We start from the raw sequence: 247,500 nt of genomic DNA, 5'->3' as shown, positions 1-247,500 counted from the left end.
TGATTGATGTACAACCTCTTGCCCATCATACCGCCCCTTTGTGAAGGGGCTAAAATGTTCCTGACCATGATAAATCACTCTTATTCGTTTTTTTTTTTTGGTGGTGGTGGTGGTGCTTTTTGGTTGTTGTTGTTTTTTACGGGTTTTCTTTTCGTATTTTTGTCGCGTTATTATAACTCGGGTGTTTTTCTTTTTCTTTTTTTTTCTTATTTTGTTTTGAATGTTGCTGTAGTTCTTGTTTGTGTGGTTGTTGTTGTTGTTGTTGTTCCCCCCCCCCCCCCCCCCCCCCCCCCCCCCCCCCCGACCCCCCCCCCCCCCCCCCCCCCCCCCCCCCCCTCCAATGGCTGACGACCTTAACCGCACGTTCAGAACCTACTTTTTCGGCCTCGCTCTTATTCCGGCGCCGGAGGAGGCCAAGGGAGAGAACCACGTGCACGTGGACGGCACGAGTTTCCGCCCTTTGCGGGACATGACGCAGGACCTGGAGCAGCTGTTGGAGCACCTGCCTGGTGGGTGGCGTGTTGGTGTGGGTGGTGTTTGTGTTGTGGTGTGGTGTGGTGTGTTGTGGTGTGGCGTGTTGGTGTGGGTGGTGTTTGGCTTGTGTTTGTGTTGTGGTGTGGTTGTGGTGTGGCGTGTTTGTGTGGGTGGTGTTTGGCTTGTGTTTGTGTTGTGGTGTGGTGTGGTGTGGCGTGTTTGTGTGGGTGGTGTTTGGCTTGTGTTTGTGTTGTGGTGTGGTGTGGTGTGGCGTGTTTGTGTGGGTGGTGTTTGGCTTGTGTTTGTGTTGTGGTGTGGTGTGGTGTGGCGTGTTGGTGTGGGTGGTGTTTGGCTTGTGTTTGTGTTGTGGTGTGGTGTGGTGTGGCGTGTTGGTGTGGGTGGTGTTTGGCTTGTGTTTGTGTTGTGGTGCGGTGTGGTGTGGTGTGGAGTGTTGGTGTGGGTGGTGTTTGGCTTGTGTTGTGGTGTGGTGTGGCGTTTTTGCGTGGGTGGTGTTTGGCTTGTGTTTGTGTTGTGGAGTGGTGTGGTGTGTTTGTGTGGGTGGTGTTTGGCGTGGGTTTGTGTTGTGGTGTGGTGTGGCGTGTTTGTGTGGGTGGTGTTTGGCTTGTGTTTGTGGTGTGGTGTGGTGAGGTGTGGTGTGGCGTGTTTGTGTGGGTGGTGTTTGTGTTGTGGTGTGGTGTGGCGTATTGGTGTGGGTGGTGTTTGGCTTGTGTTTGTGTTGTGTTGTGGTGTGGTGTGGAGTGTTGGTGTGGGTGGTGTTTGGCTTGTGTTTGTGTTGTGGTGTGGTGTGGTGTGGTGTGTTGTGGTGTGGTGTGGTGTGTTTGTGTGGGTGGTGTTTGGCGTGGGTTTGTGTTGTGGTGTGGTGTGGCGTGTTTGTGTGGGTGGTGTTTGGCTTGTGTTTGTGTTGTGGTGTGGTGTGGTGTGGCGTGTTGGTGTGGGTGGTGTTTGGCTTGTGTTTGTGTTGTGGTGTGGTGTGGTGTGGCGTGTTTGTGTGGGTGGTGTTTGGCTTGTGTTTGTGTTGTGGTGTGGTGTGGTGTGGCGTGTTTGTGTGGGTGGTGTTTGTGTTGTGTTGTGGTGTGATGTGGTGTGTTTGGGTGTGGTGTTTGTGTTGTGTTGTGTTGTGTTTGGTTGTGGTGTGGTGTGGTGTGGTGTGGTGTGGTGTGGTGTGGTGTGGTGTGGTGTTTGGCTTGTGTTGTGTTGCGTTGCGTTGCGTTTAGTTTCGTTGTGTTGGGTTGTGTTGTGTTACGTTGTATTGCGTAGTGTTGTGTTGTGTTGTGGTATGTTGTGGTGTGGCGTGTTTGTGTGGCGTGTTTGTGTGTTGTGTTGTGTTGTGTAACGTTGCGTTTACTTTCATTGCGTTGTGTTGTGTTGTGGCGTGTTTGTGTGTGGTGTTTGGTTTGTGTTGTGTTGCGTTTAGTTTCGTTGTGTTCTGTTGTGTTGTAGTGTGGTGTGTTTGTGTGTTGTGTTACGTTTCGTAGCGTAGCGTTGTGTTGTGATGTGTTGCGTTGCGTTGCGTTGTGTTGTGATGTGTTGATGTGTAGCGTTGTGATGTGTTGCGTTGTGTTGTGATGTGCTGATGTGTAGCGTTGTGATGTGTTGCGTTGTGTTGTGTTGATGTGTAGCGTTGTGATGTGTAGCGTTGTGATGTGTTGCGTAGCGTTGGGATGTGTTGCGTTGTGTTGTGATGTGTTGATGTGTAGCGTTGTGATGTGTTGATGTGTAGCGTTGTGATGTGTTGATGTGTAGTGTTGTGATGTGTTGCATTGTGTTGTGATGTGTCGATGTGTTGCGTAGTGTTGTGATGTGTTGCGTTGCGTAGTGTTGTGATGTGTTGCGTTGCGTAGCGTTGTGATGTGTTGCGTTGTGTTGCGATGTGTTGTAATGTGTTGATGTGTAGCGTTGTGATGTGTTGCGTTGTGTTGTGACGTGCTGATGTGTAGCGTTGTGATGTGTTGCGTTGTGTTGTGACGTGCTGATGTGTAGCGTTGTGATGTGTTGCGTTGTGTTGTGATGTGTTGATGTGTAGCGTTGTGATGTGTTGCGTTGTGTTGTGACGTGCTGATGTGTAGCGTTGTGATGTGTTGCGTTGTGTTGTGACGTGCTGATGTGTAGCGTTGTGATGTGTTGCGTTGTGTTGTGATGTGTTGTGATGTGTTGATGTGTAGCGTTGTGTTGTGTTGCGTTGTGTTGTGATGTGTTGCGTTGTGTAGTAGCGTTGTGACAGGACTTTATAATTGTAAGATTTTCTTCTTGGCCTGTTCATCGATATCTGTGTTGTTGTATATTGTGACACGTTCCAAATAAAATACTGTTTAACTCTCTCCATACGAACGGCGAAAGAGACGACGTTAACAGCGTTTCACCCCAGTTACCATCATCAAAATAGTGCAAGCGGAAGGCTCTTATACTGAAGAGGTGAATGTTGACAAAGAATATACCACAATTTTAACGACGGAAGCTAAATGTTGGGTCATAATTCAGACACCCACTGGACATCCGAGGGGTCTGTGTAGAGGACTGAGAAGAGAGGACTGGCCGTACTGAGTGAGTTAATTAAACCAGTCAGCCACACCGTTCTCCTGATCACCCCCCCCACCACCGTGACTGTCCACAGGACTGCTGTGCTGGAGCGGACAAGTGGAGCGCGGCGTGTCACGTGACGCCGTGCTGCACGTGCTAGCCGCGCGCCTGTCGGAGGCGGAAGTGTTTCACTGGGGCATGCAGTGCAACAAGGCTCTACGCATGCTGTTCCCCCTGGTGCTGATGAAGCGGAAGGGAAAGTACAAGACATATCCTTTTTTTGCGGGGGGGTGAATAAAACCAAAAAAACCCAAAAAAACAAAAACAAGAGAGGCAAGGCCTTCAAGACTCACTTGTGATACACACACACACACGCACCCACACCCACACACACACACATCTTAACATCCTGTATTTCAATATTTTTACACTGCTTTGGATGACATATTCCTGCAAAACTCATCAGAGGGACGAACAAAGTAACACAAAGAAGTTAAAACAATGATGAAACAAGATGAAAAAAAAAAATGAAAAAAAAAACCACCCAAGAGAGGCAAGAACTTCAAGACTCACTTGTGATACACTTTTTTTTTTAAAAATCCAAGCTTTTTATGTATTGTGTATAATTTCAAAATGTAATGTTTAAGATGAGAAAGATCAGTGTAAAGCAAATTAAGTCCCCTAGCATTAAATACAGAGTAATTTCCCTTTTTTTTTTTTTTTTACTATCTGCACCAAAAACGTTTGCAAAAATAAATAATAAAACTTCCATGCTCAGCAAAAGAAGTTCCTGTTTGAACCAAAAAAATGATAATAATGACTGCTCTTGTTGTTGGGTCAGAATATCAGATCAAAGTGCCAAGTTTAGAGAATACAAAAAAATATAAATATAACAGTAAATGCAGTTTACATATAATTAGGCTTCTGTTTTTCTTTTTCTTTTTTGTGCCCATCCCAGAGGTGCAATACTGTTTTAAACAAGATGACTGGAAAGAACTGAATTTTTCCTATTTTTATGCCTAATTTGGTGTCAACTGACAAAGTGTTTGCAGAGAAAATGTCAATGTTAAAGTTTACCACGGACACACAGACACACACACACACACACTGTTGTTGTTATTGTTGTTGTTGTTGTAATTTTGTTTTTCTTTCATGTAAAGCGCTCTGAGCTCTTTGACTGAGAGAAACGGTACAACAGAAATGTACATTATTATTAGTATTGTTGTTGTTGTTGTTGTTTTCTTTCATGTAAAGCGCTCTGAGCTCTTTGACTGAGAGAAACGGTACAACAGAAATGTACATTATTATTAGTATTGTTGTTGTTGTTGTTGTTTTCTTTCATGTAAAGCGCTCTGAGCTCTTTGACTGAGAGAAACGGTACAACAGAAATGTACATTATTATTATTATTGTTGTTGTTGTTTTCTTTCATGTAAAGCGCTCTGAGCTCTTTGACTGAGAAAAACGGTACAACAGAAATGTACATTATTATTATTATTATTGTTGTTGTTTTCTTTCATGTAAAGCGCTCTGAGCTCTTTGACTGAGAGAAACGGTACAACAGAAATGTACATTATTATTATTATTGTTGTTGTTGTTTTCTTTCATGTAAAGCGCTCTGAGCTCTTTGACTGAGAGAAACGGTACAACAGAAATGTACATTATTATTATTATTGTTGTTGTTGTTTTCTTTCATGTAAAGCGCTCTGAGCTCTTTGACTGAGAGAAACGGTACAACAGAAATGTACATTATTATTATTATTGTTGTTGTTGTTTTCTTTCATGTAAAGCGCTCTGAGCTCTTTGACTGAGAGAAACGGTACAACAGAAATGTACATTATTATTATTATTGTTGTTGTTGTTTTCTTTCATGTAAAGCGCTCTGAGCTCTTTGACTGAGAGAAACGGTACAACAGAAATGTACATTATTATTATTATTGTTGTTGTTGTTTTCTTTCATGTAAAGCGCTCTGAGCTCTTTGACTGAGAGAAACGGTACAACAGAAATGTACATTATTATTATTATTGTTGTTGATGTTTTCTTTCATGTAAAGCGCTCTGAGCTCTTTGACTGAGAGAAACGGTACAACAGAAATGTACATTATTATTATTATTATTGTTGTTGTTTTCTTTCATGTAAAGCGCTCTGAGCTCTTTGACTGAGAGAAACGGTACAACAGAAATGTACATTATTATTATTATTGTTGTTGTTGTTTTCTTTCATGTAAAGCGCTCTGAGCTCTTTGACTGAGAGAAACGGTACAACAGAAATGTACATTATTATTATTATTATTGTTGTTGTTGTTGTTTTCTTTCATGTAAAGCGCTCTGAGCTCTTTGACTGAGAGAAACGGTACAACAGAAATGTACATTATTATTATTATTATTGTTGTTGTTGTTGTTTTCTTTCATGTAAAGCGCTCTGAGCTCTTTGACTGAGAGAAACGGTACAACAGAAATGTACATTATTATTATTATTGTTGTTGTTGTTTTCTTTCATGTAAAGCGCTCTGAGCTCTTTGACTGAGAGAAACGGTACAACAGAAATGTACATTATTATTATTATTGTTGTTGTTGTTTTCTTTCATGTAAAGCGCTCTGAGCTCTTTGACTGAGAGAAACGGTACAACAGAAATGTACATTATTATTATTATTGTTGTTGATGTTTTCTTTCATGTAAAGCGCTCTGAGCTCTTTGACTGAGAGAAACGGTACAACAGAAATGTACATTATTATTATTATTGTTGTTGATGTTTTCTTTCATGTAAAGCGCTCTGAGCTCTTTGACTGAGAGAAACGGTACAACAGAAATGTACATTATTATTATTATTATTGTTGTTGTTTTCTTTCATGTAAAGCGCTCTGAGCTCTTTGACTGAGAGAAACGGTACAACAGAAATGTACATTATTATTATTATTGTTGTTGTTGTTTTCTTTCATGTAAAGCGCTCTGAGCTCTTTGACTGAGAGAAACGGTACAACAGAAATGTACATTATTATTATTATTATTGTTGTTGTTGTTGTTTTCTTTCATGTAAAGCGCTCTGAGCTCTTTGACTGAGAGAAACGGTACAACAGAAATGTACATTATTATTATTATTATTGTTGTTGTTGTTGTTTTCTTTCATGTAAAGCGCTCTGAGCTCTTTGACTGAGAGAAACGGTACAACAGAAATGTACATTATTATTATTATTGTTGTTGTTGTTTTCTTTCATGTAAAGCGCTCTGAGCTCTTTGACTGAGAGAAACGGTACAACAGAAATGTACATTATTATTATTATTGTTGTTGTTGTTTTCTTTCATGTAAAGCGCTCTGAGCTCTTTGACTGAGAGAAACGGTACAACAGAAATGTACATTATTATTATTATTGTTGTTGATGTTTTCTTTCATGTAAAGCGCTCTGAGCTCTTTGACTGAGAGAAACGGTACAACAGAAATGTACATTATTATTATTATTGTTGTTGATGTTTTCTTTCATGTAAAGCGCTCTGAGCTCTTTGACTGAGAGAAACGGTACAACAGAAATGTACATTATTATTATTATTATTGTTGTTGTTTTCTTTCATGTAAAGCGCTCTGAGCTCTTTGACTGAGAGAAACGGTACAACAGAAATGTACATTATTATTATTATTGTTGTTGTTGTTTTCTTTCATGTAAAGCGCTCTGAGCTCTTTGACTGAGAGAAACGGTACAACAGAAATGTACATCATTATTATTATTATTGTTGTTGTTGTTGTTTTCTTTCATGTAAAGCGCTCTGAGCTCTTTGACTGAGAGAAACGGTACAACAGAAATGTACATCATTATTATTATTATTGTTGTTGATGTTTTCTTTCATGTAAAGCGCTCTGAGCTCTTTGACTGAGAGAAACGGTACAACAGAAATGTACATTATTATTATTATTGTTGTTGTTGTTTTCTTTCATGTAAAGCGCTCTGAGCTCTTTGAGAGAAACGGTACAACAGAAGTGTACATTATTATTGTTGTTGTTGTTGTTGTTGTTAAGTCAAGCTTTGTTCCGAAAAGACTTCACGGGGGCACATAGAGGGACTGAAAAAAAAAAAATCAAAAGGGACAAAAGGCAAATACAGAGAATAAGTCTGCCCATGATGCGTTCCCTGGTTATATCAATATTGCTCTACGCCTGCGAGACTTGGACCCTGACTGCGGACATCGAGAGAAGAATCCAAGCTGTCGAGATGAGATGCTTTCGTAGACTACTTGGCATCTCCTACAGAGACCACATCACTAACACGGAAGTGAAGAACAGAATCAAGCAAAGTATTGGACCCTACGAAGACCTTCTGTCCATAGTGAAAAAACGCAAACTTAGGTGGTATGGACACATCTCCCGATCATCTGGTCTTGCCAAAACGTTCCTGCAAGGCACCGTACAAGGAGGCAGAAGGAGAGGACGGCAGAAGAAGAGATGGGAAGACAACATCCGGGGGTGGACAGGCTTGACGCTCGGTGACGCCCTGAGGAAATCAGAAAACCGTGAAGAGTGGAGAGGGGTTGTGGCCAGGTCAGCAGCGGTGCCCCAACGGTCTGAACCCAGACTACGGGAGAGGTGAAGGTGAAGGTGATATGGCGACGGTACTGTCCTGTTTTAGCTTCACTAAAGTCTTGAACTGAACCCAGTGATAAATGAACATTTTCGTGTGTTTCGCAATGGAGGCATAATGTATTATGATTTAACAACATGTTGCGTGTCATCGACCCTTCTAATCGAGAATTTGGCGTAGAACACGACGCGAAATGACCGACAACATGAACCTCAACTGACACTCGTGATCTCAAGCAGCCTTTATATTTTATTTCATTTTTTTTTTCTTATCTTGTCGTGGTTTCCGGGGCCAAAACGGAAAGTGCAAGGTGGTGGCTACGGCCAGTTTGTTGTGTGTGTTTTTTTTACACAGAATGCAAGAAAATGTCTTACATGCCCTGCAGTTGAGGCCAGATATCTATTAAAAAGAAAATTAAAAAAAAGAAAGAAAAAGAAAAAGACTATGAAAGTAAGACACCCTCCTCCCAAAACAAAAATACTTTTGTGATAAATTTGAACCTTTTCTGCATCAGAATAAGTCATCGTAAATAGAAAATTCAACAAAACGATTTTTTATGCTAGATTGAGTGGTACTAAGCGGAAGGGGAAGATTGGGCCTGTTATACTTTCCTGTGCACAGCTCCAAACGCAGCAGATTTGAATCCATTGCACCTGCGATTAACAAAAGTAATAAAGAGGGGTAACTCTCTCCATACACAAGGTACACAACTTCAAGCTTACGCTGCCGATTCAGCTAGGACACGGGTAAATAAGGACAGGCCCGGCGCTTCCTTTTCTTTGGGGGGAAGTGTCTGGGTTTGTTCGAATGTACCTTTTATTTACCTGTGTGCTAGCTGAATCGGTAGCGTAAGCAGCACTGACTTGAAGTTGTGTACCTTGTGAATGGAGAGAGTTACCACTCATCACTATTTGTTAATCATTGGATCTCCTGGCCTTATTGTTTATTAATTTCGCATTGCACCTGCGGTCGTAGAAGTCTTCGAGACGTATAACTTAAAATGTAAAACAGTCATGCAGTGTGTGTGTGTGTGTGTGTGTGTGTGTGTGTGACACGAGATACAGAACAGAATTCCTGCCTCCTTATATTATTTGTGTTGGAATGTGACTTTGCAAACTGAGTGCTTCGATTGTTAGTATGTCCGGGTACAGAGTGCTTAGTTTGTCGTGTTTGGGACCCCCCTGAGTTGACAAAGAGGTGCGTTTTGTGTGTGTGTGTGTGTGTGTGTGTGTGGAGACATGCTCTAGAGGCGAGTAGTAAATGTTTGTTTTAATGAAATTTCAAAAGTGGATTTGGTAGAGAAAAATATATAAGTCAAATGCCTGATAATTATGTTATCAGCTTCTTCAGATTTCGAAGTAGTAATCATAAGCTGGAAATAGAAACAGGGAGACACAAAGGCATACCACGAGAGTTACGGCTTTGTAAGGTTTGTAACATGTCTGTGATGAGTTTTATTTTATAATGGAATGTCCCAGTTATGAACAGTTACGAAATAGATATGTAATTCAAACTCCTCCTTTTGTCTCCAAAATCGGTTTTTAATTTTTGTAATATGCTCAAAGGAGGCAAAAAAAAGTCATTTTAGCTGTAAGTAAGATGATTAGATTTGCAAATGTTGCCTAGTTATACTTTTGGAGTTAAAAGACATTTGTGTTTTCTCAACTTTTATGTGACATTGTTGTGTATTTGGAAATGTTTGTTCTGGGCAGGAAAAGATTATTTTGCAGTAATCCTCCATACTCCAATAGGAGTGAAAGGATTAATTAAAACTTGAAACGTGTGTGTGTGTGTGTGTGTGTGTGTGTGTGTGTGTATTTTCTCCATCGTTATTTCCCTTAACTGTATCCACTACTGTGTACTTTGGCGTGGACTTCACACCAACTGCGAAGAAACTGCTACCGGTAAGTGGGCACTTGTTCCATCTACTGTTGTTTGTTGACCGTGTGACGTGTGTGTGTGTGTGTGTGTGTGTGTGTGTGTGTGTGTGTGTGTGTGTGTGTGTGTGTGTGTGCGTGTGTGTGTGTGGTGTGGTGTGTGTGTGTGTGTGTGTGTGTCACTGTGTGTGTGTGTGTGTGTGTGTGTGTGTGTGTACGTGTGTGTGTGTGTGTGTGTGTGTGTGCGCGCGCGCTCTGTACGTGTGGTTGGTTGTGTGGGACAAAAGTGATAACGGTAACGATGTTTATTTCAAGAAAGGCCAAGGCCTCATTTTGAAGAGGGAGACATAAACTAATACCTTTTTTTTTCATGTAACAATGCGCACATAAATTCCATTGTGGGGCCTACATGTGATTGACGAGTGCTGTATAACTGGACGATATGATCGCATCAACTCGTACAACGTCTTCTCGGAAGCGACTTAATAGTTTTGAGGAAAAAAGCGAAGTTGTGCGTGGAAAAAGAGACAGAGAGAGAGAGAGAGAGAGAGAGAGAGATACATACATACATACATACATACATAAATGGCATAACACATGTAGTTTATGAATGCTGTATAATTATTTGGACAATACAATTGTATCAGCTCATGATACTACTTCCATTTTCACATAAATGACTTATATAAAAAATTTAAAAAAACAAAGCGAAGTTGAAGTGGAAAAGAGAGAGAGAGAGATGGTGTAGGGGAGGAGGAGGAGGGGGGAGAGGGGAGAGAAAAATGAGGTGGGGGTGGTAAAGGTAAAGGTAAAGAGAACTTGTATCTTAACGAGTGTATGCTGGAGTGCTTGTGCATGTGTGTGTGTGTGCTCAATTACGTTTATTCACAAAATGTGATATTTGTACAATATGTGCTTGTGTGTGTGTGTGTGTGTGGATGTGTGTGTGTGTGTGTGTTAGTGTGTTAGTGCGTGTGTGTGTGTATGTGTGTGTGTGTGTGTGTGTGTGTTTCAGCGTGTTTAATTTGCCTTGGACTCATCAGAAGAAAGAAAGAAAGAAGAAAAAAAGAAAAAAAAAAACGAAGAAAAGGATACCTGTTGCTGATATTGTGTTGATGTTTGTGATGTAGTGGGAGCATTGATGTTGATGTTGTGTGATGTGACAGACCATAGGACCCGGTACGGGAACGTTGATGTTGATGTTTCGGAACCATTGATGTTGATGTGGTTGACGTGTGATGTGACAGACCATAGGACCCGGTACGGGAACGTTGATGTTGATGTTGTGGAACCATTGATGTTGATGTGGTTGACGTGTGATGTGACAGACCATAGGACCCGGTACGGGAACGTTGATGTTGTGGAACCATTGATGTTGATGTGGTTGATGTGTGATGTGACAGACCATAGGACCCGGTACGGGACCGTTGATGTTGATGTTGTGGAACCATTGATGTTGATGTGGTTGATGTGTGATGTGACAGACCATAGGACCGGTACGGGAACGTTGATGTTGATGTTGTGGAACCATTGATGTTGATGTGGTTGATGTGTGATGTGACAGACCATAGGACCGGTACGGGAGCAAACGGCCTGGCAAGAGCTGAGCCACACCATCAACTGCTGAGGGAGGAGGAAGTGGAGGAGGAGGAGGAGGAGGAGGAGAGGGAGGGAAGAAGGGGGTGCGGTGGGGAACGAGGGGGACGCGAGGGGGCGTGTCACCCTTCACCACCACCACTGCCACTACCCCCCATCCCCACCCCCACCACCACCACCCTGCCCAGACCACCACCTCACCTCCAACCAACCCCCCCCCCCCCCCCCCAACACAGAATCCACCTCCACATTCACAAGGCTGTGTTCAGTTGTCTAGATGGTCTGACTGTGCTTCACACAACTGGTGATTAGTTCATCAAAACTTGTTTTCCATTTTTTTCTTTTCTTCCTCTTCTTTTTTTTTTTTTTTTTTTTTTTTTTTTTGGCCGGGGAGGTGTTGTGGGGTGGGGGGGAGTAAGGGGAGGGAGAGGGCGGGTGTTGGAGGGTTGGGGGTTGGTTGTCATCACCACATTAGCATAATATGCTAAAGGGTATGATGTTGTTATTTTTTGTTTTGTTTTGTTGTTGTTGTTTTTTCTTCTTTTTTTCCAATTCGAGTGCCATGTGTGTGTGTGGTACTTTTTTTTTTTCTTTTTTTTTTCTTCTAAACTTAGTAACTGTCATTTTATAGGCGAACAAGCGCTCCCCGAATATTCCCAACTTGTGCTGGGTGCTTATTTTCAGTCAGGATATTCTGTGGAAAGGGGCTGAACATCACCCAACCTCCTCGTCTTCTTCTTCTTCTTGCGACGTTCGAGAATAGAGTGACCTCCCTTGACCACCGAAATAGATAGGGGGGCCAACATGTCTGCAGTTGAATTATCTTACGGTGTGTGATCTGTGGGTTTTTTCCTCTGAATCCTGGTCGCCGAGGTTGTTGAACCAGTGTATCACTGCTGCTGAAACAAACAAACAAACAAAAAAGCAACAACAACAAAAACAACAAACAAACAAACAAGAACAACAAAAGACGTTATTCATTTTGAAAGGTGACATTGTGATGTATTTATTTAACCATGTGTATGAATCTTTGCAGAGTCTCGTCTGGCTGTGTGTGTTGAGATTATGCGTAAGTCAGTTTTCGGCTCCGGTGTTTGTTTTTTTGTTTTTTTGTTGTCTTTTTTTAGCTGATGTGTTGTGGGGAACATGAATCTGTCCGCTCGCTTCGTTGATACCTTCTTGAAACTGTTTAAACTGATAGGAATCTTCTGTTTATCGCGTTCTTTTTTATGTTTTAATCTTGTCATGTTCACTTTAACTTGGAATGGATGTCTGTCTGTGTGGTTTTTAATCATTGATCGGGTTGTGCTGTGTCTCTTTGACTGAAGAAGAGGTGAACAGGTGTTCTGTGTGTGTGTGTGTGTGTGACGTGTGTGTGTGTGACGTGTGTGTGTGTGTGTGTGTGTGTGTGTGTGTGTGTGTGTGTGTGTGTGTGTGTGTGTGTGTGTGTGTGTGACGTGTGTGTGTGTGTGACGTGTGTGTGTGGGGGAGGGGGTATGACGTGCGTGTGTGTGTGTGTGTGTGTGTGTGTGTGTGTGTGGTGGTGGTAGTGTTTGTATTGTCTCTCTCTCTCTCTCTCTCTCTGTCCATGCCTCTGTCTATACCTCTCTGTTTCTGTAATCCCCCCCCCCACCTATCTCTCTCTCTCTCTCTCTCTCTCTCTCTCTCTCTTATCCTACCCCTCTCTCTCCCCCACTCTCTGTGTGTCCATGTCTCTATGTCTCTCTGTCTCTGCCCCCCACCCCTCTCCTATCCCTCCCCCTCTCTCTCTCTCTTTCCCTCTATCTCGCATTGTCTCTGTGGCCATCTCTCTCTCTCTCTCTCTCTCTCTCTCTCCCACTCTCTCTGTGTCCATGTCTCTATATATCTCTCTCTGACTCTGACCCTCTCTCTCTCTCTCTCTCTCTCTCTCTCTCTCTCTCTCTATATATATATATATATATATATATATATATATTTTTTTTTTTTTTTTTTCTTCTTTTTTTAATCTTCTCTCTTATATTATACCGACATTCTATCCTAAATGGTGCATGTATTTCTTCAGCTTTCACGTGGTTCATTGTTATCATTCAGTTGATGTGGGGTGTTTTTTTCATAGCAACGTGTCATGTTGACAGTGTTTTCAGCCTTGGCAATTAATGATGGCCCAGTGTAGTCATCTGGAGCCAGTTGCATTGCTCGGACGGAAGAGCCTAGTATTGATTGATGTGGATACTTATATAGCGCCTATCCTCGGTCAGAGACCAAGCTCTAAGCGCTTTACATACACGGGGACATTTGCACCACAAGCTGCCTACCTGGGTAGAGCCGACTGACGGCTGCCACTGGGCGCTCGTCATTCGTTTCCTGTGTCATTCAATCAAGTTTCAGACGCACACGCATACACACTCAGACAGACATGTAACATTTTACGTGTATGACCGTTTTTATTTATTTACCCCGCCATGTAGGCAGCCATACTCCGTTTTCGGGGGGGTGTATGCTGGGTATATTCTTGTTTCCATAACCCACCGAACGCTGACATGGATTACAGGATCTTTGACGTGCGTATTTGATCTTCTGCGTGCGCATACACACGAAGGGGGTTCAGGCACTAGCAGGTCTGCACATATGTTGACCTGGGAGATCGTAAAAATCTCCACCCTTTACCCACCAGGCGCCGTCACCGAGATTCGAACCCAGGACCCTCAGATTAAAAGTCCAGCGCTTTAACCATTCAGCTATTGCACCCGTAGTACGGTCGTAACCCGCTACTAACTATGTGTAATATGGAACTGACCAATGGCGTAGTTCGGTCAACGTAGGCATTTAGTCACGTGTGACTGTCAAAAAGCTGGAACCAAGCAGTGCAACTGGCGCCTGGGCTGTATACAGCAGTGATAAATAAATGATATATTGTCAGGTTGGTTGGTTGGTTGATTACGTGGTTGGTTAGTTAGTTGTCTGGTTGGTTGGTTGGTTGGTTGGCTGGTTTTCGTTGTTTCTGTTCTTGTCTTCTTTGCCTTTTTTTTTCTTCTTCTTTTCTTTTCTTTTTTGTCTATGTTTTAACCCGGTGTTCGGTTGTCTGTCTGTGTGTCTGTGTGTGTGTGTTTGTGTGTGTGTCTGTCTGTGTGTCCGTGGTAAACTTTAACATTGACATTTTCTCTGCAAATACTTTGTCAGTTGACACCAAATTAGGCATAAAAATAGGAAAAATTCAGTTCTTTCCAGTCATCTTGTTTAAAACAATATTGCACCTCTGGGATGGGCACAAAAAAAAATAAAATGAAGTCTAATTATATGCAAACTGTATTTACTGTTATATTTATATTTTTTGTATTCTCTAAACTTGGCACTTTGATCTGATATTCTGACCCAACAACAAGAGCAGTCATTATTATCATTTTTTGTTCAAACAGGAACTTCTTTTGCTTAGCATGGAAGTTTTATTTATTTTGCAAACGTTTTGGTGCAGATAGTAAAAAAAAAAAAAAGGGGGAAATTACTCTGTATTTAATGCTAGGGGACTAAATTTGCTTTAAACTTATCTTTCTCATCTTAAACATTACATTTTGAAATTATACTCAATACATAAAAAGCTTGGATTTTTTTTTAAGTGTATCACAAGTGAGTCTTGAAGGCCTTGCCTCTCTTGTTTTGTTGTTGTTGTTTTGTTGTTGTTGTTGTTTTTTTCTTCTTCTTCTTTTTCATTTTCAGTTTCATCATTGTTTTAACTTCTTTGTGTTACTTTGTTCGTCCCTCTGATGAGTTTTGCAGGAATATGTCATCCAAAGCAGTGTAAAAATATTGAAATACAGGATGTTAAGATGTGTGTGTGTGTGTGTGTGTGGGTGGGTGTGGGTGCGTGTGAGTGTGTGTGTGTGTGCACGCACATGTATGTGTTTGTTTGTGTGTATATATATATATATGTGTGTGTGTGTGTGTGTGTGTGTGTGTGTGTGTGTGCATGAAAACTTAACATACAGAACATATGAATTGTGTTCATTATCATCTTCAAGAACGTGGTTAACTAGAAGTTTGGAATAAATGAAGCCACCTGTGAAGTTGCAGACATGTTCACATAGACTGGGTTGTTGTTTTTTCTTGATTGTGCATAATTATTGTGCCATTAAAATGTGATGACTTCATTTTCAGCGTGTTCATGTGGGTATGCTTTTGTGTAATCATGTGTGTGCGTGTGTGGTGTAGGTGTGTTTGTAAATGTATGTATGTATATATACACTACACTACAGCGCCACCCATTTTTTTGTATTTTTTCCTGCATGCAGTTTTATTTGTTTTTCCTATCGATGTGGATTTTTCTACCGAATTTTGCCAGGAACAACCCTTTTGTTGCCGTGGGTTCTTTTATGTGCGCTAAGTGCATGCTGCACACGGGACCTCGGTTTATTGTCTCATCCGAATGACTAGCGTCCAGACCACCACTCAAGGTCTAGTGGAGGGGGAGAAAATATCGGCGGCTGAACCGTGATTCGAACCAGCGCGCTCAGATTCTCTCGCTTCCTAGGCGGACGCGTTACCTCTATATATGTGTGTGTGGGTGGGTGGGTGGTAGGTATACCTCTACGTCTCAATCGTTAAAACCAAAGAACCTTTCAACCAGACATTCAGTTAACAAAACGATCAGTTATCAATTATCAGTCTCACATCTCACTCACTCAGATATTGTCAATACAATACTGTCAGACAGAAAGCATGAGTCGTCATGTGAACGAATTTCCCACCGATTTTTATTATCATCTGAGGGAAGTATTTTGTACAAAAACCTTCGCGAACCATAACTTTTTACCTTTTCGATTTTTACATAACGCGCACGCGAACAACCTCATGAACTGGTATAGGTACAGAAGAAATAGGGAAAACAAAATTACGTATGATAATAAGGAAAATGATATATCCCAAACAGCATACAATAACAACACAATAACACCATATAATATTGAATATGTTTCCAATCAATCGTCGGTAGCAAGATGATAATGTTAATTTAAAAAAAAAAAAAATAAAACAAAATAAAAAAAGCTACTGAGCACGCGCATGTACCACATAATTTGTGGATAAATAAATTTTTAAAATATATTTGATAAATAAACCACAAAAAAAGTCCATAAGAAGCAGGAACATATTATTTATGCAACGATGAAAGAAAAAAAGCGTAAGATACAAAATGTACAAACCACACACACACACACACACACAATAAAAAAAAAAATACTTTCTGGAAAAATGCAACATGATAACCCGCACATGTTCACAACAGAAAATGCGGGGAGGTGTGTGGTGGATGGGGAAGGAGCGGGGTGGGGGAGGTGATGGAAGAGGGTTGGTGGGGGTGGGTTGTGTGTGTGTGTGGGGGTGGTGGGGGGGTGGGGGTTGGGAGAGGGGGTGGTGGTGGAAGAAAAGAGGGAGAATGATAGTCGAGTTGTTGTTGTTGTTTTTTCAAACATGCATGCTTGTCTTGGTTATTAACAACACGGACTAAAAAGATGCTGCGACTCAAACAAGGAAAACGAAAAGTCACAAAAAATGGTAACTAATGTACATATATAATGAGCAAGTGAATTGATAGAGTTCTACCCCACCCCCACCCCCACCGCCACCGCCACCCCAACCCCACACCCCCTCCAAAAAAAAAAAAAAGTAATTTGTAAAATGTAAACAAGGATAACCAAAAATCCGATACAATCAAAACAGGAAATACTTGGACGGATTCAAAAGATATCAATGACATCTAGCATATACGTGGCTCTCACACAAAAATATCACAAAACTGTAAATGCAAATCACACGTTGCGGCCATAAATGTATGAGTGGTCATAAAGATTTCCATTTAACCCATATCCAGCCAACGACAGACTTGACTTTCGTATGCGTGAGCATGAAATAGGTTTAATTAACCGTTTCCCCTCCCCCACGCATTTAAAAATGATTTGATGACATGTGTTGCACGTTGAATTCAAAGGCATAGGAATTACTCGATCGTTTATGGAGTACCGTTTGGGGATTTCTAGTTTTCGTAAATTCTGATCATCTGCTGTGTTGAGTTTGGTTATCAGTTTTGGTCAATACAGAACTGAAGGGCACGTTGTTTCTTTTTGTTTGATTTTGGTATTTTGGGGCTTTTTTTCTTTTCTTTTCTTTCTTCTTTCTTTCTTGTGTGTGTGTGTGTGTGTGTGTGTGTGTGTGACTGATCCTTTGATTTGGGCTAGTAGCATTTCACATTTGAAAGACACATCTATCACGAGTTGTTTGAAAAACTAATTTGTTCATTTTAAACCCTGATTGAGCTTGTTTTTTTCAACGGTTTTGTGACTGAGTGGAGTGTTCATTGAAAACAACACCTCCTTTCTGTGCTGTTCAAAACAACACGATTTTCTACATTTGGTTTTTCTGTAGCTGAATGGGTCTTGACTGAAAATAACACATTCTTCCATAAACAATGTAATTATCTACTTGTTTTCTGTGACTGGATGGAGTCTTCATTTAAAACAACACATGTTTACTATGCTGTTCATAAACAATACAATTTTTCTACTGGTTTCTGTGACTGAATAGAGGCTTCATTGAAAACAACGCATCTTTAAGTTGTGCTGCTCAAACCAATACTACTTTCTACTCTTTCTGTTGTGACTGAATGGAGTCTTGATTTGAAAACAACACATCTTTCATATACTGTTCATAAACAATACTACTTTCTAACAGTCTAACATCTCGACGGGAGCTGGGACAGGGGGGGGGCTACTCTTTGAGCTTCATCTTGTTGAACTCCTGGCGGAGGTGGTAGCTGTTGATGACGGTCTTGACGCAGGAGTCGACGACGTTGGGGAAGGGCATCTTGTCGGGCAGGGTCTCGGCGCCCGCCTTGAGCGGGTCGAAGCTGAGCATCGTGTCGCACTCGCTGTCGTTGCGCCGCTTGCCGCCGATGAGAATCACCTGCCCGCGGTACTGCACGGCGCCGAAGTGGACGCGGCCAAAGTTCTCGATCTTGCCGATGGTGCGGCAGCCGACCTCCTCGGAAAACTCGATGACGTCGCCATCGGTGGTGATGACGAAGATGTGGCCGTCGCAGACGACGGTGCGCGTCAGGCGGCAGGCGAAGGGCAGATCGGCGAAGTGCGTGGCCTGACCCACGCGGGTGTCGAAGCACTGGATGGCAGGCGTGTTGCGGTTGTTGCGCTGAGCTCCCCCGAAGACGAAGATCTTCTCGCCCAGCACGGCGGCCGCCACCATCTCCACAGGCACCGGGAGGTCGCCCGCCGCGGTCCACTTGCCCGTGTTGATGTTGTAGCGCTCGACGCTGGACAGCACCTTGCTTCCGGCCGGCAGGTTCCGGTTGTAGCCTCCGATGACGAAGATGGAGTCCCGGGCCGCCACCATCCCGTGTCGGGAGCGACCCTGGGACATCTGCTCGCACTCGCGCCAGTCGTTGCTCTCGCTGTTGTACTTGAACAGCTTGCCCCACTTGCGGCTCCCTCCGGACAGGTAGATGTTGTTGGCGTACGTGCAGGCGGCGAACTCCACGCCCGGGTCGTACGGCAGCGGGGCCAGGGTGAACCACTTGCTCTGGCGGAAGCTGAAGCAGATGACCTCGGTGGGCTTGGCCTGGCTGCTGCCCCCGGTCAGCATGACCAACACCTCCTCCAGGTCGTACGAGTTTCGGTAGCTGGCCCTCTTGGAGGTGAACTCCTGGCGGCGGGCGGGCAGCATGTGGTAGCGCTTGGCCTCCTCCAGCATGACCCGGCACACGATGTCCTCCTTCAGCAGATTGCGCTGCTGCGAGATGTTCAGCAGGTACTCGGGCGACACCAGCGGCAGGCGCAGGTGCTCGATGAGGTTGGCCAGGTGGGTGGAGCGGCTCTCGCTGTCGGCGCCCAGCCAGCGGAACACCGCCTCGCACACCTGCTCCTCGCTGGACACCACCAGGTCGTCGTCACGGACGATGGTGGACAGCTCGTCCACGTCCAGATCCTGTTTGTTTTTTTTGGGGGGGGTTACACACGTACCGTTATGTAGTACAGCTGAACGCTTGTTAGGGTACGAGCGTACTATTTCGGTGCAACTGCACTGCCTGTTAGGATAATTATGCAGTACAACAGAACGCTTGTTAGGATAGCAAGGTGATATTAGCAGTTCCTGTTAGGAAATGCAGTACAACAGAACGCTTCATAGTGTATTAAGGTACTATCACGTTGCAACAACACTTCCTGTTATGACATACAGTACAACAGAACTCTTGGTAGTGTACTAAAGTACTATTACAGTACAGCAGCATTTACTGTTTAGTACATGCAGTATAACAGAACGCTTGTTTGAGTACTAAGGTACTGTTACAGTACAACAGCACTTCATGTTAGGACATGGAGTACAGCAGAACGCTTGTTAGGATACCAAGGTACTATTACAGTGCAACAACACTTCCTGTTAGGACGTGCAGTATAACAGTACGCTTGTTAGAGTACTAAGGTACGGTTACAGTACAACAGCACTTCCTGTTGGGACATGCAGTGCAACAGAACGCTTGTTAGAGTACTAAGATACTGTTACATTACAACAGCACTTCCTGTTGGGACATGCAGTGCAACAGAACGCTTGTTAGAGTACTAAGGTACTATTACAATCGGAACAGCAACTCCTTCATTGTTGCTCTAATGGTCACAGTCGGACACGACAGACTAGCATATAGTAGTACAACAGTCCTTCCTGTTAGGACAAACATGTCCATCACAGTACAACAGAACTTTTGGTTGTGAACTAAGCTTACAGCTGGACCAACAGCAAAGTTAGAGCTGCATGAACAAGGGTTTCTCCACTGCGGTGGGAAGTCATTTACAGCTTCGTACTTTTGTGAAGGACAATGACTCTCACACTAGGAGGCCAAACTGCACTGGCTCTTAGTGCTGCAGCCTTGGGGGCTAGTTGGTCTTTGACCATCCAAACGCAGACTGTCCTAAAACCTTTTTTGGCCAAGAGAGTGGGGATGGAACTCGGGGCAAGATGTTCTCCACTACAATCAAATTCTAGCCCAGACAGTTTCACTTTCTCAAGGAGGCGTCACTGCGTTCGGACAAATCCATACACGCTACACCACATCTGTTGAGCAGATGCCTGACCAGCAGCATAACCCAACGCGCTTAGTCAGGCCTTGAGTGCATGCTTACATATTTGTGTACCTATGAAAGTGGATTTCATTTTATGTAATTTCGCCAGAGGACAACACTCTCGTTGCCATGGGTTCTTTTTCAGTGCGCCAAGTGCGTGCTGCACACGGGACCTCGGTTTATCGTCTCATCCGAAAGACTAGACGCTCAGTTTGATTTTCCAGTCAAACTTAGGAGAAAGGGCGAGAGCGGGATTCGAACCCACACCCTCACGGACTCTCTGTATTGGCAGCTGAGCGTCTTAACCATTCTGCCACCTTCCTCCTAGCCCAGACAATCGGGACAGCAGTTGCCTTCCCTGCTGTTCTGATGGTCATAGTCGGGCACAACGTGTTACTGTTACTGTTACAACTGTTACTGTATAAATGCACTCCCTGTCAGGACACACATGTGCGTAACACTTCAACAGAACGCTTGGTAGTGCATTAGAAATACTGGTACAGTACAACAGCACTTCCCCTGTTAGTACACACGTGTGCGTCACAGCACAATACCAATCTCGTTTTGGCAGAACAGAAGTACTCTTCTAAAGAAAACAAATGCACGTCATGGTTAAAAAGTCCACTCCTGCTATGGCATCAAACGTACACTGCAATACAACAGCTTTTCCCAACATAACAGAAAAGACTGTAAAGCAGGACACACTAGAGCAAAAGAATTAAATGGTAAACAAATGGAAATCAAAATCAGAACCCCCCCCCCCCTGCCCCGCCCCCCCCCCTCCCCCACCACCACCGCTGTGACACGGATCAAAGTTTGGACAACAAAACGCAGAAGGGTGGGTCGTTGGGGAGGAGGGGGGGGGATGGCGGGGAGGGTGAGGGGGGGGGGAGGGGGTTAGGATAGCTGAAAGGACCAAACGGAACAGTTTCAACCACCTTCCACTCATGAAAAGCATTACTGTATACAACAACTCCACCAAAGTTTACGTGATTTGAGATTCTGAGAGATAAAAAAAAAAGGGGGGGGGGGGGGGGGGAGGAGAAATAACTTATCAATATCCCGGGAGGGAAAGAAAGGGGGGGAATGGTGGGAATAAATAATCAGTTTCTCTATGTCGATGATGGAATCTCCTACAAAAAAATAAATAAACAAATAAATAAAGCGTGTGTGTGTGTGTGTGTGTGTGTGTGTTAGGTGGTTGGAAGTCTAGTGTGGTGGGGAGAGTGGGCGGGGCTTCGGCAAAACCACAAACACTTATTTTTTGTTTAAAAAAAAAAGTTGTTTGTTTTTTTTAACCAATCACCACACACCTGGAACGCGTCGCTGCGGGACAGCTCCACGAAGTTGTTCAAGATGAGCGGCCATGCCTGGTCCTCCAGCTCCTCGCAGTTGTGCGTGCGGCCCAGTTTCCACATGGTGATGCAGTTCTTCTCGGACAGGTTCTCCATCAGGTACTCCTCACAGCGCGTGATCATGCCTTTGATCTGCAGGGTGGTGGCTGCTCGGAGCAAGCTCTCCGCGTTTTCCGCGCACACCACATCCCTGCGATGAAATCAGTGGAGGTTTGGTTGGTTTGATTTTCATTTTCAATTTTAATCACGTTTCTCAAGGAGGCGTCACTGCGTTCGGTCAAATTTTTGACTCACTTGTGTAACAAGTGAGTCTATGTTTTAACCCGGTTTTCGGTTGTCTGTGTGTGTGTGTGTGTGCGTGTCTGTGTGTCCGTGGTAAACTTTAACATTGACATTTTCTCTGCAAATACTTTGTCAGTTGACACCAAATTAGGCATAAAAATAGGAAAAATTCAGTTCTTTCCAGTCATCTTGTTTAAAACAATATTGCACCTCTGGGATGGGCACAAAAAAATTAATAATGAAGCCTAATTATATGCAAACTGCATTTACTGTTATATTTATAATTTTTGTATTCTCTAAACTTGGCACTTTGATCTGATATTCTGACCCAACAACAAGAGCAGTCATTATTATCATTTTTTGTTCAAACAGGAACTTCTTTTGCTAAGCATGGAAGTTTTATTTATTTTGTAAACATTTTGGTGCAGATAGTAAAAAAGGGAAAATACTCTGTAATTAATGCTAGGGGACTTAATTTGCTTTAAACTGATCTTTCTCATCTTAAACATTACATTTTGAAATTATACTCAATACATAAAAAGCTTGTGTGTTTTACTCTCAGTCACAAGTGAGTCTTGAAGGCTTTGCCTCTCTTGTTGTATATACACCACACCACACCACAAGTGTCTCAAGGAGGTGTCACTGCGTTCGGACACTGAAATCCATATACACACTAGTCATTCGGATGAGACGATAAACCGAGGTCCCGTGTGCAGCATGCACTTAGCGCACGTAAAAGAACCCACGGCAACAAAAGGGTTGTTCCTGGCAAAATTGTGTAGGAAAAATCCACTTCGATAGGAACAACAAATAAAGCTGCACGCAGGAAAAAATATTTTTTAAAAATGGATGACGCTGTAGTATAGCGACGCGCTCTCCCTGGGGAGAGCAGCCCGAATTTCACACAGAGAAATCTGTTGTGATAAAAAGAGAAATACAATACAATACAATACAATACATTTGCTCAACAGATATCTGACCAGCAGCGTAGTAACTCAGCACGCAGTAATGCCCTGTTTTTGCGTCTTAGACTATTGCACCTCTTGGTTACATTTTCATGGTTTGTGGGACCAAACATGGAAAAAGCATGATGGTGTCTTCTTAGTTTAATGACTGAATCCTTAGCACCCTAAGTTACTGCACCTACTTTACCGGCAATTTTTGTGCATGTATGAAACGCTGATATTACCATTAGTAGATGTTGTAATCCTTTTATTCAGTGGATTTCGACTCTTCTTTTGTACGTTATATTCCTAAGTTTTGATGCGGAATCAGTCACTAACTGAGTAAACTAACGTCCCACCATCTTGCTTTTTTTTCCGTTTTTGGTCCCAATAGGTGCAATAATTTAGGACGCCTGGTGGGTAAAGGGTGGAGATTTTTCCGATCTCCCAGGTCAACATATGTGCAGACCTGCTTAGTGCCTGAACCCCCTTCGTGTGTATATGCACGCAGAAGATCAAATACGCACGTTAAAGATCCTGTAATTCATGTCAGCGTTTGGTGGGTTATGGAAACAAGAACATACCCAGCATGCACACCCCCGAAAACGGAGTATGGCTGCCTACATGGCGGGGTAAATAAACAAAAAACGGTCATACACGTAAAATGTTAAATGTTACATGTTTGAGTGTGTATGTGGGCGCGCCTGAAATTTGATTGAATGACACAGGAAACGAATGATGAGCGCCCAATGGCAGCCGTCAGTCGGCTCTACCCAGGTAGGCAGCCCGTTGTGTAAATGACCCCGTGTTTGTAAAGCGCTTAGAGCTTGGTCTCCGGCCGAGGATAGGCGCTATATAAGTATCCATATCAGTCAGTCAAACAGGCAACAACACCATCACCAACAACAGCACTACACCAACACCTTCAACAAAACGCCCCGCCACTGACCTTCCCGTGTACATGAAGTTGAGGATGCTGTCAAATGTGGTGACGTCAATGTTCAACAACGTCAAAACCCCGTCAGGGTTGTCGCGCATGCCCGTGCTGAAGGTGGCGTCGAAGTGCGGCGACATGGCGGCCAGTACGGCCCGGTGACACCGGAAGCGCTTGTTGCCTACCAAGATGGTGGCGTCGGCGAAGTGACCGGTGTTCCATAAGTATTTGACCCCCTCTGCCAACGTCTCCAGGTACTTTTGGTGCCAGCTCATCTTGAGCGCTGCTGTTGCTGGTGGTGGTGGTGGTGATGGTGGTGGTCAGCAGAGGTGTGTGTGTGTGTTGAGCGGAGTCTCGCTCGCCTGGGAACATGGCAAGCCAAAACAAACAAAAAAATAGCAGTTAAGTCGAAGTAAGTGACGCAGGGACGTAAAACTTCCTTCACTCCGTTTCTCCTCCGGAAGTTCCGATTTGTTTGAACGGATTTGTATGTAGGGAATCGGAACTTTCCGGAGAGTAAACAACTGCATGCAGTGAGTGCATATTAATTTTGAGAAGCTTTATAGTCAGACGCTTGGAGTGCTTCCACGATGACTGTTGCTGAAACCGGTTCGTGGGGTGGGCATTGTTCTAAATCACACCTGTGGAGTCTAGTTATAGAATCTCGAGCTGTGTGTTGTCTGCTTTCAGTTCCCTCTATTTACCAATGGATTATGCGCTTTTAATTATTAGCTGTTTTTTTTTTTTTAAATCTAGTAACTGATAAAATCAATTTTCATTTGTTTGTTTACTTTCGCACTATAGTTATTTCTTTTTATTAGTGATATTTCTATTTAAGTACATGAAGCATTGATTTATTGTTTATCAATTAATCAATCAATTTATTTATTTGTGTCAGTATTTATTTAAGTATCTATTTATTAGTTATATATTTATTTCATTTATCTGTTAATGAATTATGCATTCATTTACTTTTTATTAATTTTTGTTTGTTTGCTTATTGATTTTTGTTTGCGTGCACACTATTCTTAATTTTTTCTTATCAACTTTATTGGTATTATCTTTATTTCAGTTTATTTTATTTTATTTGTCCGTTTATTTATTATTTATTCATTTACACGGTATTGTTGATACTTCTTTATCTCAGTGCAAGCTCCACTTCAATGTACGAAGTTGGTTTTTTGGGGTTTTTTTTTCTTTATCTATTCGGGGTTGGGGGGTTTTTCATATTTTTATTTTTATTTTATTTTTTTTATCTACCTTATTTATTGATACATTTATTCATCCAGCTTTTCATGGCAAACTGATTGTTTTCATCCGGTCTATTCTTTTTATTTATTCATTCATCTTACTCCCTGTCCATTGGGTAACAGTACAAAAGAGGAAGCTTTTACCGGCTGCTCCTGTTCATCTGGACAAGTGTGCGCATGATGCTCGTCACAGATGGAAGGGACGCAACCCGTGGTAGGGACACGTATGTACAACGCTGCTTTGTTCGACTGAGCTCAGTGGTTGCCGCTCTTGTTTGGCGGGACAGCAACATCTCCTGTTGGAGATTTTAATTGCGTTTTTTGTTTGTTGGTTGGTTGGTTGGTTTGTTTATCTGTTTGATTTCCATCACCGGTGGTTGATCAATATTTGTTTTGGAATTTTTTGTGGGGCAATGTTCCCAGCTTGGTTTGAGAAAAAAAAAAAAAAAAAAAAAAAAAAAAACCCCCAAGATTGAAATGCGTTTGCATATGGCTCAGTTATGAAATGATTATTTCGTGTTGATCGGATTTAAAGTGTACAGTATGAACGCCCCCACCCCCCCACCCCCCACCCCCCAACCCCCCTCCGCGCCCCCTCCCTCATCCACCCCCCGATTATTTCGAGTTGATCAAATTTAAAGTGTACAGTGTAAAGTGAACGCCCCCCCACCCCCCCCGCACCCTTCTCCTCCCTCCCCCTCCTCCTCCCTCCCTTTCCTCCCCCTCCTCCCCCCTCTCTCTCTCTGTTGATCAAAGGTGGGTTTCTTTTGCCGCGGCGGTCCCGGAGGCCGGATCCTAACCAGACTGAACTGAGTGTGTATCAGTTACGGGTTCAAATGGGACCACAGTGACTGACACAGTCGATGGCCATCCACTTCAGTTCGTACGTTCGTTTATTTATTTATAGTCTGTTCGTCTAAGATGACGATATTAGACTGAAAATAAATGATATTATTATTATTATTTGGATTATTATCATTTCTATCATAATGATGACTACACCCCCACTCTCTCAGCCAAGGGTTTTTTAGACAGTTGGCGTTGGGATGGTGCCCAAACAGTGAAAGGCCAACCTGCCCCCAAGGCTGCAGCATTAAGAGCCAGTGCAATTCTGCCTCCTAGTTTGAGAGTCATAGTCCTTCACAAAAGACTAAACCGTAAATGACTTCCCGTTGATCAGTCATACAACTCAGGGATGCGTGTTTTGCTCAAAATTCCTGACCAACACTGCAGGTGTCTGTATCTTCCAGCCTGGTTGATGCCAGGATATGTTATGAGAGTACAGCCCCTTTGAGTAAGTCTCAAGCTTAAACGGATCCTAAGCTTACAGCAGGGCAAACAGCAAAGTGAGAGTTGTATGACTGATCAACGGGAAGTCATTTACGGTTTAGTCTTTTGTGAAGGACTATGACTCTCAAACTAGGAGGCAGAATGGCACTGGCTCTTCATGCTGCAGCCTTGGGGGCAGGTTGGCCTTTCACTGTTTGGACTGACGGACACCATCCCGACGCCGACTGTCCAAAAACCCTTGGCCGAGAGAGTGGGGGTGTAACTTGGGCACTGAAGACACTCTCCACTACAACCAAATTCTAGCCCAGATAGTCGGGACACTGAGCAGTTGCCTCTGCTGTTCTGATAGTCATAGTCGGACATGATTGACTACTGATCTTTAAAAAAATGGACCTTCCACTGCAGCATTGCCATCAGCCCCATCATGACGGGCGCAATAGCCGAGTGGTTAAAGCGTTGGACTGTCAATCTGAGGGTCCCGGGTTCGAATCACGGTGACGGCGCCTGGTGGGTAAAGGGTGGAGATTTTTACAATCTCCCAGGTCAACATATGTGCAGACCTGCTAGTGCCTGAACCCCCTTCGCGTGTATATATGCAAGCAGAAGATCAAATACGCACGTTAAAGATCCTGTAATCCATGTCAGCGTTCGGTGGGTTATGGAAACAAGAACATACCCAGCATGCACACCCCCGAAAACGGAGTATGGCTGCCTACATGGCGGGGTAAAAACGGTTATACACGTAAAAGCCCACTCGTGTGCATACGAGTGAACGTGGGAGTTGCAGCCCACGAACGCAGAAGAAGAAGCAGAAGCCCCATCATAATGCATCATCATCGAAAAATAGAAAACAACTTGAAATGTCTAAAGTCATGGTTGGGAAAAACAAACAATAACCAGATATGCATTTATACGAAGCTGGTTGGTATAAACACTGAAAATGGAAAACTAATAGGTCTAGATAGATTATATCCATGGACACACACACACACACACACACACACACACACACACACACACACACACACACACACACACACACACAGAGAGAGAGAGAGAGAGATGTTGATTTCTTTTCTTTTCTTCTTTCTTTTCTTTTTGTTGTTGGCAGTGACGAGTGTTGCTATACAAACCTATACTGGTACCAAACACAACAGGCAGACATAGAAGCTGAATAAACTTTCTTCTTTTACTGTCCCTTTCTGGGTTTTTTTAGGGGTGTTAAAAACTTGTCAGAATATCGCAGTGTTCCTGTATAAATGTTACCTCACACAAACACATACCCAGAACGCCATCTTCATCAGTCAGAGTAAACAAAAAACAAAAAATTAGTTCATGATTCCAACAATTCTTCCATTTGAAATCAGAATATAAACAGCATCACACTACGTAATATATATATATATATATATATATATATATATATATATATTTCTCTCCCCATGTTTCAGTTTCAATTTCAGTTTCAAAGAAGTTTCAGTCGCATCGCCGGGGAGCTGAGTGCATGCGTGCGGGTTGGTCCATAGACGCTCAACATCTTTATTTAATCAGAACGTTCTGTTGAAAATAATAACAACAACAACAACAACAAGAAGAGGACAGAAGATGCACTGCCTATACAGTTAGCTACAACTCACCTCTGTACGATTCTTCCCAGATGATCAGCAACACCACACGTCATAAACTACCGGGCCTCAGTCTCCTCCACATCGAACGCACCAGACCTTCGCTGTGTGGTAGCTAAGGACCCTTGCGTCTCTAAGCAAAGGAGGATTAACTGTCGGCGGTGGTGTAGGCAATTGTTATATTCTCACTGTGGGGACTCAGAAAGGGATTAGGACAGATTAGTTCAGTGAGGATTAAGTTCGATCGCGGCAAATCATATATATATACGCGCTGTTGTCGCCGCGGCGGTTCGGGGTGTGTTGTGGGTGAATTACGCATTGTGGAAACTTAACTCAGTTTGCGTGTAGCACTGATGAATATTCAGCACATGAGCGGGGTTGTTGAGTTTGTGCCCTGGCTCAGTTTGGGTGCGGGTCGTTCTCTCTGACGCTGTTTCAGAGACAGACAGAGCGAGAGAGAGAGAGAGAGAGACTGAGGGGGGAGTGTGTGTGTGTGTGTGTGTGTGTGTGTGTGTGTGTGTGTGTGTGTGTGAGAGAGAGAGAGAGGGGGGGTAGAGGAATGACCAAACGCTCGGTTTGATTTTCCAGTCAAACTTGGGAGAAAGGGCGAGAGCGGGATTCGAACTCGGACCCTCACGGACACTGTATTGGCAGATAACCACTGTGTCACCTTGATCTCTCTCTCCCCCCCCCCCCCCCCCCCCCCCCCTCCCCCTTCCACCCGCCCCACCCCCATATCTCTATCTCTCTCCCTTCCTTTCCCCCCACCTCCCGTTGGGCAGCTGGTCTCTCTGTCCCCCGATACCTCCCCCCCCCACCCCCCACCTCCTAGTAACCCCCCACCCGCACTGACCCCCGGCCAAACTCCACCTCCCCCCCCCCCACCCCCAAGGAGGTAACCCCCCACCCACACTGACCCCCGGCCAAACTCCACCTCCCCCCCACCCCCAAGGAGGTAACCCCCCACTCACACTGACCCCCGGCCGAACTCCACCTCCCCCCCACCCCCAAGGAGGTAACCCCCCACCCACACTGACCCCCGGCCAAACTCCACCTCCCCCCCACCCCCAAGGAGGTAACCCCCCACCCACACTGACCCCCGGCCAAACTCCACCTCCCCCCCACCCCCAAGGAGGTAACCCCCCACCCACACTGACCCCCGTCCAAACTCCACCTCCCCCCCCACCCCCAAGGAGGTAACCCCCCACCCACACTGACCCCCGTCCAAACTCCACCTCCCCCCCACCCCCAAGGAGGTAACCCCCCACCCACACTGACCCCCGTCCAAACTCCACCTCCCCCCCACCCCCAAGGAGGTAACCCCCCACTCACACTGACCCCCGGCCGAACTCCACCTCCTCCCCACCCCCAAGGAGGTAACCCCCCACCCACACTGACCCCCGTCCAAACTCCACCTCCCCCCCACCCCCAAGGAGGTAACCCCCCACCCACACTGACCCCCGGCCAAACTCCACCTCCCCCCCACCCCCAAGGAGGTAACCCCCCACTCACACTGACCCCCGGCCAAACTCCACCTCCCCCCCACCCCCAAGGAGGTAACCCCCCACCCACACTGACCCCCGGCCAAACTCCACCTCCCCCCCACCCCCAAGGAGGTAACCCCCCACTCACACTGACCCCCGGCCGAACTCCACCTCCTCCCCACCCCCAAGGAGGTAACCCCCCACCCACACTGACCCCCGTCCAAACTCCACCTCCCCCCCACCCCCAAGGAGGTAACCCCCCACCCACACTGACCCCCGGCCAAACTCCACCTCCCCCCACCCCCAAGGAGGTAACCCCCCACTCACACTGACCCCCGGCCAAACTCCACCTCCCCCCCACCCCCAAGGAGGTAACCCCCCACCCACACTGACCCCCGGCCAAACTCCACCTCCCCCCCACCCCCAAGGAGGTAACCCCCCACTCACACTGACCCCCGGCCGAACTCCACCTCCTCCCCACCCCCAAGGAGGTAACCCCCCACCCACACTGACCCCCGGCCAAACTCCACCTCCCCCCCACCCCCAAGGAGGTAACCCCCCACCCACACTGACCCCCGGCCAAACTCCACCTCCCCCCCCACCCCCAAGGAGGTAACCCCCCACTCACACTGACCCCCGGCCAAACTCCACCTCCCCCCCACCCCCAAGGAGGTAACCCCCCACTCACACTGACCCCCGGCCAAACTCCACCTCCCCCCCCCCACCCCCAAGGAGGTAACCCCCCACTCACACTGACCCCCGGCCAAACTCCACCTCCCCCCCCCACCCCCAAGGAGGTAACCCCCCACTCACACTGACCCCCGACCAAACTCCACCTCCCCCCCCCACCCCCAAGGAGGTAACCCCCCACTCACACTGACCCCCGGCCAAACTCCACCTCCTCCCCACCCCCAAGGAGGTAATCCCCCACTCACACTGACCCCCGGCCAAACTCCACCTCCTCCCCACCCCCAAGGAGGTAACCCCCCACTCACACTGACCCCCGGCCAAACTCCATTTCTCCCCCCCCCCCACCCACCCACCCCCACCCCCACTTGGCTGTATCCAGGATGTCTCTCCGCTCCTCCAGGAACTGATTACAGACTGAATGCCGAAGAGATCTGAACAAGTCTTGAACAGCTGTCATTTTTTTTTCAGCCCCGGCGGCAGAGCCTGTGTCTTCTTTATCTGGTGACTGACCTCACACAGAAACTATTGTATAGCTTAATAATAATAATAATTAATAATAATAATAATAATAATAATAATGGACATTTGTTGAGCGCTTTCCTCCCTTAAAGAGGGCTCAAAGCGCTTTACAATAAGCATCAAACACACACTGACGCGCGCGCGCAATAACTCACAAAAGAAAGAAGAAAATAATGACTCCAGCGCACAATAATATAAAAGAGATTCAGAGACTACGCGTATTACATAATTACACACACACACACACACACACACACACACACACACACACACACACACACACACACACAACTTACGAAAGAGAGAGTTTGCATGGCTTATAACTGAAAAGGTATGGAAGGTCTGTGAACAGACATTTTCAAAAAGATGTGTTTTCAGACCAGTTTTGAAAGATTGAAATGAAGGAGAGTGGCGAAGAAAAGGAAGAATCACCGAAGGATCGGGTTTTTTTAACACCGGGGGAGCAAGTAGCCGCCGTGAATCGGAAGATCATCTGAGTCGACCTTCAGTATGACGGGCGCAATAGCCGAGTGGTTAAAGCGTTGGACTGTCAATCTGAGGTTCCCGGGTTCGAATCACGGTGACGGCGCCTGGTGGGTAAAGGGTGGAGATTTTTACGATCTCCCAGGTCAACATATGTGCAGACCTGCTAGTGCCTGAACCCCCTTCGTGTGTATATGCAAGCAGAAGATCAAATACGCACGTTAAAGATCCTGTAATCCATGTCAGCGTTCGGTGGGTTATGGAAACAAGAACATACCCAGCATGTACACCCCCGAAAACGGAGTATGGCTGCCTACATGGCGGGGTAAAAACGGTCACACACGTAAAAGCCCACTCGTGTGCATACGAGTGAACGCAGAAGAAGAAGAAGAAGACCTTCAGTATAGGGTCAGTCTTCTGACAGGGTCACTGAACCTGACATGACTAATGAAGAAGTCAGGATCTTGAAAAAAACAACAACAACTAGACAGCAGTAAATGGGGACCTCCTGAACACAGCGGCACACAAAAACAACAACAACAAGAGAGGCAAGGCCTTCAAGACTCACTTGTGATACACTTTAAAAAAAAAATCCAAGCTTTTTATGTACTGAGTATCATTTCAAAATGTAATGTTTAAGATGAGAAAGATCAGTTTAAAGCAAATTAAGTCCCCTAGCATTACAGAGTAATTTCCCTTTTTTACTATCTTCACCAAAACGTTTGCAAAATAAACAAAACTTCCATGCTTAGCAAAAGAAGTTCCTGTTTGAACAAAAACTGATAATAATGACTGCTCTAGCTGTTGGGTCAGAATATCAGATCAAAGTGCCAAGTTTAGAGAATACAAAAGATATAAATATAACAGTAAATGCAGTTTGCATATAATTAGGCTTCATTCTTTATTTTTTTCGTGCCCATCCCAGAGGGGCAATATTGTTTTAAACAAGATGACTGGAAAGAACTGAATTTTTCCTATTTTTATGCCTAATTTGGTGTCAACTGACAAAGTAGTTGCAGAGAAAATGTCAATGTTAAAGTTTACCACGGACACACACACACACACACACACACACACACAGAGACAACTGATCACCGGGTTAAAACATAGACTCACTTTGTTTACACAAGTGAGTCAAAAAACCGACCGAGAGAGAGAGAGACAATGACAATAGCGCATTATAAACTTTACATTTAACACCATTTTTTCTCAAGATCGTCCATAGTACATTTCTCAGTGTGTTAACTGAGTCAGTCAAAGCCTTTCTGAAATCAACAACTGAAAGCCGCTGCACAATAATGATACAATTTTATGTTTTTAGCTAGAAACGTACTCAGAACGACAGATTGTGAAAATGTGATCTGCTGTACTGTACTGTAGCCTGCTCTGAAACCTGCTGGCTATTCAGTTATTTCAGTCTGCTCGTGCTCTTCACATTCTGTAAGTCTCATAGTCTAAAATGTGTGTATATACTTTATTGATGACACTTGTCAAACAGAGAGAGAGAGAGAATGAGAGAGAGAGAGAGAGAGAGAGAGAGAGAGAGAGAGAGAGAGAATCACAATGACAATGACAATAGCGCATTCTGTAAGTTTTCTATTCGAAATGTGTCTATATACTTTACTGATGACACCTGTCAAAGAGAGAGAGAGAGAGAGAGAGAGAGAGAGAGAGAGAGAGAATCACAATGACAATGACAATAGCGCATCACAAACTTTGCCTTTAGCATCATTTTTCCTCAAGATCGCCCAGAGTAGGCTACATTTCTGTTAACTGAGTCAAAAGCCTTTCTGAAATCAGCAAAAAACTACACTGATGCATTTTTATGTTTTTAGCTAGAAACGTACTAACGACAGATAGTCTATGCTATGTGAAAATGTGATCTGCTGTACTGTACTGTAGCCTGCTCTGAAACCTGCTGGCTATTCAGTTATTTCAATCTGCTCGTGCTCTGCCCATTCTGTAAGTCTCATATCTAAAATGTGTGTATATACTTTATTGATGACACTTGTCAAACAGAGAGAGAGAGAGAGAGAGAGAGAGAGAGAGAGAGAGAGAGAGAGAATCACAATGACAATGACAATAGCGCATTCTGTAAGTTTTCTATTCGAAATGTGTCTATATACTTTACTGATGACACCTGTCAAAGAGAGAGAGAGAGAGAGAGAATCACAATGACAATGACAATAGCGCATTCTGTAAGTTTTCTATTCGAAATGTGTCTATATACTTTACTGATGACACCTGTCAAAGAGAGAGAGAGAGAGAGAGAGAGAGAGAGAGAGAGAGAGAGAGAGAATGACAATGACAATATTGCATCATAAACTTTACCTTTAACATAAGATTTTTACTCACGATCGCCCAGAGTACATTTCTGTTAACTGAATCAAAAACCTTTCTGAAATCAACAAAAGTTACAGGCAATTTTGTTGTTGTTGTTTTTGTTGTTGTTTTTTTAGCAAGAAACTTACTAACGATTGCACACAATGTGAAAATTAATGTGATCTATTGTACTGCATTTAGCCTGCTTTGAAACCTGCTGGCTATTCAGTTATTTTCTGTTCATGCTCTGCCCATTCTGTAAGTCTTCTATTCAAGATGTGCCGTGTATATACTTTACTGATGACACCTGTCAAAGAGAGAGAGAGAGAGAAACGAGACAAATGGTTTATTGACTTAAGCCTTGCTCATATCAGTGGAGGGAGGAAAGGGGAAATGAAAAGCACCAAAACATATGTAAAATGTTTTTCCGGTCCACACTCTCCGATCACACATACGCGCACTGCACACACTGAGACGTTCAGTTCACAAAATGGATGTGGGTGTGGGAGAATTTGAATTTGAATTTGAATTTTTTTTTTCTGAGGGTAATACAGTAAGCAAAATAATGCTTTTTTTTCATGCAGCCCTCAAAGGGGAGACAGTAACATAAAGTGGGAATCATTATATCAGTACAGCATGCATATGATAGTCATGGGTACATGAATGGTAATTTGACATTTACACGGCAACACAAAATAGAGGAGAATAAGAGGTGAGAGATATAAGGGGACAGAGAGAGACAGAGAGAATACCAAAAAATAAAATAATAAAAAAAATTAAAATAACATAGGTCAAGATAATGATCAATCAATCAATAAAATGAAATGATATAAATAAATAAAAAACACCGAAAATGAGGCTAAAATAAGCATGCACATGTTACAAAAACCAGCCACCAGAATAGAAATAACGCCATTTAAATAGTTGTGGGAGCAAACAAAAAACAACAACAACACACACAAACACACACACACACACACACACACACACACACACAAAGAGAGAGAGAGAATTGAAATGAATAGATTTCATTTTCTGAGGGCAATAGAGTAAGCAAAATAATGCTTTTTTTTCATCCAAGTGAGAGAGAGAGAGAGAGAGATGGTATGGCCACAAAACAAGATCTCAGTGACGGACTCTCCATACAAGATCAACCATCTTCGTTCGTTCGTTTATTTATTTATAGTCTGTTCATCTAAGACGATGATATTAGACTGAAATCTCGGGTTTCTCTTCAATAAACGAGAAAGTCTTTCTTCTTCTTCTTCTTCTTTGTTCGTGGGCTGCAATTCCCACGTTCACTCGTTTGTACACGAACTGAATGGGCTTTTATTACATGTATGACCGTTTTTATCCAGCCATGTAGGCAGCCATGCTCCGTTTTCGGGGGCGAGAAAGTCTTTTAACCATCCTCACCAGGGAACAGTGCAGTGGGAAAAGAAGACGAGGCAGACAGCCGGAAAGAAGTGGGCAGTCACTGCGTGATGAACATCATCACAGAGTGGACAGAGAGAAGCTGCTATTGTCGGAACCCATGCTCTTGTCGCCAGAAATGAATGGAGAATCAGTGTTGCTGATAATTATGTTCAGCAGGTTGTATGGGACCGGTGACAGTGAGTGACTAGGTACAAAGCAGTTGTTGAGGAGTTTTATACCATCTTTTCACTGTCCCCATCATTGATTTCTCCCTCCCTGCTCGTCACTGAGTGACTTGAAAGACACCCAGATGCGTGGATTTATTTTCGATTCAATTGTTTTGGACACACACACACACACACACACACACACACACGCACCGGCGTTAATTTGAAGAAAGAAAAAAAAGAAGAAAAAAAGAAAAGAAAAAAAAGGAATATGGAAGATTATAACATCGCCGGTCGTACACTTCAGTTGTCCACCGGCTGCGCTTGTGAACTCAGTTCGACACAAAGACTGAAAAAAAAAGGTTGTCGAACAAAACTAGTAAAATGGCATTTCAGTGCTACTGATTTTTACATCTCAGTGTACATAATTACTACCATTTCATAATTTTCAGTCCCTACCAGAACCTCTGAACAGATTTGGAGCTAATATCATATATACATATCTCTCTCTCTCTCTGTTTCCAAAAATGTTAACGTTCAGCATGCTTTGTTCTCCCCACCCCACAATGGAATGATGTTCGTTTCCGATCACACTACACACACGCGCGCGCGCGCGCACGCACACACACACACACACACACACACACAAGCAAATGCGCGCAACAAAATTTCACTGATACAACACGTGGGACACGTGAAATAATGACCCCTCCCCCTGATGCCTGCAGTGCGTGTGCCAGCATCGATAAACGCTCGCTCCCTCAACCAATGAGGCCCTGTGGGGGGCTATTTTTAGACATCAGCATCTTCGCTTCAGCACGTACAATACGGTTGAATAGCAGCAGGCAGCGTTAATTTTCCCTTAATCTGGATTTCGAAGGGCAAATAATATGACTCAGAGTGACAGTGCAGTTTCATCTAAAGCAGCAAAGTTTAACGACAGATAGAACACGGCAGAGTGTTTCTGGCTGATGCACAGTAGACGCAGGAATGATGGAAAAGTCTTGCACGGTGGCGCAGCTGAGATGATGATCAACAGTTGGGTGACTGCCAAAAAAGACGAAAAAAATGGCCAGACGGTGCTTCGTGATTCTTGATACACACTACGCACCATCATAAACCGCTTCGGACTAAGGCGGAATAGAAAGTTTTTGTTTGCCAGTTTGTGAAGAAGAAAAGACAAGATGGGCAAAAGAAAGGGCCGTGGAACAGATGATTTGGAAGGCGATTTGTCGGTGCCGCTACCAATTCAAACATTCTTTTGGAGACAGACAAGGTGGGTCTTTCGTATTAATCTACGTACGGTCGTCTCTGATCAAATTCTGTCATAATTGTTTGACCGACACATGAGTGTAAGCATCCCAGTGCATCTGATCAAGAGTTTATATTTGTTCAAAGAGTGCACGAAGTTTACTAGATCTAGATTGTGACTCAACTGTTTACAACTTGACCGACTTAGATCAATCAAATTTAGTACAGGTCAGATGCTTACAGAACAGATCGCCAGTCATCAACAATTATATTAAATGTTTGCAGATTTAAACGTACATTTGTTGTAGGTATGCATATTCAGAAAAAAAGGATGGATGAAGTAGAGAAAACAGAAGGTCAGTAGCATATGTAAATAATAACTTAGACATTGCATCTCTCACTTAGTCTCCCTTTATGTGTGTGCATGTTTGTTCTCCACAGATTTTACAAACGCACATAGTTTATGGTGTTTTGAAAATCTGTTTTGGTAACTGAAGGCTTATTATTTACAAAGTGGGAAATTGCTATGGTTATTCCATGAGGATTTAGCTGGTGTCATTGTTGAGGTCACAAGGTGTGATTCAGAGTGCATGTGTGTGCATGCACAAAAGTGCATGTGTGTGTGTGTGTGTGCCTGCATGGGCATATGTGGGTCACCGGTCAGTATGTGTTTTGACAGTAATTAAAGATGACTATTAAGTCTGACACAGTGACTATGTGACTGGAATCATTTTGGACTTCTATTCTTGTATGTTAAAGCATGTATTGTGTTGTCCACTTTACCAGATTAGAAATGATTTGTTTCCCTTTATTTCATGTATATATTTTGTCATACAACCATTCTGATGTTTCAGATTAATGCTTTTACATTTTTTCCAGCCCATTTATCCGGCCACGGCAGTCAATACTTACTGAGGCATCATGTGTGGTAAGTGGCATTAACTGATTTAGAATAAAAGTATAAATTATGTTCTGTATAATTTGTTTCAAGAAGGTGGTATATTATCATTATGGATGTGTTTGTGATTGTGCATGTGTGTATTTTGTGTGTATGTGTTTTTATTAAAAAAAAAGAAACAAAAGAAAACAAACAAAAACTTTGTTGTATTTTTGTATGTAATGTATAGTTCTGGGTGTGTTTTCGCTGGCAGATTTGGGGTTTCCAAAAGCATTTAATGTGTGATTATATTCACATGACTTTAGAATGATGACTGTTGTGCACAGAATATCTGGTTATATTTTTACGGAAGTATTTTGATCACACATGTTGTGCAAAAATATTTATGACCTGCTGATGCAGTATGTATTAGCTGATGTAATAAACACACAGATATATATTCACATGTAGAAATAATACATGTGTGCATGCATACATTTGTACAAATGCATTCAAACTTAAACATATAATAAAATTATAACACACACACACACACACACACACTTAAAAACACATTGTAAATTCCTTTTAGCTTAGATTTTTAAGCTTGTAAGTAGATTGACATATCTGTGAATCATATTGACATGTCTGTATATAGTACATTTTGCATTGTGTGTATAGAATGGGTTGTCACACAGTTCATTGTCAGTTTTACTGTCAGTTGAAGCATATAGTATATGCTGGTACACACCTGAGCATATTCACAAACACACCCATGCTACCCCCACCCCCACACCCCCATTCCCCTCCCCCACACACTGACAATCACACACACTCACTCTTACACTCATTCACACACAGAGTCAGACACACAGAGGTGAGCACAATATGTTACGCATGCACATGTATTCACGCACATTTAAACAAGAACATGCGCTAATATTCAAATAAAAAATGTTCAGATTGTTTATTATTGCTATTGCATGTGTCACACTGTGCAAATTTTCATGCTCACACTTCTGCAGGTATGTGTGTATGAGACATTGTCTGATTGTGTATGGGTATGTGAATGTGTGCATGCATGCATGCATTTGTGTGTGTGTGTGTGTGTGTGTGTGTACTATATATGTGTGTATGTGAGAGAGAGAAAGAGGGAGAGAGAGAGAGAGAGAAACAGACAGCCAGACAGCCAGACTAGTATGAAATGCGTGTGTTGCCTTCATTGTGTCAGAGGTGTTTGTTTTTGTTTCTGTTTCTGTTTTCACTATGTAAAACACATCTGACCATACACAGTCCACATCAGGTTGTCTGTTGGCTTAGAAATGACATGATCATGATGCACCTCATTATCAGTGCAGCTGACAATGATGAATGATGATCATTAATTTAGATATCTGGAAGTTATTAATTAACCATTTTGTCTTTTTTCAATTGTAAAGATGTTTTGGTGAAAGCACATGTTGAAGGATAATCCTCTCAGACTTTCTCCTTTGTTGTCATTAGATTCCTCTGTGTGTTTTGAGAAACGCAGTGTGAGAGGTTTCAGTTCTTCAGCTCCATAAACCAGGCATTCACTGGAAAAAGAGATATAAGGAAAGAGAGAGAGAGAGAAAAAAAACAAAGGAAAAAAATATGCTCTGTGGAAATGCAAGTTACATGCAAGTGATTCAGAGTATGCAATGTCTGCATGTAATCACTTGCCAGATAACTGAGATATGCTTATCTTGCCCAGATTCTGATGTATATTTAATTGATTAATTGCTCAGGATTAGCATAAGCAAGAAACACACACATGCGTGTGCACACATACACACACACACATACACATGCCCGTGTATGCACATGCATGCACGTACAAACACACACACATGCACACGCACACAGACCAAATTCCTAGTGTAACAAAATACCTGGGTCAGCAGCAAATATATATATATATATATATATATATCTCCCCTCCCCTCTCTCAATGCCCCCCCACCACCTTCCCCCCCTCCCCTCTCACCGCTTCTCTTTCCCTCCCTGCTATTCCCAGTGTAAACCATAATGTCAGCCAGAGAGGGAAATGTTCCCTCCACTTCCCAATCTGTTGCCTTGGAGATTATTGATTTTTCCCTTCACCTAAAGGAGGACTGCTGCCAAGGTTTGACTGGCACTGGTTATCAGCTCCCAAAACATTGTACATGTATCCCTTGTGTGTGTGTGTGTGTGTGTGTGTGCATGTGCGTGTGTATGTGTGTGTGTGTGCACATGTATGTGCATGTGGGTGGATGTAAAACAGAAAGAGAAGCATAGTTGATAGTATGAGTTGGAATACATTTCTTTCTTTTCTTTGGTCAGGTAATAGTTTTAAAAATATGTTAAATTTATAAATGATAATGCATGATTTGATTAAACAATGAAATGTTAATCTCCATATGAGAAGTTAGTTTTATTCCTTTTGAATGTTTGTACCATGAGATTATAATTTCTAATGGCTCGTAAATACTATAATTTGCCAGTAGTTAAAGATATATTATGTCTTGCCTCTTTGTGAGTGGTGTGTAATGTACTGTGTATGTTTGATATGTGCATGGTTGTGTGTTTGTGTTTGAGTGAGTCTGCACATGCATGCGTGTCTGTGCGCGCATGTTTGTTTGTGTGGTGTGTGTGTGTGTGTGTGTGGCAAGTGGGAAGGAGAACTGTAGTTATCTGATGTGATGTGATGTGATATATCATATATTTGAATTTGTTTTCCTCTGCATGTTGATACATGGTGAAGTCAGTTTCTTAATTCTTTACCTTTAATCTATGGTGTAGTCTCATTAATTCTCATGGAATTTAGACAGGATTTTTATGTCAAGATAATTATTTTAAGATTAAAAGGAAAAGATTTAGGTATTAATTAGAGCTTTAGAGGGGAACAGATAATTGATCTGATCCAAGAGATCCAGATGGTTAAAACACACACACAGTGACACACACACACACACACACACACACACACACACACGCACACATGCACACATACTCAAACACACACTCATTTATTCTTTATTCTGTTTGTAGTGGAAAAATTTCTTTGTACACAGCAACACAATATTCATTAGATGATCATGGTAAACTAGGAAAATGAGACAAGTAATAGAATTATAGGAAACCTATTGATATCACTGTGTCAGTGTGTGGGAATATACAGGAGAAAAAGGGAAAGAAAGAAAGCTGCATCAGTGAATGAAACATATCTTCACACTTTGGTTAGTAACCATTGATTATTAGATGTTATGTTTGAAAAGTAGTTGAAAACGGAGAAAGAATCCTTCAGCTCATGGCAGCCATTTTAATCATTGTGAGTTTTTGAATAGTGGTTGAGGAGGGTTGCTCCCATCACCACTGTTTGAAATTCCATTGTTCTACAGAAATACAGAATTGTAAACTGATGATCCTCAGTCCTTGGAAACAGCTGGAATGGTAAAATCGGCAGACTTTGATTGCATGGGAATGGTGGGTGTTGTGTGTTTCAGTCGTTCGAGCGAGTGGTGGTGCAGAACATCCTGCACGGCCTGTCCCCCAGCTTGTGTGAGGCCATCCAGAGTGTGTCCAGGTGGAAGGTCATCCAGTCGGCCTGCCCCCACCTCATGCACGCCTGCTCCTCCCTCATCACTGCCTGCAAGAAGGACGGCTCGGAGAAGTTCGGAAGCAGCGAGACTAAGCTTCTCTATACCTTGCACTGGATCATCCTAGATGCGGCGTCAGAGTGTGAAGACGCCGATGCTGAAAAGTTCAGAATTCCGCCACATGAGAGGGGTGCTGATTCTGCCTTTTATATGCATTCTCTCAGCACGGTTCAGCTGTTTGTGTATCTGTTTGCACCCGTCATCCACCTGTTGAAAGAGTCGGACTTTGAGTCGTTGAAGCTGGAGAACGGTCTGCGTCTGTGGCAGCCCCTTTGGGATTACCAGCAGCCAGACATCCCCTGCTTTGCCTCAGCGGTCAAGCCTCAGAGAAGCATCCTGAAGGCCCAGCGGAACCTGCTGAAAGTCAACACCAACGCTGCCAACATCTATGTGGGGAAAGGTACGTCCAGAGAAGACCTGGCCTACCTGTTTGGAGAGCCAGCCACGGCCGAGGAAGGGAACGCACCGCTGGCACGATTGAGTGACATCTGCACCATCTCCACGTCGGAGTCCAACACAGCTGCCATGGAGGTGGTGTGCGAGCACTGCAACACCATCATGCCCATGCGGTCAGGGGAGGGGCCTCTGACCTGCAGGTGTGGGCGCAAGGACACCCTGGTGGCCTTCCTCCCGGACTCCAAGAACTACGCCTACATGAAGCTGACGCCAGGGGTGGACAAGGACTACGTCAAACAGAAACTGGCCAGTGCTGTGGCCAGTGGGACCAGGGGGCCTGGAGCATTGGACGTGCTGAGCGCCAGCTTTCTGGACATTGCGGTGCTGCGCTGTCTGTTCTGCCTGAGCTGGCAGGAGGACGGCATCTACTGGGCACTGCGCTACGTCCACAAGCGCATGCTGGAGGTGTGCGACGAGCTGTGCCATGTGGAGCGTCGCGAACGGTCCAGAAGCCACTCCCTCCCCATCCCCGACCTCCAGGTGCTGACGGTGAATGGCAGCAAGCCCCCCTCCCCAAGCGTCAAGTCACACGGCATGGCCAGTTCCCCGGTCTTCCCCGACAAGTCCCCCTACCACTCGCCTTACCATGACGCCCACAAACCTGATCGCAGCAGCGGAGGCGCTGGTGCTGGTGCCACCACCACCGCCACAGAGACCCGAAAAGAGCCGCCGTTTAAGAAGATTCGCGTGATAGAGCTCAAGCAGTTTTTCGACTCAGGCAAGTCCTTCCTGAAGAAGAGAGACTGGGGAGATGAAGGGAGCGGCTCTCAGTCCTCCAGCAACATGAAGCTGGAGTCAGTGCACAGCTACCAGAGGGGCACCCGGGACGACTCGTCCAGCTCCTGCACCGTGTCCACCTTGGACACGGACCTGGACATGATGCGGCCCAGCTCAGCCATGGCCTGCTACTCCAGCACCCACCACGACCTGGACGAGAAGAAGATGCCAGCCGGAGGGGAGCAGCGCAAGAGCATGCCGGTGCTGTTCCAGCAGGACCACGAGTCCATGGAGAGCAGCGGGCAGGAGTCCACCACCTCCTCCCAGGCCGACGTCAGTGTGCGCACGGACCCCATCCAGAAGCCCATCATCAAGATCACGGAGCACAGCCCCGAGCCCCGGCCTCTGGGCCACCGGGCGTCGTCCCGGTCCAACTACCACCTGTCCAGCCTGCACGAGAACGGGGAAGAGGATGGGGACCAATCGGCCTCCCTGCCACGCAGCTTCACCGACTCCAACATCCCCTACCAGGCAGAGAAGGAGATGGCGGAGGTGCCGGGGTCCAAGTTCTACATCCAGGACAATGGGCACATCAACTACATGGTGGTGCTGCAGGCCCTGCACTTTGTGGCCATGAACAGCCACGTGCCCAGGATCTGCGAGGTCCTGCTCAACGTCCTCAACTGCCTGCTGGACCTGGACATCATCGAGACGCCCGACAAAGGAGGGGGCGGGGACTCAAGGGAGACCTCGCCCTCCTTGGCGCCCAGCCCAGGGTCCCCTGCAGGGGAGAAGGGCCGGGAGCAGAGTCAGGGTCAGCGCGGGGGAGACGGGCGCAAGAACGACATCTCTGCTCACAGCCTGGCCATGGACAGTCTGTTCAGGTGGGTTTTGTTAGTGTTTTGATAATAATGATGATTATGATAATGATTATGATGATAATGATGATAGTAATGACAATAATAATGATAATATCAATGATGATAACAATGATAGTAGTAGTAGGACGGCTACTAGTAGTAATGATAATGATGGTGACGATGATAAAAAGGATAATTATTTAGCACTTTCAAATATAATATCAGTCAGACACTAACCACAGACACACAACCACATGCATGCATGTATGTAAGTGTGCACACATGCATGCATGCACACACACACGCATGCGCATGTGCGCACACGTGCGAGCGCACACACACACACACAGAAATCTGGATCAATAGAATGCAAATTGTGGAATTGATTTCCTTGATTATTACTTAGAGACTTCTTCTTGAAAGGCGATGTTTTTTGGGGGGTTTGTTTTCAAGGATATGAATGAGGGACTTTATGAAGTTATATATGCATGAATTTGTGTTGTGTGCACTTGCGTATTATTGTTTCACCTCATTGTGTAACCCACAAGTTGCCAAAATACTGCTCCCCCTCTCTTGTTCTGTCAGGGTGTTTCTATTTGTCACTTAGAATTTTTTTACAGCACTTTTGTTTTGTAGCAAAACCTTTAGAACACTTACCATGAAATATTTATTTTGTGTGGTAGGTTGTTATCCAGGCCATAAGTTTAGGTCTAGTAGGTGGCCGGGTGGGGGTTGGGGGAGGAGGAAGATAACAGTTTCACTAGGATTTGACTATTCATATCACTGCTAATTGTGGATATATTAGTTAACTTACACTGCATTTGACAAGGATGTGTATGAAACTTTGATGGAACAAATTGTGCTCTCATACAAGTTAATGCTAGACAGCACAAAACCAGATGCAACTAATCTTCATTTCCATTTTTGCTTAATGGACAAACAAAGGCTGTTCCAGTATGCTTATTTTGAATAAATGAATACTGAGCAATGACTGAGATACAAAATCTAAACTTAGTCTTATGTTTCCAAGTGTCCATCCAATTTTCAAGTGTCCAGTTGCAGACACAATTTAATACCACATACAATACAAATTGTTTAGTATAATTCTTCTTCTTCTTCTGCGTTCGTGGGCTTGAACTCCCACGTTCACTCGTATATACACGAGTGGGCTTTTACGTGTATGACCGTTTTTACCCCGCCATGTAGGCAGCCATACTCCGCTTTCGGGGGTGTGCATGCTGGGTATGTACTTGTTTCCATAACCCACTGAACGCTGACATGGATTACAGGATCTTTAACGTGCGTATTTGATCTTTTGCTTGCTTGTACACACGAAGGGGGTTCAGGCACTAGCAGGACTGCACACATGTTGACCTGGGAGATCGGAAAAATCTCCACCCTTTACCCACCAGGCGCCGTCACCGAGATTCGAACCCGGGACCCTCAGATTGAAAGTCCAACGCTTTAACCATTCGGCTATTGCGCCCGTCGTTTAGTATAATTATTTCAGTCTGTCACTGCTTTCAGTTGAAAGAACATTCCCCCTGTACCGTTTCAGGATCTACAAGTCCCTCGGCTGCCCCCAGGGGTGTGGGGATGGGGTCACAGGGCCCCAGGGGGACCACCTGCGGCTCAAGGGGCAGAACTGCCTGCACCGCCTGCACAAGCTGAACCCCGCCCTCTTCCACAAGTTCTTCAGAGACACGGTGCGCAGGCGCCCCCTGCAGGAGACCATCGACTTCCTGCACGCCTTCCTGGGGTTCTGCCTCGACCCCAGCATCATCGCTCACTCTCCTCAAGGTGAGCTGTGTGCTTTGTTACTTACTGACTTAGGCCTTTCACCCATATAGGGGTATAGGGTCCTGTGCCTTTGTATTGTGTGCACTTTGTATTGTGTGCATCTAGCTCCAGGTGAGTCCCCGTCTTCTTGTTATCCACCTGGAGGTCTCTTGGTCAGGTGTTTCTTGGTAGGAGAGGTTTGGTCAGCTTCTTCGTTGGTCAGTTCCATGTCATCCAGTCTTGTCGGGTGATGCTTGACACTGGTTTTCTTAGCGTGTGCCTGATCCATTACCCACCTCCTTCTTCACATTTTGCTTTTTTTTTTTCAGTTGGCAGTTGTTGTGTGTGCAGAAAAAATGATTGTGGAACAAAAAAGGATAAAGAGGTGGAGTCAAGGGGGTGGCGAGGGGAATAAGGAAAGAAAAGAGGATGAATTGGAGTGGCAGGAAGGGGGGTGGTGGGTTGGAACAATATGGAAGGAAAACATAAAAAGAGAAAGAAGATAAATGGAAAAATAAAAAACAGTATCATGGAGAGATGTCAAAGTGTTGAAAATGTAGTCATTGCATGCCAGCTATAAGAAATATGAAGTAAAAAATCGTAAGTTTTAATTGTTTTGTTTTTCCAAAATTTTTGTTTCAGTTTTGATTTGTAGATTGAAAAATATTGGTGTTAAAATCTTCTTCATGGAAATGTTGTCAGCTGTTTGTTATGTTTTTATGTACATTCAGTCTGTGTTGTTTTTTGTTTTGTTTTTTATTATTATGCTTTTCCTCTGCATTTTTGTTGTGGAAAAAAGGAGTTGGAGGGTGTAGAAAGCAAACGATCTCTTTCTGTAAGTTGTTGAACAAAGAGAAAGGACAGTGATGTAGATCTTTGTGCTCCTCTAGAAGGGAGAATGAAATATAACTCCCCTTTTTTGACAGAAATATTACCACAATAAAGTTTATATCAATCAGTACTAAAATTCTGAGTATTGTAGAGTTTAAGAATCAGTTGGCTTGTGTCCTTAGGGTTGAGCTGTGCAGGGCTTAGGTCTTGTTTGAGGGGGCAGAGTTTGATTGAGGGGGCGGAGTCCTGAATGTCTAGTCTGGGTGGTAGGAGGTCCATCTGATATTCCAGTGGGGACTCCTCAGTGGTTTAAGGGTGTTGGTCTGATGAGGGTTTCCTTGATAGGTTTAGTTTCAGTTTCACAAGGAGGGCCCCACTGTGTTGGGACAGATCCATATACGCTACACCACATCTACTTGGTAAATGCCTAACCAGCATGCATAGTCAGACCTTTATGTATATATGTATTTGTGTGCTTATCAGAGTGGATTTCTTGTTCAGAATTTTGCCAGAGGACAGCACTCACATTGCCATGGGTTATTTTCAGTGCATGCTGCACACTGGACCTTGGTTTATCATCCCATCACTGGGTTTAGTTCTTCAGTGAAGCTGGGGAGAAAGGGCGATACTGGGAATCAAACCCAGACCCTCACAGACACTTTATTGGCAGATCAGCATCTTATCCATCCTGCCATCTCCCTCCCTCCTTCATTGTTCAAGGGGCTGGGAAACCTGGATGTCTGTCTGGGTGGAAATGCACTTGGCGTTCGAAGGGGAGGGGAGGAGGGAGGGGGGTTCCTGGTTTCAGAGTTTGGTTTTCATAGTACTTTAATCAGTGAATCGCTTTCCAGCACCCAAGAAGTCTGCCTCCCAGGAGACCTTGCCCCGCAACGGCTACACCAACAACTTTGGGCACAGCGTGGGCGGGGAGGGGTACCGGGGTGTGGAGGGGGTGCTGATGGCCAACCTGACCAAGCCGCTCATCACGCGCTGTGTGTCCTGCACCAAGGAGCTGTACAGCAGCGACAACATTGTGAGTGGGTCTTCTGTGGGGAGAGGGCATTGTGTGTGTGTTTGGTGTGTGGGGGGGGGGGGTGTGGGGGGTTGGGGGGGAGCCTTTGTAAACCATATATCAATATCTGTCTGCATGTATATCAGTCCAGTCACAAATATTTGTAACTTTGGTTCACTGTGTTTAGTTAACCTTGGCTGCTAAACTTTAGTGTGTCGAGGTCAGTGTGGCATGAATCAGTTACTTCACTTTGTAAATGGTTTCATTGGTTTTGCTGAACAGAAGTAACGTAGTCCCAAGAGGAGGATGTCCAAACACAAGAGTGGTGACTGTCATTCTGACCTGTAAGCTCTGTCATATTTCAGTGAGGTGACAGCTCTTTGCTGATGAGCATGCTTAGTTAGCAGTCAAAGGGTTCTTCATTTGAACTTGTGGGCTGCAATTCCCACATTCATTCACATGCATGAGTGGGTTTTTACGTATATGACTGATTTCACCCCGCCTTGTTGGCAGCCCTACTCCTATTTTTGGGGCTGTGCATGCTGGGGGTATTTTTGTTTCCATAACCCACCACTGACATGGATTACAGGATATTTAACATGTATATCTGATCTGCATGCATATACATGCAACGTTCAGGCACAGCAGGTCTGCACATATGTTGATGTGGGAGACTGGAAAAAAATTCCCCACCCTTACCCCACCAGGTTTGCCATAATTGGGGATGGAACTCGGGCAAGAAACCAGCGCTCTTACCATTCTGTCGTGGCACCAGTTGGTGGTGGTGTGTTGTGCTGTGTGTGTGTGCAGGGTCTGTTCTGTGACATAGTGCTGGACTGTGCTGTGTGTGTGCAGGGTCTGTTCTGTGACATAGTGCTGGACTGTGCTGTGTGTGTGCAGGGTCTGTTCTGTGACATAGTGTTGTGTTGTGTGTGTGTAGGGTCTGTTCTGTGACATAGTGTTGTGTTGTGTGTGTGTGCAGGGTCTGTTCTGTGACATAGTGTTGTGTTGTGTGTTCTGTGACATAGTGTTCGTGTTGTGTGTGTGCAGGGTCTGTTCTGTGACATAGTGCTGGACTGTGCTGTGTGCAGGGTCTGTTCTGTGACATAGTGCTGTGCTGTGTGTGTGCAGGGTCTGTTCTGTGACATAGTGCTGTGCTGTGTGTGTGTGCAGGGTCTGTTCTGTGACATAGTGCTGTGTTGTGTGTGTGTGCAGGGTCTGTTCTGTAACAGAGTGCTGTGTTGTGTGTGTGCAGGGTCTGTTCTGTGACATAGTGTTGTGTTGTGCTGTGTGTGTGCAGGGTCTGTCCTGTGACATAGTGCTGTGTTGTGCTGTGTGTGTGTGCAGGGTCTGTTTTGTGACAGTGCTGTGCTGTGTGCAGGGTCTGTTCTGTGACAGAGTGCTGTGCTGTGTGTGTGTGCAGGGTCTGTTCTGTGACATAGTGTTGTGTTGTGCTGTGTGTTTGCAGGGTCTGTTCTGTGACATTGTGCTGTGCTGTGTGTGTGCAGGGTCTGTTCTGTGACCTAGTGCTGGACTGTGCTGTGTGCAGGGTCTGTTCTGTGACATTGTGCTGTGCTGTGTGTGTGCAGGGTCTGTTCTGTGACGTGCGGCAGCTGATGGCCTACATCAAGGAGGTTCACGGGGGCACGTACCGGCGCGTGGCACTGAGCGGACTACTGGACACCCTGCAGAAACTGCGGCGTGAAGCCGTGCAGAGGGAACGGGAAAACAAACACAAGACCAGCACTCCCATCAGGTTTTTTTTCTTTTAAAACACTACCAGCTCATTATGGAGATGCATATAACTTTGTTTGACTGTGGGGCTTGGGTTTCAAAAAGTAAGTTTTATCTTTTAAAACATTACAAACCCACACATATATAATATAAACTCATATAGCATTGCTAGACTGTGGGGTTTGGGTTTCAAAAAGTAAGTTTTATCTTTAAAACACCACAAGCCCATACATATGTAATAGAACCACATGCAGCATTGCTAGACTGTGGGGCTTGGTTTCAAAAAGTATATTTATCTTACTACAACATAGATATATAATGACTCATATAGCATTGTTAGGCTGTGTAGCTTGGGTTTAAAAAAGGTAGGTTTTATCTTACTATCCCATAGATGTATAATAGAAACTCATAGATTGTTAGACTGGGTTTCAAAAAGTAGGTTTTATCTTGCTTGCCCACAGATAAAGGAACGCAAATAGCATTGTTTGTCTGTGTGGCTTGGGTTTCAAAAAGTAGTTTTATTTTTTTTTAAACACTACTAGCGCATTGCTGTATGACAGGAAAACATACAACATTGTAAGACTACGGGGCTTGGGTTTTAAAAAGTAGGTTTATCTTTTAAAACACTATGAACCCATATGTTACATAACGAAAACGCATATAGCATTGTTAGACTGTGGGGCTTGGGTTTCATAAAGTAGGTTTTATCTTTTATACACAACTAACCCATAGATAAATAATAGAAACACATATAGCACTATTAGACTTGAGGCCAACCGAGTTCTCTGCCATCTGGTATTATTACAAAAATCTGCTTAGAGAAAAATCTGGACTCCATTTTGCTTCTTATTTGTATCTGTATTTTTGTGTTGTATATGTTGTAGACCTTGCACATTTATCTTGCATGTACTTACAGCACTCAGAACACCATTAAAAAACGTAAGTTTCCAAATGATTTGAATGTACTCCTTTTTTTTTTTTTTTTTTTTTACTTCCACTGAAAGAAAACCTTGAAAAAGTTGATTTTTTGTATGTGTGTGTGTTTCTTTACTGAATGTCCATGTGTGAAAAAAAAAAAAGAAATGATTTTAAAAACCAGGGGAAAATGAGATAAAAAAATTTGGACTTACCTTGGTTCAGACTGTGTCTCTTTCATTCTTTTTGCCGAGATGTTTGTACGGTAGCATTTTCTTTTGTGAGACAGTTTCACCATGCCATTTGATTGGCTGAGGTGGACTTTCAGTCTGACCTTACTTTTCAACCCTGACTTACATCGAATTTACATTGAACAGTGTCGCAATTAACATTACAATAATTAACCAACAATAATCAACCAGAAGTTAACTGCCCATGTTGAAGTGTGGACACTGTGACAGGAGAACGACCTCGGTGACCTCGGAGAGCGGGGACGAGAAAGAGCCGACACCCTCTCCAGGACTTCCCAGCCAGGATGAACACACCTTGAACAGTGGGGGTGGGGGTGGCGGCGCCAGTGGGGGTGGCGGGGGCAAGACACGCCGATCCATCTTTAGGAAGAGGCTGACCAAGGTTTGGACAGTACTGACACTGCTAAAATGATGACTACTGACACTGCTAAAATGATGACTACTGACACTGCTAAAATGATGACTACTGACACTGCTAAAATGATGACTACTGACACTGCTAAAATGATGACTACTGACACTGCTAAAATGATGACCACTGACACTGCTAAAATGATGACTACTGACACTGCTAAAATGATGACTTCTGACACTGCTAAAATGATGACTACTGACACTGCTAAAATGATGACCACTGACACTGCTAAAATGATGACTACTGACACTGCTAAAATGATGACTTCTGACACTGCTAAAATGATGACTACTGACACTGCTAAAATGATGACAGTATGTAATGTGTTTAGAAAGCTCTGAATCTTGTGTGGAGACACAGCAAACTCCTTACTGTCACACCCATGCACAACTGAACTGAAGGGATGAAGGACAAAATTGATTAATACATGTTGATAGAAGGCTAGAGGACGGGTGCAATAGCCGAGTGGTTAAAGCATTGGACTGTCAATCTGAGGGTCCCGGGTTCGAATCACGGTGACGGCGCCTGGTGGGTAAAGGGTGGAGATTTTTCCGATATCCCAGGTCAACATATGTGCAGACCTGCTAGTGCCTGAACCCCCTTCGTGTGTATATGCAAGCAGCAGATCAAATACGCACGTTAAAGATCCTGTAATCCATGTCGGCTTTCGGTGGGTTATGGAAACAAGAACATACCCAGCATGCACACCCCCGAAAACGGAGTATGGCTGCCTGCATGGCGGGATAAGATCGGTCATACACATAAAAGCCCACTCGTGTACATACGAGTGAACGCAGAAGAAGAAGGAGGCTAGAGAATCTATGGACATAAAGAGTGAGGTGGAAGAGGGGTTGTTTCGAAAAGGGGTTGATTTTTAAGGCCAGACTTCCAAGGAGCTGAGTGCAGAGATTTGCTGAAGTGAAAGTAGGGAGATTGTTCCAAGTGTAAGGTCCAGAGACACATATGTTGCTCTGGAAGATTGGAAAAATCTCCACCTTTTCATCCACCATGTGTGTTAAAACCAGGAAGAAGGAAATGACATCTTGTATTGGTATGATTTCGGTTGGTCGGTACTCTTTCATTTTCTTGGTGGATATTGATCCAGTTGTCCAGTATTTATATATTCAGAAGATATTGATTAATTTTAGTACCAGTTGAAAACAGTGTGTTGTTCTGAACCAGTTATAAATCATTTGTTAACAGTTAGGAAATCTACAGTCTTAGCATATCACTTTTTTTTCTATATTGGATTTTTTTCAATTACTTTATTTTGCGGGTGGTTAGTAGGTGCATCAGTGATAAAATCATAAAGACCTTAGGCCAGTGGTGAAGAAAATGGCAAGCTAGTAGCAGCTAGACTTTTAGCAGCAATAGAAAAAAGCCTTAGAGTGAGACTGACATCAGTAGGAAGAAGGGGAATGGGTGTTCGGTGAATTCTTTTGTTAACATCCTCTGTGAAGGTAGAAAAAGTGAGGTCAAACTCCAGATTTTCAGTATCCAAATTCACACACTAAAAAATGAACAAACAAAGAAACAAAATACTTACTAATTTTTTGTATGAAATTACCCTGAAAATGGTTTTAAAAATGAAAAGGAAATGACTATATTTATGAAGACATTATTGTTGCAGAATAGTAACTATGACTCCAGTCTTTGTACTAATACGCTCCATCATTATAAAGCGATGACTGAAACTTGCCAATCATTGCTGTTCCAGCATGCTCCATCATTATAATGTAATGACTAAATCCTTTATATTGGCTGATGTATCAGTACTCTCCATCTTTATAAAGAAGTGACTCAAATCTCTTTCCAGTCGTTGATGTTCCAGTACGCGGCCAGCGACTCGGAGATTCTGGAGGACAGTGGACCCGGCAGCCAAGGGAAGCTAAGCCCCAGAACCAGCATCTCAGCCGCTGAGGATGATCCCCCTTCAGGCACCAACACCCCACGACGACGCTTCAGCAAGTTCAACCTGGGTTCGTACATCAGAACAGTAGACAGTCTTTCAGTGAAGGGAAAGATAGGAAATGTGAGTAAATTTAGCCATTTGGCTACGCGGGTTTCAGGAATGAAAGATGGTTGCCAGATTGGAGGGCATTGCATGCAGAAAGGTGATATACAAAAGGAGGTCACTAGCCACAGCTATTTTTTTTATTTCTCAGCTTCAGCGGAGTGGTATTTTTCACAAGATGGGAATAAGATCCCTGCCATAGTCTGCACCGGTGGGTGACGGTGAGTGCTAGAGTAAACTTGTTTGTTGGAAACAAAAATTTCTGTCTGGACTGATCATGGCTTCAGTTAATGACATAGTATCCTTGATATACTGTAGAAGATGCACTTGTGTGCATGCACATGCATTTTTTTTTCTCATGACCTGTCCACACTGTATGCCCTTCTATGTATCTCTTGGCTAAGTATGCTTAAAACCTCTCTGTCTTTCCATCTTTAAAATCACTTTCCATGTACATTTCATGTTTTTATTTCAAAATGAGTTTCTATGTCATACTGTTACCGAGGCCACTGGTCAATTCCTGACAGTGGAAATGGCATGCTGTATTTGGACAAGAGAAAGTTAAAAATGCTTTTGATAAGTGAATAAACAAACATATTTATAAATAAGCATGTAAATATGCATGTGTCCACACACGCAGAAGATGAATTACACATGTTAGAGACCATATGCGTTAAAGATTCTGTGACCTGCGTCAGCATTCCATGGATCATGGAAACAGGAACACACCCAACATGTGTGATGTGACAGTCAGTAATAGAGTGAGTCAGTAATGGAAAAAGAAAAAGCGATTGATAATTGATCCAGCAAACACTTCAATAAATTAAACTGTCGTAGGATGCAGCATGAAAAATGAAATTTTGGATGAATATTCTTACAACATCAACAACTTCTACATAAACCACAGAGATAAAGACAACACATTGGAAACAAGAAGACTAGCAACAAAGCATTTATTAAATTACACAGTCTATACCATGACCCTCTGGGGTAGACAGAGGCAGGGGTCCAAATCCTGTCCTGTGTGAAACAGTACTCCGCCCAAGCAGAGAAATCTAAAGTAGCTGCAGCTAGTGACCTCCCTTAATATATTACCTCCCTTTTGATAATGTGTGCAGAGTCCTCTTTTTCGGCAGCCATCTTCCATTCCTGCAACCTGTACACCAAGTGATTTCGATTGTTGGAACTAAGGCTGCTGTCACATGTTATAATGTCTTCTAACAGAACACACAACTCTGGCTTATTTGGGTGATGAGACTAAAATTAAGCCCAGATGGCAATCAGACATACTGTTTATTTTTTACTCACTTGTGTAAACAAAGTGAGTCTATGTTTTAACCCGGTGTTCGGTTGTCTGTGTGTGTGTGTGTGTGTCCGTGTGTCCGTGGTAAACTTTAACATTGACATTTTCTCTGCAAATACTTTGTCAGTTGACACCAAATTTGGCATAAAAATAGGAAAAATTCAGTTCTTTCCAGTCATCTTGTTTAAAACAATATTGCACCTCTGGGATGGGCACAAAAAAATAAAAAAGAAGCCTAATTATATGCAAACTGCATTTACTGTTATATTTATATTTTTTGTATTCTCTAAACTTGGCACTTTGACCTCTTATTCTGACACAACAAGAGGAGTCATTATTATCATTTTTTGTTCAAACAGGAACTTCTTTTGCTAAGCATGGAATTTTTATTTATTTTGCAAACGTTTTGGTGCAGATAGTAAAAAAGGGAAATTACTCTGTAATTAATGCTAGGGGACTTAATTTATCACAAGTGAGTCTTGAAGGCCTTGCCTCTCTTGTTCTACCTGTCTTTAATGAGTCCCACCTGGGGGTGATTTGTTTTCTGATAAATCCTTCACCTCAGCATTGGAGCTTATAGAAAAGGTAAAGGGGATAATTTTCCTACCACCCTGGTACCAGCAACACCCCCTGCAGCTTTTAACTGTGCACAGGATGAGGAATAACTGTAAGGAGGAGGGTGGCAGCATGGTTAAGAAGCTTATCTGCCATCACTATGTTCCTGAGGGTCTGGGTTTGAATCCTGGTCTCATCCTTTCTACCAAGTGTGACTGGAAATCAGAGCGAGTGTCTAGTCATTTAGATGTGATGATGAATTGAAGTCCCTTGTGGTGCATGCACTTAGTACATTGAATGATAATAATAATAAATGGTATTTATATAGCGCTGAATCTTGTGCAGAGACAAATCAAAGCGCTTTCACACCAGTCATTCACACACATGCATAACTCTATAATCGAAGAAACTGAAGGCAAGGAAGGGGCAGGGAAGGGAGGCTGTTTTGGGAAGAGGAGGGTTTTAAGGCCAGACTTGAAAGAGCAGAGTGTGGAGACTTGACGAAGCGAAAGAGCAAGTTCATTCCAATTGCAAGGTCCAGAGACAGAAAAAGAACGGCGGCCAACAGTCGAGTGTTTGAATCTGGGTATGCGTAAACAGAACTCCTGCAACAAAAATGTTGTCGCCTGGCAAAATACTCTAGAAGAAATGCACTATAATAGGTGATGATGGGCGCAATAGCCGAGTGGTTAAAGCGTTGGACTTTCAATCTGAGGGTCCCGGGTTCGAATCATGGTGACGGTGCCTGGTGGGTAAAGGGTGGAGATTTTTACGATCTCCCAGGTCAACATGTGCAGACCTGCTAGTGCCTGAACCTCCTTTGTGTGTATACGCAAGCAGGAGATCAAATACGCATGTTAAAGATCCTGTAATCCATGTCAGCGTTCGGTGGGTTATGGAAACAAGAACATACGCAGCATGCACACCCCGGAAAGCAGAGTATGGTTGCCTGTATAGCGGGGTAAAAACGGTCATACACGTAAAAGCCCACTCGTGTCCATACAAGTAAACATAGGAGTTGCACCCCATGAACGCAGAAGAAGAAGAAGGTACACAAATATATATATGCATGCACTCAAAGCCTTACCTTGTGCGTTTGGTTAAGTTAGTTGGTCAGGCATCTGCCTGGCAGATGTGGTGTCGTGTCTAATGATTTTGTCCGAACGCAGCGATGGCTCCTTGAGAAACTGAAACTGTGCGCAGGATGGAGACGCCAGACCAAGTCTGACCACGAAGACGACCAGGGGGACGGAGGGCTGGACCGGCGGGAGAGCAAGAGCGACCTTCAGGTTCACCGCACCAGGACCCGCATGTCTTTCCGCACCGCCAGTCACGCCACGCTTAGCTTCCTGTCTGCACGCAAACGCATCGAGGACGGCATCAAGACCTTTGGGAAGAAGATGATCCGCCGAGGCAGTGCTGATGGTGGGTTGGTGGTTTTGTGTTCCTGTTTATATGGTTAATGAAAGATAATGATACATAGTACTTACATTGCCCAAGCTGTGGTGGGTTTGAAGCACCCCCCTTTGAAGCAGTACATAGACAAACAGAATGGCATTGAACGGCACATGATGACATACAAGAAAAGAATGATACAGGTTGCAAATATGATTCATCACATAACCCCCCCCCCCAACCCCCACACACAAATTGTATGTTTGCATGCATGTGTTTGTGTGTATGTGTGTGTGATAAATATATGTGTGTGTGTATACATGTAAAACACTCTCGTAGGAAGACAAAAGAAAAGAAAAAAGAAGATGGCATTGCGCTCTTCCTGTGGAAAGCTGCCAGAATTTTACACAGAGTACAATACAGTACAGTACAATGCACTATACTACACTACACTGCACTGCACTACACTACACTACACTACAATACAACACAATACAATCCAGTCCAGTACAGTACAGTACAATACAATACAATGCAACACAACAGAGTACAATCCAATACAGTATAATACAGTGCAGTGCAGTGCAGTACAATACAATACAGTACAGTACAGTACAGTACAATGATACAGTAGGGTTCACAACATCATGATTTCAGACCTGCAGCAGCAGAGGTCGGGGCGGGGTCAGGAGGCCGGGTCCGAACTGCTGGTGCTTCGGGAGAAGAAGTTGGTGGACCGCTTCCTGATCAAGTCGGGCATGCTGCGTTTCTCCTTCCTCCTCGAGTGCTGCCACCCAGGGTCATTTCCCGACCCCCAGCTACTGGCCGCCATGCTGGATCTGGTGGGTTGGTGTGGAATGTGTGAGAGAGTGGGGCGTGGGTGTGGGTTATGTGGAGTGCTGCTACCATCCAGGGTCATTTTTCCCTGACTCTTAGCAACTGGCCGTCATGTTGGATCTGGTGGGTGGGAGGTGTGTGTGTGTGTGTGTGAGGGGGGGGGGTGAGAGTGGGTGGTGGGTGAATAGAATACTTTTTATTGTCATAAAACCTTAAAGTTTATAAGACACAATGAAACATAAACATGAGCATATTAAGAAGAGAAACATTCATGAACAAATTTCGCCAGCCTTGGCTGTATTTCTGTTAGAAGGATCAATTCACTAGGCTTTGCATTTGGACGACATATATTGATTAGGAATCTGTGTCTGTAAGTATTGTACTTTACACAATTGTCTAAAAGGTGAATCTCATCTTCTGAACTGTTACAAGTATCACACAGTCTTTGTTCTTTCGGTGTATTTTTATATCTTCCCTGTTCGATTTGTAAGTCATGGGTGCTGATTCGTGTGTGTGGGATGGGGGATGTGTGGAGTGCTGCCATCCAGGGTCATCCCCTGACCCTCGGCTCTTGGCTGCCATGTTGGATATGGTGGGTGAGTGGTGTGTGTGTGTGTGAGGGGGGGGGAGAGTGGGTGGTGGGTGTGTGGAGTGTTGCTATCCTGGGTCGTTCCCTGACCTTCAGCTTCTGGCTGCCATCCTGGATCTGGTGGGTGGGAGATGTGGTGGTTTATGTTTGTGTGGGGGTAGGGGGATGGTAGGTGGGTTGGCAGTGGGGTGTTGTGTGTGTTGCTGTTTCCCAGGGTCCTTCCCTAACCCCAAGCTACTGGCAGCCATGCTGAATTTGGTGGGGGGGGGGGGGGAGATTTGTGGATGGAGTGCTGCCACAACATTCTCAGACCCTCAGCTCCTGGCTGCCATGCTGGATCTGGTGGGTGAGGGGGGGGGTGTGTGTGTGGGATGGGGGATGTGTGGAGTGCTGCCATCCAGGGTCATCCCTTGACCCTCAGCTCTTGGCTGCCATGTTGGATTTGGTAGGTGAGTGGTGTGTGTGTGTGGGGGGGGGGGGGGAGGGATCAGAATAAGAATCAGTGTTGGAAATGGAATACAACTAAAAAATAAAATAAAATAAAATAAAAATTAAAAAATTTAAAAAACCAAGAAAACAAACGGACAACTGAGAAACATTACCAGGATCTGTCAAAATTTCCCTTTTCCCCCACCCCAACCTTCTGTTGTGTGTGTCATGGCCTATGACCAGTTTGCAATAAGCAACGGAGTGTTAAATGATTCCTCACCATTTACTTTTTGTACTCGTGAAATAACAAAAGAATTACGTGTTCTGTACGTACCTGTGCACCTATACTTACACTTGACAGGAAGCTCCGGTGGTTGCGAGGGCAGCGGTTCTCCTGGAGTGCTGCCACTTCATCCATCGCTGTAACCGTGGCGACTGGCCCAGCTGGATGAAGCACAACCTGCCCAGTTTCCGGCACAACGTCAACGCTCTCCAGAACCGCGGTCAGCCCTCTGGGTACCGCCGGAACCTGGTGATGCAGCGGGCTGCCGGCAGGCTCTTCTACTCCTGGGCTGAGGTCAGAGCGCAGGAGGATTTAAAAACGAAAAAGAAAATAATGACAGTTATTATTGATACTTTTATAGCTCTGATCAGGTTGTTATTATCAGGTGGAGTGATGGCCTAGAGGTGACGCGTCCGCCTAGGAAGCGAGAGAATCTGAGCGCGCTGGTTCGAATCACGGCTCAGCTGCCGATATTTTCTCCCTCCACTAAACCTTGAGTGGTGGTCTGGACGCTAGTCATTTGCATGAGACGATAAACCAAGGTCCCGTTGTTCAGCATGCACTTAGCGCACGTAAAAGAACCCACGGCAACAAAAGGGTTGTTCCTGGCAAAATTCTGTAGAAAAATTCACTTCGATAGAAAAAACAAATAAAATTGCACCCAGGAAAAAATACAAAAAAAATGGGTGGCGCTGTAGTGTAGCGACGCGCTCTCCCTGGGGAGAGCAGCCCGAATTTCACACAGAGAAATCTTGTGATACAAAAGAAATATAAATACAAATATTATTGATACTTAACTAGCCCCTATCTTCAGTCAGCAGACTGTTATTATTGATACTTTTATAGCTCTTATCTTCAGTCAGAGAGCAGACTGTTATTATCGATACTTTTATAGCTCTTATCTTCAGTCAGAGAGCAGACTGTTATTATTGATACTTTTATAGCTCTTATCTTCAGTCGGAGATCAAACCCTAAGTGCTTTACAATCACCTGCCAGGATAGAGCCCACTGACAGCTGCCTTTAACTCTTTCACCCCGCCTAGTTTATGTGTGAAAAACACTCCTCAGTGCCAGATATTTTAAACTCAGTGCTCTCAGTCAAACAATTAAGTTCATGTCAAAACAACACCAGTCCACTTCAAACTGACTCAAGGGATGAAGGTTAGTCTTTGCTCTACTGCTCAGGAAATGTGATAGATGGTCCGTTCAACATGGCCACTTGATGTCAACTAAAGTCACCTATGGCAGTGAACTGTCTAGTCGACTCAAGTCGCCTTTGGCAGTGAAAGAGTTCAACATTCATCACTTCTTTCCTGTGTCAGGCTTTTAGTCACACACACAGGTACACACACAAAAAAATGGTATGTACATTTGTGTAGTGCCACGTATACGCATTTGAAACTTAGATATGATGCCAATAATACTGTTATGTTTGAGTTTACCTTTGCTTGTTTTGTGAACTTAGGTTGCACTGGGGTCAAACTCAGGATTGTCAGATTGGAAGTCTAAACTTCAGCCTTTTGGCTGCTGTCAATAGTGATAGGATGTCTGGTTTTGTTTGCAATATTCTGAGGCTTGATGAACTTGTTTAGGTGTATTTTTCATCAGTTTTGAAATACACCATCTTGGTATTTATAGTCAGTAATTCTGTACACCCTTTTTTAGCTCTTGAGTTTTGATGACTTTTTGGTGAACTATGCTGGAAACAAGCTTTTGGAAACCGTTTTTAATCTTCACACTTTGTGAATGTGTGTGTGACATTTTGCAGACAAACTGCAGAATGAGTGTGACATTTTGGAGAGTGTGTGACATTTTGCAGAATGTGTGTAATGTTTAGCACAATGTGTGTGACATTTTCCAGAATGTGAGTGTCATTGTGCTGAATGTGTATGACATTTCCCAGAATGTGTGTGTCGTTGTGCTGAATGTGTGTGACATTTTCCAGAATGTGAGTGTCAGTGTGCTGAATGTGTGTGATGTTTTACAAAATGTGAATGTCATTGTGCTGAATGTGTGTGACACTTTCCAGAATGTGTCATTGTGGTGAATGTGTGTGACGTTTTCCAGAATGTGTCATTGTGCTGAATGTGTGTGACGTTTTCCAGAATGTGAGTGTCATTGTGCTGAATGTGTGTGACATTTTCCAGAATGTGAGTGTCGTTGTGCTGAATGTGTGTGACATTTTCCAGAATGTGTCATTGTGGTGAATGTGTGTGACGTTTTCCAGAATGTGAGTGTCATTGTGCTGAATGTGTGTGACATTTTCCAGAATGTGTCATTGTGGTGAATGTGTGTGACGTTTTCCAGAATGTTAGTGTCATTGTGCTGATTGTGTGTGACGTTTTCCAAAATGTGAGTGTCATTGTGCTGAATGTGTGTGACATTTTCCAGAATGTGTCATTGTGGTGAATGTGTGTGACATTTTCCAGAATGTGTCATTGTGGTGAATGTGTGTGACGTTTTCAGAATGTGAGTGTCATTGTGGTGAATGTGTGTGATGTTTTCCAGAATGTGAGTGTCATTGAGCTGAATGTGTGTGACGTTTTCCAGAATGTGAGTGTCGTGCTGAATGTGTGTGACATTTTCCAGAATGTGAGTGTCGTTGTGCTGAATGTGTGTGACGTTTTCCAGAATGTGAGTGTCATTGTGCTGAATGTGTGTGACATTTTCCAGAATGTGAGTGTCATTGTGCTGAATGTGTGTGACATTTTCCAGAATGTGTCATTGTGGTGAATGTGTGTGACATTTTCCAGAATGTGTCATTGTGGTGAATGTGTGTGACGTTTTCCAGAATGTGAGTGTCATTGTGCTGAATGTGTGTGACATTTTCCAGAATGTGTCATTGTGGTGAATGTGTGTGATGTTTTCCAGAATGTGAGTGTCATTGAGCTGAATGTGTGTGACGTTTTCCAGAATGTGAGTGTCGTGCTGAATGTGTGTGACATTTTCCAGAATGTGAGTGTCGTTGTGCTGAATGTGTGTGACGTTTTCCAGAATGTGAGTGTCATTGTGCTGAATGTGTGTGACATTTTCCAGAATGTGAGTGTCGTTGTGCTGAATGTGTGTGACATTTTCCAGAATGTGAGTGTCATTGTGCTGAATGTGTGTGACATTTTCCAGAATGTGAGTGTCATTGTGCTGAATGTGTGTGACATTTTCCAGAATGTGAGTGTCATTGTGCTGAATGTATGTGACGTTTTCCAGAATGTGAGTGTCGTGCTGAATGTGAGTGACATTTTCCAGAATGTGTGTCATTGTGCTGAATGTGTGTGACATTTTCCAGAATGTGTGTCATTGTGCTGAATGTGTGTGACATTTTCCAGAATGTGTGTCATTGTGCTGAATGTGTATGATGTTTTCCAGAATGTGTCATTGTGCTGAATGTGTGTGACATTTTCCAGAATGTGTGTCATTGTGCTGAATGTGTATGATGTTTTCCAGAATGTGTGTCATTGTGCTGAATGTGTGTGATGTTTTCCAGAATGTGAGTGTCATTGTGCTGAATGTGTGTGACATTTTCCAGAATGTGTCATTGTGCTGAATGTGTGTGACATTTTCCAGAATGTGTGTCATTGTGCTGAATGTGTATGACGTTTTCCAGAACTTGGGACTGCAGCTGGAGTACATCCTGGCCAAAGAACACGCTGATCGCCTGTCTGTCATTGATGACATCAAAGATGACAATCGTCGCAAAGAACTGAGGACAGAAGACGAGGAGGAAGACTTCCTTGACGAAGGTAGAAATACTGAAGTCATTTAGATGAGACGTTAAACCAAGGTCCTGTGTGTAGCATGCACTTAATGCACATAAAAGAAGCCTGCAAACTCTTTGAGAGCAACAAGTGAGTAGTTCTTGGTAAAGATTCACTGTAAAATCCACTTTAATAGATGTGTGTTTGTGTGTGCGTGTGTGACTGAAACCTGACTGAATGACAGAGTAAACTTATGATGAGCGCCTGAAGGCAGCTGTCAACTCTACCTAGGTGAGGAGCTGTATTGAAATGACCCCGTGTTTGACACTTATGCATATGCAGTTTAATTCAAGTACATGCGACTGTTTCAGCTTCTGTCAAGCCACGAGTCACAGACTGTCTCTGCTGAGGACAGGTGCCATATCAGTATCTGTAATGACAATGACAATGTTCCAGCCTCTATCAACCCACGAGTCACAGACTGTCTGTGACTGAGGATAGGCGCCATATCAGTATCTGTAATGATAATGGTAATGTTCCAGCCTCTATCAACCCACGAGTCACAGACTGTCTGTGAGTCTGGATAGGTGCCATATCAGTATCTGTAATGACAATGACAATGTTCCAGCCTCTATCAACCCACGAGTCACAGATTTTCTGTGAGTCTGGATAGGTGCCATATCAGTATCTGTAATGACAATGACAGTGTTCCAGCCTCTGTCGACCCACGAGTCACAGACTGTCTGTGACTGAGGATAGGCGCCATATCAGTATCTGTAATGATAATGACAATGTTCCACGAGTCAAAGACTGTCTCTGTCCAAGGATAGGCATCATATCAGTATCTGTAATAATAATGACAAAGATAATGTTCCACGAGTCAAAGACTGTCTCTGTCCGAGGATAGGCATCATATCAGTATCTGTAATGATAACGATAATGACGCTGTTCCAGCCTCCATCAACCCGCGAGGCACGGACTGCCCCTACGCCCTGAAGATGCTGGCGTGCCTGGTGCTGCTGGAGATCACCACCTTCCTGCGGGAGACCTTCCAGTACCTGCCCCGCACCCGCAGCCAGAAGCGGGGGGATCAGGGGGTGTGGGGGGACAAGCCCCCGGCCTCCGCCCGTCGCTTCAGCAGCATCGTCAGCAGCCCCGGTCACTCCGACAAGAGCTCCGAGTCCAACATTGGAGAGCTGCCGTCTGGCATGAGTGAGTCTTGATTGGAGGGTTAGGGGGTGAGGGGGAAGTTGGGCAGGGGGGGCAGAAGAGGGGGGGGGGGGGTGTGGAGGGGGGGTGAGGAATCATCGTCAGCAGCCCCGGTCACTCTGACAAGAGCTCTGAGTCCAACATTGAAGACCTGCCATCTGGCATGAGTGAGTCTTGATTGGGGGGGGGGGGGGGGGAGTTGGAGTGCATGAGAGTAGTGCAGGGGGTGGAAGAGAGGGGCGTTTGGAAAGGATGGAGGGGGGGTGGAGAAGCATCGTCAGCAGCCCTTGTCACTCCAAGAGCTCCGATTCCAACATTGGAGAGCTGCCGTCTGGCATGAGTGAGTCTTGATTGGAGGTTCAGGGGGTGAGGGGTAGTCGGGCAGGGGGGGCAGAAGAGAGAGGGGGGATGTGAGGAATCATCGTCAGAAGCCCCAGTCACTCTGACAAGAGCTCTGAGTCCAACATTGGAGAGCTGCCATCTGGCATGAGTGAGTTTTGGTTGGGGGCTGAGGGGGAGTTGGAGAGCATGAGAATAATGCAGGGGGTGGAAGAGAGGGGCATGTGGAAAGGATGGAGGGGTGTGGAGAAGCATCGTCAGCAGCCCTTGTCACTCAAGAGCTCCGATTCCAACATTGGAGAGCTGCCACCTGGCATGAGTGAGTTTTGATTGGAGGGTTAGGGGGTGAGGGAAGTTAGGCAGGGGGGCGGAAGAGAGAGGGGCGTGTGGAAAGGGTGGAGGGGGTGTGAGGAATCATCGTCAGCAGCCCCGGTCACTGTGACAAGAGCTCTGAGTCCAGCATTGGAGAGCTGTCATCTGGCATGAGTGAGTTTTGATTGGAGGGTTAGGGGGTGAGGGAAGTTGGGCAGGGGGGCGGAAGAGAGAGGGGCGTGTGGAAAGGGTGGAGAGGGTGGAGGGGGTGTGAGGAATCATTGTCAGCAGCCCCAGTCACTCTGACAAGAGCTCCGAGTCCAAGATTGGAGAGCTGCCATCTGGCATGAGTGAGTCTTGATTGGAGGTTCAGGGGGTGAGGGGTAGCTTGGCAGGGCGGGGGGCAGAAAAGTGGGGGTTGCGGGGGTTGAAATGGTGGAGGGGGTGTGAGGAATCATCGTCAGCAGCCCCGGTCACTCTGACAAGAGCTCCGAGTCCAACATTGGAGACCTGCCGTCTGGCATGAGTGAGTCTTGATTGGGGGGTGAGGGGGAGTTGGAGTGCATGAGAGTAGTGCAGGGGGTGGAAGAGAGGGGCGTGTGGAAAGGATGGAGGGGGTGTGAGGAATCATCGTCAGCAGCCCTTGTCACTCCAAGAGCTCCGATTCCAACATTGGAGAGCTGCCACCTGGCATGAGTGAGTTTTGATTGGAGGGTTAGGGGGTGAGGGGGAAGTTGGGCAGGGGAGCAGGCGGAAGAGAGAGGGGGGGTGTGTGGAGGGGGTGTGGAGAAGCATCGTCAGCAGCTACAGTCACTCATCGTACAAGAGCTCCGAGTTCAACATTGGAGAGCTGCCATCTGGCATGAGTGAGTTTTGATTGGAGGGTTAGGGGTGAGGGGTAGAAGAGAGAGAGGGGAGGGGGAGGTGTGTGGAAAGGGTGGAGGGTATGTGGGGAAACAGTCACTGTCCCCAGACACTTCTCATACAAGAGCGCCGAGTCCAACATTGGTGATCTGCCGTCTGGCATGAGTGAGTATGGTTGGTTGGCCGGCCAACAAACTAAGCGTGAGAATACAACAACTGCGACTGATTGGGAAAGCGAAACCAAATGTTCCCACTGCATTACGGAAATTTCTGAACTCGGTCCAAGGGTAGTTACCAGGTATCACAGATAAATCTTCTTGGGTTACAAAGTGTTTAAAAAAACAAAACAAAACAAAAGAGATAGGTACGGCACAAATAAAATCATAACAAAGTGTATTGATAAATCAGCGCTTGGGGTGCAAAGTGTTAACTCATTCTAAGTCACAGCTATATGCCTGCTACAATTTCCCTGGACTAGCACAACATGAAACTTCTGCATTTAGAAATTGGGTTGTTCACTAAAATGGCGAAAATTGATGGAGAATAGTTGATTTAATCAGTCAAAGCTTCATTTTCATGCTTCCAGATTCTGAAAACGTCTCACTTTAGAGCTCCAACTGTACCAAGTAAGAATAAATGAAATCAGAACAGATATCGGTACAAGAATACTAAGTACCAGGTCCACAGGGGAAGTAATCCTGGTTCGAGTTAACTGGAGTAGAATTGATTGATTGATGTGGATACTTATATAGCGCCTATCCTCGGTCAGAGACCAAGCTCTAAGCGCTTTACATACACGGGGACATTTGCACCACAGGCTGCCTACCTGGGTAGAGCCGACTGACGGCTGCCACTGGGCGCTCGTCATTCATTTCCTGTGTCATTCAGTCAGATTTCAGACACACACACATACACACTCAGACAGACATGTAACATTTTACATGTATAACCGTTTTTTGTTTTTTTTATTTACCCCGCCATGTAGGCAGCCATACTCCGTTTTCGGGGATGTGCATGCTGGGTATATTGTTTCCATAACCCACCGAACGCTGACATGGATTACAGGATCTCTAACGTGCATATTTGATCTTCTGCGTGCGCATACACACGAAGGGGGTTCAGGCACTAGCAGGTCTGCACATATGTTGACCTGGGAGATCGGAAAAATCTCCACCCTTTTCCCACCAGGTGCACCGAGATTCGAACCCAGGACCCTCAGATTGAAAGTCCAGCGCTTTAACCATTCGGCTATTGCACCCGTCATGAATGAATTAAAGAAGAAGATATGTAGGGAACTGAAAATGATTGGAAAAAAAATGATTGTGCCAGGTGGGGTGGGCAGCCCAGTGGATCGCAAGATCAGCTTTGCCGTGCTGACGGAGCGCTCCGACTCCTTCCACAGCAGCACCACCTCCCTCTCCGCCATGGACTCCACCGCTCCCTTCTCCGACGACAAGAAGGATGTGCGAAGTGAGTGGTGTGGGAAGTGTGTGTGTTTGTGTTTGTCGCTTCTTTGTTTATATGAGGTGTATGTGTGTTTATGTCTGTCATCTCTTTGTTTGTGTAGGAGGTGTATGTGTGTTTGTGTCTGTCACATCTTTCTTTGTGTGAGGTGTATGTGTGTTTGTTTCTGTTTGTTTGTAGGAGGTGTATGTGTGTTTGTGTCTGTCATATCTTTGTTTGTGTAGGAGGCATATGTGTGTTTGTGTCTGTCACATCTTTCTTTGTGTGAGGTGTATGTGTGTTTGTAGGTGTATGTGTGTTTGTGTCTGTCATCTCTTTGTTTGTGTAGGAGGTGTATGTGTGTTTGTGTCTGTCACATCTTTCTTTGTGTGAGGTGTATGTGTGTTTGTAGGAGGTGTATGTGTGTTTGTGTCTGTCATCTCTTTGTATGTGTAGGAGGTGTATGTGTGTTTGTGTCTGTCACATCTTTCTTTGTGTGAGGTGTGTGTGTGTTTGTTTCTGTTTGTAGGAGGTGTATGTGTGTTTGTTTTTGTTTGTTTGTAGGAGGTGTATGTGTGTTTGTGTCTGTCACATCTTTCTTTGTGTGAGGTGTATGTGTGTTTGTTTCTGTTTGTAGGAGGTGTATGTGTGTGTGTTTGTTTCTGTTTGTAGGAGGTGTATGTGTGTTTGTGTCTGTCATCTCTTTGTTTGTGTAGGAGGTGTATGTATGTTTGTGTCTGTCACATCTTTCTTTGTGTGAGGTGTATGTGTGTTTGTTTCTGTGTGTTTGTAGGAGGTGTATGTGTGTTTGTGTCTGTCATCTCTTTGTATGTGTAGGAGATGTATGTGTGTTTGTGTCTGTCACATCTTTCTTTGTGTGAGGTGTGTATGTGTGTTTGTTTCTGTGTGTTTGTAGGAGGTGTAGGTTTAGAAAGGTCTTGAGGAAAATGAGAAAAAATTTCCAGGGCTGGAAAAGTCTTGGGGAAAATGTTTTGTCCTTCAGGGTCTGGAAAAATCTTGGAATTTTAATAAAACTCTTAACCATTACCATACAACAAAGAGCTATGTGCAAAAAAAAAAAAAAAAAAAAGAGATGAAAATTGAACATGGATAACTGGATATTCAACAGTCTCTTTCTTTCATCAGCGGTATAGCAGATGAAGTTTTGATTCAGATTCAATTTGTGTTTAGTATGGAAATTTTTCAGTGTGGTCTGGAAAAACTATAGATTTTTTTTTTTTTTTTTTTTTTTTTTTTTTTTTTTTTTTTGCTGCCCAGTCATTTGCACCATTTCAGTGGCATTGCTCCCACACCGTGCATTCGTTCATTCCGAGTCCCCAAAACACAGCCACACCTGGGTTCATTTGTCACACTCCCAATGTCGACAGTCCGCAGGGAACCATTGATGTTAGGTCACCAGGAGGCCACACACCAGAGGAGACCCTGCACTGAGAATTATGGAATTTTGTTTGGTTACTTCTGTGGGACTTTGTTTATACATATTATTTCTTTTTATTTGTCAATGTGGTATTCATTTTGTTTGTTTTCAGGTCGTCGGCTGGCACAGGGACGGCAGAAGCTGCTGCGTCATTTCCGACGGGGGTCAGGACACAACCTGAGCTTCCGTCATAATCGCAGTTTTAAACTGAAACGACCAGAGGGGGGAGGGGGAAGTAAGTGATTGTGTGGTGTTGAGTGTTCGTGTATGATTACATATGGTATGGACTGAAGCGTTAACGTTTGAATAAAACTGGTTCTGTCCCTTTGTATATAATTTGCCATCAGAATTTATTTTGTGTCTGTATCTTTTTTCTCTTATGTGTTGTACATTTTTATCATGATGTAATCTGTTTGGTCAGTGGGACTAAAAGCAGTGTCAACCCACTTCTGTCCCATCTTCAGGTGTTAAACAGCTGGGTTGGACTGTAAGCAACAGTGTCAACTCATTTCTGTCCCACTTTCAGATATCAACCAGCTGGGCTGGACTATAACCAATAGTGTCGTCTCACTTCTGTTCCACTCTCAGGTATCGACCAGTGAAGCTAGACCAATGTCAACTCACTTCAGATAGCTTTGCTGGACTAAAGCAACAGTGTCATCTCACTTCTGTTCCACTTTCAGGTATCAAACAGCTAAGTGAGACCAATGTCAACTCACCTCTGTCCCTTTTTTTTTTTAGGTATCAGATCGCTTTGCTGGACTAAAGCAACAGTGTCAACTTACTTCTGTCCCACTTTCAGGCATCAAACAGCTGGGCAGCTCCCGGTCGCGCAAGATCAGCAGCCACTCCCTGCAGTCGGACGCCAAGCTGGTGGAGGAGGATGGGGGTGCGACGGCCACCTTTGAGGACAACGAGTCGGTCACCATGCTGAGTGACGAGAACCAGGAGTCCCCTGTGGAGCGCGACCAGGAGGTGGAGGATGAGCACCTGTGTACCTCCCTGCCCTGGATCAAGGTCGGTGGTGGTGGTGTTCGGGGCGTGCACGTCTTGTGTTTTCACAGAATGCGAGTCTTTGTCGTAGCCTGTTGTTTCGGTTGGATATGTGTGTCTGGTGTGTGTGTGTGTGTGTGTGTGTATGAGTGTGTGTGTGATGAAAATTGTGGAAGTTTGAAACTTTGGCCTAGATCTACATTATGTGGGAAGACGTGTCCTATCTGCCGATCATTATTTTGACAACAGAACTAGACGATATATGTAATTACTGGTAGCCACTCCCATCCCCCACCACCACCCCCTGCACCCCTTCCTCCTCATCTGTTGTTTCTGGCTTAGAACCGTGGACTAAGGAGCGCCTTGACTGTATTTTGTGTCGAACAATGCGTGAGCATCTTAGTGTGTAAACAAAGCCAGTGAATGTAATAATCCTTGTCTGTGTGACTCACTGTCTGTGTAGATCTCATGTCTTGCATGCAGGAATGATTTGGCTGGTCACATGTGGTGCATGTGTGAATGGAAGTCTTGATCAGAACACATTCAGGGAAGGATTTCAATGGTCATGTGTTTATGTCTTGATCAGAACACATTGCAGGGATGATTTTGCTGGTCATGTGTGGTGCATGTGCGAAAGAAGTCTTGATCATAACATAACACGTCCCTGAAACGATTCTACTGGTGACTGGTCAGGTGGTGGTCCAGCTGGCCAACCTATCCAACTTCATCTGCACCCACCAGGGGTACTGCCACCCCAACTGTTACGAGCGACAGCGACGAAGCTGCTCTCGCCTCACGGCCGCTCTGCGCAAAATGTACGAGTCGCTGGAGTCCTCGGCGACAGAGGATTCGCGGAGTGGTACGTCGCAGAAAGAGAACATGAAGGACAAGCTGAAGAGACGGGTAAGCTGTGTTTGAGTTTTTGGTAAAAAGTCAAACGTTTTGTGAGTTTCTGGCAAAAAGTCAGTGATTGTGTCAGTTTCTGGTCAAAAGTCAGACATTTTTTTTTTTCCTTTCTTTCAGTGTTCATAGGGTGCAGTTCTCACTTGAATCTACCAGTGAGCTTTCATGTTCATGACCATTTTTACCCTACCATATAGGTAGATGTGTTCCATTTTCAGAGCAGTGCATGTTGGGTATGTTAGTATTCCTTAGCTCCCCAAACACTGATACGATTCACTGGGTCTTTGATGTACATATTTGGTGTTTTCCAAGTGCATGCATATGAAGGGGATGAAGGCACTAGCAGTTCTGCACGTATGTTGAGGAGATAGATCAGAAGGGAGCAAGGTGGCACAGTGGTTAAGACGCTTATCTGCCAGCACAGTGATCATGGGTGTCTGGGTTCAAACCCCACTCTCGCGCTTTCTCACAAGTTTGACTGGAAAATCAAACTGAGTGTCTAGTCATAAGGATGAGACGATAAAACGAGGTCTTGTGTGCAGCATGCACTTGGGGCACTGAAAAAACCCATGGCAGCAAAAGTGTTGTCCTCTGGCAAAATTATATGCTTATTTCTACAATGCTGCGTTCTCTTTAAAACGCTATTGTAAATTCTTCACACGCTTATTTCTACACTATTGCAGTTTCTTTAGGACATCATTGTTAAGGACACCTTTATTGTTAATTCACATACTCATTTCTACAACACTGTATTCTCTTCAGGACTCCATTTTCATGGTGACCTCCCCTACGAAGCGAAGGGAGAGCACTCCACTGCTGGAAAAGATCAAGACGGATGTGTCGATGACCAAACTGAAGTTGAGCTCCACCTGGAAGAAGGAGGAGAAAACGCGGGAAATCAAAGACGATTCTCCCATCTTGAAATACCTCACCTCGCAGGTAGGGCATGGTTAGCGTGTGGTGGTGGTGTGTGTTCACAGCTTTCTGCTCGCATGCATGTGTGTGTTCAAGTGCACAGGTGTTGGGTGTATGTTTAAGATAACTGGTCAGTGTGATGAAGGTTGGTGTGAATGCTGTTTTATGAACAAAACATGGTGCTTTTTTTTTTTTTTTCTTGTTTCTTTTTGTGTAGTGTGAATGAGACATGAATCTTCATTTATTTTACTATATTGTTTCTTTGTGTATTTCATGATAAGGGGATGAAAAACTGTCCACTTTTGAAACAAGTGTTAGAGAAACCAAAACAATGTTAAAAGGCGAATCAGAATGAAGTTAACAAGACCCAACTCAGCCACCCCTTATTCAGGATCCCACTGAGTGCCGGAAGAATAAACAGCCTGACCAGCTCTGACTTGTATTTTTCCATGGACAGGCTGATTCACCTTCACCTTCACCTATCCCGTAGTCTTGTGGACCGTTAGGGCACCACAGGTGATCTGGCAACCAGCATCCTCCAATCCTCTCGGTTTTCTGACCTCCTGATTGTGTCGCTCAACCTCAAGCCCGTCCATTCTGGGATGTTGTCCTCCCATCTCTTCCTCTGTCTGCCTCTCCTTCTCCCTCCTTGCACTGTGCCCTGCAGGAATGTCTTGGCAAGCCCTGATGATCTCATGACATGGCCGTACCATTTGAGCTTGCGTCTCTTGGCCAAGGTCAACAGGTCTTCGTAAGGCTGATTAGCTCAACACTGACCTGAAGAAAAAAAAATCTTATTGCGTTGCTGCCCCAGGACCAAGCAGTTTTGACTGTAGCGGTCCATGCTTCTGGTTGTGTCATGTAAAATCCTCGTTTTGCCATAATTTCAATGAAATTTTCTAATTCTGCATCCATGGAGTGATGGCCTAGAGGTAACGCGCCCACCTAGGAAGCGAGAGAATCTGAGCGCGCTGGTTCGAATCACGGTTCAGCCGCCGATATTTTCTCCCCCTCCACTAGACCTTGAGTGGTGGTCTGGACGCTAGTCATTCGGACGAGACAATAAACCGAGGTCCCGTGTGCAGCATGAACTTAGCGCACGTAAAAGAACCCATGGCAACAAAAGGGTTGGTCCTGGCAAAATTCTGTAGAAAAATCCACATCGATAGGAAAAACAAATAAAACTGCATGCAGGAAAAAATACAAAAAAAATGGGTGGCGCTGTAGTGTAGCGACGCGCTCTCCCTGGGGAGAGCAGCCCGAATTTCACACAGAGAAATCTGTTGTGATAAAAAGAAATACAAATGGAATGTTCACAGAGTGATTCATTCCCCTGAAACTGTTGTGTGGCAAAACCCTGCCTTTGTTGTGTATGGCTATGACCAAATCCGAAAGTAACAGTCAAGACCAGCAGTTTGTCGGTTGCGGTCCCTAGGTAGGATTTTGCGTGACCGACAGTTATCCAGTTATTGTAAGAAAAAAAAAGTGTTAAAATAGGAACATGTTGAGTGCCCAAACCCTTTCAATCCATTCAGCGTGTAAAGGCCCAAAACTTGATACGTAATTGGTTTAAAAGAGTGCACTGGATGCGAAAAGGAGAGCAACTGGATTTTCTTTGTTTAACATCTTTCTACTTTGGGTAATGTCAGATGTGTATGTGTGTGTGTGTTGATAAAAGGGGAATATACAAGAAAAAGATTAATTAAAATAGTGCAATCAGCATCTGATAAATATTAGAATATAACATCAGTTGTCTGACTTTGAAAAATAAATTGGTGCACTATCTGTAAGTCTCATAACAGAAACACTCCAGATTAGACTATGTCTCAGGAATCAAGTAGTCCAGTGAGTGAGGGTGTGTGTGTGTGCATGCGTGTGTCGATGTTCTTGCATGTGTGTGTTTGTGTGTGTGTGTGCATGTGCACGCTCCAGTGTGTGTACACATGTGGATGTGTGTGTGCATGTATGCGTGGCTGTGTGTGTGAACGACATGATGACCACTGCCGTGTGCACACAGGCCCAGCGGTTAACGCAGTGCCCGATGGCGATCCTGACCAAGGCGGCCCCAGTGCTGCAGGTGGAGAACTTTGTGGACATGATGCCGGTGGCCTGGGAACTGCTGCTGGAGACCGACCAGGAGCTGGCTGCCGCCGCTGGTACGTCTGTCTGCATTCATGCTGATGTCTTCTTCTTCTTCTTCTTCTTCTTCTGCGTTAGTGGGCTGCAACTCCCACGTTCACTCGTATGCACACGAGTGGGATTTTACGTGTATGACCGTTTTTACCCCGCCATGTAGGCAGCCATACTCCGCTTTCGGGGGTGTGCATGCTGGGTATGTTCCTGTTTCCATAACCCACCGAACGCTGACATGGATTACAGGATCTTTAACGTGCGTATTTGATCTTCTGCTTGCATATACACACGAAGGGGGTTCAGGCACTAGCAGGTCTGCACATATGTTGACCTGGGAAATCGTAAAAATCTCCACCCTTAACCCACCAGGCGCCGTCACCGTGATTCGAACCCAGGACCCTCAGATTGAAAGTCCAACGCTTTAACCACTCGGCTATTGCGCCCGTCATGCTGATGTTGTTGATGTTTATTGTTGTATGTTTGTATTGTGCTTTCAAACATCTCAGTTCATAATGATGGTAATGATGATAGTTTGTTTATATTGCGTTTTCACATCTCAGTTTGATAATGATGTTGATGATAATGGTTCATCTATATAGCGCTTTCAGACAGTTCATGATAATGTTGATAATGGTAGTATATTTTTGTGATGCTTTCAAAGATCTCAGTTGATAAAAATGATAATAAAAAAAAAAGGACATTCATATAGTGCTTTCAAGCATCCAGGTTCGTAATAATTTTGATAATAGTATATTTTTATAATTCTTTCAAACATTTCAGTTGATGATAATGTTGATAATAGTAGTTCATTTATATAGTGCTTTCAAACAATTGTATTACTGTTGGGAATGGCAGCATCTGAATTCATGCTGTTTGTGTGTTCATGTGTGTTTGTGGATGTGTTTGTGTGTATATGTGTATGTGTGTGTGCATGCATATGTGCGTGTGCAGGTGGGTGGGTGTGCATGTATGTGAGCGCACAAGTTTACAAGTGTCCTCAAACACAGCCCGCATGCATGTGTGCCTTTGAGTACTCATTCATGTGCGAGTACATATGATAAGACTATATGTGCAGTATAGTAGGCTATGTTTATAATTATATTCAAATAATGTTTCTTAATTCTTTCTGTTTTTACATTAAGAATACTAGTTATTACCTGCAGTGTGTGGATGTATGTATGAAACGATGTATGTGATATTTTTTACATTTGTATCTTCGTAATATTCGTAAAAGCTGTTGTTGACTTTTACAGTTATGGTCCCCATGTTGTTTACTTGTCTATGTTGTGATAATGCACCTGAGCAAATTTCTCCAGTTGGAGATAATAAAGTTATTCTTATCTTAAGAACAGTACACTCGTACCTTAGCACTGCTGTGCCTTGCTGTTGACCGTTGCAGCGTCGGTGTTCCTGCTGTCCTCGGTGAAGTCCCCTGACAAGGCCCGCAACACCATCATCAGAGAGCTGCAGCACGAGGAGACCAACCAGCGCATCAACGCCATCCTCAGGTCCTGACAAGGGCGCTGCAGCCCAGTGCTTAACCCTTTCACCGCCAGTCAGTTTAGAGTGCAAAATTCCCTTGTGCTATAAACAGATATATGGTGTCTAAGAATAGCTGGGGATTTCCCCCTGTGATGTGTAGAAAATATGGCCTGTTCTACTGCCGAGCATAAAGAGCAGTAGGTTCATGGATAACAGACCCATGATCTGGTCACCCTTCAGTGACATGGGTCCTCTACCTAGCTGCTGCATAAATGTGAGTTTGGCAGTGAAAGGGTTAAAGCATTTTGGCTTTCAGACTGAGGGCCTTGGTGTTCAAATCCCATGGTTAATTCAGTTCAGTTCAGATTACTGTATTGTCTGCTTCAAGCAGTCAAAACAGAAAATTTTCTTTGGGGTCATTCAAACGCTTGTTAACAAATATCAAAGTGGGAAAAACACCGAATGAGTAACTGGAACATCCTTCCCAGATCACCACACACACATCAGTTATCATGTAAAAGGAAAACATTCAACTAAGAAAACATTACATTTTAAGATGAAGTGGACCCCCGAAAACGGAGCATGGCTGCTTACATGGCGGGGTGAAAACGGTCATTCACGTAAAAGCCCATTCGTGTAGACACAAGTAAATGTGGGGGTTGCAGCCCACGAACAAAGAAGATGAAGTGAAACAACAATTTTAAAAAAGTACATTTCAATCTTGATAATGGAAATATTCAGCAAGATAATCATGATATTTTGAGACACAAATGAAATAAAGGAATAACCCAAACATGCTTCCCTTACAGCTGTGCAGACATCAATCATCTTTTGAAAGGAAAATAAAGACAAATTAAACTTTTGAGACATGAAATCACAATTGAAAGTTCTAAAACTGCCACCAGGACCACAAGCATGACTTCCAGTCTGAGGGTCCTGTGTTTGAACCCTTGTCATGGCACCTGGTTGCTTCAACTCACTCAATACGGCCAGTCCTCTCTTCTCCTCTACACAGACCCCTCGGATGTCCAGTGGGTGTCTGAATGACCCAACCTTTAGCTTCTGTCGTCAGAACTGTGGTATTCTTTGTCAACATTCACCTCTTCAGTATAAGAGCGTTCCGCTTGCAATATTTTGATGATGGTAATTGGGATGAAACGCTGTTAACGTCGTCTCTTTCGCTGTTCGTATGGAGAGAGTTAAGGATGGAGATTTTCCTGCTTCTCTGGGTCTAATGATTGAACCCTTTTCATGTGCAAACGCATGCAGAAGATCAAATACGCATATTCCTGTAATCCATGTCTTTGTTTAGTGGGTTATGGAAACCAGAACAAAACCAGCACGAACACCTCCAAAAACGTAGTATAGCTAAGCTTCCATGGAGGAAGTGTGTGTGTGGGGGGGGGGGGGGGGGGGGGGGGGGGGGGTAAAAATATATAGACACATAAAAGCCCATTTGTTTATAGGAGTGAACTTGGGAATTGCAGCCCAGGCCCTCAGGTCCTCTTGTCTTTGTGATGATATACAGATATACAGACCCTTTCTGGACAGAAATGTGTAGGGTTTGACCTACCTGTCTGTCTGCCCTTCACGGCTCACAACTCATGTTCACGTAGGTTGTATTTGGAACACTGACCAGTTGCGACGTCATCCATATTTCAGGCAGAAAGGGAATGGCCCTGGGACAGCAGCAGATGGGTCTGGGTGTGGCTATGTATGGGGCATTCAGGATGAACAGTGCTGGAGTAAGGCCACTGAAACTGCATGGACCATGGGGCAGACAAAAAGAAAAGGAAGACTGCATGTTTTGGACCTGATTCATTATTCATGTGTACTCGGACTGTCTCCACAACTTGTCATCAGTAGAGGGCTTAGTAGATGGTGTCCAGCTTATGTTAAATCAAAACAGGTGCTGCTGAACAGCACCGAAGTGACTCGGCAGCAGTGCAGGGTCTCCTCTGTTGTGTGGCCTGCTAGCAACCTAATACTGATAGTTTCCTTTGGACTGCTGGCACTGAGACTGTGTGACACTTGGGTGTGGCTGTGTATGGGGGACTGGAAATAAGTGGCAAGGGAGTAATGTCACTGAAATGATGTAGATGATGGGACAAAAAAAAAACCCCAACAATGAACAAACAATCTACATATGATGTATGTATGTTAACAAAGCACCAGTCATTCCGTCTACGTGTGATGTAGAAAGTTTGTTTTCACATGCTGTGTGTAGAATTCTGACACCGTGTGATCATTTGCTGTGTGTGTGTGTGTCCAGGTTTGGAGTTCTGTGGAAGTTCCGGTTCCAAGTGTGGCCCCGCATGGAGTGTGACGCCAACATGTACTTCAAGGTCAGTCGCTAGGCTGGTTTGATTATCTGTTTTGGAGAATGTGTTGTCAGGACAGTGTGTGTGTGTGTGTGTGTGTGTGTGTGTGTGCTGTGTAGGCATTGTATTGTTTCTGGCTGGCTGTATATGTTTGAGTGTGGGTTGCTCTGTGAACACAGTTTCACGAGCCCTGTATAAATCAATTTCATTTCATTTCATGCGCATGTTATTTTGAGGAGATGCATTATCAGTATTGAATTTTCTGATTTGTTGAAGCAGTGATTGTCTGCTTTCATGAGAAAAAAAAAAGTTTCAGGCACTAATGCTTTATATGGTCATTGTAGCAGTGAATTCCTTTCCAGTGTCATTATCATTCATCCTATTCATTATTGACGATTTATTATTGTATTATGGTGTCCTGTTACAATATTTCTCTTTCTTGCTCTTCCTACCATACACTCTCTTACAACCATTCACTCTGGGGGTTAATTCTGTTGTGTTTGTGCACTGTTGTATGTTTGTCTGTGACTGTTTTTGGGTGTTGGAAAATGTGTTGCAGGGTTTATATGAAAAAAGTAGGGGATTCTGGGCTATGTTTTAGGGTGTTGGAAAATGTATTCCAGGGTTTTTTTGGGGAAAAAAAGTAGGGAATCCTGGACTTTGTTTTGGGGTTTTGGAAAATGTGTTGCAGGGTTTTTTGGGGAAAAAGGTAGGGAATTCTGGACTTTGTTTATGATTGGAAAATGTGGTGCACGGTTTTTGGGAAACAGGGATGTTTATATGTTGCAGGGTTTGGAGGAAACAGTAGGGAATTCAGGACTTTGTTTTGGGGGTCTTGGAAAATGTGTTGCAGGGTTTTGGGGAAACAGTAGGGAATTCTGGACTTTGTTTTGGGGGTCTTGGAAAATGTGTTTGGAAACAGTAGGGAATTCAGGACTTGTTTTTTGGGTCTTGGAAAATGTGTTACAGGGTTTTGGAAGAAAAAAGTAGGGAATTCTGGACTTTGTTTTTTGGGTTTGGGAAAAAAAATTTTGCAGGGTTTGGGGAAACAGTAGGGAATTCTGAACTTTGTTTGGGGTCTTGGAAAATGTGTTGCATGGTTTTTTTGGGAAAAAAAAAGTAGGGAATTTCATAGTGCTGAGACCTGTGGGAGCCCCTGACTGTAGTGATGCGTGGTTGTGTGTCCAGCTGCCTCCTCCAAGCATCGACTTCACGTTGCCATCGCCGACCATCGGCCTGCCCAAAGCCAGCCTGACTGTGGTGGACCCTCCCTGGATGCCCCACTTCAAGACCAAGATTGAGGAAGTCACCGTCAACCAGGAAGAAACCGTAAGTTCTGTGTGTGTTGTGTGTATGTGTTTGTGCATGAGTGTGCACGCAGGCAGGCATACGAGTGAGTGATTGTGAAAGTACTTGCAAAAGTAAACACATGTTTGAAGTGTTAGTGAAATGTCAAAAGGTAGCTTTTGCAATTTATGCTGTTGGTTTGGTTTTCTTTTCCTGAATGCTGCAAAATTAGTTGTCATGATAATAACAGTTTTTCTTGGCAAATGGTGAAGTGTCACTGTGAACCACTAAACTGTGCATGATCAAGTTTATGCATCCACACCACTCACAGTCCAGTCTACTATTTTCAGCATGCAGTGTTTTTCAGAGATTTAACTCATTCCGCCCTAAGCCTGGGCATCACTTGGGCACCAGTGTGTGTGTTGTCATGCCTTTGTCTGTCAGACATCCAGTCCTTATAAATCAGACTGGTTCTTCGACATTTCAACTGAGTGGAAACAATTGGGGAAGGGACATAACCATTGATAATACCTCTGACAACTTTCTGACAAAGATCAGGTGCAGCTGAAGCATTTTCAAGCTCTTCTTTGTAAGTTTTGTTGATCACAGTTAGAAAGTCATGCTTCACGATTCAGCGAGTTTTAAAGAAATTGTGAAAACAGTGTTTTTAAAATTTGACAGTGATTAGAACGATTGTTGCGAATGTTGACAGGTGAGACAGAAAGCGATTTATGTTCGCAAAACTGTCATATCTGTGGTTTCAATTCCTCAAAAAAAAAAAAAAAAGGCTTTGGAGAGAAAACCTCCATGGCATCAAATACCCACCCGTCCAATTTTCCGGGACAACCAAACCCTCTGGCAGACAAGCGAAAATGCTCTCTGTACTTGCCTGTTGGGTGATCAGTGTCTGACAGTGTCGGTGGAAGGGTGACTCTGCAGTCAGCTTCAGTGCAGACTGATCATCCTTCACTCCTCCCCTTTTCACTGAGGGTGTGTTCTGGGAAATAAAACCTGTCAATGTGACAATAGACAATACAATATAATACACTGCAATACAATGCAGTACAGTACAGTACTGTACTGTACTGTACTGTACTGTACTGTACTGTACAGTGATCATGTTCGTCCTTCGGATTCAGAGATGATCATGGCTTCTAGAATCGGATGGACGATTGGTGGCTGTGGGTCCAGAGGTGACTGGTGAGGCCAGTCCGGGCCCTGAAGGCTTGCCCGCATGTGAGACACAAGTGAGTGGGTGCTGTTGTGGCAGTGGATGCTGCTCAGGCCTTGCGCACGGCACAGTACAGTTCAGTATGATACAGTTCAGTACAAAACATTGCAGTTCAGTACACATATACAACACAATGCAATACAATACAATACACAGCCAGTTCTGAAAGGCTCCCATTATTTTGTCAGAAATCGCTGGTGACGGCCACCACCACCCGGCGCAAACAGCAGCAGGAAATGATCCGACGAGCCCTGCTGGCCGAAGAGGAGAGGAAACGGGTGGGACGGGAAAACTTTCCCATGACCACCGTGCCTGTTCCGCAGCTGGCTGCCTACGAACCTGCTTTGCACTCCGCCGTTGAGGAGCATGAGGAAGGTAACCATGTTGTTGCTGTGTCTTTTTTTTTGGTTTTCTTTTATATAAAGAATTTCGGTTGTGTTGTCTTGCAGGTTATGTGAAGCTTCCCGTGCTTAACTTCTGAATCCTTGAAAAGGTTTGTGGATGTTTGGGTCCCTTTTGTCTCACTTGTGCAGCACTTTCCCATGGAATGATGCCACGGTTGTTGTTTTTCTTTACGTTTGTCCATCAGCCATCCTTTTTTTTTGTCTTCCCCCTTGGTGCCGTTTTGCTTCCCACATTTTCATTGTGATTTCCATTGTAAGGGTTTTTAACTTAGATTTGAACGGGGACTTTGCTATCTGTGTCACAGTCTCAACCTTTCTTGCAAGCCTTGGAAAACGATATTCTGTGTAATTCCAGATGTGAGCAATCATTTCATGTGGAAAGTACTGGACTTGAGAGGATATTTGTTTGTGTGGAAGATGTTTTTGAAAGAGGAGCTGCATGAATGATCGATCTTGACACCGCAGACGTGCTCGTCAACTGAGACAAAATGTGTCAAGAGGTTGGCAGCTTCCCAACAGCTAACAAGGTAAGTGTTTGTGTTTCATGGGAGTTAGCTGACTAAGGATAAATGCCCCTCCCCCCCACCCCTTCCCTCCACCCCTAACCACCTCTGATCCCCCCATACTCCCATTATCAGCTCTGTGATGTTCGTCTCCTCCTTCATCGCCTCATGGTCTTGTGGGTCCTGTTTCTTTGCCTGAGTGACATCTTTTCTGGGTCTGCTTGAATGTTCTAGACGTGTGCTGCTCCTTGTCCACCTGTGGTCTGCTGACATTGTGTGACCATGTCCAGCTTTGTTTGCGGTCACTGGTGTGTGTCTGGGTCCCTGGTTGCCCCCACGTTTAACTCCTGAACCATTTGGTTGTGTGTGGCTTTCAACAACAACAACAAAAAAAAAAGTCTGAATTGTTTAGGGTTTGTTTTTTGTAATGATTAACATTATCTTGATTGTTTTTTTGTTGTTTAAGAATGAGTTAACAGAATCTTGTAGAGAGAATTAGAACCAATAACAGCTTGTCTGTGTAATTTTAATCTATTTTTTGTGTTAACATTCGTTTCTATGTTCTGTTTTTTTTATTTAAAAAAAAAAAAAAATTTAAAAAAAAGTTCTTTTGTATTGTTGTTGTCAGACATGAACAGTACCAACAAAATGTGGACACACATAAACATTTTTTTGCAGTTTATAACTGTGTGCTATTAGACAGACATCAAAGTACATCAGAAATCTTGCCCACTTGTGGACAAGACTGTCTTGAATGCTACAGTATGGAGTTGTATCTTTCAATTTTGACATAATCCTTGATTTACATTAATTCTTGACTTACATACCAGATGATCCATGATTAGATGTGGATTTGTAGCATTCAATTTTGACATAATTCTTGATCTTACTCACCAGAAGACTATTGATTGCAGTCTCAACTAAAGAAAACAAAAAGTCACCAACAACAAAATTCTGCATTTAATGCATTTCAGTTTGGCACAAGGTATGAATGAATGACAATAAAGAGATGGAAAAAAAAAGAAGAAGAAGAGTCCCAGTAACTTTCAGCATTACTCTATCTGAGAAGTAAAGAAACGGAAGCAGTGCAGGGTTCGAAACACCTGGCAGTCCAATTGTCTGGGAAGCTTCTGTGGAAGGGCCGTCTCCACTTGTCTGTTGGTCAACCAATTGTTGACTTGTGTCAGTTACAGGGTGAAAGTGAGCAGACCAGTCACACTCTACCCCTCCCCGTTTTCACTCCAACACCATTTTAACTGACTGCTGGCTTGTAGGTGAACCGATAGTTATTTTTATTTCAAGTCGCTTTAGTCAGGGTGGGGGCAAGTAGAAAGTCAGGAGGACAGCGCCCCCAGGGTGCACATGAACTAAGCTTCTTTGCCTTGCCTGCAAGTTCATTTCTTTTATCTACTAATCTCCATGACAACTAGAACTAAAGTGGGTGAAATTCTCGCCCTGCAGTCCATCCATGTGGTTGTCAGCATCATACCATCCCCCCGGCCCCCTGCGCCACCCCCCTCCCCCACCCCCCACCCTTGACCCCCCCCCTCCACCCGGCCCTCCCCCCTTTTGTCTGGCTTCTCTGTGTGTGGAGTGTGTACAGTGCTGCTTCCCTCTCAGTCCCTCTCTTCCTGTCATGATGCTGTACTGAGACACGTTATCAAGTATTGATCGTCCTGTCACTGGTTATCATTCCGTGGGCCGCATTCGCTTCGAGTACTGCTGCATTCCTCAACATCGTTGGACAGACCTGAGTGTTTGAGGGTGAGCATGTATGTGCATGTGTAGGGAGTATGTGTGTGTGTGTTGGGAGGGGGTGGGGGTGGGGGGGAGCCTGCCTTTAAATGAGCGTCGTGATTTTCTGAAGACTGCATCATAGAAAGCCACTTTTTTTTTTCCTCTGCAGATGTATCACAACCGTGCTTTGAATACAGAAGAAAGGAAAACCAGAAGATGTGGTAGGGGAGAGCATTTGGGAGCTCTGTATTCTTGCCAGGTTTTCTTTATCTACTGTGTTAGATATTTAAAATAAATGAGGTAACCATAACGCTTTGTCTCCACGTTGCAAATGAAGGTATTGTTTGGCAGCATCAGTTTAACTTCAGGGTCATTTGTGGTCTGGCTGGTTTAAGTGCCTGCAAAAAAAAACCCAAAAAAACTCCACCTATTCTAACTCAGTTCAGTTTAAAAAATAATGTGTTCTTGGACTGATTTATTGATGTGGGTAGTGTGAAAGGATTTGAAATGAACTGCAGTTTGGTCTCAGTTAAGGGCAGGCTTAGGATTTTGCAAGTGGAGCAAACACGAGAGAGGGAGTTTAGGTCAAAGGTGAAAAGTGGCGAAGACAAGGTGGTGATGATGACATAGTGGTGAGAGTGGAGGGTGCGTGACAGGACTGTCTGAACGGTGGGGGACGGTCACTTCAACACCAGGGAGTCCATTGTTCTGTTGTCCAATGCTGTTGAGGATTGACCTTTTGTGTCTCGTCTCGTTTCCCTGTGCCGAGTGTCCTGTGGGTATTATGAGTAGATAGTACACAAACTGGAGCTATTCTACACGATTGCTGTCATCAGTGAGCTGTGTATGTGTATCATGTATCTGCAGAAATAACATGTATTTGTTGTTTGTAATCTTTGTGTGTATACAGTCACTAATAAAATATTGTTGTCAATTAACAAACAAAACAAAACAAACAAACAAAAATGGAAGGGGTGGTTATTACTGTAGTATAAATAAAAACCTCACAACAGTACTTGAAAATGAACTTTAGAAATGGAAGAGAGAAAAAAAAAAGGGTTTGGAAAAGCCAATGCCAGTGTTGAATGAATTCAGGAATCAGACAAATATTGAAAGAAATTGCAGATAATTTTCATGAAACCACCATGATTGACATGTATATAGTTTGCAAAATTGCCAAGTTTATGGTTGTAACATATATATATCCATATATGTATATTTGCTGTATGTTTCACGCATTACGTACATCTGAGCACGCAGTGTAACGGGTCCCACAACAATGGCTTTACACACGCATTGAGCTGCACTGTCTGCTCACAACATGAAACCAGGCTTCTCAAGTTGTGTATCGTGTTTTTAACAAGCTTGTTACTAAACTCTCATTGTGTGTAACATGATTTTCCATGTCTCTCTCTCTTTCTCATGTCTCTCTCTCTTTTTCTTTCTCTCTCACTCACTCACTTAATCCACTGTATATATATATATACATATATATTTCTGACAACTCTTGTGTTCTTTTCCTTTCCAATTCCATGTGTGTATGTACCACTCCCCCTCTACCCCACCCACCATCCCCTTCTCCTTCTCTACTTTCCTCTCCTCTCCTCTCCCCCAACCCCCTCTCAACCTCCCACCCCCATTTGTCTCTAACAGTAATGCCCAAAGTAACAAGTGACGATGGCAGTTCAGACAAAGAGTTTTGCACTGCCAGGGCAACTTATTTTTCTGCTGTCATTTGTATTTTGGGCATGAAAACAACCTGGAGCTTATGTACTGCACTTGCTTTTGCCATGTCTAGCCGCTCAGGAGGAGATAAACTTGGCGGCTCGTCGAGTGTCCCTGGCCCCTGTGAATCGAGCTAATATCCAAAGTCGTAGCATGTCTTGGCGAAATGGTAGCTTGCACTGGGGCCGAGTCGGCAACGAAGGTATTATTATTATTATTATTTTATTTTTTTGGTCATTAAACAGTTTCCACTTATCTGCATATTATGCACATGTATTTAAAAAATCTTCTTTGATGTATTCATCAAGGAATTTTTTTTCGCTTGAATTTTTATTTTTTTAAATTTCTTGTAGATGAGTGATTGACATAGGCAGGCAGTATGGTTGAGTGGATTTGTGTTGTTGGTTGTGGACTACTTGTGTTCATCTGTGTATGTGTGTGTGTGTGTGTGTGTGTGTGTGTGTGCATTTTTGAGTCTGTGTAAGGCAGTATCTATGACTGGTTCATTTGTGTCATCATAACCTTAAATGAAATATTTCTTGACCATGATGTTTTGCTTTCATGTGGTGATTGTTGTTGGTGAACCTGCTTGAAGAGACCGTGCTTTCAGCTACTGTAAATGCATTGTCCGCTTTTTCTTCTCGGCTGCCGCTTTCTTTTATTAATTGTTGTTGTTGTTGTTGTTTTTTATTGTGTATCTGTGTTTGTGTTTTGAGGATTTTACGATGAAATGTTGTTGTTTCATTGGTTTGTGTTGTCTGTGCTTGGTGGATGCTGCTGCTTCATCTTGTTCATGATGTGTCTCTCTGTGAGCTTGCCTGTGGATTGTGTTCTTTTCAAACTTGTGCGCTTTCATGGAGATGCAATGGACTGAGCTTTCTGGACGATGTGTAGATGCTGTTTTGAATGTGGTGTATGATTGCCCTTTGTTTTGGCATTGTACCTGGTTCACAAGATTTTTTTAAACAGGAAATATTTATGAACTTAGCATCCTTTCTCATAAAACTGGGTACTCTTTCTCCTTGAGTTTGTTCCCGGGCTCTCTGTATCTTTGGTCAAGGACTTGTGGAGCAGATGGATGCCTGTAACTTACGAGACCTGATAAACTGTACAGAGCTGATAAACTACATTTGCAAAGGGACATGATAAATATGATGTTCGTAGATATTACTGTTCACAACACCTTTGATTTTTTTCTATCAGTTCTTGTCAACAAGAAAAAAGAAAAACACAAGCCAGTGCAATGTTATAAAAGTGACCAGCAGTATTGTTACCATCAGCTGGTGTTGATGACACATGGCATCTTAGTATGTGACAAACAAAATAGTCGGAAACCCAAACTGTATGGTTACCACCAAAGATTTGTGAATCAACGAACCATTTAGTGTATTCCCATTGTTTTAAACGAGCCAATCTTTGTTTATCTTGATGAAGAATCCACCTGCCTGAAACTATTGTCTCTCATGGAACATTTTCTTCTGAATCTTCTTCTCGCTGGTTTGTTGTCTGTTCACTGCAAGTTGATGTGGACTTGTTTTTCAGCAGACAAATACATACAGTGGGTGTGGGAAATGGGTGAGGTGCTAGAAGCGGGGAGAAGTTGTCGTGGTGGTTACTGAAGAGAGAAATATGGAGTGGTAGGGCATTGGAAAGAGGGCTCAGCATGGTGGTAGTGGTTCTTCTGTATCCTTAATGGTCAACAGGGTGGTGTTCTTTGAACTTCATGGTCAGCAGGGTGGTGTTCTGTGACCTACATGGTCAACAGGGTGTTCTGTGACCTTCATGGTCAGCAGGGTGTTCTGTGACCTTCATGGTCAACAGGGTGTTCTGTGACCTTCATGGTCAACAGGGTGGTGTTAGTTCTGTGACCTTCATGGTCAGCAGGGTGGTGTTCTGTGACCTTCATGGTCAACAGGGTGGTGTTCTGTGACCTTCATGGTCAGCAGGGTGGTGTTCTGTGACCTTCATGGTCAACAGGGTGGTGTTAGTTCTGTGACCTTCATGGTCAACAGGGTGATGTTAGTTCTGTGACCTTCATGGTCAACAGGGTGGTGTTCTGTGACCTTGATGGTCAACAGGGTGGTGTTAGTTCTGTGACCTTCATGGTCAACAGGGTGGTGTTAGGTCTGTGACCGTCATGGTCAACAGGGTGGTGTTAGTTCTGTGACCATCATGGTCAACAGGGTGGCATTCTGTGACCGTCATGGTCAGCAGGGTGGTGTTAGTTCTGTGACCGTCATGGTCAACAGGGTGGTGTTAGGTCTGTGACCGTCATGGTCAACAGGGTGGTGTTAGTTCTGTGACCATCATGGTCAACAGGGTGGCATTCTGTGACCGTCATGGTCAACAGGGTAGTCGTCTGTGACCGTTATGGTCAACAGGGTGGTGTTCTGTGACCTTCATGGTCAACAGGGCTTCACTCAATGTTTCATGAGATTTGTTCCTTATCCTTGGCATTCTGAGAAAACCATCCTTTTCAGTGTTTTGAAGCATGTTCTGGAAAGAACTTTCTTGGGAAGTCTTTCTGTCTGAAAACCATTTTCGTTGTTGATGTTTTGTTTCTTGGGCAAGGAGTGTTTTGTTTCTTGGGCAAGGAGGTACAGTAGGGAGGCTCATGCTTTGAGTGTTCTGTGCAGTCTTCATGGCCAGGCTGTTTTCATAGACATTTGAGTAACATGCACAGTGAGGTTCAAGGGGGGAAAAAGGAGAGATAGGGGATGGTGCCATGGACCTACCTTTGTGGCATCCAGGCTGAGCCAGTCTGGCTACTCCAGCACTCTTTGGGGATTGCCTTACTACAGGACTTCTTTGGTCTCTCCCTGACGGGCGCAATAGCCGAGTGGTTAAAGCGTTGGACTGTCAATCTGAGGGTCCCGGGTTCGAATCACGGTGACGGCACCTGGTGGGTAAAGGGTGGAGATTTTTACGATCTCCCAGGTCAACATATGTGCAGACCTGCTAGTGCCTGAACCCCCTTCGTGTGTATATATATGCAAGCAGAAGATCAAATACGCACGTTAAAGATCCTGTAATCCATGTCAGCGTTCGGTGGGTTATGGAAACAAGAACATACCCAGCATGCACACCCCCGAAAACGGAGTATGGCTGCCTACATGGCAGGGTAAAAACGGTCATACACGTAAAAGCCCACTCGTGTGCATACGAGTGAACGCAGAAGAAGAAGAAGAAGAAGAAGGTCTCTCCTTGATGTGATTGTTGAGAATCAGGTTCCAGGGTTTTCATTTCCCTGTAGTTCAGATCAGACCTTTCGGTTCTGTACTTTCTGTTCTGGGTTCATACCACACAGACACATTTCTTTGTGCAGTTGGAGCTCTGCTTGCCTAATTTGCTGTGGAAGTTTTTCCGTCCTTCCATTGGCAACTGTTGATGTCATGGAATCCTGACCATTGAGCAGATATCAGGCCGTCAGAGCCTTTGAAGTCGGATGGGAAGTGAGTTGCAGCAGCAGCTTGGAAGTGTTGTGCGGTTGTCTGTTTCACGGAGCAAAAGTTACTGCATTGTTTATTGCCCAGTGGAAGTCATTTAAGCTGTGTATATATACAAGTCTAGAACTAGAGATGGATTCTGCCTTTTTCTGGAGTCCATGAGGTCAGGGTGTGGGCCTCTTCACTGGAGTGTTCACACCTGAGATGACTACAGGAAGCTTTCTGTGTAGCTTTCTGGAGGCCTGGTGTTACTCTCATGCAGTGTAAGCTTTCTGGCGTCAGTTATTACCAAGAAGAAGGCTCCAGAGACATCCTCTCAGGAGGAAAATTGCAGAATGGTTGAGACAGTTACCTGCCAATACAGTCTCTGTGAGGGTCTGGGTTTGAATACTGGTCTTGCCCTTTGACTGGAAAATCAAACTGAGCGGCTTGTATTTCAGATGTGATGATAGACCTAGTCCTGTGTGCAGCACACCCTTTGCACACTGAAAAAGGAGCCATGTCAACGTAAGTTTTGTCCACTAGCAAAATTCTGAAGAAGAAATCCACTCCGATAGGTACAAATATATGGCAAGCATTCAAGGCCTGACTGAGCATGTTGGATTGTGCTGTTTCCCAGGCATGTGCAAAGCAGATGTGGTGTAGTGTATGTGAATTTATCAGACCACAGTGATGCCTTCTTGAGAAACTGAAACTGAAACTGTCATCAGCTGTGAATCCATTTATCTTTATGTCAGTCGGATGAGACGATAAACCGAGGTCCAGTGTGCATCATGCACTTTGCGCATGTGAAAGAACCCATGGCAACAAAATGGTTGTCCCTGGCAATATTCAAAAGAAAAATCCACTCAATAGGAAAAACAAATAAAACTGCACACAGGAGAATATACAAAAAAAAAAAAAAAAAAAGGGTGGCACTCTCAGTGTAGCATCGCGCTCTCCCTGGGGAGAGCAGCCCGAATTTCACACAGAGAAAGCTGTTGTGACAAAAAAGAGAAATACAGTACAAATCTCAAGTAAGCTTCCAAACCTGCTAGTGCTATTTTGGACTTACCAGTCATGATCAGCAGACAAGCGACCTTTACATCTGAGTCACTATGCATGAAGTTGAGACTGCAACACCCAGTACCATCTAGTACCTGTCATTTCACGTCTTCTTTACTGCTGTTGGACTTTTGTTCCCACATATGCTGCGTAAATCTAAAACGAAAATCAGTATGCGCAGATTAATCCCATTCTTAGCATCCTTCCACAGTGGTTTAGACAGCTCTGGTGACCTTAACTCACTCCGGACGATGGAACGCTATAGTGTTCCTGACGTAAGGTAGCGTTCTGGATGACTGAACACTGGCGGTTTCGACAATTAAAATTTTTTCCACATTTTCCTCATGGGGTAGCATAACAATCGCAGCTACACTGGGCATTGTGAACGTGTCAAGGGTTGAATGGAAAGTTTCTTCATGAGATACCAGAACAACACACTCGCCAGCGAGTTCAGCAACCCACATGACAAGCTAAACTGCATACGTATCAAAAATGGCGTCGCAGGCAATACAAGTAGAAATTTTTGGAGCAAACTAGATCACGACAGCGGCTTTTGCTGCTGCTGAAGTGATTGAAATGCTTCAAACTGAAGTTTTCGACATTGACAAGGATGATGAAGGTGTTGAACAAAGTATCTGCAGTGAAGAAAGCTACCAGCAAGAAGTTACTGACAGTGACTCAGCTTCTGAGAGCATTGAAGAGGGAGGGGGGGGTGTTCACACAACATGAGGAGAGGGGGTCAAGTACAGTGAGTTTCATTCAGTTACTTTTTGTTTTGTATTTTTTTGTGATTTTTTTCCTTACTCTTAACAAATGGGTCATCTGTGGGGAAAAGCAAGGGAGAAAACTATTCATCCAGAGTGGGTTAAAGCTGTTGGTGTTACATTGGAGTGTCCTTTTCCCAGTCTGTTTGGATGGATGGATATGGATATTTATATAGCGCCTATCCTTGATCGGAGACCAAGCTCTAAGTGCTTTACACACACGGAGTCATTTACACAGCAGGCTGCCTACCTGGGTAGAGCCGACTGACGGCTGCCATTGGGCGCTCATCATTCGTTTCCTGTGTCATTCAATCAGATTTCAGGCACGCACAACTACACACTCAGACAAACATGTAACATTTAACATTTTATGTGCATGACCTTTTTGTTTATTTACCCCGCCATGTAGGCAGCCATACTCCGTTTTCGGGGGTGTGCATGCTGGGTATGTTCTTGTTTCCATAACCCACCGAACGCGGACATGGATTACAGGATCTTTAACGTGCGTATTTGATCTTCTGCGTGCGTATACACACGAAGGGGGTTCAGGCACTGGCAGGTCTGCACATATGTTGACCTGGGAGATTTGGAGGTATGGGTAAAGAATTTTCCATCAAAACTTGTATTCAATAAACATTTGCAATGACCCGCATCAACTCCTTTCCTTGCTGTGTGATGTAAGTATTTCATTTGTCTCCTAAATCTCTGATTAAATGGCTTCAGAAGAGAACTTGAGTGTTGGGAGTATTCAAGGAACATTACTTTATAGGGCATAACTTTGTATTTCACCTAAAATCTGTTCTGTTTAGCCTTTGTCTATGCGCGCATGTGCGTGTGTGTGTGTGTGTTGTGTTGTTTGAGATAGGAATCTCATGTTGTCTCTTTTAATTATTTAGCAAAATAGTGGAAAGAGCTGTCATTCTGTAATTAACAGAAATATGAATTAATGGAATTTCTACCAAACTTGATGGAGATGAAATCCATTGCCCTGGTGTAAAAGTAAGTCAGAAAAAAAAAACGACGTTTTCTTTGATAGAATTCAGTGCATGTAAGAAAAAATGTCTGATGCTATTTAGTGAATCGTAGTGGTTTGAGATGCACCAAATAAGCAACCAAGGTCAGTTATCATTTATTTTTTATTGATTCTTCCCCATTCTCCATTTTCTGATGGCTTTGATTATTACGCACCCCCTCACATTCACCCCCCTCCCTCCCCTTCTCAGTCATCACTTGCTCCACTTCCCTTCCCCCTCCTTCTGTTTAGTGCCGGTGGCTAAAAGTGGTGCGGTTTTTTGTTGTTTTTTTTTTCTTTTTACGCTGTAGTTGTTTTAGGTGTTTTCTTTTGTTATTGGAGCCAGGTTTGTGTATGTGGCAGTTTTCTTCCTGTAAAATATTTTTTTTAATCTGCTTTGCTTTTCTTTCTTATTTGTCTTCTATTTTTATTTGTATTATTGTTGTTGTTATTATTATTATATATATATATATATATATATATATATATTAAAATATATATATATATATTGTTGTTATTATTGTTGTTGTTGAGCTCATCATCATCATTGCATTGTACAGTTTTAAGTTTGGTTTGGTTGGCTAGAAAGGGTCAAGACAGTCTTGATGATTGGTTTTAGTTACTTCAGTTTGAAGAAAATCATAATCATCATGACTACCATTGGCATCATTGTCATTATTATTGTCGTTATTGTTGTTGTTGTTGCTCTTCTTTTTCTTGTTGTTGTTGTTGTTGTTTACTGGTAAGGATCATGATGATTATTATTGTTATCATTTTGTTTTTTTTCGTGGTAGATTTCCCCCATTTAGTGCAGACTGATAGCTGAGCCAGACGTTGCGTGTTGACTTTGTGCGTGGTTCTGCTGAGCACTGTTCAGGGCCAGGCTGGTGCTTATTGCATTGCGTTGCCCCTGTTGGTACTGCTGCTTGTCAGTAATGTCTCCTTTCTTTCTTTCTTTCTTTACAGGCTGCTGCTCCTCCTTCTTTGTCTCTCTGGCATGCTGGCTGTCCTTGTGTGGGTTGTTCCGTTATTGGTTAAAAGGAGGTGGTGGAGTGTACGAGGGGAGCTTAGCTTTGTGGCGCTTTTCTTCTTCTTCTTCTTCTTCTGCTTTTATTTTTGTATTGGTATTCCTTGCTTTAGTGTATGTGTACAGATATTGTTTTTAAAGATACATGGTTTTGGTAGCGTTGGTGTTGAATGGTTGTTATTTGAGCATTTTTCCTTATTGTGTGCTTTCATCTCTGTTTTTTTTTTCTCTCTCTCTCTTGTATTATGTGTTTGTGGGTGGGTGTGGACATAATGTGTGCATAGCGTGTGTGTGTGTGTGTGTGTGTGTGTCACAGTATGTGTGCGTAAGTGTGTATGTGTGTGTGTTCTGGGTGTTTGTGATTGTGTTTGCATGTATGTGTATTAGCTCAGAAGTTCTAGCTAATGTTTAGTGTGTATGCCTATTTGATGCATTTTTGTATGTTGAGAAAATTTTTTATTGCGTGTAATTTTCTCTTTGATTGCAGATAGCATATTTGTTGTTATATCTTTGTGTATCAACATTCAGGTGTATTTTTGTAATGTTTATGTTTGCAGTTTTTATGTGTACAAACCCTAAGTGTGTGCACGTGTGTGAGTGCGTGCATGTGTGCGTGTGTGTGTATTGGTGTGTGTGTGTGTGATTGTTCACTGTCATTGTAACAGTATTTTATTGAATTGTATTTAGTTTCATTTTGTTTTGTCAGTGTGTGAACTGAGATATTCAACTGAATGGTTCAACATTCATATTGATAATGATATTGATAGGCCATAAAACAAGACAAGCTTGCTATTCACGTTTCATTCATGATCTTCATAAGATGCCAGCCAATAAGTACATCCCTACCCCCCCCAGTCTATGGCACTGTGTTTGAGTCTGCTGGACTGGAGGTAAGCAGTAGTGATGAACATGGTGACGACACACCCTCCCTCCCCTCCTCCCCTCTTTCCTCTCTCTCCCCCAGCAGGTGAGGAGGAGAGACCTGAGCACAGCCATCACCTTCAGACTGCCCAGGGGTTCTTTCCCTCCTGCATCTGTGCTGCCGTCCTCCCCATCCTCCACCTGCTGGACGACTATGACGTCAACACCGACGGCGTGTCGGGTAATTGATTTGATTTGATTTGATTTCTTCTTCTTCTTTGTTCATGGGCTGCAACTCCCACATTCACTCGTATGTACACGAGTGGGTTTTCGCGTGTATGACGGTTTTTACCCCGCCATGTAGGCAGCCATACTCCACTTTCAGGGGGGTGCATGCTGGGTATGTTCTTGTTTCCATAACCCACCGAACACTGACATGGATTACAGGATCTTAAACATGCGTATTTGATCTTCTGCTTGTGTATACACATGAAGGGGGGTTCAGGCACTGGCAGATCTGCACGTATGTTGACCTGGGAGATTGGAAAAATCTCCACCCTTTACCCGGAAAAATCTCCACCCTTTACCCACCAGGTGCCGTCACCGAGATCCAAACCCGTGACCCTCAGATTGAAAGTCCAACGCTTTAACCACTCGGCTATTGCGCCCGTCGATTTGACATAATTTGATTTGTTTTCTTCTTCTGTGTAGTGTGGCAGATACAGGGTGGATCTGAAGCTGATTGTAGAGAGAAAGATGTGGTGCAGAAGTGAAGGCAGTCACACAGAAAGGAAGAGGCAGATTTGCTCATGTATTTATGGCAGCAGAGAGTGCAAATCTGGTGCTTTATTTCTGAACAGCCGTCAGCTTACCTGTTTTGTTGTGGTGGAGGGCAAAGGGGTAACACTGTGTGTGAGGTGCTGCACTGTTTTAACCCCCTGTATTATTGATATTATTATTATTGTAACCTCTTTGATATTGTCGGAGAGTGATCATGAAGTGAGTGGGTGTGGCATTTGAAGGAGGTGTGTGTGTGTGTGTAATTTCTGTTTCTCTTGGGGGAAGAAAATAGACTAAAAGAAACAATTTGACTACACTTCTACTGAGATGCCAAGAAAGTGTAATGATTTTAGACTGAATATATGTGGAATACCAGAAGTTTGGATTATAAATTCATGACTCTGTGTGTACATTAGATATGGCAACACATTTAGTTTTTAGTTGGTTGTTTTTTTCTTGGTTGTTGCAAGAAATCCTGTAACAGTGATGATTGATTGTTGCCAGTGTCGGAAGTTGCCAACAAGATCATCTGGGACTGCATTGTGGACGACCCAATCCTCTTCCTCCGACATTTCTTGGAGAAACTGACCAACAAGGAAAGGCAGGTGAGTGGGTACAGGCACTCTGGAGTGTGTGTGTGTGCGTTGTAATTTCCTGTTGTGTTGAGAACATAGATGTCTGCTGTATAGTGATTTCCTGTGGTGTTGAGATTAACTTACTCTGGACGATGGAATGCTATAGCGTTCCTGACGTAAGGTAGCGTTCCAGATGATGGAACGCTATAGTGGTTTCGACGATTAAAATTTTTTCCACGTTTTCCTCATGGGGTAGCATAACAATCGCAGCTGCACCGGGTATTGCGAATGTGTCAAGGGTCAAATGGAAATTTCTTCGTGCGATTCCGTAACAACATACTCAACAGCGAGTTCAGGACCCCACACGACAAGTTAATCTGCATACGTATTGAAAATGGCGTCGCAGGCAATATAAGTGGAAATTTTTGGAGCAAACTAGATCATGACAGCAGCTTTTACCGCTGCTGAAATGATTGAAATGCTTCAAACTGAAGGTTTCGACATCGACGAGGATGATGAAGACGTTGAATAAAGTATCTGCAGTGAAGAAAGCAACCAGCAAGAATGTACTGAAAGTATTTTGTATTTCTTTTTTATCACAACAGATTTCTCTGTGTGAAATTCAGGCTGCTCTCCCCAGGTAGAGCGCGTCGCTACACTACAGCGCCACCCATGTTTTTGTATTTTTTCCTGCGTGCAGTTCTATTTGTTTTCCCTGTCTGAGAGCAGTGAAAAGGGAGGGGGGTGGGCGTTCACACGACGTGAGGAGAGGGGTCAGTGGGTCAAGTACAGTGAGTTTCATTCAGTTGCTTTATGTTTTGTATTTTTTGTGATTTTTTTTTCCTAACCCTTACAAATGGGTCGTCTGTGGGGAAAAGCAAGGGAGAGAACTAATCGTCCGCAGTGAGTTAAAGATGTGTGCTCTGTTGTAATTTCCTGTGGTGTTGAGAACTTCTTCTTTTTCTTCTTCTACTTTCGTGGACTGCAACTCCCACATACACTCATATGTAGATGAGTGGGCTCTTATGTGTATGACCATTTTTACCCCGCCATGTAGGCAGCCATACTCCGTTTTCGGGTGTGTGCATGCAGGGTATGATCCTGTTTCCATAACCCACCAAACACTGATAAGGATTATAGGATCTTTAATGTGCGTATTTGATCTTTTGCTTGCGTATACACATGAAGGGGGTTCAGGCATTAGCAGGTATACACATATATTCACCTGGGAGACAGGAAAAATTTCCATCCTTTACCCACCAGGCGCCGTTACAAAAATTTGAAACCGGGACCCTCAGATTGAAAGTCCAACACTTTAACCACTCGGCTATTGCACCTGTCATGTTGAGAACAAAGATGTGTATTGTGTAGTGATTTCCTGTGGTGTTCAGAACAAAGACTTCTCACACGGCTGTGTCGTCATTGAAAAGTGCTGTGAAAATAACCACAGCAACAACTGCATCCAGAAAAATTGTGCACACACACTTACCTCAGTCATTATCACAAAAACACACACTCAGGTATTTAAATCTATGCATGCAGAAATTAGCACAAATCTGCACTTGCACTTGCCCTGTTTGGTCATGTATGCAGACACACAATGTGAGCACATGCCAGTTCACGCTGAAAACTGAATTTTGTATGGTAAGGCTTCTATGACTTCTGTTTGAACTGATCAGTAACAATCTGTAGAAGGTAAAATGTAAATGTGACCCAGTATTGTAATATCTTCCTCCACACACTTCCTTTTTTTTTTCTATTTTATGTTTACTTCTGTCAGTCCATCTGTGATCTTCGCTCTGCCCTCCAGAGGTTTCTCTCCACCACTGCCATGCATTCTCTTTTCCTCCACTCTCTGCTCCTCTCTGTCTCCGTTTCTCCTTCCTCCTGAAACATCCCTCATCTTTTCTCCTGTTAACGCTTTGTACTCCATCAGTGCAGCTGCACTGCATTTTCTGTGGACCAGCCCTGCAACAGCTGAATACACTGTTGAAGCCATGCTTTATATACAGAGTGCAAACAGCAACATCAGAAACACACTCAGTCCCCTGAAAAAGCTGATGAGCAACGTAGATGCTAAAGCAAAGAAACTAAAAGCACAACTGATTTGAGACTGCAAAACTGAATGTGCCCACTGCAGTACAGAAATATGCCTACTTGGCTGGGTGTTACGGATGCTCAGAACTTGGGGTACAAAGCAAAACTGAATGTGCCCACTGCAATACAGAAATATACCTACTTGGTTGGATGTTATGGATAAATCAGTACTTGGGGTACAAAGCAAAACTGAATGTGCCCACTGCAGTACAGAAATATGCCTACTTGGTTTGATGTTATGGATAAATCAGTACTTGGGGTACAAAGCAAAACTGAATGTGCCCACTGCAGTACAGAAATATACCTACTTGGTTGGATGTTATGGATAAATCAGTACTTGGGGTACAAAGCAAAACTGAATGTGCCCACTGCAGTACAGAAATATGCCTACTTGGTTGGATGTTATGGATAAATCAGTACTTGGGGTACAGAGTGAAAAAAAGAAGCAAAATCTGTGTGTAGAATTTAGAGTAAGTGTTCATCTGTTTTCCATCCTGCTTTTTCCTTTCTTCCTCCATTCCAACCATTCCTCCTGTGTGGTAGTATTTAAGGTCACATTTATATTACTTAAGTTTGAAGAATGTGTATGACTATGAGTTGTTTGTCCCTTGCAGGAGGAGCTGACGTTCCTGCTGCGAAAGCTGGTGATCTACTTCCGACAGCTTCCGGCTCAGACTGCTCATTCCATCTTCAACTATCTGGTCAGTGGACAGGGTTTTGTTTTTGTGTGTGTGTTGTGTTTTTTCTCTCTTTTTCTATTGCACAGAATGGTACCTACATCAAAACAAGTTATAGAAAATTGAGAGAGAAAGAGTGAGAGAGATATATATTTCAAACTGAAATGAAAATAAAGAAGGGAAAAAAAATGGACAAACAAAAAGCACATTATTCTTTGGAGGAATATGTAAAAAGTACTTGGCTTTTTGTCACACTTTCCATGTTAAAGTAGATACAGAAATAAACTGCATTAGTCATTTTGTTTTTTCTGTCTTTTTCTGTTGAGAGAGAAAGAGTGAGAGAGAGATATATTTCAAACTGAAATGAAAATAAAGAAGGAAAAAAAAATAGGACAAACAAAAAGCTCATTATTCTTTGGAGGAATATGTAAAAAGTACTTGGCTTTTTGTCACACTTTCCATATTAAAGCAGATACACAAATAAACTGCATTAGTCATTTATCACATTTTCTTTCTTCATAGAGATGTACACAGTTTCTTCTCTCTTTTTGATTACTATTATTATGTATTACATTTTCTTAAGTTATACAATCAGCAAAGAATAATCAGTTATGGTCAGTGGATGGCTGATTGCTTGTGCATCTGCTTCACATCTGTTTCAGTGGCTTCTGGTTTTTTTGTGCTCTTACCTGATCGGTTAAAAAGGCTTGTGGGGAAGTCGAGTTAAAATGATGTTTATTGAAGGCTAAAGAGTAGGCATGTATATCTTTATTTACATCCTGTCCTCAAGAAAAAAAAAAGAGAAGAAAAAATATATACATAAAAAAGGGGGGATTGGGGGGGGGGGGGGAGGCATAACATGAATATCAGTCATTACGAGCAGTACATAAGAAATTCTGTCTGGGAAAAAACCCCAAAACAACACAGATAGCAAATACACGTTGCATTGACACAATTATAAAACAGGAAAGCAACATCTTTACACCAATATTCAGGGTGAGAGACAGAGAGAGCGAGCGAGCAAGCAAAAGGGAGAGAGAGAGTTTTGTGTGTGTGCATGTGTATTTCTGGTCTTCACTTGCTTTTTGTTGACTGAGAACACACTGCTGACATACAATTATGATGATGAATGGCACAGTGTATCCAAAAGATTCTTGTCGGTAAATATTGGTGATGAAATGAATATGTCTCTTCACACTTTCAGCCCTGCAGTCTGCAGTCAAAATGCGTCTTATTTTTAAAAATTTAACGTTCATACATATGCATCAACTGTAAGGAAAAAGGTACTAACTTCTACAGTATTGCTGTATGTGTCTCCACATAATCTGGAGGAAAAACATTATATTTTCTGTGTGTTATTTCTGCATCAGTATGGCACGGAAACCTGTGGAGGCTGTAAACAAGGAACAATATGATGATACATGGAGATGGGGCGTTGGAGGGAGAGTCACAGAACAGACAGACTAGCAGACACAGGTGAATACATTCACACTGGTAATACAGAACAGTATTTTTGATCGACAGCAGCTTTCACTGGTCAAATATTGGTGTGTGTGTGTGTGTGTGTGTGCAGGTGGGCTTTGTGATGTTCTACGTGCGATCCCCTTGTGAGGGATTCCAGGAGGCCATCGCTGGGGCTTCCTCTCTCCTCTGGCTGGTAAGTGGCCTGTACCCTTGGTGGTAGGTAGTCTGTAATCTGTTTGGTAAGTGGTCTGTATATTTTACAGTGGTAGAGAGGACAAACACAAACATGGAGTAGGGTTCCTGATCCACAAAGACATTGTTAACACTGTCATGGGCTGCCGACCAATATCCAGCAGGCTCACTACCATCCGCCTGAGGGCATCCCCATTCAACATCACCATCATACAAGCATATGCTCCAACATCTGATCACAGCGATGATGAAGTTGAGGAGTTCTACGAACAACTACAAGAAACCCTTGATCAGACACCAAAGAAAGACATCATAGTAGTACAAGGTGACTGGAACGCCAAGATCGGAGAAGACTCCCACAACACCTGGAAGGGCACATGTGGACGATATGGTAACAACGCTACAAATGAAAGAGGTTTGAGACTCCTGGAATTTGCCTGCTTCAACAACCTGAAGATAACAAACACATTTGGACCACACAAAGCATCCAGAAGATGGACATGGCACAGCCCTGGAGGAGATCACCACAACCAAATAGACTACATCATAGTAAAGAAGCGTTTCCAGTCTAGCGTGAACATTGCCAAGACAAGAAGTTTCCCAGGAGCTGACATTGCAAGTGACCACGACTTGGTAATGATGACCTTCAAACTCCAACTGAAGAAAACAAAGAAACAAAGCTTCTCAAGACTGAAGTTCGACCTGGAAAAATTGAAAGATCCTGAAGTACAAGAGGCATTCCAAGCCATGATTGGTGGGAAATTCGCGCCACTCATCACTCTCGATGCAGATGACGCCGACCTGGATACACTCATAAGCGACTTCAACGCAGCTGTGACTGAAACAGCCCAAACAACTCTTGGAAAACAACGCATCAAAAAGAAGCCCTGGGTCACGGATGACATCCTACAGCTGTGTGACAAACGTAGAGACCTGAAAAAGAAAAAGAATGAAGAAGAAGGGGCAAAACAGTACAAAGCAGTTAACACCGAAATCAAGAGAAGCATGAAGAAGGCAAGGGAGAATTGGATTGAAGGAAAATGCCAGGACATAGAGGAAAACCTGACAAGAAACAACAGCAAGAAAGCCTACCAAGTTGTGAAAGAACTTACCAACACAAGGCAAGGTAGAACTATGTCCAACATCCAGACCAAGGATGGAAAATGTCTAACAGAAGAACAAGACATCCTAAAGCGATGGACAGAATACTGCTCAGAGCTATACAACATACAGACCACAGGTGATCCAGCAATACTGAATGTCCCACCAGCCACTGATAACAGTAATCACCCCATACTCCGTGAAGAAATAGAGGCAGCAATAGCATCGCTGAAAAAAGGGAAATCGGCAGGAGTGGACAACATCCCATCAGAACTGGTCCAAGCAGGGGGTGAAGTTATGATAGATGTGCTACTGAAAATCTGCAACAAGATCTGGCAAACAGGGGAATGGCCCACACCGTGGACACAATCACTGATCATCACCCTTCCCAAAAAGGGCAATCTCCAGCAGTGTCAAAACTACCGCACCATCAGCCTGATTAGTCATCCCAGCAAAGTCATGTTGAAGATCCTGCTTAACAGACTGAAACCACAAGCAGAAAACATCATTGCTGAAGAACAGGCAGGTTTCAGACCAGGAAGGAGCACAACTGAACAAATCTTCAACTTGAGGTTGCTATGTGAGAGGTACCATCAACACCAACAAGACCTCTACCACGTCTTCATTGATTTTAAGAAGGCATTTGACATGGTCTGGCATGCAGCTTTGTGGGCTACCATGAATCTGTACACCATCAACGCCAACCTGATCAGACTGATACAGCACCTCTATGACAAAGCCACCAGCGCCGTCTACCTCAACAATAGCATCGGGGACTGGTTCAGAACCACAGTCGGAGTGAGACAAGGCTGTCTACTCTCCCCAACACTCTTCAACATCTTCTTAGAAAGAATAATGACTGACGCACTGGAAGAGCATGTAGGAACAGTCAGCATAGGCGGCAGAACAATCACAAACCTACGTTTTGCCGACGACATTGATGGACTGGCTGGAAAAGAAGAACTGGCAAGCCTGGTCAAACATCTAGACAAAGCCTCCACATCGTATGGAATGCAAATCAGTGCGGAGAAAACCAAACTGATGACTAACAACACCAACGGCATCAGCATTGACATCAAAGTCAACGACGAAAAGCTTAAAACAGTCCACAGCTTCAAATATCTGGGAGCAATCGTGTCAGATGAAGGATCTAAACCAGAAGTACTCTCGAGAATTGCCCAAACAACAACGGCACTCAACAAGCTGAACACCATCTGGAACAACAAAAACATCGCTCTCAGCTCAAAAGTCAGACTGATGCGTTCCCTGGTTATATCAATATTGCTCTACGCCTGCGAGACTTGGACCCTGACTGCAGACATCGAGAGAAGAATCCAAGCTGTCGAGATGAGATGCTTTCGTAGACTACTTGGCATCTCCTACAGAGACCACATCACTAACACGGAAGTGAAGAACAGAATCCAGCAAAGTATTGGACCCTACGAAGACCTGTCCATAGTGAAAAAACGCAAACTTAGGTGGTATGGACACATCTCCCGATCATCTGGTCTTGCCAAAACGTTCCTGCAAGGCACCGTACAAGGAGGCAGAAGGAGAGGACGGCAGAAGAAGAGATGGGAAGACAACATCCGGGGGTGGACAGGCTTGACGCTCGGTGACACCCTGAGGAAATCAGAAAACCGTGAAGAGTGGAGAGGGGTGGTGGCCAGGTCAGCAGCGGTGCCCCAACGGTCTGAACCCAGACTACGGGAGAGGTGAAGGTGAAGGTGATCCTGGGGGTGAGTGGTCTGTACCGTAGGTGGTAGGTGGTCTTTATCCTGGGTGGTAAGTGGTCTGTGCTCTTGATGTTAAGTGGTCTGTACTGTGGATTGTAAGTGGTTTGTATCCTGGGTGGTAAATTGTCTGTACTGTGGGTGGTAAGTGGTCTCTAATGGCCTGTATTACTTTGAAACATTACTAAAAGAGCCGTTCATGTGAACAGAGCGTATACACAAGATAAGCAGTTTTTACTGGTGGTGTTACAATATTTGAGTGTAATGATGAATCATGATTATGTATGTGAGACTATGAGCTTGTGTCTTGACCTTTTCTTTGCATTCTGATTCCTTTGTGGGTGAGAAAGAAGCACACCTGCATCTTTACCTGTCCGTGTGCCAACAGGTGGTACCCTGTGTGGAAGGCATCTACTTCAAGGACCTGAAGCAGACACTGAAGAAAGAACAGTGTGATGTAAGTTTTTGTGTGTGTATTTTTTTTTTGATATTATTATTTTGTTCATGTTAATGTTTTACAGAAACCTAGGGTAGACTCTAAAAGCCTGATCAGCACATTGGGTTTTTTTTTTGCAAAGGTCAGGTGTCTGCCCTTTTCTTTTTTTTTATTTATTATTTATTTTATTTTATTTTATTTTATTTTTTGCAGAAGCAGATGTGGTGTAGCACATGTGGATCAGTCCACACGCTTAAAATTTCACACCTTGAAACTGAACTGTTGTGTGTCCAGAGAGTAATGCCTGTCTCCGTCTCCTTAACCCCTTGGTGAAGTGAGATATGTGTGGCCTGGATGTGAAATACAAGAACTAGTTTTCACTACACATATACTTCACCGTGACCCACTAGTGCAGACTCCGGCAGGGAGTCCGATTCGTCCTGTGCAAACTACTATCCGCCTCTGCGGAGAAAACGAAAGTAGCTATGGCCGATAACCTCCCGGAAGTAGGTTACCTCCCCTCTGTATCCCTGACTAGCTTCCTCTTTTTCCGGCAGCCGTCTTTCCTTTTTGTGTGCTTAGCAATGGTGTTACTGATTTTGCTGAACACAAGTAATGCATTCCAAGAGGGAGAGGTGCAAATACAGTTTCATGGCTGACATCTTAACCTGTAAGCTCTGTCTCATCTCGCTCCAGCCCTACCTGTTGGTGTGTTTGCTGATAAGTAATTCATGCTTTCTCAAAAAACACACAGTATGTATGGTGACTGTTTTCCAGCCCTACCTGTTGGTGTGTGCCAACGTGGCCAGTGCCAAGAAAATCCTGGTCCATGGTCCTGACCTGTCCAGCATTCCTTCACAGCTGCCCATCCATGAGGTCGCTTTTTGTTGTGTGCAGAAACTAGTCCTCCTTCTGTTTCTTCCTCCTCTTATTCTCCCTCTTCTTTTTTGTTTCTTTTAATTCCTCCTCTTTCCTCTTCTGTTTCTTCTTCCTTCTCTTCTGTTTTTTCTTCATTGTCTTCTTCCTCATCATCGTCATTGCCTTCTTCCTCATCGTTGTCGTCGTTTAGTTCTTCTGTTTCTTCCTTCTTCTCTTCTGTTTTTTCTTCATTGTCTTCTTCTTCGTCATTGTCGTCGTCTTTTTGTTCTTCTATTTCTTCCTTCTCCTCTTCTGTTTTTTCTTCATTGTCTTCTTCTTCGTCATTGTCGTCGTCTTTTTCTTCTTCTATTTCTTCCGTCTTCTCTTCTGTTTTTTCTTCATTGTCTTCTTCCTCATCATCGTCGTCTTTTTGTTCTTCTATTTCTTCCTTCTCCTCTTCTGTTTCATTTTCCTCTCCTTCTGTTTCTTCCACCTGTTCCTCTTCTGTTTCTTCTTTGTTTTTTTCTTCCTCTTCTTTCGTCTCTTCCTCATCATTGTCATCTGCATTGTCGCCGTTTCTTCATCTTCTTCTTACTGCTGATCTTTTTGTTCTTTGTGTGGGTCTTGTTCTCTTTCAGTTACTGAATATAGCTTGTCTGTGTGTGTGTGTGTGTGTGTGTGTGTGTGTGTGTGTGCACATTCATGTTTAGTGTGTGAGCATTCATGTTTGTGTACGTATGTGCGTATGTTTGCAGATGTGTGTGTGTGTGTTTGTGTGTGTGTGTGTGTGTGTGTGTGTGTGTGCCTTCCTCATCATACTGTTCATTTTCTTAGTGTTGACTTGTTCTTTTTCATCTACTGAATATAGCATGTCTATTTTCCTTTCATCAACTGAAGGATTATTCACTAATGGATTATTGTGTGTGCGTGCGTATACATGAGAGAGTGTGTGTGTGTGTGTTTGTGTTTGTCTTGTATATGTGTGTGAGTACACATATGTTGACACGTTATCCACTTGCACAGCTCTGTGTGTATGTATGTGTGTGCATGTGTGTTTGTGTGTGTCTGTCTGTATGTGTGTGTGTGTGTGTGTGTGCATGTGTGTGAGTGAGTGGGTTAGTACACATGCATTGACACACACGTTGTCCACTTGTGTGGCTGTGTTGTTTTCAGGACACCCAGTTCAGCCAGATCCTGCAGGAAAGCCTGGAGTTCTTCAACATCCCTGAGGACCAGCACCACTGCCACTTCATCGTCGACACCAAGACCCGTGAGTCATAGTCACTGGTGCTGGTTCAAATGGTGCAATTGCTGAGTGGTTACAGCGTTGGACTTTTTATCTGAGGGTTCTGGATTCAAATCTCGGTAATGGCACCTGGTGGGTAAAGGGTGGAGGTTTTACCAATCTCCCAGGTCAACATATGTGCAGACCTGAACCCGCTTCATGTGTATACGCAAGCAGAAGATCAAATACGCACATTAAAAATCCTGTAATCCATGTCAACGTTTGGTGGGTTATGAAAACAAAAACATACCCAGCATGCACACCACCGAAAACGGAGTATGACTGCCTGCATGGCAGGGGTAAAAACGGTCATACACGTGAAATCCCACTTGTGTACATATGAGTGAACCTGGGCGTTGAAGCCCATGATTGAAGAAGCAGACCTGGTGGTGGTGGTTTTACTGTGCGTCGTAAGTAGGCATCCTTCAGTCTCGGGAGACTTGGGAGTTGTGGTCTGGTTTGGGTCAGCGCTGCGTAGCGAAGTCGGAGTGTCCTCTCCAGTCAATGAAGCTTGGGTAGGTAGATATGGAGGACTGACTGTTACCTGCACGGTAGGTCCACCCTCCCCATGTTGCTGAAATGATCCCTTGGAAAGGTAGGAGCTGATACACATGGTTCCTCTTACATGTTCACCCTGATGATGGAGTCTCCCGTCAGACCAACGGATGAGTAGGCAGGCAGGTTTATCTGTTGGTGTGTGTCCTCATATGGGAGAAGAGGCCGATTCTGGATGCGCAGCACATCCCACAGGTGTTGCAAGGGAAAACGTCTCCAGAAGTTGAGCCCTGCTTCCTTCGCTCACGCTTCTCCTTAATGGCCAGCGTTCTCTTGTTTTCAAACGTCTTTATGCCACTAGAGCACTGCATCCTCCAGCGAGAGTGGTCAAGGGCATCAGTTTCCCAGGAAGCGATGTCTATGTCACAGGCTTTGAGGTTTGTCTTCAAGGTGTCCTTGAAGAACTTGGAGGGTCTTCCAAGTTCGCAGTGGCCTTCCTTCAGCCTGTTTACCATATTTCTATTTTCTTTTTATCACAACAGAAACTCTGTTTGAAATTCGGGCTGCTCTCCCCCAGGGAGAGCGCGTCGCTACACTACAGCACCACCCTTTTTTTTGTGTATTTTTTCCTGCGTGCGGTTTTATTTGTTTTTCCTATCGAAGTGGATTTTTCTGCAGAATTTTGCCAGGAACAACCCTTTTGTTGCCGTGGGTTCTTTTACGTGCGCTAAGTGCATGCTGCACACTGGACCTCGGTTTATCGTCTCATCCGAATGACTAGCGTCCAGACCACCACTCAAGTTCTAGTGGAGGGGGAGAAAATACTGATCGGCGGCTGAGCCTGAGACGAGATTCGAACCAGCGCTCAGATTCTCTCGCTTCCTAGGCGGACGCGTTACATCTAGGCCATCACTCCACATGCAATATTAACAGTTGATATCATAAATGTTAGTACAGCATTACTTTATTTCTCAGAATTTGTTATGGGTGAGTAATTAATTGCTCAAGTCAGATATTTCCAGTGCAGCATGACTTTGTTGCTCAGAACTTTGAAGGGTGACTGATTGAGAGCTCATGTCTGAAAAATCCAATATATGTCAGAAACATTCAGTGCAGCATTACTTTGAAGGGTGACTGATTGACAGATCATAATGGAAATATTCAGTAAACCATTACTTTTTCTGCTCAGAACTGTTGAAGGTAAATAAATTCAGCACAGCATTACTTTATTGCTGATAACTTCTGAGGGTGATTAAGCATAAGCTGTTTGTGACTGAATTACTTAATACGCTAGATCTGTTTATTGTTGTTTTTTTGGGGGGGTTTAATTGTATTTGAAAAAAAAAAATCTTGAATGAACTGAAGAATTACTCTGTGTGGTGTGTGTGTGTGTGTGTGTGTGTGTGCTCCTGCCTGTGAGTGTGTTTGAATGTGCTAATACGTTGATCTTTCTTACACACCTTTCACAAAAACATACCCACATGACATGTGAATGTATGTGTACATGCACCTGTGAAGAAAATATGACATTTATTTTATGCCTTACTGTTTTGTTGTTTTGTTTTTTTACCTAACCATTTGCTGCCTTTGTTATTTGTGAACAAAAACAAATGCTGAAACCACCAACCCTGTGGGGAGTCTGTTCACAGTTCATTCTCACCAGCTGATTTTTGGAACAGTTTCTTCAGGATGATTGTTTGTTGTTGTTGTTGTTTTTTGTTCTTCCCAGTTCATGACAATATCAGCTTTTCTTGTGTTTGACAGTTTGGAAGCGTAATCTTGTTCTCCATTGAATAAGCAGTGTGTTCTGGTTATTTGACTTAAACTCATTCTGTTTCTTTTTTTTTCTGCCTGTTGCTGGCTCTTACCCAGAGCTGAGTGTGCTTTGGGGTCAGCTGGGAAGACTGTGATCACACAGTTGAGGGTCATCCACTTCACGGATGCATCTTTGGGAGTGTTGCTCAAACTTCCTGACCAACACCGCAGGTGTCTGCATCTCTCAGCCTGGTTGACACCAAGATACATTATGAGAGTGCAGCCTTGTCAGTTTGGTGTCATACACTGTACCATGTCAAACTGATGCAAACTAGGCCTATCGGTTTGCTCTGCTTGGCCAAATTTTGCACGGCTAACAGTGAAAAGACGAGCCGTCTTGCCCGGTCCGCTCTTAGCCAATCAAAGGCCTCTAAAAGCTATAAGCGCTGAATCATTTCTTTGGCCAAGGCTCTCCACACCATCTTGTCAGGTTTACACTCTGTCTCGTCTTAGCTTTTTTTGGCTATTAAGCGTATTCATTTGGCCTTATTTTGCTGCATGCGGCTTGTGTTTATTGTATTCTTACATTCTGTGTACTCAATTCGACTCAGCCCCCTCAATTCGTTCGTTTTTCTCTACCTCTAAGTCGATCCTGTCTTTCCTTTCTCTGTTGGGGATTGGATTTTCGCTGGGTGCCTAAGCGCGGGTACCATGCCTCGTATGCCATCCCACGAAGGCAGGAATCCTTAGCCCAAAGCTGAATGGACCCAAATTGTCAGCAGTCCTTATCGCCCCCATCATCATTAGTAAACAGAATGTTCCAAAATTCTGGGGACCACAAAAATAAACGAAGAAAAAAAAAAATGGTTCCTTTTCTGTCAGATCAAGTGCACAACCAGAACTCCTATGTGAGAGACTTCTACTTCTTCCGTCGGAACTTCTACCCTCAGCTGAGTCTGGTGAAGATGGACCCTGCTGATGCTAGTCTGGCCCTGCAGAGACGGGTACGGTGTGTGTGGGATTGGTGTGTGTGTGTGTGTCGAGGAGGAAAGGGAGGATGTCAGGTGTGCTATGAGTACATGGGTATGTGAGTGTTTTGCTTGTTGGGTATGAGTACTCTCCTTGTAACTGTTCAGTTATTTATGTTCTGTTTGGTTTTCCTCATTGTAATATAACAGATTATGATTGGGGGGGGGGGGGGGGGGGGGGGTGTCCAATATTGTAGTCAAACTAAATCTCTTCAAGCGATAAAGTGTCTGTGCTTGTGCTTATCATATATCTATACACATTGCTTTAGGATAACTGCTATTATTTTCGTTACGCTTTCAGGTAATCTTCATATGTTTGTATTCGTTCCCTACTTTCAGCATCTTTACGGGGTGTTGATGTTAAATATTTTGTGTTTGTGTATTTTGTGTTCAGTGTACATTTGATATTTTTATTTTCATAAATCTGTTTAAATTTGATTGCAGTTAGACATAAGACAAAGTATAGAAGGGGAACATGATGCAAAGAAGACAGATGCAGAGTGGAAAGAAAGGGAGGGAAAAAAAGGGAAAACCTGCCAACGACAACAGTTTTTTTGTATTTTTTGGTAGTACAATCTGAACATTACATGATGATAGATGTGTTGAAAAAAAAACAAGACATAAAAAAGCGACATAGGAGTGAAAAAAACCCAAAAAACAAAGCATACAGATGATACTACATAACTCTGTGATAACAACAGTAACACCACATTAGCTATCGTTACAGTAATTTAGGGGGAAAACAACCACAAAAAAAAGGCACTGTTTCATCAAGGTGAGAAAGACATTGCATGCAAAATGAATCAGCATTCAGTGCTAAGTGCAGTTCATGTTAAGGGTCATGTGAATTGTTGTTTAATTACACATACTTAACCGTGACCCAAGCCTATTTGGCATTAATGTGAACTTGTGTGCAGATGTTCATGCTGAAAATCATCGAGATAAGCAGTGTGTGCAGATGCTCATGCTGAAAATCATCGAGATAAGCAGTGTGTGCAGATGTTCATGCTGAAAATCATCGAGATAAGCAGTGTGTGCAGATGCTCATGCTGAAGTTCAATGAGATGAACAGTGTTTATGCTGAAGTTCATTGCAATGAACAATGTTTATGCTGAGATTCATAGTGATGAACAGTGTTTATGCTGAAGGTCATTACATATAACGATGTTTATGCTGAAATTCGTTGCGATGAACATTGTACAGGTGTTCATGCTGAAGTTCATCGAGATCGGCAAGGTGTTGCTGACCAACGCTGTTCTGGAGAACGCCAACAACAACCAGGTGATTGGTGCTGTGTGCTGAGGGCATTAGTAGTGTTAGCCTTACATTGTGTGTTGGGTTCAGGATTATTTGATGCGCTTTTGTGTTAATTACCTATCAAGGAACAACAGTGCATACAAGTTCCAGGGATAATTTCGCGTCTGAAAAAAAGAGCACCTTGAGATGTTTAATTCTGTAACTGGTTCTGTTAATCTGGAGGAAGGATTTTGAATGGTTAAGACACTTCTCTGCCAATACAGAGTCTGTGTGAAAACTGCGACTGATAGTGAGAAGTGGACTAGGAAATGAGTGTCCACATGTTCGAATCCTCTGTAGGAATCTGGATTTGTAACCCCCACTCCACTAGACTTTGAGTGGTGGCCTGTGTGCTAGTTTGGATGATGTGATGAATCGAGGTCTCATGTGCAGCATTCCTGTAGTGCGCATTAAAGAACCCACAGCAACAGAAGGGTTGTCCCTGGCAGTATTCTGTAGAAACTCCACTTTGATAGTAAAAGACATACACTTGCATATACAAATAGTAAAGAGTGGTAACTCTCTCAGTTCACAAGGTACACAACTTCAAGTCAGTGCTGTTTATGCTACCGATTCAGCTAGCACACAGGTAAATAAAAGGTACATTGGAACAAACCCAGACACTTCCTTGAAAAGGAAGCACCGGGCCTGTCCTTATACTGATCATTTGACCTGTGCACGCAGCAGCAAAGACAGGAGAAATGTGCAAACACAAATTAGCTTTTATTCAAGACTGGCATAGCCTCTTTAACCCTGAACAAGCCACACAGAACACATGGACAATACAGAACAAACACATGGTTGCCTCGGTGGTTTTTCAATTGGAAATTAACAAATAATGAGGCCAGGAGATGAAATGATTAACAAATAGTAAAGAGTGGTAACTCTCTCCATTCACAAGGTACACAACTTCAAGTCAGTGCTGCTTACGCTACCGTAAACATACACTTGCAGACAGAAGGAAAAGGAAGAAAAAATATGGGTTTTGCTGTGCCATGGTGAATTGTTCTCCTTGGGGGAGAGTGGTTTGAATCTCATGTATGGTTTTGTGCTTGTGTTCATTGTGTTTGTGTGTGTGTGTGTGTGTGCAACGTTTTTTGTGGAGTTTGTCAGTTGGTGTGGGTGTGGTTGCGTGTATGTATTCATGTGCACAACAAGGCATGTGTGTGTGTGTATGTTTGTATGTATTCATATCTTTGTGAGAGAGTGTAGATGCATAACTGTGCACATTGTGTGTGTGTACATGTGTTTGTGTGTGTGTGTGTGCTAAGGAGAAAGATGTGTGTATGTGCTCACATGGGTGGAATGTATGAGTGTGTATTCACATGAATAGTGTAAATGTCTGTGTGCATGTGGGTGCAGATGTTGAGTATGTCTTTTCAAGAATGTGTGACAAAGAAAAAAAACAACTTCCATGTATGTCTCAGAATCACGTGGCTTTCCTGCACGAAGAATTTCTGAAGCTGCCCTCCTTCCCCCGCAAGGCGCTGGAGACAGAGTTTGACATGTACGGAGGAGAGTGGGGCAAAGTGAGTTGTTTCACACCTTTCCTGTTTTGTTTTTTTTAACACCGGTTTATTTAACCCCTTGACTGCTGACGGGTGGGCTGTGACCTCACTGAGGTAAGACAGTTTACAAGTCAGGATGTCAGTCACCGTTATTTTTGCGTGGACGTCTTCCTCTTGGGATTGCGTAACTCTATCAGCAGAATCAATGACATCATCGACGAAGTTCTCAAAAAGTGAATGGTAATGCTTCAGGTGTACCTGGACAGGCCAGTGTGGGAGTGATGAGCAGCTGTGCTATCATGGGGATTGTCATTATGCTGCTTCAGTCACACCCCTCTGAGCCGGCTCCTATCAGTGGCCCTCTCCAGTCACACATCCCTATCAACCTGCTAACATCAATGGTCCGCTCTAGTCACATCCCTTTCAACCTGCTAACATCAATGGTTCACTCTAGTCATACCCCTATCAACCTGTTAACATCAATGGTCCGCTCTAGTTATACCTCTGTCAACCTGCTAACATCAGTGGGCCGCTCTAGTCACATCCCTTTCAACCTGCTAACATCAATGGTTCACTCTAGTCATACCCCTATCAACCTGCTAACATCGGTGGTCCACTCTAGTCATACCCCTATCAACCTGCTAACATCAGTGGTTCACTCTAGTCATACCCCTTTCAACCTGCTAACGTCAGTGGTTTACTCTAGTCATACCCCTATCAACCTGCTAACATCAGTGGTCCACTCTAGTCATACCCCTATCAACCTGCTAACATCAGTGGTTCACTCTAGTCATACCCCTATCAACCTGCTAACATCAGTGGTTCACTCTAGTCATACCCCTATCAACCTGCTAACATGAATGGTCTGCTCTAGTCATACCCCTTTCAACCAGCTGATATCAATGGTCCACTCTAGTCATACCCCTATCAACCTGCTGACATGAATGGTCTGCTCTAGTCATACCTCTGTCAACCTGCTAACATCAGCAGCCTTGACACAAACACACCACAAGCATTGTCATGATGGGGAAATGCAGATCAAACTGCAGTCACCATGGGAGCAGAGAATGATGGGCAGCAGAATTCTTGAACCAGTGAATATATCCTGGGAAGGGTGCGTAAGTTTTTCCTACATCTGGAACTTATTTTAGAGGTGCTGGAGTTTTAATTTGGGGGAGGGGGGGGGTATTTTTTTTTAGATATTATTTTGCTTTGTTTTGGAAAATCTGTTTTTCCATGTTTTTATGATTGTTTTTTATTTTGTTTTTTTATTTTACATTGTTGGACGGAAGTTGTGATTCAGTATCATACATATTGTTGTATAATATTTATGGCTGATTTGATTAATATTTTTGTTGTTGTTGTTGTAGGAGCTGTTTGGAATGGATTGTCTGCACAAGTTTGCATGGACAAGGGTAAGTTAATAAAATAACAACAGAATATCAGATTGTTCATTTCGGACTAGTTTTCTACTAAATAAAACTTACAGGATCTACATAAAATGACAAACTGATAGCAGGTTTTCCTTCATATGTACAATTTTGAGAACCTTCTCAGAATGTTTGAGCTGTATATCAGCTGAATCAGGTGGAACAGCAGAAAAGTGATAAGAAAATATTTGACTGTGAACAGAACTGCCAGGCTTGTATCAGTGTATATAGCTGTTTTTGTCTTGCTCATGGTTGGATAGTCTGTGCTTACATTTCACAACATTTATTTTTTAGTTTTGGGAAGCTGCAACAATGTTTTTTGTCTGTCGATGTGATGAACTTCTTCTTCTTCTTCTTCTGCGTTCATTCGAATGCACACGAGTGGGCTTTTACGTGTATGACCGTTTTTACCCCGCCATGTAGGCAGCCATACTCCGTTTTCGGGGGTGTGCATGCTGGGTATATTCTTGTTTCCATAACCCACCGAATGCTGACATGGATTACAGGATCTTTAACGTGCGTATTTGATCTTCTGCTTGCATATACACACGAAGGGGGTTCAGGCACTAGCAGGTCTGCACATATGTTGACCTTGGAGATCGTAAAAATCTCCACCCTTTACCCACCAGGCACCGTCACCGTGATTCGAAACCGGGACCCTCAGATTGACAGTCCAATGCTTTAACCACTCGGCTATTGCGCCCGTCGATGTGATGAACAAAATATTTGGAAGTTTCCTATGTTCTTTGTGTCTTTCTTTTCTGCATTGTGTCTAGTTTTATATCTCATCCATCCTTTGTGATTCATTCTTTCCATGTGTTTTTGAAAATATCCGTATGTTCCTAACTTGAGGTTTTTTGGAAGGCATCACTGATTGTAGTACCATTGAGAGTGAAGTTTATTTGTATAGACTGGTCGGAATTAAGAAAATATCCTTTTTATATTGATCTTGCTTCCTGCTTTTTAAAATTTTTTTATTCAGTTTCAAGAAGGCATCAAAGCATGCAGACTGATCCTTATAAAATTCACTACACCTGCTTAAAAAGAACAGAAAAAAGCAGATGCCTGACCAGTGCACAGGCCTTGAGAGCTTAACTTGTGTTGCAGGAATGAAAGAAAGGAAGAAAACAATGAATAAAACAGAATTCAAGTGAAAGTGAAATGAATAAGCCAAACAAATAGATAAGTAAACACATACCTATATTTAATTGTATAACAGTTTTTGACTACAAGGAATAAGCCAGACAAATAGATGAGTCAGTAAAGAAATCCCTATATTTAATTGTATAACCATTTTTGACAACAAGGAATGAAACAGAATTCAAGTGAAACAAGTATGCCAAACAAATAGTTTATGTAAGCAAACATATACCTATTTTTAATTGTATGTCAGTTTTTGATTCAAGAAATAAAGCAGAATTCAAGTGAATTTAATAACCCAAACAAATAGATCAGTAACAGGTACCTGTGTTTAATTGTATAACATTTTTTTTTTTTTTAAACAAGCATGTATGTTTAATCATGTAACACTTCCATGCCTGCTCAATCAACTTAAAACTCCAACACACCATTATGGGTGGACTGTTACGGCAGCTGATGACGACCATGTTCAACAACATGACCAGCACGTTCACCTGGTCCAGTGACCTGTCGCTGTTCATGAACGTCATCAACGGCACGCTGATCCTGCTGTTTGAGGACACCGCCATCCTGCGCTTCTGTCTGGCCTCCCTCATCAACATCTGCCACCACTTCAAGCACGTCTTCGCCACCAACGGGTCAGAGAACCACCGCACCCATCTTTTGGTTGCGTGTCTGTAGGAGTGTGTATGTGTGTGCGTGACTGAGACCAGATTGAATAAAATGGAAACGAGTGATGAGTGCCCAGTGGCAGCTCAGTCTCAGTCGGCTCTGCCCAGGTAGGCAGCCTGTTGTGTGAACAACTCCGTGTTTGTAAAGCTTAGAGCTTGGTCTCTGACCGAGGATATGCGCTATATAAGTATCCATATCATCGTCATTTATCTTTTTGTTTTTTAGTTTGTTTGTGTGTTGTTGTTTTTTTGTTTTTCTGCCCTTGGAGTGGTGGCCTAGTGGTAATGCACCTGACTAGGAAACGAGTGTCCACTGGTTTGATTCCCAAATATGGACCAGGTTTTTTACCTGTACCCTCTGCTAGACCTTGAGTGGTGGTCTGGAAGCTAGCCTTTCGGATGTGGCAATTAACTGAGCCCTGTTTGCAGCATGCGCTTAGTGCACTTTTAAAAAAACTCTCTGCATCAAAGGGTTGCCCCTTGCAAACTTATGTTAATAAATCACAATTCCTGGGAAGTGCAGTCCGAATTTCACAGAGAAAAAGAAAGTAATACAATACAATCATCTGCACTGTTTCTGTGGCATGACTTCCACACTGCCAGTGGCTATACAACATTGTAAACACTGGTTCTTGTCCCATCACTGAAGATAACCAATGTTGAGCTTGGTTAGAATGTGGATGCGTGACTGCCCAGGAACACCAGATGCTGTGGACAGTAAAATAGGCACCATTGCCAAACAGGTTAGAGGTTGGACACTTCTGATCCAGTGATCAGAGTTCGGGGCCCAGTTTTGACCTGGAGCCAGTTGTATTGCTCAGACGGAAGAGCCTAGTATGGTCGTAACCCGCTGCTAACTGTGTGTAGTATGGAACTGACCTATGGCGTAGTTAGGTCAAGGTAGGCATTTAGTCACGTGTGACTGTCAAAAAGTTAGAACCAAGCGATGCAACTGGTTCCTGGTGTTGTGTCCTTGGGGAAAAGCACTTTTCTTCTGTTATTTTCTTCACCTGGCCAAGGTGTGATTGGTACCTGACTGATCAGGGAAGTAGGGGGTTGGGCCCAGCCTTCATATGCCAAGCCCTCAACACAGTAAATATGATTTCACTTCCCCATACAGCCATAGAAGAAAGAGAAACACCCGTAGGTGCTGGGGAGGACCCAGAGAAGCACTGTCTCCACCCACCTTTTGAACAATCCTGCACCACCCTTGGAGGCCTGCGCTGTGTTCACGATGGGTGCAGGCATGCACAGGACACCCCATTAAGAATTCAAGGGACATAACTGCTCCCGGACAGAGGCAAAAGAGATCACAGGATGCAACTCGCGACAGCCTTAAAAGAAGTATCCCCATGGGTGTACCAGCCAGTATTTCATGACTGCAGAGCCCACCGGCAGAAGACACCACCCTTCAGATGCCGAGCACACCCCACAGACCAAACCGCCCCTGCACCCAGACAGATGAAGATGTGCCACTCCAGACACAGCCATACAGGAGAGAATCCCAAGTTGTAGTTTTTCCCACTGTCAACAGGACTTTCCCTGTGGTCAGTGGGTCTTTCCTCACCGTCACTGGACCTTTCTCCAGGGTCAGCCTAGTCCAGGCAAAAGGTTGTGGGACCTTCAGCCTTTTTCTTTTTAACTCACTCAGTACGGCCAGTCCTCTCTTCTCCTCTACACAGACCCCTCGGATGTCCAGTGGGTGTCTGAATGACCCTACCTTTAGCTTCCGTCGTCAGAATTGTGGTATTCTTTGTCAGTATTCACCTCTTCAGTATAAGAGCCTTCCGCTTGCAATATTTTGATGATGATAATTGGGGTGAAACGCTGTTAACGTTGTCTCTTTCGCCGTTCGTATGGAGAGAGTTAACTCCCAGGCCGCTCTTTCCAAGTTCCTCCATACATAGCTACATCTGGGTTTGTGTGCCACAGTTTATTCCTCATACATAGCTACACCTGGGTTTGTGTGCCACAGTTTATTCCTCGTACATAGCTACACCAGGGTTTGTGTGCCAGTTTATTCCTCATTCATAGCTACACCAGGGTTTGTGTGCCAGTTTATTCCTCATGCATAGCTACACCTAGGTTTGTGTGCCACAGTTTATTCCTCATACATAGCTACACCAGGGTTTGTGTGCCACAGTTTATTCCTCATTCATAGCTACACCAGGGTTTGTGTGCCAGTTTATTCCTCATGCATAGCTACACCTAGGTTTGTGTGCTACAGTTTATTCCTCGTACATAGCTACACCAGGGTTTGTGTGCCACAGTTTATTCCTCATACATAGCTACACCAGGGTTTGTGTGCCACAGTTTATTCCTCATGCATAGCTACACCTAGGTTTGTGTGCCACAGTTTATTCCTCATGCATAACTACACCTGGGTTTGTGTGCCACAGTTTATTCCTCATTCATAGCTACACCAGGGTTTGTGTGCCACAGTTTATTCCTCATGCATAGCTACACACCTGGGTTTGTGTGCCACAGTTTATTCCTCATGCATAGCTACACCTGGGTTTGTGTGCCACAGTTTATTCCTCATACATAGCTACACACCTGGGTTTGTGTGCCACAGTTTCAGAGGCTGCAGTTCACAGGGAACTATTGATGTCAGGTTTCCAGGTTACCTCACAAAGAAATAAAGACAAGAGAGGCAAGGCCTTCAAGACTCACTTGTGATACACTTTTAAAAAAAAAATTAAAAATCCAAGCTTTTTATGTATTGAGTATAATTTCAAAATGTAATGTTTCAAATGAGAAAGATCAGTTTAAAGCAAATTAAGTCCCCTAGCATTAATTACAGAGTAATTTCCCTTTTTTTACTATCTGCACCAAAACGTTTGCAAAATAAATAAAACTCCCATGCTTAGCAAAAGAAGTTCCTGTTTGAACAAAAAATGATAATAATGACTGCTCTTGTTGTTGGGTCAGAATATCAGATCAAAGTGCCAAGTTTAGAGAATACAAAAAACATAAATATAACAGTAAATACAGTTTGTATATAATTAGGCTTCATTTTTTTTTTTTTTTTTTTTTTTTTGTGCCCATCCCAGAGGTGCAATATTGTTTTAAACAAGATGACTGGAAAGAACTGAATTTTTCCTATTTTATGCCTAATTTGGTGTCAACTGACAAAATATTTGCAGAGAAAATGTCAGTGTTAAAGTTTACCACGGACACACAGACACACACACACACACACACACACACACAGACAACCGAACACTGGGTTAAAACATAGACTCACTTTGTTTACACAAGTGAGTCAAAAAAGCCACATTGATTGGTATTGCATGCACTGTGTGTAACATTGATGTTATTCATGGACTCAACACCTTTTCACTAAGAGTGATTTTAGACACAGTGTGTGATGTTGATGTTATTCATTGACTCAACACCTTTTCACTAAGAGTGATTTTAGACACAGTGTGTGATGTTGATGTTATTCATTGACTCAACACCTTTTCACTAAGTGTGATTTTAGACACCGTGTGTGATGTTGATGTTACTCATTGACTCAACACCTTTTCACTAAGAGTGATTTTAGACACAGTGTGTGATGTTGATGTTACTCATTGACTTTACACACCTTTTCGCTAAGAGTGATTTTAGACACAGTGTGTGATGTTGATGTTACTCATTGACTCAACACCTTTTCACTAAGAGTGATTTTAGACACAGTGTGTGATGTTGATGTTATTCATTGACTCAACACCTTTTCACTAAGTGATTTTAGACACAGTGTGTGATGTTGATGTTACTCATTGACTCAACACCTTTTCACTAAGAGTGATTTTAGACACAGTGTGTGATGTTGATGTTACTCATTGACTCAACACCTTTTCACTAAGAGTGATTTTAGACACAGTGTGTGATGATGACACGACCCCCCCCCCCCTGCGTGTCCTAGGTTCCTGTACATCATGCCGACCCTGCTGCGGCTGTACAGCAACAACCAGCCCAACACGGTGCTGTGCCAGGCTCTGCACTTTGTCTGCCGCCAGTTCTACGTGCTGCACCGCAAGCCCTTCGTGCTGCAGATGTTCGGCAGCGTGGCCCCCCTCCTCGACATGACCTGCGGCTCGGGGGGATCCCTGGACACCAGCAAGGTGGGTGTTGGGGGGACGTGGGGGCTGGGGGTGTCCAGGTGTGGCCGTCAGCTTGTGCTAGTTCCTTTCTTCTTCATATGTTTGTCTTCTTCTTTGCATCTCTTCTGCCTGAACAAAGTCTTTAATCACTCTGTTGTGAAAAGACGAAAGAGCTTTTCACATCCCTTCTGTCTGAACAAAGTCCTTAATCACTCTGTTGTGAAAAGACGAAAGAGCTTTTCACATCCCTTCTGTCTGAACAAAGTCCTTAATCACTCTGTTGTGAAAAGACGAAAGAGCTTTTCACATCCCTTCTGTCTGAACAAAGTCCTTTATTTCTGTTTTGTGAAAAGATGGAAGAGCTTTTTACATCCTTTCTGCCTGAACAAAGTCCTTTATCACTCTGTTGTAAAAAGATGAAAGAGCATGACATAAGCTCAGGCTTGTTTTTGCTAGAGTTTTCCTTCTTTATTGGATGCTGTATTTGTCTTTTTTTTTGTAGTTTGAAGCATTTCAATCACTTCAGCAGTGGTAAAAGCCACTGTCGTGATCTAGTTTGTATCGCCTGCGACACCATTTTTGATACGTATGCAGATTAGCTTGTCGTGTGGGGTCCTGAACTCGCTGGCGAGTGTGTTGTTACGGAATCACATGAAGAAACTTTTCCATTCGACACTTGACACGTTCTCAATGCCCAGTGTAGCTGCGATTTTTATGCTACCCCATGAGGAAAACGTGGAAAAATTTTTAATTGTCGAAACCGCTGTAGCGTTCTGTCGTCCAGAACGCTACCTTACGTCAGGAATGCTGTAGTGTTCCATCGTCCTGAATGAGTTAAGCAACGAAAGATAAATGATACAGGTAGTGGTGACGGTGTTGCAGGTGCAGCCAGACAACCTGTTCAAACTGCTGCTGGCTCTGGAGAAGGACTGTCCGGACAACCTGGGGATACTGGAACTGGTGCATGGGGACAAGCCTCTCAAGGCCCTGGTCAGTCTGTGCTGTGCTGTGCTGTGCTGTGTTTTGTGTGTGTTGTGCTGTGTGTGTTGTGCTGTGTTGTTTGTTTTGTGGTGTGCTGTGTTGTTTGTTTTGTGGTGTGCTGTGTTGTTTGTTTTGTGGTGTGTTGTGTTGTGCTGTGTTGTTTGTTTTCTGGTGTGTTGTGTTGGGCTGTGTTGTTTGTTTTGTAGTGTGTTGTAATGTGCTGTGTTGTTTGTTTTGTGGTGTGTTGTGTTGGGCTGTGTTGTTTGTTTTGTGGTGTGTTGTGTTGTGCTGTGCTGTGTTTTGTGTGTGTATTGTGCTGTGTGTTTTGTGCTGTGTTGTTTGTTTTGTGGTGTGTTGTGTTGGGCTGTGTTGTTTGTTTTGTGGTGTGTTGTGTTGTGCTGTGTTGTTTGTTTTGTGGTGTGTTGTGTTGTGCTGTGTTGTTTGTTTTGTGGTGTGTTGTGTTGTGCTGTGCTGTGTTTTGTGTGTGTATTGTGCTGTGTGTTTTGTGCTGTGTTGTGTTGTGCTGTGTTGTTTGTTTTGTTGTGTGTTGCTGTGCTGTGTTGTTTGTTTTGTAGTATGTTGTGTTGGGCTGTGTTGTTTGTTTTGTGTTGTGCTGTGTTGTTTGTTTTGTGGTGTGTTGTGTTGTGCTGTGTTGTTTGTTTTGTGTTGTGCTGTGTTGTTTGTTTTGTAGTATGTTGTGTTGGGCTGTGTTGTTTGTTTTGTGGTGTGCTGTGTTGTTTGTTTTGTGGTGTGTGTTGCTGTGCTGTGTTGTTTGTTTTGTAGTGGACATTTTAATTCACAAAATGCGTACAACCATTAAATGTGACTTAGGCTTCTGTACACTTTAAGCGAGTTTTATTTTGTTGAAAATCAGAAGAAAGACGAGTCAAAATAAAGTTGTGAAAAGGGATTAAAGATGGTGAGAAAGAGAGAAAGATGGCATTGAGAGTAAATGATGATAGGGGGGAGGGGGAAAAAGTAAGAGAGAAAACAATTTGTATGTCATAGCTCAACAGCAGTAGGTCAATATTTGGAAAACATTATATATAGTTTGGTCAACATGGCAGTAAAATTACCAATCAGTAAGTGACAATACTTAATATAACACAGTGTATGTACATCCAGACTGAATAGATCTATCATGCTTCAGTTGGGCACTGGCAATGCACTGGTGTGTGCAGTTTTCATTTTCAGTTTTAGCTTCTCAAGGAGATGTCAGAGAATTTGGACAAATCCATATATAACACACCACATCTGCCAGGGCAGAGGCCTGAGCAGCCACATAACCCAACATGCTGGTCAGGCCTTGAGTGCATGCACATGTATTTGTGTTCATGTCAAGAGTGGACTCCTCCTTCAGAATTTTGCCGGATCACAAGACATTGATTTTGTTGCCATGGGTTCTGCATGCTGCACATGGGACCTTGGCTTGTCATCCAATCCGAATGACAAGACGCTCAGTTTGATTTTCCAAGTTAAACTTGGGAGAAATGGTGAGACCAGGATTGGAACTCAGACCCTAAGGGACACTGTATTTGCAGATAAGCATATTGACCATTCTGCCACCTTCCTCCTGTTTGCAGGACTTCTGTTATGCGGCAGACCCAGACACGTTCGACATGATGGACGTGATCAACATGTGTGTGACTGTCATCGCTTACGCTCCTGACTCCTTCCGCACAGTTCAGATGTTGGTAGGTTCAGTCTGTGTGTGTGTGTGTGTGTGTGTGTGCTTTCTCTGTCTCCTATTACCTTTGTGTATGTGTGTGTGTGTGTACATGTCTGTGTGTCTCTTTGTGAGTGTGTGTGTAATCTTTCTGTCTTTTGCTTTGCATATCTGTGTGTGTGTGTGTGTGTACATGTGTGTGTTGGTGCATTTGTATGTGACTGTGTGTGTGTGTGTCTTTGTGTGTGTGTGTGTGTGTCTTTGTATTCTTTCTCTGTCTCTTTCTGTTGTGCATGTGTGTGTGTACATGTGTGTGTGTGATTAAGAGTGTTTGTAGAGTCCATATCCAGACCTCAGATTTGTTAGTTCAGAAATGCATTTTGAAGTTGGATGTTGGACACACACTTATCCCTTTTGTGGAAGTTGGATGTTGGACACACACTTATCCCTTTTGTGGAAGTTGGATGTTGGACACACACTTATCCCTTTTGTGGAAGTTGGATGTTGGACACACACTTATCCCTTTTGTGGAAGTTGGATGTTGGACACACACTTATCCCTTTTGTGTACACTCGCAGAAGATCAGCTGGAGATGTTGATGAGCTTGGGTCATAACCCTTAGGAGCATTTTAGTTTCTTTCTCACAGACATACTTATCTTTAATCCATCCATGCAGAGTTCTTTTCATTCATATAGTGACTTCGTTTACCACTGTACCTTTGGAAAGCTAGCTAAGACAAATGGCATAGGCTCTCACTGATCTGATGGTAATCATACATCGACAACAACAACAAAAATCATCTTAAATTATAATTTTGATAAATCAAAACTAAATGAATCATTCACGTTTGACATGAAAATAGGGTAATACAGAAATAAATAAATAAATAAATCCATGGTGTAAAAAAAGAGAAAAAAAAAATTTTATTTGAGAGTTTGATGTGCATATGACATATTGGTTGAATATCTGAGGCAATACCAGTCAACTTTGGTTTTATTAAGTTAGAAAGTGATTGTGAACTATAAGCTTAATACTACAACACAGTTTTTGTTGAAATGATACCAGATAGTCTGGTTTTTATTATTTTATCACTTCAGTATGACTCTTTTCATGTTTATTTTTATGCAGAGACCTGTGGGTATCTTTTAGAAATGATTATGTTTGTGCAAAATTTTGACACTTTTCGGAGTCGCACTGTTACTTCCTCAACCCCCAAAATGCTGATTTCCCAGGAGTCACATTTGAGTCAAAAAATAGTTAAGTTTCTGTGGCTAACCCCCCCCTCCCCCCTTACCCCCTCCCTTCCCCCAGTGTTTACAAGAATAAAGTAGTCTGCTGTATGACCCACCCCACCATATAAGCAGCCATACTCCGTTTTCAGGGTGTAAGTGGAGTGATGGCTTAGAGGTAACGCGTCCGCCTAGGAAGCGAGAGAATCTGAGCGCGCTGGCTCGAATCACGGGTCAGCCGCCAATATTTTCTCCCCCTCCACTAGACCTGGAGTGGTGGTCTGGACGCTAGTCATTCGGATGAAACGATAAACCGAGGTCCCGTGTGCAGCATGCACTTAGCGCACGTAAAAGAACCCACGGCAACAAAAGTGTTGTTCCTGGCAAAATTCTGTAGAAAAATCCACTTCAATAGGAAAAACAAATGAAACTGCACGCAGGAAAAAATTTTAAGAAAAGAAAAGGGTGGCGCTGTAGTGTAGCGACGCGCTCTCCCAGGAGAGAGCAGCCCGAATTTCACACAGAGAAATCTGTTGTGATAAAAAGAAATACAAATACAAGTGATGCCTGTGTTGGTGACAGATGGTGCTGGAGATGGTGATTCCCCGCTACCTGGAGCACCTGTGCCGGGAGACCATGCACCGGGACAGCTCCAGCATGGCGCGCGCAGAGATGTCCGTCATCACCAACATCGCCGCCGCCATCCGCGCCCTCATCAACTGCAGCGACTTCTTTACCAGGTGAACTTGGGGGATGGTTTGTGTGGTGTGTGGTGATTCACCAGGTGAACTTGTGGGATGGTTTGTGTGTAGGGTGTGTGGTGATTCACCAGGTAAACTTGTGGGATGGTGTGTGTGGTGATTCACCAGGTAAACTTGTGGGATGGTTTGTATGGTGTGGTGATTCACCAGGTAAACTTGGGGGATGGTTTGTGTGGTGTGTGGTGATTTACCAGGTGAACTTGTGGGATGGTTTGTGTGGTGTGTGGTGATTCACCAGGTGAACTTGTGGGATGGTTTGTGTGGTGTGTGGTGATTCACCAGGTAAACTTGTGGGATGGTGTGTGTGGTGATTCACCAGGTGAACTTGTGGGATGGTTTGTGTGGTGTGTGGTGTTTCACCAGGTGAACTTGTGGGATGGTTTGTGTGGTGTGTGGTGATTTACCAGGTGAACTTGTGGGATGGTTTGTGTGGTGTGTGGTGATTCACCAGGTGAACTTGTGGGATGGTGTGTATGGTGTGTGGTGATTCACCAGGTGAACTTGTGGGATGGTTTGTATGGTGTTTCACCAGGTGAACTTGTGGGATGGTTTGTGTGGTGTTTCACCAGGTGAACTTGTGGGATGGTTTGTGTGGTGTTTCACCAGGTGAACTTGTGGGATGGTTTGTGTGGTGTTTCACCAGGTGAACTTGTGGGATGGTTTGTGTGGTGATTCACCAGGTGAACTTGTGGGATGGTTTGTGTGGTGTTTCACCAGGTGAACTTGTGGGATGGTTTGTGTGGTGTTTCACCAGGTGAACTTGTGGGATGGTTTGTGTGGTGTTTCACCAGGTGAACTTGTGGGATGGTTTGTGTGGTGATTCACCAGGTGAACTTGTGGGATGGTTTGTGTGGTGTGTGGTGATTCACCAGGTGAACTTGTGGGATGGTTTGTGTGGTGTGTGGTAATTCACCAGGTGAACCTATGGGATGGCATGTGTGGTGTTTGGTAATTCACCCGGTGAACTTGTGGGATGGCATATGCGGTGTGTGGTGATTCACCAGGTGTATATGTGGAATATTGTGTGGCTTGGTTTTTCACCAGGTAGGTTAGTAAACATTTATACAGGTGAAATAGTGTGTGGTGTGGTATTTCACCAGTTACCTTGGCAAATGTATGAATAGATAGAATAGAGTGTTGTGTGGTATTTTTATAGTTAGCTCAGCAAACATATGAAAAAACTAGCTTGTGGTGTGGTATTTCTTCAGGTAAATATGTGGAATAGTGTGTGATGTGGTATTTTACCAGGTAAATATGTAGAATAGCATGCTGTATGGTATTTTACCAGGCAGTTTAGAGACAATACAAACATGGGGAATAGTGTGTGATGTGATAATTCATCAGGTAGGTTGGCGGTATTGTATTGTATTGTATTGTGATGGATTTGTGAAATAGTGTATCATGTGGTATTGTATTGTAGTGGGGTGACAGTATGGAATAGTGTGTGGTGTGGTTTTGTATTATGATAGATGAGTGAAATAGTGTATGGTGTGATCTTGTATTGCATTGAAAAGATATAGATAGGTAGAATAATATGTGGTGTGGTGTTGTATTGTATTGCAAGCATGTAAGTATGTGTGATAGTGTGTGGTGTGGTATTGTATTATATCGTAAATATGTGTGGAACTGTATTTTATTGCAGATGTGTAGATTAGTGTATGATGTGGCATTGTATTGTGTGGTATTGTATTGTGAATATGTAGAATGAATGTATGGTGTATCATTGTATTGTGTGGCATTGTATTGTATTGTATTGCATTGCGAATATGTAAATATGTAGAATGAATGTATGGTGTATCATTGTATTGTGTGGCATTGTATTGTATTGTATTGCATTGCAAACATGTAAATATGTAGAATGAATGTATGGTGTATCATTGTATTGTGTGGCATTGTATTGTATTGTATTGTATTGCATTGCAAATATGTAAATATGTAGAATGAATGTATGGTGTATCATTGTATTGTGTGGCATTGTATTGTATTGTATTGCATTGCGAATATGTAAATATGTAGAATGAATGTATGGTGTATCATTGTATTGTGTGGCATTGTATTGTATTGCATTGCAAACATGTAAATATGTAGAATGAATGTATGGTGTATCATTGTATTGTGTGGCATTGTATTGTATTGTATTGTATTGCATTGCAAATATGTAAATATGTAGAATGAATGTATGGTGTATCATTGTATTGTGTGGCATTGTATTGTATTGTATTGCATTGCGAATATGTAAATATGTAGAATGAATGTATGGTGTATCATTGTATTGTGTGGCATTGTATTGTATTGCATTGCAAACATGTAAATATGTAGAATGAATGTATGGTGTATCATTGTATTGTGTGGCATTGTATTGTATTGTATTGTATTGCATTGCAAATATGTAAATATGTAGAATGAATGTATGGTGTATCATTGTATTGTGTGGCATTGTATTGTATTGTATTGCATTGCGAATATGTAAATATGTAGAATGAATGTATGGTGTATCATTGTATTGTGTGGCATTGTATTGTATTGCATTGCAAACATGTAAATATGTAGAATGAATGTATGGTGTATCATTGTATTGTGTGGCATTGTATTGTATTGCATTGCAAATATGTAAATATGTAGAATGAATGTATGGTGTATCATTGTATTGTGTGGCATTGTATTGTATTGTATTGCAAATATGGAGAATGAATGTATGGTGTGGCATTGTATTGTGTGGCATTGTATTTTGCAAATACGTAATTATATGGAATCGTGTCTGGCGTGGTACTGGTCAGGTATTCATTCACCTAGCAGACGTGTCGTGGCGTGTATAGAATTGTCCAAACACAATGGCGCCTCCTTAAGAATCTGAAACCGATGCCTGTGACAGGAGCATGAGCGTTCCTCAGAGGTTCATGGACACGCCCAACATCGGCAAACCTCTGCAGAACCACAGCGTGCACTCCCTCACTGTGGACGACCGGGAAGACTCCCATGCCAGGTGAGGCAGCAGGAAGGGGCAGGTTGGATAGGTGATATGTGCGGCGTCTTCAGGTAGGATAGGTAACATGGTAAGGTTGCTGTGTGGTGTCTCCAGGTAGGATAGGTAACATGGCCTGACTAAGCGCGTTGGGTTACGCTGCTGGTCAGGCATCTGCTTGGCAGATGTGGTGTAGCGTATATGGATTTGTCCGAACGCAGTGACGCCTCCTTGAGCTGCTGAAAGTGAAACTACAGGTAGGATAGGTGATATGGTAAGGTAGCTGTGTGGTGTCTCCAGGTAGGATAGGTAAGGTGGTTGTGTGGTGTCTCCAGGTAGGATAGGTAACATGGTAAGGTGTTTGTGTGGTGTCTCCAGGTAGGATAGGTAAGGTGGTTGTGTGGTGTCTACAGGTAGGATAGGTAACATGGTAAGGTGGTTGTGTGGTGTCTCCAGGTAGGATAGGTAACATGGTAAGGTGGTTGTATGGTGTCTCCAGGTAGGAAAGGTAACATGGTAAGGTGGTTGTGTGGTGTCTCCAGGTAGGATAGGTAACATGGTAAGGTGGTTGTGTGGTGTCTACAGGTAGGATAGATGATATAGTAAGGGGGTTGTGTGGTGTCTACAGGTAGGATAGGTAACATGGTAAGGTGGTTGTGTGGTGTCTCCAGGTAGGATAGATGATATAGTAAGGTAGTTGTGTGGTGTCTACAGGTAGGATAGGTAACATGGTAAGGTGGTTGTGTGGTGTCTCCAGGTAGGATAGGTGATATAGTAAGGTGGTTGTGTGGTGTCTACAGGTAGGATAGGTAACATGGTAAGGTGGTTGTGTGGTGTCTACAGGTAGGATAGGTAACATGGTAAGGTGGTTGTGTGGTGTCTACAGGTAGGATAGGTAACATGGTAAGGTGGTTGTGTGGTGTCTCCAGGTAGGTAGGATAGACAGCACAATAAAGTTGTTACGTTGTGTCTCAGTTTTGACTGGTTAGTGCAGCAGAGCACAACACCAAATGTCTGGGACTGGTGCAGTAGTTGAGTGATTAAAGCGTTGGACTTTCAATCTGAGGGTCCCGGGTTTGAATCTCGGTAACTGTGCCTGGTGGGTAAAGGGTGGAGATTTTTCCGATCTCCCAGCTCAACATATGTGCAGACCTGCTTGTGCCTGAACTCCCTTCGTGTGTATACACATGCGTAAGATCAAATACGCACATTAAAGATCCTGTAATCCATGTCAGCGTTTGGTGGGTTATGGAAACAAGAACATACCCATCATGCACAACCCTGAAAACAGAGTATGGCTCCCCACATGGTGGGGTAAACTAACAAAATGGTCATGTACGTAAAATGTTACATGTCTGTCTGAGTGTGTATGTGTACGAATGATGAGCGCCCAATGGCAGTCATCAGTCAGCTCTACACAGGTAGGCAGCCTGTTGTGTAAATTACTTTCAGTTTGTAAAGCGCTTAAAGCTTGGTTCCCGCGGACCAAGGATAGGCGCTATGTAAGTATCCAAATCAAATAAAAACTGAAATCCTTCCCATGTCCATCTGATCAAGAAGAAGAAGAATCCCTCCCATTATCGCTTGGTGAATCAAGGGTGGAGACTTAGTTTTTGCAGTATTTCTAGAGTTAACATGTGAGCTTGTGCTTTAGTCATCTTCCCACAAATTGCTGATCCAGTGATACATGCCTGCTTCTAAAAGGAATGTACATGTCTCGGCAAAAGCAAAAGGCAAAGGTAGGTAGTTACACATACAAGAATCCACTTGAAAAGACGAATACACCAAGAAGTTACAGTTCAAGTGTAAAATAGAAGAGATCCAGAGCATATAAGGGCTGACTGGAACAACTACCGCTGATCTGACGTCATTCTCAAGGCCTGACTAAGCGCGTTGGGTTATGCTGCTGGTCAGGCATCTGCTTGGCAGATGTGTAGCGTATATGGATTTGACCGAACGCAGTGCCACCTCCTTGAGTTACTGAAACTGAAACTACTGAAACTGACGTCATCAAAACGACATACACATATTTGATTTTATGTTCGTTTTTGTTGTTTTTTATGTTGTTAATTGCTATTTCTTAGATATTTATGAATAGTTGATTCCATTGTTATAGTTAATCCTTTCTGTGTATATCCCCCTTTAACCACTACCCCCCCCCTTCCCACCCCACCCCACCCATACACAAGCACACATGACACGTCTGATATGGCTCGAAGTGAAAAGATGTTACATTAAAGAAAGAAATCCACAGACAACACCAAAACAGCTGATGCTGATAGCAGTATCCCCAGGAACAATATTGTACCTACACCACACAAGACATTGTTAAAGATATCTCCAGAAACAACAATATTGTACCTACACCACACAAGACATTGTTAAAGATATCTCCAGAAACAACAGTATTGTACCTACACCACACAAGACATTGTTAAAGATATCTCCAGAAACAACAATATTGTACCTACACCACACAAGACACTATTAAAGATATCTCCAGAAACAGCAATATTGTACCTACACCACACAAGACACTGTTCAAGATATCTCCAGAAACAACAATATTGTACCTACACCGCACAAGACACTGTTAAAGATATCTCCAGAAACAACAATATTGTACCTACACCACACAAGACACTGTTAAAGATATCTCCAGAAACAACAATATTGTACCTACACCACACAAGGCACTACTAGAGATATCTCCAGAAACGACAATATTGTACCTACACCACACAAGACACTGTTAAAGATATCTCCAGAAACAACAATATTGCACCTACACCACACAAGACACTGTTCAAGATATCTCCAGAAACAACAATATTGTACCTACACCACACAAGACACTATTAAAGATATCTCCAGAAACAACAAGATTGTACCTACACTACTCAAGGCGCTACTAGAGATATCTCCAGAAACAACAATATTGTACCGACACTACACAAGGCACTACTAGAGATATCTCCAGAAACAACAATATTGTACCTACACCACACAAGACACTGTTCAAGATATCTCCAGAAACAACAATATTGTACCTACACCACACAAGACACTATTAAAGATATCTCCAGAAACAACAATATTGTACCGACACTACACAAGGCACTACTAGAGATATCTCCAGAAACAACAATATTGTACCGACACCACACAAGACACTGTTCAAGATATCTCCAGAAACAACAATATTGTACCTACACCACACAAGACACTGTTCAAGATATCTCCAGAAACAACAATATTGTACCTACACCACACAAGACACTATTAAAGATATCTCCAGAAACAACAATATTGTACCTACACCACACAAGACACTATTAAAGATATCTCCAGAAACAACAATATTGTACCGACACTACACAAGGCGCTACTAGAGATATCTCCAGAAACAACAATATTGTACCTACACCACACAAGACACTATTAAAGATATCTCCATAAACAACAAGATTGTACCTACACTACTCAAGGCGCTACTAGAGATATCTCCAGAAACAACAATATTGTACCGACATTACCCAAAACAGTTTACACTGGTCTGTCACCATCACCCAGAGAACCACCACCACTAAACGTGTGTACGTTGCAGCCATCGCATGGAGGAGGGGCGTCGCAGGACTTACGGCGCCGAACCGGAGGAGTACGAACTTCGAGAGGAGTTCCGTCGCCCGCGGGACTCGATCCTCTCCATCGCAGCTCAGTTCTGGACCATGTGTCACGCCCGTATCCGCCAACTCCGCAAAATTATCGCTGACCCCTCCTTCAGGCCTCCCGAGCTTCTGGATCACAAGACGCACAATGTGAGTGTGCTGTATGTGTTGTTGTTTCAGTTAAGCCTCAGTGAAAGCATAAACAGGATTTGTACAGAGTCATAGAAGTCTGGGAAAGTCTTTGAAAAAGAGAGATTGCTTCCTAAGGCTGGAAAAGTCTTTGGAAAAAAAAAAAGAGATTCATTCATAGGGCTGTAAAAGTCTTTGAAAAAAAAAAAAAAGATCCATTCCTTGGGCTGTAAGTCTTTGGGGAAAAAAAGAGAGTGAATCATAGGGCTGTAAAAGTCTTTGGGGAAAAAAAAAGAGATTTGTTCCTAGGACTGGAAAAGTCTTTGAAATAATTGAGATTTATTCCTTGGGCTGGGAAAGTCATTGAAATACATGAGATTCATTCATAGGGCTCGAAAAGTTTTTGGAAAAAAAAAGTTTTACCCTTCAGGGAATTTACCCTTGAGGGAATTTTAATAAAACCACTAGTGCCATTCAACAAAGATTTTAATGCATTTAAAAAACATACAATCGAAAAAACTAAAACTGATGAAAATTGAACATTGATACTAGGATAAGTGCTGATCTCTTTCATCTGCTGTGTAGCTGACAAAGTTTTGGTTTGGTTCGGTTTAATGGTTGTTATGGAAAATTTTCAGTCTGGTCTAGAAAGGGTCTTTAAAAAGTAGGGAAATTGGTTTTATCACTTACGTGGAAACCCTGTTGTTAAGTTGATGACAGAATCTTCATTGGCAGCAGTGCATTCATATAATTTGTGTATTAGAAGCTGGTTATAAATAATTTGATCCTGTATTTTCTTTGAATTGGATATTTTTTTCTCTGTGTGTGTGTAAACTATGAGAGGATCAATTTAAATGGGTACATGTTTTGGGTGAAGTAGATAGATAGGTCTAGAGAACTCAACTCTGGTTGTTGTGGGGTTTCTTTCTTTTGTCACGCAAAAGTGTAAAGATAATAAGTAACAGACTGGCATTTTTCAGAACCAGTCAAAGATAAAGTATTTCAAAGATTTTGCACACTAAGAGTCGGATCAGAATAACTTAATGATCTCAGTATGTGAGATTAAATGTGGTGAAGACGGTGATACATGCAGATGACAAGTATGACAGTAAAACTTGGCACACAACATATATAACAACAAGAGAGGCAAGGCCTTCAAGACTCACTTGTGATAAATTAAGTCCCCAAGCATTAATTACAGAGTAATTTCCCTTCTTTACTATCTGCACCAAAAATTAAAATTCCATGCTTAGCAAAAGAAGTTCCTGTTTGAACAAAAAATGATAATAATGACTCCTCTTGTTGTTGTGTCAGAATAAGAGGTCAAAGTGCCAAGTTTAGAGAATACAAAAAATATAAATATAACAGTAAATGCAGTTTGCATATAATTAGGCTTCTTTTTTTTATTTTTTTGTGCCCATCCCAGAGGTGCAATATTGTTTTAAACAAGATGACTGGAAAGAACTGAATTTTTCCTATTTTTATGCCAAATTTGGTGTCAACTGACAAAGTATTTGCAGAGAAAATGTCAGTGTTAAAGTTTACCACGGACACACACACACACACACACACACACACACACACACAGAGAGACAACCGAACACCGGGTTAAAACATAGACTCACTTTGTTTACACAAGTGAGTCAGCAAAAACCACACACAGCAGAGTCACAGACTGGGAAAGTTTTTTTTCCTGGTGAACAGTCATTGAATCAGAAAAGCCGATGTCACGTTTCACCTGTAATGATAGTGTCCTTCCATCGTTTCAGCGTCTGGCGGAAATTGCCCACACGCTGCTGAAGTTGATTCCCTACGATCCCTACACCATGGGCTGCACAGGACTGCAGAGGTACACCACTTCCAGGGTTGTATTGTCTGGCACTCACCCCATAGGAACACATGGCAGGCATAGCAGTGCATGGTGTGCATATCACAGTGTTATTTGGTGCCTTAACATAGGGGTATATGGTGTGACAAGTAATGGTGACACAACATAGGAATGTATGGTGAGAGAACAGGTATGTGCGGTGACATAGGAAGAATGTATAGTGACAGCATAGGAATGTACGGTGACATAGCATAGGAATGTAAGGCGACATATAGAATGTAAGGCGACATACCATACGAATATTTGGTGACATTGCATAGGAATGTTGGGTGACATAGGATAGGAATGTACGGTGACATACCATAGGAATGTTTGGTGACATAGGATAGGAATGTACGGTGACATACCATAGGAATGTTTGGTGACATAGGATAGGAATGTACGGTGACATACCATAGGAATGTTGGGTGACATAGGATAGGAATGTACGGTGACATACCATAGGAATGTTTGGTGACATAGGATAGGAATGTACGGTGACATACCATAAGAATGTTTGGTGACATAGCATGGGAATGTGGTGACCTCATACAGGAATAGATAGTGATACAGCATAGGCATATAAGGCGACATACCGCAGGAATGTTTGGTGATATACCATAGGAATGTTTGGTGACATAGCACAGGAATGTGTGGTGACTTGACATAGGAATGTATGGTGACTTTGTACAGGAATGTTTGGTGACGTGACACAGGAATGTATGGTGACTTAGTATAGGATTGTATATCCCCCTCCACTAGAACTTAAGTGGTGGTCTGGATGCTAGTCATTTGACGTACTTGTATATGCTGACATAGCAAGACATTCTTTACTAATAGTGAGTATTACTATTATAATTATTATTATCATTATCATATGTATTGATTGTGTGTTTCAGATACATGTTGGAGATTCTGCCCAACACTGACTGGTCCCAGGAGCTGGTACGACCGGCCCTCAACCTCATCCTGCGACGCCTGGATCGTCTCTTTACCAAAATCTCCAAGAAAACGGCCCTCAGGGTTAGTGTAAAGCGCATAGATCTTCAAGAATATGCGCTGTAGCAAGATGTCTCAATAAATGAAATAAATAAAATAGTGCTGAGGACACACAGACACTGTCATCTGTAGCGTTGACTGAATGGAGGCTTGTTCACCAGCTGATGGGTGCAATAGCTTAGTGGTTCAAGCGTTGGACTTTCAATCTGAGGGTGCTGGTTTCAAATCACGGTTTTTTTTTTTACAATCTCCCAGGTCAACATGTGCAGACCTGCTAGTGCCTGAACCCTCTTAGTGTGTATACGCAAGCAGAAGATCAAATACGCACGTTAAAGATCCTGTAATCCATGTCAGCGTTCGGTGGGTTATGGAAACAAGAACATACCCATCATGCTCACCTCCGAAAGCAGAGTATGGCTGCCTACATGGCAGGGTAAAAACGGTCACACACGTAAAAGCCCACTCGTGTACATACGTGTGAATGTGGGAGTTGCAGCCCACGAACACAGAAGAAGAAGATCATCATCTGGTGATGCACAAATGTATATCTATCCGTGGTGTTGACTGAATGGGGTGTTTGATCACCAGCTGGTGATATCCAAATGTATATCTATCTGTTGTTGTTGACTGATGCGGCATTTGTTCACCAGTTTTTTTTTTCCTTGAGAAACTACACTGATGATAGGGTGACGATTTACACAGTACTGCTGTCTCTTTCAGATGATAGGGCAACAGTTTATAGTGTTCTGTTGTTGTCTCTTACAGAAATAGGGTGACCGTTTATAGTGTTCTGTTGTGTCTCTTACAGAAATAGGGTGACCGTTTATAGTGTTCTGTTGTGTCTCTTACAGAAATAGGGCAACAGTTTATAGTGTTCTGTTATTGTCTTTTACAGAAATAGGGCAACAGTTTATAGTGTTTTGTTGTTCTCTTACAGAAATAAGGCAACAGTTTATAGTGTTCTGTTATGTCTTTTACAGAAATAGTGCAACAGTTTATAGTGTTCTGTTGTTTCTTACAGAAATAGGGCAACAGTTTATAGTGTTCTGTGGTGTCTTACAGAAATAGGGCAACAGTTTATAGTGTTCTGTGGTGTCTTTTACAGAAATAGGGCAACCGTTTATAATGTTTTGTTGTTGTCTCTTACAGAAATAGGGCAACAGTTTACAATGTTCTGCTGTTGTGTCTTACAGAAATAGGACAACAGTTAATTAGGGTTTGTTGTGTCTCTTACAAACAGCAAAAGCAGTGACTGCTGTTACTGTTAAACTTTCGTTTACAGAGACAAATGGACTGGGAAGCTGCTGCCAATATTCTGAAAGGTACTGTGTGTTTGTGAATGTGTGTGTGTGTGCGCATGTGTTTGTGTGTGTGTGCGCGTGCATGTGTTTGTGTGTGTGCGTGCATGCATGTGTGCTTGTGTGTGTGTGTTTGTGTATACATGTTTATATGTATGAACAAGGGCATATATGTGTCTTTATACTAACACATTTTCCTTCATTGCATTTACAAGTTCAGGAACAATACTGTCATGAAGAGTATGGCAGGTTATATAATGAACATATTTTATTGATCAGATCAGTGATATTGCTGTATTGAATTACATTAGAATTCATGCATATGTGCATAATGAAATTTCCTAAAGTATACGAATGAGGAAAGTTTATATAACTGCTGAACCTTTGTTGTATCATGAAAACATTTTGTACATAGAAATGACAGAAACGAATAGCACTCTTTCAAGTTTCAACATGTTTTACTGCACACAGGTGCATGCCCACTCCATGACCGACAGAAAATAATGTCATTGTGAAAAATGTTACCTGTATAATCAGTTTGTATCATTTTTTCAGGTGTATATCAGACGCTGAAGAAGTTTGCCTACATCGCATACCTGCCACACCTGAAGGTGAGATACTGCTTTACTTTGCTGTGAAGGTAGTAACAGTTCATTTGCAGCTGCAGAATTAAGCCAGTTTTTTTTCTGTTGGTTTCCATTTCCACTTTTTTTGTTAACTAACCACCATAGAAAACAAAGGGTGGTATAGGATATTCGATACTACTATAGAAAAGGAAGGGTGGTATAGGATATTCGCTTTTTCATTTTTTAATTTCTGCATTTGTGGGTTGCAACTCCCATGTCCACACTCATGTTTATGAGTGGGCTTTTATGTGTATGATGTGTGTGTGTGTCATGGTGTGCTTGTCACTGGTGAGTTTATGTTAAAAAAGAAAAGTGTGATGGTGAATGGAAATGGGATGAGGAGCCATTTTGCTGACAGAGCTGTGTGAGACATGTGGGGGTGGATAAAAATCCAAGTCCATATCTGAGACTCAGACCTGTGGACACTTGCTTCCTGGTCAGGCCCATTACCTCTGGGCCACCCTGTCACGAAGCAGTCCCAAGCCATGTCACCACCATATATTGTGACCGTCATGTTGCCGACAGAGCTGTTAGGCATTGAGACCGTCGCACTACCGACAGAGCTGATTGATGTGACAGACAGTCATTTTGCCAACAGAGATGTTAGACTACGAATCAGAGTCAGATTAATATAATTATCTCTGTGAAAGTAAGTGTTATGAAGTCTGTGATACCTACAGATTACAAGCATGACAGTGAAATTTGGCATACAACATATATAACAGAAACACACTCAACAGAGTCATGGACAGACAGTCATGTTGCCGTCAGAGCTGATAGACATTGTGACAGACAGTCACGTTGCCGTCAGAGCTGATAGACATTGTGACAGACAGTCACGTTGCCGTCAGAGCTGATAGACATTGTGACAGACAGTCATATTGCCATCAGAGCTGATAGACATTGTGACAGAAAGTCACGTTGCCATCAGAGCTGATAGACATTGTGATAGACAGTCATGTTGCCATCAGAGCTGATAGACATTGTGACAGACAGTCACGTTGCCGTCAGAGCTGATAGACATTGTGACCATCATGTTGCTATCGGAGCTGATAGACATTGTGACCATCATGTTGCTATCGGAGCTGATAGACATTGTGACAGACAGTCATGTTGCCATCAGAGCTGATAGACATTGTGACAGACAGTCACGTTGCCGTCAGAGCTGATAGACATTGTGACAGACAGTCACGTTGCCATCAGAGCTGATAGACATTGTGACCATCATGTTGCCATCAGAGCTGATAGACATTGTGACAGACAGTCATGTTGCCGTCAGAGCTGATAGACATTGTGACAGACAGTCACGTTGCCATCAGAGCTGATAGACATTGTGACCGTCATGTTGCCATCAGAGCTGATAGATCAGAGCTGATAGACATTGTGACTTTCATGTTGCCGATAGACATTGTGACGGTCATGTTGCCGTCAGAGCTGATAGACATTGTGACTGTCATGTTGCTGTTAGAGCTGATAGACATTGTGACTGTCATGTTGCCTATAGACTTTGTGACAGTCATATTGCCGACAGACATTGTGACCGTCATGTTGCCGTCAGAGCTGATAGATCAGAGCTGATAGACATTGTGACCATCATGTTGCCGTCAGAGCTGATAGACATTGTGACCATCATGTTGCCGTCAGAGCTGATAGACATTGTGACCATCATGTTGCCGTCAGAGCTGATAGACATTGTGACCATCATGTTGCCGTCAGAGCTGATAGTGTGACCGTCATGTTGCCAATAGACATTGTGACTGTCATGTTGCCGACAGACGCTGGTGAACGTTCTCATCTCCATCCTGTTGTCGGGGATGGGGGGTGTGTACATGGCTGGGGACCCCCCCCTCAACACCCACGGCAGTCACCGCAGCGAGCACCCCAACAGCCCAGAGGTGGCGCCGGTGTTCTGTTCGGCCGTGGTCAAACTGGTGGCCATGCAGATGCAGGCACTAGGGGTGAGTGGGAGTGTTGTTGTGGGTGGTTGTTTTTTTTTGTTGTTGTTTTTTTTTTTCCAGGGTTTTGGGGGTTGTTTCTGAGGGTTTGTTTGCAATTGGTGTGTGTAGTGTGTCTGTCATATTCCTGCTTCTTCTTCGTTCGTGGGCTGCAACTCCCACGTTCACTCGAATGTACATGAGCGGGCTTTCACGTGCATGACCGTTTTTACCCCGCCATGTAGGCAGCCATACTCCATTTTTGGGGATGTGCATGCTGGGTATGTTCTTGTTTCCATAACCCACCAAACGCTGACATGGATTACAGGATCTTTAACGTGTGTATTTGATATTCTGCGTGCATATACACATGAAGGGGGTTCAGGCACTAGCAGGCCTGCACATTATGTTGACTTGGGAGATCGGAAAAATCTCCACCCTTCACCCATCAGGCGCCGTTACCGAGATACGAACCCGGGACCCTCAGATTGAAAGTCCAACACTTTAACCACTCGGCTATTGTGCCCGCCTGTCATATTCCAGTTTCATTGAATTTGGATTTTTGTTGGGTTTTTTTTGTGTGTGTGTGTTTTTTTCTGAGTGTTTGTTTGGTTTGGTGTGTGTAGTGTGTCTGTCACAAGTTTTCTGAGGGTTTGTTTGGTTTGGTGTGTGTAGTGTGTCTGTCACAAGTTTTCTGAGTGTTTGTTTGCTTTGGTGTGTGTAGTGTGTCTGTCACAAGTTTTCTGAGGGTTTGTTTGCTTTGGTGTGTGTAGTGTGTCTGTCACAAGTTTTCTGAGGGTTTGTTTGCTTTGGTGTGTGTAGTGTGTCTGTCACAAGTTTTCTGAGGGTTTGTTTGCTTTGGTGTGTTTATCATCTTCATTATGTTGGGGTTTTTTTGGGGGGGGTTAAGGTTGTGTCTGGAATGTCATTTTCCAGTTTCTTCACATTTGAGTTTGATTTTGTAGTTGTTGGGGTTTTTTGGGTGTTTTTTTTTTAGGTTAGTGTAGTATGTTATTTTCTAGTTTCATTATACTGGGTTATTGGGGGGGGGGGGGTTCTGTTTTTTTTTGTTTTTTTTTGTTTTGTTTTTTACTTAAGTGTGTGGAGAATGTCGTCCTCCAGTTATATCATGTTTGGGTAATGTTTGATTGTTTTTCCGTGGGGGGTGGGGGGGTTCTGTTTTTTTGTTTTTTGTTTTGTTTTGTATTTGCTTTGGTGTGTGAATTATGTCATATTCTAGTTTCATCATATTGTGTTGTTGTTGTTGTTGTTTTTGTTGATTATCTGACGAATTTTTCGCTTTTGGTGCATGTGGTATGTATTGCCATGTGTTGTCACCAGGAGAGCTACACCCTGGAGCACACGTGTGGAGGGGCGTCAGCCTCACACCCCAGTGATCGCCTGTTGAACCTGCTGACCAACTTTGTGCTGCCTCTCTGCATCCGGGTCGGCTGTGGCTGTAGGGGTGAGTCGGCTCTTCTGTGTGTGTGTGTGTGTGTTGGGTGGAGTTGGGGGGGAAGCTTTCAGTGATGTGTTTGTTGGTTTGGGGGTGTGATGGTGTGTGGTGTGTGTGTGTGTGATTAGGGTGTAGGGGTGAGTCTGTTTTGTGGAGGTAGAAATTGGATGTGTGTGGAGGTGTGGCTTTCTCTAGTTTCTGTTGATTGGATGGACAGTGTGTCAAATGGAGAGAGAGTGTGTGTGTGTGTGTGAGACCGAGAGAGAGATTAGGGTTTAGGGTATGGGGATGAGTTTTCTCTTCTCTGTGTGTGTGTGTTGGGTGGAGTGGGGGGCAGCTTTCAGTGGTGTGTTTGTTGATTTTGGGGTGGGATGTTGTGTGTGTGTGTGTGTGTGTGATTAGGGTGTAGGGATGAGTGTGGTTTGTGTAGGTGGAAATGGAATGTGTGTCAGTGTGTGGTTTTCTCTAGTTTCTGTTGATTGGGTGAAGGGTGTGTGGGATGGAGAGAGAGTGAGAGAGTGTGTGTATATGTGTGTGTGTGATTAGGGTGTGGGGATGAGTCTGGTTTGTGTAGGTGGAAATGGGATGTGTGTGGGGGTGTGGTTTTCTCTAGTTTCTGTAGTTGGTTGGAGGAAGTGTGGAATGGAGAGAGAGAGCGTGTGTGTGTGTGTGTGGGATTAGGGTGTAGGGATGAATATGGTTAGTGTAGGTGGAAATGGGATGTGTGTGTGGGGGGGGTGGTTTTCTCTAGTTGTAGTGGTGAGTCTGGTTTGTGTGGGTGGGTGGATGGGAAGAAGGTTTCATTAATTGTGTTGAGTGTGTGGAACGGAGGGTCAGTGTGTATGCAGATGCATTTGTGTTTGCATGTGTGTATATGTGGGAATGAGTGTGGTTTGTGTGTATGTGTGTGTTGGTAGGGGGCTTTCGTTTTTTTTCTTTTCTTTTTTTTTTTTTAAGGTGACACTGTGCTCAGTGAGGAACACAGTGCAAAGCGGGTGGGGTGATGGGTAAAAGACAAGACACTTTGATCGACGTGTACAGTAGAAAACTGACCGATAGACTCAAGACAACTTTGACAGACGAAACACACCCACAGGGATGGCATTAGTAGCAGACAGTCGGACCATGGTGGCAGGTTAAGATGTCCACGTGCAAGAACATCACAAGTTTCATGAACTCATTCATTCCCACAGCCATTTGCAATATTCAGACAAAACATGCAACAGTTTCACTCTTAGGACTGTGACACTCTGTGTGTGTGTGTGTGTGCGTGTGTGTGTGTGTGTGTGCATATGTGTGTGTGTGTGCATGCGTTTTTGCATGCGTGTGCGTGCAGACATGCCCAAGCTGCTGCTGGTGGACATGCAGTTTGTGCTGACGGCGGTCACCAGCCTCCTCACCCCGTCCTCCTCCACACCCGCCAACCACAACTCCTCCACCAAGACCCACTACATCGGCAGCACTGAGCACTGTCGCAGCGGCAGCATCCCCGCCATGGAGAAGACTTCGCTGCGCGTCGGCAATGAGCTGCAGCATGTGGCTGCCTTCATCGGTAGGATGTCACGTAAAAGAACCCACGGCAACAAAAGGGTTGTTCTTGGCAAAATTCTGTAGAAAAATCCACATCGATAGGAAAAACAAATAAAACTGCATGCAGGAAAAAAATTTTTAAAAATGGGTGGCGCTGTAGTGTAGCAACGCGCTCTCCCTGGGGAGAGCAGCCCGAATTTCACACAGAGAAATCTGTTGTGATAAAAAGAAATACAAATACAAATCAGCTGTCACCATGTGTGGTAGTCTGTCATTCATCGTTAAGCTGTCACTATGTGTGGTAGTCATTAATTTATCGTAAAGCTGTCACCATGTGCGGTAGTCTGTCATTCATCGTTAAGCTGTCACCATGTGTGGTAGTCATTCATTCATCGTTAAGCTGTCACCATGTGCGGTAGTCAGTCATTCATCGTTAAGCTGTCACTATGTGTGGTAGTCAGTCATTCATCGTTAAGCTGTCACCATGTGCGGTAGTCAGTCATTCATTGTTAAGCTGTCACTATGTGTGGTAGTCAGTCATTTATCGTTAAGCTGTCACCATGTGCGGTAGTCAGTCATTCATCGTTAAGCTGTCACCATGTGTGGTAGTCAGTCATTCATCGTTAAGCTGTCACTATGTGTGGTAGTCAGTCATTCATCGTTAAGCTGTCACTATGTGTGGTAGTCAGTCATTGATCGTTAAGCTGTCACCATGTGCGGTAGTCAGTCATTCATCGTTAAGCTGTCACTATGTGTGGTAGTCATTCATTCATCGTTAAGCTGTCACTATGTGTGGTAGTCAGTCATTCATCGTAAAGCTGTCACCATGTGTGGTAGTCATTAATTTATTGTTAAGCTGTCAGAGTGTGTGGTAGTCATTAATTGATCGTTAAGCTGTCACCATGTGTGGTAGTCAGTCATTCATCGTTAAGCTGTCACTATGTGTGGTAGTCAGTCATTCATCGTAAAGCTGTCACCATGTGCGATAGTCAGTCATTCATCGTTAAGCTGTCACTATGTGTGGTAGTCAGTCATTCATCGTTAAGCTGTCACCATGTGTGGTAGTCAGTCATTCATCGTTAAGCTGTCACCATGTGTGGTAGTCATTAATTTATCGTAAAGCTGTCACCATGTGCGGTAGTCAGTCATTCATCGTTAAGCTGTCACTATGTGTGGTAGTCAGTATTTCATCGTAAAGCTGTCACTATGTGTGGTAGTCAGTCATTCATCGTAAAGCTGTCACCATGTGCGGTAGTCAGTCATTCATCGTTAAGCTGTCACTATGTGTGGTAGTCAGTCATTCATCGTAAAGCTGTCACCATGTGTGGTAGTCAGTCATTCATCGTTAAGCTGTCACCATGTGTGGTAGTCATTAATTTATCGTAAAGCTGTCACCATGTGCGGTAGTTAGTCATTCATCGTTAAGCTGTCACTATGTGTGGTAGTCAGTATTTCATCGTAAAGCTGTCACTATGTGTGGTAGTCAGTCATTCATCGTAAAGCTGTCACCATGTGCGGTAGTCATTCATTCATCGTTAAGCTGTCACTATGTGTGGTAGTCAGTCATTCATCGTTAAGCTGTCGCCATGTGCGGTAGTCATTAATTTATCATTAAGCTGTCACCATGTGTGGTAGTCAGTCATTCATCGTTAAGCTGTCACCATGTGTGGTAGTCATTAATTTATCGTAAAGCTGTCACTATGTGTGGTAGTCAGTCATTCATCGTTAAGCTGTCACCATGTGTGGTAGTCAGTCATTCATCGTTAAGCTGTCACCATGTGTGGTAGTCAGTCATTAATTTATCGTTAAGCTGTCACTATGTGTGGTAGTCAGTCAGTCATCGTTAGGTTGTTACCGTGTATGTTTGTCATTTACGTCGCTGCCTTCATCAGTAAGTTGTCAACATGTTTGGTAGTCAGACTGAAAGTCCAATGCTTTAACCGCTCATCTATTGCACCCTTCACTGTGTGGTAGTCTGTCGTTCATGCGGCTGCCTTCATCGGTAAGCTGTCATCATGTGGGATAGTCAGTTGTTCATGTGGTCACTTTTATCGGTAAGCTGTCATCATGTGGTCACTTTTATCGGTAAGCTGTCATGTGGGATAGTCAGTTGCTCATGTGGTCACCTTTATCGGTAAGCTGTCATCATGTGGGATAGTCAGTTGTTCATGTGGTCACCTTCATTGGTAAGCTGTCATCATGTGGGATAGTCAGTTGTTCATGTGGTCACCTTTATCGGTAAGCTGTCATCATGTGGGATAGTCAGTTGTTCATGTGGTCACCTTTATCGGTAAGCTGTCATCGTGTGGGATAGTCAGTTGTTCATGTGGTCACCTTCATTGGTAAGCTGTCATCATGTGTTGTAGTCTGTCCTTAAAAGCAGGTATGTGTTTATAAAATATGAAGAAAATTTGAATCATGCAGGCTGCATAATATCTACCTCAGGCCTCTCACAAAACACACAAACAGCTGTTTCAGGCACACATGCTACATGAACAACTTGAAAATTGCATTTGAAAACTTGATGTATGCACCAAAAAATGTGCAGTTATTCAATGATTTATAAATGATAGCTGTGGTTTTTCAATGTAAAAAATGGAAGTGTACATGCAGTAAAGCAGCTCTTGTTATACCGTTGTTTGCCGAAAATTCACCATCATTTCACCATGCCTCCAAGAAGAAAATTGTGCAAGATCCCAAGTGGTCCTTAACTTTTTACAAACTCTGTATATGCTTTTCCATATAGATGATCGAAAATGGGTGTCTGGGAGTGTTGGTGGTGGTCTTATGTGTTCGTATCCGGAAGTGCAGATCAGTATTTTTGACTCACTTGTGTAAACAAAGTGAGTCTATGTTTTAACCCGGTGTTCGGGTGTCTCTGTGTGTGTGTCTGTGTGTCCGTGGTAAACTTTAACATTGACATTTTCTCTGCAAATACTTTGTCAGTTGACACCAAATTTGGCATAAAAATAGGAAAAATTCAGTTCTTTCCAGTCATCTTGTTTAAAACAATATTGCACCTCTAGGATGGGCACAAAAAAACAAAAAAAAGAAGCCTAATTATATGCAAACTGCATTTACTGTTATATTTATATTTTGTGTATTCTCTAAACTTGGCACTTTGACCTCTTATTCTGATACAACAACAAGAGGAGTCATTATTATCATTTTTTGTTCAAACAGGAACTTCTTTTGCTAAGCATGGAATTTTTATTTATTTTGCAAACGTTTTGGTGCAGATAGTAAAAAAGGGAAATTACTCTGTAATTAATGCTAGGGGACTTAATTTATCACAAGTGAGTCTTGAAGGCCTTGCCTCTCTTGTTTTTGGGTTGTGGTTTTTTTTTGTCAACAAACAGCTGTGTGTCGACAGGTCTGGAGGTGCTGGCAGTGTGTTTTGACAAACAGCTGTGTGTCGACAGGTCTGGAGGTGCTGGCAGTGTGTTTTGACAAACAGCTGTGTGTCGACAGGTCTGGAGGTGCTGGCTGTGTGTTTTGACAAACAGCTGTGTGTCGACAGGTCTGGAGGTGCTGGCAGTGTGTTTTGACAAACAGCTGTGTGTCGACAGGTGTGGAGGTGCTGGCAGTGTGTTTTGACAAACAGCTGTGTGTCGACAGGTCTGGAGGTGCTGGCAGTGTGTTTTGACAAACAGCTGTGTGTCGACAGGTCTGGAGGTGCTGGCAGTGTGTTTTGACAAACAGCTGTGTGTCGACAGGTCTGGAGGTGCTGGCTGTGTGTTTTGACAAACAGCTGGCCTCTGAGTGGCACCATGTGGCAAAGTGTATTCAGCAGCTGGCTCTGAAAGGAAAAGGTGAGACAATAATTATGTTACCCTCTTTCACTCCTGCTGTTTCTGCTGATTAGTTGTAAGTAAATTGTTTGAGAGAGAAAAGAGTGTGTATGTGTGGATGTTTTAGTAAAAGTTGTAAGTGAATTGTTTGAGAAAGAAAAGAGTGTGTATGTGTGGGTGTTTTAGTAAAAGATGTAAGTAAATTGTTTGATGTAAGTGAATTGTTTGAGAGAGAAAAGAGTGTGTATGTGTGGGTGTTTTAGTAAAAGATGTAAGTGAATTGTTTGTGAGAGAAAAGAGTGTGTGTGTGTGGGTGTTTTAGCAAAAGATGTAAGTAAATTGTTTGAGAGAGAAAAGAGTGTGTATGTGTGGGTGTTTTAGTAAAAGATGTAAGTAAATTGTTTGAGAGAGAAAAGAGTGTGTATGTGTGGGTGTTTTAGTAAAAGATGTAAGTAAATTGTATGAGAGAGAAAAGAGTGTGTATGTGTGGGTGTTTTAGTAAAAGATGTAAGTAAATTGTTTGAGAGAGAAAAGAGTGTGTATGTGTGGGTGTTTTAGTAAAAGAAAGGTGTGTGTGTGTGTGTAGAAAAAGATAAGAGGGGTAAAATGTGCGTATTTATGTGTGTCTTGCGTGTAGAGAAAAAGAATGGAGAATGTGTACGTTGTGGAAAACAACTTTCTGTTTCCAGAGATGCTTTTTCCCGTATGCATCTTTGTTCTGCTATCACAGTTTACATAAAATTCAAACAGAAACAAAATGAAAAGCAGGTTAACGATGAAGAACAGAAAACGATTGATAGCCGCCCTTGAAGTGTGAACAAAACAAGATAAATTAGTAAAAAACAGACAAACAACAGTGTGTACAGTCATTAAAGGAGCAGTGTATTTTATACTGTGTCCACGACTGTTCATTTGTTAACTCCTTGATGGCTGAAACCTTGAGACCAGTGTGGCTTGCATTTGAAGTGCAGCTACAACTTTTTTTTCTGTACAAATCAATGACATCAAGAAGTCCAAATGAAGAACGATGACTGACATCTTGAATCCTGACCTGATGAAGATGATTAGGATGATGATGACGACATGGATACTTATATAGCACCTATCCTCGGTCAGAGACCAAGCTCTAAGTGCTTTACAAACACGGGTTCATTTGCACCACAGGCTGCCTACCTGGGTAGAGCCAGTTGATGGCTACCAATGGGCGCTCGTCATTCATTTCCTGTATGATTCAGACAGGTTTAAGTCATGCACACATACACTCAGACGTGTAACATTTTAGGTGTATGACCGTTTTGTTATTTACCCTGCTATGTAGGCAGCCATACTCCATTTTCGTGGGTGTGCATGCTGGGTATGTTCTTGTTTCCATAACCCACGGAACACTGACATAGATTATAGGATCTTTAACGTGCATATTTGATCTTCTGTGTGTGTATACACATAAAGGGGGTTCAGGCACTAGCAGGTCTGAGCATATGTTGACCTGGGAGATCAAAAAAATCCCCATCAGGCACCGTTACCAAGATTCAAACCCAGGACCTGTAAGCTTGGCTTTATGTCAGTGAGGTGTGAGCCCTTCACCGACCAAGCATTCTTGTCAGCAGTAGCCAAGGGGTTGAAAAGGGTATACACTTACGATGGTGACTTTTGAAAATATGTGTTCACTATATTCCATTATTTAAGCGCATCCCAATGCGTCTTTCCAAAGCACTCCAAACTGTTTCATCTATGGTGAAACGGGACATTTCCCCCAGTTTGTGCATGTATATTGCCAAATGATCAAATTCTGGCCCAAATTGTCCATTGACACATTGACTAGTAAAAAAAAATTCTCCTCTCGCATGCTGAACACATTAACTGAATGTTTTAATTTACAAATACACAAAAATGACTGGTCACTTAAAATGAAACAGATTCTAGATGACAATGGGCTGTCTTTTGTGTGGTACGGTCCCAGTGGGTCTTCCCATGTGGCGGTTCCTGGATTTCCTGGTGACGCACCGTCCCTCCCTCTTCCTTCTGCTGCACACCTTCATCAGGTTCAAGGTGAGATAGATTCCCAGGCAGTTTCCAGGTGTCTTGTTTCGTCTTGCAGGTGGGACAGCAGGGCTAGAAATTCCTGTATAATTTTTTTTGTGTGTGTGTGTGTGTTGGTTTTGGCACAAGAAGGCAAAAAAGTCAACTTGTCCCCCCTGATTTCTACTTGCCTTCCCTCAGTAAAGAGATGGTTTGTGAAAGTAACGACTTGTATGGCAGTGATGAGTCAGCCGACGTGTTTAATTATATATCACAGGTAAAGATTGCGTAATTTTTACATTATGAATTGTAAGAATAAAGAGTCCCACATGTTCCACAGAGAATTTTTAGTCAGATCTATCACTTCCGCTGACGTGTTTTATTCAAAGAACACACAACAGATGATATCCCATTGTTGTTAAGCAACAAGCAATATCCCCCATGTTAACCAACAGACGATATCCCATTGCTGTTAAGCAATCGACGATATCCCCCATGTTAACCAACAGATGATATTCCCCATGTCAACCGACAGACAATATCCCCAATGTTATCCAACAGACGATATCCCCAATATCAGCCAACAGACGATATACTCTGTGTTAACCAGCAGACAATATCCCCCTTATTAACCAACAGATGATAGCCCATTATTGTTAACCAACAGATGATACCCCCCATGTTAACCAGTAGACGATATCCCCATGTTAACTAACAGATGATATGCCCCGTGTTAACCAACAAATATTATCCCCCATGTTAACCAACAAACATTATCCCCCATGTTGTAAACAACAGACCATATCCCCTGTGTTAACCAACACAATATCCCCATGTTGTTAACCAACAGAAGATAGCCCCCATGGTGTTAACAAACAGACAATATCCCCATGGTGTTAACCAACAGAAGATAGCCCCCATGGTGTTAACAAACAGACAATATCCCCATGGTGTTAACCAACAGAAGATAGCCCCCATGGTGTTAACAAACAGACAATATCCCCGTGGTGTTAACCAACAGAAGATAGCCCCCATGGTGTTAACGAACAGACAATGTCCCCATGGTGTTAACCAACAGAAGATAGCCCCCGTGGTGTTAACGAACAGACAATATCCCCATGGTGTTAACCAACAGATGATACCCCCCATGTTAATCAACAGACGATATCCCCCATGTTAACCAACAAATATTATCTCCCATGTTGTAAACAACAGATGATATCCCCTGTGTTAACCAACACAATATCCCCATGTTGTTAACCAACAGAAGATAGCCCCCATGGTGTTAACCAACAGAAGATAGCCCCCATGGTGTTAACCAACAGACAATATCCCCATGGTGTTAACCAACAGATGATATCCCCCAGTGTTAATCAACAGATGATATCCCCCATGTTAATCAACAGACAATATACCCATGTTGTTAACCAACAGACAATATTCCCCATGGTAACCAACAGACAGTATCCCCTCTTGGTTAAGTTAACCAACAGATGATATCCCACATGTTAACCAACAGACGATATCCCCAGTGTTAATCAGCAGACAATATCCCACATGTTAACCAACAGACGATATTCCCCATGTTGACCAACAGATGATATCCCTTCTCGGTTAAGTTAACCAACAGGTGATATCCCCCACCATCTCCCCCTCTATGTTAACCAACAGACGATATCCCCTCTGGGTTAAGTTAACCAACTGATGATATCAACCAACAGAAGACATGCCACAGACACAGTCATTCCCTGTATCAGCCAACACAGGAAATCACCTCACCCCACACCCCCCCACCCCAACCCTCACCCCCTCCATACCAACCAACAGAGTGTTACCCAGTGTTAAATGTGGTGACGGTGACGTTCCCTAGATGATGCGGGTGAACTGCGACACGGCCCAAGAGTACTACATCCAGCAGACCATCAAGGACAAGCTACAGGGCTACCACTATGCCTACCCGAAGTCCACGGCCACCATCCTCCTCACCCTGTCCGTGGAGCTCCAGCAGCTGAGGGACCAGCTTCAGGCCTGCACCACTGTGGGTTAGTGGGTCCCCTGTCTCTCTCTCACGCTGAATGATGGATGGTGTTTCTCTGTGTTAGCCAGCAGATGGTATTTCCTGTGTTAAGCGGCAGATTGTATTCCCTGTGTTAACCAACAGATGATATTCCCTGTGTTAACTGGCAGATTAAATTTGGCATGTTAATCAACAGATATTCAACATGTTAACCAACAGATGATGTTCCCCATGTGTCAGCTGACATATTATATTTCCCATGTTAATCAAGAGATATTTTCCATGTTAATTAACAGATGATATTCCCTATGTTAACTAACAGACTATATTTGCCATGTTAATTGGCAGATTATATTGCCTGTGTGAACCGGCAGATTATAGTGCCTATGTAAACCGGCAGATTATATTTTCTGTGTTAACCAGCAGATTATATTCCTCATGTTGATCAAGAGACATTTTATATGTTAACCAACAAATGATACTCCTCATGGTAACTGGCAGATGTTCCCGATGTTAACCAACACATGAAATTCCCCACATTAACCAACAGATTATATTCCCCCTATATTAACCAACAGATTATATTCCTGTGTTCATCGGCAGATCATATTCCCCTTGTCAATCAACAGATAGTTTCCATGTCTACCAATTCACAATTTCACACAGAGAACTGTTGTGACAGAAAGGTAGATTAAAACTACTGATGATGTTGTGACAAAAAGGTAGACAAATACAAAATACTGCTGAACACTGCTTCGGCATCAAGGTTACGCATGCATGCATACACACACAAAAGCACCCACCCATACACACACACACACACACACACATACAAGCTTGAGGTGGTAATTTGTCTGCGCACACACTTACCTGGGAAGATCACAATATCTCAACCCAGCTGTTCCCAAGATTTGAACCACAGATTTATTTCAGAGGAAAACCAGCGCTCAAACTTAGTTCAGCTACCGACTGATTTTTGTCCTCTCAGAGTTTTAAAAGTGCGACCCCTCATGTCCTGTGTTGTTTCCATCCCATGATTCCTTGCCCCTGTTGCCAGGCTACCGGTCACGGGCAGCCACCTTTGCCACGGACCAGACAGACTTTTCCCAGACCCAGCTGCTGGAACGGCAGCTGACGGCCAACCTGACGGAGATCGCCGCGGAGATCATCGGTCCCATCAGGTCCTCTGTCACCATCAACACCACCCGCAACAGTAAGGGTCAGTGTGTGTACTTCACTTTGATGTCTGTCTGCATGTTGTGATTCGGGATGAAAGGGTGAGTGTGTGTTCTTCAGTTTGATGTCTGTCTGCATGTTGTGATTCGGGATGAAAGGGTGAGTGTGTGTTCTTCAGTTTCACTTCTATCCGTGTGTTGTGATATTTGGATGAAAAGGGTGAGTGTGTGTTCTTCAGTTTGATGTCTGTCTGCATGTTGTGATTCGGGATGAAAGGGTGAGTGTGTGTTCTTCAGTTTCACTTCTATCCGTGTGTTGTGATATTTGGATGAAAAGGGTGTGTGTGTGTTCTTCAGTTTAATGTCTGTCTACATGTGATTTTTGGATGAAAGGGTGAGTGTGTGTTCTTCGGTGTAATGTCTGTCTACATGTGATTTTTGGATGAAAGGGTTCGTGTGTGTTCTTCGGTGTAACATCTGTCTTCATGTGATTTTTGTTGAAAGGGTGAGTGTGTGTTCTTCAGTTCATCGTCTGTCTCCATTGTATGAAAGGGTGAGTGTGTGCTCTTTAATTCAACGTCTGTCTCTGTTGTGTGATTTTTGGATGAAAGGGTGAGTGTGTGTCCTTTAACTAAGTTCAACGTCTGTCTCCATTGTGTGATTTTTGAATGAAAGGGTGAGTGTGTGTTCTTCAGATCAACGTATGTCTCCACTGTGTAATTTTGGATGAAAGGGTGAGTGTGTGCTCTTTAATTCAACGTCTGTCTCTATTGTGTGATTTTTGGATGAAAGGGTGAGTGTGTGTCCTTTAAGTTCAACGTCTGTCTCTATTGTGTGATTTTTGGATGAAAGGGTGAGTGTGTGTTCTTTAGTTCAACGTCTGTCTCTATTGTGTAATCTTGGATGAAAGGGTGAGTGTGTGTTCTTTAGTTCAACGTCTGTCTCTATTGTGTGATTTTTGAATGAAAGGGTGAGTGTGTGTTCTTCAGATCAACGTATGTCTCCACTGTGTAATTTTGGATGAAAGGGTGAGTGTGTGCTCTTTAATTCAACGTCTGTCTCTATTGTGTGATTTTTGGATGAAAGGGTGAGTGTGTGTCCTTTAAGTTTAACGTCTGTCTCTATTGTGTGATTTTTGGATGAAAGGGTGAGTGTGTGTTCTTTAATTCAACGTCTGTCTCTATTGTGTGATTTTTGAATGAAAAGGTGATTGTGTGTTCTTCAGATGAACGTATGTCTCCATTGTGTAATCTTGGATGAAAGGGTGAGTGTGTGCTCTTTAAGTTCAACGTCTGTCTCTATTGTGTGATTTTTGGATGAAAGGGTGAGTGTGTTCTTTAGTTCAACGTCTGTCTCTATTGTGTGATTTTTGGATGAAAGGGTGAGTGTGTGTTCTTTAGTTCAACGTCTGTCTCTATTGTGTGATTTTTGGAAGAAAAGGTGAGTGTGTGTCCTTTAACTAAGTTCAACGTCTGTCTCTATTGTGTGATTTTTGGATGAAAGGGTGAGTGTGTGTCCTTTAAGTTCAACGTATGTCTCTATTGTGTGATTTTTGGATGAAAGGGTGAGTGTGTGTTCTTTCAGCGTATGTCTCCATTGTGTAATTTTGGATGAAAGGGTGAGTGTGTGTTCTTTAGTTCAACGTATGTCTCCATTGTGTGATTTTGGATGAAAGGGTGAGTGTGTGTTCTTCAGTTTAACATCAGTAATGCGTAACATCAGTATGCGTAAACAGAGTGGATCTGAAGCGGATGGTAGAGAGCGAGATGGAGTGTAGAGGTGTGACATTGAGGCCCCCTCACATTGTGTGATTCCTTTTACTGACATGCTGTGCCAACTTATACCTGCATGTCTCCTCACAGAACACAACCAGCTTGATTTTGTTCCACTTTTCACTTTTTTTTAAAATTTTTCATTTGTTTATTTTAATTATTTGGACTCTCCACATTTATTTGCGTTTCAAATGTGTTTCCTTTTTGCCTCTCTGCCCTTGCTTGCTTTAGGAAGATGCAGAAAATTTGTATTTGTATTTCTTTTTATCACAACAGATTTCTCTGTGTGAAATTCAGGCTGCTCTCCCCAGGGAGAGCGTGTCGCTATACTACAGCGCCACCCATTTTTTCCTGCGTGCAGTTGTATTTGTTTTTCCTATCGAAGTGGATTTTTCTACAGAATTTTGCCAGGAACAACCCTTTTGTTGCTGTGGGTGCTGCACACGGGACCTCGGTTTATCATCTCATCCGAATGACTAACGTCCAGACCACCACTCAAGGTCTAGTGGAGGGGGAGAAAATACTGGCGGCTGAGCTGTGATTCAAACCAGCGTGCTCAGATTCTCTAGCTTCCTAGGCGGACGCATTACTTCTAGGCCATCACTCGAATGGTTCTCCTTTCCCTCCATAAACTGAACAGTTGTGTAGCAGAGGAAGCCATGAACAGGATATTATTTCTTCATTCTACAGAGACCTCTTCACTGTAGCAAAATTGAAAACAATTACTTTATGAAGTGACAGAAAAGTGATTAGAATAGAAATGCAGATCTGAATTTTCATGGACAACCAGCTGGTTGTGTGTATTCCTGTGCGCAAGGGTGATTTTTTTGTATGTGTGTTTTCTTACTGGAAAAAAAGAAATATGGCTTGACAATTCTGTGTTTCCTGTATTCCGTTGTGTGGTTCCCAGCCTGTGGTGTACCATGACCAAGCAGTATGTTTGTGTGAGTGTGTATATATGTGTGTGCTGATTTTTTTTTTTTTTTTTTTTTTTTTTTTTTTCCAAGGCCTGACTAAGCGCGTTGGGTTACGCTGCTGGTCAGGCATCTGCTTGGCAGATGTGGTGTAGCGTATATGGATTTGACCGAACGCAGTGATGCCTCCTTGAGCTACTGATACTGATACTGGTGTGTGTTTGTGGGTGCATCTGTTTGTGTGTGTGTGTCTGTGTGTTTGTGAATGTTTTTGTGTTGGTTCGGTGCATTGGTGTGTATGTCTGTATGTGTGCATGTCTGTATGTGTGCATTTTCTCTATGTGTGTATGTGTGTTCCAATGTGTGAGAAATGATTGCCGGTGTACTGGTTCTCCCTCTGTGTGTGTGTGTGTGTAGGAAAGCGAATATGCTCACATACATGCATGTTTTTCTTCCCCCCCCCCCCCCCCACCCCATGCCAGGTAACTCCTTCTCCCGGTCAGGGTCGACCACCAGTGCTCCCCCCTCGCAGGGGGCAGGGGGAGACAAGGAGGAGGGTGACAAGCCAGGAGGGGGCGGGGAGGTGCAGGGGGAGCGGGCCAGTAAGCGAATCATTGCACACGAGGGATCCATCATCCTGGACAAGTTCTCACGCAAACCCACCGTGGAGGACACTTCCCCTACCGGTGTGTGTGTGTGTGTGTGGGTGGGGGGGGGGGGGGAAGAGGGGTGAGAGAGAGGAAGAGAAGTGGGTGGGGTGTTGGTGGGGTTACAGTACAGGGTGGGTGGGGTGGGGTGGTGCTTTCTGTCTGTCTGTATGTTTGGGCGGGGTTGTGTTTGTGAATGTGTGTGTGTGTGTGTGTTTGGTTGAGGTATATACTTTGGGGATTTTTATGTGTGTTTTGTGTGTGTGTGAGTGTTGAAGTAATTATGAGACTGTTCATGTAGAATGTGTCTGTCTGTATATATATTTATGTATGTTGATTATGTATTATGTATTTTTGCTTACATTGATATGAATACATACTGAAATCCTTTTTAACACTATGTTCCCATGTAATCTGTGAAACAATTCCGCATTCCTCCTCCTTTTCCACTCTTCTGCCCAAAAGCCTTTAATTGTTTTCCTTGTGGTTTTGAATAATACCCATTTTAACGTGGAAAATGTTAATTGATTAGGTTTTAAAACTTGCATAGATTTAATCATTCATGCAAGATGTTAACACTGGGCTGTTGTATTGCTCTTCCGTGGCATATTTGACGGCGACTGTTGGAGAGATCCGAATCTGTAGCTTAGCATTACTGTCAGTTTGTAATGTCTCCCACAGAGATGGAAAAGGTTTTTGAATTTCTAGCTGTGAAGACATTTTTCACTTGCTAAAGATGTACTGATATCAGAACAGTACTTTGTATAAAATTCTGTTGTCATGTTCTTATATAACTGTGGGGGTATTGTGACATGTTCTGAATGAAGGTGTTATTTACGCCCTAGAGATGGAAACACTGGGACTTTCACGACTTTAGATGTACCAATATTAGGACAGGACTTCGTATAAGATTTTCTTCTTCTTGTGTTCATGTACAGCTGTCTCAAGACTTTGTATAACATTTTCTTGTTGTCGTGTTCATGTATAACCATCTCAAGACTTTTACATAAGATTTTGCTGTTGTCATGTTGATGTATAACTGTGGTGCATTGTGACATGTTGTCAATGAAAAACACTGTTTCATTCCCAGAGCTGGAAACGTTGGGGTCTCCACGGCTGCAGCGCCAGCCCACCATCTGTCTGCGCGGACGTCTGTCGAAACAGAACAGCCTGGACACGGAGCGTGGTGCCCCAGCACATGTGGCCTTTGAAAACGAGGAGTGTGAGGCCCTGAACGGTAGAGGTGAGGAGAGGGAGCAGGGGGTGGTCATCGTCGTCGTCTTGTTTGTCTGCCTTCATGGGCGGGGCAACTCTTTAAATGTGTGTGATCATTTTCAGGCAACTTTCTTGTTTCTGTTATCACCAAGAGTGGTCTTTTAATGTGTGCGTGAGTTTTCGGGCAACTTTGTTTCTGTTGTAACCAGGAGTGGTCTTTTAATGTGTGTGATCGTTTTCGGGCACCTCTCATGTTTCCATTGCAACCAAGAGTGGTCTTTTAATGTGTGTGATCGTTTTCGGGCACCTCTCTTGTTTCCATTGCAACCAAGAGTGGTCTTTTAATGTGTGTGATCATTTTCGGGCAACTTTCTTGTTTCTGTTGTAACCAAGAGTGGTCTTTTAATGTGTGTGATCATTACTGGGCACCTCTCATGTTTCCGTTGCAACCAGGAGTGTGTCTTTTAAGGTGGACCACGGCATAGGTTTTTCACCAAAAATCATTAAAAAACGTGTTTTGGGATTATACTTGTATTTGGTCAAACAATGTCTCTTCTTTGCATTTCTGTCAACCATTTTGCTCAATTTGACCGATTTCATTGCAAATAAAATCATTTTCTGACCTGGGTGTGTGTGAAGTTTGAGCGAATGTGACAAAAAACTCGAAGTTTGCATCGATTTGGACAGCCTGGTGCTCGCGATCTGGTTTGGAAACCCCATCTTGTTTGGTATCAGTGTGAAGGTCATTCACCGGTCTGTCTTCTCATTGCCATTTCCTGTGGAAAATTCCACTCACGGAAACACACGAAGAGCAAATCCGAAGGAACCCGAGAGGCATTTTTTAGGGGTTGTGGCTGAGTCGAGGTTTCTGATTGGCTTGTTGGAGTAAAAAAATAGCCCATTGGCCCAATCGGTCATGTGACTTTTTCCAAGATGGCGTCTGTTTTCATCACGGTTTCAATCGACACACCAGTTGCCTAAGATTTTGATCGAAATTTTCTACTAAAAGTCACGGACAATGCCAAGACACGCTGGAAAGAAGTTTAGGACTGTCTTTGCATTCGGCAAAAAGAAGAGAAACCGAAAGATTACAACACAAGCTGAAAAAAAGTCTGCCGAAACAGCGACCGACTTAGCGGTGCCTTCGACATCGACCGGCATCAGTGAAAGCACGCCGCTTCTCAGTTCGAAGAGAAAATTGGACGTTTTCACCAGAAAACATGTGTGTACGGGTGACAGTGACTCCAGTTCAGACGAAGAACCACCGTCAAAAAAAAGTGCATCAGTTCCCGAAGTACAACTTCGCTCGGGACAGCCACAGTCCTCACAGAACATCATCGTTGATGTGTCAACATTGGACTGCTTGGTGTCGTCAGTTCATTGTGGAAAATGCATATCAAAGGTTTGTGGAAAATAATATAATAGTCTACAGATATATAATATTTAATAAATATAATATAGTATTCTATTTTATTTCAGGAGTTTTTGTTTTGTTTCATAGCAAAAAAAAAAAAAAAAAAAAAAAGAAAGAAAAAAAGCCATCTGAATACCTTTCTTCTTTTTTTGTGAGCCCATTGATTTACTTCTTCTTCTTTTTTCTTTTCTTTTTTTCAGGTTCTTTGATTTTTGTTTTCAGAGGCAGTTTTTATTTTTCTCAAGTATTGAAATACTTTTCCAAGTAATATTTCTGTGGATTTTTACTGAGTCTGACATACTGTCAGTGTGTGTGTATGTGTGTGTGTGTAAAAAAAACCTGTCAGTCTGAGTCTCTTTATTCTCTCTCTTTCTCTCTCTCTCTCATTCTTTCTCTTGTACCTTCAATTCTCACACATTTGATTTTTTTTTCAGGTCTCTGTATTTGAAGATGAGACAAAGAGGATGGGGTCAGCATGCAGTCTGGAGGTGAGGTGTGTTTCCTGTGGCGCTGTGATTCCAGGGACACAGACCATGACATACAATAAGGGATACAATAAGGGATCTACCGCCCTTCTGGATGTGCTTGCTGAACTGGATCTTGTGGCTGGGAGCAATGCAGAGATGTTTGCAGAGAAATCAGATATGCTCAGGGTCAAAACAGCAACCAGAAAATCCTCTGACAGAGCAAAACAAAAGAGGAAAAAAATTGAAACTGTGAGACGTCAGGAACGTGAACATCGACGGGCAGATGAGGGAGAAGTATACGCCCCAGGAGCATTTTGAACAATCAAGTAACTGAAAAAAAACCCTCTCTCACCACTTAGTGATATTGGCCAAGTGCTATTTTCCTGTGTATTATTTTTTTTAGTGTGTAACTATGGGTTGCAGTTTGTGAGTTCTCAACACAATCTTTGAAGGCGTTTTTCTCAAAAGTTGAATTTCTGCTGCAGGTGCGTCAGTGGCCCACGTGTAACAATTGATACAGTGAAAATATTATCATAAAATTAGGCACACTGATGTAAAAATGTGTGCTGAGTGCAATGAACATAGTTAGAACTCTCTACCTCTAGTAGTTTTTTTCATAGCAAGTGACTAAAGCATACAAACGTGAATGCATAATTTTATGCGTTTTTGACAAGACAGAGAACAATGCTTGTGGACAATGGGCATCTTCTTTTGTGATCATTGCACTAAATGATGTCAAAACAAACTGTGGAAATGATGAGAATCATTATGTAATGCATGTGTTCAGTGCTGCAAATGGGCCAAATAACCGTGTGTATTTTTATGATAAAATTATCATATCTTCATATCTGTTTGACTTATAATCTTCAAACTTAGCACAGATGTCTATATTAACATCCTGAGTATGTGTACCAAATTTCATGCAGATATCTTTAGTAGTTCCTAAGAAACAAAAATTAGCTAAAAATGACGCAGTGGTCCACCTTAATGTGTGCGTGAGTTTTCGGGCAACTTTCTTGTTTCTGTTGTAACCAAGAGTGGTCTTTTAATGTGTGTGATCATTATTGGGCACCTCTCATGTTTCCGTTGCAACCAGGAGTGTGTCTTTTAATGTGTGTGATCGTTTTCGGGCAACTTTCTTGTTTCTGTTGTAACCAAGAGTGGTCTTTTAATGTGTGTGATCGTTTTCGGGCACCTCTCATGTTTCCTTTGCAACCAAGAGTGGTCTTTTAATGCGTGTGATCGTTTTCGGGCAACTTTCTTGTTTCTGTTGTAACCAATAGTGGTCTTTTAATGTGTGTGATCATTATCGGGCACCTCTCATGTTTCCGTTGCAACCAGGAGTGTGTCTTTTAATGTGTGTGATCATTATCGGGCACCTCTCATGTTTCCATTGCAACCAGGAGTGGTCTTTTGATGTGTGATCGTTTTCACCCTGTCATTCATGCAGCTGAAATGAGGAGGTGGAAGAGGGATGCTTTTTGCTCTGCCTTTGTGGGCGGGTAGCTTACGCTCCGTTGTAACCAAGAGTGGTGTTTTAATGTGTGTGATAGTTTTCAAGTTTTCACCTTATCATTTAGGCAGCCCTATTCCATTTTCAGGGGTGGGGGATGGATGTTGGGTACGTATGTTTCCATAGCCCACCAAAGGGACCTTTCTCATGCATATTTGATCTTGTGTGTGTATGTGTACCAGAGATCAGGTTGGGTTCAATAGACAATAGGTCATATGACCGGAAGAACATAAAATCAATAGGTCATTTTGAAAATCAATAGGTCAAATATCACCCGTCCCGGGCTAATGGTCAATGCAAAAGTGGGAACGCCAATTCTTCTCGCCGAAGCTCGCGAAAGGCAGCGATAAAGATTCGTTTCGGATTTCGTTTCGTCATGGATCCGTATTTTAATAAACCAGTTTATAGTCATTTCCTGTAGGAGCAGACGACAAAGCGATTGCGATCGTTAAAGAGAGAGAGAGAGAGAGAAAGAGAGATGGTTACTTTGGTTGACCAACTGGTCATAAAAACAATAAGTCATGTGACCGGGCAACTTGAAAAACAATAGGTCATTTCAAAATTAAATGCGTCAATGACCGATGACCGATGTCGAACCTGATCCCTGGTGTACACACACAAGGGGGATTATAGCACTAGTAGGTTTGCTCATTTTTTGACCCACAAGATTGAAAAATAAGTGTTCTTCCCTTTACGGAAAATAAATGTTCTCCCTTTACCTACAAGATGCCGGTGATGGGATCGAACTTGGGACTGTCAGATTGAGGGTAGAGTGCTCTTGTTGTGGTCCTCAAGGGATAGTAAGATGGACATCACTGAACAGCAGTGGTCAGGGGGGGTTGAGAGAAATAGGGGATGGTGGGAGGGGGAAGAGGGGTGGCAAGATGTCCGATGATAAGCTTGGATGGGGGATGTGTGTTGGAAGATGTATGTGTTGTGTGATGCGTGAATGCTGGTAAAGGCTGGTTTGTGAGACAAGGTTGAGGGGAGAGAGAAAAAAAATCCTGGTTTGTTTGAGAATTGAACCCATGAACACTCATTTCCTAGTCAGCAACATTGCTGGGCCACTACTCCACCAGAAAGATTAACAAAGAAAAAAGAGAGAGAGAGAGAGAGAAGTGAAGTATATAATACTTCTATGGCAAACTGCCCATATAATGAACTGTAAGTGCTTCACATGAAACAATAAACACATAATAGTGCATAATAGCATATAACAGCACATTAGGGCATGGAAGAGAAAAAATATGTACACACAAAGAAAATACTACAGATTGTAAATATTTGAAGACAGTTCTAGGAAACTCAAATCTGAACAGTCACACCCGAAAAAATGTTCACAGTATGCCCTACTGCTGCAATGCAGGTTAAAAGAAGAAGAAGAAAAAAAAATTCTATTCAGTTCAGGCCAAGGCCCCTCATGAAGGGGTGGTGTAAACAAACGTTACAGAGGTATAAACAAACACCAGAACAACCAGCACTTCCTATTCATAATCAAGCACACATTCATTCAACTACATACTGTACTTCTAATTTTGAAAATTTTATAAAAGTGAATTGCTAATTGCTTGATAATTTTTGACTCACTTGTGTAAACAAAGTGAGTCTATGTTTTAACCCGGTGTTCGGTTGTCTGTCTGTGTGTCCGTGGTAAACTTTAACATTGACATTTTCTCTGCAAATACTTTGTCAGTTGACACCAAATTAGGCATAAAAATAGGAAAAATTCAGTTCTTTCCAGTCATCTTGTTTAAAACAATATTGCACCTCTAGGATGGGCACAAAAAAATAAATAATGAAGCCTAATTATATGCAAACTGCATTTACTGTTATATTTATAATTTTTGTATTCTCTCAACTTGGCACTTTGATCTGATATTCTGACCCAACAACAAGAGCAGTCATTATTATCATTTTTTGTTCAAAGAGCAGTCATTATTATCATTTTTTGTTCAAACAGGAACTTCTTTTGCTAAGCATGGAAGTTTTATTTATTTTGCAAACGTTTTGGTGCAGATAGTAAAAAAGGGAAATTACTCTGTAATTAATGCTAGGGGACTTAATTTGTTTTAAACTGATCTTTTTCATCTTAAACATTACATTTTGAAATTATACTCAATACATAAAAAGCTTAGATTTTTTTTTTTTAAGTGTATCACAAGTGAGTCTTGAAGGCCTTGCCTCTCTTGTTTTTGTTTTTTTGTTTGTTTTAAACAACAAAGAGAGAGAAGTGAAGTGAGTAGAGTGGACTGTTGCAGTGCTGGTGCCTGTGGAGACACCAAACACTACTACAAACCACAAACATGAACAATCACTCAAAAAAAGCTCAAAATATGCCATACTGTTGCAACACAGATTAAAACATTTTTAACTCACTCCAGACGATGGAACGCTATAGCTATATATACAAACGTGTCGAGGGTTGAATGGATAGTTTCTTTGTGAGATTCCATAACAACACACTCGCCGGCGAGCCATTGAGTTCGGCAACCCAAATGACAAGCTAATCTGTATACGTATTGAAAATGGCATCGCAGGCAATACAAAGGAAATTTTGGGAGCAAGCTAGATCATGACAGCGGCTACTACTGCTGCTGAAGTGATTGAAATGCTTCAAACTGAAGGTTTCGACATCGACAAAAATGATGAAGACATCGAATAAAGCATCTGCATTGAAGAAGGCTACCAGCAAGAAGGTACTGACAGTGACTGAGCTCCTGAGAGCAGTGGGGAGGGAGGGGGGTGAGCATACACACGACGTGAGGAGAGGGGTCAGTGGGTCAAGTACAGCAAGTTCATTCAGTTACTTTATGTTTTGTATTTTTTGAGATGTTTTTCCTACCCTAACAAATGGTAGGGTAAAAGCAAGGGAGAAAACTATTCGTCCTGAGTGAGTTTTGTTGCACCACAGGTGGATACACCAAGACACTACTACAAATGTCAGACATGAACAATCACACTAAAAAAAAAAAAAAAAAGCACAAATACACCCTGCTATTGAAGCACAGGTTAAAAGAAACAAGAGGCAAGGCCTTCAAGACTCACTTGTGATACGCGCTTTATCCTGTAAATGAATCATGAGGATACAAATTTTTATATTAAATATTAACAAACTTGCGAGAGGGAAAAAAAATGGCATTCTAGCAGGATCGAATCATGCATGTTCAGTTCAGAATCCAGTAGGTTTACACACAGTGCTATGGCATATCTGTCATTCAAGCAAATTTGATATTCAGAGCTTTGTTTTATTTTTAGCTTGATAAAGGTATTATTGTATTTGAGGTAATAACACTGTTTAGATAATGGTTTTTGATATATCTCGATTATTTAACCCTTTGAGCCCTGAGTTCCTGAGCAATTTTAACTCTGCCTGAGCTCCTGAGCCAAAATTTGCAAATAATTGGTATTACACCCATTGAGCCCTGACCACCGCTTTACCGGTGGCAGAGAAAAATGACATAATGCCTAGCCACCGGTTGAGCGGTGCGTAAACACTTTAAGCATACAGTCTCAACCTGGCCCGTCAGGGCAGAAATCAGAGACAAAACATGTGAGAAAACAACTGTACACAACACAGCAAGTAATTGATATGCTTGATGATTTATCGGAAGTAGAGTATGACAATGATTACTCTGATGGTGAGGTGACATTTGAATCGGAAGATTTTGCTACAAATAGTGATGTTGAAAATGAATCTGAGCATGCAGAATCAGTTGATCAAAGGAGGCGTGTCAGGTTGAGACTGCACGCTTCATGGTAGAAATCAATCTTTTTTTTTTATCCAAAGTGCATGCACAAAACACAGTGAAAAGGCGCAGCAATGTTGGTACTACGTTCGCTGACGTCAGAATATTACGGTTTTTCTGATTGGCTCTTCAAAATAGGTCAACCAATAGCAAAACACGACACAAGTGTTTACGCACCGCTGAACTGGTGGCCAGGCATTATGCCACCCCTCCCCACCACTGTTAAAGCAGTGGTCAGGGCTCAAAGGGTTAAGAAATTCTTTTAATTTAGCAGTAAAGGAGACATTGACATTACCTCCGGCACACCACAGCATGTAGCTATCTTGTCCAGATCTGCACAGACCAGTCTAGACAAGGCTGACCGAAACTGCTTACATGGTTTTAATTTTTCTTGTCTGTTCATTCTAGTTAGTTCAGTGTCCACTTTTGAATGTTCATATGCAGTAAATATGTCAATGGTGCAGACAGTGTCACTGTTCTGTACAGAATTTGTATTTCTTTATTTTAAATTGCAAACAAGAAAAACAACGCAGGTTATGCTTTGTTAGGATCTGGATCGAGCTCAACGAAACAAACCATTAATGATCCGGAAATATGGCTTAATTTGGAAGGCTTACAACCTGTTATTGGTATGACTGTGAAGACTTTTTTCCTTACTATGTTTAGTCCAAATTTAGTATTGGCAGAAGTATTTCCAGAGAAAATGAATATGTTAAAGTTTACCACAGACACACACACACACGGGCACACAGACAACCAAACAGCAAGTTATAACACAGCCTCACATTATTTACACAAGTGGGTCAAAGAAAAATGAAAGCATCGTGCACTGTTGCAGCGCGTGTGCCGGTGGGCCCGGAGGGGGACCCCTCCCTGCTGGACGACCCCCGTGAGCACCGCCTCCAGCGGCAGGACGCCCGCAGCCGCAAGACCTTCAAGATCAAGCGCCAGAAGAGCAAGCCCGCCGTGCGCCGCTTCCTGTCACACCGACGCCGCCCGGACCTGGTCACGGACGCGGAGCGGGTCACTGGAGGGGAGGCATCTCCGTCACGCACGGCCGTGGTGTTCCACGACCGCGTCGGCTTCCAGCTGCGGCGTCCCGGCTGCGCCAGTGCCGTGTCCCGGTCTGTGGAGACCATCCCAGAGTCTGCGGAAGCCAAGGTACACCCTAGCGCCACCCGCTTGTAGCATGTTTTTGAGTAGTCAGAGAGAGAGACAGAGAGCGAGAGAACTTGGTGTGTAGGTAGGTTTGTCTGTCTGCCTGCCTGCCAGTTGACTTGTTTGGGTCGTTCTGACACTGCTGGCTGACTAAAAGTTTTGGAACTGCTTTCCTGTGACAAAGGTTGTGGTGGTGTTTTTTTCTCTGTTGGGTCTTGCAGCCGATGTTCTGTGAGGAAGAAGCATTTGTGTTCTATGTTGCTTCAAAGCAACAAAGAGCTAAAAAGCAAACTGACCTTTGCTTTAAATACCGTTGAGGCGAAAATATTGAAATCGCTTTGCTTTTGCTCTTTGAAATTGATCAGCTGTTCCATACATAATTTGCCAGAGGAAAGCAGATCTTTTCCATAGAAGAAAAAACAACAACTGTGTCTTGTGGTTTTACTGTCTGTAATACTAACACTTAGGGTTTGGTTGTTTTGTTTTGTTTTGTTTGTTAACTGGTAGAGATCTGATTGATAGACATGCCTAGCTTGGTGTTTTTAGCGTTGCAGAGTTGTTGATTCAGCACACTGGTATAGACAGACAGCTGGTGCTGGCCATGTCTACATTGGTTTCTTGTGACTCGTAGGACAGCCCTGACAGCAAGGCTGTCTCCCATGATCCTGCCACACAGAAGTAGTGGGCCATGGCTGAGCACACAACCACATGATTGTCTGTGAATGTAGAAAAATGAACTCCTAGCATTCACGTCAACTCTTGTGATGTTCTGTAAGTTTGTTCTAGAAAGAACACACAACAGAAGGATCAAGATAGACACAAGAATCAAGCTGAGGACTTAACTGTTGATAATGAGCAATATTAAAGACTCCAAAACCATGTTGATAATGAGCAATATTAAAGACTTCAGAACCATGAATCATTACTATCAAATTTTGTGATGTTCTGTAAGTTGAAGAAAATGAAAGAATCAAGCTGTTGATCTAACTGCTGATAAATGGACAACATTAAAGACTTCAATTCCATGAATCCTATAATTTTGTTGTGATGTTCTGTTAAGTTTGTTCGCGGAAATAGAAGGATCAAGCTGATGACTTAACTGCTGATTGTGAACAATATGAAAGACTTCAAATCCATGAATCATATTTATCGGTGGACTGCTTCAAGTTCCAGAGCCCATCTCATCTGTGATAAACGTTCAGTATGAAAATGTCTGCTCAGCTGCTGTCTCAAATGAATCACCAGCCGCAAAAACCTGCTTTGTTTACATGAAAATAAACAAGGAAATGTTGAAAAATGGATAAATGTGAGCATATTAAGGATTATTTTATTATGTTTTTAAGTTTTGAAAACCCAGTAATCTGCTGGCAGGATGTCAGTCGGTTGAGAATACGACAAGAAGAATCTGGAGTGTCAGGCATGTTTGACAAGAGAAATCTCATATATGTGTAGTTTCTTTGTTTGGTATTTTATTTCCTATATTGATAGGTGTTTATTGAATTTGGCTCTTCTGTTTTTTTTATATATAGATTTTTCCACACACGGTCTGATGCTCTGCATTTTTCGTTGTTATTTTTTATTATGCATTTCTGATCTTTGTTGTGAGCGTTCTCTTGAACCTGCAAAATCAGCAGCCTGATTTTATGTACAAATTTATCATCATCGGGTCATGAATTACGATTTGTCAAGAAATCAGAATCGATCCAGCCTTTAAGTTTTGACCCAGAATTAATGTAAATTAATTTGAGGAATGGTCTATAAATCTCTGGCTTTCGGGAGGGAGGGGCGTTAGGGTGGGAGTGGGAGGTTTCTGATTAAAAATATTCAGCAAAAATGGATTTTTACACAAATCTGTTTTTAACAAACAAGCTGTAAAAAAAAAAAAAAAAAAGGAAAGAAATCAAGCAATCAGATCTTCGATGAATTGGATGATGATATTAAACAAATAAGTCAATCGACTGTTGTTTTTTTTAATTTTTTTTTTTAATGTCTGTATTCCTTATCCACTCGTTGGACCTGAAAGAGGGAAAACAAAAATTGATGGTTCTCATTTTTAACATGTTCCATGCAACTCACCTACATGTGTCTTACTCTACGACTTTTTATAGCAAAACTTGGAATTATTAAGAGCGGATGTTTAAAGAACAATCACGGTGGTCTTTTTTTTTTTTCATCCACAGATTAATTCATAAATTTGTTTGAAAATCTGTTGTTGATTTACTAAAATGGCATGTTTGCTGTACATAAAACCTGTTGTGATGTTATTGTGTGATTTCTGCAAGTTATTACCTCACTTTTGCCACTCACACTTTGTTTACACATACACGAACACCCATGCGCACACACACACACACACACACACACACTCACACTCACACACACACACACACACACACACACACACTCACACACAGGCTTACACATACACATTGACACACACTACTGCCTTGTCATTGTACAAAATGTTTAGCTCTAACAGTTGTTAATTTTCCTGTTATTTTGTAGTTGGCCAATCTGAACCACTTCTCTGTCTGTACGTTAGTGTCCCTTGTGACTGTGTGTGTGTGTGTGTGTGTTCTCTAACAAGATCATGTTGATTCATGTACATGTGACTAACACTGCATGGAGTAGCATTTACCTAACTGATCTGCTGAACTGTGTATTTCTTTTGGTTTTTTTTTGTTTTTTGTTGGTTTGTTTTGAAAATTGTGCTGTTTTGGATCCGCTGATTGTTGACTGACATTGTGATAATGCTGAAGAGAGAGAGAGAGAGAGAGAGAGAGAAGTCCTCTCTGGCCAATGTCCACTAACATTGTGAAACCTTCATTGCATTTTTCTTTTTTTTCTTTTCTTTTTTTTTTCTTTTTTTTTTCTTTTTTTTTGATTTTCAAGAAGGAGTTATGGCGACAGCTATTCCTGCAGGTATATTAACTCTGCACTTGGTGTCGCAAACAACAACAACAGCATCAACAAAAATTGTTTGGTTTATCTTTGGTCATTGTTCCATTTGCACCCACCCTCATTTTTCATGTCCTCCTCCACCACCACCACCACCTCCCCCCGTCATCCCCCTCTCCACCACCTTCACCCCCAGGGTGACAGCACTGTGAATCTATCACTGGTGGGGTCTGTCTGTCTGTCTGTCTGTCTGTCTGTGTCTACTGCATTGTTCCATGCAACACATGTCAGTGTGCGGGGTGTGTAGAACCACTGATAACACTGGATGGTGTGTCTGTTAGTGTGGTCCGGTTGATTTAGTCATGGAGTGGTTGTTGTTCAAGCACAGAACAGAAGAAGAAGAAAAAATAAGATATAAGGAGAAATGTATTTGTATAACAAAACTTTGTGCAGAAACAAATTAAAGCACTTTCACACCCAACTTTCACATGCACGCATAAGGGATGACAGAGGAAGATGTTGACAAGAATGTTTATGTGCTATACGGCTCATCTTTTGTTGTTTTTTTTAAGTCTGTATTGGAATCGAGTCAGGTTTCTTAGCAAATAATTTGCTTCCTCATATCACTTCATGACAACTGTGTTCATGTTATGTGCACTGGAAAGAAAGAAAGGTCACACCAGTAGCTTCAACCAAGCATCCAGTTTTGTTTTGTTTTTTCTGCGGAGGGGAATCAGGTATGAATATAACGGGCAAATAATTTCCCTCTTCATTCCACTTCATGACAACAGTGTTCCTGCTCTGTGCACTGGAAAGAAATAACCTAACCAATAAGATAAACCACGAATCTAATGTTTCTCCCTCCATCTTTGAATTCTGCAAGGTGGAGTATGTAAGCAAACAGTTCCCTTCCTCCCACCAATGCCGTGATCCAAGCCAGACTTGATACTTGATTTCCCTGGTGGAGGAGAGAAACGCTGAATTATGACATCATGAAAAGTTGTCATTGCATCTGCATCTGCAGTCAGATAGATGTGTGTAGTGGCACCGGCGTTAAACCTTAATCATTATGGAGAATGGGTTCTGTGACAGAACGTGGTTGAGAAGACGGTGTCTGCATTGTAGATGTACTCTTCAGTCACTTCCCGGTGATGGGAGCAAAATCAAGTGTCACTTGCAAGCAGTGCCAAAGTCACTCATTCTCAAGTGGTGTTAAAATCAGTCACTCAAGCGGTGTTCAAATCAGAATGGTGTTAAATCAGTCATTCATTTGGTGTTAAAATCACTTAATCAAGTGGTGTTAAAATCGGATTCTCTCAAGTGGTGTTAGCATCAGTCATTGGCAATCGATGTGAAACAAATAAAACCAGCTTGTGTGAACCCTGTCATTGTTCAAAGAACGGAGGAAGGCTACGCAACACTTAGACTGGAACAACATCACTTTACACATGGGAAGTTTATGTTTTTTGATTGGTTGACGTAGAACCACGATTCCGCTTGTGTGGAATGTAAGTGGAACCCACATGATTTCAGGACGTTTGAGCCAGGTTTTCAAACGAGATGATCAGTTTGATGAGAAAGAAAAAAAAAAAGAAAAAAGAAAGGACTGCCTACATTATGGTTTTACTTGACGTTGGCAAATACACAGCTTGGAGAACGTAGAGACTTGTGAAGACGAGGAGTGGATGTGGAAAAGTGCACACCCAGTACATGTGGGGACCACTTGCATACCGGGACACTTGGTGTGGTGGGTAGTGGCCGTGCCTTGATGTGCTGTGTGTGTTCAGGTTCAGCGCTTGGCTGCTTGCATCGTTTGCTGTCTCCTGCTTGGCTGTTGTCTCAGTGTTCACCCCCCCCCCTCTCCCCTGTCCCAGCCAGTATGTCCAGCTGTTCTGGTAGATTGTCTGTCAGAAAGAGCTGTCAGTGAAACAGTGTGCGTGTAGAGTAGTGTGTAATTACAGCCAATGTTTGAACCCAGCTAAAAAAAAATTTTAAAAAAATGTTGTAAATAAGTATTACAGAATGTTGAATTGACCTTGAAATTAATGGAGTATGTCATTATGAAGGTTTGAATCAACCTGAAAGGAATGGAGTATTTAATTATCATAAAGGTTTGAATTGACCTGAAAGTATGGAGTATACACTGTAATTATTATGAATGTTCTGCAATGATAAAAGCTGTGTAACCGTTTTCAAAGAATTGACAAAAATCACATATATTCAAAGTGAAGATTTGAATTGAGGAGAGCTTTCTGTTTTCAGAGAAAAAAATAGTTCCAAAGAAATGTTAAAAATGATTGGTTGAAAGAAGTTTGGTTAATGGTCATGATATGGAAGAATTTTTTTTATTTTCTAAACTTGACACAACTTTCTCAGCACTAATTCGAGAGAGAGAAGAAGGAGAGAAAAAAAACCCGATGACTTCAGGTCAGAAAATAGTTCATGTAATCGAGAGTTGACATGGAAAAATTCATTACATTGGCAATATTTTAAAAAGTTTTGAAGATACCAGTTTTTTGTTTCTTGTGTCCTTATTATCTCTGATTTGTTTTTCAGTTAAGTAGATTACAATCTTCTGGGGTTCTTTTTGTTGTTTTGAGGGGGGGGGTTGGAGGGTTGTTGTTTTTTCAGATTTAAAAAAAAAAGTAAAGAAAAGAGAAAGTTTTGAAATGAAAGACTTATGAGATGTACTATTGTTAAAAACCAATGTCATCATAAAAACAGTGGTTAACATAAGTAAATTGTGGATACCTGACACAGATTTGTGAAAATACTGAAACTTTTTCACATCTTTGTGCATGGAAATCTGAAGACCATCAAAACAGTCTGTGGAAGTCTGTTGATCTGTGTCTTTTCTTGCAAGAGCATACTCGTTAATTTATTTTATTTGGCTCACAGTTTTCTAATACTGGCTGGAACGTTCCATGTTTTAAATAACAGCTTTTCTTGTGGCTTTGGTGTTGAATTTGTTTGATAAACTATGGTTTGTTAGTTTGATAGGCTTGGTGTATAGAGGAGAGATGTGTGCGTGGTTCTTTTGCATGTGTGTGCTTGTGTGTGTATGTATGTGTGTAAAAGTGTCTTTAAGATTTGGCCCATCTCTCGTTAGGGAATGGTGGGGGGTATGAGAGTGGTGATGGGGGGGTGGGGGGGGGGTACAAAAAGGGAGGATGAAGGGTTTCTTATATTTTGCAGTTTGGGGTCTGATTTATTAACTTTTTATTTTCAAATAATGTGATTCTTTTCATTTTAAACGATGAAAAGTTTTAATTGCTGTCACTATATGTGTGTCAGGAAAATTTGTTTCGTTATACTCTGAAACAATCTGCCAGTGTTCTGCAACTGTGCATGAAGATTGGTAATTGATTGTTCTTTTGTGTTGAATTGTGTTTTTGTTTTGTTTTAAACAATATAGTTTTCATTTTTTTCTTTCAAATATTGATTTATTGCCCCTTGACTGTATTTGAAAAAAAAAAACCCATTAGAGGTGGTGAGGTGTTGACAGAGATGAGTAGTCAAAACAGTGATTATTTTCTTATTTGGCAAGTGCACTATTTCCTATTTGGCACGTTAAGTAAAGAGAGAGAGAGAAAAAAAAATCAGTACAGCTTTTTTTTGTGGTAAGATATTTATATTATGCCATATCATTACATTTAATTAAAAACAGTGTGACAGAAAGTCTTCACGGGACAATAAAACTGAATTTGTTTTCTCGTTTGAAAAGGTATATTGTGTTCATGTTCACTTGAGGAAGATATTAATTTTTTGTTTATGTAAATTTACAACCCTTTCCCAATGTTTCTCTTTACTATCCATCTGTTTGGTTCTGTTCTTTTTATTTTTTGTTGATATGTTTTTAAACCAACATGCTAACAAAAGTGAAGGTTTTGATTTTAATTTCTCTACTACCTGAAAGCTGTTGACACCTGTGTTGAATCTCATGATCTGACAAGAATGTGGCTTTGGTTTTGTTAAATTTTTGTTGATTTTATTTTGTTTATTTCTTGTTTTGTTTTGCGGGCTGAACTGGATGTCACCCGACATGATGTGCACTCGGCTTTTGCTCACAGCGGCTTTCTCTTTTTCTCTTTTTGTTTCTCTCTTGTGTCAGCCTGCTGGTCGTGCCTGCTTTGTGCCAAGGTCTAGGTCACACGATGACCCCTCGGCTGACCCCATTGCCATGGCTTCCTCCTCGGTGGCAGGCTCTGCCGCAGAGTCTGTCCCCGTCCCTAAACCCTCTCACGAGGAGCGTCGCTCGCCTTCGGTAAGCCAACCAGTCAGCCCCGCCTCCTCCTCCTCTGTCCAGCTGGAGGCGCCGTCAATCAACTTTGAGAGCCCCGCCCACAGCTTGGCTCCGCCCCCTCATCCGGACAGCCAGGTGTATGTTGTGCGTTGTGACTCGTCCGATTCACTCAGCGCCAATGAGAGCTCGGCTCTGCTTCGGGACGAGGAGAAGAGCAATTCCATGAGCTCTCTGTGTCTGTACTATGCCGATGAGGACGTCCCTGGTGGGGGAAAAGTGTAACTGGGGGGCAGTTTTGGGGTGGGGGGGGGGGGACTGGTAGATGTAGCTGTGTTACTGGCCAGAGAGGGGAATGGAGCAGGCAACTTGTTAGCCAAGTCGTAGGTCTAGGGAGGTGGTGCAACAAGAACAGAAATGATGGTGGTGGTGGTGGTGGGTCGTGTCTGTGTGAAGGTAACTTTACAACTCCACCTTTCTAGGCAGGGAATTCAACGTGCATGCTGTCGAGGGCCTTTTGATGATACGCACATGTGATTAAGAGTAGTTTTTAAAAGAGAATAGTATTGATGACTGCATGAATGTGTGGACTTTGCAACAGGATGAAGCTGTTGGAATTGAATGTTAACTCTCTAACGAGGTGAACATTTTAGCTGTTGAACACACATGCTGTGAAGACCATCGGACATGTGGTGGAGATTTGGCTGTGTGGTGCCTCTGTGATTTTGCCAGTCCATCTTTCAGATACTGTGGGCAGGGCACAGTTTATGAACATCTATATTGATTGTAAGCACACACTGACACCCATACAGGCATGCTGAGAGGACACACACACTTACACGCACACACGTACACAGCTACGAATTACAAGCTGTCAAAGACATTCACAAGCTCATAAGAAACGGGAATTTTGGAAAATAAACTATACACACACACGCAAGCGCCTTTCTCTCTATCTTTCTCTTGCACCAACTTGTCTGTAACACACATTCACCGGCTCATAATTACCTGCCAGAACAACTGAAGGAAGTCTAAAAACATACATGTGTCGTGCTGATGGTTTTGTATGGCATGCCAGTACATTTGACAAGTGTGTGTCCGTTTTTGTTCCGTTGCTGTGATGGGTGTCGGCATTAACCAGTGAGTCATGTGAGTGTGCATCAGCTGGTCTTGTTGGAATGCGATGGTGTGGCCTTCATGCTTCCCGTGTTGGAGTTGGGGTTATTTTTTTCAGCAGGGTTCACACAACCTTTTTACCCAGTTTGCACAATCTTTTCATATACCCTGTCCCTCACGTCTGAATGAAAAGAAAATGTTTGTGAACAGGTTGACGACTTTTGAGTGGAGCTGGTGAGAGAAGGAGAAAGAAAAGAGGTTGGAGTATAAAGGGGAAACGTGTGGAGCAAGGAGAAGCCTGTTGAGCAGTTTCAGGCTCTAAAAGGAAAGCCTGTCAAGTCTAGTTCTTCACTCACTCACTCACACCAGTCACACACCCTCGGCATTCAAATCAAGACTCCTCAAATCATGTGTAGGTGAAAGAGTGTAGGGAAAATTCTTAGTTATGTATGAAAGAAAACGGCACAGAACAGTTCATGAGAATGAAGGTGAAAAAAAAGGTGTATAAGTTTGTGTGTGTTGTGGGCAAAATGACAAAGTGAATTGCAGTTATTTGAAGTGGGCATTGTATGTTTAGAACAAAGCATGCCGAAAATGTTCCTGTATCATGAGGCTGCAGAACTGGGCACAGAAAATGGAATGTGAAAAAGGAAAATTATAGAGCTACGTTGGTATATGTATGGACATTTTGTTGTTGTTGTTGAAAGAAGAGATTATGCTTCACAAGTTGCACACTGTTTTAAATACACATGTTACCCACTTCTTTAATCCGAAACAGAGAGGTTGGACATACATCAGGCAGTGACGAACTGACAGGATTTTAAGTGCATTCCCATTGTTTGCCGACGTTTCCTTGACATTCAACAGTAGTTTCCAGTTCATGAAAAACACCCCTCCACACACCGTTTTCCAAAATAGTAACTAAATAGCAGAGGAAAGAATAAGACAAAAGGTCATTAATTATAGAAGAAAGTTCCTTGAGAATTAATTGAAAGTTTGAACTTGTATATTTTGGTGGATTCACACCACCTTCGTCAGCAAAACCGATACAGGGAAATCTTGGGCTGGACAGGCTGTGAGTGGAGTAGGTATCACAGCTGCATTGAATAAAGTTACCTTGCCACAGGCGCCCGACTGTGGTATTGCAGCAGACTGTGGTAAATTGGAGGGAGTTCCAGGCCAGTGTCCCTGGTTGAGGCTTGGCTTTCTCATGCAACTCCTCCAAGTCTGTTACAACTTGATGTGGTGGTGGCTTTTTGTGGGTGGTTGTTTTTAGATAAAAGTGATAAAAATAGGAGAATTTTGTGAAAAATTGACTGCAGACATCAGAATTAGGTAATTGTTGATGTCTTGTCTCCAATATCTTAATTATCACAGTCAGTGCTTCTACAGTGTCATCGTCAGTTTGGTTTGGTTTTCCTGTCTGTCTTTTAACCATTATCAATGGAATAGTATCGAGGGTAAGATTGACAAAAACAGATTTGTTAATTCTTCAGGATACTAAGACAGTTTTTTTGGGGGGTTGTTTTGGGTTGTTTTTTTTAGAAAGAAGATAGGTAAAAAATAAAAAAAAATCTCAGTGAAAAGCTTCCTCGGAACCTATTTCAAAATAAGGTAATTGTGATTGTCAATTTTCTGTATATAAAAATCTCCACTTACAAAATATCATTATGAATAAGTCTTCTTTTTTTTTTCTTTTAGTCTGTTTTTCTGTTCTCTGCTATTGTCTTAAGTGGTCCATGAAGAGTAAAATGATATGTGTAATTGACTTGAATTTTGGAAAATGTTCCATGAAAAAGTACCTTTGAAAACTGTTCGTTGGTGAGATTCCTTTGCATTGTCAAGGGACAGATTCAGAGTAAAAACAGTTAAAAGACAATAGTGGCTTAGTTTAAGTGTTCAACAGAGCAGTGCAGACAAACAAAATCTTTTGTGCCTACTACATACATGACACATACATGTTTTTAGTTCGTTCTAAATTGTTGTGTTTTGAACAAGAGGATATGGTAAGTGATTCTTTTTCGAGACAATAGGGTGTAAAAGAAGAGAAAAAAATCATTGAGAGAAAATGTTAAATGAAGGTTTTGAACTAATTGTCTTGACTATTACCACTGCCACATGTTAAACACACTGTTTTAATTGAGCTGATAGTGTTGTTGCTGTAGACCCACAAGGTAACTGTTGTGAAGTGGTGGTGATGGGTTCTTGATATGATCACTGGTTGCACCAGGTTGGTAACCAAGGTACAGTGTAAGAGGGTTCTTGATTGACTTCAAAACATACTGTGTTACAAAGATTGTGTGTTATCAACATGGTTGTTTGGTTACCAGATGACTTAAGATACAGTGTGTTAGAAAGATTGTGTGTTGTCAACATAGTTGGTTACCAAATGACTTAAGATACATTTACAAAAATTTTCAAGGCCTGACTAAACGCGTTGGGCTACGCCGCTGGTCAGGCATCTGCTTGGCAGATGTGGTGTAGCGTATATGGATTTGTCCGAACGCAGTGACACCTCCTTGAGCTACTTAAAAAAAAACAAAAAAACTGAAACTTACAAAAATTGTGTGTTGTTAAGATTAATTGACAGATTACCAGATGACTAAACAAAGATATGGTGTTGCATAGATTGTGTTATCAACATAGTTGATTGGTTACCAAACGACTGTAACGGTACATGGTTTTACAAAGATTGTGTTATCAAAATAGTGTTGTCGATTGGTTACCAAATGACTTAACAAGATAACAAAACTTGCATTCATGATACAGTCACTGACTTATGATTGTGTTGATACGATACTGGTTGACTGTTACTGGCTGACATAGCAAAGATAGAGTTACACAGTTTTGTGTTCTTGATGTGTGGTGACCAGTTCCAAGAGATGATACGACAGTCAGAAATGTGCAGCTTGATCCCACGATCGTGAAGATGATGTTTTATGTATGTTGACACAAACCTGTGAACTCTGTAATGTGATATTACAATTTGTATTTTATGGTTATGGAAACCATAAAATAAAATAAAAAGTTAAACAGAAGAAAAAAACTGTTACAAATCATTTTTAGTCTGATGCATTTATTGTGATTGTATTTTATGGCAATTCAATTTGAAACAGTTTGATTTTGTACTTTATCACATGATTTATCATGGTGAATTTTTTTTAGTGTTTTAGTTGTGAGTCTACCTGAATGTTAAGTATTTTGTTTGTAGTCCTGTACTGGTACAAAACTGAACTACTGATACCAAACCAGAATTTACTGGTACCAAATGAGACTACTGATATCAGACCAGTGTGAATACCAAACCAGATTTTACTAGTTCCAAGTAATGTGTGACTTTTTACTGTGATCATCACAAACACTTTCTTTGTTGTTCTGTTTGTACTGGCACAGATTTTCAGTATATGTTTTATCATGCATTGTTACAAAGTATGGATCAACTGGAAATTTTTTTCCTTTTTTTAAACAATAACTACTTTGGAGATTCTGAAAATGATGTACCAACTATTTATGTGCATTGTCCATGGACAGGGATATTTTCTCAAACTTCTGGAATGGTTTAAAATGAAGCTAAGAAATGTGTTGGTGAGTATTTTCGTAACGTTGAAAGATTACAAATCAAGTTACTAATGTTTAAAATAAAAGTTTTAGGTCTGATACTGGAAGTAGAAATGTGATCAAGGTTATATTCACATGTGTATGATATATGTGTGTATATATATTCATTCACAAGTGTATGATGTATATATGTATGTGATGAAAATGAGTGGACAGGTAAACAACTCTTCTGTCACAGTTGACGATGAGTGATCATCTTATTTCGATAGATAGATATGTAACTCCAATAAAAGTATTGTTCCAACCTTTTGTCTTCCCCTCCGTCAAAAGTTCAAATATGATGGCAGGTGACACACACTTATGTACATGCATTTGTCAGATGGACAGTCGATGAATGCATGTTGCCAGTAATGTGGATAATTGTGAAATTGCATGCTTGATGGTGGTTGCATTTTTTTACACAATGTTTTTGAGGGTGACTGGATGCTGTATTATTATTGAGGATTGTCCCTATCGTTTTTAACATTGCTGTTCATAATGATTGTTTTATAATGTAAAACCAAGAACTTAAGTTTGAAGTTGTGATACTATTTCATCTATTTAACAATACAGTGTATGTTTAAACAGTGAGTTTGCTAACAGTTTGCTTATTTATTATTTTTATTTACAAAAGAAAGTTGGTAAAAACAAAACAGAAAGCAACTACAGAATTTTAAGTTTCAGTGCAGGCATTGACAATACATGGTGTACAAGGGTTCAGTTGTTGTACTTAATAAATCAGAGTTATTGAATCATCCACAATATTTGATGATGTGCAATACTTAAAAACACATGCTTTGTTCACATTTTATTGTGTCATGTGTTTGTGTGCAATCTGTTCCAGCTGTTATAGTGCAATCCTTAGTTTGGTACATGGTTTACTGTAGCCTACTGCTGTATCTATTAAAAGCCAGAAAATTGGTGTGCTGTGATTGGGAAGTGTATGAACGTGTGTGGGAGAGAAGGGGGGTGGGAGAGGGCAGTGTTGATGTATATCTCCTTCCTTACACAGTCTGCATGAGAACATTAGAACAGGTTTCCTCTTTATCATTAAGAAAAAAAAAATTAGTATGAAAAAAAAAATGTTTAAAATATCTCGAACATCAAGATGGGTGCCTGGCATGGCTGGGGGAAAGTTAACTCACTCCGTACAAGGTTTTCTCCCTTGCTTTTCCATACAGACAACCAATTTGTTGGGGTGAGGAAAAAAAAAATCACAAAAAATACAAAACATAAGTAACTGAATGAAACTCGCTGTACTTGACCCACTGACCCCTCTCCTCACATTGTGTGAACGCCTACCCCCCTCCGTCTTCACTGCCCTCAGAAGCCGAGTCACTGTCGGTACCTTCTTGCTGGTAGCTTTCTTCACTGCAGATACTTCGTCTTGATCATCCTTGTTGATGTCGAAATCTTCAGTTTGAAACATTTCAATCCCTTCAGAAGCAGTAAAAAAAACTGCTGTCATGATATAGTTTGCTCCAAAAATTTCTACTTATCACCTGCGATGCCATTTTCGATACATGTCAGGTGTCCCCAAAAAAGTGAACCGCTTTTTGACAAGTATTTTCTCATTGATAGAGAAACCGAATACATTGAAAATTTTCACACAGTAACATGAGGGTATCATCAACACGTATGCGAAATATCTATAAGTTAGGATGCACACTCTTCGAGTATCGTCAAATTCAAAACAATGTCAAAGAATGCAATATCAGAGCTGTGCAATGTGACCTTCATGATGTTCATGCCAGCTGCCATGTTTTGGCATCGGTCAGTCAGTGTCAGTCTAAAAATAGCCGGTCCAGGTGTCAAGTCTATTGATTTTTTTTTTTTTTTTTGATTTTTTTTTTTTTTTTTTATCCAAAATCAGTTCTGTCCAAAGTTTCAGTTTGGAAGGATCAATCATGCCTTTGAGTGAAAGTGATGAGGTTACCATTGAAAACTGTTTCAAGGAGAAAGGCTGGGGTGGAGGAAGGATCATAAAGAAATTTCCAGGCAAGGGGTGGAGTCATGTCACTGTAAATAGACTTACCGCTAAAATACGCACTATAGGATCAGTAGCACGTAAAATTGGCAGTGGGAGACCCAAGACTGCATGTTCAGAGGAGAACAAGGACCGTGTTGAGGAACTGATTCAATCCCAGGAGGAGAACTCAGGGACCCACAAATTTCTTAGAGAAGTTGCAAGCAATTTACAAGTGAGCAAGTCTCCTGTGCAAAGAATGGAAAAAGAACTTGTGCTGAAGCCCTTCAAGAGGATATGGGTATCAAGGTGGGACCAAAATGTTAGTGGGGAAATGAAAAACTTGCTGCCATAACTTGAATGACCGCTACTCTGCCACTGATGTGAAAAGGATCATTTTCACAGATGAGAAAGTCTTTATGTTAGAGATAGCTAAAAATAAAACAAACAAAAAAACTTACCACGTTTATGGGAAATGGAAACAAGAAATTCAGCCATCTTGCCTCTGTCATGAGACATAGATTTTCAAAAATGATAATGGTTTTAACTGGATTATCCTGGAAAGGAAAAACAAACATTCATTTTATTGACACTGATAAAGCCAAGGTTATATTATAGTGAAAGCTACATTCAGTTATTGGATGACAATCTTCTCCCAGATTGTAGACATATTTATCCAAGAAACAATTTTGTGTTTCAGCAAGATGGGGCTTCACACACACAAGTAGGGTAACCCAGGCCCATCTGGAGGAGACTACACTAGAATTCATCAAGAAGGATGAATGGCCTCCACAAAGTCCTGACTGTAACCCAGTGGATTATGCTATATGGGACTCTCTGGAGAAAGTTTACTGGGGAGTGAGAGACAAACTGACCGAGCAGGCATTAAAGGACAGAATAATTATGTCATGGGAGGAGATATCGGTGGAAGAAATATGTCAAGCATTTCTGCTTGGAAGAAACGGCTTCGTTTAGTCATAGAGGAAGGAGGCCACATTGAGCATAAACTGAATTAAGTGGGTTTTCCTCAGAAACTGGATTTTTTGACATGCTGTTTTGAATTTGACAATACTCGCATAATTTGTGTCCGAACTTTTAGATATTTTGCAGACTTGTTGATGATACCCTAAGGTTACTGTGTGAAAATTTTCAATGAATACAGTTTCTCTATCACTGAGAACATACTTGTCAAAAAGCGGTTCACTTTTTGGGGGACACCCGATATGCAGATTAGCTTGTCATGTGGGGTGTTGAGGTCAATGGCTTGCTGGCGAGTGTGTTGTTCAGGAATCACACGATGAAACTTTCCATTCAACCCTTGACTCGTTCGCAATGCCCGGTGTAGCTGTAACTGTTATGCTACCCCATGAGGAAAATGTGGAAAAAGTTTTCATTGTCAAAACTGCTATAGCGTTCCGTTGTCCGGAACACTGTCTTACATCAGGAATGCTATAGTGTTCAATCTTCCTTAGTGAGTTAAAACGGCAGAAAGAAAGGACTGGGCCTGCCTTCCTCTGCCAAGGCCTTGACATAGATACTAATGTCTGATACTGTAAGCAGAAATGTTCATGGAACCACAGCATATAAACAAAGATGATGCCAGCCAAAGTCATGGACAGTACAGTGTATTGAAGTCGCTCAGCAGTTAACAAAGCATGTCATGATGCATTTCAGCACATAATACATGTATGAACACACACACATACCTTCACCACGTTGGGAAAACTACTGGACATACCCCTACCTTACACATACAAATCGAGTTAATTCATTCACCGAAAACAACACAACAACAAAAAACTCAGAAAATTAAAGAGTCCAAAACTTGTGGTCCAAAACCAACATTTTTCCCCCAGGTAGATCCATTTAAAAATGTTAATCCCTCCTATTCACCTCCCAAATTTCCATCTCATCCAACAAAGCTTAACTCTTTCCACACAAACGGTGAAAGAGACGACGTTAACAGCGTTTCACCCCAATTACCATCATCAAAACATTGCAAGCGGAAGGCTCTTATACTGAAGACATGAATGTTGACAAAGATACCACAATTCTGATGACAGAAGCTAAAGGCTGGGTCATTCAGACACCCACTGGACATCCAAGGGGTCTGTGTAGAGGAGAAGAGAGGACTGGCCGTACTGAGTGAGTTAAATGTGGTTTCAACACACACACAAAAAAGTGGTTCAACTTTGCATTCTTCTGGCCCTATTCAATACCAGGCGGAAAATTCAAACTGCGCTCAGTGCTGATGACTGGCAGCTTTGTCTACTTCCATTTTGTGCCCAGGGACAAAACGTTGACAAATATCGGCAAAAAGACAACGTCTTCGACATCAAGGAGTCGGTTTTCTCAGCTGTTGGCAAGTCTTATAGAGAGTTGTGTTGCTGCCTACAATGGGACCATATCTGGTTATGGCCAGACAGGGTCTGGGAAAATGTTCTCCATGCTGGGTAAGTGTTAACCCCTTCAGTGCCAGGGGGGAAACAGCAGAAAGTGGTGTTTCAGGTCATAAAACATTATCCAAAACAATAAGCCTAAAACTGAGAAAATGGTCTGGAGATATACCACTCTAGACGGACTGTGAGAATTTTCAGCCTTCCAGAGGTATTTCCTCTTGTTCTGATGACGTCATCAGTGACGTCACTATGCACGTACATAATACATTTATGGCAGTCAAGGGGTTTTAAGCAAAAGTTTTGTGCTCTTGTTCGTTGTGTAAAGTACAACTGTTCAAGTGCCTAGATTTTGGAAAACTTTGACACAGATGCTAATGGACGGTGTGTGAATGTGAAAGTGTTTTTTGTTGCATCAAAAGTTTGGTAGATTGTCCACAATTACTGTTTTTATTAATTACTAGTGTTGAAGAAGGGAACAAAATACCAACATCACTCAAGTCGGTCAACAGATGTTCATTTCGTTCTGTGTCTGCTGCACGAGTTTTTCGTAGGCAAGTATGAAGTACGACCTTACCGAATGTTGCTGAACTCCTCACGAAAGCGTGCTTAAACACATCTGTTATTTGTAGTGCACGTGCACTCGGTGAAACAAGTGTCATTGAACACAGGCACCTGCAGATGTTAAATTCTGTTTATATACATAAAGTTATTAAACTAACAAAACTCATGAGTTTTATCAGCATTTTGAGCATTTTAATATATTTTCCCCTGTGCCCTGTGAAAAACGGTCTCCCCCCTCAGCCCATCACGCTCTTCAGTATTGAGAGCAGAGGAATTGAGACTTGTGGATGTTTTCTGTCGCTTTGCAGCCCACCACCAAGCTGATGACCTCACTCAACACAGGCCATTAAGGGCATCAGAAACATCAAATAATATCGATGCTCAAGCAACTCCACCACACTTACTGGACTCCGGGCACACTCAAATGGGCAACGTCATCGCCATCAATGGTCGGCATCAAGACACCAGAATGACTGTGGGCTTGTTTAATACACAGTCCATCGGCTCAAAGTCTAAGCAGACACAGATTGTGGACTTCATCAAGGATGAGAATATGGATGTTTTATTTTTAACAGAGACGTGGCTAAAAACGAGTGGCGATGAAAGCAAATGTGCTGACTTAGTTCCGCCAGGCTACAAGCTGAGGACCTTCCCTCGTGCAACATAGGGTGGGGGACTTGCTGTCCTCTACCGCGACCATCTCCCCGTCACCGTCATCTCCACCTTCCCCTTCACTCTCACTTCCTGTGAGTTGATTCAGTTCACACTGACAGCACCCCAACATGTCCACTTCTCCTGCCTGTACAGACCACCGCCAAGCAAACAGAACAAACTTCTGAACTCTACATTTCTGACAGAGCTGCCAGACCTAGGGGTAACTTTTTCTGACACTCTGTCCATGGAAAAACATGTGTCCAACATCTGTCGCTCTGCTTACCATTAACTCAGGAAAATCAGTAGCATTCGCCATCTTCTCACTTCTGATGCAACCAAAACTTTTGTCTGTTCTCTCGTTCTGTCTAAATTTAATTTAGATTACTGTAACTCCTTAGTCTCTGCCATTCCTCAGTACCTCCTAGACAAACTTCAAAAGGTTCAAAATTCTGCAGCACGACTGATTTTCAGAGTCAGAAAACACGAACACGTACAGCCACTCCTTCAACAACTTCACTGGCTCCCTATCTCTGCAAGAATACAACATAAAACATCCACTCTTTGCTTCAACTCTCTCACTGATCTCTACTGTCCTGTCTATCTTTCTGATCTCTTTCATGTCTATGCCCCTGCCAGACAACTCTGCTCTTCTTCAGACAATAAAACCTTTACTGTTCCTCAAATCAAAACAAAGACTTATGGCAACCGATCTTTTTCTCACTTTGCGACAACTGTTTGGAACCAGCTTCCACTCACAGCTCGTCACTCTGAAACCCCCTCACACTGCCCTGAAGACACACCTGTTCAGACAGTCATACAATGTTGTATGAAATGAAATAGAGGTGTGTGGTTGCGTGTGTGTGTGGGGGGGGGGGAGGGGGGGACGAGGGAGGAGAGGTGGTGGCGGGTGTTTGCACGCCCACACACGAGCTTGTGTCTGTGTGTTCCATGTGTGCAGGTGGGTGAGTAGGTACGTGCGTGCGTGTGTGTGTGTGTGTGCATGCATGTGTGTGTGTGTGTGTGTGTGTGTGTGTTTTCTAATGTATAATATGTATGTGGGAGATTCTTAACATGAACTGTTTTATGAAGTAATGTTGTAGTTAGTTTACTCAGTTGTTCATCTGTTGTGCTTTTGTTGTTGTTGCTGATGAGTGTGTGTGTGTGTGTGTGTGTGCTAGTGTATGTGGGCGGGGTTGAGGTGTGAGTGTTTTTACAATAGGTACATTTTTACATTTTCAGGTTTAATTTCATAAATGTAATGTACATACGTTTTTACTAGAAATGTTTGATGAATATTGCTTTATCATGTAATGTTGCAGCCTGTTTGTTTCAATTGTTTGTCATTTGTGTGTGTGTGTGTGTGTGTGTGTGTGTGTGTGTGTGTGAACATTTGCTTCATCTTTCTAGTTTTGATCTGTGTGTGTGTCATGTGGGGTGTTTCTTCAAGGAAATGCTTAGCAGGAACTGGTTTTTTTTGTTTGGTTTTTTCATGTAATGTCGTAGTAGTTTGCATTATTTGATTGTTGATCTGTGTTCGTGTGTGTATGTGCCTGTAGGTGTGTGTATGTATGTATACGTGCTTGTGTTCTTTCAATTTCAATTGTCTACTTTTTTGTTGTTATCATTATTTCGTTTTTATCTTCTTTTTTTTCACATGCTACATTTCTTGATTTAATCAACTGACAAGACCTCTTTAACTGTTCTCTCTTACCTATGTTTCAAATTATATGCACATGTTTGTGTGGGGATGTTTGAGTGAATGTTTTCAGGGCTATTGTAAAGCACATAGACCTTCAAGAATATGCACTACAGCAAGAAGTCTTAATAAATAATTAAATAAATGTGACAAGAAAAGATACGATGAAATCTTATGCCCAACAACCAACCAAGTAGACTACACTCTTCCGACACACAAAACTGAAATGCCTTCTACATGTCAACACCATAAATTGCATGGTTTTCAACTACTGACAATGATTACGCAGCACAGACAATGCTATCAGTTGTTATGTAAGTTTTAATTATATGCCTTCACTAGTAATTATTCCATTCGTTAGTAAAGATTATAAAGTTCTGAAGTCTTGATTTGTATACATATACAATTACAACAAAAGAAACATTTTTTAACAGACAGACAGAAATCTAAATAATCTCTTAAATGATTTAGTATGGTAAGACGTTACACAGTTATTGTTTAAAGAAAAAAGAAGTCTGCTTTGAAATCAGGAGAAAAAAGAAATAGCATCTCTAGGAATAAGCAATGAAAATTACTATTAAAAAAAAAAACAGAAGAAGAAAAGCAACATACCAGCTTTCCAACCATGATCCTCTTCAATGTCTCAAGACAAGATACTTGGTCGCAGCAAACAATCAATCTATCTAAAAAAATTGCAACACTCAAAAAGGAAAAAAAAACAACCACCCCAAAACAGAAAGTCATTCAACCATGGTGGCGTCACTCTCTACCAAGCTGCTGACTCACACGCCCATGTCGCCAAACTCTCCCGCCTTCTTGTTCTGCGACTCGTAGAAAGCTTTGCTGAGGGTTCTCTTCATCTCATCGTCGCCGTCCTCGTACATGTTCTTCAGCATGGACATGAGGCCGGCACTGGGGTCTGAATCGTCGTCCTTCGACAGGTTGGGTCTGAAACACGGAAACCCTTCATCATCATCATCAGGAGGAAGGTGGCAGAATGGTTAAGACCCTTATCTGCCAATACAGTGTCCGTGAGGTCCTGGGTTCCAATCCTGGTACCACCTTTTTTTTTTTTTCTTTTTTTTTTTTCCAAAGCTCGAATAGAAAATCAAACTGAGCTTCTAGCTTTTCGATGAGATGATAAACCGAGATCCCATGTGTAGCATGCACTTGGTGCACTGAAACAGAACCTCCAGCAAGTAAGTTTTATCCTCTGGCAAAATTCTGTAGGAGAAATCCACTCTGATAGGTACGCAAATATATATGCATGCACTCAAGGCCTGACTCACATGGTGGAATATGCTGCTGGTCAGGCATCTGCCAAGCAGATGTGGTGTAGTGTGTATGGATTTGTCCACACACACGGACGCCTCCTTGAAAAAATGAACCACTGACAGTCACAACATGCTGGGTGGTTCATACCTTCAACATTAATGACACCACTACGTACACACGTGTAGTAACTGTCTTTAAACTCTTCCCACACTAATAACACTCTTTTCATTGAGGTTCAGCAGTAAAGGGGTTAAAGTGATCTGTTGGGACTGCACAGTCTAGAGACTCTACCTGTTATGCCCCCCACCCCACCCAATTTTTTTCCTCAACTGTAAAAAAAAAAAAAAAAAAGCTACAAGTCACTGTGTCTTTATCATTCACTTCCATCATTACAATCAATTTTTTTCACAACTATACTGACTTCTTCATACATGTTGTCATAACCATACTGACTTCTTCATTTCTTTGGATTTCTTTTCTTGTTCCGTGACGTAGGCCCAGGTCTTTCCAGTCGCCTTCTTCTTCAGCATCACAAGAACCATGTCCGGTTTCACCTGCCGACACACCATGGAAAATTTTCAAGCACTGGGACTGAAACAAGAACCATCTACAAGTTCAGTCAAGAATGAGCCTGATGTTTCTTTAAAATTTTCAACCATTTAAAAAAGTTTTGAAGACAAAAAAAAAAGAAAACAAAAAGCCTAACTTCATCAAATTTTACAAAGTTTTCTTCAACATAGAAGCCAATGCGCAAAAGCTCCACAGACAATTTTGTCCCTATTCCTCAATACTATATATGATAGTCAGTCGTGTCTGACTATGACCATCAGAACAGCAGAGGAGGCAACTGCTGTTCTGACTATTTGGGCTAGAATTTTATTATAGTGGAGAGTGTCTTGCCCAAGTACATCCCCACTCTCTCGGCCAAGAGGGTTTTAGGACAGTCGGCGTTGGGATGGTTCCCAAAGGCCAAGTAGCCCACAAGGCTGCATCACTAAGGGCCAGTGCAATTTTGCCTCCTAGTTTGAGAGTCATAGTCCTTCACAAAAGACTAAGCTGTAAATTGTTTCCCGTTGACTGGAGAAACCACTGATAATACAGCTCTCACTTTGCTGTTGGCCCAAATGTAAACTTAAGTCTTCAACTACTACCACAATGTAAATGACACATGCAATATCTGTAGTTTCCCATCTGTTAATGCACAACAAGCATCTATATAAAATTCATTCACTAGCAGAAAAAAGACACCTATCAGCCTATTCCTCATAAAAATGTATCATTAGAATGAAAGAAAAAATTTCTGTATTGCTATGTTAAAAGTATTTAGGATAGTTTTGAAATCCACGCCTCTCTTTGAACTTAAAAATGACAACCTCAAATCTATCAAGAAAATCTAAAACCGTAACATCATACAATTTCAACTGTGTGTGTGTGCGTAGAGATATGCATGTGTTTCCATCATACAACTTTTGGGTTTTCTGTAAAATTCTTAAAGAGAAAAAGTTATGTTCGTTAATATACAGAAGCATGTCACAACCAGCGCATTATTTTGCTTTTGCTTTTTTCCTTTTTCTTCTCACCCCCACCCCCACCCCCTTTTTTTTTTTTTTTTTTTTTTTTGAGTTTTTTCTTTTCTGAACATACCTCTCTCTTCTCTTTATTATTGAACAAGCAAATGGAAAAGAGTTTCACCTTTGATTCGAACTTGTATTGTACTTACACTGGGCTTGTGGTTATTCAAAGGTTCGTCAAAAGTGAAGGACCATTTCATAAAAACTGACCCGTTTTCGTAACATCGGAAATCGTGAGATTATTTGAATTACCCTGACTGCATATCATCTACCACCAGCCTCTCACAGCATACACAAACGTCTGTTTCAGGCACATATCCACCATAAAAAAACAACATTAGAAACGGTTTTAAAAAACATCAATGCTTCAGCCAAAAATTAACAATTATTCATGGTTCATAAACAATAACTGTTGTTTTTCAAGGTTAAAAAAAAAAGAGAGAGATGTGCACGCACAAGAAAGCACCTCTGGCTGTGCTTACACTGGCTGCATACACCGGAAAACTCATCATCATATCACCATGCCCCCAAAAGAAAAAAACTGTGCAAAATTCTAGGTGGTACTTAATTTTTAGTGAACCCTATATATGAAGAAAGACTGACCGAACTGTGGTCACGACACGTACCTGCAGTGTTGGTCATGACATTATAACACGAATCCTGCAGATGGTATGATAGTCGACAGCGCCGTCCTATTCTTCCCCAATTCACATTTCTAAACCCAGTCAAACATGGGCTGGAACCGACCACGCCTTACAAAAAACACAGTAACACACCTCTGAGGTTTGAACCTACAACCCTCCCAGCCAGACAGTGACGCTAACCTGACAGTCAGTGGGGTAAACATAACACAGTGACGGCCTTGATTTCTCACACACACCCAGACCAGCGCTTCCTCCTGCAGGAAGATGGTTACCCCCCTCAGGCCTCCTGAAGGAAGATGGTTACCCCCCCTTAGCCCTCCTGCAGGAAGATGGTTACCCCCCTCCTCCCCCCCCCCTAACCCTCCTGCAGGAAGATGGTTAACCCCCCTTCCCCCCCTTAGCCCTCCTGCAGGAAGATGGTTACCCCCCCTTCCCCCCCTTAACCCTCCTGCAGGAAGATGGTTAACCCCCCTTCCCCCCCTTAGCCCTCCTGCAGGAAGATGGTTACCCCCCCTTCCCCCCCTTAACCCTCCTGCAGGAAGATGGTTAACCACCCCACCCCCAGCCCTCCTGAAGGAAGATGGTCAACCCCCCCTTCCCCCCCTTAACCCTCCTGCAGGAAGATGGTTAACCACCCCACCCCCAGCCCTCCTGAAGGAAGATGGTTACCCCCCCTTCGCCCTCCTGCATGGAAGATGGTTACCCACACCCCCATCTCCTCCCCATTGCCTTCCTCCTGCAGGGAGTGGTTATCCCCCCCCCCCCCCCCCCCCCCCCCCCGACCCCCTACCTTGTGGTAGGAAGCGTCTGGGTCAATCTGCTCAGCCAGGCGGGTGATGCACAGTTCGCTGTTCTTGCCGTTCAGCCCCTTCACCTCCACCTTCACCGACCTGCACAGCGGTACAGTCTTTTGCATGGGTGGGAGTGGCTCATTTTTGACTCACTTGTGTAAACAAAGTGAATCTTTGTTTTAACCCGGTGTTCGGTTGTCTGTGTGTGTGTGTGTGTGTGTGTGTGTCCGTGGTAAACTTTAACATTGACATTTTCTCTGCAAATACTTTGTCAGTTGACACCAAATTAGGCATAAAAATAGGGCAAATTCAGTTCTTTCCAGTCATCTTGCACCTCTGGGATGGGTACAAAAAATAAAAAATGAAGCCTAATTATATGCAAACTGCATTTACTGTTATATTCATACTTTTTGTATTCTCTAAACTTGGCACTTTGATCTGATATTCTGACACAACAACAAGAGCAGTCATTATTATCATTTTTTTTTGTTCAAACAGGAACTTCTTTTGCTAAGCATGGAAGTTTTATTTATTTTGCAAACGTTTTGGTGCAGATAGTAATAAAGGGAAATTACTCTGTAATTAATGCTAGGGGACTTAATTTGCCACAAGTGAGTCTTGAAGGCCTTGCTTCTCTTGTTCTTGTGATGCGTGTTTTTCCTAATACGAAAACAAATCTATACATGCGAATGACTGGTGTGTGAGGCGGTTTGACCTGTCTCTGCTCAAGATTTAGCACGATATAAATACTATCAATACTTATCAATCATTATTATTATTATCATACCTTGACAAGTTGACAGTTTCAGTTTCAGTTTCACTTTCTCAAGGAGGCGTCACTGCGTTCGGACAAATCCATACACGCTACACCACATCTGTTGAGCAGATGCCTGACCAGCAGCATAACCCAACGCGCTTAGTCAGGCCTTGAGTGCATGCTTACATATTTGTGTACCTATGAAAGTGGATTTCATTTTACGTAATTTCGCCAGAGGACAACACTCTCGTTGCCATGGGTTCTTTTTCAGTGCGCCAAGTGCGTGCTGCACACGGGACCTCGGTTTATCGTCTCATCCGAAAGACTAGACGCTCAGTTTGATTTTCCAGTCAAACTTAGGAGAAAGGGCGAGAGCGGGATTCGAACCCACACCCTCACGGACTCTCTGTATTGGCAGCTGAGCGTCTTAACCATTCTGCCACCTTCCTCCAAGTTGACAAAAAGTAGTAACTGCTTGTCAGACTTACACACCATGGATCTCATTTCACCAGGACTCAGAAGTCAAGGGGTTAAATCAATAATTATCTTATATAAAATTAAAAGGAAAACAAAAGGAAAAAAAAAAAAAAAGAGGGAACTACGCACTGTTGTGTGAATTCACTGGCGATGGCAGTCTTGTCAAGGGACTGAACTCCCTTCAGCGTGACGTACAGCTTCATGAACTTGTCTGACTGGTCCCATGCTGTCGTGACAACGCAACACAACACGCGTTAATATCAATAACTAATAATAATACTGGGTATTTTTTATGTTTTCTGCCTCCTTAGCAAGAGGCCCAGAGCACTAACAATCAAAACCATATAAATAATAATGATTATTGATATTCATAATAAGCGATCTACCTTGTTAGCACAGAAGCCCAGAGCAATAAGAATTAACATCAATACAGAACAAAAACACACGTACGAAGAAAAAAAAAACCAGGGCACGACATATATTACAATCAAGACTTACAAGCAGGACTACTTCTGTGTTCGTGGGCTGCAACTCCCACGTTCATCCGTATGTACACGACTGGGCTTTTACGTGTATGACCGTTTTCACCCCGCCATGTAGGCAGCCATACTGCGCTTTCAGGGGTGTGCATGCTGGGTATGTTCTTGTGTTGCCACTAACCCACATAATAGCTGGATCACAGGATCTTAAACGTGCGTATTTGATCTGCTTGCATATACACACCAAGGGGTTCAGGCACCAGCAGGTCTGCACATGTTGACCTGGGAGATCGGAAAAATCTCCACCCTTTATCCACCAGGCGCTGTCACCGAGATTCAAACCCGGGACCCTAAGACTGAAAGTCCAACACTTTAACCACTCGGCTATTGCACCCGTCACAAACAGGACAAACTGAATGTGTCAGTGACAAAGCAAGCACTCACTCACACACACACACACACACACACACACCTATACATCCATAAAAGCAGATTTGTACAGATGTGTTTTTGATTGTCGGGCAGATTTCAACTGTGATTTTGTTCCACATTCACAGTCATTCTCAAAATCTACATGTATACTAAGAGCAATGACTTAAATAATCAAAACAACTTAACAAGCGCAGAAACTGAACATCAACAAGACGGGCATGACAGCTACGTTGGAACTGTAACTGGACTTTCATGGGATCCTGGCTTTCAATTCTGGCTGTGTCTGGTGGGTTCATGGTGGGCATTTTTCTGATCTCAAAGGTCACTATAAATACAAACTGTCTCTCGACAAACTGACACGCTTGGCACAAAAAAAACAAAAAACAAAAGCAAAACAAAAAAAAACAACCTACTTATCCAATGGTAGGTGTGGATAACTGCACCTTTTCTGACTGAAAGTTAATTAATCCTAAGTATGGAAAGTGAACATTTCTAAAAACAGTAAGACTACCAATCATTCATTTTGTGAAGTTCAGCTGAATGCGGGTCATGATGTTCACGATTTTTAGGTTTTAGGTATAGGCTTACATAACTATCTATTTTCTCTCTCATCTTTTTCTTTTTAATTTTTGGAGCCCCTTGCATTTTTCTTCACACTGGTTCAATGGTCCTTGTCTGTACAGTGCTTGAACTTGATTCATGCAGTCCAGTTCACAGTGACAAGAGGAATGTTATGTTGTTGTTGTTTTTTTGGGGGGGCGAGGTTTCTACTCCATCGTCAGCACCGTTTCAGTGGCATTACTACCTCGCTGCTCAATTAGATTCCCCCAAACATGACCACACCCGGTTTCGTCCATCACAGTTCCAGCGTCAGCAGTCCGCAGGGAACCATCGACGTTAGGTTGCCAGGAGGCCACACACCAGAGGAGACCCTGCACAGCTGGTGCCTGTTCTGATTCAATGAACTTAGGACACCACCTACTAAGCCTCCTACTAACGACAATAATGGCTTAGTTGCGAAGCCAGACTGAGTGAGCATCCCTCCCAGAGTGGAGACCGCCACCACATCCCTCCAACAACAGCCCCCCATGAATCTGTGGACACTGAAGACATTGGCAGGACTCACCCCAAGCACAGAAGTGGAGAGGTATCGAAACTGAGGTCACCATGAGTGCAGGGCATGAAAGGCCACAGACTTTGGGACTGTTCTGTTTTAAATATTGATGATGATGAAAGAAGGGGAATGTTTCTTCCTCCAACACTTTCTCCTGGGCTTTAACTCACTCAGTACGGCCAGTCCTCTCTTCTCCTCTACACAGACCCCTCGGATGTCCAGTGGGTGTCTGAATGACCCAACCTTTAGCTTCTGTCGTTAGAATTGTGGTATTCTTTGTCAACATTCACCTCTTCAGCATAAGAGCCTTCCGCTTGCAATATTTTGATGATGGTAATTGGGGTGAAACGCTGTTAACGTCGTCTCTTTCGCCGTTCGTATGGAGAGAGTTAATGTGACATTTTTTCACAGCGTTCACGGCTTCAGTCCATGGTATGACGTTAGTGTAAACCTTTCATTATCTTCATCTTAGGATGGTTCAGAGGGGTAGGCAGAACTTTAATGGTTTATGCAATCAATGTGTTCACTGACATAATATGGCTGAGTTAAGCAAGAAAAAAATATTACTAAGGAAAAAAAACCTGGTGCTGGCCAGGGCCAAAGGACAGATTTCTCTGTGTGAAATTTGGGCTGCTCTCCCCAGGAAGAGCGCGTCGCTATACTACAGCGCCACCCTTTTTTTTTTTTTCTGCGTGCAGTTTTTTTTAAATTTGGATTCTTTTACATGCGCTGAGTGCATGCTGCACATGGGACCTCAGTTTATCATCTCATCCGAATGACTAGCGTCCAGACCACCACTCAAGGTCTAGTGGAGGGGGGAGAAAATATCGACGGCTGAGCCGTGAATCAAACCAGTACGCTTAGATTCTCTTGCTTCCTAGGCGGACACGTTACCTCTAGGCCATCACTCCATATGAGCTGAAGCCTGTGAATGAGAGCTTCAATTCTAAAACATATTGGCGCTGGGGAGTGTTTTTTCACACAGAAATTTGAGAGATGGAAACAGCTGAACGACACAAACCGTAAGACTTGATGAGCTCTTTGTACACCTGAGGCGCAGCGCTACAGGCCCTCGACGCCATTTTGGCCGGGGCCTGCTGGTCACCGTCAGCGGGCTTGGCCTTGTCCTGCTTGATGAGCTCTGTCTGCAGGCGGCGGATCTCCAGACGGAGCAGGTCCTGGACACGACTGCGAGTGGCCGTCTCCACCAGCCTCTGCAGCTCCTCCACGTCCTTCTGGATCTGCCCACATGTCCCCAGCACGTCACACATACAATGCCAGCTTTACTTTCTCATATCTTCTTCTTCTTCTTCGTTCGTGGGCTGCAACTCCCACGTTCACTCGTATGTACACGAGTGGGCTTTTACGTGTATGACCGTTTTTACTCCGCCATGTAGGCAGCCATACTCCGTTTTTGGGAGAGTGCATGCTGGGTATGTTCTTGTTTCCATAACCCACCGAACGCTGACATGGATTACAGGATCTTTAACATGCATATTTGATCTTCTGCTTGCGTATACACACGAAGGGGGGTCAGGCACTAGCAGGTCTGCACATATGTTGACCTGGGAGATCGGAAAAATCTCCACCCTTTACCCACCAGGCGCCGTTACCGAGATTCGAACCCGGGACCCTCAGATTCAAAGTCCAACGCTTTAACCACTCGGCTATTGCGCCCGTCACTTTCTCACATCAAATCAAATCAAATCATGGTGCTTAGAGCCTCGACGACCACTACAGTCATCTCAAGGCTATCGCCACATCAGCATCTGCTTCAAGTCTTTCAGTTTCTCAAAGAGGCGTCACTGCGTTTGGACAAATCCATTTATATGCTACGCTACATCTACTTGGCAGATGCTTGACCACCAGCATAAGACAATGCCCTTGTCTGTTGTCAGGCCTTGAGTGCGTGTATATATATATATATATATATATATATATATATATATATATATATATATATATATATATATATATCTGTGTACCTATCAGAGTGGATTTCTTTCAAATAATGTTGCCAGGGGAATGCACTCTCATTTCTATGGGTTCTTTTTCAGTGTGTCAACTGCGTGCTGCACATGGGACCTCGGTTTATCGTCTCATACAAATAACTAGACACTCAATTTGGTTTTTTTGGGTTTTTTTTTTTTAACAAAACTTAAATCAATCATTTCTATATGTAACACACACACACACACAAACACACGCACACACACAGACACACACACACGCACGCACACACACACACACACTTTCACTTACTCGCATGCGTACACAGTAATTCCCCCCACCCCCTCCTCCCACTTGATTTTTTTTCCTACCCTCGTCTAATATCACTTACAGTAAAAAGACGTTAAACTAAAGAACGAACACTCAGTTTAATTTTCCAGTCAAAAATTTGGGAGAAAGGGCAAGGGCAGCATTCACACTCAAGACACTCACGGACACTGTACTGGCAGGTAAGCATCTTAACCATTCTACCACAATGCTCTTTAAAAAAAAAAAAAAAAAAAGGGAGTAGGATCGGCATCAAACCATGAAAATCATGCTCAGAAACAAAAATATTTACCACAAAACTAAAGCACATCATACACAGGGAAAAAAAAAATCTTAACTTAATACATTTATAGCTAAATACTGCTGATGCATACTTCAAATAAAACTGAAACAGAAATGAATGATTTTACAGCATCTTCTACAGAAAGAAAAATGTTCATAGGAAAAAAGAAAACAAAAAAAAAAAAAAAAAAACACACACACATTAAAAAACAAAACAAAACAAAAAAAAACGTGTTTTTTCTATTATTACTGGAGTCAAATTTCATTGAAACCAAAACAGTTCTCAAGAAATAAACACGGACGACAAACCTATTTTCTTGCTTCAAATGAAAAACTAAAACAAGAGACTAATACCCCCCCCACTTCCTGTCTTATCCTGGATTCACTCTGCATCCTTTCTGTGATACTTGTATTATGCATACTAAATTTGGTACATGTACTCTCAACTCTGCTTACTTGTATTATGCATACTAAATTTGTTACTCTCAGCATGTACTCTCAACTCTGCTTACTTGTATTATGCATACTAAATTTGTTACTCTCAGCACTGCTTACCTGTATTATGTATACTAAATTTGTTACTTTCAACTCTGCTGACTTGTATTATGTATACTAAATTTGTTACTCTCAACTCTGCTTACTTGTATTATGTATACTAAATTTGTTACTCTCAACTCTGCTTACTTGTATTATGCATACTAAATTTGTTACTCTCAACTCTGCTTACTTGTATTATGTATACTAAATTTGTTACTCTCAACTCTGCGGACTTGTATTGTGTATACTAAATTTGTTACTCTCAACTCTGCTTACTTGTATTATGTATACTAAATTTGTTACTCTCAACTCTGCTTACCTGTATTATGTATACTAAATTTGTTACTCTCAACTCTGCTTACTTGTATTATGCATACTAAATTTGTTACTCTCAACTCTGCTTACTTGTATTATGCATACTAAATTTGTTACTCTCAACTCTGCTGACTTAAAACTACAAAGTGGGAGCACATTTTCCTCCAGGCTTTCACAGAAACATGCTGGCAAAACAAAAAAGAAGAAAAAATAGTACTGGTGACTGTGCTTTTGTCTTAGACTCCGAAGATGAGAGTTCAGACTCTTTCAGACAGCGGGTTGCAAGTGATTGGATATGATAGCATGACAGTGTTTGTGTGTATGAGTAGTTAGTGTGTGGAGGGTATGACCTAGGTGTGTGGTGATGTACAGGTGTTTCTGAGAATGAAGCCTGTTGGGAAAACACTCTGTGTGTGTGTGTGTGTGTGTGTGTGTGTGTGTGTGTGTGTGTGTGTGTGTGTATCCCTTTGTACAAATGTCCTTTTATCATTGTGTGTGTGTGTGTGTGTGTGTGTGTGTGTGTGTTTGTGTTTTGTTCTTGTAACTGTATTCATTGTGACAGATGTACACATTCACTGAATAAGCCTTTCTACACACATTACATTCTAGACATCAGTTCATCTCTTTTTTCAGCCTTCTTTTTCTTCTTCCACATACTACCAACACCAATATGCTGATAAAACTAATTTTGCGAGAGGTTACTGCAGAGTGTGATATGAACGAGATGCAACGGGAAGTGCTGTTAGTTGAAGGGGAGGGGGGATGGTGGGGGTGTGGGGGAGGGGGAGGGGGATGGATGCGTAGTATTTCCATCTCCAGCTTAGCCTATCAGTCCACCATAGCAGTCCACAGGATTACTCTAGCCTAGCACAGCTCTAGCCTTCTATAACATTTCTATACCTGAGTGATTCACACTATTACTCATTCTGGGTTTTGTTGGGGGGGTGCGTGTTTGCATCTTATATTCAGTTGTACACTGCCGGTTTTTACTTTTAGAGTTCCAATACGTTCCCGTATCAGCTGTTTCTTCCTCCTTCCTCACTACTTTAGCATCATCTCCCACCCCCTCACTCCCACCCCTTTACTCCTTTCTTCAGCAGATGCATTATGCAATTCAGGAGGAAGATGACAGAATGATGAAGACACTTATCTGCCCAGACAGTGTTTGTGAGGGTCTGGGTTTGATTCCTGCTCTAACCCTTTCTCCCAAGTTTGAATGGAATGTCAAACTGAGCATCTAGTCATTTGGATGAGATGATAAACAGAGGTCCCGTGTGCAGCACACACTTGGCTCACTGAAAAGAACCCATGGCAACAGAAATGTTGTCCTCACGCAAAATTCTCTAGAAATCCACTCTGATAGGTACCAAATATGCCTGTACTCAAAGCCTGACTATCACGTCCGGTTATGCTGCTGTCAGGCATGCGCCAAGCAGATGTGGTGTAGTGTATTATATGAATTTGTCCTAACAATGCATCTCTGAGAAACTGAAACTCACTTAAAGGCATTTTAATGCGCCTTCACTGTGCATTTATACGTTTTTTTGTAATTCAGTGTTCTGTTCCAAACATATCTCTGTCTCTGGTTTAAGCTTTCTGTAGTCTGACCACTTCCCAAACTGACCAAAGAGCAGCGGACCAATAACATAAACATAACAGTTGGCAACCTTTCTTCAGTTACACTACAGGGAGATGTGTAATTTCATTTGCATGTGTATGCCTGTTCACAAGTTCGCTTGTTTACATAAAAGAGTGATACACTGAGACAATACAAAATACATTTGACGAAAGTAATACGTTTGCACATCTAGATCTAGTCATCGAGTCAGCATGTCTGTTGTACAGCAGACGACTTGCGTGGAAAGATCGAGAAACACGACAAAAGCGCGCCAGAGTCGTCGATTCATTCTTGGGATGATTGTAAATGAATCTCTGAAACCTTGATATTCGTTCAGCAAAAAAAGCCTTGTTTTACCTCTGTTGTAGATGTCATTCTGTGTGTCTCTTTTTTGTTCGTGTTAGCAACAAAGGATGTCGAAAAGTTGTTTGTCTTTCACAGAATCCCCCAAACGTGGTTTTGCTTTCCCTTCGTAATCCGCACTTGCGCAGAAGGTCTGGTGGTAAATCCAAATGATGGATTGGATATAAGCAGTCGTATCCGTATCAGTATCAGCAGCTCAAGGAGACGTCACTGCGTTCGGACAAATCCGTATACGCTACACCACGTCTGCCAAGCAGATGCCTGACCAACAGCATAACCCAACGTGCTTAGTCAGGCCTTGAGAAAAAACATAATAAAGGAAGAAAAAAGAAAGAAAGAAAAAAAAGCAAGTGTTTTTACCACAAAATTTCGAAAACAACTCCATGCTTTTTTTTCTTCTTTTTTTTCTTTTTTTTTTTTAAAGAAATCAAATAAACACCATTGATTTGTACATGTGTGCGCAACTGCTATAAACTTTCTCACCAAAAGCAAAAGGTTTTTGGTTTCTTTTTCGATATAGTTTTTTTTATTTTGTTTGTTTGTATTGCAGATTGTTCTTTTCGTCCACCCTTTTCAGAAATAATATGTTAAATGTTCGATGATTTTTTTAATTGCAGTGTTGAAAATATGGATGCGCGCGCGCGCGCGCGTGTGTGTGTCTGTCTGTTTGTCTGTCTGTGTGTCTGTAATTTTTTAATATTAAATTCTGCTATCAAAACCCAAAGTTCAAACTTAATTTTCCTCCTCATTTACCAGTTATCCTTACAGCTTCCCTTCAATTGCTTTTCGTTTTTCCCTATATCATCATTTCCTTTTCTATTATATTCATCTTGTTCTTCAGTCAACTGGTTGTAAAAAAAATCTGTCAAAATCATGTGGGTTTGTGTGGATTTAATATGTTTATACTATGAGCGTGCACACATGTGTGTGTGTGTGTGTGTTGGCACAGAACATGTGTGAGAGTGTGTGTACGTGCTTGTGTGAATAGATGCATGTTGGCAAAAGTGTAACGTATTAGAATATAAATGTGCACAAACAGTATGTTCATGTGAAGCTGTGGGCGTCACATGGCGTCAGCCTTTCACTTTCTCCAGTAGGCATCAATACATTTGCACAAATCCATATACACAACACCACATCCGTCTGCAAATCAGATATGCCTGACCAGCTGCATAACCCAACGCACTTGGTCAGGTCTTCAGTGCATGGGTTATATTTGTGTACCTATCAGAGTGAATTTCTTCTACATAATTTTGCCAGAGGCACTTTAATTGTCAGTGTTGCCATGCTTTTGTTTGTTTGGGTTTTTTTGTGTTTGTTGTTGTTGTTGTTTTCAGTGTGCCATGTGTGCGCTGCACACGGCACTTCAAGACGTGGAACAAGCTCCCTGATAACCTCCGTCATTCTGATTCCCTCGCATCTTTTAAATCTCGTCTCAAAACTCACCTTTTCCCTCAGCAGTAAGTTCAATTGTGGCAGCCGGGTCCACTTCCTTTGCGTTAGCTGTGCTTGACTATGTATGTATACATATGTATGTGTACACAACTACATGCATGTATATGAATGTGTATTGTGTGTGCGTGCCTTTATGTAAGTTTGTGCCTGCCTATGTGTGCGTATGTGTTAGGGTAGCTGTTAGATACACATGTATTGTTAAAATGTATGTATGCAGTGTGTGTGTGTGTGTGTGTGTGTGTGTGTGTGTGTGTGTGTGTGTGTGTGTGTGTGTAGTCATATTCTGGTGTGTGTATGTAAAATGTATGTATGCAGTGTGTGTGTGTGTGTGTGTGTGTGTGTGTGTGTGTGTGTGTGTGTGTAGTCATATTCTGGTGTGTGTATGTAAAATGTATGTATGCAATGTGTGTGTGTGTGTGTGTGTGTGTGTGTGTGTGTGTGTGTGTGTGTGTGTGTAGTCATATTCTGGTGTGTGTATGTAAAATGTATGTATGCAGTGTGTGTGTGTGTGTGTGTGTGTGTGTGTGTGTGTGTGTGTAGTCATATTCTGGTGTGTGTATGTAACATAGATGTAATGTTTTATGTTAACAAAGCGTTTTTGTAAAGCACCTAGAGCAGATTTCTGGATAGTGTGCTATATAAGTATCCATTATTATTATTATCCAGCTATCTGTTCACATGTATTTATAAGTTTCAACTTCCATCCCTCTGAGTCAGGGCAGTGTAAGTGTCTGAATGACTGGTGTGTAAGTGCTCCATCACTGCACAAAATTCAGCACAATATAAAGCACAGAACAGTCACTTTTCAAGAGTTGTATGTAACGCAATGATAGTAGTAGGCCTCCTTCGGTCATGGCTGACCATGGATAGAGTATATCCGACCTAATGTCTAATTGGACTGTCTGCTTGGACCAAGCAGCGTCGCCTGTGACTGTAGAGACCAATGCGAGAGAGACAGTCTCTGTCGCAGCGGTCACATGTGTAAGCTGATGCTGGTCTGTCGGCTGCCATCCCTTTTCTGCGAGCTCGCTTTTCTGCTGCAGCAGCTGACAGTTTGTCCTCACCAATCCGTAGTTGATTCTTGAGAGTGCTTCTCCATCTGTTGCGGTCATCTGCAAGGTCCTCCCAGGACTCAGTGTTGATCTCAAGTGCCTTCATGTCACGTTTGCGAACGTCTTTGTATCCAGCTGTGGGCGGCCGATGCTTCTCTGCCCCATGGCGAGCTCTCCATAAAGGATGTCTCTTGGGATGCGAACGTGGCCCAGCCAGTGCAGCCAACGCTGTCTCAGCATGGTATACATTGTCGGGAGGCCAGTGCGAATCAGGACTTCGGTGTTTGTCACCTTGTCTTGCCAGAAGATGCTGTGTATGTGCTGTAGGCTTCTCAGGTGGAAGGTATTGAGCCTTTTCTCCTGACGAGCATGTGTGGTCCACGCCTCACTGCCATACAGCAAGGTGCTGAGGACGCAGGCATTGTATACAGCCATGCTTGTCTTTGTGGTCAGCTTGGGATTTGTCCACACTCTTTGTGTGAGGCGGGCTAGCGTTGTGGCTGGCTTCCTGATCCTCTTTAAGTAACTATTTAATGCATATGCTCTGATTTATTTTTGTCTTGATAATAATGCTGTAATTGTTTTGTACACTGTACAGAGCGCAGAACAGTCATCCTCAAAGCGTTGCATATAATGCAATTTGCCATTTACCATTAAATGCGTATGTTAAAATTTACTTTTGTCTTTAATAATGCTGTGATTGTTTTGTACATTTGTGTTTGTATTTCTTTTTATCACAACAGATTTCTCTGTGTGAAATTCGGGCTGCTCTTCCCATGGAGAGCGCGTTGCTACACTATAGCGCCACCCATTTTTTCTTGTATTTTTTCCTGCGTGCAGTTTTATTTGTTTTTCCTATCCAAGTGGATTTTTCTACAGAATTTTGCCAGGAACAATCCTTTTGTTGCCATGGGTTCTTTTTCGTGCACTAAGTGCATGCTGCACAAGGGACCTTGGTTTATCATCCCATCCTAATGACTAGCGTCCAGACCACCACTCAAGGTCTAGTGGAGGGGGAGAAAATATCAGCGGCTGATTCGAACCAGTGCACTCAGATTCTCTCGCTTCCTAGGCGGACGCGTTACCTCTAGGCCATCACTCCACGTCTGTACAGAGCAATGAAGTCATCATTAAAGCAATGTATGCAATGCAATTTGCCATTAACGATTGAATACATATTCTTGGATTTACTTTTGTCTTGATAATAATGCTTAATTGTTTTATGCATTGTTTGTGTGAGAAAAAATTCATTTTGAACAGTGTGTGTGTGTGTGTTTTCGTATGCATGCATGTATGTGCATGCTTTGGAACAGTGGCATGGTTTATGCATGTGAATGTGATTGTGTGTGTGTGTGTGTGTGTGTGTGTGTTATTCACATGCATACATGCTTGGCTTTGGAACAGTAGCATGGCTTCTGTGTGTGTATGATTGCGTGATTGTGTGTGTGTGGGTGTGGGTGTAAGTGTGTGTGTGTGTGTGTCTGAGTCTGTGTGTGTGTGTGTGTTTTGTAACAGAACCAACAGAAAAAAAGAGAAAACACAAACAAAACAAAAGAGGACACAAAATCTTCCTTTCCAACACAACCCTCAACACCCTCACAAAGTCCCACCAGCATGTTCCACAAACCACCGACGCCAAGACACAGGACTGACTGTACACTATGATTTTCTTTATTATCTTCTGTTGGCGAGAAGAATGATACATACATAATACCACTACAAAACAGCCATCAACACCCACATCGCCCAGTGCTCTTAAACATGTCATTGCCCCATGAAGAAAAACAAACAAAGTGCATAACAATGAGACAAAACAACAGTTGTCTGAATGTTGGGTCTCTCTCTGCATACAGTACATTGTCACATCAGAAATCAACTTTGTTCAATTTTCAATTGCCTTTGATGAGTTTCTTGCTCAAATAAGTGTATTTTTTCATTTAAAAAAAAAAAAAAAAAAAAAATCAATAACATTTTGTCGATGTATTTCTCATGTTACATGAACATTTTTTAGGTGAACTGATAAGTCAGCATGGCACTGATAAGAATTTAAAAAAAAAAAAAAAAAAAGAATGGAGAAAGAAGGGGGAGGATGTGGTAAATCAGCTCTGATCATGATAGCCTTTGAATGATACACGTAGGGGATAAAAAAACAAAAACAAAAAAAAACAAAAAAAAACTAAAAGCAATTTCAGTCCAACACATGACCCACTGCTTCAGACGACGGCATAGGTCCAATTTCCATCCGTTGGGTCTTCATGTGAAAATTAAACAGTTCTTACATCTTTATTTCTCCCTTGTTTGCCTCTACTTTCACCTCATGAAAAACAGATACTTTAAAAGCTGATTTCATTTTCTAATAAGAACAAGAAAAGATAATCACATGACCGTAAACCGCAGCAGTATCCATAAAGAAAAAAAAAAAGTGCTTAAGTGACAGGAAAAAAAAAGTGCTTAAGTGACAGAAAAAATGTCAAAGAACTTCTTGCCAACAACATAATGGTCCAAGTAACATCAGAGGCGAAATAAAATCAAGACAAAATAATGCATAGACGGTGGGGTGCGTTAATTTCTTCATAATCTGAATGTACAAAAACAACTCTCTCTCTCTCTCTTTTGTTTTTTGTTCTTTTAAAATAATCTTAATAAACATGGTATCAAAATGGCAACAACAGCAGCAATATAATCTGAAGGGTATCAGACACAAAGAGGATTAAGTCAGTGAGGCTGATGTCGCACACAGTTCCTTAACATGCATAATACATGACGCAGAAAAGCTATGTTCGATGAGAGAAAAAAAAAAAAAAATCGACCAGCAATGATAACCACTGTACAAAAACACGAAACATTCTCTACCTAATATGACTCTGACACACAAATACATCATAAGACAAGCCTCAAATAAACATGCAAATCAAAGTAAGTGCCTTCAAAATCATTTTTTTAAAAATGTTTGCAAGAATATGTTTTTTTGCAAGCAGAACGTATTAAAGGGAATATTATTTGGAGAAAAAAAAAGTCTCAAAGTGTCCTATTGCTTTGTCGTTTTTGTTGTTGCTGCTGCTTAAAATATCCCCCTTTTATTATGGACAGTTTTTCAGTTTCACTTTCTCAAGGAGGCGTCACTGCGTTCGGACAAATCCATACACGCTACACCACATCTGTTGAGCAGATGCCTGACCAGCAGCATAACCCAACGCGCTTAGTCAGGCCTTGAGTGCATGCTTACATATTTGTGTACCTATGAAAGTGGATTTCATTTTACGTAATTTCGCCAGAGGACAACACTCTCGTTGCCATGGGTTCTTTTTCAGTGCGCCAAGTGCGTGCTGCACACGGGACCTCGGTTTATCGTCTCATCCGAAAGACTAGACGCTCAGTTTGATTTTCCAGTCAAACTTAGGAGAAAGGGCGAGAGCGGGATTCGAACCCACACCCTCATTATGGAAGACGTGCATATTGCAGTTTATATTGCCTGCTGATAAGTAACATTAATTCGTTAAGACAACGGGAACTGGGGGAGGGTGGAGGGGGTGAAGAGAGAATGCCACTTACTCCCCTTTTGTTCCCTTGGTGAGATAGTGTGAGAGCCTGTTCATGCTGCAAGGAAGCAAAAGAGAGAAAATGCTATTTACAATGATCATCATTTACTGTCTCACCAACATATTTCCATTCTCAGTCTCCCCCCCACCCCCCTCTCTCTCACACACACGCACAAACACACACACATCCTCTAATAAATTAAGAACTAGAGAAAGTAAGCTATAAATAATGAGAAATGAAATAAAAGGCAAAAAACAAAACAAAAAAAACTGCTCTTGCAAAACACGCAATATTTTCTTTATTCAAAACTTAAAATCATTTTATTCTTGTATATCTTTTAATTTGTTCATTTATTTACATGTCCTCAAGCACAATTTCATTGTCTGAAAAAATAAATTATATTGAAGTTTCATCAGAAAATTTCTTATCAAATTAGAGTTAAATGGCTGCTGGCTTTTAAAAACAGCTGTTAAAAAAAAAAGAAGAAAAAATTAACACATTACTATTTTACTTCTAAATTAATAATATATATAAAATAAAAAAAATCCCAGATTGCACGTTTTATGATGATGTATGCAGTCCTTTTTTCTTCTTCTTTTCAAGCCAACAACAGAACAAGAGAACAAAACATATGCAACAGTCATAGCAAAATGAACTTGAAAACTATGACAGCGTAACCGCACATGAATGCCTAAAATAATCAATCAAGTTAATGATTCCTCTGATCAACACATGAATGTTTCTTTCTGACAAAAAAAAAAAAATATGGAAGCAGGACATTCACACATACATGCAAAGAAGGCCAAAACAGGTTGAGAGAATTTGTGCCAAAAACATACACTGTCACCAGGAACACTTAATTTTTTTTTTTTTTTTTTTTAACAAACCGTGCAGTAACAGACTTCAGGAAGAAACAAATGATGTCACACACTCTAACTACAAAACGAAAACGAAGAAAATGGGTGGGTAACGGTATATTTCAGGGTAGGGGGTGGGGTAATTGGATGAACCAACAAAAAAGGCTTGTCCGAGCGCATTCGCAACCCTCCGTTAATATCAGTCTTTTGATCAGAACAAACGTTACACTGTATTTGAAAAAAAAAAAAATTACGCCAAACATACACAGCCATAAACCAAGACCGACATAGCATTGAAAAAATTTTTTTTTTTTTTTTTTTAATCATGTACAGGTGGGTAACAAATTTCATTTCAATACAAAGACAAGAAATACATGTTATCAAAAAAACATGACAATATTTCTCCTAAGGCACAAAAACAGAAGGAAGGCAATTTGATTGATGTCTCAATGTTAAAAAAAACAAAAGAAAACCGGATGATGAAGGACCTCTGAAATGGGACGAAAAAAGATGGGAGGAGGCCCTGTAAGGATGACATGGAACAAACTTTCAATGACCATGAATTGGAATGGTGGAAGCTCCCAAGGCCTGAACCCAACCAGAGGGGAGGGGGAGGGGGTGGCTGGGGGAAGGGGGGGGGGAAGGAAGGCTTGGTCCATGGAATCCATCATTTTCAAACGATGTGAGTTCTTTCCCCTGTTAGAAGCCAGAGACAACAGCGCCGAATCGGCACCGAGTCAAGAGATCAAAAAAAGAAGGAGGGAGGGAGGGAGGATGTGGGGGTGTTGTCACTCTGCTGAGGGTAAGGAGAAATCCATAACCGACCCACTGGAAGATGACGGGGAAAAATGAAACGCTTACTGCAGCCGTCAACTCTGATCCGGACTCCACAGTCTTTTGAGACCTATTTTGTGCAGGCGATTTATCGGGGGATAGGGGATCATAAAAGGGGGGAGGTGTGTGTGTGTGGGGGGGGGGGGGGGGGGGGGGGGGGGGGGGGGGGGGAAGGATTGGGAAAAAAGCCCACAAACCATTCTTTATTTACTTTTTTTGTTCAAAGAGGAACTATTTTGAAGGAACCTCATTTTGCACAGCTAGACATTATCATCCAGATTTTTGTTGTTGGTGGTGGGTTTTTTTAAATTTTTATTGTCAAAGTTAATCTATAAAGCAAACATCAGATTTCATTCAGTTTTGATAGCTCTGGTAATGGAAATTGTTCAGCACTTAAAAAACTTTTTCCCCCCATCAATTTATTTCTTACGCTATCCAAACACATGAAAATAGCATCATAGCCCCCATATCGTCTGGCCTGCTGTGTTCAACTCCTCAAGACAAAATTCCTGTTATCATCTTTCTTTGGTAGGTTTCTGGCTTTTGTAATACTCTGAAACTGCTAGGGCTGAAAACTCTTCACAAACCTGCTTGTGCATCACCTATGATGGAGATTTTTTTTTTTTCAAATTCCCTTTTTCTTAAAAAGAAAAAAAAAAAAAAAAAAAATTAAGTCTGGGGTTGCTTTTAGTTCTGCAGCTTCGGATGCCTCAATACTTGAATTTATTGGTTGTTTTTTTGCATTCTATCACTCCAATGAGATCATGATTATTTAGACTGCATGCTTTCAAAAAGAGGCTCTACTGCCATTTATGACACCCATCCATTATTGAGTTGGTACCTGCATCTTATAAGGGAAGCAATTCACTTGAAAAAAAAAAAAAAAGGGATGAAAGAAATGACACAGGGGATAAGCTGCCTTGAGAACATTGAGAAGACTTGAATCGAGTAAAACAAGAGGAAGAAAAAAAAAAAAACATTTGCAAGGGTGGACAATTAATTTGACCACAACAGCCAGATAACGTCAGCAGTAAACAGTGTGCGCCACATTAGAATTTATCAAAAATAACTTTCAAAAGCAGTTTCTAGTTTGAAGGAAAGGCAGGAGCTGTGTGTACGTGACAGCCATCCAACAACTCCTCTCTTATTCTAAACCCCTGACCTGACCTGAAGCACAGATGGTAAAATAAATACAAATTACACACTGCAATTTAGAACAGGGGTTGTGCACATCAATTTCAAAACTATCTGCCCAAGGAAACGTTTACTTTCTCATTTATGTGATGTCTCCGTTGGATCAAACATTTCCCTTACAACAACAAATCTGTACAAAATGTTATCGTAGCAAAAGTTGTTATTTGCATGTGAGAAAAAAAAAATCTAATGACATGTGCTGGAAATAACATATAACGCTATACTTCAGCAGCAAAAATGATGGAAGAAAAAGACCATCAGAGGTGTTGTCCATTTCAAAATCAAATAACACATGTTATAGATTTATCACACGAAGACCATGTACACATGTCTAAATAAAGTTTTGAATGTAAGAGAAAACATCAACTGTACAAGCTCTGGGCAGCCATTTTCCTCATGGTATACACACACACACACACAGTCATCTTCACTCCACAAGGCGGTGCATGGTACACACACACACACACACGCACACACAGTCATCTTCACTCCACAAGGCGGTGGGGAGGCTAGGATCACAGAGAAAATACAGGACCGAAAAAAACAAAACTGGCCTTTGTGACAATTTGTCTTGCAACATTCATCTCGTGAGTTTGTGTCTTGTGACAGTTTATCTTGCGACACCTTGTCTTCAGGTCTTATGATCTGAAAATGTTAAGACGACAAAACTTAAGGCACTGACCGACTCAATAGCACACACGTGTACTGTACATTATGGCCACATTACAAGTAAAACCACTAAATCAAAAGGTCCAAAAGATTATAAAGAAAATATTTTTCTGTTTTTCCTTTTTCTGGTCATGGAAATGATTGACAACTGAACATTCAGAACTGTATGTATCACTATGCTAAATTATGATTTTTCTTTAATGGACGAGCAAAAAGTGATGTGACCTTTAGAATGACCTGAAATGAATGATATTTAATGCTGATCATTTTCAATTTGATATAACTAAAAAATAAAAATGATATCATTCAACGGATTACTGATGATGTACATTTGGTTCTGAAATAGACTGTGACATATGCCTTGCCCCTTTTTCCACACAAGTTTGTAGGAAAATTGTGTCTTGCCTTTTTTAAAAATGTTACAACATTTGCTATCCTAATCGACTGCATCTGTAAATTTTTATTGAAGACTAGACGTGTGTTTTTGTGTGTGTGTGTGTGTGTATGCATGAATACATATGTGTGCGTGCACGCACATTTGTGAGTGACACAAGTGGGGATGTGCAAGAGAAACAGATCCTTTTTCCTTCTGACCAAAATATTAGTTAAAAAAAACCCACAAAAACCCCAAAACCTTAAACAACTAACCTCTAGCACAAAAAAACATTATAAAATGGATTTTAAATTAACAAAAACTGCGAACATTTCTAAGAACTGCCACTACCAGCTACTTCTAGCCTTATACCAGCTGTACAATTTGTGCTTTTTCACAGTGGTGAAGTTCACTCATAAAAAGTGCACATGACAACAAGGACTTTATTTTTACATTACTTAAAACAGAACAAAATATAAAGCAAATGAAAGTTAAACACGCAACCAAAAGAAAAAACAACAACAACCCTTCATGACCATGTCGATAAAGGGTACATACTACATTGTACTGCTGACAAACAGAATCTGTTCCATCTGTTATGACAAATAGTAGTTCAAAACTGAATATTTGCAGTTTTATATCATTTTCTTCATTGAAAACTGCTCTCTGGCATGTAAAAAACAAAAAAAAAAACAACAAACAAAAAAAAACCACATGCACACACACACACATGTGCACACACATATATATATACACACACCTGCTACCACTAACTTCAGCCTGTAATCTAGTACACAGACCACTTCATAACCTGACTCTGCACTGTGCCAAGAAATGTGCAGATTGATTCTCTCTCTTATGTATCATACAAGGCCTTTGACAACAGTACTACAAATATGCTCTTAAAAAAACAACACCCATGATATTCAGAATCAACCTCATTTTTTTTTTTTTTTTTTAAACTTCTCCCAGTATATCACCATATGCATGCCTATCTTCACAATACGAGTCTTATTAAGATAAAGTGTATAAAAAAAAAACACAAAAACAAACACAAAGTCCATCTTACAAAAATTTCGTATAAATTCAACACACTATTTTACAGCACGGTGGGATTTTTGCGCACGGGTTATCTGATCTTTGTCGTGAAATGAAATGGCGAGAGAAAAAACACAAACCAACCCAAAACTGGCATGGCTGAGTAAAACTTTTGATCTTAAAAAAGGAGTATATATCTTTTTTAAGTACAGTGAAAAACGAGACGGAAGAGAACGGAGGTGTATTGCGTGGGTGGGGATGGATGGAGGGAGGGGGGGGGGTGGGGGGGGGGGGGTGGGCTGGGGGGGGGAGGACAGAAAAAAATTTAAAGAAAGAAAGCAACAAAAAAAATTTTTTTTTAAATTTGAACACACACATAGTGTAGGAAAGAAATTTTATTTCATGCAAGAAAACTTCTGGAACAAGTCAATCATTTTAGGAAACGAAGAACAGTAACAGTAATATGACCAAAAAAACAACAACCCCCCCCCCCCCCAAAAAAAAAAAAACAGAAGGGTAATAAATGCTTACAATTCAATTTGATTCATACCCTTGAAGCTATAGTATAGTAGGCCTCCTTCGGTCATGGCTGACCATGGATAGAGTATATCCGACCTAATGTCTAATTGGGCTGTCTGCTTTGACCAAGCAGCGCCGCCTGTGACTGTAGAGACCGATGCGAGAGAGACAGTCTCTGTTGCAGTGGTCACATGTGTAAGCTGATGCTGGTCTGTTGGCTGCCGTCCCTTTTCTGTTAGCTCGCTTTTCTGCTGCAGCAGCTGACAGTTTGTCCTCACCAATCCGTAGCTGATTCTTGAGAGTGCTTCTCCATCTGTTGCGGTCATCTGCAAGGTCCTCCCAGGACTCAGTGTTGATCTCAAGTGCCTTCATGTCACGTTTGCAAACGTCTTTGTATCTCAGCTGTGGGCGGCCGATGCTTCTCTGCCCCGCGGCGAGCTCTCCATAAAGGATGTCTTTTGGGATGCGACCATCTTCCATGCGGCGAACGTGGCCCAGCCAGCGCAGCTATTTGTCACAAATAAATAATGCTGAACCTATTGCTGCATTACCTCTGTAACTGATTTACTGCCACATTACCTCTTTAATATTTAACAAATGATCAAAAACAAAAAAACAACAACAAAAATTCCAATCAACAAAATCACATTTCTCTTCAATCAGCAGCATATAATTATAACCGGTTTGCACTCCTTAGTTCAAGCTAATTCAAAACAAAACCAAGAGCATCCCAAGAGTGATTAAACTGAAATTTTGATAAAACAAAAATAAAAGGAAAGTATGGTTTGCATGGTTTTTTGCCCTGAAATTGTTTTTCATCAGCTGCCGAATGGATCTGAACCTTGAATTTTCTTTTCAGAGTTTTCCTTACTATATGAATGCCTGTACACACTGTAGTTTGAATTCATGCCTATGTCTATATGTGCGTGTGTACGAGATTTTGTTGATGCCGAGGCAGAAAAGTAAGAAAATATTTGATCTGGTTTTCTTTTCTTTTTTTTTCATTTTTTTTTTCAAGGTAAACAAAGAGAATGTGGTAGGCATAAAAAAAAAAGAAAAGAAAAGATGAAAACATGTTTAAAGTGCAATTTCTACAAATATTCAAGGTTGGAACAAAAAAACAAAACCACCTCTTTCAGTAAGTACTGAGTGCCGCTGACATCACTGCATAAAATACAGTTCACCAATACATGTCGTTGTTCATATACTTTCCATTAAGTAACACTGAAGTGCACTGACATGTTAATTCATTCTGCATCAACAGACCCTTTCTTACAGCACAGGAAAGCAGCCGCTGAAGACAAAAGTCTCTGAAGTCCAGCAGAGTGTGTAGAACTATGCAACAATTTTTTTAAAAAAAACATGTCAACCATCTCAACTGGATGGTTCATCAAATACCTATAAATTTAAATCAGTGCACGTCTGTACAAATGTTGCATTCTCACACACGTACATACACACAAAAAAACCACCACTCATGCATGTCCCAAACCATCCCTCCTCAAATGATTAAAAACAAAAAAACACAATAAAGAACAAACACATTCATGGCATGTTGTATATCATTACTTTATCAATATATTATATGAATCAAAATACTCTGTATGGGTGTTCGGTGTCTTATCATATATATTTTTTTAAATTCTTAAAAAAAAAGATTAAAACTTCCCATTCACTGAACATCTGCACAGTGTGAATCATTACATTATTGCAAGCATCCTTTCCCGAAGGTTGATGAAATATATAGATATAAATATGCACTATGTTTAAAATAATTCCTTCCTAATTAAAAACATCTCCTTCCTCACCCCTCTCACTTGTTATCCTAATTCTTAGCTTGCTTCAGGGGTTAAGCTTGATGAGCACTCTGATTGGTCCATAATCTCAGTTCACATGCATGTGCAGCAGCCATTCTGCTGCAGAAGAGAGAAACGAGATGTAAACCCGAGCTGTTGACATTTAAATTAAAAGCATGCATGCATGATTTATTCACAATTTTTTTTTGTGTTCCTTTCCGTGACTTTCCTCCCTGGTTCCAGAAGGACTATGTTTCGGGCTCGTACACCTCTGAACTGAGAGTATACATAGACCAAAACTCTTTCTTTCTTCTTGAATCCTGTGACTTTCTTTCTTTCTTTCTTTCTTCCCCTTTCTTCCTGTCATCAACTATTTCTTTCTCCTCTCTCTTTTTTTTTTTCTTTTCTTCCTGGTTTCTAGATTCACGCTGTGTTAATGTCTCAAGTTGTACTTCACTGATTTTGAGGAATCTGGGGATATCTTGGACAGACACTTTGTTCCTGTGTACTGCACACTGTCTCTCTCTCTCTCTCTCTCTCTCTCACACACACAAACACAGACACACCACAAAGTAGTGAAAATCAATGGTGACACATAACAAAGAGCAAGACATGATCATCTCCGGATGTTGATACAGGTACAATGAAGAGAAACGCTGCCTGTCATAAAGAACTCTAGGTCAAGATCTCCACTAGCAGTAGCCCCCCCCCCCCCCCCCAAAAAAAAAAAACAACACATAAAAATACATACATACACAAGTGCACCAAGTTAACTAACACGGGATACATTTATATCTGAATCATCTGATCAGTTCAGTTCCTCACTGTAAGGACTCTTTACGACGTTCGGGCACACACACAGATGAACACATCTGACATAAGCCTGCGAAAACTCCCTTCACCCGGCTCGGTCTGTGCGTAAAGTGTTCAGCTCCGTGAGCACGAAAAACGAAGGGTGCCAACCAGCCAAAGCTGCATTGTGTCCCCGTCCCAATGTTTCCACAAAGTCTGCTCCGCGCCATTGCTGAAGTCATGTATGTAAGGCTGAGGGACTGGTTGTAAACCCCCCTCCCAACCCTCTCCCCAAGAACCCAAACAGAAAAAATAATGAACAAAAGAAACGTCAGGTGATAGCGCTTTGCATAAGAGGACAAAAAAAGACACCACCAAACACAGCATTGTCAGTCACCTCGTCTTGGCCCCAAGACCCAATCCCATCATCGTCCCTTTGTCCAGACAGTCCTCCCCATTGTTCCGGACAGTTCTTTTTACCACGCTTTCCTGCAACCAGCGTCATTCTGTGTGCCCTGCGAAAATCCTGTCACCATCACTCCCCCCCGAATCCCTGCTGCACGAAAATATAGCGCAAAAAAACGGGCAACTCACATCACCCCTCACGACACACACACACTTCCTATGAATGACACATCCCAACGTTTGACGTTCACGTTCACAGAACAATCAGCAGCAAGTCTAATTCCTCTTCACACCGTCCTTCCCCCCCCCTACCCACCCCTCCCCCAAGATCACGTCATCAACAAAATCACCACGCACACCCCCCCACAGTTCACACGCACGCACACGCCAGTGTCCCTGCGGTGTTTGAGCGCTTGGCTGGGTGGTCACAAAAACACGGGGTCTGTGGCGCGCTTGGTTTGACCCGACGTCTGCCGGATGGCTGGGACGGGGCTGGAGATGCCCTCCGACCAGTCCGACTGGGCCGAGTGGGGGGAGGAGCTGGACCACTGACCGGGGGAGTCGGGGGACGGGGTCAGGTAATGGTCGGGCATGAGGGACGTGTGCTGGGGTGGAGAGTCGCTCGACTGACTGTGCTGGGAGGGCGGGGTTGGATACTGCTCCATCGGGTACCCCTGCTGCTGCTGCTGCTGCTGCTGTTGTTGTTGCTGCTGTTGTTGTTGTTGTTGCTGTTGTTGTTGTTGGTGGTGGTGGTGTTGCTGTTGCTGGTGGTGATGGTGGTGGTGGGGGCGTGGTGGTGGTCGGGGGAGCTGCTGTTGCTGCTGGTGCTGGGGGTGGTGGTGGTGGGGGGCAGGAAGGTGGGGGTGGTGCTGGGGGGCAGACATCATCTTCCCGCTGACGGTGTACGCTGGCATGGCCCCTGCGTCCGCTGCCCCACCCTGGGCGGAGTACAGAAAGTTCATGGCCTGCCCATGTTGCTGCTGTTGCTGCTGCTGCTGCTGCTGCTGCTGTTGCTGCTGCTGCTGTTGGTATTGGTGGTGGACATGTTGCTGATGCTGCGGCTGCTGCTGATGCTGCTGCTGCACTGCACGCTGCTGCATTGCCTGGAGGTGGGTGGGGGAGGTGAGCAGTCCCTTGCCCTTGGTGGGGGAGGAGGTGGGGAGGGCCGGAGGACTGCCGCCCACCCCAGGAGCCTTGTTGGAGGGAGGGAGCATGCTGGGCGGAAGAGCCTGCTGGGGGCGGGCAGCGGTGGACATGGCCGTGGCCGGCCACTCCTGCAGGAAGGAGGCCGGGTTGTAGTGGCCGCTCAGCGCCTGGAAGTCCTCCACCATCGCCCCCTGACCCCCTCCCCTCTCGTCCATCCCCACCATCTGCTGCTGCTGTTGCTGCTGCTGCTGCAACATGAGTGCAGCGTTCTCGTAGCGAGGAGGCACGGCAAGCTCGTAGCTCGGCGGCGAGTGCGTCTCCAGAGCGAACCCGGACGTGGAGACCACCACCCCGCCCACCACGCTTGCTTCGCCGGGCCCGGCAACCACCACCCCCTCACCACCACCAACACCTCCGCCCCCAGAATCCTGCACGGCAGTGGCAGGCTTCTTCCGAGACTTCTTCGGCGTGGGGGCGGGCTTCCCAGGGGCTGAGGAGGACGCGGTGGCGGCAGCGTGGGCGTTGTTCTTGGCGGATGGCTTTGCGCGACGCTTGGTCTGCTTGCCCTGCTTGGTCGGGGGCAGGAAGGGGGGCAGGGAGCTGGGAGAGGGGCCGTGGCCGTGGCCGGGCATGCACATGGCCCCAGCAGGGGAGCCCAGGTTGTACTCGTCCATGAGCTGGACGATGTCATGGTGCCGTCGCTCCAGGGCCACGTCGCGGGGCAGGCGGTCCATGTGGTCCGTGATGTTGCGGTTGGCGTAGTGGTCCAACAGCAGCTGGCACACCATGCGGCTCCCCTCCTTGGCCGCCAGGAACAGCGGCGTCTCGTCCTGAAACACGCAGCAAGGGTTAAGTGGTTAAGTCAGTTTGTCCACCAACGCAGTGTCCATGATGGTTTGGGTTCCAATCCCTGTCTCGCACTCGCACTTTCTTCCAAGCTGGGCGATTTCACTGCCAATAGTTTGCTGTAAGGGTTCCAAAGTTTGATGCCTATCTGCCAATGCAGTGTCCATGAGGGCCTGGATTCGAACCTCTGTCTTGCACTTTCTTCCACCCCGATATATACATGTACATATATGTAATGGATATATGAAAATGTAATTGATCCAACAGCCAGAAAATGCTATCTATCCCCAAACAGCCAGACAATGTAATTTATACCCAAACGGCCAGATAATGTAATCTATACCCAAACAGCCAGAAAATATCATTCATCCCCAAACAGCCAGATAATGTAATTTATCCCCCAAAGGCCAGATAATGTAATTTATCCCAACCAGACAATGTGATTTATCCCCCCAAAACAGCCACAATATGTAATTCATCTCCAAACAGCCAGATAACTTAATTTATCCCCAAACAGCCAGAAAACATAATCTATCCCCAAACGGCCAGAAAATGAAGTTTATCCCCAAACAGCCAAAAATTGCTATTCATCCCCAAACAGCAGGGAAATGACTGATCACCTTATGGTCCTGGGCGTCCCTGTTGGCGTTGTGTTTCAGCAGGGTGATGACTGCGTCAGCGTTGTTCACCGCAGATGCCCAGTGCAGTGCTGTGCGTCCTGTCCATCAAATACAAAAAAAAGATAAAATAATGGTGTGATCAATAATAATTACTATGAATAATAATAATGAATATATATATATAGATATATATATATATCTTTTCTTTTTTTTTACAGCAGATGTGACTCAAGAGTATATGGATCAGTCCACAAACTTTGACACCATCTTAAAACTGAAACTGAAACTAAACCTGAATAAACAACAATAATAATAATAATAATCATAATAGTAATCATAATAATCATTCTACTTCTATGACTACTACTACTTACAATAATAATGATAAACACGAGTAAAGCAAGGCCTTCAAGACTCATGTGTGATACCCACTTAATCCAACAACAGAGACAGAGAAGAAAAAAAAGTCAACAAAAAAACACTGCAAAATAGATCATCTGGTAGACGGGCGCAATAGCCGAGTGGTTAAAGCGTTGGACTGTCAATCTGAGGGTCCCGGGTTTGAATCACGGTGACGGCACCTGGTGGGTAAAGGATGGAGATTTTTCCGATCTCCCAGGTCAACATCTGTGCAGACCTGCTATAGCCTGAACCCCCTTCGTGTGTATATGCAAGCAGAAGATCAAATACGCACGTTAAAGATCCTGTAATCCATGTCAGCGTTCGGTGGGTTATGGAAACAAGAATATACCCAGCATGCACACCCCCGAAAACAGAGTATGGCTGCCTACAGTCCACTCGTGTGCATACGAGTGAACGCAGAAGAAGAAGAAGAAGAAGGTGTGACCTGGACTTCTGACTACAAAAAAGCAAAATCCTTTATGTTGGGGCCAAAACAAATTCGCCAGCCACAGTGGCAAAGTGGTCACCATCCATCATCACTGAAAAACAGTTCAAACAAAATTTTCAAAATTCTGGGCCACAGAAAAACAAACAAACAAACAGAAAAAAACTGCCATGAAAATCAACTGAGTTTGGCCACATTACCATTATTATCAGTGGCCTCAATGTCGGCCTCAGCGTTGATGAGGTCCTCAACCATGCCCTCAATGGCGAGTCGTGCCGCCAGGATCAAAGGGGTGGTGCCGCAGTGCATGCGGGCGTTGAGGTTCGTGGACCGGTTCCGCAGCAAGATCTACGCAGACAACGCTTCCAAGTTAGTGCTTCTCTTCTCCTCACTACCATCACTGTTGATTAGAAAACTGAAGCCTGAAAACTATTCCAGTTTAGTATTTCACATCACCATCAATAACTGCTTGCAAAAACTAAGAAAGATCATCTACACAGACAACAATTCCAGTTTACTACTTCCCATTACCATCACTGTAGCTGACAAAAACGAAGCAATACCTACACAGAAAACAATTCCAGTGGACTGCCTCTCATTACCATCACTGTAGCTGACAAAAACGAAGCAATATCTACACAAAAAAACAATTTCAGTGTACTGCCTCTCATTAACATCATTGTAGCTAACAAAAATAAACCAGAGGATTCAAAAGAAAAAAAAAAAAGACTAACATAACCTGAGCAAGACTGTAAAAATACAAGATACAGGCATACAAAAATGCAAGCGGAAAATTCACACATCCTAGGCATTCTGAGAAATAAAAGGGGGGGTGGTGGGAGCTGATAAAGACAAATTTGTTGTCACAAAAATACATAAGACAAACACAATACACTGCAACACAAATACCAATAAATACAAAATCTAAATACAACATAATGCAATAGAAACACAAATACAACACCACACAAATACAATATGATATGATACAATACAATTCAATACAATACAACATGAATACAACAATACAATGGAACACAAACACAACACAACACAACAACAATGGAATACAAACACAACACAAATACAATGGAACACAAACACTACACAAATACAATGGAACACAAACACAACACAAATACAATGGAACACAAACACAACACAAATACAATGGAACACAAACACAACACAAACACAATGCAACACAAACACAACACAAATACAAAGGAACACACACACAACACAACACACAATGCAACACAAACAACACAAATACAAAGGAACACACACACAACACAACACACAATGCAACACAAACACACAATGTAACACAAACACAATGCAACACAACACAAATACAAAGGAACACACACACAACACAACACACAACGCAACACAAACACAACACAAATACAAAGGAACACACACACAACACAAACACAACACAATTCTCTGTTTACCTGGAAGACCCCCTGGGCGTCAGCAGCGACGGCGGTGTGCAGCGGAGTGCGACCAGTGCTGTCCTGCATGTTGGGGTCAGCCTCTGCGTCCAGCAACACCTTGGCTGCGTCCGCACGGGCGTACCTGGCCGCCAGGTGCAAAGACGTCTCACCTGTCGGCACCACCACACAGGTAAGTTAAAGCTGTAAGTAGTTGTAGTAGTAGTAGTAGTAGTGGTGGACAGTCAAATACAAAGACTAGAAGACTGTCTTTGAAAGATCGGCGAGGGGAGTACAGTGGTTGGTAGTCGTAGTGGTAGATGACAGTTTTTAATATCAAGACTCTGAAGATCGTGTACGACAGTTTTTAATATCAAGACTCTGAAGATCGTGTACGACAGTTTTTAATATCAAGACTCTGAAGATCGTGTACGACAGTTTTTAATATCAAGACTCTGAAGATCGTGTACGACAGTTTTTAATATCAAGACTCTGAAGATTGTGTACGACAGTTTTTAATATCAAGACTCTGAAGATTGTGTACGACAGTTTTTAATATCAAGACTCTGAAGATCGTGTACGACAGTTTTTAATATCAAGACTCTGAAGATTGTTTGTCTATGAGGGATTAGCGGGGGGGCGGGGGGGGGGGGGAGGAAGGAGGGGGGTTCCAAGGGGGAAGGAAGGGGGGGGGGCTAGGTATCAGCAATGCAGATAAAATGCTGTCAGGTGTAAAGACATCTCACCTGTTACGACAACCGGGTAAGTAGTAGCAACAGTAGTAGTAGTACACATTTAATGTTAAGACTTTGAAAATGTCCCTCTTTGTGGTAAACACATCACACAAATACAAACAGCAGACACACACACACAGTTCACCCCCCCCCCCCCCCCCCCCTCTCTTTCCTTACCAGTTCGATCTGTCTGAGCATTTATGGCTGCTCCCTGCATCAGAAGACTGGTGATGATTTCGGCAGAGGTGTTGTCGCTGTCACCCCCTTCCCCTGACCCTGACCCGCTTTCATCGTCACCAAGGTCAAGGCCACCACCGCGGAACGAGGCCAGCATCAGAGGTGTGAATCCATCTGTAGGGAGAAAAAAAACAACAACATATGGTATGACTATTCTAGCCTTTTTCCCCCACTTGCTGTAGATGAATTTTTATGGTGTTTTTTGTTTTTGTTTTTACTGTTCTTTACTTTATTCCTTTTTTTTTTTTGTTGTTTTTTTTTGTTTCTCTTAAGGCACCAAAAAATTTCAAATACATGTAAGTACATATACTGGTAAGACAGTAATTGTTTACTGTTTAATAATCTATGGCTTACACACACACACCACTACACACACAAATCACACATACACACACTCACACCACATATATGTAACATGCACACAAACACACATTCACACCACATAACACACAAACACACACACACACACACAAACACACCCCCACAACCGAACTCACCTGGCCCTCGAACATCCACGTCCTTGACCCCATGAAGGTCGTCCCCTTGGGGCGGGGTCAACACAAGCAGGGAGGGGTCGGCCAGACTGGCCGTCATGTTGGCCGCCTGCAGGTGCTGGGGCGTCCACTGGCGCTGGTCCATGGGACGGTGGTCCAGCGTTCTCTCCAGCGTCTCTGCAGCCTTCTCCAGCTGCCAAGGGCACAGCGGTGGTGGTGTTAGGTATAAAGACACATGGTGGTGGTGTTAGGTATAAAGACACATGGTGGTGGTGTGAGATATGACACATGGTGGTGGTGTTAGGTATAAAGACACATGGTGGTGGTGTTAGGTATAAAGACACATGGTGGTGGTGTGAGATATGACACATGGTGTTGTAAGATATAAAGACTCATGGTGTTGTGTTGAGATATAAAGACACATGATGGTGGTGTAAGATTAAAGACACAGGAATAACATGCAACTCAGGCTGGGGAATTGTCCATTTGAGTTTCCTCTGAAAATCGACTGTGAGGGGGGGAGGGGGGGGGGGTGTTGGCATCGTCCAGAGGCTGGGAGGCCCCCTGGTCCAGCAACGCCCCCCCCCCCAACCCTCCCAGGCTAAAAACAAAATTAATTACCCCCCCTCCTCCCAACCCTCTCTTCCTTCCTCCCCCTGGACCCGTCAAGAACTGACCCTTTTGCGCTTGGTCTGAGGCTGGTCGTCTTCGTCCTCCTCCTGGCAGTATTCATTGCTAGGGGGCGGGGACGTGTGGTTGTCGTTAGCGTCCATGTTGCCCTTGTAGCTGCAAAAAGAGAGAGAGCAGACGGAACGGTGAACACTCTCTTACACGCACACACTCACAAACAAACTGTCACACGCACGCACGCTTACATGCGCGCGCACTCGCATACACACACCAATCGCATTTCTATCGTCCCCACAACTGAGCCACCGTTTTTATGTACACCTCCCATCCTATGGTTGACTCCAGATTCTATATTTTTGTTAGGACTCTGTTGTGTGTGTTTTCTGATATACATATGATGTATGCAAAATTCTGTACTGTTATTCTCGCAATCTGTATGTATCACAGACTTCACCAAACTTTTTTTTCTCCCTCAATGAGGAAAAAGAAAGAAAAAGTTGTTCTGCAATGTCGCACTAATTTGCTGTACACCCTCACCACCAACCACATCACTCCACTTCCTCCTAGCCCCACCTCCCTCCCCCTCTCTCCTTCCCACCTCCCTCCCCCTCTCTCTCCTTCCCCACCTCCCTCCCCCTCTCTCTCCTTCCACACCTCCCTCATTCCTCACTCCCTCCCTCCCCCTCTCTCTCCCTTCCCCTACCTCCCTCATTCCTCACTCCCTCCCTCCCCCTCTCTCTCCCTCCCCTACCTCCCTCATTCCTCCCTCCCTCCCTCCCCCCTCTCTCTTCCCCTACCTCCCTCCCTCCCCCTCTCTCTCCTTCCACACATCCCTCATTCCTCACTCCCTCCCTCCCCCCCCTCTCTCCCTCCCCTACCTCCCTCATTCCTCACTCCCTCCCTCCCCCCCTCTCTCTTCCCCTACCTCCCTCCCTCCCCCTCTCTCTCCTTCCACACCTCCCTCATTCCTCCCTCCCTCCCTCCCCCTCTCTCTCCCTCCCTCCCTCCCCCTCTCCCTCCCTCCCCCTCTCTCTCCCTCCCCTACCTCCCTCATTCCTCACTCCCTCCCTCCCCCCCTCTCTCCCTCCCCTACCTACCTCATTCCTCACTCCCTCCCTCCCCCTCTCTCTCCCTCCCCTACCTCCCTCCCCCCCTCTCTCCCTCCCTCATTCCTCACTCCCTCCCTCCCTCCCCCCACTCTCTCCCTCCCCTCCCTCCCTCATTCCTCACTCCCTCCCCCTCTCTCTCCCTCCCCTACCTCCCTCATTCCTCACTCCCTCCCTCCCCCTCTCTCTCCCTCCCTTACCTCCCTCATTCCTCACTCCCTCCCTCCCCCTCTCTCTCCCTCCCCTACCTCCCTCATTCCTCACTCCCTCCCTCCCCCTCTCTCTCCCTCCTACCTCCCTCATTCCTCACTCCCTCCCTCCCCCTCTCTCTCCTTCCCCTCCCTCTCTCCTTCCCCACCTCCCTCCCTCTCTCCTTCCCCCCCTCCCCCCTCTCTTTCCTTCCCCACCTCCCTCCCTCTCTCCTTCCCCACCTCCCTCCCTCTCTCCTTCCCCTCTCTCTCCTTCCCCACCTCCCTCCCCTTGCCTCCCATCCCCACCCCCACCCCCCCTGACCCCCACCAACCCACACACTCACTTCCTCTCCTCCCCATCAGGTCCCCGACGACTGACGGGCTTTGTGGGCTCCGCCCCCCGCGTGAAGAAGCCCTCGGGGAACCAGGTGATCCCGTGAGCCCGCTTCCGCGAGATCCCCAGGATGACTATCAGGGTCAGGATGATGGCGCTGCCGCACGCCACCATGATGTACAGCAGGTTGCTCTCGGAACCGTCGCCGTCGCCGCCGTCTGGTGTGTCGGGTTCTCCTTCAGCTGTGGGAAGAAGTGGGAGCACTTGTTTAGTTAAAAAAAAAAAAAAAAAAATCAAATTCAATTCAGTTCAATTCATTTCAAACACACTTTATTAATCCACATGGAAATCAACATGTGCAGTCACAGGCTCGTTGTAAACGCCAACATACAAAATGAACACGCACACTGTAAAAAAAAAAAAAAAAAAAAAAAAAAAGACTTTAAAACAAGTCAAAAGACAACAGACAAAAACAAACGGCACACCCACACACACGCACGCCTAGTAGGACAATTAGGTATTGGGCAACGTGTACATATAAAGAACAGGAAGCGAGAGAATCTGAGCGTGCTGGTTCGAATCACGGTTCAGCCGCCGATATTTTCTCCCCCTCCACTAGGCCCTGAGTGGTGGTCTGGATGCCAGTCATTCGGATGAGACGATAAACTGAGGTCCCGTGTGCAGCATGCACTTAGCGCACGTAAAAGAACCCACGGCAACAAAAGGGTTGTTCCTGGCAAAATTCTGTAGAAAAATCCGCATCGATAGGAAAAAAAAACAAAACTGCATGCGGGTAAAAAATACAAAAAAATGGGTGGCGCTGTAGTGTAGCGACGCGCTCTCCCTGGGGAGAGCAGCCAGAATTTCACACAGAGAAATCTGTTGTGATAAAAATACAAATACAAATGAACACGACAAAACGAACGATGTAAAGATCACTCCACTGTTGCTCTTACTTCCGACAAGGTGGACGGGCAGAGGCAGGGCCTCCTTTCCATCCTCTCTCAAAATGGCGGCGACAAATTCGGCAATGTGCTCCGTGCTGTCGAAACACTCTTTCTGGTCCTGGGGAGCAGCCTGGTTGTACTTGATACATCCCCGCTTGTCGATGATCAGGTACACCTTGATCCTGCACACAGCGCAACAGGGGGACACGCCCATACACATGACCAGATAGTTGTTCTGGGAGTGAGCATTTTCCATCACTGAAAAACTGAAATCTGAGAGTAAGGATATTTCATCACTGAAAAACTGATTTCCTGGAAATCTGGGAGTAAGGATATTTCATCACTGAAAAACTGATTTCCTGGAAATCTGGGAGTAATTATTTTTCATCACTGAAAAACTGAAATCTGAGAGTAAGGATATTTCATCACTGAAAAACTGATTTCCTGGAAATCTGGGATAAGGATATTTCATCACTGAAAAACTGATTTCCTGGAAATATGGGAGAAAGGAGATTTAATCACTGAAAAACTGATTTCCTGGAAATTTGGGAGTAAGGATATTTCGTCACTAAAAAACTGATTCCCCTGCAAATATGGGAGAAAGGAGATTTAATCACTGAAAAACTGATTCCCCTGCAAATATGGGAGTAAGGATTTTTCATCACTGAAAAAACTGATTCCCCTGCAAATATGCGAGTAAGGATTTTTCATCACTGAAAAACTGATTCCCCTGCAAATCTGGGAGTAAGGAGATTTAATCACTGAAAAACTGATTCCCCTGCAAATATGGGAGTAAGGATTTTTCATCACTGAAAAACTGATTCCCCTGCAAATCTGGGAGTAAGGAGATTTAATCACTGAAAAAACTGATTCCCCTGCAAATATGGGAGTAAGGAGATTTAATCACTGAAAAAACTGATTCCCCTGCAAATATGGGAGTAAGGATTTTTCATCACTGAAAAAACTGATTCCCCTGGAAATCTGAGTGGGCTATAAAAAAGAAATGTGTGACACAATGTTTGTGACTGAACGTTCTACACTGCCTCATTGTCGCAGAGTGTGTGCGAAAAGTACTCCCTCCTATGAGGATGCTATGACAGATGATAAGGCATCACAGGTGTCAGAGATGAAGAGGAGCAAAACGTTGAAAAGTTCCAGGTAATGTCAACATAATGATAATCACCAAAAACCGTTTTTCATTCTTGAAACAAGACAAATCACAGAGTCAAAATAAAAAAAAACAACAGAAAAAACACTCAGAAAAAAAAAACAACCCAAAAAAACCTTCACAACAAGAAGCTGGGAGCATGTATCATCAAACTTACTTGCACGCGAAGAATTTTCTCTTCAAATTTTATTTTACAAACACATTCAATAAAGCATATCAGAGAAAAACGAAACATCAAAACATCATGAACTTCCCTTTTAGACTCACAATTCATCCACTTTTACTCTCTTAGCAAGAAAACAAAACAAAACAAAAAAAACCAACAACAACAAAACAAATGGTACCACAACATTTATCTACCATAAAAACCCGTCTCGTACAAACAATGCGGCAATCCATAAGGCTGGAGGCACCCCCATTCCGGAGAATACTTTGGTGATGATAACGGACAAGAAACATGAGATGTCATGAAAATGAATAAAATGCTGATATGAATGATGATATAAAAGTTGATAGAAATGTTGAAAGAAATGATGTATAGGTCAATGTTGAAAGAAATGTTGATACAAATGATGCACAGTCAATGTTGATAGAAATGATACAATGTCAGACATTGACAGAAATTTTGATAGAATACGGTCAAACACTGACAGAAATGTTGACAGAATACGGTTGATAGAATACAGTCAAACACTGACAGAAATGTTGACAGAATACGGTTGATAGAATACTGTCAAACACTGACAGAAATGTTGACAGAATACAGTTGATAGAATACTGTCACACTGACAGAAATGTTGACAGAATACGGTTGATAGAATACAGTCAAACACTGACAGAAATGTTGACAGAATATGGTTGATAGAATACAGTCAAACACTGACAGAAATGTTGACAGAATACGGTTGATAGAATACTGTCACACTGACAGAAATGTTGACAGAATACAGTTGATAGAATACAGTCAAACACTGACAGAAATGTTGACAGAATACGGTTGATAGAATACAGTCAAACACTGACAGAAATGTTGACAGAATACGGTTGATAGAATACTGTCAAACACTGACAGAAATGTTGACAGAATACGGTTGATAGAATACTGTCAAACACTGACAGAAATGTTGACAGAATACAGTTGATAGAATACTGTCACACTGACAGAAATGTTGACAGAATACGGTTGATAGAATACTGTCAAACACTGACAGAAATGTTGACAGAATACGGTTGATAGAATACAGTCAAACACTGACAGAAATGTTGACAGAATACGGTTGATAGAATACTGTCACACTGACAGAAATGTTGACAGAATACGGTTGATAGAATACAGTCAAACACTGACAGAAATGTTGACAGAATACGGTTGATAGAATACTGTCAAACACTGACAGAAATGTTGACAGAATACGGTTGATAGAATACTGTCACACTGACAGAAATGTTGACAGAATACGGTTGACAGAATACAGTCAAACACTGACAGAAATGTTGATAGAATACAGTCAAACATTGACAGAAATGTTGACAGAATACAGTCAAACACTGACAGAAATGTTGACAGAATATGGTCAAACACTGATAGAAGCGTTGACAGAAGATGGTCAAACACTGACAGAAATGTTGATAGAATACAGTCAAACAGTGATAGAAATGTTGACAGAATACGGTCAAACACTGACAGAAATGTTGACAGAATACAGCTGACAGAATAAAGTTATACACTGACAGAAAAGACACAAGCTCAAACCTACCCAATCAGTGTATCCCTTCGCTGGCGATGATGATGCCCAGAACTGGCGCCTCCGAGCATCAACGACACGTAGCGCCGAACACGCTTCAGGTTGCTGTCCACAACCCCCGACTCGGATTCCGAGCCTGTCCAGGGGTAGATCATATCGTTCCCGGACGAGTCAACCGCCACACTCACACTGGCTCGCAGCAGACTGCCCAGGTCGCGCAGGAACCGTGTCTGTGTGCATCAGAGCAAGGAAAACACGGTAGTATTAACCCCTTCACTACTGCTGATGACAAGGTCGCTCTTCTGAAGCTGTCATCTCACCATGATAAATTTTGACTCTCACAGGTCAGGACTGTCGGTTATCTTTCTTTCTTTTAGATGTCTTCCTCTTGGGATCGCAGTACTTTTGTTCCGAAAAATATCAGTTACACCAATGAAATGTACAGAATTACAAGCAGTAACTGCACTGTCAGGGGGGCAAAGGAGAGGTTACCTACTTCCGGGAGGTTATCGGCCGTAGCTACTTTCGTTTTCTCTGCACAGGCAGATAGTAGTTTGCACAGTGCCGGAGTCTGCACTTGTGGGTCACGGTTAAGTATGTGTAATTAAACTGCACTTTAGATTCAAGCACACCGTTCTCATTTCATCAAGGTGAAGCTGGTATAGGATTAAAACCAGATGACTTAAAAACAATGTTGATTTTGAAATCAAACATATGACTGTTATACGAAGCCATGTAGAGTTAAAGAGTTATAGGAGGGAGGTTCAGGGGGGTTGTGCTTGTAATTATCTATTCATTCATTCATCAATTCTATTGCATGTCTCTCTCTCTCTACACACACATACATATATATAAAGATAAATAGATAGATAAATGGATGGATGGACACATAGATATATATACATATAAATACACAGATAAGGATTTATATTTATATTTTCAAACTGACCTTGTTGATATATACACACATACAGAGAGAGAGAGACAATGACAAATATTCTAATTGTGAAGGCTATCGACCCATACGCAAAATTACACACACAGCCACACACACACACACACGCACACACACACAGAGTTCACAGGAGAGAGAGAGAGAGAGAGAGAGAGAGAGAGAGAGAGAGAGAGAGAGAGAGAGAGATCTAGATACATACAGACAGACAGATATCGACAGCCAGAAGACACATTTCCAAACTGACCTGGTTGACCTTGAACTCCTCCACGGTCATCAGCACGATGATGTACAGCTTCCCCGGCAGGATCTGCGCGGGCGACGAGTCGCAGTCCAGCCCGTCCCAGTCGCAGGCCGCCGTGTCGCAGCCCTTGTCGCAGTGGTTGTTCTGGTAGTTCATCAGGCAGTACGTGTCGTACACCGGGTTGCAGTTCCCTTTAGGCTCCTGCTCACCCACACAGCCCGTCGCCGAACAGCGACGTCCGGAGTCATTATCAACCCACAACCCAACATCCACGGCAATTACATTTTTTTTTTTTTTTTACCCCTATTCGCTCCCCCCCCTCACCCCCCCCCCCCCTATACCCCCATCCCGCGATCCCCTCTCCCGAGATTTACGTTAAATCTGACGTTAAATCCACTGGTGCAGGCTTTGACAGGGGTCTGATTCCCTGTCCCATGCAAAATACCACCCTGCCTATTGCGCTACGGAATAAATCGAAAGTAGCTGCCGTTATTGACTTCCATTTTGTGTATATATTATTATATATTAACTCCCTTATGCATGCCTATGCAGCACCCTCTTTTCATCAAGTCGTCTTTCATTCCTGCAACCTGCACATCCAAGCAGCAAAGTTTTTTTTTTTTTTTTTTTTTAATATAGTTTTTTTTGGTTTGTTTCGGGTTTTTTTTTTTCCATTTCAGTCTTTCCCCCTACTGTCTGATTCTCTACTGCTGCGTGTTGTCATGTCTTCTTCCAATGGAACAAATTAATTATCTGGCTCGTTTGGGCAGTCAGGGCTGTAAAAGCTAAGCCCAGATTCCACTCAATCACAGAACACACAGGCCCTGCCAACAACGGCCCCTCTATTGTCATATCCACCCTTTCACGCCCCCCCCCCCCCCTTCCAGGTAGACACACTCCCATTTCAGCCCCACCCACCCCCACACCCCCCCTTCAAGATGCAACATTCTCAAGTTTACAGGTAGCACCAGATCACTCCCCCCCACTCACCTCACCACCCCTTCACCTCCACCCCCCATCCCCCCGACCCTCCCTCCCGTCACATCACACTCACCAGGCAATCGAAACCGTCGTAGAGGCATTTCTGCGAGTTGCACTGCGGGTCGCAGATGCCGTTCCTGAACAGCTGCCAGCAGTGCCTCCCGTCCACCTTCTGCGTGCAGTTCTGCCAGGGCCGCATTCCGTAGGAGCACTCCAGGCCGTCGAAGTTACACTCCTGGGTGTTGCACTCCTCCTGTCGTTCACAATCACAATCAGAATCGCTTTGTTAAACTCAAACTGGACTCCTAGTGTTGACAATCACAATCAGAATCACTTTGTTAACTCAAATTGCACTCCTAGCGTTCACAATCACAATCAGAATCGCTTTGTTAACTCAAAATGAACTGCTAGCGTTGACAATCACAATCAGAATCACTTTGTTAACTCAAATTGCACTTCTCCTGGTATTCACAGTCAGAATTGCTTTGTTAACTCAACTGCACTCCTCCTGTTGTTTACAGACAGAACTGCTTTGTTAACTCACACTGGACTCCTTCTAGCATTGACAATCACAATCAGAATCGCTTCGTTAACTCAAATTGGACTCCTTCTAGCATTCACAATCACAATTAGAACCGCTTTGTTAACTCAATTGCACTCCTCCTGTTGTTTACAGTCACAACTGCTTTGTTAACTCAAACTGGACATTTGTACATGTGTGTGTGCGTGTGTGTGTGTGTGTGTGTGTGTGTGAATGTGTGCAGTACACAAAAAAGCGTGGATGCTTGTGTCTTTGAGCTCTTCATCAATGATAACGATCATCAGGACATGTATCAAAAGGAGCAAAACGAATCTGACGTCTGTTTTCACTCTGAAACAGCTCTTACAGCAGAAAAAAAAAAACCACCAACCAAAAAAAACCACCAAAATTAGATGACTTACATCACACTGCCCGTTGTTGGCCAGGTTCTGACAGTTGTGTCGTGTGCAGTAGTCCGGCATAGTGTCCGGAGTGACGGGCCTTCCGATGCCACCCGGGAACGCTTGGTCATAAACGTCGCAATGCACGCCACCCATACGCGCAGGACAGTCGCATTCATAGTACCCTGAAAGCAGCGGCGATACAGATGTGACCAAACAAAATCCGGCTTTTTTTTTTTTTCATATCTTTTCTAGACCAGACATCTTCCATGCAAAACATAAAAGCTAAACTGAATAAATTTTTTTTTAAAAATTGTCTGCTGGACAAACAAGATATTGTGCATATCCCTGTATCCAAGTTCGCTTTTCAACATTTTTATTTTTTCCTTTATAATGATCCATTTTTTCAATATATCAAGTTCTTTGTTGAATTCCAGAAGTTTCCAGCCCCTGAAGGATAAAAACATATTTTCCGCCTGGACTTTTTCAAACCTGGAAACATTCCAAAACATTTTCCAGGACATCTACGACTGTATGAACTGCAGTGTTTTATCTGCAATAATCTGACCAGAGCAGCAAACACGCTGACAGCAGCCACCCATAGTACGACACACTCCATGATGAAATCCCGCATCACGCCCACTTGTCCCACATGTCCCACATCACGCTCACGCCCACTTGTCCCGCATCGCGCCCACTTGTCCCGCATCATGCTCACGCCCGCTCGTCCCACATCGCGCCCACTTGTCCCGCATCATGCTCACACCCACTTGTTCATGCTCACACCCACTTGTCCCGCATCATGCTCACTTGTCCCACATCACGCTCACGCCCGCTCGTCCCACATCACGCCCGCTCGTCCCACATCACGCCCACTTGCCCCGCATCACGCCCACTTGTCCCACATCACGCTCACGCCCACTTGTCCCGCATCACGCCCACTTGTCCCGCATCACGCCCACTTGTCCCACATCACGCCCACTTGTCCCACATCACGCCCACGTGTCCCACATCACGCCCACTTGTCCCGCATCACACCCAGTTGTCCCGCATCATGCCCACTTGTCACACATCATGCCCACTTGTCCCGCATCACGCTCACTTGTCCCACATCACGCCCACTTGTCCCGCATCACGCCCACTTGTCCCACATCACACCCAGCATCACGCCCACTTGTCCCGCATCACGCCCACTTGTCCCGCATCACGCCCACTTGTCCCACTCACCGATCCTGTCCAGGCAGGAGCCGCCGTTCTGACAGGGGGAGGAGACGCAGTCATCCGTTGTGTCGTGTTCACACCTGGGGCCCGACGCCCCGGCGGGACAGATGCAGGTGAAGCCGTTCTCCTGGGGCTGACATGTGCCGCCATGCTGGCAAGGATCGCTGTCGCACGCCATCGTCATGAACTCACAGTACTCTCCTGAGAACCCCTGTACATACAAAAAAAATTATATATATATATATGGGTATTTTATTCTGCTATATCGTAACAGTAGCAACAGAGCTCTTGCACACACAAAAAGTGTCCCACCAAGTTGGCAAGCATCGCTGTCGCACGCCGTTGTCATGAACTCACAGTACTCTCCGGAAAACCCCTGTATATACAAAAAATAACAGATATGTTGTTTTTCTTGGCTTTATCATACACAGTACCAACAGAGCTCTTGCACACAAAAAAAAACTGTACCGCCATGTTGGCAAGCATTGCTGTCGCACGCCGTCGTCATGAACTCTCCAGAGAACCCTTGTGTGTACAATTTTTTCTTTTTTCTTTCTGCTTTGTTATACACAGCAACAACAGAGCTCTTGTACTCACTTCACCTTTCATTGCCAGTCAATTTAGAGTGCAAAATTCCCTTGTGCTGTAAACACAGAAAAGATGGTGTTAGGAATAGCTTCCCCGTGATGTGCAGGAAGTATGGTCTATCCTACCGAAAAAATAAGAGCAGCAGGTTCATGGACAACAGACCCATGATCTGGTCACACTTCAGTGACATGGGTGCTCTACCTAGCTGATGCGACACTGGTGGTGAAAGGGTTAAAATTAGTCATGAACTCACAGTGCTCCCTGCAGAACCCCTCTGCATATGAAAAAATGAGTTTTATTTTCTCTCCTTTGTGATGCACAGTAGCAACAGAGCTCTTGTACAAAAAAAAGTTGGGTTTTTTTCTATCCTTTGTTATACAGTGAAAACAGTGCTCTTTGTGCGTATGTATTATAAAAGCAACACAAATATGCATGTACACACACACACACACACAAATGCATGTCCAGTGTCAACAGAGCTCTTTAAATAAGTATACAATCTTCACATTTGTGTGTACCCACACACAGCACACAAGACACACACACAAAACACAAACACACACAGAGCACACAAAACACACACACAAACACAGCACACAAAACACACACAGCACACAAAACACACACACACATACACACACACATACACCACAAACACACATCACACACATGCAAAGTACACACACACACACACAAAACAAAAAAACACGCACACACACACACACACATACATCACCACAAACACACATCACACACATGCAAAGTACACACACACACACACACACACACACACAAACACACCTACCCTCCCACCCACACATCACATACACCACCCACACCTCCAAAGGTGAACTAGTGACTGTGGAGAAACACCCCAGAAACAAGCCATTACCTCCACACAGGTACACACTGGGCCCGAACTGGAGTCGTTACACTGTCCTCCGTTTTTACACGGCTGCTGATCACACTGCAGACGGTTGTCGCAATGTTTACCTGTCAACAGCCAATCACATCAAGTCACTTTAACAACTGACACACCACCAGCCAATCAAATCACGCCTCTCAAATAGCGTACATATCAACAGCCCATGAAAGTACTTTCACTGCTATGCACAGAAAGACTACCTCTTACACAAGGCTTAGTTTCTTTAACACACACACACACACACACACGAGAAAGAAGATAATCTCAAGAAAAACAAAACAACATACACAACACACAGGTAATTCACCCGAAACTGGGAAAGCTGAACAATTCATAAAAAAAAAAAGAAACTTTCTTAAAAGCTACAAAAAAATATGTACGACAACAGCAAAATATACAATGAGAACAGAGAGAAGAAAAAAAAGAAGAAACAAACATTCTCAACCTGGATATCCAGTCGCCCCAGACACAATGTATAAACTCAAGACACACACACACACACATACACACACAAACAATTGTATCACAACAGAAACCCCAACAAATATAAAGGCGGAGACCGTCCACTCGCAGATCTGAGATGGAGAAAGAGGGAACACCATTCACTATAAGATGGAGAGATCATTCACTCACACATGGGGAGAGAGAGAGGGGGGGGGCAAACCATTCACAAAGGGGGAGACCATTCACTCACAGACAGGAAAAGGGAAGGAAAGAGGGGAGACCATCCCTTCACAGACCAGGAAAAGGGGAGGAAGAAGGGAGACCATCCCTTCACAGACCACGAAAAGGGGAGGAAGAAGGGAGACCATCCCTTCACAGACAAGGAAAGGGGAGGAAGAAGGGAGACCATCCATTCACAGACCAGGAAAAGGGGAGGGAGAGGGGAGACCATCCCTTCACAGACAGGAAAACGGGGTGGCCAGAGGGGAGACCATCCACTCACAGACCAGGAAAGCGGAGGAAGAAGGGAGACCATCCCTTCACAGACCAGGAAAAGGGTGGCCAGAGGGGAGACCATCCCTTCACAGACCAGGAAAAGGGGTGGCGAGAGAGACCATCCCTTCACAGACTAGGAAAAAGGGCAAGAGGGGAGACCATCCTTTCACATACCAGGAAAAGGGGGTTGGGGGCGGGGGTGGGGGGGAGAGAGGGGATACCCATCCTTTCACACCCCAGGAAAAAGAGGGGCAGAGGAGGGGGAGACCATCCATTCACTCACCAGTCCACCCCCGGTCTGCAGTCGCAGCGATAGTCGTTCACCAGCTGCACGCAGTCCTGGGTTCCCAGGGGGCTGCAGGGTTTCGATAAGCATTCGTTGACGTCACCCTCGCAGTGAGGGCCCACAAAGCCCGGCGGGCAGATGCATTCGTAACCGCCGACCTGAGCAACGAGAAATAATCATCACGGGTCAGTGGACATATGTACTTGTAGGCCCTGATCTGAGCAACCAGAAATAATCATTGAAGGTCACTGGACACGTGCATTCATAGCCCCCGACCTGAGCAACGAGAATCATATGTCAATGGACACATGTATTCAGTTTCACACCTGAAAAAGAACAACCGGACCCGGTATCCACACACACACTCCCAGACCCCAGTCCAAGATACACACCTTGTCCACACACGTGCCCCCGTTGTGGCAGGTAGAATCGAACAGACAATCCTTCTCGTCCTCTTCGCACAGCAGACCCTGGGTACCAGGTGGACAGGAGCAGGCGAAATCATTGATCAGGTCATGGCAAGTGCCCCCATTCTGACACGGCTGATTGTGGCTAGCACACTCGTCGATGTCGAACTCGCAGTTCAGCCCTTGATATCCCGGAGCACAAGTGCACACGTACCGACCCACCTGGTCGGAACACGTTGCACCGTTCTGACACGGAGCGGAAGCACACTCGTTGATGTCGTGCTCACAGTAGGATCCCATCGTAGCCGGTGCGACACATGCACATGTGCGTGCTGCCTGTGTTGTGACATGTTCCACCGTTCTGGCACAGCTGGTTTTCGTCCACATCTGCAGTGGAAGAAAATAAAGTGCATGGAAATTTTGATTGTGTTTTCAAATGATGGGGGCACACTAAATAAAAACAGAGCTAGTTGAGTGAAATTTCCATAAAACTAAAACAAATACTGATTCTGGACTTGTTCACTATGTGAATATTAAAAAAAGACATGACCACATCTATCAAGCCAACACATCACTGATAGATTTGTCTTCACTGTCTTCAGATTTTTACCTTGCACTATTTCTACTTTTTTCCTGGGACAATTTGAAAAGAGAATCAATCATGACATCCAATAACATACAGACAAACCATTGTTTTCAATCCAGGAATGAGCAAAGGAGACCTAACAAGCAGGAAGAACAACCAATGAAATCTAAACCGACTTGAACAATGACTGACTCCAAATTAAAACACTACAATCGGCTGCCGCTCTTTCTCAGTCTCTGGATGCTGCACTTGAAACAATCTCCGTCTTCTGCTTCATCAGACCCCTGCGCTCAGGTCTTTCAAGTCTGGCCTTAAAAACCAGCCTAGTCCTCTTTCTAAGTCTTCAAGTTTCTCTAGCTTTCTATTTTCATGTATTTAAGTTTCGTTTTTCATCTTTCGGGATAAAAAGTTATGCATGCGTGTCAATGACTGGTTAGTGTAGGCACTTTGATTTGTCTCTGAAAAAAGATTCAGCGCTATATAAACTGGTAGGGGGGCAAATTGCCGCATCTACTTTCATTTTCTCCCCTTCAGCCAGGTGGCAGTTTGCACAGGACAGGGAATCAGACTCCTGCCGAAGTCTGCACCAATGGATCATGGTATACTATTTGAAATTTAAACTACTTTTACAATTATTTTGTTAAACCCGACCAGCGACAGAATCTGCAACAACGGATCATGGTCTAGTTTGTGGAATTAATATTTCTTTTACAATTATTCTACGTAAACCGATCAGCGACAGTCTGCACCAGTTGGTCACGGTACAGTACGTGTAATCAAACCTACTCTTATCAAAACGGACCAGAAACACAGACACACCCCCACTCACTTCTCAGAGACGCGGCCGTGGAGCAGGGCACAGACTGCACGTCGCACAGCGTCCCCGTCCAGCCCTGGAGCAGTTACACTTGTACTGGTTGGCCACCTGCACACACTCTGCGCCGTTCTGACACGGCTTCTGGCTGCACCAGTCCACCAGGTCCTGAAACAAACACATCAGTGCTGGCGATGATGTTTTGGATGATGATTTGTTTCAGACACACACACACATGCACACACACACAAACACACACGCACAAATACACACACAGAGACATACACACCCTTCTTCCCCACCCCACCCCCCCCCACACACACTCACCCTTCCTCCCACCCAGACACACAACTCACTCTCAACACACACACCCCCCTTCCCGACACCCCTCTACACACACATACACTATTCCCTTCCACATTTACACATACACACCCTTTCTCCCATACCACACACACAACACTCTCAACACAAACACACACACACCCTCCCCAACACCCCTCTTCACACACACACACAATCCCATTCCAGACATTCACATACTTCCTCACACACACACACACACATCCCCTCAGTAACATCCCTCTCCATACTCACACACACACACACACACACACACACACACTCACCTCACACGAGGCCCGGTGAAGCCATACGGACAGAAACAGGAGTAGGAGGTGTGCCTGTTGAAGCAGGTGGCCGCGTTGAGGCAGGGGTTCGAGTCGCAGGGGTTCACGTGATGCTGGCAGTTCGAGCCCGTGTAGCCCGGAGCGCACTGACACGTGTACTTGTTGACCCCATCAATACACGTACCGCCGTTCAAACACGAACTGTTGACACAATAAACAACACAGAACTGACACGTGTACTCCATGAATACATGTGCCGCCGTTCAAACACAAACTGTTGACACAAAAAACAACACAGCACTGACACGTGTACTTGTTGGCCCCATCAATACACGTGCTGCCGTTCAAAACATGAACTGTTGACACAATAAACAACACAGCACTGACACGTGTACTTGTTGACCCCATCAATACACGTGCTGCCGTTCAAACACGAACTGTTGACACAATAAACAACACAGCACTGACACGTGTACTCCATGAATACATGTGCCGCTGTTCAAACACAAACTGTTGACACAAGAAGCAACACAGCACTGACACGTGTACTTGTTTGACCCCATCAATACACGTGCCGCCGTTCAAACACGAACTGTTGACACAAGAAGCAACACAGCACTGACACGTGCACTTGACTTCATCAATACATGTGCCGCCATTCAAACACCGAACTGTTGACACAAAAGCAACACAGCACTGACACATGTACTTGTTGACACCATCAATACATGTGCCGCCGTTCAAACACGAACTGTTGACACAAAAAAAACACAGCACTGACATGTGTACTTGACTTTCATCAATACATGTGCCGCCGTTTCAAACACGAACTGTTGACACAAAAAAAAACAACACAGCACGGACACGTGTACTTCATCAATACATGTTGCCGCTGTTCAAACACGAACTACTGACACAAGGAAGCAACACAGCACTGACACGGTGTATTTGTTGACCCCATCAATACATGTGCCGCCGTTCAAACACGAACTATTGACACAAAAAACAACACAGCACTGACACGTGCACTTGACTTCATCAATACATGTGCCGCCGTTCAAACACGAACTGTTGACACAAGAAACAACAACACAGCACTGACACATGTACTTGCTGACACGATCAATACACGTCCCACTGTTCAAACACGAACTGCTGACACAAGAAACAACACAGCACTGACATGTGTATTTGTTGACCCCATCAATACACGTGCCCCCATTCAAGCACAAACACTGACAAGAGAAAAAAATAACACAGCACAGACGCATGTACTTGCTGACCCTGTCCATACTCCTGCTCAAACACGAACCGCTGACATGAGAAAAGAACAACAACACAGCAATGACACAAGTTCTTGTTGATTCTGACATGTGTAACTGCTGACATCAGAAACAACACCACAGCGCTGACATGTGTACCTGCTCACATCATCAGAAACAACAACACAGCACTGACACGTGTACCTGCTGACATCAGAAACAACACCACAGCACAAAATCTGTTGTGATAAAAGAGTAACACAATATAATTCAACGCAACACAACGCAATACAACCCTAACACAACATAAAGCAATGCAACGCAATACAATACAGTACAGTACAACACAACACAACACAACCCCAATACAACACAATGCAATGCAATGCAACGCAACACAGTACAACACAACACAACACAGATCCGAACTCAAGCCCCCCTGCTCACCTGGACGTGCAGTCATCGTCGTTGAACTGACAATGGGTACCGCTGAAGCCAGCGCGGCAGGCGCAGGTGAAGGAGTTGACGTAGTCGTGGCAATTGCCGTTTGTTCTGGCAGGGGGTCGGAGGCACACTCATTGATGTCGGTCTGGGCAGTGGCGACCCCCGAACCCTCGCACACACCGACACGTGTAGTCCCCGATCAGGTCCAGGCACGTGCCGCCGTTGAAGCAAGGGTCTGGAGGAGGGGAGAAACCCAAGGAGAATTATCGTTACTGAACATTTAAAAAAAAATTTTTTTAAGTTCCCTCTCTACCAAGATGGATTATCGTTACAGTATATTTCTTTTAATTCTCTCCTTCACCCCCTGAAAATAGAGTATGGCTGCCAACATGGCTGGGTAAAAACGGTCGTACATGTAAAAGCCCACTCGTGTACATATACAAGTGAACGTGGGAACTCAAAAATGAAGAATTCCCTCCTTCAATTAAAGCAGATTATCATAACACTTTGTTTTAATTTCCTCTCGCAACTAAATCAAGATCAAAATTATCACCCCACGTTCCCAAAACAACCTCCCATCCTCTAACAAACAAAAAAAACCCAAAGGTTCAAGCATGCTCTTCTCCCCCAACACACAAATAAGCAAGGGCATTCAAAGTCAAGAATTATGATAAATAAACAATAAAAACTTTTTTCTTTTTCTTTTATAAATAAATAAATGATTAACTTTTCTAAAAGACTTACTATGATCGCAGTCATCGTAATAAACGATTAGCTTTTCTAAAAAGACTTAATAGGATTGCAGTCGTCATAATAAATGATTGTCTTTTCTAAAAGACTTACTACGATCGCAGTCGTCGTAATAAACGATTACCTTTTCTAAAAAGACTTAATAGGATTGCAGTCGTCATAATAAATGATTGTCTTTTCTAAAAGACTTACTACGATCGCAGTCGTCGTAATAAACGATTACCTTTTCTAAAAAGACTTAATAGGATTGCAGTCGTCGTAATAAACAATTATCTTTTCTAAAAGACTTACTAGGATCGCAAGTCGTCATAATAAATGATTACCTTTTCTAAAAGACTTACTAGGATCGCAGTCGTCGTAATGAATGATTACCTTTTCTAAAAACTTACTAGGATTGCAGTCGTCATAATAAATGATTACCTTTTCTAAAAAGACTTACTAGGATCGCAGTCGTCGTAATAAATGATTATCTTTTCTAAAAACTTACTAGGATCGCAGTCGTCATAATAAATGATTACCTTTTCTAAAAAGACTTACTAGGATTGCAGTCGTTGTAACAAATGATTATCTTTCCTAAAAAGACTTATTAGGATTGCAGTTGTCATAATAAATGATTACCTTTTCTAAAAAGACTTACTAGGATTGCAGTCGTCGTAACAAATGATTATCTTTCCTAAAAAGACTTATTAGGATTGCAGTTGTCATAATAAATGATTACCTTTTCTAAAAGACTTTCAAGGATCGCAGTCATAACAAATGATTTACCTTTTCGAAAAAGACTTACTAGGATCGCAGTCGTTGTAATAAATGATTACCTTTTCTAAAAGACTTACTAGGATTGCAGTCATTGTAATAAATGATTATCTTTTCTAAAAGACTTACTAGGATCACAAGTCATAATAAATAATTACCTTTTCCAAAAAGATTTATTGGGATTGCAGTCGTCGTAATGAATGATTATCTTTCTAAAAAGACTTACTAGGATCGCAGTTGTCATAATAAATGATGACCTTTTCTAAAAAGACTTATTAGGATCGCAGTCGTCATAATAAATGATTATCGTAATAAATGATTACCTTTTCTAAAAGACTTACTAGGATATCACAGTTGTCGTAATAAATGACTATCGTAATAAATGAATGTCTTTTCTAAAAGACTTACTGGGATTGCAGTCGTCGTAACAAATGATTACCTTTTCTAAAAAGGCTTACTAGATCGCAGTCGTTGTAATAAATGATTATCTTTTCTAAAAGACTAGGATTGCAGTCATTGTAATAAAATGATTATCTTTTCTAAAAGACTTACTAGGATCACAAGTCGTAATAAATGATTATCTTTCCTAAAAAAGACTTACTAGGATCGCAGTCATCGCAATAAATGATTTTCTTTTCTTAAAAGACTTATTAGGATCGCAGTCGTCATAATAAATGATTATCGTAATAAATGATTACCTTTTCTAAAAGACTTACTAGGATCGCAGTCGTCTTAACAAATGACTATCGTAATAAATGATTGTCTTTTCTAAAAGACTTACTAGGATTGCAGTCGTCCTAATAAATGATTATCTTTTCTAAAAGACTTACTAGGATCGCAGTCGTCGTGGTTGATCTCGCACTGACTGCCCTCATAACCCACAGGGCAGAGACAGACAAAGGACCCCTCAGTGTTCTTACACGTCCCACCGTTTCGGCACGGAGACCCCCTGAGCACATTCATTGATGTCCATCTCACACTGAGTACCTGCGAGGAAAGAAGTGAAAATGCCCATCTTACACAGTCAACCTGCCAGGAAATGATTAAAGCGAAATGAAACAGCCATCGATGAATAAATCTGGTGACATGAAATAACAATCAATGAATAAATCTGCAATGATTATCAACAACAACAGTATTTTTTATCTTGAAACCGGAATCTGCCCCCCAAAAACCTTAAGTATTCTTTTAATGAATCCCCCCCACCCCCACCCTCCCCCAAAAAAAACCAACAGTATTCTTGTGTCTTGTAACTGGAATCCCCCCCCCAAAAAACAACAAAAAACCACACCAACCGGATCCAGGTATCTTACATCAGCTACCCACCCCAAAAAACAAACCACCACCTACCAGCAAAGCCGGCAGGGCAGCTGCACTCAAAGTCCTGGTAGTTGTTGGAGGGCACGCACTGGGCGTTGTTGCGGCAGGGGCTGGGGGCGCAGGGATTCATCTCCGTCTCGCAGTTCTTGCCCGTGTAGGGCAGCTGGCAGTGGCACAGGTAGTCGCCCACCTGGTCCGTGCAATCCCCGTGCACGCAGGGGTTGCTGGCGCACTCGTTGATGTTGCGCTCGCACATGTCACCTGCCAAGGGGGGGAGGGTGGGGGGCGGGGGGAGAGAGAGGAGAGGAGGGAGGAAATAGGAGATAAGTATCAGTATCAGTAGCGCAAGGAGGAGTCATTGCTTTCTGTCAAATCCATATACGCTACACCACGTCTGCCAAGCAGATGCCTGACCAGCAGCGTAACCCAACACGCTTAGTCAGGCATTGAGAAAAAAAATGTTTTTAAACATAAAAAAATTAAAATAAAATAAAAATAAAATAAAATAATAATAAAAAATAAATAAATAAATAAATAAATAATAATAGATAAATACATGAAAATACCACTACTACTAATAAATAATCTATAAGGCGCAAAATCTTGATCAAGTCAACTCTAAGCACACACACTAAAAAAAAACAACCATAATTGTGCTGTTAGTTTCACTTTCAGTTTCTCGAGACAGCGGTGTCACTGCGTTTGGTACAAATCCATACATGCTAATAATATCATTGTTATAATCATTATTTCATGATAATATCATTATCAATCTATGTCTGTATTTATAAAAACGATGTCAAACTCAATATCAAAATATCTATTCAAAAAAATATATATATAATCATATATGCTATACCACATCTGCTGGACAGATGCCTGACCAGCAGCACAACCCAACAAACAGGGCGCAATAGCCCGAGTGGTTTAAGCGTTGGACTTTCAATCTGAGGGTCCTGGGTTCGAATCACGGTAACGGCGCCTGCTGGGTAAAGGGTGGAGATTTTTCCGATCTCCCAGGTCAACATATGTGCAGACCTTCTAGTGCCTGAACCCCCTTCGTGTGTATATGCACGCAGAAGATCAAATACGCATGTTAAAGATCCTGTATCCATGTCAGTGTTCAGTGGGTTATGGTCATTAGATCTGCTACTGGTAACCTGTAATCCAGTACAACCTGTTCAGGGTCGTTGCCGACGACTAAACCGGCACTTCCACCGCTCCCTTCTGGGACTGGTGAGGCGGGTGGCTAGACACCCTTATGGAGATCCATAAAAGGGCGTCGGCTCAGGAGAGCCACCGACGGCCATCTAGCTCCACTGTGCTGTGTGCATGCCACACGCAGTTGGCCCCCGGGGTGTGTCTACCCATGTATGCGAAGTCTGGATCCGGCAGAATCTGCGGAAGAAACCTATCGGTTCACACGGAGAGGAATAGGCGGTTACAAGCAACGCACTGTGGAGTGCAGAGAGCAAGATTAGGACACCGAAAGGATATCTTGGTCATCCACTGCATCCGTGCTCATCCTCCAGTCGTCTCGACTTAGTCTTGCCACTGGAAATTGGTGGACCCCGGACGAGAGAGTGAGGTCGACGTTGCGCAACTCCTCTTCACTTTTAAACAAACTCATCGCGCAAGTCATCAGTCATCCAAAATGACCTTTCCATCCTTCATCATTTCATCACCCCCAAGTCCTGTGGCGACAGGCGAGCGACGAAACGACAGGTGTGGGTAGCACTGGCAGTCGCAGCCCGCAGACCTGCACGCAGGCGGCTCAGGCCATAGGGTCGTTCTTCGTCGACAGGAGCAGCGATGGAGCTCGGCAGCCGTCTGAGCGTCTGAGCAGCCCTCTTTAGGAATGCACTGCTCACCTCCCTGGCATGAGGAAGGGGCTAGAAAAGGTGCCCTAAAAATTGCCTGCTCCATATCTTCACCCTGGCCAGCATACCGCGGCTGGCGGGGACCCTACATCAGCGTCGAAACAAAGAGAAAGAAAAGAAAAAAACAAGGATCGTTCCTCTCACCATTGGTGCTTGGAACATAAGGACTCTCCTGGACAGAGATAACGCGGACAGACCCCAAAGGAGAACAGCACTAGTTGCATCCGAACTCGCCAGATACAACATCGACATCGCAGCCTTGAGTGAGACTCGGCTTGCAGGCGAAGGCGAGATCTGTGAACGGGATCTGGTTACACCTTCTTCTGGAGTGGACGAGGAAGCAAAGAGCGACGTGAGGCTGGCGTTGGTTTTGCAGTAAAAACAGCACATGTCAGCAAGCTAGCTGGAATCCCAAAGGGGTCAACGATAGCTTATGACCATGAAACTCCCACTGGCATCTGGCCAGAAGCACCTCACCATTGTCAGTGCCTACGCCCCAACCATGACCAACCCGGATGAAGTGAAGGCGAAGTTCTACGAGGACCTTCACTCTGTCATTGCTGCCATCCCTAAAGCAGACAAGCTCATCATTCTTGGGGACTTCAATGCTAGAGTTGGCTCTGACTACATCTCCTGGGATGGAGTGATTGGAAAGCACGGTGTGGGCCACTGCAACCGAAATGGATTGCTTTTGCTTTCAGACCTGTGCAGAGCACGAACTGCTGATAACCAACACAGTTTTCTGCCTCCCTACCCGTAACAGGACGTCATGGATGCACCCTCGCTCAAAGCATTGGCATCTCATCGATTATGTCATCGTCAGGAAAAGGGATAGCAAGATGTACGTGTAACAAAGACCATGTGCGGCGCCGAGTGTTGGACAGACCATCGCCTTGTAGTCTCGAAGCTGAATATTCGAATCCAACCCAAGAGACCCCCCAAGGCCAGAAGGCTCCAAAACGGCTCAACAGTCGCTAAGCTGAAAAGCATCACCATCAAACAGTCCTTTGTGGAGCTGCTGGAAGATCGTCTGGAATCCGCCTCTCTGGACAACCAGAATGTGGAGTCTGACTGGAGGACCCTGCGTGAGCTGATCTATAGTACAGCTTCAGAGACCCTTGGACCCATGACCAGAAAGCACAAAGACTGGTTTGATGAAAAACTGTGATGAAATCAAGCAGCTTCTGGATGAGAAACGCCGTCTGCATCAAGCCCACCTGAGCAACCCAAAGTCCACATCAAAAAAGGATGCATACAATGCCATCCGCAGGACTGTTCAGCAAAAGTTACGCCAGATGCAGGATAAGTGGCTGAGTGACAAAGCTGATGAGATCCAGGGATATGCTGACAGGCACGATATGAAGAGGTTCTATGATGCCTTAAAAGAAGTCTTACGGCCCCACATCCTCAGGATCATCCCCCCTCCTCAGTGCAGATGGGAATACCTTGATCACCGAGAAGGAGAACATTCTCGAACGATGGGCTGAGCACTTCAACATTGTCTTAAATCGCCCTTCCTCCATAAATGATGAAGCCATAGACCGTCTCCCACAAGTCCCCACCAACGAAGCACTGGACGATCCGCCAACACTTCTTGAGACCCAGAAAGCAATCCGTCTGCTATCCAGTGGCAAAGCACCTGGCTCAGACTCCATACCAGCAGAGGTCTACAAGGATGGAGGCACTGTGCTGACTGAGAAGCTTCATCAGCTGTACTCACTCATGTGGAAAGAAGAGACGATCCCCCAGGATTTCAAAGATGCATCTATCATTCACTTGTACAAGCGAAAGGGGAACCGGCAAGCCTGTGATAACCATCGGGGCATTTCCTTGCTCTCCATCGCAGGCAAGATACTTGCCAGGATCCTACTTAACCGCCTCACAGCACACCTTGACCAAGGTCATTTGCCTGAGAGCCAATGTGGATTCCGGAAAGAGCGCGGAACCACTGACATGGTGTTTGCTGCAAGGCAGCTGCAAGAGAAATGTCAGGAGCAAAATGCTGATCTGTTCTCCACCTATGTCGACCTCACTAAGGCCTTCGACACCGTGAGTAGAGAGGGACTGTGGAAGATCATGGCCAAGAACGGATGCCCTCGGAAATTTATTTCCTTGGTCAGCCAATTCCATGAAGGCATGCAGGCTCGAGTCCAGGACAATGGTGAAACATCTGCTCCTTTTGCTGTCACAAATGGTGTCAAGCAAGGCTGCGTCCTGGCTCCAACGCTGTTCAGCCTCATGTTCTCTGCAATGCTTACTGATGCCTTCAGAGATGGCGATGTTGGAATCGGCCTAAAGTACCGAACAGATGGCAAGCTGTTTAACCTCAGAAGGCTTCAAGCAAAAACGAAGGTCATGACAGACATCATCAGAGACTTTTTGTTTGCTGATGATTGTGCCCTCAATGCTGGATCTGAAGCTGACATGCAACTCAGCGTCGACAAGTTTGCCACTGCCAGCAGGAACTTCGGCCTTACCATCAGCACGAGGAAAACTGAAGTTCTCCATCAGCCAGCCCCAGGGAAACCCTACGTTGAGCCCAACATCACAGTCAACGGTCAGAGACTCAGTGCGGTGGAGCGGTTCACATACCTTGGCAGCACACTGTCACGAAATGCGACCATCGACGATGAAGTGAACGTCAGGATTGCAAGAGCAAGCGCAACTTTTGGTAGACTCAATGCAAATGTCTGGAACAGAAGAGGCATTAGTCTTGAGACCAAGCTGAAGGTCTACAGAGCAGTAGTTCTCCCCACACTACTGTACGCCTGCGAAACTTGGACAGTGTACCAACGACATGCCAAGAAGCTGAACCACTTCCACACAACATGCCTAAGGAAGCTACTGAACATCAAGTGGCAAGACAAGACCCCAGACACAGAGGTGCTCGCAAAAGCCACCCTTCCCAGCATCTTCACCATCCTGATGCAGTCCCAGCTTCGCTGGGCTGGACACGTGGCGCGCATGCCAGACCATCGGCTGCCCAAAAGGCTCTTCTATGGCGAGCTGCAACAAGGGAAGAGATCACACGGAGGTCAGAAGAAGCGCTTCAGAGATACTCTGAAAGTCTCTCTGAAAGCGTTTGATATCAACCCTGACTCCTGGGAGGAATCTGCAGTGGACCGTGACAAATGGCGCGCTGCTGTGCACAAAGGCGCCAGGTTGTGCGAGGCCAACAGGACTGCTGCAGCTGTTGAGAAGAGGCAGGCCAGAAAGTCACGGGCAAACAAGCTCCCTGACAATGATATGCCTGTCTTTGTCTGCCCCAACTGTCAGCGAACATTTCGTGCGCAGATTGGACTATTCAGCCATCTGCGCACTCACAGATAGATTCATGAGCATCCTTCCCCCCACCCCACCACAACCCTCCCCCCATCCCCCATCCCCCATCTGGATGACAACGATGGTCATCATCGATCTCGATGGACACACCACCACCACATGCACAACTGTTCTCAATCTTTCAAATATATATATTTTGTTCATGCACACATACTTGTGTGTGATTATGAGTGTGTGTGTGTGCATGCGCAGGTGTGCCTGTATATCTTGAAATGACAGATACTTTGCTCATGCACTTGTGGTTCTGATATGTATATCTTGAAATGACAGATACTTTGCTCACGCACTTGTGGTTCTGATATGTATATCTTGAAATGACAGATACTTTGCTTATGCACTTGTGGTTCTAATACTATGGGCCTTAAACCTAAATACAGGTATGTTTTGTATGCTTTTTTGTATGGCTACTTTCACACTTAAGTGTCTGTACTAGGTAGCCTGTATGCTCCATGTCTGTAATTATGTCAAAGTATGTAACTGTGCATGTGTGCATACGCATGCACAAAAAAAACCTGTCCAATTTTATTCTGTTCTCTTCTAATCTTTCCAACCTTTCCCACAATTCCAATAATCTTTAAAATCTACTTGAATTTTGTGTGTTTGTCTGTTTGTATGTGAGTCTTTATGTGCTACTTTCACTGCATTAACCCCTTGACTGCTGCTGACGACTGCGCTCGTCTGTGAAGAGCTGTTACCTCACTGAGATAAGGCAAAACATAGAGTCATGATGTCAGTCACCATTCTTTATGTGGATATTTTCTCGTGGGATTGCGTTACTTTTGTTCAGCAAAAACAATGACACCACTGTCAAGCGCACAAAAAAAAGAAAAACACTACCTCAATATCAGGCCACACTGATCTCATTTCACCCAAGTTCACAGGGGTCAAGGGGTTAAAATCAGCCATAAGATGGTGAAAGAAACCATCTACAACAAACAACACAACCATAATTGTATTCAGCTTTACGGGGTCAGTCACAGCAGTCCACAAGGCAGCAAACAACTCCAAACAGCCTGTGTCAGTACTGGCTGGCAGAAGCATCAAAGACAGCAACGTGCATCAGGTTGGCACACAGGCACACACACAGGCCACCCCACCTCTGACCTTCAGGGTCAGAGTCGAGGGTCATGAATCACGGACATGCTTACCCTTACCCGCGCACTGTGCAGATCTACCCCGTACATCTCCAGGCGCTTGGCACGCTCTAGAAAGTTGAACTCGGCATCGGCAGGGGTCTGACCCCTGAAACAGGGTCATCACATACATGGCTTTGTATTCATCATTTGAAAAACAGTATGAAAAAAACACCCCCCAAAAAACAATAAAACCCAACCAAAACAGTCCCTCTGATATGTAAACAATGCTGAAAACATACACTCAGTTTGATACATGAATCATCAGTAAATGAAGGTATCATATCTCTGAAATCAGAAAACTCTTGGAATCAAACTACTGATACTAGCCTTTTCAGGTAAGTTATAAACATGTTGCATGACATGTCACCTCATTTTTGTCAAAACGCTCAATTCTACCTGAAAGAACCATTTTCCATCACAACCAAAAGTAAGCATGTGTATCATCATTGTCAGATAATCACAGTCATCATGTCCTGACCAAAGCAATCAAGAAATCTCCTGAAGGGTCTCTTCCCACCATTCTCACCAGATGTCAACTCCATCTCCGTCTTTTTCAGCTGGCTCAAACAAAGCAGTGAAAGAGAAAAACTACCGCAAAAGAAAATGGCTTAATCTGGGGGAGGGCGAGGAGGGCAAGTGGACAGAAAAGTCAAAGAGAAGTCTAATCAAAGACAGTTTAGATCAAATTTAACCCTTTTCATCTCAGGCAAATCTTGGAAAGTCTAAAAACTGAAAAAGTGTTCAGTAAATAATCAGCAAAATTATTTCACGATGGACTGTTGTAAAATGGTGTGTCTACATTACTCTGAGACTAATGTACACATTGCTGCTAAACCATGAAATATGAAAATACAAAAATATATAAAAAAATGGTTGGTTAAACACAATGTCAAAAAAAAACATGACAATGGAATCTTAACTTTGATATTGCATGCTTCACAAGAAGAGCTGGTATCAAAATTCACTAAAATGATGCTTTTAGAGCTAAAGCAACGAAGCAATGCCATTATTTCAAAAATCAATCCAGATCTTTGCAGTATAATAATAAAAAATAAAAAAAACAGTTATTGGACTAATCATAGTCACAGTAACTGCTCATTCAATAATATACTACACCTGTCACTACACACTTCTAGAACTGATAGATTTCTTCATTTTAACCAACACAGCAATGCAGGAAACAGACTTACTTATCTCCCTTAGCATATCAACATTTTTACAGATGAACTGGCTTCCATTAAACAATGGACCTCCCACCCAGACAGACATCCAGGTACTCACCTCCTCGAACATCATCACAACCTCCACTGAACAAAGATCCAACCCTGAACAACTTGACCTCAAAGGATTTTTGGCAATGGGTTGTTAAACTCTACTCATCGGTCCATTAACCAAAACAGAATAAGTCGAGTTCCCCAGAAAGTCATGTTGTGTAAACTCAGTACATGATTATACATGCATCCGTCAGGAAATCGACAAAATCATCATGGTTCATTGAAGATGTGGTGGTATAATATATCATTATCCTCAACAAAATGACAAGTTAACGATGTGATTTTACCTGTGCTGCCTGTGTTTATCAGCCACCAGCTGTTCAAATTCAGGTGTCTGGTTTGGGAGAAACATGAACCCGTGGTCGTGAAGGTAGCCGCTTTTGTGCTCTTCAGGGTTGAAATCCCCAAGTTCCGCTAAAATTGACAGTATCACACACACACACACACACACACACACACACACACACACACACACACCACACACACACACATGATGTACAGTCACCACACATCCACACACATAGACACATAAAGCACACACAAAAACAGGAGGATACATTGCTTAATCAAAATGTCTAATTTTCACATAAAGCCTCTTTTCCATCTCCTTTGCCAGTCCTTTCATTTGTTCATTAATCTGAAGATACATAAAATCTTAATCCAATATGCACGCACATCATCATACTGTCACAACAACCCTTCTGTAAGCATGAGCTCCTCCAAAGTCTCTCTATCTCTCTCTCTGTATAGATATATATACATATATATATATATATATATATATATAATCATAAATACATATACATAAAGCACTAGAAAAAATATATAATTTTTTTTAAAGTTCTACTCACACATAGGAACAAAGAAAGATGGGAGTGAGAGAACCCAGACAAATGCCACAACACCTCAGAGACAGACAGAATAATGAATCTTCGAACTGACACCAAAAAATAGTTTTTGTGCTTTTGACTGAGTGTTTGGATAAATAAAAAAAAAACCAGACACACAAAAAAAAAAACAAGACAAAAATACCAAATATACAAATAAAAAATAGTCGAAAAGGGAAAACCCACAGACAGGAAAAAACGCCCTGTACTGTATAACTTTCCACAAGACAGCAGGAAGAAGAAGCACACTTGACACACTTTCACCACACACAGTTCACCAGGAATGTCACACACACACACAACACACACACACTACACACACACACACATGAACACACACACACACAAACACACACACACACACACACGAACACACACACACACACGAACACACACACAAACTCACATTGCACAGCATAACTGGCCAGCACTGCCGCCTGGCCCTCTGAACACACCAGCTTTCCAGACAGCATGTCCTGCCGCACTTGCAGAAAGAAGTGGTATCTGCAATGGGCAGCACAAGTTCATAACAACACGAGTTATGTAGAAATATCATATGTAGTCAGTTGCATTGATTCTTTAAACAATAACAATCATAACCTATTCATAATGTGCTTATACTCATATTGAGTTAATTTTTAAATGATAATGATGGTGTATTTATATTGTGCTTATATTCATATTGTGCTTTCTAACATCTCAAAGTGCTTTACAAAACACAACATGCACATATCAGTCAGTCAAACAATTAAAACGCATCCACCTCCACTTACAAATGCATGCACAACACACGCATGTACGCACACAAGCACGCACGCACAGACAAACACACACACACACAAACACACACACATGTAAGAAATAATGTGAATTCAAAGAATACAGAACAGAGAATAGGGATAAGTACCTTGGTTACATAAAAGACTGAAAAGAAATGTTTCCATTGTCCAAAAGCTACAGGATCAGACAGATAAGTGGAGTGTACCTTGGTTACATAAAAGACTGAAAAGAAATGTTTCCATTGTCCAAAAGCTATAGGATCAGACAGATGTATTGTGATGGACTGAAAAAAAGCAGCGTGTTCCAGGTGGCAAACTGGAACTTACAATTACATAAGAGAACTTTTCTTATCAGGACTGTAGCAAAGAACAGTTTATCATGTGATTGTTTCACTTCTTCTTCATAGTTCAGCCATTCTCACCTTGTGTACTCCTCTGACAGCTTGCTGGGATCTGACACGTAGAACTTCACACGAAAATAGAATTCATACGGAGGACCTGAAATTGAAGGGGGAAAAGATTATGTGCAATGATATACTGATTCAGCACTCCTATACAGTTATACAGTCTGTAAAGATATCAGTACACTTGTCTCACCTTTCTACAAATTGTCAAACAATGAGATGAAAAAGGAAATCAAATATAAGAATAAGCACTTTGATTTGTGTAGAGCTGCATAAGAATCATCGCTATATAAATACTATTATCATTATTATCAACATTGTGATCATTAATGAATATCCACAAAGTGCTCGACCTCCTTTGCAATCAATGTGCTCAACCTCCTTAGCACAGAGGCTCAGATTACTAAAAATTCACATCAATTAAAAAGGTCACAAAGATTAACAACAAGCACTATAATTATAACACGTAAGCAAGAGAATGACCAGATCAATACCAGAACATCTTCAATGTTAATAAATCAATCCAGATGCAACCAATGACTCTAAAGAGTACCAAATCCCAATGAACCAACCAAATGAGTAATTGATTAAAAGATGTAATTTGAGTTTCAGCAATAGTAGTAGCAACATAGCTGTTTCTTTTGTTGAATTAGTCTGGCTTAATATTTAAGTTAATATGACTGACAATGAACTGGTACATTCTCTGCCATGTGTATGGTTGCTGTTCCTTCCAACAGTAACACTTGAGTGTTGAAATAAAATAGCAGTAACATTACATAAAGATGGAAATTACGCACCTCTGCATAAAGACACCAGTAACATGGAATAAAGATAGAAGTATCATATATCTGCATGAAAACAGCAGCAACACTGCATTAAGATTGAGGGACAAAAGACAACAGTAACACTGAATAAAGACAGAAGTAACATACCTCTGCATAAAGACAGCAATAACAATGCATAAAGACAGAAGAAACACTGCATAAAGACAGCAGTAACATTATATAAAGATATAAGTAGAACACCTCCGCATACAGGCAGCAATAACACTGTATAAAGATAGAAGTAACATACATCTGCATAAAGACAGCAGTAATGCATAAAGACAGAAGAAACACTGCATAAAGGCAGCAATAATATGTAAACTTCTTAGCAAAAACGTAATGCTGCACAGTAATACCTCTGTACGAAGAAAGCCACAACATACCTCTGCACTGCTTCTTGATGGTCTTCAGAGGATCTAGCCACCGCTGTAAAATGTCAGTAAACAGTGCATGGGTTAATCTCCTGGAATAGTCTATGAACACAATATTGTTGGGACTCACCTCCATATCTACCAGTGCCATTTTGACACTTTGATGATCCTTTTATCTTGATAACTTTCCAGTTTTGACACGTTTACAGGTCCCTACCCTTTTGTGTGTGTGCGTGCGTGCGTGCGTGCGTGCGTGCGTGTGTGCGTGCGTGTGTGTGTGAATCTATGCACACAGAATGACATTCCATCAAGTAAGCAGAGGAATCAAAAAAAGTTTTTTTCTGTGATCAATTTAAAGCTTATGCAAATGTACACACACACACACACACACACACACACACACACACACACACACACACACACACACACACACACACATGTGCATGTGCATGCGCACACACACAGACAGCCAAATTGGAAAGGATCAACCTGTCATAACAACTGATAATTTCAGGTCAGTTTCTGCAGTTCTGTACATACACTCCTTGCACAAGCATCCTCTCCCATGAACACAATGAGGTTTACTAAAGTAACAGTGAATTTCACCTCTCTCAACAGGCTTTAAAAAGATGAGACCAATATCATTAAATGGCAAAACAGAAACCAAGAACAGTGGCAGTGGGCAGAAAAACAAAGAGAATAACACATTAACAGAAAACACCGTTATTTTATCACAAGTTGCTTTCTGGAAAACATTAACAAAGAAATTTTGGTGTGACACATCAGAAATCTGAGAAATGTCTCTAACGTCCACCAAGAGTTGCCTACATGGATAAAAGATCAATTGACTACATCCATTTGTGTATATGAAGTATCAAACATAGGCTATTTTTGTTTTGTTTATACAGATAGATGGATAGACAGACAGACAGACAGATCGATAGAGATAGATAGATATATAAAGAGATTTACCAGTCCCTCATCTGCAGGTGCCATGTCCATGAACTGCAGGCCAAAGTAGTCCTTCTCCACAAGCTCCAGGTGCTCGAAAACCTTGTCCAGTAAATACTGGGCCTTCTGACGCTTCTGCAACACACACACACACACACACACACACACACACACACACACACACACATGCGTGCGCACACTCACACACACATGCACACAAACACACACACACACGCACACATACCACACTCTTTGCATCAGTGATGAGGATAATCTTCTTCTTCCACCCTTGTTGTCTATAATTCTCACATTCAGAGGATAATCTGCAAATGAGACAGTTTTCACCCCATTTTCTGGGATGTGCAGGCTGGGTACGTTCAAGTTTCTCTAACCCACTGAACACCGACATGGACTGAGTAAACTTTTACACACACACACACACACACACACACACATATATATATATATATATATTTTTTTTTTTTATCTTCTGCATGTGAATACACATGAAAGGGATGTGGTGATAGGCCTGTAGATATGATGAACTGGGGAGATGAGAAGAAAAAAAAAGCATGTGTGTACACATGTAAAGGATGATGAAGCAATAACAAATGTTGAACCAGGAGAAAGAAAAAAAAAACAGAAAAAAACAACAGAAAAAAACAACAACAAAAACAGAAAAAAACAACAACAAAAAAAACCGTGTGTACACATGAAAGTGATGAAGAGGCAATAACAGGTCTGCAGGTATGTTGAACTGGGATATTTTAAAAAAACTAAAAAACTCCACCTTTGAGGTTTAACCCACCAGGCACCAATACTAGGATTCATACCCATGCTCTAAGATTAAAAATCCATGGCTCGAGCCACTCTGTTATTCTGCACATGGAGATAATAAAGTATTATGTATCAGGCACAAAAAAGATTCAGTTTCCCAACACTGCCAAACACAAGGGGGAAAAAACAAATCTCATGCAGAAGTTTGTCCCATATATTCCCACCAGCTACCATTATCAACACCATCTCAGAGCCTTCCAGCCAGCATGAACCAAGGAGTTTAAAATAAACTGCCTGAAATGAGTCCTCCAAGATGAAGTTGATTTGCTGGCGAGAATTTCTGGAACAGACTCTACAGGAGATTTGTTCATTTTATTTTCCAGTTACTTTGTACTTCATCCTTCATCGCTGGAATTGGGAAAAAATTTCATAGAAATTATGCACACCTATTTTCTCCTGTAAAACTAACCGGCCACAGCATATATATATATATATATATATATATATATATATATATATATGTGTGTGTGTGTGTGTGTGTGTGTGTGTGTGTGTGTGTGTGTAATCTGTACACATATACAAATCATAATCATAAACCTATTTATTGCTGTATCTATTGAAAAATAATGTATTTCTTGTACATGTGTCTTGTAAGAGTGTGTGTGTGTACGATCTTTGGTTTATAATGTTCTACATTTCAATGTATTTGTACAAGTTGGTATAAATACAGATGCTGCACTGTCATTTTTAAATTATTGTTTTGTGAATTGCATTAGAATGTTATGGGATGTGTGGTGTGGTGTGGTGTAGTGTGGCGTGGCATGGCATGGCACGGTGTGGTGTGGTGTGGTGTGGCGTGGTGTGGTGTAGTGTGGTGTGGTGTGGCGTGGCATGGCATGGTGTGGTGTGGTGTTGTATTGCCACAGCAGATTTCTCTACATGGAACATCTGCTACTCTATCCACGGACAGCACATTACCACATTATTGAGCACCACCTTTTTCTTTTCTTTTTTTTTTGCATCACTGTCTGGAAATGTATGTGTTTTACAATCAAACCGGATTATTCTACAGAATTTGTCAGGCACAACTCTCTTCTTGCCATAGATTCTTTTAACATCTTATCACAGACAACTCTCTTCCACAGAATTTTGCCACAGACAACTCTCTTGGTGCCAAAGATTCTTTTACATGTGTTTAGAGCCTTATCCAAAAGACTTGACTATCCAATGAAGAATCTTTTTAAAGAAAAGAAATGTGTATTCTTCACAATTCCAACCAAGAAATTTCTTCTTTTTTTTTATATGTACATACTTCATACTTCCAACAAAGACACCAATGAAGAACCCTTTTTTAAAGAAAAGAAATGTGTAGTCTTCATACTTCCAATCAAGTTATTTCTTCTTTTTAATTATGTGCATACTTAATACTTCCAACAAAGAATTTTCAAAAAGAAACAAAATATGTCTTCTTCTCACGTCCAATACAGAAAGAAAAAAAAAAAAAAAAAGAAGAAGAAGAAAAGAGATGGGTATTCCATTTCACTCACATCCATTTCAAACGTTTCGTCGGCATCATCCAGGAAGTGGACCAGACAGTGGACATTCTTGGGCTGTCGGTCCACCAGATGTGCCATCTCTGAGGCCCGCACATTGTAGCTTCCGCTGGACACCAGCTTCATGGACATGCTGTGCAGCTCTGAGACATGCAACAGTACACATCATCATTAATAATAATTACGATGAATAATAATGATGCTTATGATGATGATAATAATATATATATATAAATGTAATGATGACATGATAATCGTAAATATTATCAATAATGATAATAGCAATAACAATAACAACAACAACAATAATAATAATAATAATAATAGAATGATAATAATGGTATTTATATTTATAATTATATAATGCTTTCAAACATCTTGAAGTGCTTTACAATAACACGTCAGTCAGACACAAAGCACACACACAAAACACACACACACACACACATTAGCCATGATTGTGTAATACTGATGTGCATGTATACATTACTATGTAACATGTGAGCATTCGCCCACATGCACAGACGGGCAAATAAACTGTGCATATATCATGATGTATGTATGTGTGTATGTAGTGCACCAGGTCTATAATAATACATACAGTACTTTTATAATTTGTGACTGTGTCATTGCAATAAATTTTAATCAATGGGAATAGGGCTGAATAGGGACTAAATCATTCTGTAATCACTCTTCCATGGAACAAGCAACAACAACAATAAAAAAAATTTGAAAAAAGAAGAAGAGAGATTCTGCTTCTCACAAAAGTCTTACCACAAAACATTTCACAATCCATGTCTGTTAGTTTCCAAGTTGTACACAACCATTCACAACATATGTGCATGAATCAGTAGTACTCCTCATATTCATGGCTCAGCATGAATCTGTTTTTCAATTATACACAAGTATTCACAGCTCCACACAGGTCAGTATTTTTCATTATTTTGCTCATGCATTCATAACTGCACAAACTTGCAGTTTTCAATTGTACACGCTTGAGAAGTCACAGCTCAGCAAATTCACAGCACAAATCAAAACCCTCTTCACCTTTATGTTCACAGCTTTAAACAAATCAATGCACTCTTCTACTTCACACAAGCACTGAAAAAAAATCTCCACAAATCAGTTCTCTTTCAGTTTCCCAGGAGCGTTCACAGCTTGACATAATCAGGTCTTCAATTTTTTTTTCAAGCGTACACAGCCCAATGGACATCAGTATAGCGCCCAAAACTGTACTTGTATGAGAGAAAATACTGATTAGCATCAGTGTGTTGTTGTTGTTGTTGTTTTTAAAACATGTCCTCTTCAATGTCTTTAAAAATATGCCCTCTTCGAGTGTGCATAATGTAAAAATCCACAGCTCTGAACCGAAAAAGGAACTCTTCAATTTTACAGGAACTTTTACTGCTGTGCAAGAAAGTGACCTCTGTCCAGGTTCATGTGAAGCATCATCACAACAGGATTTCTTTCACAACATTATAACACATACCAAGAAAGGCAGATGAACAGTGCTGTGGATAGTGAATACTGTGTACAGGATGACAGGCACACAAAGTGGGACAGTGCTGCCATGTACCTTGTGGTAATCAGTGAATGATACCATTAACCACTGTCTTGTGCAAAGAACCTACAGCAACAAATAAAGCATCCTTCGTGAAATTCCACAGAAAAACAAATCCACACTCAAGTTATTCACAGCTGAAGCTGTACAGAATATCCACAACCTGTTTCAGAACAGACTTCAGTGTCATTAAAATTCCAGAGATTACCTGAGTGGAGAGGGGTAAGGGGGAATAATAGATGACAACAGCCAGTTTTGTTTGGTTTTCCTAACTGGTTGCACTATTGACTGCATGACACTGGTTTCATTAACCATGTTTGTCTCAGGACACTGATCAAGTACAAACATGTAGGTCAGACTGAGCAGAGTGCTAATAAATATTTGATTGGTAGGCTTTCAGTCAGTTCTCTTCCTTACGCATTCTTCCCCCAAATTAATAGTGTCTGGGGTCAACGGCATCAGTACTATGGATATATATTTTTAAAACAATATTAATGTGGCCAGTTGTGTTTGTAAGTCACTGTTAGTATCCATACTTTTTTTTTTAATTTTTGACTTAGATCTGGCATGTGTTCATGAAAAAAATCCATGTGTATTCAATCAGAACAAGCAAACAAACAAGTAAAAGCTCATGAATAAATGAGATGGCAGACACAAAGACAGGAAATCACTTGAAGAAAGATTCTATCCAAAATGGAGGATTGTAAAGTAGCCACAGGCTTTCCCTTGAGCTACAATAGTCTAAAATTTCACAAGTAAAAAATTCCACACAATTTGATAATGATAGAATGTATACTTGAAACACAGTACAATGCAATGCACTATTTCACACCTATACACAGGATTACATCACAACACCATACCCTACCATTTCAAGTTTCTTTTTTTTCTTTTTTTTTTAATGAATAATACAATGCAAATACACAATAAATACAACATAAAACAAAACAACA

At 42.9% G+C, this 247,500-nt stretch overlaps 6 protein-coding genes and 1 pseudogene across 13 annotated transcripts in view; 2 read left to right on the top strand and 5 right to left on the bottom strand.

Moving 5' to 3' along the window:
- The window catches only part of LOC143276068 (uncharacterized), a 50,062-nt gene extending 46,756 nt beyond the window's left edge, over window positions 1-3,306 (top strand). Inside the window, 2 exon segments of the mRNA XM_076580454.1 lie at window positions 370-509; window positions 3,107-3,306. Coding sequence (XP_076436569.1) covers window positions 370-509; window positions 3,107-3,306 — 340 coding nt within the window.
- A 14,484-nt stretch (window positions 3,307-17,790) lies between these two features.
- On the bottom strand, window positions 17,791-27,500 carry LOC143276067 (kelch-like protein 24). Its single transcript, XM_076580453.1, has 5 exons — window positions 27,489-27,500; window positions 24,238-24,265; window positions 23,681-23,957; window positions 21,464-21,695; window positions 17,791-19,020 (listed from the first exon to the last, which is right to left on the bottom strand). The coding sequence occupies exons 1-5, from the start codon at window positions 27,498-27,500 to the stop codon at window positions 17,791-17,793; spliced, it is 1,779 nt and encodes a 592-aa protein (XP_076436568.1).
- An 8,217-nt stretch (window positions 27,501-35,717) lies between these two features.
- LOC143275917 (protein unc-80 homolog) lies at window positions 35,718-167,828 on the top strand. 7 transcript variants are annotated; one of them, XM_076580245.1, is made up of 57 exons: window positions 35,718-36,187; window positions 37,042-37,090; window positions 40,543-42,752; window positions 44,287-44,528; window positions 46,190-46,371; window positions 47,940-48,106; window positions 49,461-49,632; window positions 51,482-51,644; window positions 54,741-54,962; window positions 55,590-55,774; window positions 57,149-57,364; window positions 60,672-60,807; window positions 61,717-61,974; window positions 64,816-64,956; window positions 66,480-66,602; window positions 67,170-67,384; window positions 68,054-68,263; window positions 69,026-69,202; window positions 71,196-71,334; window positions 72,711-72,819; window positions 75,066-75,138; window positions 76,303-76,443; window positions 77,821-78,007; window positions 82,075-82,203; window positions 90,262-90,396; window positions 91,440-91,540; window positions 94,222-94,308; window positions 95,858-95,941; window positions 99,163-99,231; window positions 99,988-100,086; window positions 101,242-101,338; window positions 104,486-104,607; window positions 105,835-105,912; window positions 107,355-107,456; window positions 108,806-108,850; window positions 110,459-110,643; window positions 114,587-114,785; window positions 115,647-115,754; window positions 117,329-117,439; window positions 119,224-119,381; window positions 122,275-122,385; window positions 125,972-126,182; window positions 127,931-128,010; window positions 128,928-129,051; window positions 130,310-130,349; window positions 130,881-130,936; window positions 132,727-132,909; window positions 134,227-134,350; window positions 135,678-135,893; window positions 139,588-139,683; window positions 141,623-141,711; window positions 143,552-143,723; window positions 144,756-144,917; window positions 148,042-148,245; window positions 149,297-149,449; window positions 157,400-157,722; window positions 164,729-167,828. In XM_076580245.1, the coding sequence occupies exons 1-57, from the start codon at window positions 36,096-36,098 to the stop codon at window positions 165,140-165,142; spliced, it is 10,476 nt and encodes a 3,491-aa protein (XP_076436360.1). In that variant the 5' UTR covers window positions 35,718-36,095; the 3' UTR covers window positions 165,143-167,828. The 7 variants fall into 7 exon arrangements, with proteins under 7 accessions (XP_076436360.1, XP_076436361.1, XP_076436364.1 ...); XM_076580246.1 differs by having other exon boundaries at window positions 90,259-90,396; window positions 144,756-144,911; XM_076580249.1 differs by having other exon boundaries at window positions 90,259-90,396; window positions 166,184-167,828.
- A 5,317-nt stretch (window positions 167,829-173,145) lies between these two features.
- LOC143275921 (calcyclin-binding protein-like) lies at window positions 173,146-189,929 on the bottom strand. The gene is made up of 6 exons (XM_076580257.1): window positions 189,773-189,929; window positions 185,408-185,627; window positions 182,491-182,587; window positions 181,127-181,226; window positions 178,575-178,675; window positions 173,146-177,794 (listed from the first exon to the last, which is right to left on the bottom strand). Exons 1-6 carry the CDS (start codon window positions 189,788-189,790, stop codon window positions 177,629-177,631), a joined length of 702 nt encoding a protein of 233 aa, XP_076436372.1. The 5' UTR covers window positions 189,791-189,929; the 3' UTR covers window positions 173,146-177,628.
- Window positions 189,930-202,354: 12,425 nt separating this feature from the next.
- Window positions 202,355-222,688, bottom strand: LOC143275918 (neurogenic locus notch homolog protein 1-like). The gene is made up of 15 exons (XM_076580251.1): window positions 222,586-222,688; window positions 221,112-221,316; window positions 219,906-220,069; window positions 219,037-219,216; window positions 217,986-218,183; window positions 216,799-217,016; window positions 213,883-214,055; window positions 212,937-213,168; window positions 211,343-211,451; window positions 210,669-210,858; window positions 210,112-210,285; window positions 209,222-209,373; window positions 207,962-208,109; window positions 206,915-207,012; window positions 202,355-206,278 (listed from the first exon to the last, which is right to left on the bottom strand). The coding sequence occupies exons 2-15, from the start codon at window positions 221,287-221,289 to the stop codon at window positions 204,728-204,730; spliced, it is 3,765 nt and encodes a 1,254-aa protein (XP_076436366.1). The 5' UTR covers window positions 221,290-221,316; window positions 222,586-222,688; the 3' UTR covers window positions 202,355-204,727.
- A 1,148-nt stretch (window positions 222,689-223,836) lies between these two features.
- On the bottom strand, window positions 223,837-231,064 carry LOC143276066 (uncharacterized; annotated as a pseudogene).
- A 5,869-nt stretch (window positions 231,065-236,933) lies between these two features.
- The window catches only part of LOC143275920 (tyrosine-protein phosphatase non-receptor type 4-like), a 19,747-nt gene continuing 9,180 nt past the window's right edge, over window positions 236,934-247,500 (bottom strand). The window contains exons 1-8 of one of the 2 annotated variants that reach the window (XM_076580255.1): window positions 245,761-246,165; window positions 244,981-245,129; window positions 242,678-242,791; window positions 241,718-241,760; window positions 240,529-240,604; window positions 239,734-239,831; window positions 238,728-238,854; window positions 236,934-237,272 (exon numbers count right to left, since the gene is read on the bottom strand). In XM_076580255.1, coding sequence (XP_076436370.1) covers window positions 237,143-237,272; window positions 238,728-238,854; window positions 239,734-239,831; window positions 240,529-240,604; window positions 241,718-241,760; window positions 242,678-242,791; window positions 244,981-245,129; window positions 245,761-245,830 — 807 coding nt within the window. In that variant the 5' untranslated portion in view covers window positions 245,831-246,165 and the 3' untranslated portion in view covers window positions 236,934-237,142. Of the gene's footprint in view, window positions 237,273-238,727; window positions 238,855-239,733; window positions 239,832-240,528; window positions 240,605-241,717; window positions 241,761-242,677; window positions 242,792-244,980; window positions 245,130-245,760; window positions 246,166-247,500 lie in introns of those variants that run through there. The other variant, XM_076580256.1, reaches the window with a different exon arrangement.

This window comes from Babylonia areolata, chromosome 31 (genome assembly GCF_041734735.1).
Source record: "Babylonia areolata isolate BAREFJ2019XMU chromosome 31, ASM4173473v1, whole genome shotgun sequence".
Lineage (NCBI taxonomy): Eukaryota > Metazoa > Mollusca > Gastropoda > Neogastropoda > Buccinidae > Babylonia > Babylonia areolata.
This window is presented reverse-complemented; position numbering and strand designations above follow the sequence as displayed.

Bases quoted from the DNA above. Each gene is read 5' to 3' on its own strand.
- LOC143275917 (XM_076580244.1), top strand. From the start codon at position 36,096: ATGGGCAAAAGAAAGGGCCGTGGAACAGATGATTTGGAAGGCGATTTG. The intron at 68,264-69,025 runs GTAAGCTGTGTT...TATTCTCTTCAG, and splicing joins AGGACAAGCTGAAGAGACGG to GACTCCATTTTCATGGTGAC. The intron at 143,724-144,755 runs GTTAGTGGGTCC...CCCTGTTGCCAG, and splicing joins TCAGGCCTGCACCACTGTGG to GCTACCGGTCACGGGCAGCC.
- LOC143275921 (XM_076580257.1), bottom strand. The intron at 182,588-185,407 runs GTTTGTGTCGTT...TTGTCACGACAG, and splicing joins AGAGCTCATCAAGTCTTACG to CATGGGACCAGTCAGACAAG. The intron at 177,795-178,574 runs GTCAGTATGGTT...TCCGTGTTTCAG, and splicing joins AAATCCAAAGAAATGAAGAA to ACCCAACCTGTCGAAGGACG.
- LOC143276067 (XM_076580453.1), bottom strand. The intron at 23,958-24,237 runs GTCTGACTATAA...CACCACCACCAG, and splicing joins ATCGTGGAAGCACTCCAAGC to CAACAGCAGCGCTCAAGATG. The intron at 19,021-21,463 runs GTGTGTGGTGAT...AAAAACAAACAG, and splicing joins CCCGCAGCGACGCGTTCCAG to GATCTGGACGTGGACGAGCT.
- LOC143275918 (XM_076580251.1), bottom strand. From the start codon at position 221,289: ATGACGATGGCGTGCGACAGCGATCCTTGCCAGCATGGCGGCACATGT. The intron at 220,070-221,111 runs GTGAGTGGGACA...CGCTGCTTTCAG, and splicing joins CTCCTGCCTGGACAGGATCG to GGTACTATGAATGCGACTGT. The intron at 218,184-219,036 runs GTGAGTGTGATG...GTGGGTGAGCAG, and splicing joins ACGACGGTTTCGATTGCCTG to GAGCCTAAAGGGAACTGCAA.